The sequence below is a fragment of the Dendrobates tinctorius genome, unplaced genomic scaffold, assembly GCF_039654945.1.
Source record: "Dendrobates tinctorius isolate UK_male_01 unplaced genomic scaffold, ASM3965494v1 ptg000011l, whole genome shotgun sequence".
Lineage (NCBI taxonomy): Eukaryota > Metazoa > Chordata > Amphibia > Anura > Dendrobatidae > Dendrobates > Dendrobates tinctorius.
In genome coordinates, this window is record NW_027361679.1 from 124,284,370 (window position 1) to 124,572,727 (window position 288,358).

General features: G+C 44.7%; 1 protein-coding gene across 8 annotated transcripts; it reads right to left on the bottom strand.

Annotated features, from left to right (window-relative positions):
• Positions 1-65,972: 65,972 nt before the first annotated feature.
• PWWP3A (PWWP domain containing 3A, DNA repair factor) lies at positions 65,973-209,138 on the bottom strand. 8 transcript variants are annotated; one of them, XM_073547210.1, is made up of 14 exons: positions 209,013-209,138; positions 189,907-189,993; positions 174,322-174,389; positions 172,783-172,853; positions 160,886-161,551; positions 123,135-123,248; positions 122,158-122,228; positions 121,991-122,076; positions 108,646-108,706; positions 94,779-94,854; positions 93,351-93,401; positions 91,354-91,775; positions 66,603-66,691; positions 65,973-66,526 (listed from the first exon to the last, which is right to left on the bottom strand). In XM_073547210.1, exons 2-14 carry the CDS (start codon positions 189,961-189,963, stop codon positions 66,466-66,468), a joined length of 1,893 nt encoding a protein of 630 aa, XP_073403311.1. In that variant the 5' UTR covers positions 189,964-189,993; positions 209,013-209,138; the 3' UTR covers positions 65,973-66,465. The 8 variants fall into 8 exon arrangements, with proteins under 8 accessions (XP_073403311.1, XP_073403336.1, XP_073403323.1 ...); XM_073547235.1 differs by lacking the exon at positions 209,013-209,138 and adding an exon at positions 208,911-208,999 and having other exon boundaries at positions 122,158-122,225; positions 160,907-161,551; XM_073547222.1 differs by lacking the exon at positions 209,013-209,138 and adding an exon at positions 208,911-208,999 and having other exon boundaries at positions 122,158-122,225.
• Between the last annotated feature and the right edge of the window lie 79,220 nt (positions 209,139-288,358).

Genomic DNA, 288,358 nt, shown 5'->3' on the forward strand with positions numbered 1-288,358 from the left:
GGCCCTTACACAGTATGTTAAATAGTACCGTATTTTTCGCTTTATAAGACGCTCCGGATTATAAGACGCACCCCAAATTTTGAGGAGAAAAATAGGAAAAAAACTTTATTTTTAATAAAATGGTGGTGCATCTTATAATCCATGCGTCTTATTGCTTTCCAGGGGTGGTGATGGAGGAGGCCGGAGTGGAACATTGCTGCTGGGATGAGGGGGTGTTTTGATGTGCAGCGTGCCGCTGCCGGTGTCTGTTACTGCCGCCGCCCTCTGTCCCCTGATGCTTGCCACCTCCGCCACGCTGTCCCCCGATGCCTGCTTGCCACCACCGCCGCGCTCTCCCCCGGTTCTTACCGCCACCACCGCGCTCTGTCCCCCCGGTGTTTGCCGCCATCGCCGCGCTCTGTCCCGTTCTGAGGGTACTTGCCGCGGCACTCTGTGCCCTGATGCTGCCGCTGCGCTGTCCGCCACCGCCGCGCTCCTGTCCCCGGTGGTTTCTTCCGCCCCGCCGCCGCGCTCTGTCCCGTTCAGCGTGGGGGGTCTCTGTCGCTCCATGCCTGCTTTCTTCCTGGAAAATGGCCGCCGCGCATGCGCAGACGGACATCTCGGCACTGAAATCTCGGGAGATGAGATTTCAGCGCTGAAATCTCATCTCCCGAGATTTCAGTGCCGAGATGTCCGTCTGCGCATGCGCGGCGGCCATTTTCCAGGAAGAAAGCAGGCATGGAGCGACAGAGACCCCCCACGCTGAACGGGACAGAGCGCGGCGGTGGGGCGGAAGAAACCACCGGGGGACAGGAGCGCGGCGGTGGCGGACAGCGCAGCGGCAGCATCAGGGCACAGAGTGCCGCGGCAAGTACCCTCAGTGGCAGCGCAAATGTATATCCTCTTTGTAAGACGCACCCCCTTTTTCCCCTCAATTTTGGGGGAAAAAAAGTGCGTCTTACAAAGCGGAAAATACGGTATATCAGATTGACTATATTCTTGACCCACCAGACATAAACACTTAAATCCACAAGCCAATATACAGATAAAAAACGAACTCCCCTTGGCTTGCAAAAAACACAATCGTCTGGGTAATTAAGATATAATCTGGTTTCTTCATATTGCTCCCCCATCTTAATTAGCCAGACGTGATAGGATTCCGATCATCCTTCTTCACTTATGGGAGCAGTCCACAACATGTCTTTATGCACAGTCACGAGTGTATGAGGTCTCACCTTTAAGACACAAAACATTCTATTATCCAGTTTCTTTAGAGCATATTCCATGTCCTGCTTACAAAAATAATCTCCACACTCAATTGAAGAGTAGCAACTGGTGGGCTGGTCTTCCATTCTGCTCCCAATCCAGGTTCAAGCTGCCACCTGAGGAATGCACTCACGCTCAGCCTAGAAGAGTGGGTAGCACGAGCTCAGCCCCTCTGTGGGTGTTCTGAAGAAAGAAAAATCAGAAGGGAAAGTTGGGCTTAATGCATGACCCGTGGTCGCTGGCTGGTCTCCCATTATGCTTCCGACCCAAGCGGCTTAGCGGCCACCACTTGACGAATGCACTCACGCTCAGCCTAGAAGAGTCGGTGGTGCAAAACTCAACCCCTCTACGGATCTTTTGAAGAAAAAAAAAATCGGAAGGGAAAGTTGGGCAAAATGCATTACCCATGACCGCAGGCTGGTCTCCCATTCTGCTCCTGACCAAGGTTAAGGTTGTTTAGCGGCTGCCACTTGATGAACACACTCACGCTCAAACTAGAAGAGCCTCTGGCTCAATCTCAGCCCCTCTGTGAGTCTTTTGAAGAAAAAAAACTCGGACGGGAAATTTGGGCAAAATGCGTGACCCGTGGTTGAAGGCTGGTCTCCCATTCTGCTCCTGACCAAGGATCAAGCTACTGAGCAGTCACCACCTGACAAATGCCCTGACGCTAAAGGTACTGTCACACTTAGCGACGTACCAGCGATCCCGACCAGCGATATGACGTGGTCAGGATCGCTGGTACATCGCTAAGTGGTCGCTAGTGAGCTGCCACACAGGCAGATCTCACCAGCGACATCGCTGGAGACGGGGATCGCTACTTACCTGTCACACCAGGCGATCCTGCGTCCTCCCGCCCGGCTCCACGCGTCGCTCGTCGTCACAGCAGGAAGCACCGCAGGAAGCTGACGACGAGAAACGGTCCAGGACGTTCTCGCGCGATCAGCGATAACCAGCGGGGGAGCCGGTCGGAGGTAAGTATCAGACACAGCGATATCGCTAGCAATACCGCTATAACGTCACAAGTTATAGCGATATTGCTAGCGATATCGCTTAGTGTGACATGCCCTTAAGCCTAGAAGAGCTGGTGACACAAGCTTAGCCCCTCTATGGGTCTTTTGAAGAAAAAAAAATCGGAAGGGAAAGTTGGGCTAAATGCATGAGAGGGGCCCATTCCGCTCCCCACCCAGGTTCAAGCTGTTTGCGGCTGCCACCTGATGAACGCACTCACGCTCAGCGTAGAAGAGCCGGTGGCACAGGCTCAGCCCCTCTGTGGGTCTTTTGAAGAAAAAAAAATCGGAAAGGAAAGTTGGGAAAAATGCATGACCCGTGACCTCCTAACTCAGGCTGCTTAGCGGCCGCCACCTGACAAATGCATTCACACTCAGCCTAGAAGAGCCAGTGGCACAAGTTCAGCCCCTCTCTGGGTCTTTTGAAGAGAAAAAAAAACTCAAATGGGAAAGTTGGGCCAAATGCATGACCTGTGAACGCAGGCTGGTCTCCTGTTCTGCTCCCAACCCGGGTTCAAGCTGCTTAGCAGCCAACACCTGATGAATGCACTCACGCTCAGCCTAGTAGAGTCAGTAGCACAAGCTCAGAACCTCTGTGGGTCTTTTGAAGAAAAAAAAACTCGGACGGGAAAGTTGAGCAAAACACATGACTCATGACCTGCGGTTGTGGGCTGATCTCCCATTCTGCTCCCAAACCAGGCTCAAGCTGCTTAGCGTCTGCCACCTGACAAATGCACTCACACTCAGCCTAGAAGAGCCAGTGGCACAGGCTCAGGCCCTCTGTGGATCTTTTGAAGAAAAAAAATCAGAAGAGAAAGTTAGGCAAATTGCATGACCCATGGTTGGGGGCTGGTCTTCCATTCTGCTCCCAATCCAGGCTCAAGCTGCCACCTGAGGAATGCACTCACGCTCAGCCTAGAAGAGCCGGTGGCATAAGCTCTGCCCTTCTGTGGGTCTTTTGAAGAAAAAAAAATCGGAAGGGAAAGTTGGGCAAAATGCATGACCTGCGGTTGCAGGCTTGTGTCCCATTCTGCTCCTGACCCAGGTTCAAGCTGCTTAGCATCCACCACCTGACGAATGCACTAAGCTCAGCTCCTCTGTGGGTCTTTTGAAGAATGAAAAATCAAAAGGGAAAGTTGGGCAAAATGCATGACCCATGACCTGCAGTCGCAGGTTGGTGTCCCATTCTGCTCCTAATCCAGGTTCAAGCTGCTCAGCGGCCGCCACCTGACGAATGCATTCATGCTCAGCCTAGAAAAGCCAGTGGCGCAAGCACAGCCCCTCTGTGGGTCTTTTGAAGAAAAAAAAAATCGGAAGGAAAAGTTGGGCAAAATGCATGACCTGGGCCTCAGGCTGGTCTACCATACTGCTCCCAACCCAGGCTCAAGCTACTTAGTTGCCGCCACCTGACAAATGCACTCACACTCAGCCTAGAAGAGCGGTTGGCACAAGCTCAGGCCCTCCTTGGGTCTTTTGAAGAAAAGAAAACTCGGATGGGAAAGTTGGGCAAAATGCATGACCCGCGTTCGCGTCTCCCATTCTGTTCCCGACCCAGGCTCAAGCTGCTTAGCAGCCGCCACCTGACGAATGCACTCACGCTCAGCCTAGAAGAACCGGTGGCGCAAGCTCAGTGCCTCTGTGGGTCTTTTGAAGGAAAGAAAACTGAGATGGGAAAGTTGGGCCAAACGCACAACCGTGTTTGCATCTCCCATTCTGCTCCCGACCAAGACTCAGGCTGCTTAGTGTCCACCACCTGACAAATGCTCTCACACTCAGCCTAGAAGAGCCAGTGACACAAGTTCAGCATCTCTGTGGGTCTTTTCAAGAAAAAAAAACTCAGAAGGAAAAGTTGGGCAAAATCCATGACCTGCCGTTGCAGGATGGTCTTGCATTTTGCTCCCAACCCAGGATCAAGCTGTTTAGCAGCCACCACCTGACGAAGTCACTCACGCCTAGACTATAAATGCTGGTGGCGCATGGGCAGCACCTCTGTGGATCTTTTGAAGAAAATAAATCTCTGAAGGGAAAGTTGGGCAAAATGTATGACCCGTGACCTGCAGGTTGGTCTCCTGTTCTGCTCCCAACCCAGGATCAAGCTGCTTAGTGGCTGCAATCTGACAAATGCACTCACCCTCAGCCTATAAGAGCTGGTGTCACAAGCTCAGCACTTCTGTGGGTCTTTTGAAGAAAAAAAACTCGGAAGGGAAAGTTTGGCAAAATGTATGACACGTGACCTGCGGTTGCGCGCTTGTCTCTCATTCTGCTTTTGACCCAGGCTCAAGCTGCTTAGCGGCCGCCACCTGATGAATGCACTCACACTCAGCCTAGAAGAGCCAGTGGCAAAAACTCAGCACCTCTGTGGGTCTTTTGAAGAAAAAAAACTCGGAAAGGAAAGTTTTGCGAATTGCTTGACACATGACCAGCGGTCGTGGGCTGTTCTCCCATTCTGCTCCCAACCCAGGCTCAAGCTGCTTAGCGGCCGCCACCTGACAAATGCCCTCATGCTCAACCTAGAAGAGCTGGTGGTGCAAGCTCAGCACCTCTGTGGGTCTTTTGATGAAAGAAAAGCTTGGAAGGGAAAGTTGGACAAAATGCTTGACCCTTGACCTGCGGTTGCGAGCTTGTCTCCCATTCTGCTCCTGACCCAGGATCAAGCTGCTTAGCAGCCGCCACCTGACAAATACACTCATGCTTAGCCTAGAAGAACCAGTGGTGCAAGCTTGACAACCCTGTGGGTATTTTCAAGAGGAAAAAATCCCGGAAGAAAAAGATGGGTAAAATGCTTGACCTGTATATTTGCCCGCTGGTTTCCCATTCTGTTTCTGGCAGCCCCTTGAGCTGCTTGACTGTTGCCACCAGACGAGAGCAGTCACGCTCAGCCTAGAAGGGCCTGTGGCACAAACTCAGCACCTCTGTGGGTCTTTTCAAGAGGAAAAAACTCGGAATAAAGAGATGGGAAAAATTCATGACCCTTGACCTCCCCACTGGTCTCCCATTACTGGTCCCAGCCCAACCTGCTTAGCGGCTGATACCTGACGAGAGCATTCATGCTCAGCCTAGAAGGGACTGTGGCACAAGTGCAGCACCTCTGTGAAACTTTTCAAAAGGAAAAAGACTCGGAAGAAAAAGATGGGAAAAGTGCATGACCTGTCGATTTGCCCGCTGATCTACCATTCTGGTCCAGACCCAGGCTCAGGCTGCTGACACCTCATGAGAGCCGTCACACCCAGCCTAGAATGGCCGAAGGCGCAAGCTTAGCACCTCTGTGGGTCTTTTCAAGAGGGAAAAAACTCGGAAGAAAAAGATGGGAAAAATGCATGACCCGTGATCTGTCTCCTGGTCTCCCTTTCTGGTTCTGAACCCAGCCCAGCCTCAAGCTGCTTAGCGGCTGACACTTGACGAGAGCAGACACGTGTTCAGCTTAGAGGGGCTGGTGGCACAAGCTACGCACCTATGTGGGTGTTACCTCTGTGGGTCTTTTCAAGAGGAAAATAACTCGGAAGAAAAAGATGGGAAAAATGCATGACACGTGACCTGCTTGGCTTCAAGCTGCTGACACCTGACGAGTGCAGTCACGCTCAGCCTAGAAGTGCCAGTGGTGCCAGCTGAGCTCCTCTGTGGGTCTTTTCAAGAGGAAAAAAACTCGGAAGGAAAAGAAGGATGACCTGTGAACTGTCGATTTGCCCACTGGTCTCCCATTCGGGTACTGGCTCAGCCTCGATCTGCTTAGGAGCTGACACCTGATGAGAGCAGTCATGCTCAGCCTAGAAGGGATGATGGCACAAACTCAGCACCTCTGTGGGTCTTTTCAAGAGGAAAAAAACTCGGAAGAAAAAGATGGGGAAAATGCATGACTTGTTGATTTGCCCACTGGTCTCCCATTTTGGTGTCATCCCAGCCTCAAGCTGCTTACACCTGACAAGAGCTGTCACACTGAGCCTAGAAGTTCCGGTGGTGCAACTTTTGCACCTCTGTGGGTCTTTTCAAGAGGAAGAAAACTCGGAAGAAAAAGATAGGAAAAATGCACAACCTGTGACCTGTCCACTGGTCTCCCATTCTGGTCCCAACCTGGCCTTGAGCTGCTTGGCCACTGACACCTGATGAGAGCATTTAAGCTCAGCCTAGAAGGGCCAGTGGCACAAGCTCAGCACCTCTGTGGATCTTTTCAAAAGGAAAAAAACTCAGAAGAAAAACATGGGAAAAAAGTATGACCTGTCGATTTTCTCTCTGGTCTCCTATTCTGGTCCCGGCCTTGCTTCAAGCTGTTTAGTGGCTGTCACCTGACAAGAGCCGTCACGCTCCGCCTAGAAAGGCCAGTGGGAAAAGCCCAGCACCTCTTTTGGTCTTTTCAAAAGAAAAAAAACTAGTAAGAACAAATGAGAAAAATGCATGACCTGTTAATTTGCCCACTGGTCTCCCATTCTGGTCCAAGCCCAACATCAAGTAGCTTAACAGCTGCCGCCTTACGAGAGCAGTCAAGCACAGCCTAGAAGGGCAAGTGGCACAAGCTCAGCACCTCTGTGGGTCTTTTCAAAAGAAAAAAAATTCAGAAGAAAAAGATGGGAAAAATGTTTGACCCGTCGATTTGCCTGCTGGTCTCCCATTCTGGTCCCGGCCTTGAGCCGCTTGGTTGCTGACACCTGACGAGAGTAGTCACACTCAGCCTAGAAGGGCTGGTGGCACAAGCTCAGCACTTCAGTGGGTCTTTTCATGAGGAAAAAAACTTGGAAGAAAAAGATGAGAAAAATGGATGAACCATGACCTGTTGATTTGCCTGCTGGTCTCCCATTCTGGTGCTGGCCCAGCCTCAAGCTGCTTAGTGACTGACACGAGCAGTCACACTCAGCCTAGAAGGGCTGGTGGCGCAAACTCATCACCTCTGTGGGTCTTTTTAAAAGGAAAAAAAACTCAGAAGAAAAAGATGGGAAAAATAGGAAAAATGCATGACCTGTTGATTTGCCCACTGTCCTGAAGCTGCTTAGCGGCTGACACGTGATGAGAGATGTCACGCTCAGCCTAGAAAGTCGGCATACTCCTGTCCCCACAATGCACTTTCCAGGTCATCCCCTCAGTTCCATCACTCTCATTCCCTTCTTTTGAAGTCCACACCATCAGGCTCTTTCGTCCCCTCTCCCTCAGAGTAGCGGTCATATACCGGCCCCCAGGCTCACCCACCCACTTCCTGGACCATTTCTCTGCCTGGCTGCCGCACTTCATGTCCTCAGAACTACCAACCCTTATCCTGGGAGACTTCAACATCCCCATTAACAGCCCCACTTCCACATCTGCATCCCAGCTTCTATCACTAACCACTTCTCTAGGCTTCTCTCAGCTCTCAACCTCTGAAACACACAAAGACGGTAACACCCTGGACCTGGTTTTCGCCCGGCTCTGCTCAATCTCCTACCTAGATAACTCACCGCTTCCCCTCTCTGACCACAACATTCTCTCCTTTACACTCACAAATCCTCGCTCACCCCAGCACCCTCCTACCTACCATTCAGTCAGAAATCTACAAGCCATTAACCCTCATACACTTTCAGACTCCCTACACTCATCATTGTCCCCAATCTCTTCTTTGTCCTGTCCTGATCTGGCTGCACATCACTTCAATGACACTCTTAGAAGCACCCTTGACCAAGTAGCTCCCCTCACCCTCAGAACCTCCAAACACAGAGTGAAACAGCCCTGGCTCACATCGCAAACCCGATTTCTCCAGCGATGCTCTAGGTGTGCTGAACGCTTATGGAGGAAAACACACACACCAGAAGACTTCATACACTTCAAATTTATGTTAAGGACATATAACTCTGCCCTTCACCTCGCCAAACAGACCTACTTCACCACCCTGATCTCCTCACTATCCAACAACCCCAAGAAACTTTTTGACACCTTTCACTCCCTCCTCAGGCCAAAAGCACAAGCCCCTATCACAGACATTTGCGCTGATGACCTGGCCTCCCACTTTATAGAGAAAATAGACAATATCCGTCAGGAAATCCGCTCCCAATCACCAAGTTCAGTGACTCCCATCCCTCCCTGCATTTCCCCTGGCTCAGGCTAGTTTCACACTTGCTTTTTTTTGCAGCGCGTTTTTCCCGCAAAAAAACGCATTAAAAAAACGCATACAAATGCATACAAACGCTGCGTTTTTTTCCAGCATTTTAATGCGCATGCAGGAAAAAAACGCAGCGTTTTTGCGCGTTTGTATGCGTTTTTTGTGCGTTTGCGTTTTTTTACAGATTTTGGAAAAACCCCACAAAAAAGAAAAAACAACCATTCAACAACACACAAGACCAATGGGACTTCATTGTGGGTGTGGTATGTTAATATATATACACCCTGTCTACAGTATTCTTCACATTTGCTTGATTCTTCTCGTGACCATGGATCTGCGCTGGAAGAGTTTTCACTTCAACTTGGATTTGGACATCGCGATGGCTCAGGCGTATGCAGTTGCTTGCCATGAACAAAGGAAGAGAGAGAGGCAGCGAAGACGGCGGCGTATGTGGATACATCCGATTGTTGAACTCCGGGAGAGCCGTGGGGCATACCATACCCTCTACAGCGAGCTCCAGTCAAACCCGGAGAAATTTACAGATTATATCCGGATGTCCCACGAAAGTTTCATGGATTTGCTTGCTCGTGTCCAACAATCCATCCGGAGACAGGACACACAGCTCCGTCGTGCGATTCCTCCTGAGGAACGGCTACTGGTGACATTACGGTATGTTTTAAAAACAAAGGGGTGTGGTCTGATGTTTTTTTTTGTAAATTTAGTATTCAAAACCTTGGGTAATTAGTTTTCGTGAATGTACTAATATTTTTTTTTATAGTTTTTAAAAATAATATACATAAATATTAATTTTACTTCTTTGTCTGTTCACAGATTCCTGGCGACTGGAGAAACCCTATCCTCACTACACTTCCAGTACCGTATTGGAATCTCTACCTTGTCTGGAATTGTTGCTGACACCTGCCGGGCTCTCTGGAATGTTCTTTGCCCAGAATTTATGCCCCTGCCCACCGCTGAAAAGTGGATGGAAATTGCTGACAAATTCTGGACAGTATGCAATTTTCCCAACTGTTTGGGAGCTGTTGATGGGAAACACATACGGATCATCAAACCCCAAAGAACGGGATCTGAGTACTATAATTACAAAAAGTACTTTTCAATAGTACTCATTGCAATTGCGGATGCCGGATGTATGTTTGTAGCAGTGGACATTGGAGCATTTGGCCGTGGTAATGACTCGCAGGCTTTTAAAAACTCAGACATGGGCCGGAGGTTGTATGGCAACCAATTTAATTTCCCTATGCCACGGCCTCTTCCTCACACCGAAGCTCCGCCACTGCCCTTTGTAATGGTTGGCGATGAGGCTTTTCAAATGTGCGGAAACTTACTGAAACCCTACTCCAGCCGAGACTTGGACCACACCAAAAAAATTTTTAATTACAGGCTGACCAGGGCCAGAAGAACTGTCGAGTGTGCTTTTGGGATTCTTGTTTCCAGATGGCGAATTCTGGGCACGGCCATTAATCTTAAACTTGAAACAGTCGATGAGGTGGTGAAGGCCTGTGTGGTTCTACATAACTTTGTGATGGCTAAAGAGCACCCGACCTTTGAACTGGACGATGATGCTCCTAACCCATTGCCTGAATTCACTCAGCACACTCTCAGGTCATCCGTTGAAGTTGGCCAAATGAGGGACAAATTTGCGGCCTACTTTATTTCTGATGTAGGACGGGTGCACTGGCAAGATGAAATGGTGTAATGTTGTTGTTTATGGTAATAAAAATCCTTATTTGATACCATTACTGAGTGCACTATATTTTTTAAACTCCGATTAATTAAAAAACTTCCCATGTATAACTGAATTTTGTTATGTTCACACACCTGGGCAGGTAAATACACATACGAGTTAAAATGCAGCATTGCTAGTCTGCGTGAAATATATTGGAATGAGCAAAGCTGCAGGCCATGAATCAGGAAACCATTTTTTTTCAAGATAAAATTGTGCAAATAGTTTAAAACAAAGTATGTGATTTTCTCAAAACACAACACTCAAAACCCAACCCCAATGAAAGTCCATGGGGAATACAAGTCAGCATTGAGTGGATGAATGTAATCTGCTCCATTAAAAGTTATTACACTAGGCCTTTGAATTGACTATACTAGGCCGTGGTATTTCAAATATGAGTATACTAGGCCTTGGGGCTAGTAGTATAGTAATATGTGAAATACCACGGCCTAGTATAGTCATACCAAGGCCTACTGTTATAACTCGATTTTTAACAACTAGCATCTTGTTTCAACAAAAACAAACTGGTGAAACTAGAAAGAAACTTATTTTTTAGACAAGTTTCAACAGTTTGTTTTTCATGAAACCAGATTCTATTTGGTAAAACTAGAGTTATTACACTAGGCCTTGGAATGACTATACTAGGCCGTGGTATTTCAAATATGAGTATACTAGGCCTTGGGGCTAGTAGTATATGTGAAATACCACGGCCTAGTATAGTCATACCAAGGCCTACTGTAATAACTCGATTTTTAACAACTAGCATCTTGTTTCACCAAAAACAAACTGGTGAAACTAGAAAGAAACTTATTTTTTAGACAAGTTTCAACAGTTTGTTTTTCATGAAACCAGATTCTATTTTGTAAAACTAGAGTTATTACACTAGGCCTTTGAATGACTATACTAGTCCATGTTATTTCACATATGACTATACTAGCCCTTGGGTTGGTTTTTAACATGTATTTACCCATCAGTGTTTGTGAGTGGCGCAAACAACATTAATGAAACTTATTAATGGTGAACCACAAATGTAAATTTATTTTTTATCACAAAAAAAAAATTTAAAAATTATTTTTTACGGCGTTTGGGGGCAGATGGTTTCAATTTGGGGGTGTGCAGGGAATATGCAACACTTGCAGTTGAAGACGGTGTTTGAGGGGAAGGGGCAACAAAACTTGTGGGGGAAGGTAGTCCAGTTAAGGGAATTAAACTTGGAACACTTGTAGGAGAGGAAATCTGTTCAGTTACATTAGTTGTAATGGCATGTCGCCGTAGGCTTGTGTGCCTGGACCGACTTTGGCCCAATGCCCGCCTTGATTGATTTCGCCTTGAAGTAGGGGCAAATATGGAATGTAGGTCCCCCGTCTGCTGGTATGGCTGCTGCTGCTGAGGTGGCGGCTGCTGCTGCAGAGGTTGCGGCTGCTGCTGAGGTGGCGGCTGCTGCTGAGGTGGCGGCTGCTGCTGAGGTGGCAGCTGCTGCTGAGGTGGTTGCTGCTGCTGAGGTGGTTGCTGCTGCTGCTGAGGTGGCGGCTGCTGCTGAGGTGGTTGCTGCTGCTGCTGAGGTGGCGGCTGCTGCTGAGGTGGCTGCTGCTGCTGAGGTGGCGTCTGCTGAGTTGGCTGCTGCTGCTGAGGTGGCTGATGCTGCTCTTCTTGTTCAGTGCTCGTCCTTGCAGGAGGACTGGTGGCGGCAGTGATGGCCCAGGTTTGCAGAGTGGTGGTGGCAGGGCTACTACATGTTGTTGTAGCGGCAGGGCTGTTCCATGTTTGCCTAGTGGTGGCTGAGCTCCACGCATGCATGGGATTGGCGGTGGTGCTCCAGACAGGAGCAGCGCTTGCCATGGTGGTGTCGGTGAAGTGACCAGCTGCACTCAGACTTGTGGTGGTGTAACGGTGGGTGTCCAGCCTTTGAAGAGAGGTGTCCGTGCAGTGGTATGCAGCACAAGTCGGTAGTGAGGTGAAGCGAGTCAATGGTGGCACAGGTGGAAAGGACACCACTGCCTGCTGACCGTACCGATTATGCTGCATAGCCTGCAAGAAAGCATTGTTGCAGGCCTGCAGCACATTCAGCTGTTGATCAGGACTAAGGTGTTCCGCCATGCCCTTTTCAATCTTACTAAAAAAATGGTGTGCTGGTCTGTTGAGGTCGGCCTCCAGACGGTCAAGGCGCTGTTCTACAGAATTGAAGCGGTGTTCAAAGTGGTTAAAACCACGTTCCATCAGTGCAAAACCGCTTTCAACTCTGTCGGACAGTGACTTGAGGCTGGAATTAAATGTCTCGCTCAAATGCATAAACTCGGGCAAGACATTCCTGTCCAAGGCCCTCTGCCGCTGGCGGGTAGTGCCCGCATAACCAGTGGCAGAGACCTGGGACAGGGGAACACCTGATGGCCCAGCTTCCTGGTCACCAGCTGTGTGTGTGTGGGACCTGCAAGGTGCTTCCTGGCTGTCGGATGGCTGGGACGGGTCAGAGGACGTCCGACGAAGGACCGCTCCAGGGCCAGGTTGCAGGGTGCTGCTCCAGGTGCTGTGGAAGAAAGGAAAATCATTACTACCATGCCTTTACAAGAAGCATCAGCTGTGGATTAGAAAAACACAGATTAATAAAAATAAAAACCCAAAATGTATAATACTTACGATCTTGTGGCAAGGACCGGTCTTAGGAACTGCAACGCGTGATAGTGACGGTATCTAGTTCTGGTCCTTGACGCAGATCCACTGCGAACCTGGCCCTCAGCACGAACATCACTGTTGAAGCGGTCCTTGATCGAACGCCAACGTGTTCGGACTTTGTCCACTGTTGATAAAAAAAAACAGTGCCGTCAAGTACAACAGTCACTGCTTCACAATTTAGCAATACAATACTCAAAGCAGTCACTGTACACCCCGATGACACTGTTGGGTTTCCTGCTAGAATACACCTAGCACGAAACCCAACAGTGCCGTCAAGGACAACAGTCACTGCGGCACAATGTAGCAATACAATACTCAAAGCAGTCACTGTAGACCACGATGACACTGTTGGGTTTCCTGCTAGAATACGCCTAGCACGAAACCCAACAGTGCCGTCAAGGACAACAGTCACTGCGGCACAATGTAGCAATACAATACTCAAAGCAGTCACTGTAGACCACGATGACACTGTTGGGTTTCCTGCTAGAATACGCCTAGCACGAAACCCAACAGTGCCGTCAAGGACAACAGTCACTGCGGCACAATGTAGCAATACAATACTCAAAGCAGTCACTGTAGACCCCGATGACACTGTTGGGTTTCCTGCTAGAATACGCCTAGCACGAAACCCAACAGTGCCGTCAAGGACAACAGTCACTGCGGCACAATGTAGCAATACAATACTCAAAGCAGTCACTGTAGACCACGATGACACTGTTGGGTTTCCTGCTAGAATACGCCTAGCACGAAACCCAACAGTGCCGTCAAGGACAACAGTCACTGCGGCACAATGTAGCAATACAATACTCAAAGCAGTCACTGTAGACCACGATGACACTGTTGGGTTTCCTGCTAGAATACGCCTAGCACGAAACCCAACAGTGCCGTCAAGGACAACAGTCACTGCGGCACAATACAGAGCAGGGAAATACTCACTAAACGCCTTTTTGGCGGATGCTGTGGCGCTGTCCCAGCCATCCATCAACGCTGCGGCCACCTCATTCCATAGCCGCCGTGTCACCACATTGTCCTTGTACAGCCGGTCACGGCTGTCCCACAACGGCGAACGCTCCTGGACCAGGCTGATGAGCTGCTCATTATCCAGGTAGACGTCTTCATCCCGTTGTGGAACCTAGACAAAACACATTCATTAGAATAATCAAATTTAAATTGACTAAAAAGTTACAAAAAAAGAAAAAAAAAAAAGAGTAAAAATAGAAGATAAAAAAAAAAAAAAAACATTACAAATCATTTGATACTTACATTACGTATCACCACCGGGACTTGGCTTCGCTGCTCCTGCTGTTCGCCCTCACTATTCCCGTCCGCAGATGATGATGACGATGTCTGAAAGTTGAAAAAAACGTAAGAGATTTGGAGAAGCAGCAGATATACTTACCAGATGCACGAAAATAATCACCTCACGGTCTGCTTGCGCCAATTCCTGCCGCGATGGGGAATACTCCGATTCTGAAGACATACTGCATGTAAAAATAATAAAAATCATTAGTACATACATAATTTAAAAGGACAGGCATATAATGTAATATACTCACATTCTTCGCTGATATAATGTGTTCTTGGTTGAATGTCTGCTCTTCAATCTGTCTAGTGTAGTAGTGGCAGAGTTTTGGCAGGCACCTCCTTTATATAGCCTTTTTTTTTTGGACTTTAGAAGATTCTAACTAGGATAAAAAGTGGACACCACCCAAAAAACGCTGCGCTAAAAAAGCGCATACCTGCGCATGCCAGTGCGCACGTATGCGCATCCATAGGCTATAATGGCCATTTTTAGCGCAAAACGTGCGCATACGTGCGCATGCGATTTTTTCAAGGGCCAAAAAATGCAACATGCAGCGTCTGGAAAATACCATCGCACACCCCAAAAAAACGCAGCGCATGAAAATCGCATACATGCGCTTACAAGTGCGCAGGTATGCGCACCCATGTTAAATATAGGGGAAAAATCGCATGCGCACGTATGCGTTTTTTTCCAGCGCTAAAAAACGCAAATGTGAAACCAGCCTCACTCTCCACATTTGCTCCCATCACAGAAGAAGAAGTCTCCAGGCTCCTCTCCTCTTCCAACTACATGCACAACCGACCCCATTCCCTCACATCTCCTCCAGTCTCTCTCCCCAGTCGTCACAACTCACCTAACTACAATCTTTAATCTCTCCCTCTCCTCTGGCATTTTCCCCTCCTCCTTCAAACACTCTATCATTACTCCATTACTAAAGAAACCCACCCTTGACCCATCCTGCACAAACAACTACAGACCAGTCTCCAATCTCCCCTTCATCTCTAAACTCTTGGAGCGCCTGATATACTCACGCCTTACCTGTTACCTCTCCACTCACTCCCTCCTAGACCCTTCACAGTCCGGTTTCCGCCCCCTACATTCGACAGAAACTGCACTCATCAAAGTGACCAATGACCTTCTGACAGCAAAACGTAATGGTGACCATTCTCTGCTCATTCTTCTCGACCTTTCTGCAGCTTTCGACACTGTTGACCATCCTCTCCTACTCTCTAGGCTCCAGTCACTAGGCATTAAGGACACTGCTCTTTCCTGGTTCTCCTCCTATCTTTCCGACCGCTCCTTCAGTGTTCTGTTTTCTGGCTCCACTTCATCTCCTCTTCCTCTCACTGTTGGGGTACCTCAGGGCTCAGTCCTTGGCCCCCTTCTCTTCTCTCTCTATACAGCCCCAATTGGACAGACCATCAGCAGATTTGGCTTTCAGTACCATCTTTATGCTGATGACACACAACTGTACACATCATCCCCTGACCTTACCTCCACTGTACTACAAAACGCCACTGAGTGTCTGTCTGCAGTCTCCAACATCATGTCTGCTCTGTATCTGAAACTCAACCTCTCCAAAACTGAACTTCTTCTGCTCCTACCATCTACTAACCTCCCTAAATCTGACATTTCCCTCTCTGTGGGTGGCACCATAATAACACCCCGACAGCAGGTGCGCTGTCTGGGTGTTATGTTCGACTCCGATCTCTCCTTCACCTCCCATATACAATCTCTTGCCCGCTCATGCCGCTTACACCTAAAGAACATCTCTAGAATCCGCCCTTTTCTCACCATGGAAACAACAAAAACTCTCACTGTCGCCCTGATCCACTCCCGCCTAGACTACTGTAATGCTCTATTAATTGGCCTCCCTCTCACTCGACTCTCCCCTCTCCAGTCTATCCTTAATGCAGCAGCCAGGGTTGTCCATCTGGCTAATCGTTTCTCAGACGCGTCCGCTCTTCGCCAGTCGTTACACTGGCTGCCAATTCATTACAGGGTACAATTCAAAGTACTTGCTCTCACCCACAAAGCTCTCCACAGTGCTGCACCCCCTTACATCTCCTCCCTCATTTCTGTCTATCGGCCTAACCGACTGCTGCGCTCTGCAAATGACTTTCGACTAACCTCTGCCCTAATCCGTACCTCCCACTCCCGACTCCAAGACTTCTCCCGTGCTGCGCCAATCCTCTGGAATGCTCTACCCCAAAATATTAGGACCATCCACAATTTGCATAGTTTTAGGCGCTCGCTCAAAACACATTTGTTCAGAGCGGCCTATCACATTCAGTAATCAAAGTCATGTTTGTGTGTGTGTAGCCCATTCACTATCTCCATCTAACCCCCACCCCCTGAAGATGGCTGGACCGTCATTGTAAATACATCATTGTAAATACAAACCTGTGCTTTGTATCCCCCCCACCTCATTGTAGATTGTAAGCTCCACGAGCAGGGTCGTCTTATTTCGCTTTAATTATTGTATTGTTAACGTTGTTACTTATGACTGTTGTGTTTGAAACTGTTCAACTGTAAAGCGCTGCGGAATATGTTGGCGCTATATAAATAAAGATTATTATTATTATTATTATTAGAAAGGCCAGTGGCTCAAGCTCAGCACCTCTGTGGGTCTTTTCAAGTGGAAAAAAACTCAGAAGAAAAAGATAGGAAAAATGCTTTACTTGTGACCTGCCAATTTACCCGCTGGTCTCCCAGCCTGGCCTCAAGCTGCTTAGCAGCTGACATCTGATGAGAGTTGTCAAGCTCAGCCTAGAAGGGCCAGTGGCGTAAGCTATGCACCTTTGTGGGTCTTTTCAAAAAGGAAAAACTCGGAAGAAAAAGATGTGAAAAATGCATGACTTGTTAACTGTCGATTTGCCCGCTGGTCTCAAGCTGTTTTGCGGCTGACACCTGACGAGAGCCATCATGCTCAGCCTAGAAGGGCTGGTGGCACAAGCTCAGCACCTCTGTGGGTCTTTTCAAGTGGAAAAAAACTTGGGATAGAGAGATGGGAATAATGCATGAACCGTGACCTGTTGATTTGCTCGCTGGTCTCCCATTCTGGTCCCAGACTGACCTCAAGCAACTTAGCGGCTGACACATGACAAGAGGACTCACGCTCAGGGCTGTGGAGTCAGAGTCAGAGTTAGTTTTGGTTGGAGTCTGAGTCGGTAGAAATGTACCGACTCCAGCTTTAAAAAAAATGTATTAATATTTCATAATTGAACTTTCATATGAATTTTATAAATGTTACTCAAATATATATGTTCTATCAAACTATGAACAACAGTGATAAGCAGTTCTGCTGGAGATAGAGACATTTCTTACTTCTTGTGTGTCACTGTTCTCCACTGCCCTTATCTAATCTTATACTTGGTTAACCTCATGCTGCCCCAACCCCCCTACTTACAATGTATGAAACTGAAAGTGAAAATGTGTTGCAAATTCTTAGTAGTAAAGCTCCTCCTCTAGACTAGATCATACTAGGTGTGCGTCTTCCAAGCATCTCACAGCTGCCTGCTACTCAGAAGAGGAAGACTGTAAGAAGTACTATCCTTTCAACAAACTTTGCATCAGTTAACTGTGAGTACATGAGGAATAATAACAGTATTACTGACCACTATATCAGTTGTACGACCTGGCAATAATTTTGTACAATTGTTTTTAGGAAAAACAATTGTCATTTGGATTGTGAATGCAGAATTAAAAACCTGAGAATGTCAAAGAAGCATCACATTAAATCAGCTGTATTTGAACATTTCACCATCACTCAAGATAGAAAACATTATGTCTGTCAGTGTATGACAAATGATCCAGACGAAAACAAATGCTGTGAAGCCAAGATGAGTGCATATTCAGGCAAAGATAAAAATGCTCCTACCAGAGCTTCTAATCTAAAGAGACATTTACAGCGCTTTTATCCAGAAGTACTGAAAGCAGTGGATGAGAAAGACTGCATCCAAACCAATGAACCAGTGCCCAGCTCTTCCAGCCAAACAAAGGAGCAGAGAACTTTGCAGCCATCAGTTGCAAGATATTTTGTCAGTGACAAAGTTACTGTGACAATGACAGTAGATACATTTAAAAAACAGATCATAGAGCTTGTTGTAAAGGATAGTGTGCCTATTTCATTATTTTCACGACCAGCTTTTATGTGTCTGAATGGGGAAATGGCCCGCAAGCTTGGTGTTTCTCTGGAGAGAGTATTAGAAAATTAGTAATCGAAGAAGCTTTTAAACAAAAGGAAGAACTTAAAAAAACTCTCAAGGGACGCTTTCTGTTTCTTAAAATGGATGCCTGCACACGTCACAGAGTGAACTATTTTGCCATCAATGTCCGATTTGTTTGTGACAAAAATGAAATAGTTACCAAGACATTGGCAGTAAAAGACACCAAAGCTCATCACACCAGTGAGTTTCTCCAGGTCTTGGTGGAAAAGGTTCTGCAAGACTATGAACTTAAAAAAGAGCAAGTTCTTTCTGTCGTAACTGACAATGCTTCAAATATGATAAGTACTATTAAGCTAATGAATGAGAGTAATGATGGTGACCAGCAGCTAGAAGAACATTCTGGGTCCACAGACACAGAAATGTTTGAAATAGAGGAACACAGTATAGTAACTGAGGAGCAAACTGAAGTTGCTTCAGATGAACAGCAACATGATAGTTTAGATGATCTTGTTGAAACTGTGTCAATATGTTCTTTCAATCATCACATGCGCTGTGTTGTGCATACGCTACAGCTGGCTATAAGAGACAGTCTGCAAGAAGGACATGCTGCTGCACTGATTGGCAAGGTGAGAAAATTGGCTACTGTTGCCAGAACCCCTAAAGTTGACTCAATTTTGAAGAGACGTGCTGGAAAAGGGGCAATTATTGATCAAGCCACACGATGGGGCAGTACTTACTTAATGATTCAGCGCTTGGTTGAACTGAAAACCTTTCTTGTAGACATGGCTAACCCTCAACTGATGCTAAATGAAAGTCAGTGGAATTAGGTGACTGAGCTGGAAAAATTGCTAGAGCACCCATTTACAGTGACTAAAAAATTACAAGCAGAGGACTTAACTCCAGGTATTTTCTTAAAGGAGTGGAAGAACCTGATGCTTCGCCTGTCCCAAAGAGGAGGGTTAATTGCAAGTGGCATTGCTACATCAATGAAACGGAGAGAGGAGCTACTATTACAAAATAACATTCTTTTGGCAGCTGTTTATGTAGACCCAATGCATCGGATTCTTCTAGATGATCAACAGCTAAGTAAAGGAAAAGAAGCTCTGTTTGAAATAGCAGTAAGGATGAAAGGGTTGCAGAACAGTCAGGAGGAGCAAGAAGAATTTGGTCGTCTGCCACATCTTCACCCTCATCATCAACTGATGAAGAATTTAATTTCGAAAAATATTTGGAACACAAGGACCGTGCAAAGCGTTCCCGCATAGAAGAAGAGTCATCCCCATCAAGGAACACAGCCAGTACATTTCAGCAGAATTTTTCATGTGCACTAAAAGAAATTGAGAAATTTGACCGTTCATCAAAAATAACAGTGCAACAAGCGATTCCTCTGTATCCTGACATTGTCAGAGATGTTGCCCGAGTGGTTACTGCTTTGCCACCAACACAAGTTAGTGTAGAGAGGTTGTTCTCTGCTCTCAAAATAATTAGATCAGATTTGAGGGCATCCATGAAGGAGGATCTGACAGAGGCAATACTTTTTCGGAGGACAAATTTATAGATTTCTTCTTATTAACTGCATAAAAGTGTTTATTGCATATTTACTTACAGTTTAGAAAAGTTTATAAAAGTTATTTGCTATATTCTAATTGTATTCTAATAAATGTAGTTTTTGCTCTAAGTGGTCTGATTACATATATGATGGTGAGAAACTGTATAAGCACGATGTTTAATATTTTACAACAGTAAATTTGTTGTTATGAATTGGCCATTTATGAAGGAGTCGGAGCCGGAGCCTGATAAAATCCAGGAGTCGGAGTCGGAGTCGCAACTGTGGCTTACCGACTCCACAGCCCTGCTCACGCTCAGCCTAGAAGAGCTGGTGGCACATGCTCAGCACCTCTGTGGGTCTTTTCAAGAGGAAAAAAATCTTGGAAGAATAAGATGGGAAAAATGCATGACCCATCGATTTGCCCACTGGTCTCCCATTCTGGTGCCAGCCCTGCCTCGAGCTGCTTAGCGGCTGACACCTATTGAGAGGAGTCATGCGCAGCCTAGAAGGGCTGGTGGCAAAAGCTCAGTACCTCTGTGGGTCTTTTCAAGAGGAAAAAACTCAGGATAAAAAGATGGGAAAAATGGGAATAATGCATGAACCGTGACCTGTCGCTTTACCCACTGGTCTTCCATTCTGTTCCCAGCCCAGCTTCAAGCTGCTTAGCAGTTGACACCTGACTAGAGCAGTCACGCTCAGCCTAGAAAGGCCGGTGGCACATGCTCAGCACCTCTGTGGGTCTTTTTAAGAGGAAAAAAACTCAGACGAAAATGATGGGAAAAATGCATAACCAACAAACTGTCGATTTGCCCACTGGTCTCTGCCTGGTCTCAAGCTTCTTAGCAAATAACACCTGATGAAAGCAGTCATGCTCAGCCTAGAAGGGCCAGTGGCACAAGCTCAGCACCTCTGTGGGTCTTTTCAAGAGGAAAAAAAATCGGAAGAAAATGATAGGAAAAATGCATAACCCACAAACTGTCGATTTGCCCACTGGTCTCTGCCTGGTCTCAAGCTACTTAGCAAATAACACCTGATGAAAGCAGTCACGCTCAGCCTAGAAGAGCCGGTGGCACAAGCTCAGCACCTCTGTGGGTCTTTTCAAGAGGAAAAAAACTTGGAAAGGAAAGATGGGAAAAATGCATGACCTGTTGATTTGCCCGCTGGTCTCCCATTTTGGTCCCTGCCTCAAGCTGCTCACACCTGACGAGAGCAGTCACCTTCAGCCGACAAGGGCCGGTGACATAAACTAAGCACCTCTGGGGGTCTTTTCAAGAGGAATAAAGTCGTAAGGGAAACATGGACAGGGCCAGGGATTTCCAGCTGGTGTCCCATTCTGGTACTGGCCCAACCTCAAGCTGTTCAGCGGTTGCCACCTGACAAGAGCAGTCACCTTCAGCCTAGAAGGGCTGGTGACACAAGCTCAGCACCTCTGGGGGTCATTTCAAGAGGAATAAACTCAGAAGGGAAAGTTTGGCCGAAAACATGGATGGGACTAGGGATTTCCAGTTGTTCTCCCATTCTGGTAGTGGCCAGGCATCAAGCTGTTTGCTATTGTCAGGTGGCATCTGCTAGTCACCTTCAGCCTAGAAGGACTGCTGACACAATCTTGTTACCTCTGGGGGTCATTTCAGGAGCAATAATCATGGAAGGGAAAGTTTGGCAAACAACATCTACAGGACAAGCGGTTTCCAGCTTGTCTCCCGTTCTAGTACTGGCCTGGCCTCAGGCTGCTTAGCAGCTGCCACCTGACGAGAGGAGTCACCTTCAGTCTAGAAAGGCCGGTGACACAAGCTCAACAACTCTGGGGGTCTTTTCAAGAGGATTAAACTCGGAAGGGAAAGTTTGACAAAAAACACAGACGGTAACAGGGATTTCCAGCTGGTCTCCCATTCTGGTACTGTCCGGTCTCAAGCTGCTTAGCAGGTCCCACCTGATGAGCACAGTCACCTTTAGCTTAGAATGGCCGGTGACACTAGCTCAGTACCTATGGGGTCTTTTCAAGAGGAATAAACTCGTAAGGGAAAGTTTGGCAAAAAAGATGGACGGGACCAAGGATGTCCATCTGATCTCTGATTCTGGTACAGGCCCAGAACTCAAGCTGCTTAGTGGCTGCTACCTGATGAGAGCAGTCACCTTCAGTCTAAAAGGGATGGTGATACAAGCTCAGCACCTCTGGGGGTCTTTTCAAGAGGAATAAACTCGGAAGGGAAAGTTTGGCAAAAAACATGGATGGGACCAGGGATTTCCAGCTGGTTTCCCATTCTGGTACTGGCTCGACCTCAAGCTGCTTAGCAGCTGCCACCTGACAAGATCAGTCACCTTCAGCCTAGAAGGTCCGGTGACAAAAGCTCAGCACCTCTGGCGGTCTTTTCAAGAGGAATAAACTTGTATGGGAAAGTTTGGCTGGTCTCCCATTCTGGTACAGGTCCAGCCTCAAGATGCTTAGCGGCTGCCACCTGACGAGAGCAGTCACCTTTAGCCTAGAAGGGCTGGTGACACAAGCTTGGCACCTCTGGAGGTCTTTTCAAGAGGAATAAACTCGGAAGAAAAAGTTTGGCAAAAAACAGGTACGGGACCAGGAGTTTCCAGCTGGTCTCCCATTCTGGTCCAGGCCCAGCCTCAAGCTGCTTAGTGGCTGCTATCTGACAAGAGCAGTCACCTTCAGTGACACAAGCTCAACTACTCTGGATGCATTTTCAAGAGCAATAAACTCAGAAGGGAAACTTTGGCAAAAAATATGGACAGGACCAGAGATCTCCCATTGTGGTACTGGCCCAGCCTCAAGCTGCTTAGCGGCTGCCACCTGACGGGAGCAGTCACCTCCAACCTAGAAGGGCCACTGACACAAGCTCAGCACCTCTTGGGGTCTTTTCAAGAGGAATAATCTTGGAAGGGAAAATTTGGCAAAAAAAACATGGACAGGAGCGGGGATTTCCTACTGGTCTCCCATTTTGGTACTGGCCTGACCTCAAGCTGCCTACTGACAAGAGCAGTCACCTTTGGCCTAGAAGGGCTGGTGTCACAAGCTCAGCAGCACCTCTCGGGGTCTTTTCAAGAGGAATAAACTCGGAAGGGAAAGTTTGGCAAAGAACACAAAAGGGAACAGGGATTTCCAGCTGGTCTCCCATTCTGGTACTGGCCCGTCTCAAGCTGCTTAGCGGCTCCCACCTGACCAGGTCAGTCACCTTAAGCCTAGAAGGGCTGGTGACACTAGCGCAGTACTTCTGGGGGTCTTTTCAGGAGGAATAATCTCGGGAGGGAAAGTTTGACAAAAAACACGAGCGGGACGAGGGATTTCCAGCTGGTCTCCCATTCTGGTACTGGCTGGCCTCAAGCTGGTCAGCAGCTGCCAACTGACGAGAGCAGTCACCTTCAGTGTAGAAGGGCCGGTGACACAAGCTCAGCACTTCTGCTCTGGTCTTCTGCATATTGCAGAAGACCAGAGCAGATGAACAAACTGTGGATGTTAAAAGTCAGTTTGATGTCTTGACTAGAGATGAGCGAATATTTCAGTATTCAGTTCGGCTCACCATCGCCAAATTTGCAATATTTGCCAATTTAATTCAATTTAACATTCGCTGAAGATTTAGCGATTATAACTAAAAGCCATTACAGTCAATGTGAGGCAAAAGTAAACATAACGTTACTGCCGTCAGAGCGCTGCGGGGTCACTCTCTCAGATGTCAGTGTGATCCCTCAGAGATACTGTGACCCGCGGTAAAAAGCTTACCGCAAGTTAGCAGGCGCCAGCTGATGAGAGACTACTCCTCCCATCAAGCTACATCTGCTGTCACAGATAACAGTGATAGCAGTAGCTGCCAATGGGAGATGTAGTCTCTCATCAGCCGACGCCTGTGCTCAAAGTTAAAAAAAATAAATAAAAAATTAAATTAAATATATATTCAAATTAAAATAAGAAACACATTATACTCACCTAACATCAAATCCCTGACACCCAAAAAACAACATATACTCACCTGAACTTTAAATACAAAACAAATACAATTTAATACAAATTAGAAAAAATTGGCACTTGAGTGAAAGTGATCGAGACTTACAAGAAATGGCACTAAACAAACCGATCTTCTCACATACAGTTGTACTCAAAAGTTTACATACCCCAGCAGAATTTTTGCTTTCTTGGCCTTTTTTTTTCAGAGAATATGAATGATAACATCAAAACTTTTTCTCTACTCATGGTTAGTGGTTGGGTGAAGCCATTTATTGTCATTCTACTGTGTTTTCTCTTTCTAAATCATAATGACAACCCAAAACTGTAGAAGGAGCAAAAATCTGGGAGATATATTAATACATAACGTGTTTCTATCAGAGAAGACACATGGTCAGACAAATATAATTCAGCAGGAAAATATAAATATGGTAATTGCTCTTTCTGTAGTTTGCATATTACAGGAAAATATATTAGAGCGGATTCAATATATCATGAGGTCAAAGAATTTGCAGAATTAGAACATATCAAATATCCCACAAAAGGAGGTAACTATAATCGGTTACTATTAATTTGATAGAGTAAATGGATTTTATATGCCAAAGCCCAGGGCCCTCTGGGCGTGAATAAAAAAATTAGATAAGTCCATCTTTTTTGTAATTATTGCATTTGAGTTTCCATATGTTATTTTATGCAAATTTATTTTAATGTTATTTGTGAGTCACCACCTACAAAAGGAAGTGATTACACATGATTTTAGATTGTACCCATAGAAGCACTATCCAAGCGTGAAACGGCTGTCGTCCACCTGTCTCCCGGCCTATCTCCACTCACAAGCCGCTATACCGCGTAATTGATGACCACACTGGTTAAAATAAAGGACTTTTAACTTAAAATGAAACGGTGAGTCCATCCTGCTTTCTACTTTCTGCATGACTGCATACTACTTTTGTTAGCAATTGCACCACAACATTAAAAGTTTCCTTACTCCTATACTCTTAAAAAAGGTTGTACTTTTTCAGAAAATCTTGATCCCAGGGCACAGTTTGTTATAGAAAAAAAAAAAACCCCCTGTACTTTACTCACCATCTCTGGGTCCAGTGCTGGGTCTGTGCCGCTGCTCCCTCTGGTATTGGCTGTGGCATTGACGTCACTTCAAAAGCCAATCAGTGAACTCAGCAGTTCTGAATGGGTGTTCCATCTGCATGGGCAGAGTGGGTTAGGTCACTGATTGACTGGTGCACGGTCATCGTGACATCAGCGCTACAGTCAGTACCTATCAACAGAAGCAGCGCTGGACCCAAGGCCTGTGAGTATAGTGCAGTTTGCTTATAACAAACTGTAGCTGGAGATGTAGATTTTTTGAAAGTGGACAACCCCTTAGGAAATCCAATAATTATCTTTTTAAAGGGAATCTGTCATCAGGTTTTTGCTAGGTAATCTGAGAGCAGCATTATGTAGGATGTGAGAGTCTGATTTCACTGATGCATCACTTACTAGGCTGCGTGTTGCTGTTTCAATAAAATCAGTGTTTTATCAGCAGGAGCTTATCACTACAGGACTAGGGAACTAGGTGTCTCGTGCCTCCTAGTCAACTGCTCTGTGTAACCATGCCCCCACTACTGATTAGCAGTTTTCTGTATACTGTACACTGACAGAAAGCTTCTAATCAGTGGTTTGAGTGGATTTATACAGGGCTCCGCATCCTTGAGCACTGCTAGAACTGCAGCAGAAAAAACAGCGATAGTATAAAAAAAATGTGAATTCAAGTTCAAGGGAGATAATTTGCATATTGATGGTGCATTCTGGGAAGAGTGAATAGTCGCCACAAGTTTGAAGATCTTTGGGTGTAGCTGGATCGAGCTGCTTGAAGGAATTTGTCAAACCAGGAAATGAAGTTTGAGGGAGATAATTTACATATTTATGATGCATTCTGGAAGAGTGAAGAGTTGCCGCGAGTCTGAAGATCTTTGAATGTAGCTGGATCGAGCAGCTTGAAGGAAATAGTCAAACCGTGCACCTGATGGCGTGCAAATCTTTACAGTGATTCTACAGAAATTTGTTTTGTTCAACAAGGAGAATGAGATTATGGTGTGCTGCAATGTGCGCTATATGTTTACAGATTTGCCAGAGAAAAAGACCAACTTTACCTACCAGAAATACAAGCTTGTGACTCTGTTAGCGGAAAAGGTGCAAAGTCTTCAAGAAAGAATAGATACACTGAAGCTCATCAAAGATGATGAGGATTTCCTTGACAGAGCAGAAGAATGTTGCAAGAGGAGAACGTTTCAGCATTCGTGCAGAAGTTAATGACAGTACTAACAACTATTCAGAATGTTCGAAGAGAAGCACCTTTCAATGTACCTGCTGTGGTGCGGTAACCTCTGTTAAAGCTAGGGGGCGCTGTATATGCTATTCAGAATATGCATGTGGGCATGTGTCTGAACACCCAAGATAAAGCCTGTATGTGTGTGGCTGTATGAAATAGGACCTGTAGTGAGGTCATGACCATGTGATCCATACCTCACTTTTGGGTGTGGTCACGTACCATGTAGTGTGACTGAGGTCTGGTCACATGGGTTGTGTGTTTGATCCTGAGTGGTCAAAGTGCAAGGTCCCGGAAGGCCTGTGTGTGTTGGAAGTGTCTGGGACTGAACTTCCTGGAAGAGCACGTGGAAAGGCCCAGACCTGGTAGAGTCTGTGACGGCTCTGCGTAGGGGAGCAACTGCCCAGCTGCGTGTCTGAAACTGTAGATGACCTAGTGAGCAAGGCTCTGTCTGGAACGGTGATCCCAGTGAGGCTGCTTCCCTGATATCCCGTGAGGGATGAACTGTGAGTAACGCTGACCGGGGTCAGTAAGAGACTTTGTATGCTTTATGTGGTAACGCTGAATGTTTAACGGACATTGTACTGGAAGCTACACGCTATTATGTTCATGAAGAGAGGTTTATGCTGATGTCTTATAAACTGAATGAACTGTTTAACCCAGAGTGTCCCTGCATATGCCTCAAAGACCGGCCAAGCGAGTAAATCCCCATCCACTCATTTGGTGGATCTCTACACTGCAGAAGAAGATAAGTGGAAGCATGTGACCCAAAGAAGCAGGAAGATGAGGAGGCAGTCAGCTCCCATACCGTTGAAGAACAGCTACCAGGTTCTCAAGCAGAACATCTATGAAGATGTACATCAAAAAAGTACATTGCTCACAAAAACACTAATAAGAAGTCAGAAGCCTCTTGCAGGGAGAAAAAGACATGCTGTGGTGAAAAAAAGAGTGGTGGTCGTGGGGGATTCCCTACTGAGAGGAACAGAAGCCGCTATCTGTCGACCAGACATTACCTCCTTAGAAATGTTAGGTGTTATGAATGAGTCACCGAGGAGGAAAAACAAAAACAAGCTAAGCCCCAGAAAACCAGAGGTTGGTAACTAAGCGGATTGCAGACCCCTTATCCTATCCACACAACTAGCAGTAGCCGTGGAGCGTACCTACAATGATCCTAGACGCCTCGTCACAGCCGGAGAACTAAATAAGCCTAAAGCAAGAAAAGGGGAAATCTAAACTGCCCCAGAGCAGACCCCAAAGCAATAGACAGCCCCCAAACATGTATTGTCGGTGAGACAAGATGAAAACACAAACACAGATAGAAAAATAGGCTGAGCAAACGATGGGGCCCACACTAACTAGAAAGGACAGGAAAGGAAATAGCTTAGTTACTCACCGATAACGGTGTTTCTTGGAACCCATGACAGCACCACGGAGAGAGGGGATCCGCCCTTCAGGGACAGGAACCTACAGAAAAAGGGCGGTACCTCTCCTCCGCCTTCAGTTGGTTACAGAGCATCAGAGGGTCTCCAGGTTAGTTAGACAACAGAAATATATACACAATATTATAATACTGCTTACTTATCAAAGCACCGTGCCTAAACGGAAACACTCTACTAACAGTAAAACGTGCTCACCATACTCGTGAAGGGGAATAAGCGGGTGCTGTCATGGGTTCCGAGAAACACCGTTATCGGTGAGTAACTAAGCTATTCTCTCTCACCTATGACAGCACCACGGAGAGAATTTCAGAGATTGGTAGCTTAGGGAGGGACCACCGCCTGAAGGACCCTTCTCCCGAAGGTCAGGTCAGATGTAGAGGCTAGATCTAATCTATAGTGCCTAAAAAAGGTCGAAGGTGATGACCAGGTGGCCGCCTTACAGATTTGTTCTATTGAAACCTCAGATTTTTCAGCCCATGAGGTTGCCATTGCCCTTGTGGAATGAGCTCTCAGCCCCTCTGGGATGGTATTCCCGCTGGATGAATATGCCAGGGCAATCGCATCCCTTATCCACCTTGCCAGGGTACTCTTGGATGCTTTGAGCCCCTTCCGAGGACCCTGGAAACATACAAAAAGAGAGCCTTCCTTCCTACACTTTTTGGTGGCCTCCAAGTACTGTACTAGGCACCTTTTAACATCTAAAGTGTGGAACTTTTCTTCCCCCTTATTTTTTGGATTTGGGCAGAAGGAAGGAAGGACTACCTCCTGGGACCTGTGAAAATGTGATGACACTTTAGGTAAATAGGCTGGGTCAGGTTTTAGGATGACTCTATCCTCTAGAATTTTTGTAAAAGGAGGCCCCGCTGACAAGGCTTGAATATCGCTCACTCTTCGGGCTGATGTTAGTGCCACCAGAAGCACAGTTTTAAGAGATAGGATTTTTAGGGGTGCCGAGTGAATTGGTTCAAACGGAGGGCCTGTCAGTGTTGAAAGTACAAGATTCAGGTCCCATGATGGTAATCTTTGACTGGCTATTGGCCTAGATCTGGTTGCGGCTTTAATAAACCGTGCTACCCAGGGGTCACCTGCCACATCATGGTTATAGAGGGCGCCTAATGCCGCTATTTGTACTTTTAATGTGTTGACCGCCAGACCCTGTTCTAGGCCCACTTGTAGAAATTCTAGGATCTTATCAATCTGAACCCCGTCCTGAACCTTTGCCCTAGAGGTGGATAGAAATTTTTTCCATGTTCTGCCATAAGCTCTCATTGTAACCGGTTTCCTACTCTTTTGTAGTGTAGTTTATCAGGTTTTCTGAAAAACCCCTGTCCCTCATCAGTGCCCTTTCAAATTCCATGCTGTTAAATGGAGGTTCGGTGCCTGAGGATGTAGCACTGGGCCCTGCGATAGCAGGTCCGGGAGATCCGGTAGGACCCATGGGTCGGTTACTGAGAGCATTGTTAGCCAGGAAAACCAGGTTCTTTTGGGCCAAAAGAAATCAAAGAAATCATAGAATCGTAGAGTTGGAAGGGACCTCCTGGGCCATCTGGTCCAACCCCCTGCTCAAAGCAGGATTCGCTAAATCATCCCAGTCAGATGTCTGTCCAGCCTCTGTTTGAGGACTTCTATTGAAGGAGAACTCACCACTTCTCGTGGCAGCCTGTTCCACTCATTGATCACTCTAACTGTCAAAAAGTTTTTTCTAATATCTAATCTGTGTCTCCTCCCATTCAGTTTCATCCCATTGCTTCTAGTCTTTCCTTGTGCAAATGAGAATAAAGTTGATCCTTCTACAATGTGACAGCCTTTTAGATATTTGTAGACAGCTATTAAGTCTCCTCTCAGTCTTCTCTTTTGCAAACTAAACATTCCCAAATCCTGCAACCTTTCCTCATAAGACAGGGTTTGCAGACCGGTCACCATTCTGGTCGCTCTTTTCTGAACTTGCTCCAGTTTGTTGATGTCTTTTTTAAAATGTGGTGCCCAAAACTGGACACAATATTCCAGATGAGGTCTGACCAAAGAGGAGTAGAGGGAAATAATGACTTCACGTGATCTAGACTGTATGCTTCTGTTAATACATCCTAGAATTGCATTTGCCTTTTTTGCTGCTGCATCACACTGTTGACTCATATTCAGTCTGTGATCTATTAGTATACCCAAGTCTTTTTCACATGTGCTGTCACTTAGCCCTATTCCTCCCATTCTATATATGCTTTTTTCATTTTTATTGCCCAGATGTAGTACTTTGCATTTCTCCCTGTTAAAAACCATTCTGTTAGTTGCTGCCCACTTCTCCAGTTTATTTAAATCTTTTTGAATCCTCTCTCTTCTCTAGTATTAGCTATCCCTCCTAGCTTTGTGTCATCAGCAAATTTAATCAGTTTACCCTCAATTCCTTCATCTAAATCGTTGATAAAGATGTTGAACAATACAGGGCCCAGGACAGAGCCCTGTGGTACCCCACTTGAGACATTTTTCCAACTGGATGTGCAGCCATTTACGACCACTCTTTGGGTCCGATCACTAAGCCAGTTATGAATCCACCTAACAGTTGCCTTGTCCATTCCATACTTAGTCATTTTTTCAATAAGGATTGTATGAGAGACTTTGTCAAATGCTTTGCTGAAGTCAAGATATACTATATCTACAGCATTTCCTTGATCCACCCAATCAGTGATACCATCATAGAAGGAAATTAAGTTAGTCTGACATGACTTATTAGTTACAAACCCATGCTGACTCTGTTTAATCACTTCATTCTTATCCAGGTATTGACATACATGTTGTTTAATAATTTGTTCAAAGATCTTTCCTGGTATAGAAGTCAGACTCACCGGCCTATAGTTCCCTGGGTCCACCTTCTTCCCCTTTTTGAAGATAGCAACAACATTTGCTCTTCTCCAGTCTTCTGGCACTTCTCCTGTTCTCCAAGAATTTTCAAAGATTATGGAGAGGGGTTCAAAAATTTCTTCTGCTATCTCCTTCAGTACTCTGGGGTGTAATTCATCTGGACCTGGAGACTTGAATTCATTTAGGTTAGCTAAGTGTTTCCTCACTAGCTTTCTGTTTATAGATATCCTGGATTCTTCTATTCCCTTAATAGGACAGTGAATAACAGTTGATGTTACATTTCCTTTCTGAGAGAAAACAGATGCAAAATAGGAATTTAAAAGTTCAGCCTTCTCAACATCCTGTCTTACCATTTCATCATTTTCATCCTGTAAAAATCCTATAGCATCTTTGACTTTTCTTTTACTTTTGACATATCCCCAAAATCCTTTATTATTGATTTTGACATCTCTTGCAAGCCTCAATTCATTTTCAGCTTTAGAAAATCTGATTTGTGCCCTGCAGGTTCTGCAGACAGCATTATATTCTTCTTTAGATATGCCTCCCTCTTTCCATTTTATAAACATTTTTTTCTTCCTTTTTAGCATGTGCTTAAGTTCTGTGTTCATCCATCCTGGTTTCCTTAAATGCTTCCTATTCTTCCCTCTTTTCGGAATTGTTAACAACTGTGCTTTGAGAATTTCATTTTTCAAGATTTCCCATCCTTCCTGGACATTTTTGTCTTTTAGGATATCCAGCCATTGGATCCCTCCAATTCTCTTTCTGAATCCCTTAAAATCTGCCTTTCTGAAATCTAACCTTGACGTCTGAGTCTTCACAAGTCTTCCGCCTCTAGTTATCCAAAATTCTAAAATAGCATGGTCGCTACCTCCTAGGGTCCCAGCCACTTTTACCTCATCAATAGAGTTGAGCGATACCGTCCGATACTTCAAAGTATCGTATCGGATGGTATCGGCCGATCTTTAAAAAAAGTATCGGTATCGCCGATTCCGATACCGGAAGTCCCATTCAAGTCTATGGGACTTCCGGTATCGGAATAAGAAAAACCCTTTCCTGCCCTTGTACAGCCTCTCTGGGGTCTGTACGGGCCTTTCGGGGGGCTGTGCCGGCCTGCCAGGGGGTCTGTGCAGGCTCCGGTGGTCTGTGCCGGCCTGCCGGTGGTCTGTGCAGGCTCCGGGGGGCTGTGCCGGCCTGCCGGGGGGCTGTGCCGGCCTGCCGGGGGGCTGTGCCGGCCTGCCGGGGGGCTGTGCAGGCTCCGGGGGGCTGTGCCGGCCTGCCGGGGGGCTGTGCCGGCCTGCCGGGGGCTGGGCCGGCCTGCCGGGGGGCTGGGCCGGCCTGCCGGGGGGCTGTGCAGGCATCGTCCGATGGGACTACAAGTCCCATCGGGCGATGCCTGCTACCATGACAGTGATTGACACATTAGCCAATGATGGGACAGTAGTAGTCCCATCATCCGGCTAATGTGTTAAATGTAAAAAAAAAAAAAAAAAAAAAATTACATGCTACATACATACAACATGCATACTACATACATGCTACATTCATACTACATACATGCTACATACATACCACATACATACTACATACATACTACATGCTACATACATACCACATACATGCTACATATATACTACATGCATGCTACATACATACTACATGCATGCTACATACATACTGCATGCTACATGCATGCTACATACATACTACATACATACTACATGCTACATACATACCACATATATACTACATACATACAATACATTCATACAATACATACATAGACATACAGTACATATAACATAGAGTAACATACTTACCAATACTTGTCACATTGTTCCCCGAAGCCATTGTCGTCTACGGAATAAATATTAACATAACAAACCACAAAAATACTCACCCACGATCCGAAGCAGTCCACAAGTGTGTCCCACGACGATCTTGGGTAGAGAACTGCAGCATCAGCTGTTGCTGCCGTTCTCTACGGGCTGCAGGAATCCAATGACGGAAGGTAGGTATCCTTCCGCACTGTATTCCTCCGCCACTTAAAAAAAAAAAGTCCCTAGTCTCACTTTATGCCATTGCTGTGTGGGAAATTCCCACGCAGCAATGGCATAAAGTGAGACTAGGGACTTTTTTTTTTTTAAGTGGCGGAGGAATACAGTGCGGAAGGATACCTACCTTCCGTCATTGGATTCCTGCAGCCCGTAGAGAACGGCAGCATCATCTGATGCTGCAGTTCTCTACCCAAGATCGTCGTGGGACACACTCGTGGACTGCTTCGGATCGTGGGTGAGTATTTTTGTGGTTTGTTATGTTAATATTTATTCCGTAGACGACAATGGCTTCGGGGAACAATGTGACAAGTATTGGTAAGTATGTTACTCTATGTTATATGTACTGTATGTCTATGTATGTATTGTATGAATGTATTGTATGTATGTAGTATATATGTGGTATGTATGTAGCATGTAGTATGTATGTAGTATGTATGTAGCATGCATGTAGCATGTAGTATGTATGTAGCATGCATGTAGTATATATGTAGTATGTATGTAGCATGCATGTAGTATATATGTAGTATGTATGTAGCATGTAGTATGTATGTAGCATGTAGTATGTATGTAGCATGTAGTATGTATGTAGTATGTATGTAGTATGTATGTGGTATGTATGTAGCATGTAGTATGTATGTATGTAGCATGCATGTAGTATATATGTAGTATGTATGTAGCATGTAGTATGTATGTAGTATGTATTGTATGTATGTAGTATATATGTGGTATGTATGTAGCATGTAGTATGTATGTAGCATGCATGTAGTATATATGTAGTATGTAGTATGTATGTAGTATGTATGTGGTATGTATGTAGCATGTAGTATGTATGTAGCATGCATGTAGTATGTATGTAGTATGTATGTAGTATGTATGTAGCATGTATGTAGCATGTATGTAGCATGCATGTAGTATATATGTAGTATGTATGTAGTATGTATGTAGTATGTATGTAGCATGCAGTATGTATGTAGCATGTATGTAGTATATATGTAGTATGTATGTAGCATGCATGTAGTATGTATGTAGCATGTATGTAGTATGTATGTAGTATATATGTAGTATGTATGTAGCATGTAGTATGTATGTAGCATGCATGTAGTATGTATGTAGTATTTTTTTTTTTTTTTTTTAACATTTAACACATTAGCCGGATGATGGGACTACTACTGTCCCATCATTGGCTAATGTGTCAATCACTGTCATGGTAGCAGGCATCGCCAGATGGGACTTGTAGTCCCATCGGACGATGCTTGCACAGACCCCCGGACATCAGCACAGCCCCCCGGCAGGCCGGCACAGCCCCCCGGCAGGCCGGTACAGACCCCCACAGGGTGCACAGACCACCGGCAGGCCGGCACAGACCCCGGGCAGTCCACACAGCCCCCCGGCAGGCCGGCACAGCCCCCCGGCAGGCCGGCAGAGACCCCCGGAAGGCCCGAAATGACGGCGCATCATGATGCGCACACACCGCGCATCATGATGACGTCAGGCCGTCAATCAACTGAACTTCCGATTCCGATGCCGAATTCCGATATTGAAAAAATATCGGAAGTCGGTATCGGAATTCCGATACAGCAAGTATCGGCCGATACCCGATACTTGCGGTATCGGAATGCTCAACACTACTCATCAACCATTTCCTCCCTGTTTATAAGGATTAGATCCAAGGTAGCAGTTCCCCTTGTTTTCTCCCTTACCTTTTGGAAGATAAAGTTGTCAGCAAGAGAGGATAAGAATTTCCTTGACCTGTTAGTTTTGCCTGAGAGAGATTCCCAACAAATGTCTGGATAGTTGAAATCTCCCATGACAACTATGTCATATTTTTTGGAGAACTTGGCCATTTGATGCATAAAGAGTTCATCCATATCTTCAGCTTGCACAGGCGGCCTGTAGTAAATGCCTACAATTTTGTCCTTTCCATTGTTCTGTCCTTGTATTCTTACCCAAACAGTTTCCACAGAACTCCCAGTCTCTGAAGCTTCAATCTCTGTGCAGATATACGCGTTTCTAACATACAATGCGACACCTCCTCCTCGTTTATCAAGTCTGTTTCTTGCGAATAAGTTGTATCCTTCTAGTCTTGTATTCCAATCATGTGTATCGTCCCACCAAGTTTCAGTGATTCCAATGACATCATATTTATTTTCCTGTGTTAGTAGTTCCAATTCTCCTTGTTTGTTGCCCATGCTTTGTGCATTAGTATAGAAACATTTTAGTTTGTGATTGGTTACTCTTTCTCCAATATTTTTATTAATTAGATTCTTTTGTCTTTGTTCTTCCTTTCCACTTCTAATAGCAGAGTTCTCAATAGCATTTGTCAGGTGTATGGCTTTTTCTGGTCTTTTGCTTCCCTTCCCATGTTGTTCTAGTTTAAAGCTCTCCTTACAAGTGTAGCAAGGCGACTTCCAAATACATGCTTTCCAGTCTTCGTAAGATGCACCCCATCTCTAGCAAGTAGTCCATCGTATAAGTAGTTCACTCCGTGATCCAGAAATCCAAATCGTTGCTGACGGCACCATCGATGTAGCCAGTTGTTCACCTGCAGAATCTTATTCCACCTCCTTGTTCCATGGCCATCCACTGGGAGGATGGAAGAGAAGACCACCTGCGCTCCCAGTTCTTTCACTTTCTTGCCTAAGTCTTCAAAGTCTCTGCAGATGGTTTCCAGGTCGTTTCTTGCGGTGTCATTTGTCCCCACATGTAGTAGCAGGAATGGGTAGTCATCTGTAGGTCTGAAGAGTCCTGATATCCTGTCAGACACATCTTTAATTTTTGCACCTGGAAGACAGCACATTTCTCTTGAAGTTATATCCGGTCTGCAGATAGCGGCCTCTGTTCCTCTCAACAGGGAATCCCCCATGACCACCACTCTCCGTTTCTTCTTCACAACATTTTTCTTTCTCCATCCAGGAGGACTCTGAAGGCGTACAAGGTTGCTGTTTGTGGGCAAAGTCTTATCCTGATGTATTTCTTCATCGTTTTCCTGCGTGAGAGCCTGGTACTGGTTCCTGAGAAGTATGGGTGCTGACTGCCTCCTGATCCTCCTGCTTCTCTGGGTCACATGTCTCCATTCCTCTGTTTCTTCAGGTGCACTTCGAATTTCTTCTCTTTCTGTAACATGAAGAGATAATTCTGCTCTGTCCAAGAACTCTTCACCGTCCTTAATGATCTTCAACGTAGCTAACCTCTCTTCGAGATTTTGCAACTTTTCCTCCAACAGGGACACAAGCTTGCATTTGTGGCATGTGAAGTTTGGCTTTTCCACTGGTAAGTCTGTGAACATGTAGCAAGAAATGCAGCTCACCAAATGGCTCCTGGCCTCTTCCATCTTGAGATTTCTTAAAAACGATGAAAGATGAGCCAAAATTCTATCGGCGCGCGGTTTTTCCGATTTCCTCTTTTCAGCTGCAACGGCCAAAGCCCAGTGATCGTTGAGCTCGCGGAGACTCTTCACTTATCCCAGAAGGCACTGGGAATATGCAAATGATCTCCTCAAGACTCTTCCCCTGGGGGCTATCAGTATCATTCTCGCCCTTTCCTCCCCGTCTTTCTTTAGGACTGCTGGAATGAGCATGATTGGGGGAAAGGCACATGTTAGTCCCTGTGTCCATGGGAGCATAAATGCGTCCAGAGTTAGAGGATTCCCCCTGGGATCTAGGGAGCAGAAGGCGTCTACTTTTTTGTTTTTGAAGTCGGCGAACAGATCTACGTCTGGGGTCCCTCACATTTTTACAATCTGCCGAAAAATGGACTGCTTTAGTACCCATTCCCCCTGTCGTAATTGGGTGCGGCTCAGAAAGTCTGCCCTTTGATTCTCTGTACCGCGGATGTGTAGGGCTGTCAGAGATAACAGGTTTGCCTCCACTAGTTTGAGGATTTTGGCGGATGTGTCCATTAGGGCTCGGGACCTGGTTCCCCCCTGGTGATTTATATAGGCCACTGTGACCCAATTGTCCGAAAGGATACGGACATGGTGGTTCTGGAGTAGGGGTAGGAAGTGTGTTAGGGCATAGCCTACTGCTAGAAGCTCCTTTTGATTTGAGGAGGCTTTTAGTTCTTGATTTCCCCATACGCTCTGAGTCACCTCGTTGTTCATGTGCGCTCCCCATCCTGTGGGACTGGCATCCGTTGTGACTGTGTGTGTTATCTTTGGTGCCCAGGTGATCCCTTTGGACAGGTTCTCCTGGTTTCCCCACCAAGCTAGGGAATGAATAGTGCTTGAATTTAGGGTAATGCGACCCTCTAGGTGTCCCCCTATTACTGCCTGGTTGGCCAATACGTCCCACTGGAGATTTCTCGTGTGTAACTGAGCCCATTGAACTGCTGGCAGGCAGATAGTGAACCCAACAGTGACATGGCCTTCCTTAGTGTCATGGAGGGATTTTGGATTGCTCTTGCTGTAATTTGAGCGATCTTCTCCTTTTTGTGGTCTGGGAGGCGACACTCCTGAATGTTTGAGTCTAGTGTTAGGCCCAAGAATTCTTGTACCCTGCTGGGCTCCAATCTTGATTTTTTTAGATTTAGAAGCCAGCCCAGGTCTTGTAGAGTGTTCATCACCCTGTCTCTGTTCCCTGCATTTTTGAGCCGAGCTGCCCGCTATTAGGAAATCGTCTAGATACGGGATTATTATTATATCTTGTTCCCTTATATGAGCCATCATTTCCGCTACTATTTTGGTGAATAGTCGCGGGGCTATCGATATTCCGAACGGCAGGGCTCTGTACTGGAATTCTTTCACCTTGCCTTTTATTGAGACGGCTAACCTCAGCTACTTCCTGGAGTCTTTGTGGATAAGGACGTGATAATAAGCGTCGCTGAGGTCCAACACCGTCATGTAGCAGAGTTTGGGAACAGGACTTTGGTGGTAGATTTGATCGACTTCATTTTGAAGCTCTAGTTCTTGACGTATTTGTTTAGCTTTCTCAGATTTATAATTGTACGAAAGGTGCCGTCTGGTTTGGTCACTAGAAAAAGGGGGGAGTAGAACCCTCTGCCCATATCCTGCAGGGGAACCTCCTGGAGGACTCCTTTTTTTACTAGGCCTAGAACCTTGCTTTCTAGCGCTTCCTGTTCTCGCATGCTGGATCTCAGCGGCGTTGTTACATATTTTTGAGGCGGGAGAGAGAGAAAGTCTATCCTTAGGCCCTCCTGGATTAGGTTTATTATCCATGGGTTTGTTGAAATTCTCCTCCAGGCTGGAAGGAAAAAGGATGACCTTCCCCCCACCCTTGGCGTACTGTCACTTGGAGGGCTTTTTGTCCCGGGGAGAGTTATTAAAGAAGAAGCCTCTATGTCTTCTTTTATCATCCCACTTTTGTTCCCTTGGTGGTCTTCTCTGAAAAAAACTCCTAGTCCGAAAGGGTCTTTTAAATGCCGCTGGCCCTAAATTTGTTAATAACGTTTCCCCAAAAAGGAATTTTCCTTCACAGGGGATGGAGCATAATTTCATTTTGGTCTGTAGGTCCCCATGCCAACTTTTAAGCCATAGTGTCCTTCGGGCCGCATTTGAAAGTGCTGCTGTTTTGGACAATAGTCTGACTGAATCGGCCGATGAGTCTGCTAGGAATGCAGCCGGTCCCCTTATTACTGGGATAGAATCTAAAATTTTATCTCTAGGTGTCCCTTCCCTCAGCTGTTTCTCAAGTTGGTCCACCCATACCATTAGGGCTCTTGAGGTACATGTCGCCGCTATCGCTGGCCTGAGGTTACCGCCTGCAGACTCCCAAGCCCCCTTTAGAAAGGTATCCGCCTTCTTATCTAGGGGGTCCCTGAGGGTGCCCATGTCCTCAAAGGGAAGGGCGAATTTCTTTGAGGCTTTAGCAACTGCTACATCGAGTTTCCGGGCTCTATCCCAAGACGTAGATGCCTCCTCCTCAAAGGGATATTTCCTTTTAAGGGAAGGGACCGTAGTATTTTTCCTATCTGGCTTATCCCATTCCTTTTTGATTAGACTCTTGACGATTTCGTTCAGTGGAAATACTCTCCGTTTTTTCTGGCCTAGCCCCCCGAACATTATGTCCTGGACTGTCTTATCCAGCCTCGGGTCCAATACCCCCATGGTAGACCTTACAGCTTTCACTAGTTTGTCTACCTCTTCTAGGGGAAAACAATGGCGCCCTCCTGTTTCTTCGTCTGAGGAGCCGGATTCTGAGGATTTAGACGAGATTTCTCCCGATGTGGAAGAATCTGACTGGGAGGTTTCTACCGTGTCTTTTTTCCTCGTTTTATCCTTATGTTTAAGGGATTCGAAGGCACTCTGGACCTCTGATTTAATTGCGGCCCTTAGGTCAGATTCAAAATCCGGAGTCTCCTAACAAACAATTTCTTTTGTACAGGACTGGCATAATTTTTTCTCCCATGATACCGGTAGGGGTTTAGTGCAAGTGGGACATTCCCTGTTTTTCTTTTTAGCCTTCTTCTTTCCCTAATAAGGGAGAGGGATTGCATTACAAGGGTGACATTCACAAAGATCACTTACCCCAAAAAAAGGCACGCGGCTGCAGGTACCGGTTCGGGAGACGGAGTCAGGTCCAGTATTGGCTGATCTCCTGGTGGCGTTTTGCTCCTCGCTGCTGACGTACTACGCCGCGTGGAGTGACTGCTGGAACGGCGCTCTGTTTCGTTCCTTTTGTCGGTGGTGGTGTTGGTGGTACTGCTGCTGTTTCAGCTGCTGCCTCTGCTCCTGTTGCTGGTCGCTATCCTCCATTATTAGGATCGCTTCCAGCCAGGAGTTTCTGCGCCTCACCTTTTTTAAACTTAGCGCCGCGTGACGTCACCGCTCCCCCTGCACGCGCTGGTCGGAGAGCGCGCTCCTGTGCTTGCGCCCGGTTCCGGGACCCAGAAGTCGCTGCTCAACTTCCGGGGCAGCGGCCATCTCGGTACTCTCCGTACCATGGCGCTGCCCACGCTCCACCGGGTCCCGCTGAGCCCCGATCTCCTTTCCGGAGCGGCGACTTCGGCGTCTCTCCCCCCCCGCTCACCCGGCAGCCCGCATCGGCCCCGGCGGTGGCGGCTTCGGGCACCGCACCTGCCGCGACAGGGGCCTCCCCGCTGCCGATAGCCGGACAGGCCGGCTCCGGACTCCTGGATGCACAGGTACCATCCTGTGGGTCCCTCCGTCAGGGACAGGAACCCAACTGAAGGCGGAGGAGAGGTACCGCCCTTTTTCTGTAGGTTCCTGTCCCTGAAGGGCGGATCCCCTCTCTCCGTGGTGCTGTCATGGGTGAGAGAGAAGGTGCTGTCTGCAATCATGCACAAAACCCTGCCAAAAAATGTCCAACACTTTCTGATAAAAACCCTGAAGTCGCTAGACTTCAATTCCCTATATCAGCACTCTGGTATATTCTGAAGACAGAGCAAAAAGAGACCAATCTCATCAGAGACTAAAAAGCAAACTGGGATAAACAGAGACATAAGAATGGAAATTCAGCACAGCCCCAGAAGGGGCTGGCTGATCACAAAAACTGAGTAAACCAGACCAAATCTCATGTGGAAAAAATAGCAGAGCACACTTAGCTTGAGAAGGCAGGAACAGAACTGGAAACCAGAACCTCAGGGCAGGAAAAAAATCACCAGCACAAAATTAGGGAGTCAGCTGTCTTAAATCCAGTCGTCAGAGACTCCTGATGTCCAATCACAGTCCTCCTCCTCCTCAGGTGGCAGGTCTCTGCCTTTTAGATCAGCTTCTTTACCTGCTGTCACCACCAGAGGGAGCCCGGATGGAGAACTCACGACTCCTCTGTCAACACAGCCAGCTCCACCACCCTCACCAGAAGCCAGAGGTAAACCAGAAAATGAGTTCACAACAGTTAGGTCTTCCAGGTGCCCAAATCAAAGATGTGTCTGATAGAGTATCATGACTTAAGTGCTACAGACGATTACACATGTCTAATAATACACGTAGGAACAAATGACAGCAAAAAAGGACCTGGAAACTATATGCCAAGACATTGAAGCCCTAGGCCATAAATGAAGGAAGTAGGAGCACAGGTTATCTTCTCATCCATCCTCCCAGTGGATGGAAATGGAAGATGATTAAGCATGATTCTATAGGTGAACAAATGGCTACATTGATGGTGCTATGAGCAATATTTTGGGTTTCTTGACCATGAATTGAATTACATGTATGATGGACTCCTTGCTAGAGATGGGTTGCATCTTACAAAAACAGGAAAACATATATTTGGTAGACGCCTTGCAACACTCATCAGGAGCGCTTTAAATTAGAGCAATATGGGAAGGAAATCTATAGCCAGGAAAAAATATGTAGGTAAAATGAATTATCTTGAGAGACATACTATTAGAAGTGGAAATAAAGAACAAAAAAATTAATTCTGAATAAAACGAGGAGCAAGAGAAACCGACTTCAAACTAAAATGTGTCTATATAAATGCACAGAACATGGGAATCAAACAAGGAGAATTGGAGCTGCTAACCCACGGAGAGATATATTGTCATAGGCATCACTGAAACTGGGTGGTATACATTTTATACACATGATTGGAATACAAACCTTGAAGGCTACAACTTATTTATTAGAAACAGTATTAAAAAGAGGGGAGGAGGTGTTGCCATGAATGTTAATTAAATGTATATCTCCACAGAGATCCAAGCTTCAGAGAATGGTAGCTATGCAGAAGAAAGAATAAAAGGAGAGATGAACAGAAAGGACACTATTGTAGGTGTTTACTATAGGCCACCAGACAAACTGAAGCTATGGGTGAACTCTTTTTGCATCAGATGTCTCTGTTCTCAAAAAAGTATGACACAGTGATCATGGGAGATTTTAACGATTCAGATATTTGTTGGGAATATCTCTCCGGCAAAAGTAATGGGTCCAGAAAATTCTTATATCCTCTCTTGCTGACAACTTTTTCTTTGAAAAGGTAGAAGAGAAAACAAGAGGATCTGCAATCTTGGACCTAATTCTTACCAACAGGGAAGAAATGGTTGCGCTAGTAAAGGTGGCTGGGAATTTAGGAGGTAGCGATCATACTATCCCCAAATTTTGGATTACAAGAGGAGGAAGACCAGCAAGGTCTCAGACTTTAAGGTTGGACTTCACAAAGGCAGATTTTAATGGACTCAGAAAGAGGAAAGGTCCAATGGCTGAATGTTCTAAAGCAGTATAGAGATGAACACGGCACTAGTGTATAATAGTGCACAAGTAAGATCCAGTCCCCTTCAATGATACGTAACAAAACTTGGCACTCAGAGTAGATGAAATTAAATAAATGATTTAATATGCAATCCAACAAAAGGTTCACAAAGGTTTTGGTCTACATTAGACCTTCCTCAGGTTGCCTATTGTTCAGTTGAAAAAATATTTATCCCCTGGGTCAGCTAAGTGCAATTCAAATTGATTTTTACAATTAATGGACTTTTCTGTGAGTAATGGGGGATGTCAGACTGACACGTTTCCATTACTATACCCGGGGCTTGATGGCAGCTGTGATTTTTGACATATCACAGCTGTCATCAACCCCATGCATTACCCCGATTGCCACCACACCAGGGCATCGGGATGAGCTGGGTAAAGTGCCAGAACTGGCGCATCTATTGTGATGTGCCAATTCTGGGGCCGCTGCGGGCTTCTATTGTTTGGCTGAGGATAAGCCATTAATCATGGACCTTCCCAGCCTGATAATATAAGCCCTCAACTTTCTGCTTTATGTGTGCTGGTTTTAAAATATAGGGAGAAATGTGCGCTATTCATAGATAGTGGGTGCCGACTACAACTGATATCAGCGTTGCCTGGTCTTGTTGATCACAGGGAGACCAGGCAAAGATGGTAACAGTTGTAGTCAGCATCCGGCGCCTGGGAATAGCCCTAACTTTACTGCTTTTTTTCCACGGACACTGGATAATTTAATTCCAATACGTGTCACATATGTCACACGGATGTCATCCGTGTGTCATCAGTGTGGACGTGTGTGGCAGCATTGCTCTGTGCTGGCGGAAAAAAAGGACATATGTGCACCACCATTGAATACAATGGGTGTGAGTGTCCGCATTTGCGGAGCTCAGAAAATGGACTGCACATGGAACAAAAAAAAAAAACAGACTTTTGAAAGAGACCTAACAAGGAGTTTATGCTAATGGCAGTAGTAATAAGTCCTGATGAACATCTAGCCCTATGATCACTACTTACTATTGAGAACCAACAAAATATTTAGTTTCATAAAATAGATTAAATTAGAAAAAAGGTAGTGTTTCCAGCTCTGGTTAAAATTTGTAGAAAGTCTTTATTTAATCAAAAATAAAATGAGAAAACTGATCCCAAGACAGACAGCACGAGAAACAAGCGATGTATGTTGAACAGATCCGTTCTTTCTCAAATTTTAACCAGAAGCTGGAAACCCTAACTTTTTTCTATTCACATTTCTCACGCGCAGATGGATCGGTGCATTCCACGCTCACTGGACCACATGTGGTAGGCTGGCAATCCTTTCTTCATTAAATTAGGATAGTCTGAAAAAACACTCGACATCTGTGTTTTGTTCCATTGAATGGTAAAAGATGATATAATCAAAATAAGAAAGAAGGCAGGAGTGACAGCAGCGATACAGATGGTGTTCTTACCTACAACCGGAGATAGAATTCTATTTTGTTCAACAATGTAATAGGGCTTTCATAGAGGCACGAGGTGCCTAATCCACTTCAGATTTTTTTTAACAATAAATATTTATTAAGAATTTTAACATATTACATATTAACACAAAATTTTAATACAAAACGTTTGATTAAGTAAGATTTAAGAAGACAGGCATATGAGGAAAGGAGGAAGGGAAGAAAGGAGTGTAAGGGAGGGTGGCCCCAATGGGGATATGTTAGGTTTACGATGACTAGGTTTTACCTGGAGAGTTGGGGACTGCCGAGCTATTCAGATGGAATTGAGGAGTGGCGAAAGGGTTGTGGTTAGCGTATTCTGCCTAGGGAAGCCAAACATTACCAAACTTATGGACTGGTTCCGTGAGTAAGGCTGTCAATTTTTCATCATGTAGCAAGAAAGGAGTCTTTTGGACTTCCGAAAACACAAAGTTTGGTTTCTCTCAGGCCGAAGCTATAGATTGCTTAGCCGTGAAAAATATATAAGAGATGAGGACATGGGAATACTAGTGATTCGCTTATTCAGTAGGAATCACCATGGATTCTTTTTAAGATTGATTTTGGTGACCATGAGAATTAGAAAGTATACCCTGATCCAGAGTTTACGAACTATGGGGCATAATCACAATATGTGGTACACATCTCTGATAGAATTGCAGCCTCTAAAGCAATTGTGGGAGTAGCGAGGAACAGCTTTGGCCACTCTGGCAGTGGTCAGATATCATGTGGTCAGCCTCTTATAGTTTGTTTCCAACATTAAAGTGTTTTGTATCCTACCGATAGAAGAGGACCAGATTTGGGACTACTCCGAATCGGTCAGAATTAGTCCAATGTTCGATTTCCAATGAGAAGTATATGTTAACCCCTTTACCCCCACAAGACTGTTTGCACCTTCATGACCAGGCCAAATTTTATAGTTCAGACCACTGTCACTTTATGAGGTAATAACTCTGGAACACTTAAACAAATCCCATTTTTTTTGTGACGTATTGTACTTCATGATAGTGGTCAAATTTCTTCCATATGACTTGCGTTTGTAAAAAAAACCCTGAAATTTGGTGAAAATATTGTAAATTTTTAATTCTTATGTTCTTATATCAGAGAGATGTCATAAGAAATAGGTAATAAACAACATTTCCCACATGTCGACTTTATATCAGAAACATTTTTTAAACAAAATTTTATCTTTGTTAGGAAGTTATAAGGGTTAAAAGATTATCGATTTCTCGTTTTTCCAACAAAATTTACAAAACCATTTTTTTTTTTTTTTAGGGACCACATCACATTTGAAGTGACTGAGGGGCCTATATGAAAGAAAATACCCCAAAGTGACACCATTCTAAAAAAAAGCACCCCTGAAGGTGCTCAAAACCACAATCAAGAAGTTTAACAACGCTTCTGGTGCTTTACGGGAACTGAAACAATGTGGAAGGAAAAAATTAACATTTAACTTTAGACCCAATTTTTTTTTTATTTTCACGGGGTAACTGGAAAAAATGGCCCCAAAATTTGTTGTGCAATTTCTTCTGAGTACACTTATACACCATATGTGGAAAACTACTGTTTGGACGCACGTTTATAACGTAGCGCCGTGAAAATAAAAAAAAAATAAAATAATTTTTTCCACAAATAATTATCTTTTAGCCCCAAATTTTTAGATTTTCACAAGGGTAACAGGAAAAAATGGACCCCAAAAATTGTTGTGCAATTTCTCCTGAGTATGGCGATACCCCATATGTGGAAGAAAACCACTGTTTGGGCACACGGCAGGGCTCACAAGGGAAGGGCCACAGTTTGACTTTTTGAACTCAAAATAGGCTGGAATCGAAAACTGATATCATGTTGCGTTTGGAGAGTAGTGAAAAGTTTAGTAGTGGAAAAAAAAAATCACTTTTTACGTAAAAATGATCTTTTAGCCCCATTTTTTTCATTCTCACAAGGGTAAAAGGAGAAAATGGATCCCAAAATGTGTTATGCCAGTTCTTATGAGTATGCTGATACCTCATGTGTGGAAGGAAACCACTGTTTGGGCACACGGCAGGGCTCGAAAGTGAAGGAGTGACGTTTTGGAATGCAGACTTTGACGGAATGATCTGCAGGTGTCATGTTGCATTTGCAGAGGCCCTGATGTGCCTAAGCAGTGGATATTCCCAACGTGTGACCTGATTTTGAAAACTTGACCCCCCCAAGGAATTTATTTAGACAGTGGTGAGCACCTTGAACCCCCACATGCCTCACAGAAAGTTGTAACGTTGAGTCGTGAAAGTAAAAAAAAATAAAAATAAAAAAAAAAAATAGCACACTTTCCACAAAAATGATCTTTAGCCCCCAATATTTTTAATTTTCTTAAGGGTAACAGGAGAAAATAGACCCAAAATTTGTTGTGCAATTTCTCAGGAGTACACGGATAACTCAAATGTGGGAGAAAACCACTGTTTTTATGCATGGCAAAGCTTGGAAGTGATGGAGTGACGTTTTGGCTGTGCTTAAAGAGTAGAAACCCCCCCAGAAGTGACCCTGTATTGGAATTCAAGCGTTTTTCTGGTATGTGAATTTTATAATGTGGTGTCATATATGTAAATTTTGTAGCGTGCATCAGGTTGGCATACGCGAGTTGCGTAGTGTATGTCAGGTTGTCATATCTGAGTTGTGCAAGTCAGAAATTAATTTATTTGTCCATGGATGTGTCGTATATTCTGAAGCATTCTTTTATACACAGCTCGTTTGTTGGGGCAGGTGTCGCATTGCCAAATGGTGTCCTTGCATATTCCCCTTTTGTAACAGATTCGGCAACTTTTTTGCGAACTTCCTTTCTTTGCGGCTTGAAGGACCTCACAGATGAAATGTTGGTCTGGTACAATATGAGTATCTTCAGTTCCGAAAGTACTTGGGCCCGATCCTTCCTAATTGCCAAATATCAGGGCCTGCGGCCTTCTCGGTTGATCGTCGCCCAATTGTGTAATTGTCTCGACGATAGGGGCCAGCTGAGAGCTCTTCACTCCAAAGATCACAGTGGGTGGCTCTGCTTGACTCCTGACCTCTGTGATAATTGGTTAGCCAATGCAATCTGTTGGCCACGGAAATGCAGCCTTTCCACCTTTTGGATGCAGATGGGTTCCGAAAGCTGATGGCCATCACAGTCCCCACAGTACCAGTTGCTCAGTCGCCATTACTTCTCTAAGAAAGATATGCCTGCGCTACCCCCAGCATGTCGCAGACAATATCACCCGTTCTTTGAAAAAAATAGATTTGTGACTGGGTGCATTTCAACACTGACACCTGAACGAGCGCAAGCATGGAAAGGGGCGTTAAGGCTATGTGCACACGTTGCAGATTGTACGCAGAATTTTCCTGAAAAAAACTGCATCACTCTTCAAGGAAAACGCATGCTTTTTTTGCGGTTTTTATTGCTTTTTTAGCGTTTTTTTATGCGGTTTCTCTGCGGTTTTTTAAGCGTTTTTAAGAACAAAGTTGAATGAAAAAAAAATAAAAAAACCTTTTGTGAGGTCATTTCCTAGTCCAACCCCTAGACTCCATGGTTTTTTGGTATTGCACTACAGTGAAGATGCCTCCAGTGCTAAGCCAGTGTTTGCGCCCAGAAATGATGGAGATTTTGCTCCTTACCACACTAATTTTGTTGCACCACCACCACCTTAGTGAGCTGGTAAGACTGGATTCACATTAGCTTTTTTTGCCGCACTGCATCTATCGTTTTTTGAAGCACATGCATGGCGTGCACATGGTCTTGGTTTTCGTGTTTATATGTGTATTTATGCACAAGCGTATTTTCGACGTGTGCGGTGGCTGGGTTGACATAGTGTAAGGGGTCAATGCGCTGACTGATACGTTACATAGCGGCACTATGTAACTGATCCGTTATCTCTGCCATTGCCCGCAATGAAAATAATGCATCATTATGCATTTCAAAATTGCCATGTGCTATCAAGTAGGCGTTAAGTAATGACGCACCCTTGAAAGCTTCTTGCAGTTTTTTTTTGTGCATTGGCAGTAAACACACAGCGAACGCACCCGTTTGCTGTGCATAGAACTGTATGGGCTAACGCTAGGTAGCGCATGTTACCTGTGTGCTACCATGTGTTATCGCAAAACGTTAGCGCTAGGCACTAAAGATGTCAATAATGACATTTGCTTTACCGCGTATCCGTAAAATGGTTGTAACGCAATGTAACCTAGCATTAGGCGTACAATGCACATCCATTTTCATTTTTGTGTCCGACAAAAGGCTTTAAAAAAAAAAAACGTGCACGCTTTTTTATGGAATACGACAAAATAAAGTACAATGGTCTCTGTTAATGCAGCGTGTGCATGGACATGCCGTTGTTTGCATTATAGTGCGCATGCGGTTTTGGTGTAGATTAGTAGATACTTTATTTAACCACTAGAGAACTAAGGCGCCGAAAAAACACAATCACATGCAACAACGCATTTTTTTTTGTGGGTAAAATGCGTTTTTTTGCAACACGATACACCTTGTAAAAAAATGCAAATGAGAAGTTACCATTACATACTGTCCGTAGATTTGTTATCGGTTGAATCTTTCGATGTATTTGGGACTGATATTACATTCTCCTATAGGAGCTTACTCGTACGAGGAGGAGGAAGAGGAGGATAACAGCTGCAAGAAGAATGTGGGTGCACCCAATTGTTGAAGAGCACATGGACAAGGGCCACTTCAATCTTCTTTAGCAGGATTTAAGGAAGCAAGATATAGTAGGGTAAAAAAAAGTGATTTTTTTTCCTACGTGTGCACAAAAAATATTTTTTAGTTGTTTTGTTGTTAGCATGTGCAATACTTATCTGTGTGTTAATACAATTTTTTTATTTTTTTTAACAGGTATCCGCAGAAATTTCCACAGTTCTGCAGGCTCACAAGAGAAGCATTTGATCGGCTACTCAACATTCTGTCACCAGATTTAAATTATCACAACACAGTCATGCGAAGAGCCATCTCTGCTGAGGAAAGGCTGCTCATCACCTTGCGGTAAGTTTTTATTTTTTTTTTATTTTTGACATTTGACCCCCATAATGATCCAAGCAAAGAGCAAATAGTTGAATGGCAAACTAGGGCCCACAAATCACCACATTAGAGACGGAGCTATTTATCTGAAGTCTTGTGGTTTATATTTGATTCAAAAAACGGAGATGCTTGCATGACAAAACATGAATATTTCAATGTGAAATGCATAAAGAAGAAATATGAAGCACTCACCAATATAGCTGAAAAAATGTGCGTCTTTAGTTGACATGAATTCCATCAATAGATATGTGGACATGCAGGACGTTAGAGGAATGTTAGGGGAGGGAGGTGCCGGACAACAGACGTTTCGCGATTACTCGATGCTACTTGCTTCTACGGGTCCTGGACCTGTACAAGCGAGTAATCGCGAAACGGCTGCTCCTCTAACGGCCAGCATGCATATTTCTTATTTTTTCATTTCACATTGAATTACCCCCATAATGATGCCAGACACAGTGCCCCAATACTGTCCTCAAGTGGCCCATAAATAGATTTCAAACACAGCCCAAAAATGATTAAATTTATTTGTATTTCTAAGCAAAAATACCTTTATTTTATTTTGAATTGTGAAATGTCACGTTCTAAATCCGTCTCACATAACCAGATAGTAAGCGACATCGCTGAAACGTCACCGATTGACGCTGAAGTGAACTCGCCAACGATCTCGCTATGTGTGATACATACCGTTGAACGTCCCACCCATGCGATTTTTCTGATCGTACTACAATGTCCTTATCCATTTTTTGGATGGTTGTGTCCCGCTGCCCAGCGTGCATCGCTTTGTTTTTAACCAACGAGCTACCTCGTTAGCAACTCTGAAATCATGATTATCCATGTTTGAGTCGGCAGAATTGATGCTGTGTGACAATGTTCACACACAATGTTCCAAACATCGGCAATGTCATATGTATTGCCGCATCGTAGCTTTGTCTTTGAGCAGATTTTCCTGTTCCACAGCTTAGTATCGATCATGTAGGGACTCAACATCGATCCTTACCGGGTCGTATCTTTGTCACGATCACTGGTGCGTCTTTTAGTGAATGGTAGCCTAGCATTGCCTTAATTTTTAATTCTTTTGCTATCCTAATTTTTTTTTTCCTGGTTTTTGGCAACAGGAGAGAGCTACACATCACTGCACCTCCAATTTAAGGTTGGTAAATACACCATCTCTCAAATTGTGAGGTGCACATGTACCATCATCTGGCAGAAGTTGTAGCCCATCGTGATGCCATCGCCAACCGAGGAGACTTGGCTGCAGGTCGCAGCAGGCTTTCAGTCTGTGACCAATTTCCCAAACTGCATAGGTGCAGTTGATGGTAAACATGTAAGAGTGCAGAAGCCAACACGATCAGAATCACGCTTCTTTAATTATAAGAAGTATTGTGGTCCTGATGGCGGTGGCTGATGCACATTACAAATTTGTTGCCATAGACGTTGGTGCTTATGGCAGTTCTGGGGAATCTCGGGTGTTGCAATCATCTCAGATTGGACTGCAAATTCTTTGAGATGGTGGAACGCTCCCAGCCCCAAGACCTTTGCCGGGTTCCACACTTCCAGTGCCCTTTGTGATGGTATCGGATGAGGCATTTCCCTTAAAGACCAACCTACTGCGCCCATACCCACGAAGGGCACTGGATGACCGGCGGAGGGTTTTTAATTATCGGCTGAGCCGTGCCCGAAGATATGTGGAATGCACCTTTGGGATCCTGTGTAGTCAGTGGAGGATCTTTCACACTGCAATCCAGTTAGAGATGGAGACAGTTGACACTGTAATTAAGGCATGCTGTGTACTCCACAACTACGCTCGAGAATACGTGCCAGAGGTAGATGAGGAGTCACAGGTGTCTGACTTAACTGCAGTGGAAAACTTGGGTCAAGGAAGGCTTTGAAACTTGGGTCTGCGTGTGAGAGAAACCTTCACTGACTACTTCATGAGTCCTGAAGGTGCCGTGCACTGGCAATACTCCTGTGACGGTGTTGAGCAGCCTGGACAGCAGAGAAGAAATGATGACTAATCCCAAGCAACCAAGTTCTGTGTTGATATAAACATTTTGACAACCGTAAAAAACGTAATAAAATTTGTCGTTCAAAATTAAAAATCTGGTCTCAATTATTTGTTGAACATCGATTATTATGATCTACACAGTGGAAGACATTTTTAATACATTTGAATTACTAATATTTTTTTAAATTAAACCATAGATTAATGGTGCTGTACATGAGAAGGGGTAACATACAAATTACAGATATCACTTAACAAATGAGACAGTAGGTTGGGGTGTCGCAGCAGCTTTGGTGTTGGTTGAGGTGGTAGTTCCAAGAGTGTTGATGAGGCAGCGGGGATCATTGCAGGCTGTAAGCTTTCCCGAAGAAATTGTATTTCAGGTTCCGTCTGAAGTATCCGATTGTGGTTGAAAGTCGAACGTGATGGTGCACAGAATTCAAGCGGATGTGGGATATTCAGGATAGCTATTGGAGGCGGTGTGTAGGAGAGGAGGAGGTCTTGAGAGGACCGGAAATTACGTGTGGGTGAAGGTATCGTGAGTTTTTTCACGACACATAGGGGGGAGACAGGTTGTAAATGGCCTTGTAGGTCAGTAGTAGTAAATTGAATTTCATATGTTGATGGAATGGGAGCCAGTGAAAAGATTTGCAGAGGGAGAAGCAGAGGAGTAGCTTGGAGAGAGATGAATACTCTGGCGGCACAGTTTTTAAGGATGGAGAGGTGCAAGGGTTTAAGCAGGGAGGCCACAGAAAAAGTTGTTGCAATAGTGTAGGCGGTAGATGAAGAGGGCTTTCACAAGCATTTTTGATGAAAAAGGTTAGAGGAAGTGACGGATTCTGCAAATATTTTTGAGCGGGAGGATACAGGAGGTGGCGAAATCTTGGATGTGCGTTGCGAAGGACAAGGCAGAGTCAATGGTTACTCAAAGACAGTGGATACCTTGTACGGGGGAAAACGTGAAGTTGGCAATTACCTAAGTGGTGGAAGGAAGATCTGTCAGATGGGTCAAAGATGATTAGTTCATATTTCACTACATTCAGTTTGATTAAGCGAGAGGATAAGGAGGATATGGCTGATAAACACTCCTGGATTAAGGATAGCAGAGAGTTGACGTCTGGGCTAGAGACGTACATCTGAGTATAATCGGCATAACGGTGATACTGTAATCCGTGGGACTTTGAGTTGGGCCTGGATGTTGGATACGGTTAGTGAGTTTGGCCATTGTTATAGTATACCAAGGCCTTGTGGTGGTTGAATAATAAAGACATGCTGTGTTTGGTCTATGAGTTTTTTGAAATTGCACGGCGAAGTCCTCTGCAGAGATTAGGGAAGTTGGCATGGGTCAAGGTGGGTGTAGGAAGGAGTAAAAAGTATTGAACCTCTGTTTGTGGTTGTGGGATAAGGAAGATGCAAGGTATGTAAAGTAGGTCTGTTTAGCAGAGGAGAGGGCATATTTCAATGCAAGTGTTTGTCGGTTGAGTGCAGTGTGGTAGTCTTGGGACTACATTTAGCAATTGTAAAAATATTAGTTTTGAAAGATATTCACACACACACACACACACACTGTTTCTTGAAAAGCTTATTTTTTATATAAACAGTAAATGGTAAAACCACATAACACTAAAGTATGAAAAATACTTTAAACTAAACGACAAACATTGTCGGAATAAATTGAACCCTGTCAACAGGACACGGAATGTGTGGGGTGGGTCAGGGGGGTTTGTGGACAGCCAAGTTGGTGGTAGGTGAGAAAAGACTCAAAAATCATGGTACTCGGGATCATAGTTATAGGAAGGAAATAGGTTTTGGGACAAAAACTGGCTTATTTGGGAGCTTCCATGTTGAAAACCAGTTTGCGGTGAATTTTGGCGGCCATAAAGCAAGGCATCAGTACGGTCGTGACGTAATGATGCCCCAACCGCTGCAATGCAGTTGCTGCTGCTGGTGGTGGTGGAGGCACACTTCGGGGATTAAAAATGTTCATAATCCCCTTTATTTTTTCATTTGATGGTGGAATATTGGATGGGATGTCAACAGACATTATAACATTTACTGCTGACATAATTACATTCCGACGGTCCCGTGGCATGGACCTCAGGCAGCCGGCTATGCTTGACCCGAAAGTGTCGAGTTCATCCTGACGTCTGGTATTATCAATAAGACTCAGGGTTCGACTAGTGAGGTTTTCAATTGCACTAGTCGAAGTCTCAGTCCTTGTCCTTTTTTTTGTGCCGCCCTTGTCGATGCCACGGAACGGCCAGAATCAGCCCGCATCCCAGTGCGCCTTGACACGCCACCAGCAGAGCTACAGGCAGCGGCAGATGCAGGAGCAGCAGAACTGCAGCCAGACGCCAATCCCACGACAGAGGACAGACTGGTATCCAAAACGGAAGATGACGATGACGAAGCAGCTTCGGATGCTATTGATGACATCGCAGAAGAAGGCCTGGCATCCGGAGGAGCTGGAGATGAGCACATTTCAAAGTCCTGGACTTCCTCTGCCAGACCATGCTCCGGGCTGTTCTGTTCAGGGTCCGTTGGTGTGGCGGCCCTTACATTTCCATCCGTTCTGTAGAAGGAATAACAATTTACTGTTGAAAAAGACAATTTGACAAATTTGAAAACAAAAGTCTTAGTTACTCACCGGTTAACGGTAGTTTTCGGAGTCCATGACAGCACCACCTGAGATAGGGGATCCGCCCTTTAGGAACAGGAAATCTACAGATACAAAAGGGTGGCACCTCTCCCACGCATCAGTTGGATTACAGAGCACAAGAGGACTTCCAAGGTTAATGCATGATTTATGTACAGTATTCTTTACAATTATAAACTTTTATCACCAGTGAGCACATACAAGAGGAGACGTGCACACCCAAATTAAACTAAAGGGAGGGAATATACGGGTGCTGTCATGGACTCCGAAAAATACCGTTAACCGGTGAGTAACTAAGACTTTATTCGGTCGTCCATGACAGCACCACCTGAGAGATTTACAGAGCGTAATATCAGCTTTAGGGGGGGACTACAACCTGCAGCACCCTTATACCAAAAGAGAGGTCTGTAGAAGCACCCAGGTCTAGCCTATAATGACTATAAAAGGTGCTCGGAGAGGACCAAGTAGCCGCCTTACATATCTGGTCAATGGAGACTTCTGATCTTTTGGCCCATGAAGTCGCCATGGCCCTGGTGGAATGCGCCCTCAGCTTCCCGGGTGGCGACCTGCCCTTTGAGGTGTATGCTATTGAAATCGCCTCTCTAATCCATCTGGCTAGTGTATTTTTTGATGCCCTACAACCTTTCCTGGGGCCTTGGTGAGAGCTAAATAGGGCATTATCTTTCTTCCAGGGATCGGTGACTGTCAGATATTCTATGAGGCCTCTCCTGACATCCAGGGTGTGTAGTTTCTTTTCCTTCTCGTTAGTTGGATTAGGGAGGAAGGATGGGAGAACTATTTCCTGTGTCCTATGGAAACTAGAAACTACCTTCGGCAAGTACGCTGGATCAGGTCTAAGTATCACCCTATCCTCTTTGAACTGTAAATAAGGAGGACACCTAGATAAAGCCTGGATATCGCTTATTCTGCGGGCTGATGTTAGAGCTACCAGGAAGGCTACTTTGAGGGACAGGTTTTTTAGGGAAGCCGACGAGATAGGTTCGAATGGGGTTTCTGTCATAGCAGTGAGGACTAGGTTCAAGTCCCACGGCATGAATCTATCCTTCATTATTGGCCTGGATCTACCTGCCGCCTTAATGAACCTGCTTACCCAATAATTACCAGCGATGTTACAGCTAAAAAGGGCCCCCAAGGCTGACACTTGTACTTTAAGGGTACTGGTAGAGAGCCCCATGTCCAGGCCTTTTTGTAGGAACTCTAATATCTGAAATATAGGTGCTGAATCCCCAGCGACTACTCCTGAGTTTTGGAGGAATTTTTTCCAAATTCTAACAAATTTTTGTGGTAATGATTTTCCTACTCTTGAGTAGGGTGTTAATTAGGTCTGAGGAGAAGCCCTTCTCTTCTAATAATGACCGTTCAAACTCCACGCCGTCAGATGTAGGCCAGCCACCTGAGGATGGAAGACTGGGCCCTGGGACAGGAGATCCGGGATGTCCGGCAGAACCCAAGGATCGGACACCGACATGGTCCTGAGACATGAGAACCATGCTCTCCTGGGCCAAAATGGAGCGATAACTATAACCCTCCCTCTGTCTTTCCTGATTTTCCTCATCACCAGGGGTAGAAGAGATAGGGGAGGAAAGGCATAGGCTAGTCTGAAGTCCCACTTTATCAGGAAGGCATCTACCGCCAGAGGATTCTCTCTGGGATTTAGGGAGCAGAATTGTTTCAATTTCCTGTTGTCTCTGGTGGCGAAGAGGTCTACCTCTGGATATCCCCACTTTTGTACATTCAGATTGAATATGGAGGTGTTTAGGGACCATTCCCCTTGCTTTAGCTGATTGCGGCTTAAAAAGTCTGCCGTGATGTTGTCTCTTCCTTTTATATGCAACGCTGTTAAAGATAGAAAGTATTGTTCTGCTAGTTGGAACAACCGTTCTGCTACAATCATCAGGGGTCTGGAACGGGTCCCGCCTTGGTGATTGATATATGCCACGGTGACCTGATTGTCGGAGAACACTCGTACGTGATGGCCCTGTAGATACACAAGGAGCTTTTTAGCCGCCTGCTCTACTGCTGTCAATTCTTTTAGGTTAGATGACATTCCTAACTGATGATGTTGCCATTGGTCCTGGACTAATATTTCACCCATATGAGCTCCCCAACCGGAAGGACTAGCATCCGTGGTGACTATGCGGGTTACGTTATACTCCCAGGGCACCCCTTTAGACAAATTATCCTTGTCTAACCACCACCCTAGGGACTCCCTTGTGTTACGGGACAAGGTTAGCTGACCCTCCAAGTAACCCCCAAGGACTTTTTGATGTAATAAGACCTCGCTCTGTAGTTTCCTTGCATGAAACTGGGCCCACTGGACTGCCGGGATACAGGCCGAAAGAGAGCCTAGAAGGGACATGGCTTTCCTGAGGGACATAGTGGGGTTATTGGAGGCGTTCAGGATCTGATAACGGAGGCGAACAAGCTTCTCCGGAGGCAGACGGCATTCCTGTTTCTCAGAATCTAGGGTTAGGCCCAAGAATTGTTGGACTTTCATTGGTTGCAACCGAGATTTTTTGACGTTCAGCAACCATCCTAACCGTTCTAGGGCAGACATTGCCTTTTGTAGCTGTTGTAAACAATGATTCGCCGTTTTGCCTACAATAAGAAAATCGTCCAGGTAGGGGATCACCAGAATGTCTGATTCACGTAGATGGGCCATGACCTCCGCTATCACTTTAGTAAACACTCGGGGAGCGACTGCCACTCCAAAGGGGAGGGCCGCATATTGGAAATGTCGAATTGACCCATCCAACTGAACCGCCACTCTGAGAAACCGCTGATGGCCTGCATGGATGGGTATATGGTCGTATGCGTCTTTTAAATCTAACACCACCATAAAGCAGTTTTGAAACAGCAATTTTATTGCAGACTTAATTGTTTCCATTTTAAATGGACGTATGACCAGAAACTTGTTGAGGGCCTTAAGGTTTATTATTGTCCTAAAGGAGCTGTCTGGCTTGCGGACCAGGAACAGAGGGGAGTAGAATCCTTTCCCCCATTCTCCCTCTGGAACCTCTATTAGGACTTTCTTGGCGCACAGGTCATGAACCTCGGCCTCCAGGGCAGCTTGTTCTGAAGCAGAAGACCTGAGTGGGGTGATTTTAAATTGATCAAGGGGGACCCTAGAAAACTCTAGTCGTAGTCCCACGGCTATTATCCCCAAAATCCAGCTGCTATTAGAGATCAGAGACCAGGATGGGTAGAAGGCAGCTAGTCTCCCTCCTACCGGGGCAACTAGTCATTGGGGCGGCTTTTTCGTATCCCGAGCTGGACCTTCCTGGCGCCCCCCTCCAAACATGAATCCTGTACCTTTCCTTTTTTTCTCATCCCATCTGCCCTGATCTCTGGACGGCCTTCTCCGGAAAAAACCTTTTCTGGTAAAGGGACGTCTGTAAGAGGGGTTCGGGAGACTGGGAAATTTCTTTTTGTCATCTCCAGCTTTTTCTAACAATTCGTCCAAGACGGGGCCGAATAGGTACTCCCCCTCGCAAGGAATGGAACAGAGACGGGACCGGGCTTGAATATCTCCCGGCCAGCATTTTAACCAGAGCGCTCTTCGCGCTGCATTAGATAGACCCGCGGCTTTAGCCGCCATTCTTGCAGAGTCTGCTGAAGCATCGGCTAAAAACGCCGCGGCATTCTGAATGATCGGCAAACTTTTCCGAATAGATGATCTTGAAGCTCCGTCTTTTAGCTCGGAATCCAGCTGATCTAGCCAGACCATCATGGATCTGGCTGTACAGGTGGCAGCTACCGCTGGTCTTAATGCGCCTGCTGACATCTCCCATGTCCCTTTAAGAAAAGAATCTGCTTTTTTATCTAGCGGATCTTTCAAGGAGGCCATATCGTCAAATGGTATGGCGGATTTTTTAGATGCTTTGGCTACTGCTGCGTCTAGTTTCGGGGCTTTATCCCATCTGTTTACTACCGGGTTATCAAAGGGGTATCTCCGCTTAAAGGCTGGTGGCATGGTGCGCCTTTTTTCCGGTCTCTTCCATTCTCTGTCAATTAGGCTCTGGACCTTATCGTTTAATGGAAAAGCTCTGCGTTTTTTGGGGTCTAGACCCCCGAACATTATGTCCTGTGCTGAGAGTTCCCGTTTTTTGTCCGCTACCCCCATGGTGGACCGTATTGCTTTCACTAATCTGTCCATCTGGTCTAAGGGGAAGCAGAACCGGCTAGAGTCTTCATCCGAGGAAGACGAGGAGGTGGTCGAGGAGTCCGAGGAGTTGTCACCTTTCTTAGGGGCGACTGAGGCCTCCGAGCCTGAACCACTAGCCTCTCTTCTCCTAGAAGGTTCACTTTGAGGTAAGACTTTCATTTCTGCCCTGATCATCTCTCTCAGGTTTGAAGTGAAGTCAGGTGTCTCTTCCGCTACCTGCATAAACGGGGGAGAGTATAAGGGCCTGGCCATCTACCCCTGGACTCCCCTGCTGGCCACTCATATGCGGTTTTGTCGTGGCCTGTTTTTGCGGGCGCTCCTGCGCCTCGTCCTGCTGGTCTAAGGGGGCTTCCGTCGTATCCATCGCTGGGGCCTCCGGAAGCACCCCAGCGGCGTCCCCATCTGCCTTATATGGCCTCCTGGTGTCCGGGTCAGCAGGTATCCGGCCATAGCACCACCCACCCGGGATCCTTTCGGGCACTCCCTCCCCCATGCTCCGGCCCCCCCCCGCCTTACCCAGGCCGCCGCGCGACCCGCGGACAGGCGTACACCCGCGGCGCGCGTCGGAGGCCGGCACCCGACTTCCGGTATTGGCGCTTTCGCTCCGCCCCTTCCGCCGCGTCACTTCCGCCGCTCACCAGAGCACTGCGGGAGCGCGCGCGAAGGAGCCGCGCAGCGCCCCTGCACGGAATGCCTCCTAGCCCCATGCGCACGCCGCCATGACCGCTGCCAGGGGCCACGACAGGGAGGACCGGGCCTGGGGGAGGGCAGCAGGAAACCCGGGGCATACATACCAGGTGCTGGCGCTTCGGAGACGGCATCCACCGGACCCCTGCTCCACCTGCTTCGTCCACTGCCGTGGTGACCTACCCGGCCCCACCGTGGCGCTTCCAGGGACCCCGCACTGACCCAGGTAAGAGACCCCCTCGCTACCTGGGTCGGTCAGCCGGCCTGGGTATTCAATGACGACTCCATGACGGACAATCTGTAGAGAGTCCTGTCCTCTAGGAACAGGAAACCAACTGATGCGTGGGAGAGGTGCCACCCTTTTGTATCTGTAGGTTTCCTGTTCCTAAAGTGCGAATCCCCTCTCTCAGGTGGTGCTGTCATGGACGACCGAATAAAAATATATATGTATATAGATATACAGTGACCATACTTGCCTCCCCTCGTGCGGTCTCTGCAGCGGCACCACCGCTTCACCACTGTCTCCCTTCCTGCCTTCAGCGGTCACGTTAACGCACAGTAAACTCCTGAATATGCGCATATTCATGAGGGTAATGACTGGTACCACGTGACCGTTGAAGGCAGGAAGGGAGACCGTGGAGAAGTGGTGGTGCCGCTGCAGTTACCGCACCAGGGGAGGCAAGTATAGCGATATTCACCTGTCCGGGGTGTCCATCACTGCTCACCGCTGCATCCTCTGTCTGTGACGTTTAGGTCAGCAGGGGGTGCGGTGATGAGGTTATTTCGCACCGTTAGCTCTGCTGCCTGAACGTCACTGACATGGCAAACAGCGCTTAGGAGCAGCGATGGCCCCCAGACAGCTGAGGTCCTGATCGGGAGAGGTGTTTGTTTTTTTGGCCAGCAGCAGCATATGGGGGCATAATCTATGGAGAATGTTCGGGAGCCATAACCTTAATTGCGTATTAGATGGGGCAGAGATACCGGCATACTACGCCTAATATCACACAATGTCCAGTCAGCCCAAGCCAACGGCCAACTAACAATAATATCCCATATCTTGACGTCAGACAGACCCACCGCACTAATCCATCCTCGATTTACCTCCGCAAATTCCTGCTGCTTAAAATAAACTGCAGCTGGTCTGCATAGGGAACCTTCTTTCGGGGAGGTGAGCTACCACTTGGGGGCTTCAGTGACTTGACCAACCATGTCTGTGATGGAGCGCCAGCGTTTTTTGACATCATCCACTGCAATGAAAGCAAATAAAAAAAAGTCACGATTAAAAAACAAAATACAGTAGAAAAATTTTAAATATTCAACAGAATAATTACTTGCTAATCAGTTTTTTGCCCCCTTTCGACAGCTGCGGCGACTGCGGATAGATTTCGGTCACAATTGCTGGCCACGCATCCCTTTTATTGTACGAACCCTTGTATTCGTCACTAGCCCGGTCCCATACTTCAGAATGTTTCTCTATCTAGAATGTGAATAATCCATGTTAATAAATGTTTTTAAAAAAAATGGCCACAAAAAAGTAATGTTTCTCTATATAATTTGGTGCACACGTGTGTGTGTGTATATATATATATATATATATATATATATATATATATATATATATATATATATATATATATATACACACATACATACATATACATATACACACACACACTCTGAAACACAACCACCAAACAAATTTAGATATGTGGGAATCCATGTCGACCTGTAAACACACACACAACCACAAGCAACCCTACACACCTATTGCAACACAATCTCCGTTACTACTTGACCACTCTTTCACTATTTGAGCGCAAAATTAGCTGGTATTGAGATCAGGCACCATGTTGCAGCTGTAGAGCCACTGATGTCACTATACCTGATGCATACCCCTAGGCCAAAGCCTAACCCTCGACATGACCCTATGCCTAACCCAATGCCAAACCCAAACCCTCTGACTAACCCCTGGCCTAACAATATACCTATCACAATGACCATGCATAACCCTAGGCCTAAGGATAAACCGTGGCCTAACCCTCACACTATACCTAACCCTAGGCCTAAGCATAACCCTCAACATTATAATAGAACCCAAGCCCTACCACTAGACATAACTCTAGGCAAAAAAGGCTACTTTCACAATAGCGCCTTTTAGCGCTGCGGTTCGTGCGCAATAGAATTGCATGCAAAAAACGCACCATGCATTTTATATGTGTTGGATTTTTTTAGACACCAGTTTTAACCATTTTCGAGCCAATGTAATTATCGAAACGTATGCGATTTTAAAAGCAGGTGTGCGCATGTCCATAGGCCTGCATTACCATAGACTAATGTGTTTTCTGCACATTCTGTGCGCATGTTTTTTTGTGAGACAGGTCACACGGACAAAAAATTCAACAGGTTGCATATGGCGCACACTACAAAAAATGCATGCACACAAAAACACATACGAACGCGTGCATACGCTAGACCATGCGCCCCCATTTTAAAGATCGGGCCGCAGGATGCATGCACATGGACGCGCACGAAACGCAGCGCTAGAAAAAAATAGTGTGAAAACAGCCTAACCCTAGCCTTTGTGAAAAAAATTAAACAGGACATGGAATGATAAGACAAAGTTTACATAAAGTAAACCATGTCATATCAAAACCGGTTTTAAATTTTATGGGTTTATTTAATGTATTTTTGGATATGTATATTTTTTACATTTTGGGGGTCAATTTAAGTATATAATCTTGAAAAAAAATAGCGTGGGCTCCCGCGCAATTTTAGCCGCCAGAAAGGGAAAGCAGGTGAGTGAGGGCAGATTTTAATAGCCTAAAGAGGGACCATTGTTTTTGCCCCCGCTCGGCTAAAAAAAAAATCTGTGCCCAGACACCCCATAAAAGGCACATCTGTAAGGCTAGTTTCACATTTGCGCACGGCCGCCGCTAAGCCCTGCCCCCTGCCGCGCCTCCGCGGGAAGCTCCGCCTACCGGCGCATGACGCTGCATGTGCCCCCTATCTTTATCACTGGGGGCGCAGGCCGTGCGCAGTATGCGTTTGGCGGCGCATGCGTCCTTTTCACGGTGCGCTGAGCGCAACCAAGCTGCAGCAGGTTGCGTCGGCGCACCGTGAAAAGGACGCAGGCGGAGCTACCGGCGGAGGCGCGGCAGGGTTTAGCGGCGGCTGTGCGCAGGCCGTCGCTGCGCTCAAAAGCGCAAATGCGAAACTAGCCCAAGATGCGCCTTTTATGGCACTTAACCTCTCTCATCCCACAGCCGTCGTGCAGTGGCATATGGGGTAATAAGGGGTTAATGTCACATTGGAATTGGAATATGACATTAAGCCGGGTTAATAACAGATAGGCGTCAATCAGACGCCGATCCATTATTAACCATATATTTTTAAAGGGTTAAAAAAAAAAAAAAAAAAAGCCACGTGATGTTAAAAAAATTTTTTATTAAAAGACACAAAGCTTCTGACCAAATTTTATTAAGCTGCCAATCCAAAGAATGACCTTGTCCAAAAAAAAAAAAAAAAAAAATCCAGTGCAGAAACAGTTAACTGCACTCTGCACAGCCTCACTGGCTGACCAGAGATCAACACAGGAGCGTGAGAAATTTTCCCACGCTCCTGAGTTCACCTCAGGTCAGCCCAGGAGTACGCGCATGCGCCCGACCGCACCGCCCGAGCTGACTTCGGGTGAACTCGGAATACAATGAACCGGGGCGCTTTACGGCCCTGTTCATTGTAGCAGCATCGGTGTTTTAGAGCGGTCACATGTTATGTGGCTGCTCTAAACTGGATCTTCTTTTTTTCGTTTTTTTTTTTTTTTAGGTGCCGCTGTCGGGGAGAGGTATTTATATTTTCTTTCCACAGGTAACCACTGGCCACCAATGAAAAAAAATTTGGGGCATTAATTAAAAAAAAAAAAAAGGAATGGATATGAAGACAAAGGAGAGGGGGGGGGGAATAAAATGGATATGTGCAAAAAAAAAAACATTTTATAAAAATATGTTTTTAGGGAAAAAAGGGGGGGGGGGCTAAAAATATATATTGGCGGGAATTGCCGGGGGTTAAAAAAAAAGTGTGCTTTTTCACAGCAGGAACAGCTCGATGGGAAATACTGCTCCCATCGTGCTGAGCCTGCTGGCACTATTGCATGGCAACAGACATAGCCCGATGGGACTAGTAGTCCTATGCCAGATAGCAGTAGCAGACACAGACGCCCCATACACGCCATACACAAAAACAGAGACACACACAAGACACACTTACCACACTGATCATCAGGGGGACATCCAGTTCCATCCGGGCATACCACTCCATGTCTGCAGCGCCAGCAATGATCCAGGAAGACTGAAAGGATTATGGGATTTTCGTCTTCCTGGATTATGGGATGGTCCTTGCATGGCATTATGGGATGGGCCATGATGTCACTTCCTGGCCGCTGCGGTTTTTACGGCTTGAAAGCCGCTAAAATTAATATAAATTGCAGATTTCAAGAGATCCTATATAACCCTATGTGGGCGGAACCGCCGCGATTCCGCAAAATTAATGAGCATGCTGCGACTTTTTCCGCGAAGCTATTCCGCCGTGGAAAAAAATGCAGCATTAGCACAGCAATGCGGAATCCCATAGGATTGTATGGGGATGCTTATTTTTCAAGGCAAAATTGCGCGTTAAAAACCACCATGGAAACGCGAAAAAAACTCTACGTGTGAACACAGCCTAAATCTCACTGGCTTGGCACTGGGTAACTGATGGCTGTGTAGGCAGGTGGAGAAGCGAATGCTCCACAAGTTTTGAAATCCACAATGCTTGCAGGGCGCTTGGGGATGAAGAACTAAACCACTACACACCATAAGAAGGAGAACTAAACTACTAGACAACAGGGCTTGGTAAAATAAACTATTAAATAGCTAATTTTGGCTAACTAAACAACAACTACACACCATAACATGGAGAACTAAACTACTAGACAACAGGGCTTGGCAAAATTATCTACTAAATATCTAAAGCTGGCTAACTAAACCACTACACACCATAAGATGGAGAACTAAACTACTACACAACAGGGATTGGAGAACTAAACTACCAAACAGCTAGGGTTGGAGAACGAAACAAATACACAAAAGGGGTTGGAGAACTAAACTACTACACACCAGTGGAAGGAGAACTAAAGTACTAGACACCATGGTGTCACTAGGCACCAAGTCTTGGAATCCCCAGGGCTTGCGGGACAAAGCTCTGTAGAAGGGTTGGATTAGTATAAATTCCTTTAAAAAAATCCTGCTCCAAACATAAATAGACCTACCAAAGTCAGGTACTTACTGGGTTCGGGTTAGCGCTGAGTTCTGCAGATGCAAAGCAGGAAGAATGACCACCCTCCTCCATTATAGAAAGGACCTACCTTGTGGCACCTTCAGTCTGAGCTCCTTTTATCCAGGTTCCAGAATTCCAGAGCAGCATCCTATTGGATAACTATCCCCCTTTCTGGCTTCAACAAGCACAAGCAAGTTCCTGCAGGCAGTACTTATTATTTATTTATATAGCGCCATTAATTCCATGGTGCTGTACATGAGAAGGGGGGTTACATACAAAGTTATAGCTATCGTTAACAGTAAACAAATTTACAATGACAGACGGGTACACGGGGGAGGGGACCCTGTCCTTGCTGACTTACATTCTACGGGATAGTGGGGAAGAGATAGAAGGTCGGGGGTGCAGCAGCTATGGTGGTGATGAGGCGGCAGCTCAGGCAGTGATGAGGTGGCAGAATGGTTATTGCAGGCTGTAAGCTTTCCTGAAAAGATGGGTTTCCAGGTTCCGTTTGAAGGATCCGAGGGTGGTGGATAATCGGACGTGTTGAGGCATGGCATTCCAGAGGATAGGGGATATTCAGGCGAAATCTTGGAGGCGGTTGTGTGAGGAACGAATAAGTGTGGAGGAGAGTAGGAGGTCTTGGGAGGATCGAAAATTACGTGAGGGAAGATATTGGGAGATTTGTTCAGAGATATAGGGAGGGGAAAGGTTGTGGATGGCTTTGTAGGTCAGTGCTAGTAGTTTGAACTGGATTCGTTGGGGAATCGGGAGCCAATGGAGGGATTTGCAGAGGGGAAAGACAGGGGAGTAGTGAGGAGAGAGGTGGATTAGTCGGGCAGCATAATTGAGGACAGACTGGAGTGGTGCAAGAGAGTTTGCAGGGAGGACAGAGGAGAGTGTTGCAGTAGTCAAGGCGCGAGATGATGAGGGCATGTACAAGAGTTTTAGGGATTTACTCCTTTTTCATCATGTGCGCACTGTAATTTAGCTGTGTGTTTCGCCATGGAATGCAACCGCATGTGACGCTGCACCTGCGTCTGATGTCCCTTCCGGTTTGTGCACGCCAGAGCATAGTATGATGAGGAGGAGAGCCAGGGAGCTCAGGCAGACCTTTGGCTCATACCACTCTGCTTTACCTGAAGGCGCAGGGAGAGCGGTGAGGTCCTGTGTTCTAGGGAAGAGGGGAAGGCCGAAGCGATCGTCCTCAGCTGCCTGGCCTGAAAGTGTGAAAAGCAGTGTCTGTCCCTCCTCCTCATGCCCCATAGGGACAGGAAATATTAATAGAGGTAATGGGGTGGACTATTTGACCTCTTTGTGTTTCCAGGCCCTATTAGGGCAGGGAGTATCCTCCTGTGGTGCTGTCGTGGAGGGTGACTAGAAAAAAAAAAGATGAATCCTCCGTTGAAACGCGTTGTGGTTTAACACCATCTCTAGTCTGAGTCTCTTTCCTGCACGCCTAAGACCATTTTCTTATTGCTCCTATCCTCCATTGGAGGTTTCCGGCTGGAGCTGCGGTGGAGACCTGACATTCTAATCTGCCCCTGGGTTGCTTCCAAAGCGCTCCTCTATGACCGCTCATTACTGACTCTAGAAAAAAAAAAAAAAAAAAACGCCTGAGACCTAGAACTGATTAAACAGGCTTCTACACAAATATCAGTTATTAGCAGGTTGGTTTATACTTTATTTTGTTTTTTTTACCATTATATAATTTTTTTTCTCAATTTTTTGCACCACTCCAGCATTTCTTTTGTTAGGGGGTCACATATGTAACTGTAATGCATGCAGTTATATACTCACCGGTCAGTGTCTGTATCTGTTATCAGACCCGCTCCGGCACTAAGTAACAACTTTTGTAAGCTAATGGATCTCAATACAAGTCCATGGGACTCAAAAACGAGGCTCAGATTGCAGAGATTTATATTGAGAAGACAAAAAAAAAAAAAGACCTCTGCTTCACATATCAACCAGTGTGTTATTTGGCAAGTCACAACTGCAGTCCGGTGGTGCTGGAGAGGGGCTAAAAAAGGGTGAAGACTACTGGTGAGTATGAGGCTACAAGCATTACACTCACTCACATACGTGATCTGCTGCAGTGGTGCTGTAAATGTATTTATGGTATATTTTTTTTTAACCACTTGATTCAAATAACTCCTCAATGCAGTTGTATGGTTAGAGACGAACAAGAGATTCAAGACCTCCATTCTAGTGATCAATGGAGGTGCCTACAAATTTGGGGGTGCACAACCTTCAGTATCACTACAGTCAGTTCTTCCTTTCTAACCATTTACCTTCCATACCAATGCAACACTGCACGCTTTAACAGATGCAATACTTGAGCCTTGCAAAACAGGATGTGGTGCAGCAAAGTAATATCCAGATAGATGCAAGATTGCTGTAGAAAAATAGTGTATACTTCATTGAAAAGGTTTCACGCAAAGAAGAGGATGCATATAAAGGTTTATTTCTTAGTATTTTTCAGCATTTCTTTTTGCATTTATACCTTGTCCAAAATTATAAAAGTAAAAATATAACTTTTTTCTTTTTTTAAAAGGAAAACAAAGTATATACAATGCGGGAACGATTACGCTTGGATCAGTGCAGCAGGTAGTGTGCAAAAAAATGTACTTTTTTCTTAATCGCGGACTTGAACTTAAAATCAGGGCTATTTCACAATGCACATCATCTAGAAGTAAACATTTTCCAGTGAGCAAAAAGCATGGAGCAGAATGCTTGTTGCTCTCCATTAGTGGTTATAGTATATGGATCCTTGTGTTCGAGGCCAAGTACGCTATACCCTGAGGAGATGAGGTTTTACCAGAGAAAATATAACGTAAACAGCGGACATAAAACTAAAATATGTATTTAACAACAAAAATGTCTTGTCAAAAGGATTTAGCTAGCGATGAGCGCGTATACTCGTTGCTCTGGTTTTTCTGAGCATGCTCGGGTGATCTCCGCGTATTCTGGCGTGCTCGGAGATTTAGTGTTTGTCGACGCAGCTGCATGATTTGCGGCTGCTAGACAGGCTGAACACATGTGAGAAATGCCTGTTTGTTAGGAATTCCACACATGTATTCAGCCTGTCCAGCAGCCGCAAATCATGCAGCTACAGAGACAAACACTAAATCTCCGAGCACGCCAGAATACTCGGAGGACACCCGAGCATGCTCGGAAAAACCAGAGCAACGAGTATACTCGCTCATCACTAGTTTTAGCAAAACAAATATTAACTAAGCACCAATGGTTACATTTCTGTTTCAAAATGGAAAAACCAGAATGTCAAGACCCTGAGAAGATTTACAATGTGCACCTCATATTGGTCCGAAGGTATTTGAATATCAAAGGAACACTGAAAACAGGAAAAAAATGCAGCAATGTGACATGATAAACCATAGGCACACGTTCGATTGTTCAATATAGGGCAAAACTACTGTTAGGAGATCATGTTTGCACAGGAGCAGAAATTGGGGCAATACTGGCATATAAAACACAGCCAAACTGTGAAGAATGGAAGTCAAAATCTTAATGTTTGAACTCAGGAGCAAGAACAAAGGTTTTTAGTCAGTCAAATTCCAAAATCATTCTCTTAAAATACTTTTTCATTTTAGTCTACTTGACTGGCTTAGATTTCTTCTTTTCTAAGATCTGTTCCTCAAACAGTCTTCTTTCCCTGAAATAAAAATTAAGACAGTGTAACCACAATTATGTTCTATTATAAATGCCTTCTATATATTTACTGGATATACCTTTTAGAGACTAAGGGTCCTTTTAAGTATTTCGCTTCAGCTTCTTTATAGCTCATTCGCTCTGTGGCAGCAATTGCAAAGATGACAGCCTGAAAAAAATAACAGAAGCAAATGATCTATATACTATGTGCTTTGCAGGTACTCCTCATTTCCTTTTATAACGATTGTAGAAAGCCAGGTAGGAGAGGGTTAAAACCTAGTTCATTTGGTCCTGAGTTCATTTGGTGTTCCATCAGCTGCAGGAAGCTGAGCAGTCTGTGTGTTGGAGCTGGTGAGTGATCAACAAATGTGAAGTGTCTGGGAGGGAACAAGCTGAAGCTGACGAGAAGTCAGTGTTGATTTACCAGCTGTGCCTGACATGCCTAATGCCCGTGCTGTGGTGGGAGTAGAATCATGCTCAAGTATTGTGTCTATTCTGACAAAACTTTGCTTCTCACAAAATTAGAATATCATCAAAAAGTTAATTTATTTCAGTTCTTCAATACAAAAAGTGAAACTCATTATATAGTCATTACAGAGTGATCTATTTCAAGTGTTTATTTCTGTTAACCCCTTCATGACCCAGCCTATTTTGACCTTAATGACCTGGCCATTTTTTGCAATTCTGACCAGTGTCCCTTTATGAGGTAATAACTCAGGAAACGCTTCAACAGATCCTAGTGATTCGGAGACTGTTTTTTCGTGACATATTGGGCTTCATGTTAGGTCGATAATTTTTGCGAAAAAAACGGAGATTTGGCGAAAATTGTGAAAATTTCACAAATGTTCAAATTTTTACATTTTTTACATTTTTATTCTGTTAAACCAGAAAGGTATGTGACACAAAATAGTTAATAAATAACATTTCACCACATGTCTACTATACTATATATTTTGGAAACAATTTTTTTTTTTTTGTTAGGAAGTTATAAGGGTTAAAAGTTGACCAGCAAATTCTCATTTTTACAACAAAATATACAAAACCGTTTTTTTAGGGACCACCTAACATTTGAAGTCACTTTTAGGGGTCTATATGGCAGAAAATACCCAAAAGTGACACCATTCTAAAAACTGCACCCCTCATAACTGCATTCAAGAAGATTATTAACCCTTCAGGTGCTTCACAGGAACTAAAGCAACGTGGAAGGAAAAAATGGACATTTTAATTTTTCCAACCCAAATTTTCTTTTAGCATAATTTTTTTCATTTTCACATAGGCAACAGGATAAAATGGATGCTAAAATTTGTTGGGCAATTTCTCCTGAGTACACCGATACCTCATATGTGATCATAAACCACTGTTTGGGCGCACGACAGGGCTCAGAAGGGAGGAGCGCCATTTGACTTTTTGAAGGGAAAATTAGCTCCAATAGTTAGCGGACACCATGTCGCGTATGGAAAGTATGTAGTGTATGTCAGATTGGTGTTTACTACACTACACACCAACCTAACATACACCAAGTCAGGTTGGTGTGTGTGTGGTGTAGTGTATGTCAGGTTGGTGTGTGGTGTGGTGTAGTGTACGTCAGGTTGGTGTGTGTGGTGTAGTATACACCACACACACACACACACACACACACACACACACACACCAACGTGACGTACATTACGCCACACACACCAACCTGACATACACTACACCACACACACCAACCTGACAAACTGCGTCAGGTTGGTGTGTGTGGCGTAGTGTACGTCAGGTTGGTGTGTGGTGTATAGTGTAGGTCAGGTTGGTGTGTGTGGTGTAGTATACACCACACACACACTAACCTGACGTACACTACGCCACACACACCAGCCTGACAAACTACGTCATGTTGGTGTGTGTGGTGTTGTGTATGTCAGGCTGGTGTGGGTGAGTTCAGTAGGGGAATGTCAAGATGTGTTTAGTCCCCGGACACATGATCAATAATAAAGCATTCATTCAAACACAGTGCGGGTTTGTCAGGACACGTTTCACATTGGAAACAAGTTTCCCTTCTTATCCCCCTTTTATAGCATACCCGGCACCTTTTTTCGCTCTCGACTTAGTGGGAGCATGTTGCCCTGGTACCATATGGGAAACTTGAGTTCCTGGGGTGCTGGGGCGCGCTCTGTCCTAGTCTCCAAAAATCAGGGCCTTTATCACCGCCTCCTGGAACTGAAGGAAGGTGTTGGTCTGGCCTGCACATCGTGACAGCACAAATGCGTTATACAGTGCCATTTGTACGATGTGCACAGCCAGTTTTTTATACCACACCTTCACCTTCCGCATGGCACTATAGGTCTGGAGGACTTGATCAGAAAGATCAACTCCCCCCATGTATTTGTTGTACCCCAGGGCACAGTCCGGTTTGTGGACTTGTGCTGGGGTACCTCGAACGGTGGTGGCCATGGGGCCGGGACCATGGATTGTTGTCAAGAAAAAAGATGTCTCTTTTGAACTTGACCACAACCATGTTGCCGCTACATTGGGCTAGGCTCTCACCCTTTCAGAGAGGCTGCTCAATTAGCGACAAAGGGATATAAAAGTTATCAACATACAGATGGTAACCTTTATCAAGCAGTGGGTGGACCAAATCCCACACTATTTTCCCACTCGCCCCCAGAGCAGGTGGGCATTCTGGGGGCTCGATCTTGGTGTCTCTTCCCTTGGTAAACTCTAAAGTTGACAGTGTACCCTCAGGGAAGAGTTTTATCCCGTACCTCGCCCTTTTGCTGGGCAGGTACTGACTAAACTGAATCCTCTCTTTGAAGTGGATGAGGGATTCATCCACACAAATTTCCCTTTGGGGAGTGTACACTTCAGCAAACTTGTTGCTGAAGTGTTCGATGACCGGCCGAATTTTGAACAGTCTATCAAAATTCGGGTCATCGCGGGGAAGGCTGTCAGCGTTGTCCCTAAAGTGGAGAAACTTATGAATCGCCTCAAAACGTCTGTGACTCATAACCATAACTAATACTGGAGTTTGATATAAAATATCAGTACTCCAGTATTGGCTAATTTCTGGTTTCTTCACAATACCCATGTGAAGGACCAGTCCCCAATAGTTCATTATTTCTACAGAGTCAACGGGACTCCAAGTAGAAAATGAACAAATCGAGTTTTCAGCAAAAAATTGCAGGGCATACAAGTTTGTTTGCTCCACCATGAGACTGACAATTGACTCCGAGAAATAGACTTTGAAAAAGTGTATTTCCCTGAAGTTGGCAGTCTCAAACTGGATTTCTGATTGGGGAACGAAATCAGGAATCCGTGGAGCAAAATTTTCAGGGACGGGAGTCCAGGAGGGGGCACTAGTGCTAGGTTGGGCGTGACTGCGTGTGTGTAAAAAAATCTAAACTTTATTATAGTGTGTGTGCGCGCGAGTGGTGAAACGTTCTACTGCAGGAGGGGGCTGTCAGGCGTGGGGGAACAGGAGCAGGCTGTCAGGCGCGGGGGAGCAGGAGGGACCAGCAGCAGGGGGATGATCACAGGGGCAGGGGGTGGAATCAGGCAGCAGAGGACACCAGAGAGATCGATGGCAGCAGCATGGGGGGGTGATTACAGGGCTGGGGGCGATCACGTTAGCAGGGGGTGATCACCTGGGCAGGGGGTTATCACAGGGGCAGGGGGGGCGATTACTGGTGCAGGGGGGGTGATCACAGGGCTGGGGGGGTGGAATCAGGCAGCAGAGGGGAGCGGAGAACAGCACAGAGGGGAGATCAGCGGCGACAGCAGCAGCAGGGGGGTGATTACAGGGCTGGGGGGCGATCACCTGGGCATGGGGGGCGATCAGAGGAGTGGGGGGGTGATTACTGGGGCAGGAGGGGTGGAATTAGGCAGCAGAGGGGAGCGGTGCACAGTACCAGAGGGTAGATCGGCTTCAGCAGGCGTGGTGATCTGTGGTAGCAGGCGGTGATTGGAGGCGGCAGCAGCAAGCAGGGACCTGTCAGGTTTCAGGGCGGCAGGCAGCACCTCGCTCTTCACCTTCCACGGACGGGATGAGGGTGAAGAGCAAGGGCAGCCATTCTTTGACACCACCCCTCCAATCAGATTTGGCTATCTCCAATCAGATTTGCTATTGCAGCATCAGCCAGTGCTGGATTGTAATATTTCTAACCACAGGGGGGGGGGGGGGGGGGGAAGCCACCCCCCTGGGGTTAACTGCAGGTCGTGCTATACCTGCGGGTCAGGTAACTTGCAGGAACGCGATTTATACCACGACGCCTACGTCATTGGTCGGGAAGGGGTTAATGTTGAGGATTATGGCTTACAGCAAAGGAAAGCCCAAAAGCAGTCTTATTTCAGTAAATTAGAATAATTAACAAAAAACACCTGTAAAGGCTTCCTAAGCATTTGAAAAGGTCCCTTAGTCTGTTTCAGTAGGCACCACAATCATGGGGAAGACTGCTGACTTGACAGATGTCCAGAAGACAGTCATTGACACACCCCACAAGAAGGGCAAGTCACAAAAGGTCATTGCTAAAGAAGCTGGCTGTTCACAGAGTGCTGTATCCAAGCATATTAATGGAAACTGAGTGAAAGGAAAAAGCGTGGTAGAAAAAGGTGAACAATCAACCGGGATAACCGGAGCCTTGAGAGGATTGTTAAGAAAAGGCCAGTCATAAATTTTGGGGAGATTCACAAGGAGTGGACTGCTGCTGGAGTCATTGCTTCAAGAGCCACCACTCTAAGATGTGTATTCAGGACATGGGTTACAAGTGTCGCATTCCTTGTGTCAAGCCACTCATGACCAATAGACAAGGCCAGAAGCATCCTACCTGCGCCAAGGAGAAAAAGAACTGGACTGGTGCTCAGTGGTCCAAGGTGTTTTCAGATGAATGTAAATTTTGCATTTAGTTTGGAAAACAAAAAGTCCTAGAGTCTGGAGGAAGAGTGGAGAGGCACACAATCCAAGCTGCTTGAGGTATAGTGTGAAGTTTCCACAGTCAGTGATAGTTTGGGAATCCTGGTGTAGGTCCACTGTGTTTATCAAAGCCAAAGTCAGCGCAGCCGTCTACCAGGAAGTCTTAGAGAACTTCATGCTTCCCTCTGCTGAAAAGCTTTTAGGAGGAGGAAATTTAATTCTCCAGTAGGATTTGACACCTGTTTGCATTGACAAAACTACCAATACCTGGTTCACAAACAACAGTATCGCTGTGCTTGATTGGCCAGCAAACTCGCTGACCTTAACCCCATAGAGAATCTATGAGCTATTATCAAGAGGAAGATGAGAGACATCAGACCCAACAATGCAGACGAGCTGAAGGCTGCTATCAAAGCAACCCAGGCCTCTATAACACCTCAGCAGTGCCACAGGCTGATTGCCTCCATGCCACGCCGCACTGATGCATTAATTGATGCAAAAGGAGCCCCGACCAAGTATTGAGTGCATTTACTGAACATACATTTCAGTAGGACAACATTTTGGATTTTAAAATAATTTTTCAAGCTGGTGTTATAAAGTATTCTAATTTACTGAGATAATGACTTTTGGGTTTTCATTGGCTGTAAGCCATAATCATCAACATTAACAGAAATAAACATTTGAAATACATCACTCTGTTTTGAATTGAAAAACTGAAATAAATTAACTTTTTGATGATATTCTAATTTTGTGAGAAGCAACAAAGACAGAGTTCTTAACTCCACACCTTACTGGGGAACTGCAGAAAGCATGCTATGACCTTGCTTTGCAAGATGCCAAGGAATACGACAAGCTCAAGGTGGAAATTATGGCACATTTGAGCGTAAAACTGGCAGTGAGGGTGCAAAAGGTCCACCACTGGTGCTACCAAAGGGACAAACCGACCTGGCCTCAGGTGTTCGACCTCTTACACCGGTGAAAAAATAGCTGCAGCCAGAGACCTGTTCTTCAGCACAGATGGTAGAAAGAATGGTAGTTTACCGATTTATACACTACCTAAATCTGTGCAAAGCCGGGTTGCCCATGGAGCTCCCCAGAATGCAGATTATCTTGTCAGCCTCGTGGAAAGATACTTGGCTGTGGAGAACTCTGAGCAATCAAGGAAGCCTGAGGTCACTTTTCTGGGATACGAAAAAGAGAGGGTCCAAGACCATGCCTGAGGGGCGCACAAGCACCCAGGAGGGGTCAGAGCCGTGTTCAAGGGGTTGAAGAACAACAAATTCTAGGGACTCTTAAGGGGGTTTTACACATAGCGATATCGCTAGCAATATCGCTAAAACGTCACTGGTTTTGTGACGTTATAGCGATATCGCTATGTGTGATACTTACCTCCGACCGGCTCCCCCACTGTCCATCGCTGATCGCGCGAGATCGGGCGGCTCCATTTCTCGTCGGGCGCTTCCTGCTGTGTGAGACGAGCGACGCGTGGAGGCGGGCGGGAGGACGTCAGGATCGCTGTGTGTGAAAGGTGAGTATCGTGCGCTGCGTTGCTGCTGCATCGCTGTGAGATCTTCCTGTGTGGAAGCTCAGTAGCTATCATTTAGCGATGCACCAGCGATCCTGACCGGGTGGTATCGCTGGTCGGATCGCTGGTGCATCGCTAAATGTAAAAGGGCCTTTAAATGTAAAAGGGCCTTTAGCAAGGCTGATAAGCAAAGCAGGGGTGGCATTTTAAGTGGGGGGCTGCAGATAAGTGCATAGTGAATCAAAAAGATCATAGTTTGTGATAACTGTGTAATCATTGTTTTTGTTTGGGGAATTGTCTGTCTGTGAAAAAAGGAAAAGGGGATTTTGTGATAAAAGTGTCATGAGAGTGTCTTGTGATTTAAGTGTTTGTAGTAGCCACACCTGTGCTTTGCTGTTTGGAGGACTACAAGTTTCAGGGACTAAGTGATGCTGCTGAGGGGTGCGGAGGCTGCATTTTAAGTGCGGGGGCTGCAAATAAGTGTGTAGTTAAACAAAATATCATAGTTTAAAATAATTTGGTGTTTTCCTTACTAGCTTTCCATGGTTTTTCTGCTTTTATCTATACTGTTTATCCCCATTTAATATGTGCCCCATAGACAATGCTATCAGGTGTGCATTTTGTGAGATGCATGCATTCTGTGAACATCTGTTTGAGGGTAAATACAGTACAGATCAAAAGTTTGGACACACCTTCTCATTCAAAGAGTTTTCTTTATTTTCATGACTATGAAAATTGTAGATTCACTCTGAAGACATCAAAACTATGAATTAACACATGTGGAATTATATAATTAACAAAAAAGTGTGAAACAACTGAAAATATGTCTTATATTCTAGGTTCTTCAAAGTAGCCACCTTTTGCTTTGATTACGGCTTTGCACACTCTTGGCATTCTCTTGATGAGCTTCAAGAGGTAGTCACCGGAAATGGTTTTCACTTCACAGGTGTGCCCCGTCAGGTTTAATAAGTGGGATTTCTTGCCTTATAAAAAGGGATTGGGACCATCAGTTGTGTTGTGCAGAAGTCTGGTGGATACACAGCTGATAGTCCTACTGAATAGACTTAACATTTGTATTATGGCAAGAAAAAAGCAGCTAAGTAAAGAAAAACGAGTGGCCATCATTACTTTAAGAAATGATGGTCAGTCAGTCCGAAAAATTGGGAAAACTTTGAAAGTGTCCCCAAGTGCAGTGGCAAAAACCATCAAGCGCTACAAAGAAACTGGCTCACATGAGGATCGCCCCAGGAAAGGAAGACCAAGAGTCACCTCTGCTGCGGAGAATAAGTTCATCCGAGTCAACAGCCTCAGAAATCGCAGGTTAACAGCAGCTCAGATTAGAGACCAGGCCAATGCCACACAGAGTTCTAGCAGAAGACACATCTCTACAACAACTGTTAAGAGCAGACTTTGTGCAGCAGGCCTTCATGGTAAAATAGCTGCTAGGAAACCACTGCTAAGGACAAGCAACAAGCAGAGGAGACTTGTTTGGGCTAAAGAACACAAGGAATTGACATTAGACCAGTGCAAATCTGTGCTTTGGTCTGATGAGTCCAAATTTGAGATCTTTGGTTCCAACCACCAAGTCTTTGTGCGACGCAGAAAAGGTGAATGGATGGACTCTACATGCCTGGTTCCCACCGTGAAGCATGGAGGAGGTGGTGTGATGGTGTGGGGGTGCTTTGCTGGTGACACTGTTGGTGATTTATTCAAAATTTAAGGCATACTGAGCCAGCATGGCTGCCACAGCATCTTGCAGCGGCATGCTATTCCATCCGGTTTGCGTTTAGTTGGACCATCATTTATTTTTCAACAGGACAATGACCCCAAACACACCTCCAGGCTGTGTAAGGGCTATTTGACCAAGAAGGAGAGTGATGGGGTGCTACGTCAGATGACCTGGCCTCCACAATCTTCAAACCTGAACCCAATCGAGATGGTTTGGGGTGAGCTGGACCGCAGAGTGAAGGCAAAAGGGCCAACAAGTGCTAAGCATCTCTGGGAACTCCTTCAAGACATTTGGAAGACCATTTCCGGTGACTACCTCTTGAAGCTCATCAAGAGAATGCCAAGAGTGTGCAAAACAGTAATCAAAGCAATAGGTGGCTATTTTGAAGAATCTAGAATATAAGACATTTTCAGTTGCTTGACACTTTTTTGTTAATTCTATAATTCCACATGTGTTAATTCATAGTTTTGATGCCTTCAGAGTGAATCTACAATTTTCATAGTCATGAAAATAAAGAAAACTCTTTGAATGAGAAGGTGTGTCCAAAACTATTGGTCTGTACTGTATAACTGAGCTCGATATCAGAGTGTTGCACATTTAGAAGCCCAGGTAATGGATCTAAATGTGCAGCTTGAAACACTTAGGAGCATTGCAAACCTGGAGAGGAGTTTCGAGCTCACTGAGCTTGTGCTGGCCGGGGCCAGTGATATGGAAGAGGGTGGAGGTGGGGAAGATCAGGACCCCAGAAGTAGGTAGCTGGGTAACATCTGCATAAAGAAAATAATGTCTGTAAAGCGCTGTGGAATTAATGGCGCTATATAAATAAGTAAAAAAAAAAAAACCAATATGGATTTTTATGAGTACTCATCGTAAAATCCTTTTCTCCGAGACGCTCATTTCGGGACACAGGTACTGTGGGTGTATACTACCGCCATCTGGAGGCTGACACTAGGCAACAACACAAGGTTAGCTCCTCCCCCACCGTATACACCCTCGCCCTGATTGTGGGCGGAAGCCAGTTTAGTGCAAAAGCAGTGGGAGAACAATAACAGCCTTAATGCCGAAAACAATATGTCTGTACTCACAAAAATCCATGTTTCTCCTTCGTCTCATTGGGGGACACAGGTACTGTGGGACGTCCTAAAGCAGTCCCTGGGTGGGAGATTGACTCACCGATCCAAGCTGCATGCACCTCTTTGTTCAAAGGTGCGCCACTGCTGCTTGGAGAATCCTTCTACCCAGGCTCGCATCCGCCGAAGCCTGAGTATGGATACTGTAATGTTTAGTAAATGTGTGCAGGCTGGATCAGGTCGCCGCCTTGCATACCTGTTCCGCCGAGGCCTGATGCCGAAGCGCCCAAGAGGCGCCCATTGCCCGAGTAGAGTGCGCTTTGATCCCTGATGGAACTGGCGCACCTCTGATGCGATAGGCCTCCTGAATAGTTAAACGGATCCATCTGGCTATGGTCGCTTTTGAGGCCGCGAGTCCCCTCCTGCGCCCCTCAGGGAGCACGAACAGAGTATCTGTCTGGCGAAAAGGTGCCGTCCGTGACACGTACCTCCTGAGTGCTCTCACCAGGTCTAAGGTGTGAAGAGATTTCTCCACGCTATGCACCAGTGTCGGACAGAAGGAAGGCAAGACAATATCCTCATTGATGTGAAAAGAGGACACCACCTTCGGAAGAAAGAGGGGAGCTGGTCTAAGCACCACCTTATCCTTGTGGAAAGCGAGAAAAGGTGCTCGGCAAGACAGAGCCACCAACTCCGAGACTCGCCTAACGGAGGTAATGGCTACCAAGAATACCACCTTCCAAGAGAGGAACGATAAGGGAATATCCTGTAGCGGCTCAAAAGGCGCTTCCTGCAGAACACTCAGGACCAGGTTAAGGTCCCAGGTGCCCATCGGCGCCTTATATGGAGGTACTAGATGAGAGACTCCCTGGAGGAAAGTCTTTACCTGCATATTAGTAGCCATCTTTCGTTGGAAAAGGACGGACAACGCCGATATCTGTCTCCTAAGGGAGCTCGGGGCCAGCCCCGAGTCTAGGCCTGATTGAAGAAAGGCCAAGATGTTGGGAATAGAGAATGTCAGGGGCGAACGACCCCGCTCTTGACACCAAGTGAAGAAAACTTTCCAGTTGTGGTGGTAAATTCTCGCCGAGGTCGGTTTCCTGGCGCTAACCATTGTAGCGACCGCCTTACGCTCAAAATCTGCTTGAGTTAGAATCCAAGATTCAACGGCCAAGCCGTCAAACACAGGGCCCCCGAGTTTGGGTGGAAGATCGGTCCCTGGTGCAGTATATCTGGGCGTTCTGGCAGTCGCCATGGGATGTCGGTGAGCAGCCGCACAAGATCTGCGTACCACGCCCGTCTGGTGCCAGCAGAATTGCTGGGACCCCCTCTGCTTTGATCTTCCTGACAACCCTCGGAAGCAATGGCAACGGGGGAAACAGGTATGGAAGGCGAAACTGGTTCCATGGTAGGACCAATGCATCCACCCCGAACGCTCGTGGGTCTCGTGACCGAGCGACGAACAGAGGCACCTTGGCGTTCATTCTGGACGCCATCAGAGATCCACACCGTTGGCAAATTTGCTGGAAGACCTCGGGGTGCAGGGCCCATTCCCCAGCCACGACCTCTTTTCGGCTGAGGAAGTCCGCTGCGCAATTTTCTATGCCTGGGATGGAGACTGCCGAAATTACCATCTGGTTTTTCTTGGCCCAATGAAGCACATGTGCTATCTTGCGCATGGTTGCCCTGCTGCGCGTGCCCCCTTGATGATTTACATAAGCCACCGCCGTGGCGTTGTCTGACTGTATCCGAATGGGCCGTCCTGCTAGGAGGTGCTGGAAATGCTGCAGCGCCTGCCAGATCGCTCGTATTTCCAACAAGTTGATCGGGAGACGAGCTTTGTTGTGACCACCGGCCCTGGGCAGTGTGGTGGCGAAAAACTGCTCCCCAGCCGAGGAGACTGGCGTCGGTCGTGACCACTAGCCAGTGGTCTGGGGGAAACGGTTGCCACTGAAGGGAGGATCTCGTCGTCCACCACTCTAGTGATTGCCTGACCTGAGAGGATAGCCGACACCGCTGATCGAGAGTGAATGGGTTCTTGTCCCATGCTGACAAGAGAGCGTGCTGTAGGGGGTCGAAGATGAAATTGAGCAAACAGAATTGCTTCCATTGCTGCCACCATCTTCCCTAGTATCCTCATCCCAAACCAAACGGTGTGAGGGACCAGCTGCTGGAGCTTCTGGACTCCTTGTCGGAGCGCTAGGGCTTTGTTTTGAGGGAGGATTACCAACCCTTGGGAGGTATCGAAGACCATTCCTAGAAAAGCAATCCTCCGAGCTGGGACCAGAGATGATTTCTTCCTGTTGACCAACCAACCTAAGCGGGAGAGTGTATCCAGTGTAATGCTGACATTCTCCTTGCACGCCCGAAATGAGGGACCCTTCACCAAGAGGTCGTCTAAGTATGGCAAGACAACTATGCCCCGCGAGTGTAAGATGGCCATCACGACTGCCATTACCTTTGTGAACACTCTGGGTGCGGTGGCTATCCCGAATGGGAGTGCTGCGAATTGAAAATGTCAACCATTGATGGCGAACCGAAGAAACTTTTGATGCGGAGGAAAAATGGGAACGTGCAGGTAGGCATCCTGGATGTCTATCGAGGCCAAGTACTCTCCCTGCTCCATGGCTGATATACAGTAACAGAACGGAGAGATTCCATCCTGAAATGCTTGACTATGATGAACCTGTTTAGGAGCTTCAGGTCCAAAACCGGTCTGACTGTCCCGTCCTTTTTGGGGACCGCGAACAGATTGGAATAAAAACCCTGAGCTTTTTCATGCTCTGGTACGGGAACAATGACTCCGTTGTTTTGGAGTGAATTGATGGCCCCTAGCAGCGCTTTCGCCCAGGGCTCCACCTTGGGAAGTCGGGAGAGAAAAAACAGGAGGGTACCTGATGAACTCTATTTTGTACCCTGAAGTCACCAGTTCTACCACCCATAAGTCGTGTGCTACCTCGGTCCAGATATGGCGAAAAAGGAGCAGGCGGCCGCCCACCCTGCTGCTCATTTGGCTGAGGGTCTCTGGGCCCTGGCTCCTCTCGACCTGGGCTGGCGAGTGCTCATCCTTCCCACCGGAATGGGTCTATATGAGACCTGTCGCTCCCTATCCTGGTTGGAGCGAGGTGGGCCGGCTGAACTGGCTGCTGGTGTTGCGGAAGGCTTGAAAACGTGTCGGGACCTGGCGAAAAGGTTGTTTCGCCTTTAGCTGCGGGAGGAAGCTGCTTTTCCCTCCTGTCGCATCAGAGATGAGCCAATCCAACTTCTCCCCAAACAGGCGGCCAACCTGATAGGGCAAGGAAGTCAAGGACTTCTTGGAAATTGAATCGGCTCGCCAAGTTCTCAACCAACCAGAGGGCTCTCCTAATGGCTACTGCGTTAGTGGCTGCAAATGCCGCACAATTAGACGCATCCAAAGAAGCATTAATTAAGTAGTCTCCAGCCATAGCAATCTGACTTGCGACCTCAGACACCTCCGCAGGTAGGCCTCTATCCTGCAAGGCGTTAGCTATAGACTTCTGGCCCGAGAAGCACTTGTCTGGGCGTTCTCTGTGGCGCTGCACTATATCCTCAAATTCTGGGTGAGTGCCAAATACTCTATGCGGGTGCTTAGCCCGCTTAAAGGCTACCTTATGGCTCACGGCCAAGATAGCATCATCTTCAATCCTCAGGGTTTGATTGACAGCTTCAATGAGGCTGTCCACTGTCTCCCGGCATCCCGGGGTATCTAGATCAAGTGGCTCGTCTGAGTCACGATCTAAACTCTGACCGCTCCCGCTCGCTGGTGAAGAGGAGCGTGATGCTGAACTCCCCGATGCAGAGGCACCGGATAGGCCGGGAGACCTTTCCTTCGCCTCTGTCTGGCATGGGAACGGCCCCTGCAGGCCGAAGGTTCCTGTGAGGTGGAGGACCCTTCCCAGATAAGCGAGCCACTATCCTTGCCTCCCTTTGGGGCGTGAAGGGACTCGATCGCCTTTGTATGCAAGGCCATAGACTGTGACAATGATAGTGCCCATTCTGGAAGATTCGGCTCTCTGGATTCAGTCGCCGAGGGGGGCTCCTGGGCACGTTCGGAGTCGCAGGCCTCGCACACTTTGGCGCTCTGCGCTCGTGGAAACGGGGCCTTACAAGAAGTGCATGCAGCGTAGAGAAAAGTGTGCAATTTCCCTTTCCCAGCCACATTGTGCCTGCCAGGCGTTTTATATATCCCCCCAAATTTTTTTCTTTTCTTCTTACTATGGACACGAGGCCTTAGGGGGACGCACACTGCCGCTGCTGCTCAGGAGCCCCCCGCACGCCCGTACCTTAAATGCGGCTGTCCACTCCAGGTAGGCCCTTCAGGGCGAACTACAAACCAGGGAGCGGGGGGGGGTGTGGGGATCCTGGACGGTGCAGGCACCCTAACTCCGTCCAGCTTCAGCCGAGGAGAGGGACCGTCTGCCTCCTTGCAGCACCTTCGCCTTGCGTTGGTGGAGCAGTGGGGGCCGCTCGGACCGTCTTGTGCCTCTGAATAGCCCATGGTTTCTCTACCTAGGGGTGGTCAGGGCTAGGTCCGGCATCATAGTACTGTAGTACTGTAAAGGGGTATGGCCATGTTCAGCAGAAATTGTGTGACACATTTTGGCACAACTTTACCCATTTCCCAGTGTGAAAATGTAAAATCTGGGGCTAAAACTAATTTTTTGTGGTACAAATTTAATTATTTTTTTCTTCACTGCCCAATGGTATAAAATGCTGTGACACACCTGTGGTGTTAATATGATCACTGCATCTCTAGATGAATTCATTGAGAGGCGTAGTTTGTAGAATGGGGTCTCTTATGGGGGTTCTGCTGTTCTGAAACCACAGGGGCTCTGCTGTTCAGAAACCACAGGGGCTCTGCTAATGTGACATGGCACCCTCAAACCAGTGCAGCAAAATCTGCACTGTAATATGGGCTCCTTCCCTTCTGAGCTTTGCACTGTGATTCAAAGTAATTTTCAACCACTTATGGGGTATTCATGTACTCAGGTGAAATTGAGTAACAAATTGCAGTGTTTGTTTTAAGCCACTTTTGAAAATTGCGACCTTTGAGTCAAAGAAACCTTTTAGTGGAAAAAACCACCATGGTTACTTACCGGTAGCCGTTTTTTCCGGAACCCATGACAGTACCACATGAGAGAGGGATCCGCCCCGCCAGGACAGGAACCTACTGAGACATAAGGGGCAGCATCTCTCCCCCGCTTCAGTTGGGTTACAGAGCATTGAGAGGACTTCCCGGTTAGTTACATGTTTAATCCAACACCACATCACTCAAAAACACACTACTAAATGTGCACACCCATACGGTGAAAAGGGGGGGGATATACGGGTGCTGTCATGGGTTCCGGGAAAACCGGCTACCGGTAAGTAACCATGGTGGTTTTCCCTTCACCCATGACAGCACCACATGAGAGATTTTTGGAGACTTCGAAACACGTTAGGGAGGGACCACCGCTTGCAGCACCCTTCTATCAAAGGTTAAGTCAGCAGAGGAGGATAGATTTAGTCTATAGTGCATAAAGAAGGTTGAAGGTGAGGCCCAGGTAGCAGCCTTACAAATCTGTTCAATCGATACCTCTGCCTTTTCAGCCCAGGAGGTCGCCACAGCTCTGGTGGAATGAGCCTTGATGCCGTCAGGAATCGGGATACCAGTAGCTGAGTAGGCTACACTAATGGCTTCCCTAATCCATCTAGCAATAGTCCCTTTTGAAACCCCATAGCCTTTCCTGGCACCCTGAAAAGCTACGAATAGGGACTGGGACCTCCTCCACTGGCTAGTGACAGACATGTATTCTAATAGAGCTCTCTTAACATCCAAACTATGGAATTTTTCCTCCCCCAGATTTTTTGGATTCTCGCAGAAAGATGGGAGGACAATTTTCTGGGAGGACAATTTTCTGGCCCCAATGGAAATCTGATGCTACCTTAGGTAGATAAGCGGGGTCTGTTCTTAACACTACCCTATCCTGAAAGACTTGCGTATAAGGTGGCTTTACTGAGAGAGCCTGTAAGTCACTTATTCTGCGGGCTGATGTAAGGGCCACTAAAATTATCGTTTTTAGGGTCAGAAACTTTAGGGGTAGCTGGTGTAATGGCTCATACGGTTCCTTTGTAAGGGCTTCTAGCACTAGGTTTAAATCCCAGGGGGCTATTCTGGGTATTGAGATAGGCCTAGCTCTATGGCAGGATTTAATGAATCTGGCTACCCATCTATTTGATGCCAATTTGTAGTTGTAGAGCGTCCCTAGTGCAGACACCTGAACTTTAAGTGCATTCACCGCTAATCCTATCTGCAACCCCGACTGCAAGAACTCCAGGATGGCACTAATCGGGGGTTCATTTCCTAACGGCTTACCTAGGAACTTATTCCATGTTCTGCCATAGATGTTAGTCGTCACTGGTTTCCTGCTCTTTAGCAGAGTGGCCACCAACCCGGGGGAGAACCCTCTATCCATTAAAAGTAACCTTTCAAATTCCACGCCGTCAGATGGAATCCTTTGACCTGAGCGTGGAATATTGGGCCTTGAGCTAGTAGGTCCGGGATTTCTGGCAGAATCCATGGATCGGAGAGGGACATCATTCGTAGCAGAGCAAACCAGGGCCTTTTTGGCCAAAAAGGGGCTATTAGAATCACCCTGGCTTGATAGTTTCTGATCTTTCTGACAACTGTTGGGATCAGAGCCACTGGGGGGGGGGGGGGGGACACATAAGCCAGCCTGAAGTTCCACTGGATGTGCAATGAGTCCACTGCCAATGGCTTCTCCCTCGGGTTTAGAGAGCAGAACCTTTCTGTTTGCCTGTTGTGCTTGTTGGCAAAGAGGTCTATCACTGGTTTCCCCCAAAGCTGCGTTATTTTTTGAAAAATGGACCGATTTAGCGTCCATTCTCCTTGCCTCAGGGTATTGCGACTCAGAAAATCTGCCTCTTTGTTTTCTGCCCCTTTTATGTGTAAGGCTGTCAAGGAGTGTAGGTGTTCCTCTGCTCTGCCCAGAATGTCGTTTGCCGCTTCCATTAGGGAGTGTGATCTTGTCCCTCCTTGGTGGTTGATGTATGCCACTGCTACCCTGTTGTCTGACATGATGCGTACATTGCGACCCTGGAGTAGCGGAATGAAGTGACTTAGGGCCTTGTTCACTGCCCACAGTTCTCTCAGGTTGGAAGATGCTTCCCTTTCTTGAGGTGTCCAGGAACCCTGACCTATGAGGCCCCTTAGGTGTGTCCCCCACCCCGAGGAGCTTGCATCTGTTAATATTACTTCCGTCGTCTGTCTGTCCCACGGTATTCCTGAGGTCAGATTTGTACCGTCCAGCCACCAGTTGAGAGGGTCTCTGGTTTTTACGGAAAGCTCCAGCTTTCCTTCTAAACGCCCTCTTAGCGACCTTTGTTCTGATAATATCTCCCCCTGGAGCTGCCGGGTGTGAAACTGAGCCCACATGACCGCCGGAATACAGGATGTTAGGTAGGGTACCTAGTAGGGACATTGCCCTTCTCAATGTCATACATGGTTGGTTTCAGGCTGCCAAGGCCAGATTTTGCACCTTCTCTATTTTGGACTCTGGGAGCAGACACTCTTGCCTTTCTGAATCTAGGATAAATCCCAGGAAGGTCTGTTTTTTTTAGGGGTTGCAATTTGATTTTTTTAAATTGACTATCTACCCTAATTCTTACAAGGTGTTTATCACCCGGCTCAACTGCGCCGTACAGTGGTCCGCTGAACTGCCCACTATAAGAAAATTGTCCAGGTATGGTATTATGACCGTATCGTGAATCCGGAGAAAGGCTGTCACTTCCGCTATGACCTTGGTGAAAACACTCGGGGCTATGGATATGCCAAACGGAAGAGCTCTGAACTGAAAATGCCTCAGTATGCCTTGAATATAAAGCGCTACCCTCAAGTATTTTTGGTGATCTGGATGGATAGGGATGTGATAATATGCATCCTTTAAGTCGACTACGGCCATGAAGCAATCTTGATGTAGCAGCTTCACCGCCATAGCCACTGATTCCATCTTGAAGGTCTGGTTTCTTATCCATCGATTGAGCCGTCTGAGATTTATAATCGTCCTGAATGATTGATCCGTTTTTTTTTGTCAGAAAAAGGGGTGAATAGAACCCCCTTCCTGTGTGTGTGGGACTTCGTAAAGTACCTGCTTGTCTACCAGGCTCAGGATCTCTGCTTCTAAGGCCAACTGTTCTTCGGTCACCTTCCTGATGGGTGTGATGACGACCACGGGTTTTGGCTGGCGAATAAAGGGGATTCTCAGGCCTTCTCTTAGGATGCTCAAGATCCAGGTATCGGAGGAGATCTTTTCCCAGGCCTGGAAAAAGAGTGCCAATCTCCCCCCCCACTGGAATGCTGGCGTCATTGTGGTGATTTCTTTGAGGTGGAGGTGCCTCCACCAAACATAAATCCCGACTCTTTTCCTTTTATCCTCCCATCTTCTCCTGTCAGCGGGAGGACGCCCCCTATTGAATCTTCCCCTCCGAAAGGGCTGTCTTCTCTGATCCATCGGGAATCTGGGGAAGCCTTTTTTCTTATCGCTTGCTTTCTCTAGAATATCGTCCAAGTTCTTGCCGAATAAGAACCGACCATCGCAGGGGAGAGAGCACAATTTAGCTTTGGACTGTAGGTCACCCGGGCAGCCCTTAAGCCATAACGCGCGTCTAGCAGCATTTGATAGTCCCGCTGCCCTAGCTGTCAACCGCATAGAGTCCGCCGAGGTATCTGCCAAAAAAGCTGCTGCCCCGTGCAAGAGATACATTTCTGCTAAAATTTTCTCTCTTGGGACCTTTGATGCCAGCTTCTCTTCTAACTGCTGCAGCCAGATCATGAGGGAGCGTGCCGTGCAGGTGCCTGCTATCGCCAGCTTTAGTCCTCCTGCTGTCGCTTCCCACGCGTGCCTCAAATATGAGTCCGCCTTCTTGTCCAGCAGGTCTCAAAGAAACCCTGCGTCTTCCAAGGGCAGGGCCGACCTTTTAGAAGACCTGGATACTGCTGCATCTATTTTTGGGACTTTGTCCCATATTTCTGCATTCTTGTGCTCAAAGGGATATCGTCTCTTAGAGGTAGACGGAAGGGCCCGATTTTTCGGGTTTCTTCCACTCTTTCTCAATAAGCGCCTGGATTTTCTCATTCACTGGAAAGGTCCGCTTTTTCCCTCTCCTGAAGCCCCCCAAACATGACGTCCTCTAGGGTTTTAGCCGCCCTTTTTTCCTGTAGGCCCATTGTGGTTGTAATGGCCTTTAGGAGGGCATCTGTGTCTTCTACAGGGAAACATGGCTTACCCCCCCGTGTCACTGTCTGAGGAGTCTGAGGAGGAGGATTGTTCCGCATGAGACGAAACTGATGCAGAATCTGAGGGGGAACTAGGGGGATTCCTCCTACTTTTCTTCCCTTTTTTCAATAGGGACTTTATTGAACCCTCCATTTCTGACCTGAAGGCAGATATCAGATTGGCTGCGAAACTAAGCGCTTCCTCCGCCATAGTCCGCTGACTGCAAGAGGCACAGAGATCTTTCTGCCAGTCTCTTGCTAGGGGAGATTTACATATAGCACAGTCCCTAATGTTCTTCTTGCTTCCTGCTTTTCTGGGCCTTTCCTACAGGGTAGAGCACACAACAGAAAATCCCTATTAACATAAATGCTAACATTCACGAATATCACTCACCACCCGTAATCAAGGGTACCGGACTCGGAGGCTGCGTCGGAGCACGTGACCTGTGCGCTTTGGACCTTGATGAGTCCCCCGACCTGCGGCTGGGGCGACTGCTGCTTGAATGGCTTCCATGTTTTCTGCCAGAGGGAGGCAGGGACGCTGAACGCTCCTGCTCCGACTCCATCTTGCACCGCTCGTTCTGCCGCTGCCTCTTCCTTTTAAATGACGCACCTCCGTCCTCAGGTGAGCGTCTCCCCCCCCCTCCCCCCTGCGACCGCCAGCCGACCGCTTCCGAAAGCCGGCCGGCGTTGCACCCGCCGCCATTGTACCGTCGCCTTCTGCTGACGTCAGCCGGCGCTCCCAGCATCCATAGCGCTGCTGACGTCAGCGGCCGGAAGAAGCCAGCGTCTCTCCCCTGCCACGGGGATCGAGATGTGGCGTGTGCAAGGGGAGGGCGGCGCAGTGGGGGCTCCCCGGAGCCACTGGGATCCCATCCGTGCCCACACGAACCCGGAGCCCAAGGGAACACCAGGGACTGTGCTACCAGGACCCGACGGCCGGCGCTACAGGTAAGCTACCTGTTCTTCCCTCGCCGGGACGGGCCTGGGACGCCAGGACAGGAACCCAACTGAAGCGGGGGAGAGGTGCCACCCCTTAAGTCTCAGTAGGTTCTTGTCCTGGCGGATCCCTCTCTCATGTGGTGCTGTCATGGGTGCAGGGAAAATAGTAATATTTAATTTACTCAGCCCAATGTTATACAAGTTTGTGAATCGCCTGAAGGTTAAAAATACTCAATACTCCCCTAGATGAATTCCTTGAGAGGTGTAGTTTACAAAATGGGATGTCTTGTGGGGATTTCTGCTGTTTTGGCAGGTCAGGTGCTTTTCAAATGTGATATGGTATCCGCAACCTATTCCAGGCACTCAGGGTTCAAGATGCTCACAAAATATCTAGTTAAATTCTATGAGGGGTCTCGTTTCCAAAATGGAGTAATTTATGGCGGGGTTTCCACTGTTTAGGCATCTCAGGGGCTCTCCAAACGCGACATGGCATGTGCTATCTATTCCAGCCGATTTCACATTCCAAAACTCACACTGTGCTCCTTCCCTTCTGAGCCTTGCCGTGCGCCCAAACAGTAGTTTTCCACCAAATATGGGGTATTGGCATACTCAGGATAAAATGCACCATAAAATTTGTTGTGCAATTTCTCCTGTTACCCTTGTGAAAATTAAACATTTGGGGCTAACATTTTTGTGGGAAAAAGTTGAAATGTTCAATGTTTCCTTCCACATTCCATTAATTCCTGTGAAGCACCCGAAGAGTTAATAAACTTCTTGAATACGGTTTTGAGCACCTAGAGGGGTTCAGATTTTAGAATGGGGTCACTTTTGGGTATTTTCTGTGATATAGGCCCCTCAAGGTCACTTAAAATGTGATGTGGTTAATAAAAAAATTGTTTTGTTAATTTTATGGAAAAATTAGAAATTGTTGATCAACTTTTAACCCTTATAACTTCGTAATAAAAAAATTGTGCTCATGTAAAAGTAGACATGTGGTAAATGTTATTTATGAACTATTTTGTGTGACATACTGTGTTTTTCGGATGATAAGAAGCACTTTTCGTCCACCAAATTTGGGGGGAAAATGGGGGTGCGTCAATCTGAATTGTAGTTGTGGTGGAGCGGAGTCCCAAGGTCGCTGCTGCCAGAAGCTTTTGCGGAAGCAGGAGTCAGGCAATGGCTGCGGGCCCCAGGCTGGTACGGCGAGGTGTTCGGCAGTACAGGTGCTCCGCCAACATTTTGTGAAAGCCCAGAGCCCCACTCTTTCCATATATCTTCTATACTGTGGAAGCTTGGAAAATGGCTGCCAAAGGCTCCCAAAATCTCAATTGCTCATGCGCCACCTCCGGCAGCCATTTTCCCAGGGGTCGCAGACATGGGCCAACTCCTGCAGCCGAATACCCCGTCCCTACCAGCCTGGAGCCTGCAGCATCTCCTGCCTCAGCCAGCAGCAAACCTGCCACCAGGGACCTCAGGTAAGCTACCACAAAAGAAGATGACACACACCATTTTATAAAAAAACAAAAAAAAACAAAAACTCCCTATTTTCCGCCCCAAAATTTGGGGTGCGTCTTATAACCCGCAAAATATGGTTACTCTTTGGTTTAAGGGCATAAAAATTGCAATATTTTTGCCAAGTTTCCGATATTTTCAGGAATAAACGCAAGTTATATCGAACACATTTTACCACTGTCATGAAGTACAATACATCTCAAGAAAAACAATCTCGGATTCACTGGAATACGTTGAAGCATTATTACAGTTATTAAGAGTCATTACTTCATAAAGGGACACTGGTCAGAATTGAAAAAATTGGCTTGGTCATGAAAGTGAAATCGAGCTCTGGCGCGAAAGCATTAATTCCTGTGAAGCATGTGAAGGTTTGCATGCTTTTAGCACTTTGACTTTATAATGTCACTTTTGTTTATTTTCTCTCACATAGGCCCTCAAAGTCACTTTAAATGTGATGTGGTCCCTAAAAAAATGGTTCTGTAAATTTTGTTTGAAAAAAAAAAAAAAAAAAAAAATTGCTGATCAACTTTTAACCCTTCTAACTTCCTAACGAAAAAAATATATTTCAATAATGGTGCAGATGTATAGTAGACATGTGGTAAATTATACTTATTAACTATTTGTGTGATATAACTACCTGTTTTAAAGGCATAAAAATTAAAAGTTTGAAAATTGCAACATTTTCAAAATTTTTGCCAAAATTCTGATATTTTAACAAATAGAGGCAAAAAATATAAACCTAAATTTACCACATAAAGTACAATGTGTCAAGAAAAAAAAAAAAAACAATCTCAGAATCACTAGGATATATTGAAGCGTTCCAGAGTTATTACCACATAAAGTGACATTGGTCAGAATTGTAAAATTTGGCTTGTTCAGGAAGGTGAAGACAGGCTGGGGGGTTAAGGGGTTAAAATAGGCATACAGTTATTGCTGAAAAGAAGGATACCTGTATGTCTCACAAAACCCACTTACTCTTTGGCATTTTTCAGGCAGCGATTGTCTTGAGCAGGTATTATCTAATTGCCAAACGCTCCACAGGATCAAATTTTATACACTTTGACACCTTGTTGTTGATAGGTTTGAGTTATGCCAATCTGCATGGGCTCCTCTGTGAGTGCAGTTGGCACCGGAGTCTTGGGTGGAGGTGAAGAGTACCCGGAGCTTTTCTGTCTGCATTCACGCAACTACATATGAAGGTGGATTGCCAGGGACAGGACGGCATCAAGCCAATTAGAAAGAGGAAATCTTACTAATGTTCTTGATTTAGTCAAATTCCAGTAAGAAACTGGTAGCAATGAGTCTGGTCATTCCATTATGAGTGAGTGGCCCAGCACTAAAAGTCAATACTGTTTTCTTCAGCAGTACATCGCCCCTATTTTAGGACTCTCAGGCTATGTGCACACGGTGTGGATTCTGCTGCGGATCCGCAGCGTTTCAGGCTCTGCGGGTCCGCAGCAGATTTAGCTGCGTTTTACAGTACCATTATTTTCAATGGTAAACTGAAAAACGCTGTGCACATGCTGCGGATTTTTCCACGCGGATTTGCTGCGGGTTCAAATCCGCAGCATGTCAATTCTTTGTGCGGAATCCGTAGCGGTTTCACACCTTCACCATTGTGAGGTGTGAAACCGCAGGGCTAAACCGCAGGTCTTTTGACCTGAGACTTTACCAATCTACGTGTGCACATAGCCTAATCAGGAGTCCAAGGGCCTCAAAAAAATGAGTTAACTGAGGAGACTTTTGGAGCATCAGGGCGTAAAGAGAAGCACCAAGCCTGGGCATGGCACTGCAAGGAGGGAAATGATGAGTCCTACACACATTGGCTCTAAGTACAGGACCATATTGGGTAGAGTCTGAAGTACAATGATAAAAAATGTATTTTGGTCCCCTGAAAATGGTCTGGTAAATTCACTTTAGCTTCAGGGGTAGTCAGCGATTCTGCGATGGCTGAGGCCTGGGAGGTTTCATGATGTTGAATGTGTAATGCAAGGTCGATACTGTCATGGGGCAGAGTATGTATACTGGATTATTGCATGACCTGCGACAAACACGTGAATGCCCAGCAAAGGAAGTAGAAACTGGTAAGGCAGACATTGATACAGATGTCATGTTCACACGCTCAGTATTTGGTCACTATTTTACCTCAGTTTGTGTAAGCCAAAACCAGGAGTGGAACAATCAGAGGAAAAGTATAATAGAAACCCGTCACCACTTCTGGATTATCACCCACTGATGGTTTTGGCTTACACACACTGAGGAAATACTGACTGAATACTTAATCTGTGAATATGGTCTCACAAAAACAATCCTTATACCCTACTCGAGGGCATTGATGGGCTGCAGTAGCTATGAAATTGCTGTTGCAAAATAAACATACTCCAGGGACAACAGGAGTTGCAGAGTAGGATTTTTGTTGTTGTTACAAGATAAGGCCTCATTCACATGTTAGTATTTTTATGCCAAAACCAGGAGTGTAAAGGGCCTTTTACATTTAGCAATGCACCAGCGATCCGACCAGCGATCCGACCCGGTCAGGATCGCTGGTGCATCGCTAAATGATCGGTAGTGAGCTTTCACACAGGCAGATCTCACAGCGATGCAGCAGCGACGCAGCGCACGATACTCACCTTTCACACACAGCGATCCTGACGTCCTCCCGCCCGCGTCCAGCGTTGCTCATCTCACACAGCAGGAAGCCCAGCAGGAAGCAGACGACGAGAAATGGAGCCGCGCGATCAGTGACGGACAGCGGGGGAGCCGGTCGGAGGTATCACACATAGCGATATCGCTAGCAATATCGTTATAACGTCACAAAATCAGTGACGTTTTAGCGATATTGCTAGCGATATCGCTATGTGTAAAACCCCCTTAACTTAAGGGGGCTTCACACAGAGATATCGCTAGCAATATCGCTAAAGCGTCACCGATTTTGTGACGCAGCAGCGATATCGCTACATGTGACACTTACCTCCGACCGGCTCCCCCGCTGTCTATTGCTGATCGCGCGAGAACATCCTGGGCCGTTTCTCGTCGTCGGCTTCCTGCTGGCGCCACGAGCGACGCGTGGACGTGGGCAGAGGACTTCATCATCGCCACTTCTGACAGGTAAGTAACGATCGCTGCTGCATCGCTGTGAGATCTGCCCGTTTGGCAGCTCACTAGCGACCATTTAGCGACGCACCAGCGATCCTGACCGGGTCGCATTGTTGTTGGGATCGCTGGTGCATCGCTAAATGTAATGGGGCCCTTACAGAGAAAAACTGTAATTGAAAGATTGACACCCGTTCTGTGTTTTTGTGACACTACTGGATTTGGCATGCAAAATACTGCTACAAAATACTGACAAGTGCATGAGGCCTAAATCTGTAAATCCTGGGATATCCCTTTTAAATGTGTTATTTATTTATTTATTTTTTTCAAACATCCAAGTGTAGTATAAAAAAAAAGGATATCCTATTAGTATGGTAAAACGTATACACGAGTACATGTTTTTCTAATGTTGCCTGTTTTGACTAAGGGAAAAATGCATTCCGATTTCACATTTGCTTGTCATATGGAAGTTACTGCTGTAAATTTTGGAAAATCAGGAGCCTTTACCTCACAGGTGTCTGCTGTAAAAATTATGTTCCCTCCTCCTGTTTCAAAAGATAAAGATTGCAAATCTTACAGATGCTATGAATTAGACATGGGAACCTTGTGTGACAGGTCAATGGCTCGCCAACTGACGGGAAGACTTTATCCTGCCATATACTGTAACATCTCCACTTAACACTACCAGAGTGATAGGTCATTACCTGGGCTGTGATCTCGTTTCACACATATTCACCTTTTTACATAAAATGTTATTAGAATAGAAATACATTTTACCTCAGGAATCAAAACCTCAAAGATAAACCGGGTCTGATCTCCATGCATTAGGTTTTCAGTTTTGCTGCCCTTTTTCACACAGATTGCCTGCAAGTGGCTCGTCATCAGTTCTATCTGCTGTTCATCTTCAATATAGGTGTCTAGGCAGTTTATGTGTCGTTTTGAAGACTGAAACTTTTTTAGCCATTGTGACTTTTTCTTCCCTTCCAAAATGGCTATAAGGTGATTTTCGGCCTCTTTGGCATTCACTATGAAAGCCACTAGTTTTTCATTTGCACGGTCCCTGGCTGCCCGCGATCGATCTGGAAGCTGCTTCTTGCTCCACTGTGGGTTATTGCTGAATATGTTTTGCTGAGCTTTAGCTATTTCAGGGAAGATTAATTCTCTTTTGCCACGTTCCACTTCTCTCCGTACAGGCAAACCTAAAATACACAGCACAACACCAACTACAGAACTGAAATGTGTCATCCAGGATTGCTATGACATGCTTCATTTTATTCTCTATAGAGCATGTGTTTATATGGGTTATTTTATGTGCTCTACATGTTATTGGAGAGAAAACGTGGGGCTTTCCCCAAGAACAGAGGCGCATTGGTGCCAAATAGGCAAAAAGCACTTGTAATGCCACAATGATCTCCTTGATATGGATTAACTTTGCTGTTAATATTACATTACAATAGTACATTATCAACCCCTTCACCACCTTGGGATTTTCCGTTTTTTTTTTCGTTTTTGTTTTTTGCTTCCCTTCTTACCAGAGCCATAAAGTGTTTGTTTTTTTTTTTTAATCATGTTCACTAAATGCTAAAACTGACCTGCTATTATTCTCCAGGTCATTAAGAATTTGAAGATACCAGACAAGTCTTGGTTCCTTTTAACTTACCGTAAGTGGTATAAAGAAAATCCAAAAGTTCGTAACAAAAAAAAAAAAAAAACAACGCCATTTTCCAAGACCCATAGCATCCCCTTTTTTTTTCGGGATCTGGGACTGGGCGACGGTTTATTTTTTGCTCTTGGAGCTTATGTTTTTATTGATACCATTTTGGGGTAGATATGATGTTTTGATCACCCGTTATTGCATTTTTTGCAATGTTGCGGCAACCAAAAAACGTAATTCTGGCGTTTTGATTTTTTTTATCTTGTTACGCTGTTTACCAATCAGATTAATTATTTTTATATTTTGATAGATCAGTCGTTTCTGAACGCAGTGATAACAAATGTGTGTAGTGATTTTGATTTTCTATTGTTTTATTTTGAATGGTGTGAAAAGGGGGGCGATTTGAACTTTTATACGTTTTAATTTTTAATATTTATAAAAATATATATTTTTTTAAATTTTTGCTTGCTTCATTAGTCTCCTTTGGAGACTTGAAGCTGCGAATGTCTGATCGCTGGTGCTCAGAAATGCCAATATGCTATGAACGCCAGCCACAGGGTGGCACTTATAGCAGATCTGTAATGACAAGCACAGGGGTCTCCTGCAGACCCCCAGTTGTCAAACCAACCCATCGGCAGCCCCGCGGTCATGTGACGTTGGCACTCATGAACGGGATTAGTGACGCTCTTCGAGCGCCGTCAAGTTAAATGCTGCTGTTAGAGCTTGACAGAGGCATTTAAGATGTTAACAGCCGCGGGTGGATTGCAATTCCACCCACAGCTGTTAGAGGCTAATGACAGCTGATCAAATCAGCTGTCATGTGCCGGAAAGCATGTGGGCTCAGCACCGGAGCCCGAATCAAGGAGGGGGATGCGACCTATGCCGTATAGGTACATCATAGGTCGTAAAGGTGTTAAAGGGGTTTTCCATCACCACTGCACCCAATCACTGATCTGCTCCTTTTACAGAAGGATTTGGGAAAACAAGGTATTCAGTAAACAGCTCATCTATAACAATTAGTTCATATGAAAGGGACATATCAAGTAGTGGACAACCCCTAGAATATCAATACTAAAGTACAATAAAATTGGACACATTGAAGGAGTCTAAGCCAACTTACTGATATCTGCAGTGCAGAAATCCAGAAACGTACCAGAAAAAGAACCACAGCCTACAATACAGTAAAGAAAATTACATTTATTTTCTACACATAACTATCCATTTTATGATATAGCTTTCATTCAGGTAAACTTTTAAAAAAAAAAAATAAAATACAATAATGAAGAGATAAAATGTGTGCATACAGAAAAGGCAACTATCATCTTCAGAGTGGAAGAGTGCTTGAACTCTAGAGACAACTATTGGGGGTAGCAATCCCAAACGTCAATATCAACCTTTTAACGAGCCTTGCCACATGATTTAGGAGAAGAAGCCAAACCACAACCTCCATTGACAGACCGGTGTCTTGTGTTTTTTACACCTCCTCCATGCAGTCAGGACTTTGACAGCGGGTGCAAGTTTCTCCTTGTGGAGAGTGCCAGGTTGCATAGGAAGATTGATCAGACATGCAATGCTCCTCTGGGAAATGAAATATGGAAATAGCCACATCACATAGTAAAAGCAGGGCCACTTGTTGGAAGTAGAAATCCTAAAAGTCAATATTGACCCTTGCCACATGATTTAGGATGAAAAGCCAAACCAGACCCTGCATTTGCAGATGTGTTATTGACTTTCATGGCCTATAAGTGACAAACCGGCGTAAAGATACTGTCCACAAGGAGAAATGTTCCCCCTTAGTCCCCATAGAAAAGGTGGTATGCTTGACTCAAAAGATTGAATACAATCTTAAATATTTACTGACATACGTGGTAACCCGGAGCTGATTAGCTGCTAATCCACATAGGCTGAAGTAGAAGAACATACAAATAATAAAGACCCTTTGGCAGGCAGTTCTGTCTCCCTACTCCACATTTTTCAGCGTTCTTGTGTTTTCAGTTAAGAGGAGAAAGCCACTGCCAGACATGATGACAGCCACTTATCTCATGGGGAAACAAAGGGGTTTGGCAATGACATTCAACAGGCATATTCCAGGTCACCTAATAAGTCAATGAAATTCTCTTGCCTAAATGGCGGGTTCAGGCGACTTATTTCTAATGTTTATGAAGGAAGAATGGGGGGAGCCTTTAGCGTCAAACATAAATGGAGAGAAGACAGACCATCTCTGCAGGAAGAGACACTGGATAAATCATATACTCAAAACTTGGACAGTAAACCAAGTCTAAGTGAGGGAAAAAGTTAATTGTACGACTGCACAATGAAGTTTGCATCTCCAAAACGGTCACCTTACTGCCTATGGTAAGCAGCAGATCTAGGCCATCTGTAATAATTGTTATTTTTATAGCGCCAACAAGTTTTGCAGCACTTTACATTTTTAGACAGGGCTTAAAACAGAGAAAGACATTACAGAATAAGCATAACTCATATCAAAAGGAGTGAATGGTCCTTTTGAGCAGGGTCGATATACCGAGTAGAAAAATATGCTACTTACCCAAGCGAATTCTGTAGTCAGATATTAGAGAATCACACCAGTCAATAAGTTTGCCAAATTCTTTGCGAGCATTTTCCTTAGAGGATGATAGAATTAAAAGCATAATTATTCACTTAACGCTAAACCTATACAGGAACACAAGTTATCACAAGTCAACGGGAGAAAAAAAGATGGTGTTGTATTGAGACTTCATTATCCTCTAAAAGGAAAGAAAAAAGTCAACTGTGCTCATCGAGAAAATAATCACATAGGAAACAAAGTTGCAAAGCAATTTTGTGGCATCTCAGATGAAATTGTGCCACTGTACAGCCACTGCTTTTGGAGACACACTCCATAAATTATTAAAGTGGGTTTACAGTGGTTTAAAGGGAACCTGTGATGTGAATAATCGCTAATAACCTGCAGATATTGGGTTAATCTGCAGGTTAATAGCATTCTGAACCAGACCGGCGCCTGCACTTAGAACCATGCTACTGGGAGGCAATGAACTTAAAGGGAACCTGTCAGCTGGATTGTGCACAATAATCTACAGGCAGTGTCAGGTCAGAGCCGTTATACTGATTAAAATGATACCTTGGCACTGACTTAGGCTGGTTTCACATTTGTGTCTGCGAAAGCAGCGTTTCATCCGCATGCGTCCAGTGTACATATCTTTAACATGGTGTATGCAGGGACATGGGTTGCATGGGTTCGCCTGCGGTTGCGTACGCATGCGTCGTTTCGGGGTGTGCGGTGGGGCGCGGCTAATGCCACATGTTGAATTTTTTGAGGCGGCAAATATCCACGGCCATATGCATGCGGAAGAAGTGCGTCAAAACAACGCATTACATTCTATGGGAACATATAGGTAGGCAAGGACATGCGTACGCTTGCGTGCTTTTTTCTGAGTAAACATGTCCAGGAATTGGTTTAAGCCACCCCCCACACAATGCTGTATAAAAAGAGGGTGTGGGCACTGGAAGTCCAGTACTCTCAAGACACTGGAAGTGATTAGAAAGCATTGCATCTTCTTTGAAGACTCTGAATTATCAAAGTGTGATTATACAAGCTAATATCTGTCTGTCTTTCTCCCTGCAGTCTGTAATCACTTCTGTTTCTCTTGCAGCATTCCTCATCATGTCCTCCAGTGCCGAGCAAACCTCACAGAGTGGGCAGGAAGACTGAAGTGAGTACATTTGCTATTGATTGGTAAGTATTGACTGTAAATATGAAACATGTGGTAAAATCATGTATTTTCTTTAGAGATCCATTCCAGTGCAGATGAGCAGGAGCAGCAGACTCTGGCCCAAGTTCCGGTGGCAAGACGGCATGTAAGTATTCTTGACTGTTTTTGGTTTAAGTGTTTTATCTTTACAACATTAATGTTTCATTTCTAGGTTCCACAACGGGAGGAACAAGCCATTGATAATGACCTCCTCATCACATTGGTGGAGGAGAGAGTTCCGCTGTGGGACACCTGGGATCAGCAGCACTTGGACGCAGTGGCAATTCGGCGGCTGTGGAATGAATTGGCCCAATCGCTGATTGATGACTGGGACAATGCCACGTCACAAGTCAGAAAAGATTTTCTTAAGTATTGCAATGTGGTCAACGCGGCCGTGAACCTGTAAGGCCGGGATCACACAACAGTGTGTGATGTGAGAAACTCCTGCCAGTTTCTCGCATCACACACAGTTGTGTGATCCCGGCCTAAAGTGCATTGTTTAACTTTTTTGTTTCCCCCTTCACAGTGAACAAAGTCAGAACCTGTTGGCGTTTGATGAAGGATCGCTTCAATAAGGACCTGAGAAAGGAGATCCAAGTTCGAAGTGGTGCTGCTCAAAAGATCAGGAAATACAAGTACCATAGGAAGCTGTCTCTCCTGAGGCCTGTACTTGCTCAGCGAACGTATTATTGTGTTGTATTCCATTGTGTTGTATTCCATAATCTGATTTTTTATATGCCACAGGATATGTTGGCGCTTTTACAATTGTTTCTTTTGTAGTAATGTTTTTCATTTCTTTTCCACGCAAAACCTGGAGCAGCACCATCGAACTGGGATCATCCTCGGTTGGAGCAGCCCCTCATCGAACAGCCACTAAAACAGTCCCAATCATCTACCAGCGATGCAGCATGTGGTCAGGCTTCACAGGCTGGAGAACAGGCAGCTGGTCCTTCAGGTGTTCCCCTATCCCAGCCCTCTGCCACTGCTTTTTTTGGGTCTTCCCGCCAGCGGCAGAAGGCCTTGGACAGGTCACTCATGCCCAAGTTTGTTCACTTGAGCTCGGTCTTCCAGAATGGCCTCAAGGCGCTTGGAGATAGACTGGAAAGTGGTTTTGCCCATATAAACACACTTTTCCAGGATGTCAACCTATGCCTTGACCACCTGGAAGCCGACCTTCAGAGACCAGCATGACATTTTTTTTACTGCTATAGAGCAGGGCATGTCGGAAAACCTTACGCCTGATCTACAGCTGAATGTAATGCAGGCCTGCAATGCTGCTTACGTTCAGGCTATGCAGCAGACTCGGTACTTACAGGAGCCACACATGGCATTTCCGCCTGTGCTACTACTATCCCACTTCACATCGTTACAGAGTTCTGTTGCATACCACTGTACGGCCACCACCATGCCCAGTCAAGCTGCACACCACTATATCGCCACCACCATGCCGGGTCCTGCTGCTGAATGCCAGTCCACCGCCAACACCATGCTGGGTCCTGCTGCTGAAGGCCAGTCCACCGCCACCACCATGCCGGTTCCTGCTCCTGCACGCCCATCCACATCCACCACCAAGCCGGTTCCTGCTCCTGCACACCCGTCCACATCCACGTTGTGGAGCCCTGCTCCTGCACTCCCGTCTACCTCCACGATGAGAGTCCTGGTACTGCACGCCATCCTCAACCCACCGCTCCCACCCTACTAAAGAAACAAAGAAGAAGCAAGCTGCCTAGTAATAGCTGTGGACAGAAATTCAAAAAGAAGCAGCGTGGCCCCAAAACTGTTCTACCACCTCCACCCTCACCTCCCAATGTATCTGTTGTCCAATTTCTCTCTCCATTTCAGTGTGTCTCTCCCATCCCATGCTTCCCCTCTTAATGTGTCTACTCCCATCCCTGACCTCCCAGACCCCACACATTTAGTAAGCCCTTCCCCTGGAACCCTTTCATCATCCACACATAGCCAATCATCCCAGCTCCACATCCCCCAGGTCCATAACATTTCGCCCTCGTACATTCACCAAAGTTAATTTTTGCTGCTAAATAAAATTATTTTTTTTTCCCCCAAACACTGCTTGTTCTTTGTCTCTTTCTGCACCATCACAACACACTGTGAGCACCTTATAAAACAAAGTAATGTAATGTTGAGGGCACTTGGAACAGGTGATTAACTAGAGGTGTTTTATTATTTTAGTCAGCAAACATAACAGGTACATTTTAACATTCCAGGTACATATTACTGGCTTAAACCATTTTATCTTGCCATGCCACACGTCCAATATCCGAAACAAAGTAGGCAGCAAATGTATCCCTCATTTGGGCAACTTCCCTGATTGTCCTCAGAGAGTGATGTTGGTATTCTGGCAATGAGATAGAAACAGGTTCATCAAGTTCTACATTGGGTCGCTCTTTAGCCATGATGTACTTGTGCAGAACAACACACGCTTTGACAACTTCATCGATAGTCTCAATTTTTAGACTAATGGCTGTTCCCAAAATCCGCCATTTAGATACCAGCAAACTAAAGGCACACTCCACAGTTCTTCGTGCCCTTATCAGTCGTCGGTAGTTAAAAATCCTTTTTGTGTGGTTCAAGTCCCGACTAGAGTATGGTTTAAAGGAGGTTTCCACACATCTTAAAGGCCTCATCCCCAACCACAACAAACGGGATTGGAGGTCCTTGAGTGTTGGGAAGAGGTCATGGCAGTGGGGAATTGAAATTATTCCCATATAAGGATTGGCCCATGTCAGAGTTTTTAAATGTCTGGGAGTCATTACCTCTTCCAAAAGATCCAATGTCCACGGCGACCAATCTACAGTCCACAGCTGCGATCGCCACAAGCACAATAGAAAAGTATTTTTTATAATTAAAATACTCGGATTCAGTTCCAGCCGGTTTGGTAATTCGAATCCACAGCTCCCAAACAGTTTGGGAAATTAAAAATTTCCCAGAATTTTTCAGCATTTCCCTGCCAGATTTCAGGGGTGGGTAGGCGGATAAATTCCCCATGTAGAACGTCCCACAAAGCCCGGCAGGTGTCTGCAACAATCCCAGAAAGGGTGGAAACGCCAATCTGGAATTGAAAATGGAGCGATAAGCTCTCAGCTCTCTCCGGTAGCCAGGAATCTGCCAAAAAGAGAAAGGAAAAAACATTAAGTACATGGCTTTTAGAACAATAATATTTATGACAGCTGTTTCGCAGAAGAGAAAAAGGAAAAAAAAAAATTAAGGACATGGCAGAACAATAATATTTATGACAGGCGTTTCAATTACGTACCTTGTGTCACCAGCAAACGTTCCACAGCAGGAATTGCTCTACGTAGCTGTGTGTCCTGCCTGCTAATGGCTCCTTGTACATGTAGCAGCAAATCACTGAAGCTCTGTTGAGACATCCTCGTGTACTCAAAATATTTACCCGGGTTTTCATGGAGCTCACTGTATAAGGAGTGGTAGGCTCCACGGCTCTCTCGTAGTTCAACAATGGGGTGTTGACAAAAGCGACGACGATGTCTTATCTTTCTCTTTTCCTTTCTTGTTCACAAGCAAAGGCAAGAAACAAGTTCACATCCAAATCCAGATTACGATAGAAACTCTCCATGCAAAGATCCAGCTTGAGGCTGGATACAGCAGCAAAAGATGAGGATTTCATCTGTACAAGGGTCTATATACAGAATTTCCATGAGACACGCCCATTCGACATGGCTTGTGTCAAGGAAATTCTCCTGGAAAAGCATTTTCCTATCGAACGCATGCGCATAAAAAGCGCAAACGCATACAAATGCTGCGTTTTTTTGCAGTCATGCGTAAGCTGATGTGGATAAAAAAACGCTGTGTTAGCATGCGTTTGCGGATGATACGCTGCGCACACAGACGCAAATGTGAACCTAGCCTTACATGATGTAATGATGAGTGAGCCATCAGGGTCCCTTTAACCCTTTCAACCAAAGCCCGTTTTCACCTTCCTGACCAGGCCAAATTTTACAGTTGAAACCAGTATCACTTTATGTAGTAACTAGCTTGGCCTGTGCAAAATTTTTGCACATTGGTCGTCGGGGGCACAGGCAATTTCAGAAAAAGCAAGCTGGTCAAATGTAAATGCATTTCATAAGATGATAAACACAGACAGGTATTTATATATGTAGATTGGTAATACAATAAATTGGTTTGCCAAGTAGAGGCCAAAAAATGTCTTCCAGGTTATTGTGTCTTTCTGCAGGTTTATGAAAATGAATGTTTAAACTGTATTTAGTGATAAAATCGTGAATGTGTGGTTTGTTTGGCTCTTTTCTTACTGAAGGGAGCAAGTTTACCTTTCAAATGGTGTATCATTTGTGTGTGTGGGTTGAAGTAATCAGCAAAAAAGCAGTGCATGTATACAAATATGTTTGCATATGTGACTCACCTGCGGTGAAGTATGCAATCCTCCAATGTGCCTGAAATGGTCTGGGCAAGCACGTGAGCAAGCTGGAAAGACCCCAAGGCAAAATGTTTGGATTTGTTTGTGATGTCTGTAAGCAGCTTTGTGGTAGTGTGCTTTGGGGTAGTGTGCTGCCACCTGCATGTAATTTGACCTTTCAAATGGTGTATCATTTGTTTGTGTGGGTGGAGTATGAACGGAGCAAATGTGCAATTTAATAGGCAGTGCATGTTTACAAATGTGTTTGCATATGTGCCACACCTGCAGCGAAGTGTGCAATCCTCCAATTTAGCTAAAATAGGCTGGGCAAGCAGTCCGGCAAGCTGGAAAGTCCCCAAGGCAAATGTTTGTGATGTCTGTAAGCAGCTTTGTGGTAGTGTGCTTTGGGGGTGCTGTGGTGCCATCTGCAGGTCATTTTTCCTTACTGCAGGTTTATGAAAATTAATGTTTAAACTGTATTTTGTGATCAAATTGTGGATGTGTTGTTTGGCTATTTTCTTGCTGAGGGGGGCAAGTTTACCTTTCAAATGGTATATCATTTGTGTGTGTGGGTAAAGTATGAACGGAGATACAATGTAATCACCGAAAAACAGTGTTTAGAAATAATAGAATAGATAACTCTAACGCTTCAAAGTATCCCAGTAATTCTAACACTTTTTTAGAGATACATTGTATTTCATGTTAGCAGTAAATGTAGGACAATATTTTTTGCATTTATTTTTGATAATATCGGAAATTAGGCGAAAATTTCGAAATTTTCAAACTTTTAATTTTTATGCCCTTAAACCAGAGTGCTGTCACACAAAATAGTTAATAAATAACAGTTCCCACATGTCTACTTTACATCTGCATGATTTTTAAAAATTTTTTTGTTAAGTTGGAAGGATAAAAAGTATCAACAATTTCATTTTTGCAACAAAATTTACAAAACCATTGTTTTAGGGACCACATCACTTTGAAGTGACTGAGGGGCTTATGTGACAGAAAATATCCAAAATTTACACCATCTTAAAAACTGCACCCCTCAAACTGCTCAAAACCGCACTCAAGTTTATTAACCCTTCAAGTGTTTCCCATATTAAGGCAATGTGGAAGGAAAAAAAAATGAACATTTTACTTTTTTCCATCAATGTTGATTTAGAAGCAAATTTGGCATTTTCATAAAGTTATCAGGAGAAAATGCACCATAAAATTTGTTTTGCAACTTCTACTGAGTACACAGATACTCCGTATCTGGTGGAAAACTGTTTGGGTGCATGGCAGGGCTCGGAAGGGCAGGAGCATCATTTGACCTTTTGTAACTCAAAATTGGCCAGAATAGATAGAGGACGCTAGGTCATGTTTGGAGAGCGCCTTATGTGCCTAAACAGTGGAAACCCCCCCACAAGTGATCCCATTTTGGAAACTAGACTCCTGAAGGAGTTTATCTAGATTTGTTGAGAGCATCTCAACCACCAGGTACTTCACAGAATTTTAAACGTTTAGCCGAGAAAATAAAAAACATTTTTCCCACAAAAATGTTGGTTTTAGAAAATGGACACCATAATTAGTTATTGAATTGCTCCCGAGTACGCCATGTGGTGGGAATAATAAATAATAATAATCTTTATATAGCGCTAACATATTCCGCAGCGCTTTACAGTTTGCACACATTATCATCACTGTCCCCGATGGGGCTCACAATATAAATTCCCCATCAGTATGTCTTTGGAGTGTGGGCGGAAACCGGAGTACCCGGAGGAAACCCATGCAAACACGGGGAGAACATACAAACTCCTTGCAGATGTTGTCCTTGGTGGGATTCGAACCACTGGGTGGCTAACCACTGAGCCACCGTGCTGCCCAAACTACACCGTGCTGGGAAACTACTATTTCAACACACCGCCGAGCTCCTAAAAGGAAGGCGTAACTTTCTGGAGCACAGACTTTGATGGAATGATCTGCGAATGCCATGTCGCGTTTGGAGAGCCTCTGATGTGAATAAAACAATAGAAACCTCTCACAAGTGACCCCATTTTTGGAAACTACACCCCTCATTGAATTATATAAAGGGATAATTATAGTAATGCTTTTGAATTTAGAGATGCAGTGACCCAGGCAAGTTAAATCAAACGTCCTTTATTGTCCAGCAACTGCACTCATGAAATCACTCACCTCCGGATCACAAACAGGAAGAGGTGAATAAAGTCCAGTGCTGCTGGCACTTGCACCCCTGTAAGGTTTTAGGGTGGTAATGTGTTTGGCCAGGTCGCTGGCTCTGGTCTGTGTTAGATTCACACAGCCAGGAATACATCCACAGCACATTCAGCTCTGCTACGTGTGAACGTCAAAAACAAACCAACATACCCGAACCTTAACTGTAGGTATAAATGAAAACCGTGGCCATGGGCCACTTGTAAGACCCAGATGGGAGAGAGCCACCCCATTACCATCCTATAGATCTCGCCAAAAAAAAAAAAAAGCCCAATACATGTTTTACTAAACTGACTTGATCAAATAACTTGACACACTTACTTTTATTCTGCATGATAACCACTGCTGTGGCTGTGATTACAATGCACTCCAGGGTTCAGTATGCTTCTAAGCGCATTCTGGGGATACAGAACATCCCTCCATATGATTCCCCTCACTGTCGCACACAATATACAGAGCGATTTATATCGAACAGAGGCTATTTTGGCTTGACATGTTTGAAGAACAAAAATTTCTTTAGATTGTTCAAAGAATATATAAATTTTATTTAAAATGTATTCAATAAAATATTTGTATAAACTGGATTCGAACTTGTGTTTTTTATGTTCTGATGTCAATAGGTGAAATTGTTGAGTGAACCTTCTGGGATGAATGAGACAAGTGATTACGACAATCGTGAACGGATATTGGAATAACATTTCATAATGATTTCATGAAAATTATATCTATATTCCATGATAAAATATTTATTTGTAAATAGTAGAGGAAAAATATATTACATAAAATTAATTGGCATGTCATTATAAAGTGTAAATTGGAAGTCCATAAAAATTCCTCCTGTTCCAGAATCTAACATGGCAGAGCATTGTATTTTGTGGTTACCAATTATGACGTGTACAGGAACGAAAAAAATGAAATGATGGTGATTGCTCTTTGCCCTCATCCTGCATTACAGATGAGATGGTCTGCATAACCAGATCTGGCCATTCAAAAAAGGTCTAAATCGCTTTCAGTTTTGGTATAAGTCCTTTTATTAGGACAGTTAATGGCAAAATGTCCAGAGCCCCCACAATAGAGGCATACATTTTCTATAAGTCGCCTCTCCTTCTCTACTGCAGAGATTTTTAGGGATTACATTAAGTTGCATAGGTTCAGGCACACTATCCATTTCCTGTTAGTGTTTTAAAGGGAATCTGTCACCCCTTTTTTCGAATATGAGCTGCCGGCACCGACAAAAAGGGCTTATCTACAGCATTCTGTAATGCTGTAGATAAGCCCCCGATGTCACCAGAAAGATAAGAAAAAAAAGAGTTAGATTATACTCACCGGGGAGGGAGTCCAGTCCGATGGGTGTCGCGGTCCAGTCCGGCGCCTCCCATCTTCAGAAGAAGCCGTCCTCTTCTTTCCTTCCTGTCGTGGCTTCAGCGCAGGCATACTGCTCTGCTCTGTTGAGGGCAGAGCAGAATACTGCTTTGCGCAGGTAATAACTCAGGAATGCTCCAGCAGAGCCAACTGATTCTGAGATAGTTTTCTTTTGACATATTGTATTCATGTTGGTGGAAAAATTTGGTCTATATGACTTGCGTTTATTTGTGAAAAAAAAAAATCATAAATTTGGCAAAAATTTATAAAAAATTTTAAGTATGAAAATTGCTAAATTTTATGTCCTTAAACGAAAGTTCTGTGTCTACTTTACATCTGCATCATTAAACATAACTTATTTTTTATTAGGAAATTAGAAGGGTTAAAAGTTGACCAGCGATTTCTCATATTTCCAACAATATTTACAAAACCAGTTTAAAGTATTTTAAGGGGACTATATGACAGAAAATACCCAAAAGTAACACCATTATAAGAACTGCACCCCTCAAGGTGCTCAAAACCACATTCAAGAAGTTTACTAACCCTTCAGATGCTTCACACAGGAATTTTCGCAATGTAGAAAGAAAAAAATGAACATTTAACTTTTCACGAAAATTTTACTTTAGACCCAAAATGGACCCCGAAAATTGTTGATCAATTTCTTGATGATACCCCTTATGTAGTGGAAAATTACTATTTGGCTGCACGTTCGGAAAAGGAACGCCATTTTACTTTTTGAACGTAAAATTTGCTGGAATCATTAGTGAATGCCATGACCCATTTTGAAAGTCCCTGCTGTGTCCAAACAGTGGAACCCCTCCCACAAGTGACACCATTTTGGAAACTAGACCCCTCAAGGAATTTATCTAGATGTGTAGGGAGCACTTTGAACCCCCAGATGCTTCACAGAAGTTTGCAAGATTGATTTGTGAAAATAAAAACGTTTTTCTCACAAAAAATGTTGTTTTAGCGCCAAATGTTATCAATTTCACAAGGGTAGCAGGAGAAAATGGACCCCAAAATTTGTTGTGTAATTTCTCCTGAGTACACCAATACCTCATATGTGGTCGAAAACTACTTTTGAGGCACAATGCAAGGCTTAGAAGTGAAAAAGGGTCATATTGCGAATTCAGATTTTGCTGGAATGGTTTGAGGGTGCCATGTCACATTGGCAGAGTCCCAGAGGTGCCTGAACAGCAGAAAAACTCCATATGTGACCTTACTTTATAAACTACACCCCCCCCACTGAATTTATCTAGGAGAACAGTGATCATGTTGACAACACATGTGCCTCACAGAATTTTATACCATTGAGCGGTGAAGAAATAATAATTACATTTTTGCCACTAAAATGTTGTTTTAGTACCAAGCTTTTAATTTTTCTAAGGGCTAATAGGAAAAACTGGTCCTCAGTTTGTTGCAAACATTTCTCCCGAGTGCACCAATACTCTACATGTAATCGGAAATACATTTCAGACATCGTGCAAAGCTCAGAGGGGAAGAAGCGCCATATTATAGTGCAGATTTTACTGTTATGGTTTCCAGGTGTCGTGACCCACTGGGAGAGCCCATGTGGGTGCCAGAACTGCAGAACCCCTCATAAGTGACACCATTTTACAAACTACACCACTCAATGAATTTATCTAGGTGTGCAGTGATCATATTCACACCACAGGTGTGTGACAGAATTTTACCATCAAAATTTAGTTTTACCCTCAGATTTTATATTTTCACATGGGGAAGTGGGTAAAAAAAGGCACCAAAATTTGTCCCACAAATTTCTGCTCAACGTGGAAATACCCCACATGTTGCTGTACAGCATTGCATACAGCAAGACTCGGGAGGGACGGAGTACTATTTGCCTCCAGGAGCACAGATTTTCCAAGAACAGTTTGCAGACTCCATATACAGAGCCCCTAAGTGCTAGAAGAGCAGAATCTCCCTTCAAGTGACCCCATTTTGCAAATTATACCCCTTTGGGAATTTATCTACAAGTGGAGTGACTATTTTGACTCCATGGGTGTTTTCCAGAAAAAAGCAGCAGTGAATGTTGCCAAGTGAAAATTGCAAACTGCAGTTGTACTGACCAGTATGATGTAGGTTTCCAATATGTCGTAGTACCCAGTTCATGCTTCTGGAGGCACGTATCCATAAATTAGGCGGGCTCTCATAGCTACAGAAATGCCAAAATATGTGGATGCTAAATGTGGTTTGGGGACACTGGGGCTCAGAAGGGAGGGGGGGTCATATGGATTTGGGAGCACAGGATTTGCTGGATTTTTTTTTTTTTTTTTTTTTGGGGGGGGGGGGGGGCAGGGGACGAGCCATTTCTTTTTCTAGAGTCGGTGTTACATGGAAGCCCCCTATATTTCTGTTAACAGATGACGGACCTAAGTGGGGACTTGCTTTTATTGTGGACTGATTTGAAGATTTTGTTAGGAACATTTTACATAAAATTTAGGATCACATTTTTCTGGTGCTCTACGCTGAGCACTTACATCAGGGTTACCATCTAAAGCTCCAAGTGACGTGATTCAGATGAAACCCCCGAGGCATCCATTCACTGTAATGAGGCATTAGTTAGTCCTCTTTCAGACGTTCGTGTGTCCGACACGTGTGGTGGCAGTTTTCACACGTACTGGAAACACAAGTGAATGGGTCTGTGCACATGTCAGTGTTTCCACGGACCATGTGTCCGTGGGCAAAACACGCCATATCTGTTTTTTAACCGCGGCATGATCCCCAAAACTTCCCACACATGTGCATACGGATGACACACAGGGATGTCATCCGTGTGACATGTATCGGCACTTGAGAAACAGTGGTACAGTTAGCGATGTTGCCCGGCGCTGAACACCGCTTGCATCATTCTCTCCCTTAGTGATCAGTGCGAGCAGGGGAGAATGAGTTATATTCAACTGATAACAGCGAAAGCAGGTAGCGGTTGATGGGACTACTACTCCCATCAGCCTACACCTATCAGTGAGAGCAGGCGGCTGATGGGAGTATTCATCACCCACCGACTGCTTTATAAATATAAAAATTCTGGCGAGGGTTCCCCTGTATATTTGAAAACCAGCAAGGTAAAACTGACAGCTGTGGGCTGCAACCCTCATCTGTCAGCGTTAGCAAGGCTGGTTAAAAAGAGTAGAGGGGTCCCCACGCTGTATTTTTTTTTTTTCTAAATTTAAATAGTGTAAAAAAAACGTGGTGGGTTCCCTCCCATTTTTGACAACCAGCCTTGTTAAAGCAAACAGCTAGAGGCTAGTACTCTCAGGCTGATAAAGTGCCATGGATATTGACCCCCCCTCCCCCAGCCTAAAAATAGCAGCCGGCAGCCGCCCAGAAAGGGCACATCTATTAGCTGTGCCAATTCTGGCGCTTTGCCCGATTCTTTCCACTTGCCCTGTATCTGTGGCAAGTGGGGTTCATATTTGTGGGGTTGATGACACCTTTGTATTGTCAGGTGACATCAAGGCCACGGATTACTAATGGAGAGGCGTCTATAAGACACCTAGCCATTACTAATCCTATAGTTGTATTATAAATAAAACACACAGCAGGTATTAAAGTCCTTTATTTGAAATATCAAAACACACTTTTCCATTTTTATTTAAAAATAACAAACAGATATACTCACTTAACACCCATTCCATTGAATCCCTTGTCTCCTGTAATAAAAAAACAAAAAAAGAAAAACAATATCCCTGAACAGTCCGACATTCTGTCTCATGCTGTAATCCACATCTAGGGATTAAAACCACTGATGAATGAGCTGCTGCGAGCGCAGCCTCAATGAGCAGTGGTGACATCATCGCGGTTACCGCCAGTCACTGAGGCTACATTCCCAGCCGGGCTGAACTGCGGTGACCTCAGCACCGTGAGAAAAAGTCACTTAGTTCACCTCAATAAGTTCAGATAGAGACTTCAGTTTCTGATCCTGAGTCTGGCTCCATGACACCCTGCATTATATATCAGATACACATTATAATGTGAGCTCCTGCAACCTGGTCCTGGAGTGCTCAGTCAGTGCATATAGCACTGTATATGTGCACATAGTATAGTACATTACACCCAGTACTCCGATTAGTATATGGCTCATATATAGCAGACCTAGACAAAGTGCGGCAATCGGACCGAGCTATCTGAGATAGCCAAATGCCCGAAAACACTGGTCCGCAGGCAGCACCATACGACCAACCAGCATCCAGATTTCACCGCCATGTGCATCTTCAGGATGCACATAGCAGTGAATATAATGGTGGAGGACAGAACCACCAACTCCTTCTACCAGTCATGGTGTGTGAATGAGACAGCAGACGTGATGACGTCTGCTGTGCAGAGAGTCAGTGCACACAGCAAAGACTGGATCAGAGTACCGAGGGAACGAGAGCGAGGTGAGTGTTTTCTTTTTCTTTTTTAATGTGTGTGATTTGTTCCTGTATATAGAGGGATATATGATGTCTCATACGGTATATAGGGGGCTGTGTGACGGCTCATACTGTATATAGGGTGCTACCTGGAAAATCATGCTGTATATATTGAGGCTATGAGGGCTCCTGCTGTATAAATAAGAGGATTATTCAGCAAATACACATTCAGCCAGTACAAATATACCCTAAGACAAGAATGATTATTCCATCATAAAAACTGTTGGATCTGAAAAGTCACTGACTTATGCAAATAAAACTTACCAGAAACTGCTGCTTTTCTGGACAATCATAATGTTTTATGGTTCGTAGTGCAACTTTAAAGCTATAGAATTAAAACAAAATCAGTCTTTAGTTTTAAAAATTTAGGAAATTAAAAAAGCAATAAAAATAAAATTTAGAGCGGCTCTAAACAATATATACGGTTAGCATTGGGAAGAGGGGGATACACAGCTCAAGGATAAATAGTTTTCTAGGATTTAATTCACACAGAGACAGCTCTTCTTGTATATGTAATTTTACCATAACTACACTAAGCAGTCCAGCAAGTGATGCATCACTGAATTCAGGATTCCTGCTCTCAGATAAGGTGGTATAAACCTGATGACAGATGCATACTTCTTGTATACATTTGTATTAATGCAGGTGTATAAAAAAAAAAAAAATAGTTTAACCGTTTTCTGCATGGCCATTTTTTGTATAAACTAAAGTTTATTAAAAGGGAACCTGTCAGCAGGATTGTGTAGAGTAACCTACATACTGTCAGGTCAGCGCCATTATACTGATTAACCCCTTTCTGACATATGACGTACTATCCCGTCCATGTGCCCTGGGACTTAATTCCTAAGGATGGGATAGTATGTCACAGCGATCAGCAGCGCCCCCGGGGGGGAGCGCCGCTGATCACGGTCGGGTGTCAGCTGATTATCACAGCTGACACCCGGCACTGTGTGTCAGGGGCAGTCACGGACCGCCCCTGGCACATTAACCCCTGGCGCACTGTGATCAAACATGATCGCAGTGTACCGGAGGATCAGGGAAGCATCGGCAGGGAGGGGGCTCCCTCCATGCTTCCCTGAGACCCCCAGCGCAGCGCGATGTGCTGAGCTGCGCTGGGGGGCCTCCTTCCCTGCAGGTCCCCGGATCCAATATGGCGGCAGGGACCTTCGGGGGCCTGCAGGGAGGCGGCTTCCTCATTGCCTGCAGAGAGCAGGCATGAGAAAGCCTCCTGCGCTGCCTGTCACATCGCTGATCTGACACAGCACTGTGCGATCTGACATACGACAGTGATGTCTCCCCCTGGGACAATGTAATAAAGTTAAAAAAAAAAAAAAAAAAAAGTGTAAAAATAATTTAAAAAAAATAAAAAATAAAAAATCGCTAAATAAATTAAAAAAAAAATATTCCCTAATAAATTCATTTTTTAGGAAATAAAAAAACCCCAAAACAATAAAAGTACACATATTTGGTATTGCCGCGTCCGTAACAACCTCCCCTATAAAAGTGTCCCACTAGTTAACTCCTTTAGTGAATCCCTTAAAAAATAAAAAACAAAGCAAAAAATAATGCTTTATCATCATACCGCCGAACAAAAAGTGCAATAACGCGCAATCAAAAAGACAGATATAAATAACCATGGTACCGCTGAAAAAGTCATCTTGTCTCGCAAAAAACGAGGAGCCACACAGCGTCATCAGCGAAAAAATAGAAAAGTTATAGCTCGCAGAATAGCAAAAATAATTTTTTATATAAAATTGTTTTCATTGCATAAAAGCGCCAAAACATAAATAAAGACATAAATGAGGTATCGCTGTAATCGTACTGACCCGAAGAATAAAACTACCACACGCGGAACGGTGTAAACGCACCCCCCAAAATAAAATGTTCATTCTGCGTCCCAAAAATCGGAATAAAAAGCGATCAAAAAATGTCACGTGCCCGAAAATGGTACCAATAAAAACATCAACTCGTCCCGCAAAAAATAAGACTTCACATGACTTGGTGGGTCAAAATATGGAAAAAATATAGCTCTTAAAATGAGTGATGCAAAAACTATTTTTACAATAAAAAGCGTTTTCGCGTATGACAGCTGCCAAACATAAAAACGCACCATAAATAGTAAATCAAACCCCCCGTTATCACCCCCTTAGTTAAGAAAAATAATAAAATTTAAAAAAAAAATGTATTTATTTCCATTTTCCCATTAGGGTTAGGGCTTGGGCTAGGGTTAGGGCTGAGATTACGGTTAGGGGTGTGTTGGGGTTAGGGTTGGAGTTAGAATTGGGGGGTTTCCACTGTTTGGGCACATCAGGTGCTCTCCAAACGCAACATGGCATCTGATCTCCATTCCAGCCAATTCTGTGTTAAAAAAGTCAAACGTTGCTACTTTCCTTTCAAGCTCTGCCGTGCGCCCTAACAGTGGTTTACCCCCACATATGGGGTATCAGCCTACTCAGGACAAATTGCACAACAACTTTTGGGGTCCAATTTCTCATATTACCCTTGGGAAAATAAAAAAAATTGGGGGCAAAATCATTTTCGTGGAAAAAAAAATTGATTTTTTTATTTTTATGGCTCTACGTTATAAACTTCTGTGAAGCACTTGGGGGTTCAAAGTGCTCACCACACATCTAAATAAGTTACTTGGGGGGGGGGTCTAGTTTCCAAAATGGGAGTTACTTGTGGGGGTTTCAACAGATTAGGCACATCAGAGGCTCTCCAAACACGACATGACACCCGCAGACCATTCCATCAAAGCCTGCATTCCAAAACGTCACTACATCCCTTCTGAGCCCTGACATGTGCCCATACAGTAGCTTTCTCCCACATATGGGATATCAGCGTACTCAGGACAAATTGGATAACAACTTTTGGAGTCCAATTTCTCCTCTTACCCTTGGGAAAAAAATTGGGGGCAAAAATATCATTTTTGTGGAAAAAATATGATTTTTTTTTATTTTCACGCCCGGGCGTTATAAACTTCTGCGAAGCCCTTGGGGGTTCAAAGTGCTCACCACATATCTAGATAAGTTTCCTGGGGGGGTCTAGTTTCCAAAATGGTGTCATATGTGGGGGGTTTCCACTGCTTAGCACATCAGGGGCTTTCCAAACGCGACATGGAGACCGATGTGAATTCCAGCCAGAAAAGTCAAATGGCGCTGCTTCCGTTCCGAGCTCTGCCATGCACCCAAATAGTAGTTTACCCCCACATGTGGGGTATCAGCGTACTCAGGACAAATTGCACAATAACTTTTGGGTTCTGTTACCCTTCTGAAAATAAAAATTGGGGGTGAAAAGATCATTTTTGTGGAAAAAATATGATTTTTAAATTTTACGGCTGTACGTTATAAACTTCTGTGAAGCCCTTGGGGGTTCAAAGTGCTCAACACATATCTAGATAAGTTCCTTGGGGGGTCTAGTTTTCAAAATGGGGTCACTTGTGGGGGGTTTCCACTGTTTAGGCACATCAGGAGCTCTCCAAACGTGACATGGCGTCCGATCTGAATTCCAGCCAATTTTGCAGTGAAAAAGTCAAACGGCGCTCCTTCCCTTCTGAGCTCTGCCATGCGCCGAAACAGTGGTTCCCCCCCACATATCAGGTATCAGCGTACTCAGGACAAATTGCACAATAACTTTTGCAGTCCAATTTCTCCTGTTACCCTTGGTAAAATAAAAAAAAATTAAGCCTGAAGTATTTTTTTTTTTTTTGTGAAAAAAGGTAAATGTTCATTTTTTTTTTAAACATTCAAAACATTCCTGTGAAGCACCTGAAGGGTTAATAAACTTCTTGAATGTGGTTTTGAGTACCTTGAGGGGAGCAGTTTTTAGAATGGTGTCACTTTTGGGTATTTAATATCATATAGACCCCTCAAAGTGACTTCAAATGTGATGTGGTCCCTAAAAATAAAATAGTGTAAAAATGAGAACTCGCTGGTCAACTTTTAACCCTTATAACTTCCTAACAAAAAAAATTTTGCTTCCCAAATGGTGCTGATGTAAAGTAAACATGTGGGAAATGTTACTTAAGTGTTTTGTGTGCCATATCTCTGGGATTTAAGAGCATAAAAATTCAAAGTTGGAAAATTGCGAAATTTTCAAAATTTTCGCCAAATTTCCATTTTTTTCACAAATAAACGCAAGTTATATGAATGAAATTTTACCACTAACAAGAAGTACAATATGTCACGAGAAAACGTTGTCAGAATCACCGGGATCCATAGAAGCGTTTCAGAGTTATTACCTCATAAAGGGACAGTGGTCAGAATTGTAAATGAACGTGCAAACCACCCTTGGGGGTAAAGGGGTTAGAACGATACCTTGGTTGATGAAATCCGTCTTGTTGTTGTTTAACCTTTATTTTCAGTTTTGTGTTAATGATATGCTTGTGTCCTATGGCGGGGCTGGTGTACGTGGTACTCAGATAAGCTATTCATAATGCAGACTGCTGACAGGTCACTGATCCCTCACTGACCTGCCCCCTAGTTAACATGATGAAAAAAAATAATATTATATAATATATATCTTGGGGGGGGGAGACAAAAAACCTTCTGCAGGCAGGTGGCACCTGCACTGCAGTATGATCGCGTAGGTCATGAATCATATACACATACACAATTGTTTGATGTAATCCTGCAGTTCCTAAAAAAAAAAAAAAAAAAAAAAAAAGTTTGAAAATGGCGCCGGCTACGCCAGCGCAGTAGCAGCTATCGAATCACCAATAGCTGCTACGGCACAGGCGTCATCTTGGAGGAGGAATTTTTTTTTTCTAGCAAGATGGCGCCGCCACCTGCGCAATAGCAGCTTCCAGCGATCGCCGATAGCTGCTACTGCACAGTCGCCGGCTGCGCCTTCTTGGAGGAGGAATTCTTTTTCTCCTAGCAAGATGGCACCGCTGGCACCTGCGCAGTAGCAAATATCGGATCACAGGCAGCTGCTACTGCACAGGCGTGGCCGACGCTTTTTTTTTTTTAAAGGAACTTCAGGATTACATCAAACAAATGTGTATATGATTCATTACATATACGATCATACTGCAGCGCAGGCGCCACCGCTGATGACTGCTTGCAGAAGGGTTCCCCCCCCTCCCCAAGATATATAAAATCATCATTATGTAAACTAAAGTGCAGGTTTGAATACCAAATAAAAGAAAGTGCAGCCCCAGAAGAACTCCTCCCACTATCTTTGCCTGGTCATTGACAAACCCACCCCCTCACCACCGATTAAAAGTGGTTGTCCACTACTTTAGCAATGATGACCTATCCTTAGTATAGGTCACCATGTTTCATCAATCGGGGTGCAATACCCGGTAGTCCCTGATCAGCTATTAGTGGTGTCGGTGGCCGCACTTATTTGAACAGCTGTCCTTTTGATAGTGACCACCACAGGGTTCTACACATCTGCCTCCTATTGATTTGAAAAAGGGGGGGGGGGGGATGTGTAGTACCCAAGCCTTGATCACTAGTGAGTACGTCTGTCTGGCGGCACCGATAACAGCTGATCGGTGGGGGTCCCGAATGTAGGATCAGACATTGATGACCTATCCTAAAGGAAAACCTCTAAGCATTCTGGGGGTATTCAATCCATTACTCCAAATTTTGGGGAATTCCCCAGGGTACCTTGAACGTATAAAATTTTTTTTTTAGAAGCCAAGAAGAAAATTACCATTGAGTTCCATTGCAAGATTTTTGGTACTCGATGACTTCCAGTGTTTGGCCACACATATTCCGGCTTCAAATAGATTATTACTGACTGAGGTTCTATCTACAGTCCTTTAGTATTGTTCAGAGTAAACAAACAGTAGACAAGTCTTAGAGTCATCTGTGATGGGGATTCCCATGTGATCATATAGAAACTAAATCACTTGGGCCCAGTATCCCTTAATTTACAAGCACTCCCATAGAAAGTGAAAAGACATTCCCATGTGACATTTGGGGCACGTATCTGGGAATTTAGCTTGTATTCAGTGCATTCTATATGTGATGTAATACGTATGGTGAAAAATATATAATTGTGTTGTTCTTTAAGTATAGTTAGGGGAAACATGTTTAGAGACATCCCAGTGGCGGTCCCTGTGGTCATCGCTTATTGGTCCTACATTATCTTCCAGTTGCTCCTCGTTAGGTCATGTAGTGGTTTCCCGGCTGTGTCAAAGTTTAGTAGGCACTTAGGTTTTTTCCTATCGTTCTATTAAAAGAGCCTTTTTTTCCTGTTGCTATAGCAGAATGAAGGCTTGTTTTATGCAAGAATAAGTTGAAGCTTTGAATGACACCGTTCATTTCACCATGTAATGTACAGAAAAACAGGGAAAAAAGTTCCAAGTGAAACCTCTGCAATCTCCAGTACTCCCATTGAGAATGAATGATGAGGAGGTTGGCATTTGGAAAAAGTGCTTTAGAACGGTTTGGCTCCATTTCCTCCCATTATTCTTTGTGAAAATTAAAAATTTGGGGCTAAAATAACATCTTGTAAAAAACGGCATTTTTCATTTTCATGTCACAATGTTATAATATTCTGTGATATACCTGTGGTTCAATATGCTCACCACACCCCTAGATTAATTCCTTGAGAGGTGTAGCTTCCAAATTGGTGTCGTTTGTGGAGAATTACCGCTCTTCTGGCAGTACACGTGCTCTACAAATGTGGCATGGTGCGCCTGCAAACCATATGAGCAAAGTCTGCTTCCAAAAACGGCACTCCTATCTTTTGAAGCTCTATGTTATCAATTTTCTCTTGCTGCCCTTCTGAAATTAAATTAAAAATTTGGGGCTAAAGCAACATTTGTGAAAAAACTCTTATCCTTGTGTGACGAAGGGTCAAGATCTTCTGGAAAAATAAAAGTAACCATTTGATGAAAGAAGGAGAGCCTACCTATGGGACAAGTTCTTCTGGAAGGAAATATAAAAGGGGGTCCTGAACCCTTAAAGAGTAGGAACACAGACCAGAGACTAGGTCCGACTGTATAAAAACCAAGGAAGGAAGGAGAGGAAAAGAGAGTGGTAGTTATAAAGAAACCTGGTCGGAGAAACCCAGCAGCCTACATGGCTGTGGCTTCTACAGCCAAGATGCAAACTAAAAGGCTGAGAATTCTGCAGGAAGAAGGGACCCTGAGAAGGCAGGACTGGACAGTCCAAGTGTGTCCATGGTACAATTACAGGTTCTCATGAGCCTTTCTGTAAGGTCGACCCCAGGAGAGAAGCAGAACATTGAACTTGGCCCAAAACACAAGATTGACCTATATAGAGTTCTGTTATGAATGGGCACCGAGGAGGATAGCAGGCCCAAGGTAAGCCACAGGAAACAGAGAGGTTGGTAACTAAGCGGATGCAGACCCCTGATCCTGTCCACACAACTAGCAGTAGCCGTGGAGCGTGCCTACGATGATCCTAGATGCCTCGGCACAGCCGGAGAGCTAACTAAGCCTAAAGCAAGAAAGGGGAAATCTAAACTGCCCCGGAGCAGACCCCAAAGGAATAGATAGTCCCCAAACATATATTGTCGGTGAGACAAGATGAAAACACAAACACAGGCAGAAAAATAGACTGAGCAAACGATGGGGCCCACACTGACTAGACAGGACAGGAAAGGAAAGACACTGTCTGCAATCACGCAAAAAACCCTGCAACAAGTCTGATGCACAAAAAACACTGAAGTCGCACGACTTCGCCCCCAATATATCAGCACTCTGGTATATTCTGAAAGCAAAGCAAAAAGAGACCAATATAACAGGGGACAAAACAAACTGGCACATGCAGTAACATATGGGCGGTGATTCAGCACAGCCCCAGCCGGAGCTGGCTGACCCGCACAAAGCAGAGATAGACAAAACCAGATCAAATGCAAACAGAATAACAAATGAACCACTTAGCTGAACCATGCAGGGAAAGAGCAGGAGACATCAGACCTCAGAGGGCACAGGAAGAAAATCACCAGCAGGGATAGAGGGAGTCAGCTGTCTTAAATCCCAATCAGAAACCCCAGATCTCCAATTGTCATTATCAGGTGGCAAGCCTCTGTCAATCAGATCCACTACCTCCAGTAACCACCAGAGGGAGTCTAGAAAAAGAACTCAACTCCTCTGTCAATCTGACCAGCTCCACTACCTTCAGTAATCACTAGAGGGAAGCCAGAGAGAATTCACAACAGAGTTCCAATTTAGAGATTATTAAGTCACAGCTATCACACATGGGGTGTACTCTGAACTTCAGAGGGTTGGTAGAAGGGTTGGTAGAAGGAAGGGCTCTTGGTCTTTGCAGTGGTCCTGAACGGTGAGCTCCTTGAAGACAGCTTACCAACCCGAGAGACCAGTATCCAAGAATAATGCCTGCTACCGATCGACCGAAGGAAAGTCAACTGAGGAGAGGGGGAACCGGCTCCTCCCAGTCAGGAAATGCTTCACCCGAGAGGGAAGAACTAAAGTTTGATCCAGAGTGGGACCATCTCGTTCATTGCGAAGGAAGGATAGATATGCTTCCAATGTCCCACAAATTTGTTCAAACTGCCCTGAAGAGATGAAGGAGCAGGGAAATGGTCACAGAAGAAACTAAATCTCAAAAGAGAAGGACTGAAAAGGGCTGGATCAAGAAAATTCCATACACAGGAGAAATAGGCATAAAGCCTGCCAGGGAGCAGTAACGGCCATCTTTTGAAGGGAAGACTCTGATGATCTTTTGAAGGGAAGAGGATATCCTTAACCTGTCTCTGGAAATATGACCGACTAGTCACGTGGTGAGCAGGTTAGAGCCAGCTGAGAAGATGCTCTCGTGTCCCAAGAGGCGGAAGTTCTCTTGGCTAATGAGATAAAAATGGCAAGAGGGACACCTTGATGAGGTCCCTTATCTGGCAGAAGGTTGACTGGTCCAGCCTGTCAAATCGGGTGCTTAGCTCTTGAGGTGTCAGGATACCTTCAATCTGCACGGTTCCAGACCAGAGACGGCCCTGAAAAGAAGGAAAAAAGGTGAATACTCTGTATGAGGGATAGTGCATCCAGAAGTAAGCCTCCCAAGCTGAGCATTGCTTAGCTAGGTCCAACAACTTTATTTTATGAGCCCCTGAGGGAAACCTGGAGCAGGAACGTGGGTAGAGAGAGACAATGGTGCCAACCCAATAGCAGCAAGACTAGTCCTGAGGGCTGATCCTGAGAGGGTTTGGGATAGCCACACGGTTCTGAGCCAGACTGCCTGGTTGAGGTGCGGTGGGGGGAGTGGCCTATACGAAGATGGGACTAGGCTGAAGCCTTTGTCTAAGTTTTGAAGGGTGATTGTCCTTTAAAATCCTGTATATCCTGTAGCCACAGCCGACATGAAGAGGGACTGTGGTCCAGACTCCTTTCTTCAGTCCCGAAGACTGTCACAGGAGCCCTCGTAGTTCCAGAGAGTGAAGAAGGCAGAAGACTGTCTCCCTCGATCAGAGGGAAGAGGAGGAGGTCACTGGAGGATGACAACAGTCTACCTCCCAGTCCATTCCGACGAGAGGGCTGGGGTGGGGAAAAGGCAAGCACCCTCTGCTATGAATTTCCATGGGACACGCTTTAAGTGTTAAGGAGGTAGGGTTCTGCCTGCCAGAGTAGAGAGGGTAGGATGTGGATGGCACCACACTGTTCTCTCTGTCTCCTAGGTGGAAAATCAGCATGAGAATTTACACACCTGTCGCCCAAGGTCACTATCTATATCTGAAAAAAAAAAAAAAAAATCATTAGTAAAACACAATAAGGTGGTAGAGACAGGTCTGAATGCTGACCCACGTCTGGCCTCCTTGGACACTAAGCAAAAGCTGGTTAGCTCTCTGCAAGTCGGTGGGTGTATACTGATGGGGAGGAGTTACTTTTTTATAGTCTAGTGGCGGCACAACACACCCAAGGTTTCCTGTGTGCCCCCAATGAAGCGATAGAGAAAAGTGAAATGAATTCTCCTAAAATGGCAAAACAGGCCAAATCCTGCCAGATCTTGACCAAGGATTAGTTTGCCATTCAGATTCTGTACAGATTTAAATCTTTCCACTCTCAGTGCTTGTTCACAAGACTTTTTTTTTCCACCAAAAGCATCAAAATATCAAAAATAGACAGCACTTGGACTAATGTTATTCATTCAATTGGGCAGTGCAGACGTCCCTGATTTTTTTCACTTACTGAATCTGCGCATGAATAAAAAAAATACATAAATATTAATAAAAAATAACAGCATGCTCTAGTTTCTTCCGTAACTTGGACGAGACTCGCCCATTTAATTCTATGGGAGGTTGAAAAAAATATAAAGCCATACGGAGTCACAGAATAGCATCTGATTTTTAAGGAAACATTGCAATTCTGTAACATAGGAAACTGTATATGGTTTTGTAAATCATTAATAGCTGCAATAAAACAGATTGTATGCCGATTGCACACAAATGAGAAAAAAAATCGTACCACTTTTCAGGATGAAATCCAAACTTTTTCTTTTTTTTTTTTTTTTTAAATACGCTTGTGAACCACCCTCATAGTCAGTGCATGAAAATTTCACCAGATTATGAGATTACTCTGAGAAAACTTAAGTAAAACTTATGTCTCTCAAATTCAAATGTGAAACTGCTCATGCTTTTACCTATTTAGCATTAAAAAATAATTGTGACAATAAAGCATCACAAGATCTCCTTAGATTCACTGAAAGGTAAGGAAGGCGAGATCTTTTTGCTGTCACTTGCCACTCTCACACAGCACAATTTCATTCATTTAGGATTAACCCCTTTGCCCCAAGGGTGGTTTGCACGTTCGGGCCAATTTTTACAATTCTGACCACTGCCCCTTCATGAGGTAATAACTCTGTAACGCTTCCATGGATCCCGGTGATTCTGACATTGTTTTCTCGTGATATATTGTACTTCATGTTAGTGGGAAAATTTCATTGATATAACTTGCGTTTATTTATGAAAAAAAACGGAAATTTGGCGAAAATTTTGAAAACTTTGCAATTTTCTAACTTTGAATTTTTATGCCTTTAAATCACAGAGATATGGCACACAAAAAACTTAACATTTCCCACATGTTTACTTTACATCAGCACAATTTTGGAAACAAATTTTTTTTTCTGTTAGGAAGTTATAAGGGTTAAAAGCTGACCAGTGATTTCTCATTTTTGCAACACCATTTTATGTTTACGGACCACATCACATTTGAAGTCAATTTGAGGGGTCTATATGATAGAAAATACCCAAAAGTGATACCATTCTAAAAACTGCACCCCTCAAGGTGCTCAAAACCAAATTCAAGAAATGTATTAACCCTTCAGGCGCTTCACAGGAATTTTTGGAATGCTTTAAAAAAAACAAAAAAAAACTGAACATTTAACTTTTTTCTCAAAAAAATTACTTCGGGTCCAATTTTTTTTATTTTACCAAGGGTAACAGGAGAGATTGGACTGCAAAAGTGATTGTGCAATTTGTCCTGAGTACGGTGATACCTGATATGTTGGGGGGGACCACTGTTTCGGCGCATGGCAGAGCTCAGAAGGGAAGGGGCGCCGTTTGACTTTTTCAATGCAAAATTGGCTGGAATTCAGATCGGACGCCATGTCACGTTTGGAGAGCCCCTGATGTACCTAAACAGTGGAAACCCCCCACAAGTGACCCCATTTGGAAACTAGACCCCCCCCAAGGAACTTATCTAGATATGTGGTGAGCACTTTGAACCCCCAAGGGCTTCACAGAAGTTTATAACGCCCGGGCATGAAAATAAAAAAATCATATTTTTTCCACAAAAATTATATTTTTGCCCCCAATTTTTTATTTTCCTAAGGGTAACAGGAGATATTGAACCCTAAAAGTCGTTTTCCAATTTGTCCTGTGTAGGCTGATACCCCATATGTGGGGGTAAAACACTGGAAGCTTGGAAGGGAAGGACCACTGTTTGACTTTTTCAACACAGAATTCGCTGGAATTGAGATCAGACGCGTTTGGAGAGCCCCTGATGTGCCCAAACAGTGGAAAACCCCAATTCTAACTCCAACCCTAACCCCAACACACCTCTAACCCAATTCTTTGCCCTAACCCTAATGGGAAAATGGAAATAAATATATTTTTTTTAATTTTATTATTTTTCCCTAAGTAAGGGGATGATAAAGGGGGGTTTGATTTACTATTTTCAGCGGGTTTTTACGTTTGGCAGCTGTCACACGCTAAAAGACGCTTTTTATTGTAAAAATAGTTTGACGTTTTTATTGGTATCATGTTCGGGCACGTGACTTTTTTGATCGCTTTTTATTCCGATTTTTGGTACGCAGAATGAACAAAAACCAGCATTTCATGAACTTCTTTTGGGGGGTGCGTTTACACCGTTCCACGTCCGGTAAAATTGATAAAGCAGTTTTATTTTTCGGGTCAGTACGATTACAGTGATACCTCATTTATGTCATTTTTTTGTATATTGGCGCTTTTATACAATGAAACCAATTTTAAAGTAAAAAATTATTTTTGCATTGCTTTATTCTGCGAGCTATAACTTTTTATTTTTTCGCTGATGATGCTGTGTGGCGGCTCGTTTTTTGCGGGTCAAGATGACATTTTCAGCGGTACCAAGGTTATTTATGTCCGTCTTTTTGATCGCGCGTTATTGCACTTTTTGTTTGGCGGTATGATGATAAAGCATTATTTTTTGCTTCTTTTTTATATTTATTTTTTAAGGGGTTCGATAAAGGGGTTAACTAGTGGGACAATTTTATAGGGCGGGTCCTTACGGACGCGGCAATACCAAATATGTGTACTTGCATTGTTTTTTTTATATTTCCAAAAAATGAATTAGGGAATATTTTTTTTTTTTTTTATTTAGCTATTTTTTTTATAAATTATTTGTACACTTTTTTTTAACCTTTTTTTTACTTTACTACTTTGTCCCGGGGGGGGGGGGGGGGGCATCACTGTCATGGGTCAAATCGCTGATCTGACACTTCACACAGCATTGTGTCAGTTCAGCGATCTGACAGGCGCTGCACAGGCTTCCTCACTGCGTGCTCTCTGCAGGCAGTGAGAAAGCCGCCTCCCTTCAGGCCCCTGCGGCCATATTGGATCCAGGGACCTGCAGGGAAGGAGGCCTCCAGAGCAGCGCTTGGGGTCTCCGGGAAGCACGGAGGGAGCTCCCTCCCTGCCGATGCTTCTCTAAACCCCCGGTACACTGCGATCATGTTTGATCGCAGTGCGCCAGGGGTTAACATGCTGGGGGTGGTCCGTGACCGCGCCTGACACAGTGGCGGGTGTCAGCTGTGATAATCAGCTGACACCTGGCCGCAATCAGCGGCGCCCCACCCCCATGGAGTGACGCTGATCGCGGTGACGTACTATCCCGTCCTCGGTCATAGGGGCCCGGGTACCGTGGACGGGATAGTACGTCAGATATCAGAAAGGGGTTAAAAACTTGATGCTGACAAATTTCAGCTTCTATCTTTATAGTGTATATTTGTGAGAAGCACGTGTTTGCTTACAGCCTAGAGCTAAATGAAAAAAAATTTAGGGGAGGCCTTACTAAAAGCAGATTTAAAAAAAATGCCATAAAAATATACAGTTTTCTTCTAAAAGCTTTTTTTCATTCAAGCTTGCAGCGTCCCTCAGACGTTGCCATTTATAAATTAGACGAAAATCAGAATCTTACCCTCGCCTTTTCTTAGTAGGATCACAAATGGACTGCTCTAAAAATACTACAGTTGCCTTCTTGTGTTTTGAATCCACCATTTTGACCTGTTACAAAAAAAAGTTTAGTACCTCCAATATACAGTGCAGAAAGGCACACCAAACAACCACCCATCTGTATGGTCTTACCAATGTTGGCCAGTAAGGGTAACGCCGATATTTACACCAGGCAAAGGACCCTGGTAGAATTGCAGCTTCTTCTAAATGAAAAGAAAGAAGACGGTAACAAAATAACATTAATGCCAGGCATAAAGAGGAAGTAGAGATAAAGAAAAAGACAACCTAAGTCCTTTAGCCAACATCTTCCGTGTCTCTCTGGAAGATAATTTTCACTAAATTTCCCATTATAGGCCATGTTCACACGTTCAGTATTTCACCTCAATATCTCCAAGCCAAAACCAGGAGTGGGTGATAATACAGAAGTGGTGACGGGTTTCTATTATACTTTTCCTCTGACTGTTCTAATCCTGGTTTTGGCTTACACATACTGACCAAACACTGAACGTGTGAACGTGAACTGAAAAGGACCAGTCATCTATCTGAACAAATACTTGCACATCCCAAGAAATACCAATTCTAAGGTACCTTTTCTTTGAACTTTGCATTATGCATCCCCTGAATTGGGCTGCCCCTTTCCACTGGTTAACAGGGGTGCAGACTGGAAGAATGATAAAGACCATTTTTCAAGATGTGATGAATTTGAATTTTAAAGTTAAGACTTTAACAAAACTTGCTACAACACCACATAGCAGATAACGGTGCCTGCATAAACTCAAAGTATTTATTTTTTTAAATTTCATGCATACATTTTCCCAGGATGAATAACAAAGGAATGACTCAATGCAGAGAAAGATGCATCATAATTGTTATTTTATGGGAAATGCACCGATTCCTAATACATTGATCCCATGTCATACACCGGTCTACTTCTTGCCACGAATCACCACCACGGGGATTTGTGACTATTCTGAGTACGTCACTGCCTGGATCGGTTATTGGCAGCCACAGGATCAGGCAGCAATGTAACATCTTAAAATATATGTACAGAACAGTGTCAATAGCATCTTAATACAAGACAAGGGGAAAAAAAAAACCTTTCAGCTTACCTTTCTGCAGCTTAACTACTGGCAGTTGTATATCTTCTGTATCATCTTGTGATGAAAAGATGGCACTCACATGTTCAGGAGAGATGTCCATAGACAGCTCAGATGAGGAGAATCCTGGGAGAAATTACGTAACTATAATGAGAATGCGAGCCTACAGAAAGTTTACGAAGCAAGGCATGGAGATAGGTTCATCCACATCAGAAAGATAGCTTGCTTTTGAGTTATTACTTTGCATTTTCAAATATTCTCATTTCTCTCTTCCTAAAACAGTAAATTTTTATCTATGGCAGCCATCAGGGTGCCAGTCTGTAGAGCAGCTATAGATTTACAGTATAGATTTATAGTATTTTATTTTCAACTCATACAAGATTGTTTTTTCCTTTCGGTGCAAAGATGAACAGATTTTTGGCAGTTCCAACTCTTCAACAGACCACGTAAAGTTGACCATGAGAAAAGCATGGAGATTGCAAATCGATCCCTACTACTTTCAAGGACTGTCCCTGAGCATTGTTAATGGACATTGCAAATAGCAGTTGAACTGGAAACTGGAGGCGTTTAAAATCAAAAAACAAATCAGATGGAATGAGTGGAATTCTTTGAATGAAAATGTCCTCTCCTTTGGCACATCCTGTTTCTGAGCTGTGTATCTAACCCTATTCTGTGTGATACTGACTGCTGAGAAGTGTATCTAATCCTATCCTGTGTGATACTTACTGCTGAGCCATGTACCTAATCCTATTATGTGTGTTACTGACTGCTCAGCCGTGTATCTAATCCTATCCTGTGTGATACTGACTGCTGAGCAGTGTATCTAATCCTATCCTGTGTGATACTGGGCTCCCCCTGCAATCTTTGTCAGAGGGTGGTCTGTATTGGCACGGTAATAAATTGTGTTATTTCCAGCTTTACAGAAGGACAATAACCATACAGTTGTGGCCAAAAGTATTAACACCCCTGCAATTCTGTCAGATAATACTCAGTTTCTTCCTGAAAATGATTGCAAACACAAATTCTTTGGTATTATTATCTTCATTTAATTTGTCTTAAATGAAAAAACACAAAAAGAATTGTCCTAAAGCCAAATTGGATATAATTCCACACCAAACATAAAAAAGAGGGTGGACAAAAGTATTGGCACTGTTCGAAAAATCATGTGATGCTTCTCTAATTTGTGTAATTAACAGCACCTGTAACTTACCTGTGGCACCTAACAGGTGTTGGCAATAACTAAATCACACTTGCAGCCAGTTGACATGGATTAAAGTTGACTCAACCTCTGTCCTGTGTCCTTGTGTGTACCACATTGAGCATGGAGAAAAGAAAAGACCAAAGAACTGTCTGAGGACTTGAGAAACCAAATTGTGAGGAAGCATGAGCAATCTCAAGGCCACAAGTCCATCTCCAAAGACCTGTATGTTCCTGTGTCTACCGTGCGCAGTGTCATCAAGAAGTTTAAAGCCCATGGCACTGTGGCTAACCTCCCTAGATGTGGACGGAAAAGAAAAATTGAGAAGAGATTTCAACGCAAGATTGTGCGGATGTTGGATAAAGAACCTCGACTAACATCCAAACAAATTCAAGCTGCCCTGCAGTCCGAGGGTACAACAGTGTCAACCCATACTATCCGTCGGCGTCTGAATGAAAAGGGACTGTATGGTAGGAGACCCAGGAAGACCCCACTTCTTACCCCGAGACATAAAAAAGCCAGGCTGGAGTTTGCCAAAACTTACCTGAAAATGCCTAAAACGTTTTGGAAGAATGCTCTCTGGTCAGATGAGACAAAGGTAGAGCTTTTTGGGCAAAGGCATCAACATAGAGTTTACATGAGAAAAAAAGAGGCATTCAAAAGAAAAGAACACAGTCCCTACAGTACAGTCAAACATGGCAGAGGTTCCCTGATGTTTTGGGGTTGCTTTGCTGCCTCTGGCACTGGACTGTTTGACCGTGTGCATGGCATTATGAAGTCTGAAGACTACCAACAAATTTTGCAGCATAATGTAGGGCCCAGTGTGAGAAAGCTGGGTGTCCCTCAGAGGTCATGGGTCTTCCAGCAGGACAATGACCCAAAACACACTTCAAAAAGCACTAGAAAATGGTTTGAGAGAAAGCACTGGAGACTTCTAAGGTGGCCAGCAATGAGTCCAGACCTGAATCCCATAGAACACCTGTGGAGAGATCTAAAAAAGGCAGTTTGGAGAAGGCACCCTTCAAATATCAGGGACCTGGAGCAGTTTGCCAAAGAAGAATGGTCTAAAATTCCAGCAGAGCATTGTAAGAAACTCATTGATGCTTACCGGAAGCGGTTGGTCACCGTTATTTTGGCTAAAGGTGCCAATACTTTTCTCTGGCCCATTTTTGCAGTTTTGTGTGAAATGATCAATGTTTTGCTTTTTGCTTCATTCTCTTTTGCGTTTTTTTCATTTAAGACAAATTAAATGAAAATAATACCAAATAATTTGTGTTTGCAATCATTTTCAGGAAGAAACTGAGTATTATCTGACAGAATTGCAGGGGTGTCAATACTTTTGGCCACAACTGTAAGATAACCATAGAAATGATAAGAATAATAGGCCAAATTGTTTGGTGAATTGGAACGCGCGGGGTTAAAATTTCACCTCACAACATAGCCTATGACGCTCTTGGGGTCCAGGCGTGTGACTGTGCAAAATTTTTTGGCTGTAGCTGCGACGGTGCAGATGCCAATCCCGGACATACACACATACATACTGTACATACACTTTTTCCCCATTATGTACCTAGGGGCAAAATTGTTTGGCGAAATGGAACGCGCGGGGTTAAAATTTCACCTCACAACATAGCCTATGACGCTCTCGGGGTCCAGACGTGTGACTGCAAAATTTTGTGGCTGTAGCTGGGACGGTGCAGATGCCAATCCCGGACACACACACACACAGCTTTATATATTAGATAAATCTGGAACGCTTCAATGGATCCCACTGATTCGGAGACTGTATTCTTGCGACATATTGTACTTCATCATAGGGGCACATTTTGTTTGACATAACTTGCGTGAAAAAGATTTAAAATTGTGAAATATTAAAAATTTTTTGCCAAATTTCAAAGTTTTAACCCCTTCACCCCCAAGGGTGGTTTGCACGTTCATCACCGGGCCAATTTTTACAATTCTGACCACTGTACCTTTATGAGGTCATAACTCTGGAACGCTTCCATGGATCCCGGTGATTCTGACATTGTTTTCTCGTGACATATTGTACTTCATGTTAGTGGGAAAATTTCATTCAAATAACTTGCGTTTATTTGTGAAAAAAATGGAAATTTGGCAAAAATTTTGAAAATTTTGCAATTTTCCAACTTTGAATTTTTATGCCCTTAAATCACAGAGATACGACACACAAAAAACTTGATAACTAACATTTCCCACATGTTTACTTTACATCAGCACAATTTTGGAACCAAAATTTTTTTTTTGTTAGGAAGTTATAAGGGTTAAAAGTTGACCAGCGATTTCTCATTTTTACAACACCATTTTATTTTTAGGACCACATCACATTTGAAGCCACTTTGAGGGGTCTATATGATAGAAAATACCCAAAAGTGACACCATTCTAAAAACTGCACCCCTTAAGGTGCTCAAAACCACATTAAAGACGTTTATTAACCCTTTAGGTGCGTCACAGGAATTTTTTTGAATATTTAAAAAAAAAATGAACATCTAACTTTTTTTCACAAAAAAAATACTTCAGGTTCAATTTTTTATTTTACCAAGGGTAACAGGAGAAATTGGACTGCAAAAGTTATTGTGCAATTTGTCCTGAGTATGCTGATACCTGATATGGGGGGGGGAACAACTGTTTCGGCGCATGGCAGAGCTCAGAATGGAAGGGGCGCCGTTTGACTTTTTCAATGCAAAATTGGCTGGAATTCAGATCGGACGCCATGTCACGTTTGGAGAGTCCCTGATGTACCTAAACAGTGGAAACCCCCTACAAGTGACCCCATTTTGGAAACTAGACCCCCCAAGGAACTTATCTAGATATGTGGTGAGAACTTTGAACCCACAAGGGCTTTACAGAAGTTTATAACGTACAGCGGTACAATTAAAAAAACATTTTTTCCACAAAAATGATCTTTTCACCCTCAATTCTTATTTTTCCAAGGGTAACAGCACCCTAAAAGTTATTGTGCAATTTGTTCTGAGTACGCTGATACCCCACATGTGGGGGTAAACCACTATTTGGGCGCATGGCAGAGCTCGGAAGGGAAGCGGCGCCATTTGACGTTTTTGGCTGGAATTGAGATCGGACACCATGTCGCGATTGGAAAACCCCTGATGTACCTAAACAGTGGAAACCCCCCACAAATGACACCATTTTGTAAACTAGACCCCCCAAGGAACTTATCTAGATGTGTGGTGAGCACTTTGAACCCCCAAGTGCTTCACAGAAGTTTATAACGCCCGGGCGTGAAAATAAAAAATTCGTATTTTTTCCACAAACATGATCTTTTAGTCACCATTTTTTTTATTTTCCCAAGGGTAACAGGAGAAATTGGACCCCAAAAGTTGTTGTCCAATTTGTCCTGAGTATGCTGATACCCCATATGTGGGAGAAAACTACTGTATGGGCACACGTCGGGGCTCGGAAGGGAAGCAATGCCATTTTGGAATGCAGACTTTGATGGAATGGTCTGCGGGTGTCATGTGCGTTTGGAGAGCCCCTGAGGTACCTAAACTATTGAAACTCCCCACAAGTGACCCCATTTTGGACACTAGACCCCCCCACGGAACCTATCTAGATGTGTGGTGAGCACTTTGAACCCCCAAGTGCTTCACAGAAGTTTATAACGCTCGGACGTGAAAATAAAAAAAATCATTTTTTTCCACAAAAGTGATATTTTTGCCCCCAATTTTTTATTTTCCTAAGGGTAACAGGAGAAATTGGACCCCAAAAATTGTTTTGCAATTTGTCCTGAGTAGGCTGATACCCTACATGTGGGGGTAAAACACTGTTTGGGCGCATGGCAGAGCTTGGAAGGGAAGAAGCACCATATGACTTTTTCAACTCAGAATTGGCTGGAATTGAGATCAGACGCAATGTTGCATTTGGAGAGCCCCTGATGTGCCCAAACAGTGGAAACCCCCAATTCTAACTCCAACCCGAACCCCAACACACCCCTAACCCTAATCTCAGCCCTAACCCAAGCCCTAACCCTAGCCCTAACCCTAATGGAAAAATGAAAATAAATACATTTTTTTAATTTTATTATTTTTCCCTAACTAAGGGGGTGATAATGGGGGGTTTGATTTACTATTTATGGCGGTTTTTATATTTGGCAGCTGTCGCACGCTAAAAGACGCTTTTTATTGTAAAAATAGTTTTTGCATCACCACATATTGAGAGCTATAATTTTTCCGTATTTTGACCCACCGAGTCATGTGAGGTCTTATTTTTTGCGGGACGAGTTGACGTTTTTATTGGTACCATTTTCGGGCACGTGACATTTTTTGATCGCTTTTTATTCCGATTTTTGGGAAGCAGAATGAACAAAAACCAGCGTTTCATGAATTTCTTTTGGGTGGGTGCGTTTACACTGTTCCGCGTGCGGTAAAATTGATAAAGCGGTTTTATTCTTCGGGTCAGTACGGTTACAGCGATACCTCATTTGGGTCTTTTTTTATATTTTGTCGGTTTTATGCAATGAAAACTATTTTATATAAAAATAATTATTTTTGCATCGCTTTATTCTGCGAGCTATAACTTTTTTATTTTTTCGCTGATAATGCTGTGTGGCGGCTCGTTTTTTGCGGGACAAGATGAAGTTTTCAGCGGTACCATGGATATTTATATGCGTCTTTTTGATCGCGCGTTATTACACTTTTTGTTTGGCGGTATGATAATAAATCATTATTTTTTGCTTCGTTTATTTTTATTTTTTAAGGGGTTCGCTAAAGGGGTTAACTAATGGGACAGTTTTATAGGGCGGGTCATTACGGACGCAGCGATACCTAATGTGTACTTTTATTGTTTTGTTTTTTTTATTTTCAAAAAATGAATTTATTGGGGAATATTTTTTTTTTTTTCTTTACTAATTTATTTGGCGATTTTTTAAAAATTATTTTTACACTTTTTTTTTTATTTTTTTTACTTTATTACATAGTCCCAGGTGGGACATCACTGTCCTGTGACAGATCGCTGATCTGTCACATCACAGATCACTGTGACAGATCAGCAATCTGTCACAGGCAGTGCCGAAGGCTTCCTCATGCCTGCGCTTTGCAGGCACTGAGGAAGCCAGCTTCCTGCAGGCCCCCGTCGCCATCTTGGATCCGGGGGCCTGTAGGAAAAGAGCCCCCCGCAGCAGCGCTGCACATTGCGCTGCCGTGGGGGGCTCAGGGAAGCACGGAGGGAGCCCCCTCCCTGCCGATGCTTCCCTTTAACTCCCGGTACACCGCAATCGTGTTTGATCGCGGTGTGCAAGGGGTTAACGTGTGCCGGGTGTCAGCTGTGATAATCAGCTGACACCCGGCCGCGATCAGCGGCGCTCACCACGTGGGCGCCGCTGATCGCGGTAGACGTACTATCCCGTCCATGGGCATAGGGTCCCGGGTCCCATGGACGGGATAGTACGTCGGATGTCAGGAAGGGGTTAATTCTTATGCCTTAACCCCTTCCCAACCGACGCTGTACATGTACGTCATGATGAACGTCAGCGCATAGGGGGCTGTGAGCAGGCTATCGCCAGTGGGTGTCAGCTGCTACCGCTCCCGGCACGTTCACCCCCTACATGCTGTGATCAAACTCAAATCACAGCATTTAGTGAGTGGGCAGAGGGGCGCAGAGAGAAGAAAGGCCCTCTGCCCTTGGATTGGAGACCCCGCTCCCGAACGTTGCCATGGTGACCCAATGTCGTCACCAGGCACTATTATTTATTTATATAGCACCATTGATTCCATGGTGCTGTACATAAGGGGTTACATACAAATTACAGATATCACTTACAGAAAACAAACTTAGGCCGGTTTCACATTAGCGTTTACGGCCGCCGCAAAGCCCCGCCCCCTGCTGCACCAGTAGCTCCGCCTACGGGCGCATGACGCTGCATGCGTCCCCTATCTTCATCACTGAGGACGCAGGCCGTGCGCAGTATGCGTTTTGGTGGCGCCTGCGTCCTTTTGACAGTGCGCCGACCAGCGCCAAACGCAACCTGTTGCAATTTGGTTGCGCTCGGCGCACCGTCAAAAGGACACATGCGCCGCCAAACGCATATTGTGCACGGCCTGCATCCCCAGTGATAAAGATAGGGGACACAGGACGCATGCAGCGTCATGCGCCCGTAGGCGGAGCTACCGGCGGAGGCGCGACAGGGGGCGGGGCTTAGCGGCGGCCGTGCGCAGCCCGACGCTGCGGCCGTAAACGCTAATGTGAAACTAGCCTTACAATGACAGACTGATACAGAGGGGAGAGGTCCCTGCCCTTTCGGGCTTACATGCTACAGGATGGTTGGGGGGTTGCAGCAGTTCCGGTGTTGGTTGAGGTGATATCTCCAGTAGTGGTGAGGAGGTAGTGGGGTCATTGCAGGCACTAGGAAGTTAGATCATGAGCAGTGCATGATCTGACTAACTTATAACCTGTCAGTGCTGCAGAGACAAGTTATAGCAATACTGCACTGCTATACCTTATAATTGCGATCAGACTGCAGAAAGTGAAAGTTCCATAGTGGGAATAAGTTAATAAGTTAAGAAAAAAAGTTGTACAAATTATTTATATATATATATATATATATATATATATATATATATATATATATATATATATATATATATATATATATATATATATATATATATATATATCTCAAGTGTGTGTATGTATGTATGTATGTATGTATGTATGTCTATCCAGGATAGGCTTCCGCACCGTCGCAGCTACAGCCACAAAATTTGGCAGTGTCACACGTCTGGACCCCGAGAGTGTCCTAAGCCATGTTGTGATGTGAAATTTTAACCCCGCACGTTCCAATTCACCAAACAATTTTACCCCTATCTCCATAATGGGGGAAAAGTGTGTGCGTATCAAGCCCCGCCCCTCATTATGATGTCACAATGGTTGCCATGGCGACGCTGATGTCATCATAGGTTGCAAGCCCCGCCGCTCATTATGATGTCATAATGGCTGACTATGGGATGGAGGATGTGTGATGGGTATATGGGCACTGGACTATGGGATGGAGGATATGTATGACGGGTATATGGGCACGGGACTATGAGATGAAGGATGTGTGATGGCTATATGGGCACTCGACTATGGGATAGCGAATATGTGTGATGGGTATATGGGCATGGGACTATGGGATGGAGGATGTGTGATGGGTATATGGGCACTCGACTATGGGATGGAGGATATGTATGATGCGTATATGGGCACGGACCTATGGGATCGTGGATATGTATATAAATAAAAAAAAATCCAAAATATGTTGCACCGGTAAATATTATGAAAAAAAACAAAAAAAAACCAAAACAATGAAAGTACACATATTTTGTATCGCCACGTCTTTAATGGCCTGACCTATAAAACTGTCTCACTAGTAAACCCCTTTAGTGAACACCCCCCAAAAAAAAAAAAAAACCACAGGCAAAAAACAATGCTTTATCATCATACCTCCAAACAAAAAGTGGAATAAGCGATCAAAATCACGAATGTAAATAAAAGTGGTCCCACAAAATTAAAGTTGTCATACAGCTCCATCAGCCGATGTTATAGCTGTCAGAATAAAGCAATGCAAAAATGTTTTTTTTTCTGTAAAATATTCTTTATTGTGTAAAAGCATCAAAACATAAAAAAAACGATATATATGTGGTATTGCTGGAGTCGTACTGACCAGAAGAATAAAGATGCCTTTTCAATTTTACAATTTGTAGAAAGGCACTAAGAAAAAAAAGCCCAAAAACAATTCTTCCCAAAACTCGAAATAGAAAGCGATCAAAAAATGTCAACCCGAAAATGGTACCAATAAAAATGTCAACTCGTCCCACAAAAAAACAAGACGTCACATGACTGTCAGAAAAAGTATGGAAAAATTATAGCTCTCTAAATATGGCGATGCGTGTGACAGCAGTCAAACATAAGAACCCAATATAAATCTGGTATCGCTTTAATCGAAAAAGACCCAAAGAATAAAGTCGCCTTAGTGAAGTATACTGCACGAGGAATGGCGTAAAAAATACGGTACATAAAACCAATTGTTTACCTGCTGTTGATTTTGTAAGGCTCGAAAGGCATAAACTGCAGCATCAAACCCGCAGTGACCAGCTGTGACAGCATAGTTGATGGGATTTCAAGAAATACCATGTCCACCGAGTCCACAGACGCTTGCCGATCACCCGCGGACACTGACATGCAGCACATTTCACCAATAAAATGTATTGGATGCAGTAAATCTGCATGGTTCAGTGAACTCATGCAGATTTACCTGCGTTCAATAGAAGACAGCACATACGCTGCATCCAAAGCATTACTAGTTCCGGAACGTGGGCACCCACCCTAACTCTGTTGCCTCATTATAGTGAGTGCCTCCCTTAGGGATTTCATCTGAATTATGTCACTTGAAGATTTAAAGGGAAAGCCCGATTTGAGTGGTCACAGTAGAGCGCCAGATAAACGTGATCCAAATTGTTAAGTCAAATATTCCAAATAAAAGCTTCAACTCAATCCACAAAAAAATCAAGTCGCCACTCATGTCAGTCATCTGTTAACGGAAATATAGGGGGTTTCCATGTTACTGGTGGCACAAAAGAATCTGGAAAAGCGAATTGGCCCTCACCCACCAAAAGTAATTCAACAAATTCTGTGCTCCCAAATCCAAATGCCACTCTCCCTTCTGAGCCTCAGTTTGCCTAATCCACATTTAGCGTCCACATGTTTGGCATTTTTGTAGTGATGACAGCCCGCCTAATTTGCACAATGTACGGACACTACAACGTACTGGTCACTACAACAGCAGTTTGCAATTTTCACTCAGCAACATCCACTGCTGCTTGTTTCTGGAAAACTTCCATGGAGTCAAAATAGTCAAGACACCTTTCGATAAATTCCCAAAAGGGGTACTATTTGCAAAATGGGGTCACTTAAGGGGGGAATTCTACTCTTCTAGCACTCAGGGGCTGCATATGAAGTCTGCAAACTATTCTAAGAAATTCTGCGCTCTAGGGTGTCTCCTGTATAATAGTACTGCTTAGCCATACGGCGAGACTTGGAAGGAAATGTGTTGTGAGTTCATTTTCCCCTTCATTACTGAGGCCCGAGGAACTCCCTCTTCTGGTAAAGAAAGGTAGTGAGCCTGATTGTCAAACACCTGAGGCTGATGATTGTGACTGGCTGAGTGGAGTTACGGACTGGATATAATGCTGCCGACGCCCTTCTGCCCTGCGGGTGATTTCTCTGTGGGATCCTTGGAGACCAGTCTGAATTCCTGCTCCTCCAAAGCTAAGTTTGCTGCTCGGCCTTTTGCTTTTGTGCTTTGACTTTGTTTTTGCTTTGTTTTTCTGGATTTCTGCCATTCCCTGCTGGGGTGTGCTGAATTCATTTAGCTCTGTCTTCTGAAAATACCTGAGTGCTGATTCAGTTGTTGAAGCCTAGCTGCTTCAGGGCCTTTTTCATATCAGCTGGTTGGCTTATGTCTTTGATAGGGTTTTGGCAGATTGCAGACAGCAGTCTTCCTGTCCTTTCCTATCAGGGTAGTTTTGGGCCCCGTCTTTGCTCAGTCTATCTTTCTGTCTGTGTTAGTATTTTCATCTTGCTTCACCGTCATTATATGTTGGCGGCTGCCTATTGCTTTGGGGTCTGCTCTGGGGCAGTTTAGATTTCCCCTTTCTTTCTTTAGGCCTATGTATTTCTCCGGCTGTGATTGAGGGGGTCTAGGGCATCGTAGGAACCCCCCACGGCTACTGCTAGTTGTGTTGATAGGTTCAGGGGTCTGCAATCTGATAGTTGCCAACTTCTCTGGTTTTCTGGACTTAGCTTGTATTTCTGCTTTTGCCTCCTACGGTGACTCATTCATAACAGAATCACCCGCCATGCCGCAGGTTCTAGGGTACTCAATAGCAGGAAAGAATTGTGTAAAAAAAAAAAAAAAAGTGTGCATATTTTTTCCTCTATATCTCTGAGGCCGTAGGGGGAATTTTTTTTTCTCTCAATGGAGATAAAGCAATTGTCTGATCGTGTGGAGCAGCTCGCTGCGGAAGTGCGGGGAATTTCCGCCTTCCTTGCTCATTCACATGCTGCTGAACCAAAGATTCCTACACCTGATGTATTTTTTGGGGATCGGTCTAAATTTTTGAATTTCAAAAATAATTGTAAATTATTTTTTGCCTTGAAGCCTAACTCGTCAGGGAGCTCCGCGCAGCAGGTTAAAATTGTCATCTCTTTGCTGCGTGGCGATCCCCAGGATTGGGCGTTTTCTTTGAAACCAGATGATCCTATTCTGACTAATGTGAACGCATTCTTTCAAGCCTTGGGGTTGTTGTATGACGAACCTAATGCCATTGATCAGGCTGAAAAGACCATGCTGGCATTGAGCCAGGGTCGTGATTCTGCAGAATTGTACTGTCAAAAATTCCGGAAGTGGGCAGTACTTACTACCTGGAATGATAATGCCTTGGCTGCTCTCTTTCGGAAGGGGTTGTCAGAAGCCGTAAAAGATACTATGGTGGGATTTCCTGTTCCCTCTGGTCTTGACGATTCTATGTCATTAGCCATTCAGGTTGATCGGCGTTTGCGCGAACGCAAAGCTGCACGAGAGGTGTTGCCACCTGTTGAACAAATGTCTGAACCTATGCAATGTGATAGTTTTTTCCAGAGAGCAGCGTCAGGAGTTCAGAAGGCGTAATAAGTTGTGTTTTTTCTGTGGAGATGCCTCGCATATTATTTCTGTCTGTCCCAAACGAGAGAAACGCTTTGCACACACGTTTTCTGTTGGGGGTGTTCAACCTAAGTTTCTTCTGGCTATTACTCTGATCTGCTCCCTGTCCACATTTTCCGCCAAGGCGTTTGTGGATTCGGGAGCAGCCCTAAACCTAATGGACTTGGATTTTGCTAAACGTTGTGGATTTCCGATGACACCTCTGCAGACGCCTATCCCTTTGAGGGGGATTGATGCTACTCCTTTGGCTAAAAATAAACCCCAGTTTTGGACCCAGGTGGTAATGCGGGTCGCCCCAGACCATCAAGAAAATTGCAGATTTCTGGTGTTGCATAATCTGCATGATACTGTTGTTCTGGGGTTTCCCTGGTTACAGATTCATAATCCAGTTTTGGATTGGAAATCTGTGTCTGTGGTGAGTTGGGGTTGTCGGTGTGCCTTTAGTGAGGCTCCGGTGTTTTCCACCTCTCCTCAGTCGCATGATGTTCCTGATTATTTGGCGGACTTTTATGATGTATTTAGTGAGAATGAGTCTGCGTCTCTGCCTCCTCATATGAGTTATGACTGTGCAATTGAACTGAGCCCGGGGTGTAAATTTCCCAAGGGTCGGCTCTTCAATTTATCTGTACCCGAGCACGAGGCTATGCGATCCTATATTAAGGAGGCGTTGGAGAAGGGTCATATTAGACCATCCTCGTCACCCTTGTGTGCTGGTTTTTTTTTTTGTAGCCAAAAAGGATGGATCATTAAGACCTTGTATTGATTATCGTGCCCTCAACAAAATTACTGTTAAATATCAGTATCCGTTACCCCTGATTTCTGATCTATTCTCCAGAGTTAAAGGTGCTTGCTGGTTTACCAAGCTTGACCTCAGGGGGGCGTATAATCTTATTCGCATTAAGCATGGGGATGAATGGAAGACGGCGTTTAATACTCCGGAGGGACATTTTGAGTACCTGGTGATGCCTTTTGGGCTCACTAATGCCCCTTCTGTCTTCCAGTGCTTCATGAACGATATTTTCTGAGATTTTGTCGATAAATTTTTGATTATCTATCTGGATGATATTTTGATCTTCTCCAAGGATTGGGATTCTTATGTGGAACATATTCGGACTGTGTTCCGGATCTTGAGGGAGAATTCCCTGTATGTCAAGGGATCTAAATGCCTTTTTGGAGTACAGAGGATTTCTTTTTTGGGATTTATTTTGTCCCCGTCAACTATTGAAATGGACCCGGCCAAGGTACAGGCCATTTACGATTGGGTTCAACCCACTTCTTTGAAGGCCCTCCAGAAGTTTTTGGGTTTTGCTAATTTTTATCGGAAATTTATAGCAAAATTTTCTAGTATTGCCAAGCCATTGACTGATTTGACTAAAAAGGGTGCTGATGTGTTAAATTGGTCTCCGGAGGCTGTTTCTTCCTTTCAGGAGTTGAAGCGAAGATTCACCTCCGCCCCAGTTTTGCGGCAACCTGATGTCTCACTTCCATTCCAGGTAGAGGTGGATGCTTCTGAGATTGGTGCAGGAGCTGTTTTGTCCCAAAAGGATCCTGTAACATCTAAAATGAATCCCTGTGCTTTCTTTTCCCGAAAGTTCTCTCCATATGAACGTAACTATGATGTGGGGAATAGGGAACTGTTGGCCATGAAATGGGCATTTGAGGAGTGGAGACATTGGTTGGAGGGAGCTAAGCATCAAGTCGTGGTCCTCACTGACCACAAGAATTTGATTTACCTAGAGTCGGCTAAGTGCTTGAACCCTAGACAGGCTAGGTGGGCCTTGTTTTTTTACACGTTTTGATTTTGTGGTTTCTTTTCTTCCTGGAACAAAGAATGTCAAGGCAGACGCCCTCTCTAGGAGCTTCCTTGCTGATTCTCCTGTGGTGACCAAGCCTGCTACCATCTTAGGCGAAGGGGTAGTTCTTTTTGCCATCTCGCCCGATTTGAGACGTGCTCTGGAAGAGTTCCAGGAGGACAAACCTGAGCGTTGTCCCAGTGGAAAGTTGTGTGTTCCTGACCAGTGGAAGAAGAGAGTGATGTCTGAAGTTCATTGCTCTGCTTTGGCTGGTCATCCAGGTATTTTTGGTACTAGAGATCTGGTGAGTCGGTTTTTTTGGTGGCCCTCCTTGTCTCGTGATGTCAGGAATTTTGTGCAGTCCTGTGGGACGTGCTTGCCTGTCCCCAAGAGGCCATGGACCCATATTTCAATGGATTTCATCTCTGATATGCCTGTCTCTCAGAGGATGACTGTTATTTGGGTGATTTGTGATAGGTTCTCTAAGATGGTTCATCTTGTACCACTCCCTAAGTTGCCGTCTTCCTCTGAGTTGGTGCCCCTGTTTTTACAACAGGTGGTTCATTTGCACGGGATTCCTGAGAACATTGTATCTGACAGAGGAGTGCAGTTTGTGTCTAGATTTTGGAGAACTTTCTGTTCCAGGCTGGGAATTCAGTTGTCCTTCTCCTCTGCTTTTCACCCTCAGACCAATGGGCAGACAGAGAGAACAAACCAGACCTTGGAGTCATATTTGAGATGTTTTATTTCTGCTGATCAGGATGATTGGGTTTCATTTTTGCCCTTGGCCGAATTTGCTTTGAATAATAGAGCTAGTTCTGCCACTTTGATGTCACCTTTTTTTTGTAACTTTGGGTTTCATCCTCGATTTTCTTCAGGGCAGGTGGAGCCCTCTGCCTGCCCAGGTGTTGACACTGTGGTGGAGAGAATGCACCAGATCTGGGACCAAGTGGTGGATAAGTTATCTCTCTCCCAGGAGAAGGCCCAGCGGTTTTCCAACCGACATAGGACCATTGGTCCCCAGTTTAAGGTTGGTGATATGGTGTGGTTATCATCAAAAAATATTGCTATGAAGGTGGCTTCTCCTAAGTTTAAGCCTAGATTTATTGGACCTTACAAGATTGTGGAGATTATTAATCCGGTCTCTTTTCGTTTGGCTCTTCCTGTCACATTTAAAATCCATAATGTGTTCCATAAATCTTTGTTGAAGAGGTTTGTTGAACCTGTTGTTCCGGGGGTGGCACCTCCAGACCCTGTATTGGTTGAAAGTAACATGGAGTATGAGGTAGAGAAAGTACTGGATTCCCGTCTGGCTAGACGGAGACTCCAGTATTTGGTTAAGTGGAAGGGTTATGGTCAGGAGGATAATTCCTGGGTCTCCGCCTCTGATATTCATGCCAAACGATTGGTGCGTGCCTTTCATCGGGCTCACCCTGATCGCCCTGGTGGCATAGTTGAGGGTTCGGTGACCCCTCCTCAAGGGGGAGGTACTGTTGTGAGTTCATTTTCCCCTTCATTACTGAGGCCCGAGGAACTCCCTCTTCTGGTAAAGAAAGGTAGTGAGCCTGATTGTCAAACACCTGAGGCTGATGATTGTGACTGGCTGAGTGGAGTTACGGACTGGATATAATGCTGCCGACGCCCTTCTGCCCTGCGGGTGATTTCTCTGTGGGATCCTTGGAGACCAGTCTGAATTCCTGCTCCTCCAAAGCTAAGTTTGCTGCTCGGCCTTTTGCTTTTGTGCTTTGACTTTGTTTTTGCTTTGTTTTTCTGGATTTCTGCCATTCCCTGCTGGGGTGTGCTGAATTCATTTAGCTCTGTCTTCTGAAAATACCTGAGTGCTGATTCAGTTGTTGAAGCCTAGCTGCTTCAGGGCCTTTTTCATATCAGCTGGTTGGCTTATGTCTTTGATAGAGTTTTGGCAGATTGCAGACAGCAGCCTTCCTGTCCTTTCCTATCTAGGTAGTTTTGGGGCCCCGTCTTTGCTCAGTCTATCTTTCTGTCTGTGTTAGTATTTTCATCTTGCTTCACCGTCATTATATGTTGGCGGCTGCCTATTGCTTTGGGGTCTGCTCTGGGGCAGTTTAGATTTCCCCTTTCTTTCTTTAGGCCTATGTATTTCTCCGGCTGTGATCGAGGGGTCTAGGGCATCGTAGGAACCCCCCACGGCTACTGCTAGTTGATAGGTTCAAGGGTCTGCAATCTGATAGTTGCCAACTTCTCTGGTTTTCTGGTCTTAGCCTGTATTTCTGCTTTTGCCTCCTACGGTGACTAATTCATAACAGGAATGGGTGCTTTTTTCCAATAGCACTTTGTCCCTTCTGAGTCTCGCCATATGGCTAAGCAGTACTGTATAGACACATTTGGGGCATTTCTATATTCAGCAGAAATTGTTGGACAAATTTTGATGCCATTTTACCCATTTTCCAGTGTGAAAATGTAAAATCTGGGGCGAAAACAAAAATTTTGGTGGTAAAAATATAATTAATTTTTTCTTCATTGCCCAATGGTATAAAATTAATTTTGTGGCCAATCTGCGGTATCAATATGATCACTGCACCCCTAGATGAATTCAATGAGAGGTGTAGTTTGTAAAATAGGGTGTATTATGAGGTGTAGCGCTGTTCTGGCACCTTAGGGGCTCTGCCAATTTTACACGGTACCCTCAAACCAGCCCAGTAAAATGTGAACTCCAATATGGCACTTCTGAGCTTTGCACTGCGCCTCAAAAGTAGTTTTTTTTTTGTTAAATCTCTTATTTATTGAGTTTTGCATTTTAAATTACAGAAGGTACAATAATCATATACAATAAGTACCGTTAGCACTATAAGTACCTTTAAGGGTATAGACAAGCCAAACATTAAATGTTCATATTTAAAGAAATATGATATACAACTAGTAAAAGTATAAAGAAGAAGCATTACATTACATCGTACCACTTCAAGATCCTCTTTTTCATATTGACATGACCCTTCTGTGTTTCTATTAATACTAGTATCCATGTATTTGTTTTTGTGAACCACATAAATGGATAAGCATATCTAGTATATTTGCTATTAGTAAGCTTATAGAATAGAATAAGTATTGAACTTCTCGTGTAATCTAGACGAGCGGGTCCAGAAATACCTATCTTACCTATATTTGATAGTATAGAAACAATATATATAAGAAAGGAAGGAAAAAGAAGAAAAAAGGTTGGTATAAGAAAAGTTAGAATTGACGAAAGAAGGAGAAAAGAGAAAATTGGAGGAATAAGGGAAGGGGGAAGAGAAAGGGGGGACGAAAAGAGAGAGTGGATGGGGGGGTGGGGATGGGATCGGGCAAGGGGAAATCCAACACCACCCTTTAACCTGTGTGGCTTCAAATGAACAACCTCTGGAAGTTAGGGGAATTACGGAATACAATCCATTCACACCAAGTCACATTGAATTTATCTTGTGTGTTAAAGCATTCAGCTGCCAGCTCTTCCATACGAAAGATCATAGATAGTTCCTCATGCCATTCTCGTATAGATGGTTGTTCTGTCGTTTTCCAGAGCCTCGGGATAATTGCACGAGCAGCGGCTACGCAAAACCTTAAGATGTCTTTTTTAATGTGGTTCGGAGAACCTGGGAGCATAGACCGTAGCGCCACTTCAGGGGTCCCCACAATAGTTATACCTGTAATCAACGTATAATTTCTGAAAACTTTATCCCAGAAACCGCGTATCTTCCCGCAATCCCACCAGATATGTAGCATGGTTCCTGTCTCTGCGTTGCAGCGCCAACACTTATTAGAATATGAAGAGGAAATTTTGCTAAGCTTGCTTGGACAATAATACCACCTTGTTAGGACTTTATAATTTCTTTCCTGCGCTACACATGGGGATGACATGAAGTGAGTACAATCAAAAGTAGTTTTTGACCACATATCAGCTATTGATGTACTCAAATTTTGGGGTCCATTTTCTCCTATCCTTGTGAAAATAAAACAATTGGGGCCAAGATAACATTTTTGTGGGAAAAAAAATTTGTTTTTTTATTTCACTGCTCTAAGTTGTAAACTTCTGTGAAGCAGCTGGGGATTGAAGGGGCTCACCACACATCGAGGTACATTCCTTAAGGGGTCTAGCTTCCAAAATGTTGTCTCTCGTGGGAGTTTTCCACTGTTTAGGCACATCAGGGGCTCTCAAACTGAGACATTACACTGGCAGACCATTCCATCTAAGTATGCAATCCAAAACGTCACTCCTTTTATGAGCCCTGCTGTGAGCTTAAATGGTATTTACCCCTCCCCCCCACACATATGGGGTATCTGCGTACTGAGGAGTAATTGTACAACAAATTGTATGGTGCAATTTCTCCTGTTATCCTTGTGAAAATGCAAAATTTGGGGCTAGCAAAACATTTTTTTGTGGGGAAAATGTGTTTTTTTTTTTCCACGACTTCTATGAAGCACCTAGGAGATCAAGGTGCTCACCAGGCATCTAGAACAGTTCCCTGAGGGGTCTATTTTCCAAAATGGTGTCACTTGGGGGGGTTCCACTATTTAGGCACATCAGGGGCTCTCCAAATGCAACTTTGCGTACGCTAATTATTCCAGCAAATTTTGTATTCAAAAAGTCAAATGGTGGTCCTTCCCTTCCAAACCCTGCTGTGCGCTCAAACAGTAGTTTCCCCCCCACATATGGGGTATCTGTGTACACAGGAGAAATTGCATATCAAATTTTGAGGTCCATTTTATTTCCTGTCACCCTTGCGAAAATAAAAAAAAAAAATTAGGGTCTAAAGTAAAATTTTTGTGACAGTTAAAGTTTTTATAAAGGTGTCACTTTTTGGTATTTACTGCCATATAGACCCCTCAAAGTCACTTCAATTGTGATGTGGTCCCTAAAAAATGGTTTTGTAAATTTTGTTTTGGTCAACCCTTATAACTTCTTTACTAAAAAAATTACTTTCACAAAATGTGCTGATGTAAAGTAGACATGTGGGAAATGTTATTTATTTACTATTTTGTGTGATATAACTCTTTGATTTAAAGACATAAAAATTAAAAGTTTGAAAATTGCAAAATTTTCCAGATTGTCACCAAATTTCCAATTTTTTCACAAATATACGCAAGTTATATTAAAGAAACATTAAAGAAACATTACCACTATCATAAAGTACAACATTTCAGGAGAAACCAGTCTCTTGAAAAGTTCCAGAGTTATTACCACACAAAGTGACCTGGTCAGAATTGTAAAATTTGGCCCGGGCATGAAGGTCAAAACTGGCTCGGGGTTGAAGGGGTTAAACCAGAGTTATGCAACACAAAAATGGGTAATAACTAACGTTTCCCCCATGTCTTCATCAGCACAATGTTTGAATCTATTTTTTTTTTTTTTGCTAGGAAGTTAGAAAGTTAAACGTTGATTAGCAATTTCTCATTTTTCCACCAAAATTTAAAAAAAAAATTTTTTTTTCTAGGGAACACATCAAATTTCAAGTGACTCGGGGGGGGGGATATACCCGAAAGTGACACCATTAAAAGATGCACCCATCAAGGACCTCAAAACCACATTCAAAAATTGTATTATCCCTTCATGTGTATCACAGGAATTAATGCAATGTGGAAGGAAAAAAGTGAACACCGTACTTTTTCACAAAAATGTTACTTTAGTTAAAAATGTTTTATTTTCACAATGGTAACAGGAGAAAAAGGACATGAAAATTTGTTGTGCAATTTCTCATGAGTACACTGATCCTCCATATGTGGGGGAAAACTACTGTTTGGGTGCATTGCAGGGCTCAGAAGGGAAGGACCACAGTTTGACTTTTTGAATGCGAAAATAGCTGGAATTGAGAGTTGACACTATGTAGCATTTGGAAAGCCCCTGATTTTCCTAAACAGTGGAAACCTCCGACAAGTGACCCAATATTGGAAATTAGACGCCCCAAGAAATGGATCTAGATGTGTGGTGAGCACCCTGAACCCTCTAGTGTTCACAAAAGTTTAGACCGTAGAGCCGAGAAAATAGAAAAAAAAACAAACGTTTTTCCCACCAAAATTTTCTTTTAGCCCCAAATGTTTTCTTATAGACAAGGATAGCAGGAGAAAATGCACCATACAATCTGCTGTGCAATTTCTCCTGAAAGAGTCGATACTCCACAAGTGGTCAAAAACTACTGTTTGAGGTACAGTGCAAAGCTCAAAAGAGAAGAAGCACCATATTGGAGTCCAGATTTTGCTGGATTGTTTTGCATGTGCCATGTTGCATTGGCACAGTCCCTGAGGTGTCACAAAATCAGAAACCCCCCATAAGTGATGTCATTTTACTAACTACACCTCTCATCTAGGGGTGCAGTGAGCATGTTGGCACCACATGTACCGGTCTTTTTCGGATTATAACATGTACTTTTTCCTTCAAAAATGTGTCTTATAGACCGGATGTACCTGCTCTGGCTGGGGATTTGGAGTTGGGGGATCGGCAGTGGCGGAGCAGCGGGTCACAGGAAGCAGGAGCCTTTGGCTAACTCCTGTGCCCGCTACTAAAAGAAATGAATATTCATTGTATTCCACTTCCATGGGAGTGGACGGCAGTGAACATTCGTTGCTCTTTAATAGCAGACACCCTGTTAGCCTCAGCAGCTGGCTTCCTGCAGCTACGGGCGTTCGCTTGTGCCCGATACTTAAGGCAATGAATATTCACTGCTCTCCACTCCCACAGGTGTGGAATGCAGTGAATATTTATTTCCGTTTGTAGCGGCACACGCGAATGCCCAGCAGCTGCAGGAAGACAGTGGCTGCGGCTAACACTGTGCTCGCTATTAAAGGGCAAAGAATATTCACTGCTCTCCACGCACATAGTCCCGGCATGGAGAGCAGCGAGTATTCTGGCAGCTGTCCTCGGCTTGCAAGCCGCGCATTACGTCACTGCCATGCACTGCTTACAAGCATAAAGCAGTTGCTGGCATCGCAACAAGACACTGCGAGGGAGCGCAGCAAGGTAAGTATAGTGGTTTATGGGTTTTTTTTTTTTATGTTTTCCTGATAGGGGCTATGCATACCAGGATGGGGATGGGGGCCAATCATATCAGGATGAAGATGGGGTCCCTGCATACCAGGATAGGGATGAGGGGGGGCGTGACCTGGCAGGCAATGTGAAAGGAAGCAGGGTCTGTTTCTCCCTCTGGTGCCTGGAGTAATCCGCAGCCCCGCTGACACCACTGATATCCTCGGCCAGACGATCAGATAGATAAGGGGGGAGACTACCTGTAGCTGCATTCTGAAGCCCTGGTGAGAAGCCATGAACCGCCGGAGACAGAAAGATGCAGGAAGGGGAGATGTACTCAGCTCACAAGATGGAGCTAAGGCCAGGAAGGAGGCGGAGAGAGCCAACACTGAATGTCAGAGACGTATGGAGGCTGCAGCTAAGCTGAAGAAGTTTGCTAGAACTGAGGAGGATTCCCTGCGATCTGGAGGTAAACAAGGTGAGGAGGAGGAGAGTGACTCAGAGGATTCCCTGGGAGAGATGGGGGAGGAAGAGGAGCAGCCGCAAAATGAAGGAGCTGTGGTGGGGGCAGGTGAGACCCAGAAGGCAGGGGAGGATCATGAGAATCCCACACTGAAGGACATATTTGCCGCGGTCTCCTTCTGTAAGAATGCCTTAACCACGCTGACACAGCAGGTTCTGGGAATTCAATCTGAAGTGGCTGGTTTAAAAAAAAGATATGAAAAAAGCAGATACCAGAACAGAAGAGGTAGAAAAGAGTGGGGCAAGCAGAGGACCACATCATTAAACTCCAGAAAGCAGGGAGGAGGGATGGGTTCAGACAGCAAGGGGGAAAACTACACCGATTAATAATTTCAGTTATCAACACTCTGGAGGGGGGGAAAATTAAGGTACAAAGTTGGAATGTTAGGGGTTTATCTGACAAAACTAAGAGGTCCGCTATATTCAAATATATATAAGACCAGGCCCCATCGGTGGTATGCCTCCTGGAGACTCATCTTTTACCAGACACAACGAAACTCTTGAATAGGCGATGGATACAGAGGGCTTAACACTCTACTTTTTCTAGCTATGCAAGGGGGGCATCTGTGCTAATTCATACTTCAATACAATATGAGGAAATAGAGGTGCATATTGACCCGGATGGGCAGTGTGTAGTCATCAAATGTAAATTATTTGGCCACCTTATGTGCATTGCCGCTATTTATATTCCACCCCCCCACTCGAGTTCCTAGCTGAGGGAGACTTGGGAATTCTCAGCAAGAGGGGGAGTATTGCCTCTATTGATAGTGGGTGACTATAATAATGTAATAGACTCTTATTGGGACAGGAATAGGAGGCCGTTGGGAGTATTGAGTGACACTATAACCCCATTTGGCAATTTAGTTCGGGAAACGGGTTTGATGGACATTTGGAGGGTAAGAAATGACGGGAAACCGTGCTTCTCCTGCTATTCAGCTTCTCATAATACCCTATCTCGCATCGACATGGCATTAGCTAATGAGTTGATGAATGCAGTGGTGGGGGAAGTGCAATACTTACCGAGAGTGATCTCGGACCACAGTCCCATCCTTGTGTCCATTAAACAGGAGCGTTTGAGAGGGGGGATAAGGGGAGAGTGGAAGTTACATCCGACCTGGATACAACATATAAATATGCAGGGCATCATGCGGGAGATTGGGGAATTTTTTGTCCATAATGATGACAGTGCTCATCCTCTGGTGGTATGGGACGCCATGAAAGCATATCTCCGGGGAATTCTATACAGGGACATATGTAGGAGAAAGACACAAACTAAGCGAGATGAGGTGGATAGTCTGGAAGCCCTAACTAGGGCGGAAATAGAAATGGCACAGCACGCTACACCCGACACTCAACTGACACTTAGGGAGGCACATGAAAGGGTCAATAGGTTACTACTAGATAAAGCAACTAAGAAGCAGGCTTTTCAGAAGATTAGATTCTACGAAGAAGGGGAAAAAGTTGGTCATCTATTGTCGATTATAGCTGCAGCCCAGAGAGGCAGCTCATTTATACATAGTATGGATACTGCAAAGGGGACAAAGGTTACTGAGACGCCCGACATTCTGGAGGTCTTTGCAGGATTTTACCAGAACCTCTATTCATCAAGTAGAATGAGAGGGGAAGGGGGGGGCGGAGGCTTTTCTAGGAGCGGGCCTGCTTCCGACACTATCTATGGAAGATAGGGATAAGTTGGAGTCTCCTATCACAGTAGAGGAGTTGGAGATGGCTCTGCATGGCATGACTAATGAGAGGGCCCCGGGAGCAGACGGTCTTCCTGCGGAAATATACAAACACCTAGAAGAAATTCTGCTACCCAAGCTATTAATAATGTTTGAGGAGGCTATGAAAGAAGGGATTTTTCCTGCGTCTATGCGGGAGGCGGTGATAGTGGTGACTCCTAAGGACGGTAAGAATCCAGGAATTCCAGATTCATACTGGCCAATATCCTTGCTGACAGCTGATGTGAAAATACTGGCTAAAGTGCTGGCGAACCGACTAACTGGTGTTGTTGATACATTGATCTATATGGATCAATCGGGGTTTATGCCCAACAGATCAACAGCAGCCAATATACGGAGACTATATCTCAATCTGCAGTTGCCAGTCGATAACCCAGGTGGGAGGGTGATGGCCTCACTTGATGCCCATAAAGCCTTTGACTCTGTAGAATGGTCATACCTGTGGAGAGTGCTGCATAGTATGGGATTTGGTCCTCAATTTACAGCGTGGATTCAGCTATTGTATACTCAACCCACAGCTAGAGTTAAGATTAATGGGGTAATGTTCGCGGGAATACAGCTGCATAGAGGAACGAGGCAAGGCTGTCCACTGTCGCCGCTCCTGTTCGCTATTGCGATAGAGCCATTGGCGGCTGCTATTAGACGCAACAAGGCAATAAAGGGGTTTCAATATGGCAATTTGGAGGAAAAGGTGGCCCTGTATGCGGATGACCTTTTGTTATTCCTAGGGGACACCTCGGCTTCATTGGATCATGCTGTGCAGACCATTGAGGTGTTTGGTGAGATCTCAGGACTGACCATAAATTGGTCTAAATCAAGCTTATTTAAAGTGGACAAGGAGGTGGTATGGACTCAGGAAGACATGGGGGCCAATAAACTACAATGTGTGGAAATGTTTAATTATTTGGGGATACAGGTTTTCCTACCGGTGACTGAGTACCTTAATACTAATCTAGTACCTCTACTGGCAATTCTAAGAACTAAGGTGGATACTTGGAACAAATTACACTTGTCGGTGGTGGGAAGGATTAATCTACTTAAATTGGTTTTAATGCCCAAGCTTTTATATATATTACACAACTCCCCAATCAGCATACCGCAGAAAAAGGTTCGGAGTGGTGAATTCACTGTTTAGGGCCTTGGTATGGGGTAAGAAACAACCTAGAATAAGGCTTGAAACCATGCAAAGACCAAAGGATGAGGGGGGACTGGCACTACCAAATCCGGAACTGTATTTTTTAGCTGCCCAAAGTCAACATCTCAGAGGGTGGTCTAATCAAGAGAAGGCAGGCGTCATCAGAGGAGTGCTGGAATACATACTAAATAGAAGCCCGTTGATACTTGGCCTAGAAGATGGGAAGATGGGTGTAATGGGAGACAGGTGTCCCACTCTGCGACTCTTACAAGACCTGTGGAACAGACTAAAGAGGGTGAGAGGGGTGAACGTGTTGACTAGATTCACAGTTATATGGGATAATAGTAACCTCCCAGAGATTCAGAAACTTGGGAGACTGGAAGGCTGGAAACGTAGGGGGCTGACATTAATGTCTCAAATTATGGATAATGGGGAGCTGAGACCGTTTGTGCAATTACAGAGTGAGTTTCAGTTGCCGGATTCTGAATGGTAGCACTACTGTCAGGTACGGCATGCCATTAGGGCTCAAAAACTTTCCAGAAACCTGCAGATACAATCTGACATAGTGTTGGACTATATATGTGGTGGTGCTGGACTTACGAAAGGGGTAATTTCTAACACCTACAAAGATATATTGCATACACATTTAATGGGGTTCCCACTTAAAGTAAGATCCAAATGGGAGGGAGAGATTGGGGTGATGACTGACGAGGTATGGGACAGCGTCCTAGAATATGTCCCCAAACTCACTATGAGTGAACCAGCTAGGTTGTCCCATCTTTATGTGATCCATAGTGTGTACCGTACCCCCCTTCTGATGTTTAAAATGGGGCTGAGGGACAACTCTGACTGTCCAAGATGTGGGGGGACTGATGCCGGAATCCTTCATATGATGTGGACTTGTCCCAGGCTATCTGCGTTCTGGTTTAATGTCATTAACAGAATAGAAGGGGCTTACAGAAGTGTTATACCCAAAAACCCACTGGTCTGCATACTGGGATATGTGGAGGAAATTGAAATAGTTAATAGTGCAAAGCTTGCTATAGCCAGACTACTATATGCAGCAAGGAAGTGGATTGTGAGGAACTGGATCAGGAAAGAACTACCTTCTGGGAGAGAGTTTGTGAAACAGGTGTCTTGTATCATCCAGCTGGAGGAAAGGATATATGCTAAAAGAGGCAATTCTAAAACCTATGAGAGGTTGTGGAATCCCTGGCTACAATACGGTACACTTAACTGATGGGAATGTGCTATATTTTACAATGCTGGTGTTGTGGATAGACCATTAATACCCGGACATAGGAACATTTCTGTCTTCTATGGTTTGATTGACAATATGGGTAAAAAGGATGACTAATGGTAAATTACGGTGTAAGAGAAATCTTATGGAGAAAAGAGTTATATAAGCTGTCTACATGGGGGGGTGGGAGGGGGGGGGACAGGGATGTTCAATTTGTACATCTATTGTTTGTGGAAGATTTACTGTATATTCTGTATTTTGAATTCTGATTAATAAAAATCTATTTGATAAAAAAAAAAAAAAAGGATAGGGATGAGGGGGCCATGCATGCCAAGATGGGGGCCATCATACCAGGGTAAGGATGAGGGGGGCCTTCCTACCAGGCTGGGGATGAGGCGGTCGTGCCCACCAGGTTGGGGATGAGGGGTCCATATATACCAGGAAAGGGGATATTAAGTACAGAATTGACCACATTTTTTGCTTCAATTTTTTCCCCCCAATTTCCTCCTCTAAAACCTAGCTGTGTCTTATGGTCCCGTGCATCTTAGGGTATGTTTCCACGGTCAGTTTTTGCTGCGGATTGGACGATGCGCAAATCAGCAGCATCCAATCCGCAGTGGCCAAATCTTACCGCATAGTGGAGGGGATTTCATGAAATCCCATCTCCTCTATGCGTGCAGGGACACGTCTTTCTAGACCACAGCATTTATATTTATCTTGCGGATATACTCAGACTTTGCAAGATAAATATCACAGTCCAATTTTTAGGATGCGGTGATTCCACATGGTTCAATGAACACATGTGGAATCACCGCGAGTACAAAAGCTGGCAGCACTTTGGATGGCGCTGCGTCCAATACTGACCATGGAAACATACCCTTATATTCCGAGAAATACGGTACCACAAAAAAATTTCTACTACTGAGCGGTGAAGGATGAATAATTACATTACCACTAAAATGTTTTAGCCACAAATCTTTCATTTTTATAAGGGTTAATTTAAAAAAAGGCCCTCCCAGTTTGCTGTGCAATTTTTAGTGATTGCGCCAATACCCTACATGTACCCTACATGTAAGGCTATGTGCACACGTGCAGAATTGCCACTGAAATTTCCGCGGCAATTCCGCAACTCCCTGCCACTGGAAAATCGCGGGAAATTCGCATGCCGAATTCCCGCGAAAAACTAGCATTTTGCAAGCGATCTGTAGCATCACTTGGAAAAACAGATTGACAGGTTGGTCACACTCATCAAACATAGTGTTTGACGAGTGTGACCAACTTTTTACTATTGAGGCTGCCTATGCAGCATGAGTAGTAAAAAGATATAATGTTAAAAATAAAAAATATTGTTATTCTCACCTTCCGACGGCCCCCGATCTGCTCTGCGGCGCTCCCGGCATCTTCCGGTCCCTGTAATGCTTTGCGCGAAGGACCTGCGGTGACATCATGCTCGCGAGAGTGCGACGTCATCAGCGGTCATTCGCGCAAAGCATTCCCGAGACCCGAAGATGCCGGGGCCGTCGGAAGGTGAGAATAACAATATTTTTTATTTTTATTCTATTTTTTAAAGGATTATGATACTCAGGGCCTGGAGGAGAGTCTCTCCTCCTCCAGACCCTGGGTACCACCCGCACATGAAGCGCTCACTTCACGCATGGTGGGCATAGCCACATGCGAAAAATGAGTGTTTCAATGCAATCCTATAGGTGCGGAATCCCTGCGATTTGGCAAAAAGAATGAGCATGTTGCGGATTTTTCCGCTATGCGAAAAATCCGCAGCATTAGCACAGCATTGCGGAATCCCATAGGATCGCATTTTTATTGCGTTTTCGCGGCGATTCCTTGCGTAAAAAACTCTGCAAAAAAAGCGCTACGTGTGAACACAGCCTTATAGGGAAACACTTTTCAGGCACAATGCAAAGCTGTAATCATAAGTAAAATATGACTTCGCTGGAACATTCCAGAATTTCCCATTGTAACACTACAGGTGAGACTTCTGCTTGTTACACGCTGCAGATGTGACCCCCCCTTCCAGGTGTAATAAGTAAAATGACTTCACTGAAACATTCCAGAATCTCCCAGCATTACACAACAGATGAGACCCTGCCTGTCACACAGCTACAAACCCCCTTCCTCCCCCCCCCCCCCCCCCGACGGCTCACACAAAACCAGTCTAACCCGAATCCCCAGTGTGAGCTCCTTCCTGCCTCACGGCGGGGGGCCTCTTTGTCTCTGAACCATGTGCTCAGCTACTCTCATAGAAAATAGTGGAGATCTAATCATTCGGTCATAAAACGCGGCGCGTTTATGATAAAAACATGAAAATTAGATTTATGCAAAATGCACGAAACCAGCGTTCTGGCCCATAATTTTCACGGTTCCAGCACCCACAGAAACCGAGAACTGGATTTCTCCTAAACGGTGTGACATAATTACTGCATGTTTGGTCTTTAACTATTGTCTGCGACAGGCTAAAGAGAATGATACCAAGTGCCTGTTTATACGAGGTACCCTCTGCGAGATATAGTCATTATAAGTTTTGTAGTCCGAATTGTAACTCCTAGAGCAGGGGGAGGAACATGCCAGACGGCCCCTTTTATGATGTCACAAACACAAAGGTATAAGGTATTCCCTCCCAAAAATCAGTCTTTCGAGCTGGAGGTTTGATGCCAAAAGGACCCCAGATGCAGGGCGACGTGTGGCCCCGCCTCCCCACATGGTTAGCCTAAAGACCATCTAAGCAACTATAAGTGTTGAATCTCTATGTTAATCCCTTTTATTTTATATTTGCATAGTACATATCTAATGTCTCAACTTTGTAACATCTTTTATCTGTGTAATTACTGCCTGCCTTTTAGGGAATAAATTCTAAAACTTATGAGTCTGTCTTCATGCTCTAAAAACGAACATGTGCCTTTAAGATAATTGCTACTGAATTTGGTTGGCTTCGAACCCCTCTATTAAGTTTATAACTTAATCAGAAAAACTCTGGAGCTGGTGGCGGCAAAGTGTGATCTGGGCCCTGGGCACTGCTGAGAGTGACGGAAGGGAGTTTATAAACTAATTGGGTGGCTGTGGCCAGAGCATTTTACCGGGTGAGTCATAAAGGACGGACGTTTTTAAACTAATCATAAAATCGTTAAATATAAAGGACGGATGTATTTGAAGTGGCTATAACTCACCACCAGGTGGAGGTAGAGATGTGCGGGAGGCGGGGTTATGTTTGTGAGGTGAAAGCATTGTTTTTATTTTAGTTTCAGTTTAAGCTATGGTGCCGTGGACGATAGAACATCGCGTTTTTGCGTACGACAGTTTTGTCAAGAATAATGAGTGTATCACAGCCGTTCAGCGTGAGTTTCGGCGTCATTTCAATATTCACAGAAATCAAGCTGTTCCCGCTCGTAACACTATCCTACGTTGGGTTGAAGCACTCCGTACACGAGGTACACTAATGAACAAACGACCACCGGGGGCTCCACGAACGGCACGTACCCCTGAAAATGTGGAACGCGTCAGGCAAGCCATGCTGCGTAGTCCGAGTCGATCTGCTCGGAAACATTCTTTAGAACTTGCCCTCAGTAATCGTACAGTAAGGCGTATTTTGCATTTAGACCTGCATTTCCACCCCTATAAATTGGCCATTGTGCAACAGTTGGAGCGCGGGGATTACGCAGCGCGACTGAAGTTCGCACATGAGATGGAAGCAATTATTGAGCAAAACGACAACCTTATTTTATTCATGAGTGATGAAGCTCATTTCCATGTCAATGGCATGGTTAATCAGCAGAACTGCCGTTATTGGGCCTATGAAAATCCGAAAGAATTACATGAACGACCGCTGCACAGCCCTAAGGTAACGGTGTGGTGCGCTATGGGCAAATATGGCGTGATCGGTCCGTACTTTTTCAAAGGCGATAATGGCAATACTGTTACCGTGAACTCACAACGTTATATCGCCATGATAAATAACTTCTTTGTTCCTGAGTTACGACGGCAACATATCCCCATCTCTAGTGTGTGGTTTCAACAAGATGGGGCAACGGCCCACACAGCGGGAGCAACAATGAACGTTCTTCGCCCTCTCTTCCCTGGTCGCATCATTTCCAGGTTTGGCGATATTAATTGGCCTCCTAGGTCCCCAGACCTGTCCATGTGCGATTATTACTTATGGGGTCACCTCAAATCACGTGTATACAAGCTTAAGCCTCGATCATTACAAGAACTGAAGGAAGCTATTCGAGTGGAAGTTGCCCAAATCGACAGAGTTGTGTTGGAACGTGTTGATGCCAACTTCCAAGAACTCCTTTGGAAATGCATCACTGATAATGGCCACCACATGGCAGATGTTGTTTTCCACACTTGAATTTGTCAAATGCTATTAGTATACGTAACCAAATCTGTGAATACATTTATATTTAATAAATATTTAACGATTTTATGATTAGTTTAAAAACGTCCGTCCTTTATGACTCACCCGGTATAATTCCCTCACTGCAGCGTGCCGGGTGGCCAGTCCTCAATGAAGCAGCCAGCCGGCGACCAATTATCCCAGGTGTAGTTCCCTGACTGACCTGAGGGTAAGGGGGTGCCGGAGAGATGCGAGTTCCAAACAGGAACTGAAAAGTTTCGTGAAGTATTGTGGGCAGTAGCGGGACAACCAAAATACCCCCCCTGCGATAAATTGTTAGGGCAAGACTAGCTTGCTGTTTTTTTTATCACATCGTGCCAGCGGTTGGATAACTAAGATAAGCCCCCCTTGTGCCTGTGATAGCCGTGTGTCGGCAGTGCGTCTCATCTCTCCGTCCGTGACATAGCGGTGGGATCGTGACATATTGGTGGCAGCGGTGGGATAATCATAGAGCATTAGTAATCTGGTTTGAGCAATCATTCCTCTCACTAAAAACCTGCACAGTTCCTGCGGGGCCCTGCGTCATAGGTTTTGGAGAACAGACTCAGTGTTTACTAGTCCTGAGACAACTGTGTGTACTTGCAAGTATCCCCTCCCTTCTCTTTGTTTTTCTATTCTATCTTTTATTTGGCAACCATGGCTACGCGGGGAGAATCCTATTATAAGCAGTTTAACAAGGACGCCCTCAGGGCCCTGTGCACGGCAAACCAGCTTTACGCCGCCGACATGACCAAAGCCCAGTTGGTCGCGACTTTGGTGCAATGGGAGGAGAGCCGGTGTACGGAAGGCAGCACCAGTCCCGACGGTGCAGCCGCAAGGGTCCAGCTGGTGCAGGTCGGCCTGACTGGCAGTCAGGAGGTCAGGGACCGCTATCTACAGCTGGCCCTACAGCGTCCGAAGACTATGTTGGACGTCTGCAGCAGATCCAGCAAGCTCAAGCGAGCCGAGCGCTAAGCCGAGCGGGAGGCAGAGAGAGCCAAGCGCCAGGCCCAGAGAGCTCATGAACTGAAGATGCTCCAGCGGGGATGGAGTGGCCCCACAGCGCCCGGAGTCCGAAGCCCCGGCCAGAGCATTTTCCCGTGATGGAAAAGGACGGGGACTTAGACACGTTTCTGCAGCCTTTGAGAAAGCCTGCAGACAGTACCGGCTAGATAAGGACCAATGGGCCAGGTATCTGACCCCAGGGCTGAAAGGCAAAGCCCTGGAGGTGTTTGCTTCTCTGCGGCCAGAAGATGATGACGACTATGATGCCATCAAGCAGGCCCTGATCGCCAAATACCGGCTGACACCTAAGGTATACCGAAAAGTTCCGGAACCTTCAACGTGGCCCACACGATAGTTATAGCGATGTGGTGCAAGGACTCAGGACCCACTTTGACCAGTGGATCCATGGACTGTCAGTTCATTCCTTTGAGCTGCTAAGGGACCTGATGATCAAAGACCAGTTCCTGCATCTATGCCCAGCTGAGGTCCGGCAGTTCATCCTGGACCGAGAACCAACGAATGCGGACAAAGTCGCACAGATCGCCGATAACTATGAGGCCAACCGGAAGCCAGAGACACGGAGGCCAGTCACCGCCAGCTGGAGAGGGGGTAAGCCTGCAACCAGCCCCAGTGCCCCTGCCAGCCGTCCTTCCGGATGCCCCATCACCAACACCAGGCCTACTATTGACAGTCGCCAGTGTTACAACTGCAGACGGACTGGTCATATCAGTGCCACTTGTCCGGAAAAGCAGAAGACCCCCCCCCCAGCCAAGGACTCTGGGCCCAATGCCTCTGTTCTAGTGGTGGGAGGTGTGGTTGGGAGGATTGACGATAATGTTCAGCACGTCCAGGTGGAGGCCCATTTTGCTACAGGCCACAAGGACACCGGGGCTGAACGAACCCTCATCCGTCCTGGACTGGCGGCCCCTGAAGAGTTGATTGAGGGGAAAACCCTGACTGTCACCGGGATCGGGGGTACCCGCTGTCCCTTGCCAGTGGCCCGGGTATTTCTTGATTGGGGGGCTGGGAGCGGGGTGAGGGAAGTGGGAGTATCCGAAAACATGCCCAATGATGTTTTATTGGGGACTGATTTGGGGAGGATGGTTGCCTACTACGTCCTTGACACCCCTCCCCAATCTGATAAGGGTGACGTTAACCCCGATGATGATGATGATGGGAAACTGAATGTGTTACCTGCTAATGCTTTGATGAGTAATGATGCAACTAATAACCATTCTTTCCCCAGGAATGATGGTGATGTAAATGTACCAAAGAAAACTGATAACCATTCTTTTCCTAGGGATGATGCTGATGATGATGTAACTGTGCCGACTGAACCTGTTAACCATTTCTCTGAAACGGTAGATGTGTCCACAGGTACAGGAGTGCTCAGCCCCGTCGCTTTGCGGAGTGAGATGGCTGAGGAACCCCTAGCAGGAGCAAGCGTCGGTGCTCAAGGAAATGGGGAGGTGCATGGGAACCGTGAGGAAGGTGATGCCCTGCAACTGACCAGTGCCACCGAGGAAGGTAACTGGCCCATAAGTAGCACTGCTCCTGAAGTGTTGGGGGTGAATGGGGAGGTAGAGCCCATAGCAGCGCCGACTGGTGGATCTGTAGAAATTCCCGGGGAGACAGCATACATAGCCGCTGTCACATGCAGTCAGAGTGCCCAGATCACAGGTAGCGCCTTACCTTCTGGACCTTCTCCCGCTACAGGAGAGACTGAACCAGAGGTGAACCTAGAACAGGTTCCAGAGGGCCCCAGTGAGGAAGGAACCCTGACGTCACTTCTGGCTGCCTCCAGCCAGGAGTTCCAGGCCGCTCTGCAATCAGATGCGAGCCTGAAGAAACTGAGATACCTCGCCAAGACGCCCACCTCCGAGTCTGATAAGGAGAGGGTGTTCTGGGAACGAGGAAGGTTATAGTGTGAGACAGTACCCAGAGAATCCCAAAAGGAGTGGTTGAGGGAAAGAGAGCTGGTCGTCCCCTATCAGTTCAGAACTGAGTTGTTGCGGATTGCCCATGAGATTCCACTCGCTGGACACTTGGGGGTCAGCAAAACTAAGGCGCGGCTGTCTCAACACTTCTATTGGCCCAAGATGGGGACAGATGTAACAAACTACTGCCGCACCTGTACCACCTGTCAAAGAGTGGGTAAGGCAGGACCTGCTCTTAAGGCTCCCCTTTCCAGAGAGTCACGGTGGACATTGTGGGCCCGCTGGCCGTCCCCAGCAGCTCTGGAAAGCAATACATTCTCACCGTGGTAGACTACACTACATTGTACCCAGAGGCAGTAGCTCTGTCAACCAGGGCGGATAAGGTGGCTGATGCACTAGTGACCATCTTTTCAAGGGTAGGATTTACCAGAGAGATGCTTGCCTATCAAGAGACCCAATTCATGTCTCGCTTAACGGAGGCTCTCTGAGAAAATGCAGGTGACGCACCTGGTATCGAGTGCGTATCACCCACAGACCAATGGTTTGTGTGAACGCTTCAACGGTACCCTCAAACAGATGCTCCGCGTGCTGGTTGAGACCCAAGGGCGCGACTGGGAGCGGTACCTCCCACACCTGCTGTTCACTTACAGAGAAGTTCCGCAGGCCTCGACGGGGTTCTCCCCCTTCGAGCTCCTGTATGGCAGGCGAGTCCGGGGACCCCTTGGGTTGATAAGAGAATCCTGGGAAGATGAGCCAAACCCCACAGAAGTGTCCATCGTGGATTATGTCATGCGCTTCCGTGACAAGATGCAAACCTTGACGCAGTTGGTGCATGACAACATGACGCAGGCTCAGGCTGACCAGAAGCACTGGTACGACCTGAACGCCCGGGAGCGGACCTACTAGGTGGGTCAAAAGGTGTGGGTGCTGGTCCCCGTACCAACGGATAAGCTTCAGGCAGCCTGGGAAGGCCCATACGTCGTCCAACAGCTCAACCTGGTCACCTACATGGTCACGCTTGACCATGCTCGGGGTAGGCGTAAGGCCTTTCACGTAAACATGCTGAAGGCTCACCACGAACGTGAAGCCTGTGTCCTACCGGTCTGCAACCTGCCTGAGGATGGGGAGGAAGATCCCCTCCTGGACATGCTGGCCCAAGCCAAGGCCAATGGGTACATTGAGGACATGGAGGTGCCTCCTTAACCGTACCCCAGCGGTCGCAGTTGTTGGACACCCTGGAACCTTTCCGGGCCGTGTTCACCAACTGACCTGGGAGGACGGAGTTAGCGGTTCATGAGGTGGACACCGGGAATCACGCCCCACTACGGCGAACACCTTATCGGATCTCTGAGGAGATGCAACAGGTCATGCGCCAAGAGATCAATGAGATGTTACAGCTGGGGGTGATTCGACGGTCAAAAAGCGCGTGGGCCTCACCTGTAGTTCTCGTGCCTAAAAAGGATCAGACCACCCGGTTCAGCGTGGACTACAGGGGGCTCAACGCCATCACAACCTCTGATGCACATCCGATGCCACGCATCGAGGATCTGCTTGAGCGGTTGGCAAAAGCAAAATACATATCTATCATGGATCTGAGTCGGGGATACCGGCAGATTCCCGAGCCCTGAGGTGCAGGAGAGATCCGCCTTTATCATCCCCTTTGGACTGTACAAGTCCACAGTCATGCCCTTCGGCATGAAAAATGCCCCTGCCACTTTCCAGCGGGTGGTCAACCACCTGCTCCGGGGACTGGAGGAGTACGCGGTGGCATACCTGGATGACATTGCAGTCTTCAGTGCCACCTGGGAGGAACACCTTCAGCACTTCCAGGACTGTATAGTACTGCTCAGCCACACAGCGAGACTCAGGAAGGATGGAGCGCCATTTTCTTCCTAGAGTGCAGATTTTCCTAGAATAGTTTGAGGACTCCGTATACTGAGGCACTAAGTGCTAGAAGAACACAATCGCCCCCCTCAAGTGACCCCATTTTGGAAATAATCCGCGGCCAAACGTGGACACTAAATGTGGTTTAGGCACACTGTGGGGCTCAGAAGGGAGGGGAGAATTTGGATTTGGGAGAGTAGAATTCTCTTGGATTTCTTTTTGGGGGTGAGGAGCTAAAGTGCTTTTCCAAAGTCTTTCCTCTACCATTAACATGGAAGTCCCCTATATTTCCATTTACAGATAAGGGACCTGAGTGGGGACTTGCTTTTTTGTGGATTGAGTTGAAGCTTTTATTAGTAACATTTTACATAACACTTTGGATCACATTTTAGCCTGCGCTCTACGCTGAGCTCTTACAGTGAGGGGGAAGAAAAAAAAAGTATTTAGTCATCCAGCAATTGTGCAAGTTCTCCCATTTAAAAAGATGAGAGATGCCTGTAATTCACATCATAGGTAGACCAGAACTATGAGGGTCAAAAATAGAAAACAAATCCAGAAAATCACGTGTGATTTGGCAAGAAATATTTTGCAAATTATGTTGGGAAATATGTATTTGGTCATCAAAAACATGCAAGATTTCTGGCTCTCACAGACCTGTAACTTCTTCTTTAAGAGGCTCCTCTGTCCTCCACTCATTACCTATAGTAATGGAACCTCTCATCTTTTTAAGTGGGAGAACTTGCACAATTGGTGGCTGACTAAATAGTTTTTTTCCCCGCACTGTACTTTGGGGTACCCTTCTAAATCTCCGAATAACACGATTCAGATGAAACCCCCGAGGGATTTATTCACTATTATGAGGCAGCAAAGTTGTTCTGGACTCTGTCAGATCTCTGTTAAGCGTTCTTCTTTTCAGAAGTGCACAAAACTGTGGCGGATTGCTCTTTTATGCACACCGCTGGATCATATGGCAGACTGCATCCACAGTGTCCCCATCTACCCCTTTAGTTAACCATCCCCTGGGGTTCTGTTTGATTTAACGTAATTCAGAGATTTAAATAGAAAACCCCGATGTAAGCGCTCAGCGTAGTGTGCAGGATAAATGTGATCCGAAATGTTATGTTAAATGTTCCCAATGAAAGATTCAACTCAATCTACAAAAAAAAAAAAAACAAGTCCCCACTCAGGTCCATCATCTGTCAATGGAAACATTACTGGTAGCACAAAGGCTCTGGAAAAGACAAATGGCTCCTCAACCACCAAAGAGAAAGCCTGTGAATTCTGTGCTCCCAAATCCAAATGCCCCCTCCCTTCTGAGCCCCACAGTGCACCTGAACCATATTGGAAGGCAGAATGAACAAGTCAACAGGTGAAGAATTGGTTTTATTTACAATTTTTTTTAGAAATATATATATTTTCTATAAGTTAGACAACTTTATTCTTTGAGTTGGTGCCATTACAGCGATAACAGATTTATAAAGCTTTTTTTTATGTTTGGCTGCTTTCACACACTTTTTTTTTTGCAAAACTAAAATTTTTGCATTGCCATATTTTGCAAGCTATTTTTCCACATTTCTGCTGACAGTCACGTGACGGCTTGTTTTTTGCGGGACGAGTTGACATTTTTATTGGTACCATTTTCGGCCACGTGACATTTTTTGATTGCTTTCTATGTCAATTTTTGGGAGGCAGAATGAACAATTCAGGAATTATATTTTGTTTTTTTATGCCATTTCGCATGTGGTAAAAATGATAAGGGCAGCTTTACTCCTCAGGTCAATAGGATTACAGCGATACCACACATACATATTAGATATGTACACACTTTATGTTTCGGTGCTTTTACACAAAAACTTCTGAAAAAATTTTTTGGCATCGCTTTATTCTGAGAACTATAAAACTTTTTGTTATCGATGATGGATCTATATGGTGGCTTCTATTTTGAGGGGCAACATGACGTTTTCAGCTGTACCATTTTTATTTACATTGATCTCTTTGATCGCCATTTATTCCAGTGGTATGATGAAAAACCATGTTTTTTTAAAACAGCGTTTACTCAAGAGATTACTGTAACTAGTGTGACAGTTTTATAGATTTAGTATTGCCTCATTTAGAATGATTTAATTTTTTTTACATAAAAATGTGTATTTATTTGTATAATCATTCTATTTTGTGAATACATTTTTTTGTTTTTATAAAAAAAAAAAATTTTTTTTTTCTTCTACTTAGTCCCACTATGGGACTTTCACTTTTCTAACTTTGATCAGCACCAGCATACCCGTTAGTGCTGCACTGACAGAAGTATCTTAGACCATGCTAGACCGTGCTTAGGGGGATAAACAGCCAGGGCAGGCGCTGGTACTGTCCCTGGCGGTCACAGCAGGAGCATACCTCCTCCACGATCATGCTGTAATTGGTCAGATTGCTTTCAGGGCCTGAAAGCAGAGACCGATGGCACCTCTTCCCGTGCTGCTCAGCTGTCAGTGACAGCTGTCATCACGGAAGAGTCACTGCACGTTTACAGGCAGTGACAGTTTAAATGCATGACTGACATAGCATCTCATGCTGCGGGAACTGACACCTGCTCATGATGTGCTATGTCAGTCATTTTTCATTAAGAGGTTGAAAAGGTAAATATGAGAAAACTAGAACTATATCTCAGCAGAGAATTCAGCTTTCTTCCTCAGTCACTTCCTCCTCTCTCCCCGTGTCCCAAATTTGTAGTCAACTCTGAAAAACTAGCTCAAATCCATCTTGCTCAGAAAAGACAGAATTGCAGGTGTCATGTGCCACAGGCCATTATACTCTATATACAGAGGGGAGGAGAAGTGGGGAGCAGGGAGAAGAAACAGGAAGAGGGAAACGGAGAAATATCGTGCATCACTCTCTAGCAGATGTTTTTACCTCACATCAGAACTTGATTCAGCTCAGCAATCAAAACAGCTCAGCATTTCTGTATAATTCCCTCCATGCTGCTGCTGCTCGTCTTTGCTAAAAAATGAATGAAAAGCAGGAATCCCTCTCTATGGGCTGTGCTGTACATGGCAAAGGTTCATAGCATCCAGTCTCCTCCCCCCCAGGTTCCAAAGGATAGAAAAAATAGAGCTATGGTATGCAGAGGGGAAAACAAGAGAATGCAAGACATAAGTCACATAATGGGCATAAATTGTGTTATTCCTCATGTACACACAGGACAGCTTATTCTGAATAGTTACTTGAAAGTATGGTTAACCTTTAAGTGCTGCAATGCTACCTTTTTCCTCTTCAAAGTCTGGCATGGGGTTCTTCATATAGTTGGGCACACTGTGAACATTCCCCTCCTTTGTGTCAGCTTCTGGTGATTCAGGCTGCAAATCTGTCTTGATCTTCTGTACTGTTTTGCTGGTCACTGGTTGTCTCCGTTGTACTGGACACTTCTTGTTCCCTTTTTTTCTGCCTTTCTGAGGCACTGTGGAAGAATCTGTATCCTTGCCTGGGTTGGTATATCCCTTTAATTTGCCCACTGAGTTATTTTTTTGTTTAGATTTGTGATCCTTGACAAGAGAAGAAACATTTGAAACGGTTTCTTCTCCACACAGGGGTTCATAAGGTCTTTTGTCTCGAGGTCTTGCTTTGTTCCTTTGCATATTTCGTACAGATCTACCTTTGGTTGGAGACACTCCTGTGTCACATCTTGTAGAAATTTCCAGAACATCTTTAGAAACATCTGCATCAGAATTTTCCTGTTTCTCCGGACTTAATTCACGGTTCCTTTGTGCACTTCGTTTAGCTCTTTTGCAGGGTACACTTTCGCTCCCAGATGTTGAGAAAGAAGGTAGTTTCATCATGTCCACAGCATGTTTCACAGCCCCCATATAGAGATGGTCTTCACTGGTGGAGGTACGCTTTCTCTTTCTGCCTGTAAAAATATACAACTTGAATATACAGGATCAGATGCCATTTCTACCATGCTCTAAACAATCAAATTCATTCATTATATCCACAGCAATGACAATGGCAGCAGTCATAACGTTTTCCCACATTACGAATTGCTCAGCGCTTTCTAGCTTTGTTATTTCTCCCAACCCTGGAGACCTATTTCCCCTGATAACAAAAGGGTCGGGTGTTTTAATTCACCCAATACTTCCTTTACCTCCTAAAATTTTGGGTTTGGCTGCCTTTGCTATAATGTCTACTGGAATCTTATGCAGCAATTTGCCAGATAACCAGCATTTTCTCACTGGTGGCTTTGCTGACTGCACTATTGATGCTGCCTGAGGTGTTCTAGAAATTCATTCTCCACATATCAATTCCTGGCAAGCCTGTGATAGACATGTGTTCATACACAGGAGCCAATCTGAGGAGGGAGAGCAGCAATCTGATGTAATGGCGAGGCAGGGGGTGAGTCTCACAACCTCAGACTGCCTGTAGGCACTGGTGCCAAACCAAACACAGATCTGCCCTAATGAAGTGAAGATAAAAAGCAGGCAAGCATCACCTCTTGGTAGGCTATAGTACAGTAAGACATTATACTTGGCTGCTTACACGGAGCATAGTAAGAGGTTTTCTAATATACTTTATTAGTCTATTTATCCCCTTACTTACAGAAACAGGGATTTTTTAGATAAACTCACTGTAAAATCCTTTTCTCCGAGGCACTCATTAGGTGATAGGTACTGTGTGGACACAGGTACTGTGGGTGTATGCTACTGCCGCCTGGAGGCTGACACCAAGTGAAAAAAAGGTTAGCTCCTCCTCCGCCGTATACACCCTCGCCCTGATTGCGTGCGGAAACCAGTTTAGTGCAAAAGCAGTAGGAGAACAACAAAATCAGCCTTAATGCAAGTAACAATATGTCTAGAAAATAGCCACCTCAATGTCAACAAAAATGCACATTAATTAAATAAACAGGAGCCAACTAGCTATCAGGGTGGGTGCTGTATCCCCCAAAGAGCGTCTCGGAGAAAAGGATTTTACGGTGAGTTTATCACAAAAATCCCCGTTTCTCCTTTGCCTCATTGGGGGACGTCCTAAAGCAGTCCCTGGGTGGGAAGTTGACTCACCGATCCAAGCTACATGCACCTCCTGTCTAAAGGTGCGCCACCGCTGCTTGGAGAATCCTTCTACCTAGGCTCGCATCCGCTGAAAGCCTGAGTATGGATATTGTAATGTTTGGCAAATGTGTGCAGGCTGGACCAGGTTGCTGCCTTGCAAACCTGTTTCCTTCGAAGCCTGGTGCCGAAGAGCCCAAGAGGCGCCCACTGCCCGAGTAGAGTGTGCTCTGATCCCTGCTGGAACCGGCGCACCTCTGATGCGGTAAGACTCCTGAATAGTCAAACGAATCCATCTGGCTATGGTCGATTTCGAGGCAGCGAGTCCCTTCCTGCGCCCCTCGGGGAGCACGAATAGCGTGTCTGTCTGCCGAAAGGGAGCCGTCCGTGACACATACCTCCTGAGGGCTCTTACCAGGTCCAACGTGTCAAGAGCCTTTTCCACGCGGTGTACCGATGCTGGACAGAATGAAGACAAGATAATATCCTCATTAATGTGAAATGAGGAAACGACCTTCGGCAGAAAAGGGGGGAGCTGATCTGAGAACCACCTTAATCTTGTGGAAAGTGAGAAACGGGGCTTGGCAGGATAGAGCTGCCAGCTCCGAGACCCGCCTGATTGATGTTATCGCCACAAGAAACACTACCTTCCAGGAAAGGTATGACAAGGAGACATCCTGTAGCGGCTCAAATGGCGCTTCCGGCAGAACGCCTAGGATCAGGTTAAGGTCCCAGGCGACCAGGGGCACCCTATAGGGAGGTACCAAGTGGGAGACTCCCTGGATGAAAGTCTGTACCTGTAAATTGGCAACAATTCTGCATCGGAACAGGATGGATAAAGCCGATATCTGTCTCCTGAAAGAGCTCGGGGCCAATCCTGAGTCTATAAAAGACTGTAGAAAGGCCAAGATGTTGGGGATAGAGAATCTCAGCGGAGGATAACCGTGGTCTTGACACAAAGAAAAGAACACCTTCCAGTTGTGATGGTAAATTCGCGCCAAGGTAGGCTTCCGGGCGCTAACCATTGTAGCCACCACCTCGCGCCCAAACCCCGCCTGGGTTAGAATCCAAGATTCAACGGCCATGCCGTCAAACACAGGGCCCCTGAGCTTGGGTGCAAGATCAGGCACTGGGAAAGTAGATCTGAGCGCTCTGGCAGTCGCCAAGGAACGTCGGCGAGCAGCTGCACTAGATCTGCATACCACGCTCGACGGGGCCAGCAGAATCGCTGTAATCCCCTCTGTTTTGATCTTCTTGATGACCCTCGGAAGTAGTGGCAGCAGGGGGGAATAAGTATGGGAGGCGAAACTGGTTCCATGGCAGAACTAACGCATCCACGGCGATCGCCTGAGGGTCTCGGGACTGAGCGACAAACATGGCCACCTTGGCGTTCACCCTGGAGGCCATCAGGTCCACATCCGGTGTTCCCCACCGTTGGCAACTCTGCTGGAAGACCGAGGTGCAGTGACCATTTCCCGGACGCAAAACCCTGCCGGCTGAGGAAGTCTGCCACCCAATTCTCCACGCCCGGTATGTTGACCGCCGATATCACCGAGTGGTTCCTTTTGGCGCAGTGAAAACCGTGCCCTACCTCGCGCATGGTTGCTCTGCTGCGGGTGCCCCCTTGACGATTTATGTAAGCCACCGCTATGGCATTGTCCGACTGAATACGGACGGGGCAGCCTGCTAGAAGGTGCTGAAACTGTTGCAGAGCCAGCCACATCGCTCGTATTTACAACAAGTTGATCGGGAGGCATACCTCCTGCGGCGACCACCGTCCCTGGGTCGTGTGGTGGCGAAAAACCGTTCCCCAGCCGAGGAGGCTGGCATCGGTTGTAACTACCAACCAATGGTCTGGGGGAAACGGTTCCCCCTGAAGTAGTGCGTAACTGACTGTCCACCACTCGAGTGACTGATCTGAGAGGACAACCGGCACCGGTGATCGAGCGTGAATGGGTTCTTGTCCCAGGATGACAAGAGGGCGTGCTGCAGGGGGCGAAGATGAAACTGGGCGAACGGGATCGCTTCCATCGCTGCCACCATCTTTCCTAGTATCCTCATCCCAAAAACGGATGGTGTGAGGGACCGGTCGGCGAAGCGTCTGGACTCCCTGCCGGAGCGCTAGGGCTTTGTCTCGAGGGAGAATTACCAACTCTTGGCAGGTGTCGAAGATTATCCCTAAAAAGGCAATCCTCTGAGCTGGGACCAGGGATGATTTCTTCATGCTGACCAACCATCCTAAGCGAGAAAGATACACTTTCCTCGCATGCCCGAATTGAAGGGCCCTTGACCAAGAGGTCGTCTAAGTAAGGCAAAACGACTATGCCCCGAGAGTGTAGGATGGCCATGACGACTGCCATGACCTTTGTGAACACTCTGGGGGTGGCGGCTAGCCCGAAGGGCAGCGCTGCGAACTGGAAATGTAAACCGCTGATGGCGAAGCATAGAAATCTTTGATGCGGAGGGGAAAATGGGGATGTGCAGGTAGGTGTCCTGGATGTCGATAGAGGCCAAGTATTCTCCCTGCCCCATGGCCGATATAACTGAACGGAGAGCCTCCATCCGGAAAGGTCTGATCCTGATAAATTTGTTCAGGAGCTTTAGGTCCAAAACATTCCTGACCGTCCCGTCTTTCTTGGGGACCACGAATAGGTTGGAAGAGAAACCCTGAGCCTTCTCGTGCTCTGGTACGGGAATGACTCCGTTGTGCTGGAGTAATTCGATGGTTCCTAGCAACGCCCTTGCCCGGGTCTCCCCTTTGGGAAGACGGGAGAGAAAGTACCGCTTTGGGGGGTACCTGACAAACTATCACCCATGAGTCATGTGCGACGGTGACCCAGACATGGCGAACCAGGGTAGGCGGCCGCCTACTTTGCTGATGTCGCCTAAAGAATGCCTCAAGTCATTTGGCTGAGGCTCTCTGGGACCTGGTTCCCCTCGACCTGGGCTGGCGAGCATGCAATCTCCCCAACGGGTTGGCTCCGAGACTTGTCGATCCCTATCCTGGTTGGGGCGACTTGAAGCGGCGGAATTGGCCACTGTAGTCCACCCGGGGTTGCGAAAGGCCCGAAACCGTGCTTGAAACTGGTTGCGAAACGGCGGTTTGACCCTTTTTTGGGGAGAAACCCGCTCTTCCCTCCTGTGGTGTCAACGATGAGCTGGTCTAACTTCTCTCCGAATAAGCGGCCGCACTGATTAGGTAAGGAAGTCAAGGACTTCCTGGATGTTGAATCGGCCCGCCATGTCCTTAACCATAAGGTTCTCCTAATGGAAATTGCGTTTGCAGCAGCCAGTGCTGCGCAATTGGCCGCATCCAAAGAAGCATTGATTATGTAGTCCCCAGCCATAGCGATCTGACTCGCAATCTCTGATATCTCTGCAGGTAGTTCCGTATCCTGCAAGGCTCTGTTCAATGATTCAGACCAAGAAATTATGGCCTTGGCTACTCACGCTGCCGCGAACGTGGGAGAGAGTGCTGATCCTGACGCTTCAAAAACTGAGCGAGTCAAGCTCTCTATGAGACGATCAGTGGGGTCCTTAATAGAACCACTAGGTACGAATAACAGGGTTTTAGAGGCCAAGCGTGACACGGGTGGATCCACTGTTGTAGATTCCGGCCATTTTTTACAGAGATCCGGGGCAAACAGATACCTTGCTTCTAGCGCCTTCTGGCCTGAGAAACGCCTGTCTGGCCATTCCCTGTGTCGTTGCACTATGTCCTCAAACTCTGGGTGAGTGCAAAAAACTCTATGCGGCCGCTTAGCTCTCTTACATGACACCTTATGGCCTGAAGCCAGGGTGGAATCATCCCCAATCCCCAGAGTCTGACTGACGGCTTCGATGAGGCTGTCCACTGTTTCTCGACACCCCGGGGTACCTAGATCCAGGGGTTCGTCCGAGTCATAATCTGAACTTTGCTCACTCTCGACTGCTGGTGAGGGAGAGCGAGAAGCAGAACACATGGATGCTGAGGCACCGGATGGGTCGGGAGACGCCGTGTGGGTTCGTTTCCCCCCCCCGCGTCTGCCTGGAGTGAGAGCGGCCCCTGCAGGCCGGAGGCTCCTGTGAGGTGGAGGACCCCTCCAAGACAGGTGAGCCACTATCCCTGCCCCTATCTGGGGCGCGAAGGGACCCGATTGCTCTCGGGACACCATAGACTGCGACAGTGATAAGGCCCATTCTGGAACACCGGGCTCGGTCGCAGGGGAGGGCTCCTGGGCGCGTTTGGAATTGCAGGCTTCGCATAATCACTTGTTCTGCGCCCGCGGGAAAGTGGCCCGACAAGAGATGCATGTAGCGTATAGGAACGTGTGCGTCTTCGCTTTTCCGGAGATGCTGCATCTGCCAGGCATCAGTACTGCAGCCTGCTGGGGGGGAGGAACACTCCTCGTCTACCCGTAATGTGGCCTCTCGGGTTGGGGTGCAGCACTTACCCCAGTCCTGTGCCCCCCACGTGTCCTGGAAGTGCCGGGCGTTGCTCCACTCAAAGAAGCTGGGGGTGGGCTGTCGGAAAAAGAGGCATCCTGGGCGGTACTTCCGGTTGAGGCATAGCGCTGGTACGAAGCCAGGAGCTCAATTTCTTCGGCACCCGCCCAGGCCACGGGGGGCGGGCCATCGGAAGTGACGTGAAGGGAGGTGGGACTTCCGTCCGCAGCCCAGCATCGGCCGAAGCCGCGGGCTGGATTTTCAGCGTCTGCCCGCGATGGGGGGGGGACGCCACCGACCACCAGCCGAAGATACGTGGCCGGACTCCAGGACACGCCATCATGAGCGATGGGGGTGACTACCTTCGCCTGACAAGAAAAGGCTAAGGGCTTCAGCCCTGTGGACGCTGCTGCAGGAGCCCTCCCAGGCCATCCCCTCCGTGACGATGCTCCGACTTCCCAGCTCAGGTAGAGGGGAGGGGGGCCACATATAGGACGGTGCAGGCACCCTAGCTCCATCTAAGGCCTCTTTCACACTTCCGTTTTTGACAATCAGTCGAGATCCGCCAATTTTGAAAAAAAAACGGATCCGCCATTTTTCTTTGCTGATCCGTTTTTTTCCCCATTGACTTTCATTATTGGCGGATCCTGACTGATTGCCGTCCGTTGCATCCGTTTTTTTGAGGATCCGCCACAAAGTTAGTGTCCGTCAACATCCTCAAAGATTTCGAAACGGAGCTTGCAATGTTTTTTTTGCCGGCGGATCCTCCAGACACTGAATTAACCCCAAAATCTGTCTGGGTGCCGGACAAAAAAAAAAAAAAAAAAATTCTCTCTCTCTCTCTCTCTCCTTCCCGGCCAGCGGTTCCTTTAAATTTGCTCATTTTCAGGTTCCGTCTCAAAACGGATCCTGTGCCGTCCGTTCACATCAGTTGAGAACGGATCCGCTTGTCTGCCTTTTTGGCGGATTTTAACTGATGCAAATAACTGAAGTGTGAAAGAGGCCTAACCCCTTCAAGGGGTGAGGAGAGGGACCATCCGCCGCCTTGCAGCACCGCAGTCTAGCATTGGTGGAGCAGTGGGGGGGGTCACACGGACTATGCTTGTGCCTCTGTACAGCCCATGGTTTCAATACCTAGGGATGGTCAGGGCTAAGTCCGGCATCATGTCCCACGTTGCGGGAGAGGATACGTGGAGGCAACACTCACACGTGCTCGCCCGTTGTTGGTTTGGGGAAATCGGACCCTTTCAATAGGATCCGTTGCTCCCGTCTCATCTTCATGGAAGGTAAAAATAAAAAAGTCTGGGAAAAAAAGACCAGACATGTCCCTCGTTGCGGGAGAGGATACGTGGAGGTGATACTCACACGTGGTCGCCCGTTGTTGGTTTGGGGAGATCGGACCCTTTCAATAGGGTCCGTCGCCCCTGTCTCATCTTCATAGAAAAAGAGAAAGAAAAAAAAAGTCTCGAGAAAAAACAGACGTGTGCCTCCAACGGACACTAAGCATGAACTGGTTTCCGCCCACAATCAGGGCGAGGGTGTATACGGCGGAGGAGGAGCTGACCTCTTTTGTTCACTTAGTGTCAGCAGCATACACCCACAGTACCTGTGTCCCACCAATGAGGCAAAGAAGAAAAAAACCAAGTACTTGACTTCCTATTTGCATTCCAAGCTCTGGCATTTTCTATGTGCAGTAGTCTGTTAGACAAAGAACTGGTAAGCCGAGGAGAGAGAATTTGTGAGATTATTATAACACTGTGATGGCGAACCTATGACACGTGTATCAGCATTGACACGCGTAGCCGTAGCCACTTTAGATGACACAAGGCCGCAGACAGAAGTATGGGGCAGCATGCCGAGAAGGACATTTCATCCTCGGCTCCTGCACGGTTAGGTGCAGTAGCCGAGGACAGAGATGGGCGAATCCGAACAGTAAAGCCAGGTTAGGCTGCCTGAACACCGGGTGTTTGTCACGCTGTCATATGCATGACAGCAGGGCAAACACTGTTTCTGATCGGCGGTGAAATCATCCCCATCGGTCAGTGAGCTGCGGTTCCCACACTTTCAAAAGACAGTGTGATCGCTCAGCTGTGATCAGAGATATGAAGTTTACCTCCAGTCACTGATGTCAGCTGATGGGACTACTGCCCCCATGATCTGACACCTGCTGCCGCTAATAACAGCGAGAGCAGGAGCGGCGGATGGGAATATTCATCAAATGCTCCTGCGCTGTAACTAAATAATTAAATAAAATAAAAAAACTTGCGTGGGCTCTCCCCTATTTTTTATAACCAGCCAGGCAAAACTCACAGCTGGTTATCAAGAATAAAGGGTCCTCAAGCTGTATTTTTAATTATTAAAAAAAAAAAAAAAAACGGCATGAGGTCCCCCCACCCCATTTTTGACAACTAGACTTGCTAAATCTAACAGCTGGGGGCTAGTAATCTCAGGCTGGTAAGGGGCCATGGATATTGACCCCCCCAGCCTAAAAATAGCCCGCAGCTGCCCAGAAAAGGCACATCTATTCTGGCGCTTTGCCCGACAGCGGTGGCAAGTGGGGTGATGGTTGGGGGTGATTGATGTCACCTTTGTATTGTCAGGTGACATCAAGCCACGAGGTTAGTAATGGAGAGGTGTCAATAAGACGCCCCCATTACTAACCCCATAGTCACATTGTAAGACAACACATACACCAAGAATAAAGTCCTTTAATTGAAAAAACGACGCAGACTAACAATCTTAATTAAACCATACTTACAACCTCGCCTAAATCCTCCGATGCCCTCTATCTCCTGTAATAAAACTAAAATATTAAAATAGGAATGTAGTATACCTGTCTGTCGCTCTGTCCCACGACATAATCCATGTCTGGGGGATAAACAGTTTTCAAGCTGGACGGTGCCAAGATGCAACCGTCCAGGCTGAGAACCACTGGTGACTGAATTGCGCAGCCTGAGTGACTAACGGTGACATCACTGAGGCTCCGTTCCCAGCCGGACTGAACTGACTTTGGTGAGATCCTCGCTGTGAGACTCTGAAACGCGTAGAATAAAGACCACTGTATTAATAATCCGAGTTTTTAATGATTCGCAGCGCGGATTATCTGACCACATTTTTCCTGTTGTGAATGACAATACAAAAGTGACATCAACCCCACAAATATGAACCCCACTTGCCACCGCTACAGGGCAAGTGGGAAGAGCCAGGCAAAGCGCCAGAACTGGCACATCTAATAGATGTGCCTTTTCTGGGCTGCTATTTTTAGGCTGGGGGGGCTAATATCTTTGGCACCTTACCAGCCTGAGAATACCAGCCCCAGCTGTCTGCTTTAGCAAGGCTGGTTGTCAAAAATGGGGAGAACCCCACGCCGATTTTTTTTTAAAATTATTTATTTAAATATTTAAAAATACAGCGTGAGAACCCCTCTATTCTTGATAACCAGCCTTGTTGAAGCTGACAGCTGAGGGTTGCGCCCCAGCTGTGAGTTTTGCCTGGTTGGTTATCAAAAATACAGGGGAACCCACACCTTTTTTTTTTTTAAATGTATTTACAGTGCAGGAGGGGCTGATGAACACCCCCATCCACCGCTCCTGCTCTGTTATTAGCGGCAGCAGGTGTCGGATGATGGGATCAGTAATCCATTTATCCATATCTGTCTATCCATATCTTATCTGTACCAAAAAGAATGAAAGCCGGGTAGAACACAGAGTAACACTTTTTTTTTTTTTTTTTTTAAGCACCAGTCACATACCTCATAGCTACCCAAAAGGACGTTCAGGACAGGCATTGCTCGTCTTCAGTAACACATCAACATCAATTGATAGTTGGAATAAATAGACTGCATTCACCACATGTTAAGGTGCAGGCTTTATTTTCAAGTGTAGGGGTGTGCAGTATAAGGTTCTGCAGCAGCTGAGGTGTGCAGTATGAGGTTCTGCCCCCCCCCCCCCTAGTTTTGATCCTGGCTAAAACCGTTTCTTATAGATATGGCGAACCCTCAGGTAACCCTAAATGAAGGTCAATGGACACAGGTGGCTGAAATGAAGGAATTGCTTAATCACCTATTTACCGTGCCTAAAAAATTACAAGCTGAGGATTTAACTACTGGCATTTTCATAAGGGAGTGGAAGAACTTGGTATTTTGCCTGTCCCAAAGAGATGATTTAATCGCTTCAATGAAACGGAGAGAGACACAGCTATTGGAAAATAAAAATTTTCTGGCAGCTGTTTATGTGGACCCAAGTCATCGTATATTGCTTGATGATCAACAGCTTACTAAAGGAAAAGAAGCTCTGACTGAGGTAGCAGTTCGGATGAGTGGCCTACAGGAGGACTGCCAGGCGCAAGAGGACTTGGGTCCTGACAGTGCTACTGCTGCCATATCTTCATCCTCATCAGATGAGGAGTTTGACTTTGACAAGTATTTGGATGATATGGAGCAGACGAAGCGTTGCTGCAAGGAAAAAGATTTGACTCCGTCTCCTATAGCAAGCAGATTGACCATATTTCAGCAAAATGTTTCACTTGCTCTCAAAGAAAAATTCAACTGTTCATCAAAACTGACTGTACATGAGGCAATCCCTTTATACTTGGAAATTGTTAGAGATGTTGCCCATGTGGTTACGGCTTTGCCTCCAACCCAAGTTAGTGTAGAGAGGTTGTTCTCTAGCCTTAAAATTATTAGGTCAGATTTTAGGTCATCTATGAAGGAGGATCTGATGGAGGCAATTCTATTTCTTAGAACAAATTCATAGACTGCACAAATGTTATTTAGTATGTTTTTGTTGAACACTGTTTTTTGCCACTTACATAGTTTATTACATAGTGATAGATATATATATATTTATATGTAATCGATATTACATAGTGTATTACATATTTACAGTTTATTACAGTTTTGTGTTCTAAAGTTGTATTCCAATAAATATATATTATGTTCTATCTAAATGTCTTGATTATTGTATCATAAAAATGATTAAATGTCTGATGTTCACATTGTACTACAATAAATTTTTTACTTAAATATAAGCAATATATGTTGGAGTTGGCGTTGTGGAGTCGGAGGAAGGGAAATTGAGGAGTCGGAGTCGCAGGTATGGCTTACCGACTCCACAGCCCTGGTGGGAAATGTTATTTATTAACTATTTTGTGTGACATAACTCTCTGATTTAAGGGCACAAAAATCAAAAGTTTGAAAATAGCAAATTTTCCAATATTTTCACAAATAAACGCAAGACATAGTGAAAATTTTTTACCACTGTCATGAAGTACAATATGTCACAAAAAAACCAATCAGTAGCATTAGTTGAAGCGTTCCAGAATCATGACCTCATAAAGTGACAGTGGGCAGAATTGTAAAAATTTGGCCTGGTCAAGAAGGTGAAAACAGGCTTGGGGTGAAGGGGTTAAAGCTCTATAAATTATAAGTTTAAATCGCCTGTGTCTTCCCAATTTAAAAGTAAAAAAAAAAAAAAAAGTCAGATTAAAATAAAAAATGAATAAACCTGTATGATAAATGCCATAAATACAAAAAAACACTCACAAAAAAAATAAAGCAAAAAGATACAGTATACAACTTTATATACCAATTGTAATTACATAATTGTTCTGATCGGCCCCATCATTGTTCAGAAATTGGTTAATCCCCTTCTAGCAATTTTTCCTCAAAGTTTACCTAGTATGTCACCAATCTTCTGTAGTTCGTTCTTCAGGAAGGGTTTTGTATCAGTCAAATTTACATCTAGCCTTAAAAAGAATGTGAAATAATGGTAACAATTCAACTGCATTAAAATACAAAAGTGAACGTCATGCAAAATTCCATTAAAGAAGCATTCTCAAGTTTAAAAGTTAGCCCCCATCTAGTGAAGAGGGGCTAACTTCCTGATTGCTGGACGTGTGACCACTGGGATCCCTGCAGATTCTGAGAAATGGGGTCCCGTGAGAATACAGCAGTGATCAGTCATGGGTACTGCCACTCCAACCATTCTTACAGGAGTGCCTGCATGCTCATAAGACTGAATGGAGTGGCAGTGCGCATGACTGATCACTGCTGTTGACGTGGTGCTCTTCAGAGTCCCGATTCTTGGGAGTAGTGAACTGACCCCCCGCCAACGGGAAGTGGATACATTTCAAACTTGAGAATACCATTTTAATGTTCTGTACCAAAAACAATTTGGACAACAAAAATATATACAAATTCATCTAATCTTTATTAATTAATATTAAAAAAGTAACAAAATTGGAACCCATCACTTGATTCATGCTGCCCAAGCCACTGGCAGAATGGATCAGATCCTGGCTGCATGATTGCAGCCAAATATGGCTTTCTCTGGAATGCTCCTATGTTTAAGAAAAAATATAGTCTGAAGAGCTAAATGGGTAGGTCACAGGTATAGCTTGGTCTCTGCGCCGCTCCATATAATTGACAGGTCTCTCCCTTTATACATACGTAAGATAGACCTGCTAAAGAACTTGAGCGATGCAGGGAGATGCCGACTCGGGCCAGTGCCGATCTAAGTCTCGGCGCTTCAATTTATATTTTCTCTGAATTACAGGATTTTTGTTCTAAAAAAAAAAAAAAAAAGATAACTAGCTGTTACTGTGCAGCCAGTCTCTGACTCTGAACTTTTTTGCCATTGTCTGGGCAGCATGAATAATGAATAAATTAAAAATGTAAGGCTTTAGCAACATTTTAGCTGGAAGAATGTAATTCTTCATTTCACTTTCAATTACTACAGGTGAAGCACCGGAGGGGTTAACAAGTTTTGTGAAAGCACTTTCGAATACCTTAAATTGACAGGTGCAGTTTTTAAAATGTTAATCATTTATTTAATAAAAGCGAGCCAACCAATAGGGAGAGTCAAGTTATAAACAAAAAGGATCTAAAGATGCAAATTTATCATTCAAAATCAGACTGACGAGTCTATTTTTTCTCTATGTATTAGAATCCGTATATATCTGCCCTTGTGACATTGATCTTATGCCACATAGAATGCGCTCAATTGCTGCCCGGTATTAGATATAAAATGGCTCTGTATATCAAGACCATCACTGCTGAGGAGCAACATGAAAGACACTACTGGGTTCCGAGAGCCCAACTGATGACCGGAGCAAAGGCTTTTTAGATAGTACCATAACGCTTTTGGCTTTTCCTGAGAAACAGAAAGAATTCATTATAATAAAGAACAATACTGAAATGAGAGATATACTCAACTGTTTCTTCAGGACTAATATCTCAACACTCAGCCTGCATTTCTTGGACAGATACTGATGTGACAACACCTTAGTAAGAAAAAAAAACAAACAAATCTGTTAAAAGCACATATCACCTTTACAAGACAAAAGCATTCAGTTTAATGTACACTGTAAAATGACACTAAGTAGCAATAGTCAAATTAATTATAAAGTAATGTTGATGCATAAGTACCGATCTTATTTTTACTCATGAATGCAGGTTTCTTTTAAATTCTACAACCATACACAAAAGCTCAAAAAAAATAATCCACATTTCAGGACAAGTTGTAAAATTATGCCCTCAGAATTATTTTTACTCCATTTCTATTAATGTACAATTAATGTACTCCTGAAGAACCCAAATACATATGTCACAGGCCTATTCTCAAAACAAGTAATAAGCTGACGACCAAGACTGCTGTGGTAAAGTTAACGGATATTTTTTGGAATTTCCCGACAGGGAACACTCCTTGGGGGCAGATAACTATTCCCATGATCCCTCCTTCCATTAATATGCACATACAGGTTTCCTTAACTCTGGTCTGCACTGTTCCTTTAACACTTCTGTCTCTCATTACATCAAGCTGGCCATACAGATTAGATAGCTGTCAACACCAACAGATAACTCTCCCTAAGGGCCCCGTTTCACGTAGCGACGCACCAGCGATCCCGACGATACGACCTGGTAAGGATCGCTGGTGCGTTGTCACACAGCGGCTATTCTGAATCTGAACGATTCCCGCCTGCGTCCCTGAGTTCTGCGTCGCCAACGAGGTCGCTCGTCGGCGTCAAACACAGCGGTGCGCACTGGCCAGCGGGACGCAGACAATGAAAAAATGGCCCAGGACATTCGAGGATGATCAGCGATATCCAGCGGGGGGGAGGGGGCGGTCGCCGCTATGTGTCACATGTAGTGAGATTGCAGGCGAGATCGCTGTTGCACCACAAAATCAGTGACGCATTAGACGGGGGCTTTACTCAGCAATACTCAGCTGGGAACTCCTGTGTTCTTCATAAAAACCATGTTGAGGAGAGCCTTAAGATGAAATACTTCATTAACCTCAAGTGTATTATTTCACCTTACATGAGCTTTGTCAGATCAAAGTGTGACACTAAAGATGGCTGCCATCTCCTGCTTGCCTCATGCCATGTGCTATTGGAACTGGAGTTTCCAGTTCGGATCCACCCACGACGACGCCCACTGTGATGACCTCATGGACCAACCCAGCCTGGTGACCTCATGGATCCACCTAGACCAGCTCACTGCCCAACCCACTAACCAATGGAATACATCCGGACACTCCCATTTTAGAGTTAACCGAGCCCCTTCACAAGGGACATAAAAACCTGTTTGAATCAATAAAGTGCTCTCTTACTACTCTTGCTCTCCCTTGGAGCTGTGCTAAACATTGATCAAGAGAGGTTACATCCAATTGTGTGGTGTGATTTCTTTTAGTGCGCACTGATCATTACCAATTGGGCCAGGAGCAGGCAACTAGGGAAGATTTCTTATTGTTCAACCTAACAGCCATTGCCCAACTCCTCTGGAATCAGCCACTGAAATGGATCAGGCTGGATTCTTCTCTCTCAGAGAGAACACCAGTACATATTAGTTGATGGGCCAAAATCACTGAAATAACCATGATTGGATGACTTCTCGGAACGTCAGTTAAGCTCGAAGGAGGCAAGAGGGGAGGGGGGGGTCACTGATAAGCTGCAGGTCTCACATGACATAACATCACTCCAGCCTCAGGAGAATAGGCGCAGACACAATTGGGAAGTACAAATACCGGAAGTGAGTATAGGTGTTATTTTATAAACATAGAATTGAGAAGGGGTTGTCCAAGTAGCAGACAACCCCTTTAAGGCCCTCACACACTAGATCAATGTTGGCCGAAGTTTAACTATTTGCCATCAATTATCTACTGCTTATGAGGTCCCTAACACATCTATACCTCAAGACCTTCTTAAATGTCAAATTCAAACAGGCGACAGTGACGATTTAGAGAACACAAAATCTACAAAAGGTTAGAATAGTATGGAATTATTCAACTCTTCCAAAATTGGAGATGGGCGAAACCCAACAGTAAAGTTTGGCATTTGTATCGAACACCTACTGTCCGGGCACAGACACCAAACATGGACTCGCCAGCAAGTCCGTGTTATTGGTCGGGTTCAGCCCCCTGAACACCGGGAGTTTGTCGCACTGTCATGTGCATGACAGCACGGCAAAAACCACTTCTGATCGGCGGTAAAATCATCACAGCCAGTCAGACGGCCACAGTCCCCACACTGTCAAATGACAGCGTGAGCCCACATCTATGACCAGAAGTATTTAGCTCTGCTCATTGATGTTGGCTGATGGGACTACTGCTCTGTAAATAAATAAAAAAAAACAAAAAACAAAAAAAAACAAAAAACTCATGTGTTCCCCTGTATTTTTGATAACCGGCAAGGCAAAACTGACAGCTGGGGGCGGCAACCCTCAGCTGTCAGCGTTAGCAAGGCTGGTTAGATGCGCCAATTCTGGCACTTTGTCCGGCTCTCCCCATTTGCCCTGTAGCGTTGGCAAGTGGGGTTCATGTCACCACTGTATTGTCAGGTGGCATCAAACCCACGGCTTAGTAATGGAGAGGTGTCTATAAGACACCTCTCCATTACTGATCCTATAGTTGTATTGTAAATAAATACACAGCCACAATAGTCTGTTATTTGAAAAAACAAAAACATACTTTTCCATTTTTACTTAAAAATAACACAGTTGTATCACCCAACGCCAAATTGCACCGAATCCCTCGTCTCCTGTAATAAAACAAAAATAAAGAGACCGCAAAATCCTTCACCTGTTCTTCGTTCTGTCCCACGCCGTAATCCATGTCTGGTGAATAAACAGTTTTCAAGCTGGATGTTGCCAAGCTGCAAACGTCCAGGCTGAGAACCACTGGTGAATGAGCTGCTGCAGCGTCAGTGACTAGCGGTGACATCATCAAGGTTACTGCCAGTCAGTTGAGGCAACATTCCCAGCCAAGCCAGTGAACTGCGGTGACCTCGGTGAGATCCCCGCTAGCACAGTGAGAAAAAAAATCTCACGGTGCAGAGGAGAGTTCAAATTCACCGCAGTGAACTTATTTACAAAAAAAAAAAAAAAATCGGACCGGGGATCCTTCTTTTCTTGATGACCAGCCTTGCTGAAGCTGGTAGCTGAGGGATGCAGCCCCAAGTGCGGTGCAGGAGTCGGCTGATGAATACTTCCATCAGCCGCTCCTGCTCCCACTGTTCTTAGCGGCAGCTGATGGGAGCAGTAGTCCCATCAGCTGACACCAGTGACCGGAGGCAAACTTAAAACCTCCGATCACAGCTGCTGGATCACACTGTCTTGACAGCGTGGGAACCGTGGCTGTCTTACGGGCGGTGATGATTTTACCTCCCATCAGAAGTGGTGTTTGACAGAGTGTTTGACGAGTGTGACCAACTTTTTACTATTGAGGTTGCCTATGCGGCATCAGTAGTAAAAAAAAACCGGGGGGCGTGGCCTGCACGCTGATGGCAACGGCTGCTTGAAAGGAGAGCTCTGTGCTTCAGCAGGATAAACCAGCTCTTATCAGCTCACAGATAACAGGATTACCAGCTACAGGAGGTGTGAGTAACCCCAGCCCTTAGTGATGCCTAAGTTGAGACCTAAAAAAACTGGCACTCCAGCCAAGCTGACAGACTTTTACCCCCGGGATAGGGAAGTCTCCTCACCTAGCAAGATGGTGCTGTCTTCCCACTCCTCACAAGGAGATACAGGCTGCGTGAGAGGCAATACAGGCATTCCTCTGACAGAGGAAACAATGCAATCTCTGCTGAAAAAGCTGAGGGCTTCCCTACAGGGTGATCTCAGAGAAATAGTCAGAGAGCTGAAGGAAGAAATCAGGTCTCTGGGTGATCGCACAGAGCACGTAGAAACTAAAATGGCTGAATTTGCAACATCACATAACAATCTGATAGATGCTAACACAGCTTTGGAAAAGGAGGTGGAGGCATTAAAACTTAAAATCAGTGATATAGAGGACAGATCCCGAAGAAATAACCTAAAAATCAGAGGGATTCCCTCATCTGTAGCAGATAAAGACCTCCATGAATACTTCCACAAGTTTCTGCAGCTTATACTCCCTGGATGGGACGCCAGAGACCTGATAGTGGACAGAATTCATAGAGTCCCTAAATCCAAAGGCATAGATCCAGCTCTGCCTAAAGATGTCCTGGCTAACTTCATTTCTATAAAACAAAAGAAGCTGTGCTGTACACACTGAGGGAAAGTCCAGCCCTGCCAGACACTTTCATGGGACTAAAAATCTTCCCAGATCTTTCTGCTACAACTCTTAATAAAAGAAGAGAATTTGCCCACCTTTCTAAACTCCTTAGAGATCAAGACATCAAGTACAAGTGGGGTTTTCCGGTGAGAATGATAATTTTCAAAGATGGAGGCACTTACATATGTCATACTCCTTCTCAGCTGGGCAAATTGCTGGATGACTGGGGAATAGCCCACCCACCAAACCCTGGCGGGCGGGAGAATCAAAGAAGATCTCCAGACAGGATTAACCCTGAATGGTCAGCAACTTAGCTGGGACTCCTTCCTGCTTATGGCACCTGCTGTCCTTGCTCCTGTGACACGGGATGTCACGTAGCCCCCCTGATGTTCTCGCCTATGGCGAGCGGTTATACTCCGGTCACCCTACTCGGGGCAAACCGGTGTTGATGGAACTTTTTTGTTTTTGTTCTTCTTCTCAAAAATGTTCTTTAATTTTTTTCGGAAATTTCTTTCAATTCCTTGTTGGTCTAACCCTTCTCATCCCTGATGGCGTTCCTAGGAATTCAAACCCCCCTGCGGCTCCAATATGAGAATTAAGATATTGTCTATTAATGTGAACGGACTCAACTCCCCAGCAAAAAGGTCAATGATGTGGAGAGAGGTGATGGCATCTAACTGTGATATAGCGTGCATTCAGGAGACCCACCTTCTTTCCACAGATAATAAACGGATACTTCATCCCAGGTTTCAACACGCCTTTTTTGCTAATGACTTAAAAAAAAAGAGGAGGAGTGGCCATTTTAATAAAGAACTCAGTGGCCCTTAAATTGATAAATGTCAGTTATGGAGCGGATGGAAGATATATTATTTTGTCTTGTTATATTAACAGTGTCCCTTATACCTTGGCAACGGTCTACTCCCCAAATTCATCGCAATTGACCTTTGCTAGGAAATTTTTCCAAGCATTCAAGGATACTGCCACAGGGGCGGAAATCATCTGTGGAGATTTTAATATACCTGTTATACGCTGCATGGATTGCTCCAACATCAACATCTCACATGCTAAGGAACTTAAGCATCTCATCAATGAATTCCATTTTCATGACATCTGGAGATATTTACATGCATCAGAAAGAGACTATACATTCTTCTCTTCCAGGCATCGCTCATACAGTAGAATTGATTTCTTTTTGGTCGACAGCAAATCTATAAGTAATTGTGTTGCAGCTGATATTGGTTTAATCACTTGGACAGATCATGCGCCGATCTCTTTGTCTGTTCAGGGTGGCTTTAATGTTCAAAATTCCCCCAGGTGGAGATTGAATACTAGCTTGCTTGGTAGGCAGAAGGTACATGATGAAGTAGAGTCAGTGTTAACAGAATATTTCAAACTTAATAATAATGGGGAAATTTCTGACGAGACCCTGTGGGCTGCTCATAAAGCAGTAGTCAGGGGGCAGTTCATAAAACTAGCCTCCATCCAAAAACGGCAAAAAGACGCAGATATTAAATATATATTAACCCGTATTCATCACCTTGAATCCCTGAATAAAGCCAAAGCAACCCCTAACTTGACTAAAGAAATTGTAACCCATAGATTTCAACTAAGCTCCCTACTCCTGCAAAATTACGAACATAATCTAAAAAAAAATAGATCGACATTTTATGCTATGGGGGATAGAGCGGGGTCCTTATTGGCAAGAAGGACGAAAAAACGTGAGATTCAATCTAAAATAGAATTCCTGAGGGACCCAAATGGAACAATCACTAGACATCCCATTGAAATAGCAGAAGCATTTGCGAAATATTATGAGGCCCTGTATAATCTAAAAAATGATTCCAACACGTCACAGCCGATTCAAGTGGATATACAGGGCTTTCTAGACACCCTGGATCTTCCCCGGGTCTCAGATGAGCAATTAGAGGAACTTAATCTTCCCTTTACTACACATGAAATCCTAGGTGCCATCAAAATGACTAAGTCTAACTCTGCCCCGGGCCCCGATGGGCTGCCATACGAATATTACAAACAATTTACATCCACTCTGTCCCCCTTTATGTTAAAAACCTTCAATTTTTGGCAAAATAAAGGGTCAATTTCCCCAGACAACTTGGAAGCGATTATTATCACGCTACCCAAGCCAGGGAAACCTGCAGACACCCCGGGTAATTTTAGGCCCATTTCACTCCTAAATTGTGATGTTAAAATTTATGCCAAACTAGTGGCGGATAGACTTCATAAAGTGATCCCGGCCTTAGTGGCCCCAGACCAAGTTGGTTTTGTGACAGGCAGGCAATCTAAGGATGGCACCAGACGGATGCTTGACTTGATTGGACTGGTGGAGATATCGGGTGAACCCAGTGCATTCCTGTCTCTTGATGCTGAAAAAGCCTTTGACAGGGTGCACTGGGGATACCTGGAGAGAGTTCTAACAAAATTCGGGTTCTTGGGAAAAATTAAGTCATCCATTCTAGCTCTCTACTCTTACCCAAATGCGTCAGTGTTGGCATCGGGGTTTCTGTCATCTAAGTTTCAAATAAGTAATGGCACTCGCCAGGGGTGTCCATTGTCTCCCGCTATTTTTACTTTAGTGGTAAAACCTCTGGCGGAAGCTATACGAAAAAACATAGCCATTTCTGGTATAAGAGTTGGGGAATTTGAACATAAACTTGGTTTATACGCAGATGATGTGATAATTTCCTGTTCTAACCCTGTAGTTTTGATTCCAGCAGTGGTGAACACATTATCAAACTTTTCTAAAGTGTCGTATTATAAGCTTAATGCGGCAAAGTCTTTGATATTGCCGTTTAATGTACCGGTGTAAGCCAGGAGTGTGCTGGAGGGGGCCTTTCAATTCAAATGGTGCGACAGGGGGATACCTTATTTAGGTATTAAGCTGACACCATCGCAGATGTTAATTAAAGAAAATTTGGAACCTCTGATCCAAAATTTAGAAAAGGAATTGGGAAGGTATGAAAAAATATCGTTGTCCTGGATGGCCAGGATACAGTCCTTTAAAATGGTTTTCTTACCCAAAATATTGTATGTACTCAGATGCTAACCCATCAAAATTTCTCACAAAACCCTGATGAAACTTCAATCGTTGACTAACAAATTTGTCTGGAGTAATAAAAGGGCCAGGGTCGCAGGTAAAGTGTTATATCCCCCATATGACTCAGGGGGACTGGGCACCCCAAACATATCGGCATATTATAAAGCCTTAGTAATTGAATCACTAAAGGAATGGTGGCGTCCAGGTAATTCACATAGATGGGCTCAGATTGAAAATTTCCTGTCCCGCCAGGGCTCGGTCAGAAGAATGATGGAAGCAGAATATTTGAGCCGTTCACGGTTCTCCCCGTGTGTTCCCACCATGTCAGCTTCCCTGGAGGTCTGGCGAAATGACTTGATTCATAAGATTCAGATTCCTCTTTCAGAGATTTCCCTCAAGTCGTTGGAATCTCAAATCCCCTTTTTGAATCTAGCCAGGTGGGAGGGATCGGGCATTACAGTGCTGGCGGATCTATTCTCTGATTTGGGTGTTAACCCCTTTAATGAAATAGTACGGAAACACCCCTCTTTAAAGGGTTGTTTCTATCAACACATCCAAATTAGTCATTTTCTGGCCTCTAAATTTCCTCTAAAGTCGAATCCTCTGTTACCTACAACAAAGGCTTTGGTATTTAAAAAGATAATTAAATCCAAAGGTATCTCCTCAACATACAAATGGCTCAATAACCCCCCCGAAGTGCAAAAATCTCCTTATATGAATAAATGGGACGTGGAGTTGAATGTTTCTACCTCTCCTTCAAACTGGCACTCGGCTTCAGCAAATATCCAAAAATATTCCAAGTGCATAAATCATCTGGAGCAACTGAAAAAAGTACACCTGCGATGGTATCGGTCCCCAGCCAACTTAGCACAGTTCCTCCCAAATTATTCGCCACATTGTTGGAAGGGCTGCCTCCAAAGGGGTACTCTTGGTCACTGCTGGTGGGCTTGTCCCAAGGTTTTCTCATTCTGGCTGGAGGTGTTTGGCCTGATGGGTGAGCTGACAGGCAATACTATTAATCCGAATCCGGGACTGGCAGTGCTAAACGTGGGTATAGAGGAGTTCTCTTGGGAATCCAGGGGATTATTGGTTCACATTCTAGTTGCTGCCAGATATTGTATAAGTAGCTATTGGAAATCCCCAAAGACACCTACATTAGCTGAACTATATAACCGAATTAATCTCCATTGCCAATACGAGTTCTGTCTGGCTCACTCCATCCGCGCCAAAAACAAAATACTTCAGACTTCGGACACGTGGCTAAACTCTGTATATGCATCCCCTGTCAGGCATCTGTTTCCAGGGCAAACTGTCTGAGATTAATAAAATGGGTCAAATAGGGTCAAAGAGAGTGTTACGCAGGGAGTTCATCCGTACCACATGTCAATATTCAAGGTGTTTATATCTATGTTGTTGTTACTGCTCGGGCTACCCCGGAACGCCATCTAATTCCCTAGCTCCCCCCCCTCCCTGGTTGCCTCTTTGCAACCATCCATGGTTCTCCCCCCCCACCTCTTCCTCCCTTCCCCTTTCTTATCTTCCTTTCTTAAGGTACTGTCACACTTAGCAATGTACCAGCGATCCCGACCAGCGATATGACGCGGTCAGGATCGCTGGTACATCGCTAAGTGGTCGCTAGTGAGCTGCCACACAGGCAGATCTCACTAGCGACATCGCTGGGGACGGGGATCGCTACTTACCTGTCACACCAGGCGATCCTGCGTCCTCTCGCCCGGCTCCACGCGTCGCTCGTCCTCACAGCAGGAAGCGCCACAGGAAGCTGACGACGAGAAACAGTCCTGAACGTTCTCGCGCGATCAGCGATAACCAGCGGGGGAGCCGGTCGTAGGTAAGTATCAGACACAGAGATATCGCTAGCAATATCGCTATAACGTCACTAGTTATAGCGATATTGCTAGCGATATCTCTTAGTGTGACATGCCCTTTACTCTCTGGTTCTGGTTGTTTGAAACCCTCGTTTTGAGGATTAAAGATTAAATGGTAGGTTGACTTTATACGTATTAGGTGTTGATTAACGAAAAAAAAAAAAGTTGTAACTTGTATCAGACATGATTGTTGGTGGTGTGATGGGAAATGTGAATCATAATCAAAAGATATACTACCACGTGTTACAGCGTTGTTGTCTTTGTGTATTAATGCCATTGATACCTAAATTTTTTCCTTTTTCTAATGTAACTTCCTACAATAAAAATTGATTGGAATAAAAAAAAGTAGTAAAAAAACCTAATGTTAAAAATAAAAAATCGTGTTTTTCTCACCTTCCGACGTCCCGCGCAGCGTCCCCGATCAGCGTCCCCGATCATTGCAATGCTTCCTGCAGGTTCCGTTACCAGTGATGCATTGTGACAATGACCTTTGATGAGGTCGCAGTTTTGAGAGACCGCTACAGTGTCGCAAGTCAGCGACATCAAAGGTCATTGTCACAATGCATCACTGGGGACGGGACCAGCCGGGAGCATCGCTGAGACCTGCTGACGCTGCGAGGGACGCCGAAAGGTGAGAAAATGACGATTTTTTTTTTTTTAACCCCTTTTCTCCGGGGTCTCGGCTGCAGGGGGTAGCCGAGACCCCAGAGAACATGAATCGGGTCGGTTTTTGCTGACCCCGCTTTTGTGATCGCTGTTATTAACACTATAACGGCGACCGCAAAAAAAAAAAAAAAAGCCGCGATTTTGCATTTAATTTCTCTTTCCTCTGATGTGATCGCACATCATAGGAGAGAGAAAGAGGGTCCCCGATCCCCCCCGCTACCTCTCCATGGTCCAGGGTCCCCTCCCGGTGGTCCTGTGTCCCGCCGGCGTCCTCCGGTGGGAGCCGCCATCTTGGATCCGGAGAAAATGGCGGGCACATGCGCAGTGCGCCCGCCGGGAATCTCCAGGCTCCGGCTGGCAGATTCCATTCATTCATTTTGATCACTATGATAAACTATCATAGTGATCAAAATAAAAAAAATAGTAAATCACCCCCCCCCCCCCCCCGTTTATCACCCACTTAGTTAGGCAAACATAATGAAATAAAGAAAATATATTTTTTTTTCATTTTTCCATTAGGGTTAGGGATTAGGGTTAGGATTAGGGGTGAAGCAAGAATTGAGGGGTTTCCACTATTTACCAACTTAAAATTGGGGGCTAAAAATCACTTTTGTGGAAATAAAAAATACTTTTTATTTTCACGGCTCTGGGTTATAAACTTCTGTGAAGCACTTGGGGGTTCAAAGTGCTCACCACACATCTAGATAAGCTCCTTGGGGGGTCTAGTTTCCAAAATGGGGTCACTTGTAGGGGGTTTCCACTGTTTAGGTACATCAGGGGTTCTGCAAACGCAACATGACGCCCGCTGACCATTCCATCAAAGTCTGCATTCCAAAATGGCGCTCCTTCCCTTCCAAGCTCTGCCATGCGCCCAAACAGTGGTTTACCTCCACACATGGGGTATCAGCATACTCAGGACAAATTGCACAACAACTTTTGTTGTCCAGTTTCTTCTGCTACCCTTAGGAAAATAAAAAATAGCGGGCTAAAAAAATCATTTTTGAGAAAAAAAAAGTGATTATTTATTTTCACTGCTCTGCATTATAAACTTCTGTGAAGCACTTGGGGGTTCAAAGCAGGGCTGTGGAGTCGGAGTCGGTGCTCATTTTGGTGGAGTCGGAGTTGGTATAAAATGGACCGACTCCTAAAATATATAATAAATTGGGTACAGTAATTCAATGCAGTATGTGCTGAATATTTTTTCATAGGAATTTGGGAAAGTTATGAAATGTCCTATAAATGGCTGTTCTATTCCTGATCTAAGGCTACATTCACACACAGCGTTTTTCCTGCGTTTTTTGAGGATACGTTTTTCAGCTACAAAAGCCGATCAGCTTTTTAAAAAACTGCATCACCTGAAAGGTTTTTGAGCTCATAGATAATGTTTTCAATAGCAAAAGCAGATTAGAAATCTGCTCTATATATCCATATCTGTCTATCCATATCGTATCTGTACCAAAAAGAATGAAAACCGGGTAGTGCACAGACTAACACTCCTTTTTTTTTTAGCACCAGTCAGGTACACCTCATAGCTGCCTAAAAGGACGCCCAGGACAGGCATTGCTCGTCTTCAGTAACACATCAACATCAATTGATAGTTGGAATAAATAGACTGCATTCACCACATCTTAAGGTGCAGGCTTTATTTTCAAGTGTAGGGGTGTGCAGCAGCTGAGGTGTGCAGTATGAGGTTCTGCGGAACAATATGAGGTTCTGCCCCCCCCCAGGTTTGATCCTGGCTACGCCCATGGTGTGAATGTAGCCTGAGGATCTAGACTTTGTGTTAGCTGAGATAAGTCATAGTGATATATATATATATATATATATATATATACACACACACACACACAAACATACATACATATACACAGTACCGACCAAAAGTTTGGACACACCTCATTCAAAGAGTTTTCCTTATTTTCATTACTATGAAAATTGTAGATTCACTCTGAAGGCATCAAAACTATGAATGAACACATGTGGAATTATATAATTAGCAAAAAATTGTGAAACAACTGAAAATACTGTATGTCTTATATTCTAGGTTCTTCAAAGTAGCCACCTTTTGCTTGATTACTGCTTTGCACACTCTTGATGAGCTTCAAGAGGTAGTCACCGGAAATGGTTTTCACTTCACAGGTGTGCCCTGTCAGGTTTATTGAGTGGGATTTCTTGCCTTATAAATCAGTTGTGTTGTGCAGAAGTCTGGTGGATACACAGCTGATAGTCCTACTGAATAGAGTGTTAGAATTTGTATTATGGCAAGAAAAAAGCAGCTAAGTAAAGAAAAACAAGTGGCCATCATTACTTTAAGAAATGAAGGTCAGTCCAAAAAATTGGGAAAACTATGAAAGTGTCTCGAAGTGCAGTGCCAAAAACAATCAAGCGCTACAAAGAAACTGGCTCACATGTGGACCGCCCCAGGAAAGGACCAAGAGTCACCTCTGCTGCGGAGGATAAGTTCATCCGAGTCACCAGCCTCAGAAATCGCAGGTTAACAGCAGCTCAGATTAGAGACCAGGTCAATGCACAGAGTTCTAGCAGCAGACACATCTCTACAACAACTGTTAAGAGGAGACTTTGTGCAGCAGGCCTTCATGGTATAATAGCTGCTAGGAAACCACTGCTAAGGACAGGCAACAAGCAGAAGAGACTTGTTTGGGCTAAAGAACACAAGGAATGGACATTAGACCAGTGGAAATCAGTGCTTTAGTCTGATGAGTCGAAATTTGAGATCTTTGTTTCCAACCACCGTGTCTTTGTGCGACGCAGAAAAGGTGAACGGATGGACTCTACATGCCTGGTTCCCACCGTGAAGCATGGAGGAGGAGATGTGATGGTGTGGGGGTGCTTTGCCGGTGGCACTGTTGGGGATTTATTCAAAATTGAAGGCATACTGAACCAGCATGGCTACCACAGCATCTTGCAGCGGCATGCTATTCCATCCGGTTTGCGTTTAGTTGGACCATCATTTATTTTTCAAAAGGACAATCACCCCAAACACACCTCCAGGCTGTGTAAGGGCTATTTGACCACGAAGGAGAGTGATGGGGTGCTACGCCAGATGACCTGGCCTCCACAGTCACCAGACCTGAACCCTATCGAGATGGTTTGAGGTGAGCTGGACCGCAGAGTGAAGGCAAAAGGGCCAACAAGTCCTAATCATCTCTGGGAACTCCTTCAAGACTGTTGGAAGACCATTTCCGGTGATTACCTCTTGAAGCTCATCAAGAGGATGCCAAGAGTGTGCAAAGCAGTAATCAAAGCAAAAGGTTGGCTTCTTTGAGGAACCTAGAATATAAGACATATTTTCAGTTGTTTCACACTTTTTTGTTAATTATATAATTCCACATGTGCTAATTCATAGTTTTGATGCCTTCAGAATGAATCTACAATATTCATAGTCAAGAAATAAAAGAAAACTCTTTGAATGAGAAGGTGTGTCCAAACTTTTGGTCTGTACTGTATATATGTAACCGATATTACATAGTGTATTACATATTTACAATTTATTACAGTTTTTTGTGTTCTAAAGTTGTATTCCAATAAATATATATTCTGTTCTATCTAAATATCTTGATTATTGGATCATAAAAATTATTAAATGTCTGATGTTCACATTGTACTACAATAAATTTTTCACTTAAATATAAGCAATATGTGTGGGAGTCGGAGTCGGAGTCGTGGAGTTGGAGTCGGTGTAAGGGAAATTGAGGAGTCGGAGTTGCAGGTTTGGTTTACCGACTCCACAGCCCTGGTTCAAAGTGCTCACCACATATCTAGATAAGCTCCTTCAGGGGTCTAGTTTCCAAAATGGTGTCACTTGTGGTTTTTTTTCACTGTTTAGGCACATCAGGGGCTCTCCAAAAGCGACATGGCATCCAATCTCAATTCCAGCCAATTCTGCATTGAAAAAGTCAAACGGTACTCCTTCCCTTCTGAGCTCTGCCGTGCACCCAAACAGAGGTTTACCCCCACATATGGGGTATCAGCCTACTCAGGACAAATCGCACAACTGTGGGGGTATGATTTCTCCTGTTACCCTTGTAAAAATAAAAATTTGGGAGCGAAAATACCATTTTTGTGGAAAAAATGATTTTTATTTTTACGGCTCTACGTTATAAACTTCTGTGAAGCATTTGAAGGTTCAAAGTGCTCACCAGACATCTACACAAGTTCCTTAAGGGGTCTAGTTTCCAAAATGGAGTCACTTGTTGGGGGGTTTCCACTGTTTAGGAACATTAGGGGCTCTCCGAACGCAACATGGCATCCGATCTCAATTGCAGCCAATTCTGCGTTGAAAAAGTTTATCCCCACATATTGGGTATTGGCGTATTCAGGAGAAATTGCACAACAAATTTTGTGGTTTATATTCTTTTACCACTTGTGAAAATAAAAAAAAAATTAGTTCTGAAGTAATTTTTTTGCAAAAATAAAGTTAAATGTTAATTTTTTCCTTCCACATTGCTTTAGTTCCCGTGAAGCACGTAAAGGGTTAATAAACTTCTTGAATGTGGTTTTGAGCACCTTGAGGGGGTCTAGTTTTTAGAATGGTGTCACTTTTGGGTATTTTCTGTCATGTACACCCCTCAAAAATGACTTTAAATGTGATGTGGTCCCTAAAAAAATGGTTTTGTAAATTTTGTTGTATAAATGAGAAATCGCTGGTCAACTTTTAACCCTTATAACTTCCTATCAAAAAAAAAATTTGTTTCCAAAATTGTGCTGATGTAAAGTAGACATGTGGGAATTGCTATTTATTAAGAAATTTATGTGACACAATTCTCTGATTTAAGGGCATAAAAATTTAATGTTTTAAAATTGCAAAATTGTCAAAATTTGCGCCATATTTCCATTTTTTTCATAAATAAACACAAGACATATCGAAGAAATGTTACCACTAACATGAAGTACAATATGTCACGAAAAAACAATCTCAGAATCAGCGGGATCCGTTAAAGCGTTCCAGAGTTATAACCTCATAAAGTGACAGTGGTCAGAATTGTAAAAATTGGCCTGGTCATTTAGCTGTAAAATGGCTCAGTCACTAAGGGGTTAATTCTATTTTTTACAGGGATATGGTACCCAGAGCCCGGAGGAGAATCTCCTCTCCTCCAGACCGTGGGTACCATCCGCAAATGTTCTGCTTACTTTTCACATAGTGGGCATAGCCACATGCGGAAAGTAAGCGGAACAATGCATTCCTAGGTGTGCGGATTTTCACGCCATGCCGCACAAAGAATGAGCATGCTGCGTATTTTTCCGCGATGCAATTCCACTGCAGAAAAATCCGCAGCATTAGCACAGCATTTGTGGAATGCCATAGGATGCTTTCTTTTGCGTTTTTGCGGCAAAATCGCGCGTTTAAATTCGTCGCGAAAACGCAAAAAAAACGCGACATGTGAACACAGCCTAAGTATGTCATGGACGTTGTTTATAGCAACCTTGTATTTAATAAAGTACATTCAACTCTGTGCAAAAAAACATGACTGAATCCAGGGAAACCTTTCCCAAAAAGTTTCCTGATATTCAATCCTATTCTTGCAGTAAAATAGCTACCACACAGAGCCATACTATTGCGGTCATAATCTGGCCTAAAGGGAGGAAAGAATCCGGAAGGAAGCAGACTCTGTATACATAAACATATAACGAATGGCACTCACCTTTGCTGGCCATAAACGCTTATTCCACATACAGAAAACGTACTCTGGAGCACCCATGGTTCACCTGCGGATTTTCATCACTGGCACCTAAATAATAGCTAGGCATTAGTACATGAGCACATATAAATGTACTGCAATTGCACAGAACTTCCTTCAACATTACAGTGGGGGTGAAGACACAGCATTTCTTCTTAATTATGCCACACGTAAATTGTGTAGGCCCACAATCAAACTGTTGTCTGAAGTAGTCACTCTTGAAGGATGAATATTTACCTCTAAAATATTACCTCCTTTTCTGTTATCTTTGCCAAACAGTAAACCATGGCCACTGAACAGTGATATTTGCTGATATGTTGATTACATACATTGGCCATGCTAGTTAATTTTCTATTATCTTTGCCAAACACTAAACCATGGCCACTGAACAGTGATATTTGCTGATATGTTGATTACATATATTGTCCATGCCAGAGAGTTTGTTGGCATTCCCAAACAGAGGAGGAAAAACTATGCCAATAGATTACATGAACAATGCAGGTTGGCCTCATTCACATCTCTCTGACCACTGGATGCTGGCTGAAGGGCAGTTGTGAACTACAGGTGCTTCTCAGAAAATTAGAATATCATCAAAAAGTTGATTTATTTTGGTTCTTCAATACAAAAAGTGAATCTCAGATATTATATAACGTGATTACAAACAGAGTGATCTATTTCACGTGTTTATTTCTGTTAATGTTGATGATTATGGCTTACAGCCAATGAAAACACAAAAGTCATTATCTCAGTAAATTAGAATACTTTATAGCACCAACTTGAAAAATTATTTTAAGATCCGAAATGTTGTCCTACTGAAATGTTCAATAAATGCACTCAATACTTGGTCAGGGCTCCTTTGCATCAATGTTTGTAACGACTCTATATAATATAGTTCACTTTTTGTATTGATGAACTGAAAAAAAAAAAACAACTTTTTGATGATATTCTAATTTTGTGAGAAGCACCTGTATATAAAGAGACTTTCTTCTGGCCCATATGACTCTACAGGAGATCAGCTTAGGGGACTACGGCCCCAGCTGGAAGAACACACGACAGTTTCATTGACCATCCCTGAAACTCCAGAGACGTCTTACAGAATTCAGGTTGGGACAATCTGGTCACGTGGCCACATAGCAAGCTGAGAGCAGTGAGATAAGCTTGTTATTACCTCCTCGCTGTATGGGCCCACCAAAAGTAGGAAGCTACTGGTGGGGGAATTCGGCACTGTAAGCAGCTCTAATCCCGGTGAGTCAGCGGAAGGGTGAGACTCTGTAAGTTGCACAATCTTGGGTATTTGCTGTGACTGTTCTGCATGCTATTGTCTATTGGTGGTTCAATAAATTATTGCCATGCTGTTTTACCCTCACCCTGTGTTGCCTTAGCAGTGTTCTGCCCACGGGGAGAGAGCGGTCATTTAGTGGTATGAGCCCAGGTCCATTAAAGTCCGGGCCAGCGGACGAGTGCACCCACTGATCCCCGTGTGAAGTGGGGTGCAGGTGTATCGGAGTGTGATTTATGCTCCTATTGCAGCATAGGACAGAGGTTGAATGATGAACTGAGTGAGAGGAGATAGATTAACCCTTGCAGGCGCAACCCCAAATCATGTGTCGAGAAGCGGGTACGTGACAACGTGGTATTATTCGTTACCTATGTGGTAGTAATATGTGGTTCGGACATGGTGTTACTGTATTTGTCCCTTGTAAGTGTATTATTGTTCATTTTAAAAAAACGTATGACACATTCCATAGAAGAAAAATAAAAATATACCAAAAAGAGTATTGGATATTTTAACAAATATTTAAATAGGTTAGAGGAAAAAAAAAATCAATTTGCCAAAACAAGATCTGATGGCTATGTATGCGATATGGTGTTCAATGGGAACTGTTAATGGGTGATTGGTGAGGCCGTGATGCAGAAGTGGAGTTTTTCCAAGAGTGGGTGGTGGGACTGTGGAAGGTTTGAGGGATGGAGGCAGAGCTGAGATGGAGCCTGAGAAGTCTCATGGGGGCCAAAAAATATTGCCAATATGAGGCCCCGAAATTCCAATTGACAGCCCTGATCTCAGAGGGGTGGGGGTCTAACCTCTGGCTCCCCCACCCATCAACTGTTCTCAGGGCTGGTCAGATGGCAGCAGAGCAGTACAGCTATCACCGGTAGCAGCCAGATGTGCCGCACTGCCATAAACCAGCTGTACTGCTCCGCAGCTGCTGACATCTGGGTGACGCTGTCAGCAAGAATAGCTGATTGTGGGCCTGTACAGATTATTGGTCAGAGTGCGATCGGACAAGCCATTGGATCGCATCCACACCAACGTTAGTCTATGGATCAGTGTACACATCTTGATTTTTTTCCCCTCGAACAGAGAGTCTGTCAGAGGAAAATAAATAATCACTGCATGTCTGAGTTTGACATTATTCGGATCGCCCTCAGCCATGCAAGTCAACGAGTGCACACTATGGCACTCCAATGGCATATGATTGTAGTTAGATTTCCACACGCTGACACAATGGGGAAGTTTTGTTCCCCATCTTCTCCTCACTGTGTACTCCGATTCTCTCACCCGAGTGTCATTTGCATCCGATTCTCAGAGAATTAAGGCTGTCTGCACCAGCCCTATCACCAAAGAACTTGGAATTTCAAATTACAAAACAAACATCATATTATAAACTCACCCCCATTTTCTTAAGATAGACATCGGACACAGTATGAAAACGCCACTCAGCACTTTACACACATGGGAGCCATCCAACAATTCTGAGTCAAACAATTTGTTTTTTTAAAAATGCTAAAATTATGTCCCAGGACCTACAGAATTCATACATGGGTGGATGGGATGGATACATCCAGGAACAGTCTTCTAGCCTTCATCTTACAGGTAATTGTAGTTCCAGGCATATTTATCCTTATTTTGCTGTCATCCAGCAAAATGGCTCATGCATACCACTCGGTTATCTTGTATATTAATTAGCCCAGAGACCTATAGGCACATGCACTTTTACACGGGATATTTATCTCATGCACCTTATTGAGGACATCCATTTTTCTCATTAACTGTACTATAATATATGAAATTTGTCACATCTGGCATCTCCCCCAGAATGTTTTTTTTTTAATCTAGGTACCCATGCTATTCCCTGCTTATGCACTCTATGTAATATCTGATCATAGGTATTGTGCCTTGGGATTTAAACTGTATATAGCTGTACATTCAAGATCGAAGAAAAGAAAGACAGCGGCACTCACCAAAATGAAAGCAAATAAATATTCAGTCCTTAATTACACCCTTCACGGTGTGTTCAAGCGACACGTGGACGTGCAGGTTCAAGGAGGCATGAGGGGGGAGAGAAGGTGGATGACAGCCGTTTCGCGAGTAATCGCTTCAAAGGGTCAGTAACTGCACTCAATACTTGGAGTGGAGGGCCGGGGGACCCCATTTTGCTCTCCTCTGGTATGCTAGATCATATCAGAGGAGAAATGAATGGGAAATCTGACCTTTTTTTTTGGCGATCGCTGTTATTCCGTGAATAACGAGATTGGAGACGGTAAAAACCGACCTGAATCACATTCTCTGGGGTCTCAGTTACCCCCGGTAGCTGAGACCCTAGAGATTTTTCAACGCTATTCACTTATTTCTCAGCGTCGTTAAAAAGCGATGCTGAGGAATAAGGCCCCTTAACTACCATCGTTAAGCATATTGGCGGTTGTGAAGGGGAAAAGAATCTCACAGACCTCATAGATGGAAGGCTTATGGCTGTTAGTAAAAGGGAGGGGGGCTTATATTGGGCACTGATTTTATTTTTAATGCATTTTGTACATTTTTAGTCCTTTCGGTTATTAATCTCTCGTAGATGAGAATAAACAATGTAGATGAGAAAATTTACGTCTTTCATATAGCTGAATAGCTATTCTCCAAAGACAAAACCTCACTTTAACTTGCTTATATATTCTGGTATCATTTTTGTTAACCTTTTTAGATTGACCAATAGCGCTGTAGTGAAAAAATAAAATTAATCAAAAATACAAAACTACCTAATAACTATGCACACAGTGTATCTCCTCCGTGGGTTGCATTTGTCACTGTACATCCTGTTTTTAGATTACAACTATTGAAATATCTATCTATATACATACACACAGTTGGGTTCAGAAATATTTGAACAGTGACACAAGTTTTGGCATTTAACGGTTTACCAAAACACATTTAAGAAAGTTATATAAGCAACATGAGCTTAAAGTGCAGACGCACGTCCCTTAGATACCCGTTGTGTACGTTAGTTACCAGCTGATTGCTGGTCTCCCGCCTGTCACACGCAGCGATGCGTGCTGGCCAGCAGGAGACCAGCGATCAAAGAAATGTCCAGGGCTTTCCAAGAGCGATCAGCGATACCGGCAGGGGGGCCGGTCGCTGATCCCCATCACACACAGCGATCTCGCTGGTGAGATCGCTGTTGTGTCACAAAACTTGTGACTCAGCAGCGATCTCGCTAGCGAGATCGCTATGTGTGACGGGGCCCTAAGGGTTTAGAAGTTACAGCTCTTTAACATATAGCTGCCTCTTTTCAAGAGACCAAAAGTAATTGGAAATTTATCTCAAAAGCTCTTTAATGGGTTGCATGAGTTATTCTCTCGTTAATCGATCATCAAATAAGAAGGTGAATGGTCTGATGACGATTCCAGGTATGGCATTTGCACTTACAACATGTGGCCATCATTAGGCTGAAAAAAAAACAAGAAATCCAAAAGAGAGATAGCAGAAATGTTAAGAGTGACCAAATTAACAGCGTGGTACATTCTTGAAAAAAAAGGAAGAAAAAGCAAGAAAAAAAAAAAAAAAAGTGCACTGGAGAGCTTGGGAACTATAAAAATTCTGGACATTCATGGAAGACAACAGTGGTGGTAGATTGCAGAATCATTTCCATGCTGAAAAAAACTCCTTCACAAGAACCAAGTAAGGAACCCTATCAGGGAAGTAGGCGTTACTTTCAGCATCTAAGGCCATGTGCACACGATGCAGATTTGCAGCGTTTCCGCAGCGGATTTTACCGCACAGAAACGTTGCATATCCGCATTGTGATGCACAGTACCTTTAAAATGAATGAAAAAAAAAAAAAACGCTGTGCAGACGCTGCGGATTTTTCCGCGCGGTTTTCCTGCGGTACAAAATCCGCAGCATGTTACTTCTTTTGTGCGGTTTTCTATCTCCCCTGTTACCAAATCCGCAGGGGGAAGACCGCAATGGAAAACCGCACAAAAAACGCATGAAAACCGCGTGAAAAATGGAAGAAATCCGCAGGAAAAATGCAGGTCATTTGACCTGCGGTTTTCTTCCATTCTGCACGGAAAAATCCGCAGGGCTCAAAACTCCGTCTGCACTCAGCCTTATTCTACCATAAAGAGAAGACTTCATTAGAGCAAATAGAGGGTTCACCACAAGGTGCCCACCAGTAATCAGCCTTAAAAATAGGCCAGATTAGAATTTGCAAAAAACATCTAAAGAAGCCAGTCCAGTTCTGGAAAAGCATTCTTTGGACAGATGAAACTAAGAAAAACCTGTACTTGCATGATGGGAAGAAAGTATGGAGAAAGCTTGGAACGGGTCATGATCCAAAGCACATAACATCTTCTGCAATTAGAGATGAGCGGACACCTGGATGTTTGGGTCAGGGCCGAACAGTTACAAAAAGTTTGGGTACCAGAACAGTAGCCCGACCCCATTCACTTGAATGGAGGGCCCTAAAATCCAGTGTTTGCTGCGCTGTGATGCGCATGACAGCGCGGAAAACACCGCTTATGATCGGTGGGGAAATCATCCCCACCAGTCAGAGAGCTGCAGGTCCCACACTGTCAAAAGACAGCGGAAGCGCTCAGCTGTGATCGGAGGTATAAAGCTTACCTCCGGTCGCTGGTATCAGCTGATGGGACTACTGATCCCATCATGACACCTGCTACCGCTAATTACAGTGAGAGTAGGAGCGGCTGATGGGAGTATTCATCTGCCGCTACTGCGCTGTAAATAAATTAAAAAAACGGCATGGGTTTCCCTGTATTTTTGCTAACCCCAAAAATATGAACCCCACTTGCCACATCTACAGGGCAAGTGGGAAGAGCCGGGCAAAGTGCCAGAATTGGCGCCTCTAATAGAGGCGCCTTTTCTGGGCAGCTGCGGGCTGCTATTTTTAGGCTGGGGGGCCCCAATATCTATGGCCCCCACCTGTCTGCTTTACCAAGGTTGGTTGTCAAAAATGGGGTGGACCCCGCGCCTTTTTTAAAATTTTTTATTTAAATAATAAAAAAACAATGTGGAGACCCCTCTATTCTTGATAACCAGCCTTGCTGAAGCTGACAGCTGAGGGTTGCAGCTCCCAGCTGTGAGTTTTGTCTGGCTGGTTAGCAAAAACAAAGGGGAAGCCACGGTTTTTTTTTTTTTTTTGGTTTTTTTTTAATTCATTTACTGCGCAGCAGCGGCTGATGAATACTCCCATCCGCCACTCCTGCTCTCACTGTAATTAGCGACAGCAGGTGTTGGCTGATGGGATCGGTAGTCCCATCAGCTGACACCAGTGACTGGAGGTAAAGTTTATGCCTCTGATCACAGCTGAGCGCTCCCGCTGCGCCGCTTCTGATCGGCGGGGAAATCATCCCCACCGGTCAGAGAGCCGTGGTTCCCACGCTATCAAATGACAGGGCGTTTGCCGTGCTGCCATGCACATGACAGCGTGACAAATAGGTGGTGTTCGGGCAGCCTAACCCAAACAAAACGTAAGGCAGAAAGACCCACAAACAAGAAACAACTGGTCAGCTGCTGTAAAGGCAAAGCATCACAAGGAAGGAAACCAGAGGCGTAGCTAGGGTTTCAGGTTTGGGGTGGGGGGGGGGGAATCTGAGTGGGCCCCTAACCAGGCAATCCTGACTACGACTACGGTGGTGCACCCTAATTGTGAGTATAGGGGAACATCAGCAGATGACTGAGCTGTGATTGAAAATATATCTATATGCAAAAATGAACACTAATATTACTATATGGAGACCATATCATTGTAGATATCAGTCCTGAAGACCATATAAGAGATCATAGCACAGTTATAGATTGTGACTTACAGGTGACGTTCTTTCTGGTGGACTTTTGCAGTCTTTTCCATCTGGCCCAGACTGACATGACAACTTCTCCAACCAGGACTCATCTGCAGAGATTACAACAAAGATACATCTGACTTCCCACATTTCCAGCACCATCCATATCTATCCACAACCTGTGCAAACTCCTCATACTGCAGATACCCCAATGTTGAGCTGCTGCTGCCATATGTGTCCCTATTAATGCACCTGCTGTGTGGTACAATAAAGGCTCCTCTTACCGCCCCACATAATAATGCCACCACTGTGCTCCTTACATAGTAATACTGCCACCACTGTGCTCCTTACACAGTAATAAAGCCACCACTGTGCTCCTTACATAGTAATAATGCCACCACTGTGCTCCTTACACAGTAATAAAGCCACCACTGTGCTCCTTACATAGTAATAAAGCCACCACTGTGCTCCTTACATAGCAATAATGCCACCACTGTGCTCCTTACATAGTAATAAAGCCACCACTGTGCTCCTTACATAGTAATAAAGCCACCACTGTGCTCCTTACATAGTAATAAAGCCACCACTGTGCTCCTTACATAGTAATAAAGCAACCACTGTGCTCCTTACATAGCAATAATGCCACCACTGTGCTCCTTACATAGTAATAATGCCACCACTGTGCTCCTTACATAGTAATAATGCCACCACTGTGCTCCTTACATAGTAATAATGCCACCACTACGCTCCTTACATAGTAATAAAGCCACCACTGTGCTCCTTACATAGTAATAATGCCACCACTACGCTCCTTACATAGTAATAAAGCCACCACTGTGCTCCTTACATAGTAATAATGCCACCACTGTGCTCCTTACATAGTAATAATGCCACCACTGTGCTCCTTACATAGTAATAATGCCACCACTGTGCTCCTTACATAGTAATAAAGCCACCACTACGCTCCTTACATAGTAATAAAGCCACCACTGTGCTCCTTACATAGTAATAATGCCACCACTGTGCTCCTTACATAGTAATAAAGCCACCACTGTGCTCCTTACATAGCAATAATGCCACCACTGTGCTCCTTACATAGTAATAAAGCCACCACTGTGCTCCTTACATAGTAATAAAGCCACCACTGTGCTCCTTACATAGCAATAATGCCACCACTGTGCTCCTTACATAGTAATAATGCCACCACTACGCTCCTTACATAGTAATAATGCCACCACTGTGCTCCTTACACAGTAATAATGCCACCACTACGCTCCTTACATAGTAATAAAGCCACCACTGTGCTCCTTACATAGCAATAATGCCACCACTGTGCTCCTTACATAGTAATAATGCCACCACTACGCTCCTTACATAGTAATAATGCCACCACTGTGCTCCTTACATAGTAATAATGCCACCACTACGCTCCTTACATAGTAATAAAGCCACCACTGTGCTCCTTACATAGTAATAATGCCACCACTGTGCTCCTTACATAGTAATAATGCCACCACTGTGCTCCTTACATAGTAATAATGCCTTCTCTGTGCTCCTTACATAGTAATAATGCCTTCTCTGTGCTCCTTACATAGTAATAATGCCACCACTGTGCTCCTTACATAGTAATAATGCCTTCTCTGTGCTCCTTACATAGTAATAATGCCTTCTCTGTGCTCCTTACATAGTAATAATGCCACCACTGTGCTCCTTACATAGTAATAATGCCTTCTCTGTGCTCCTTACATAGTAATAATGCCACCACTGTGCTCCTTACATAGTAATAATGCCACCACTGTGCTCCTTACATAGTAATACTGCCACCACTGTGCTCCTTACATAGTAATAATGCCACCACTGTGCTCCTTACATAGTAATAATGCCTTCTCTGTGCTCCTTACATAGTAATAATGCCACCACTGTGCTCCTTACATAGTAATACTGCCACCACTGTGCTCCTTACATAGTAATACTGCCACCACTGTGCTCCTTACATAGTAATAATGCCACCACTGTGCTCCTTACATAGTAATAAAGCCACCACTGTGCTCCTTACATAGTAATAATGCCACCACTGTGCTCCTTACATAGTAATAATGCCACCACTGTGCTCCTTACATAGTAATAAAGCCACCACTGTGCTCCTTACATAGTAATAAAGCCACCACTGTGCTCCTTACATAGTAATAATGCCACCACTACGCTCCTTACATAGTAATAATGCCACCACTGCGCTCCTTACATAGTAATAATGCCACCACTACGCTCCTTACATAGTAATAATGCCACCACTGTGCTCCTTACATAGTAATAATGCCACCACTGTGCTCCTTACATAGTAATAATGCCACCACTGTGCTCCTTACATAGTAATAATGCCTTCTCTGTGCTCTCTAGATAGTAAAATTCCCCCCTAAAAAATATTAATGCCCTGTGCTAGTGCCCTCCACATTTTGTTCCTAAAAAGTAATAATACCCCATATGCAATTTTGATGGTCACAATACTCTGAGTGCCCCTAGAACAATAATGCTTCTTAAGTGCCCATTAAGGGTATGTGCATGCGTTGCGGATTCTGGGGCGGATTTGGTCCTGCGGGTCTGCAGCAGATTATCCTGCGGTGTACAGTACCATTATATCCTACGTAAAATAAAAAATGCTGTGCACATGCTGCAGACAAATCCGCAGCATGTCAATTCTTTGTGCGAATTCCGCAGCGTTTTACACCTGCTCCATTATAGAAATCCGCAGGTGTAAAAACGCAGGAGAAATCAACACTAAATCTGCAGAAAAACCGCAGGGAATCTGAAATAAATCCACAGGTAAAACGCAGGTCATTTTACCTGTGGATTTAGCAAAATCCACGCGGAAAAATCCAGAGCACAATCCGCAACGTGGGCACATACCATTAACATTTATTATTATAGAAGGATAGGGAAAATGAAGGGAGGTCAGCTCACCAGTCTCGGTTGCGATCCATAATCCTCCTGCGCACGGAGTCACCTTGATCAGGGGTGTTGACTGAAGCAAAATAAAGGATGGAATCTCCAGCGCTGGACTTCAGTTAAAAATACATCATTTATTGTAAATTCTTAAAATCGAACAGAAAAAGTGTGGATAAGGACATACAGGCAGATGGGGTCTCTGGTGGTCTCCAACCAACGCGTTTCGACCTAGAGGGTCTTACTCATGGTTCACACTAGACCAATACTGACGACTACAAATAGTACAAAAACTAGTAAATCACAGGTGTTGGACAAAAGAATTAATGAAAATAGGGAGTATCCCTACCAGTTAACTCTTGCAAACACTCAGCCTAATGTGGAGCTGAAACAAAAACTAGTCGGAAAAAAAAAAAAAAAAAAAAAACAAAACCTAATAAAAAGATATCATAAGAATATAATAACAATCACAAAAATTATCAGAATAACCAGAATTGAATAGGACTAAGTAGAATGTAAATATACAGAAGAAAATATCAATCTAATTGCAATATTAAATCAAGTCGTTTGTTCAGACCTAATGGTACTCTTGTATTTAATTTAAAAATCCAAAAGGATTCACGATTTAATAATTTTCTCCTGAAATCACCTCCCCTAGTAGATCTATAGACTTTCTCTATTGCTATAATTTTGAGACTATCAGTTTTACCTCCATGAACAGTTTTACAATGATAAGAAACTGCTGAAATATTATAATTGCTACTAGTAGCTTCTGACAAGTGTTTCCTAATTCTCTTTTTAAGAGGTCCTATTGTGCAGCCTACATATTGTAGGTTACAAAAAACGCATTCAATAACATATATTACTCCTTCTGAATTACAATTTATGTGAGACTGAATAGGGTATGATATGCCAGTAACACTAGAAGTAAATCTGCTGGTTTTAACCACATAGTTGCAGACTTTACAGGGATGATGTCCACATTTGGAAAAGCCTTTATATGACAACCAAGTATTATTTTTAGTTCTCCTATTACTGATAAAAAGACTGGGGGATAAGATATCGCTCAAAGCAGGAGCTTTCCTGGCTATGTATCGTATCTGGGTATTGTCCAGAATTTGACCAAGTTTATTATCATTGTGTAAAATAGGTAAGTATTTTTTGACAATGTCCGTTATCTTATTGAATTGTGGACTGTACATGGTAGAAAAACTAACTATAGGACGGTCATAATTATTACAGGGGGCCCGTGTGCGATTCTTTTTCTTGCTAGCAGTAACTCCAGTGTGTACAAGGCTCAAAGGAGATTCATTCAGCAGGGTGTGTCTATCGATCCTGCTGACAATATTATCAGCTTTCCTTAGCATCCAATTAGCATATCCTCTGTCCTTAAGTCTAGAGAGGGTTTTGTTTGATTCTTTAGCAAATGTTATAGGTGAACTGCAATTTCTTTTTAACCTAATTAATTCTCCCACTGGAATGTTTTTAACCACGTGCTTGGGGTGACAAGAATAAGCTTGTAAAATTGAATTTGTATCTGTGGGTTTTCTGAAAGGAAAAACGCAGACCTTTTGGCTGTCAGAATTCACAGACAAAGTCACATCCAGATAACTGATAGAAAAATCCGACACTGTAAATGTAAATGAAAGATTAAAATCATTCATATTGATATAGCTAATGAAATCACTAATCCCCGAGATGTCTCCCTTCCAAATCAAAATCAGGTCATCTATAAAGCGGCCATATAGTTGTATATTTTGTGAAAAGGGATTATTGTTATATAAGATATATTTCTCTTCCCAAACAGCTACTGTAATATTAGCTAAAGCTGGGGAACATTTACCCCCCATACTTACTCCTTGTTTTTGTAAGAAAAAAATTCCATCAAATGAAAAATAATTATGTGAGAGAAGAAAGGAAACTGCATCCACAATGAAGGATTGAATTTCTATCACATATGTGCTATATTTGTCCAAAAAGAATGTGAGACTAGAGATAATCACATTATGTGGTATGGACGGGTATAAGCCCACCACATCACAGGTAATCCATGAATATTCTGGTGACCAATGATAATCATCCAAGGCAGAGATTAACATTTTGGTGTCTCTGATATATCCTGGAAGATCAATGACCAAAGGTTGTAGGTAATGATCAACCCACTCTGCCAATTTCTCTGAAAAAGACCCTATCCCCGAAATTATAGTTCTAAAGTTCTATAGTTCTATAGTTCTGGTTATTCTGATAATTTTTGTGATTGTTATTATATTCTTATGATATCTTTTTATTAGGTTTTGTTTTTTTTTTTTTTTTTTTTTCCGACTAGTTTTTGTTTCAGCTCCACATTAGGCTGAGTGTTTGCAAGAGTTAACTGGTAGGGATACTCCCTATTTTCATTAATTCTTTTGTCCAACACCTGTGATTTACTAGTTTTTGTACTATTTGTAGTCGTCAGTATTGGTCTAGTGTGAACCATGAGTAAGACCCTCTAGGTCGAAACGCGTTGGTTGGAGACCACCAGAGACCCCATCTGCCTGTATGTCCTTATCCACACTTTTTCTGTTCGATTTTAAGAATTTACAATAAATGATGTATTTTTAACTGAAGTCCAGCGCTGGAGATTCCATCCTTTATTAACATTTATTATCACAGATTCGAGCAGGCGATCATGTGATGACTTTCGGCTTCTCTCAATTCTCTTCTATTGAGAGAAACCGAACCTTTCTAGTCAACACAAATAGCAAACGTGGGGTCCATGACCACCCGATAACGCCAGTGATATTTGGGGCTCATGCAGCAGGCGCTCCCTGTCATGATTTGGCACATGTGGCACATAAAGTGACAGCAGACACTTAATCCAAGCCATAATTAACTTTAGAATAAATTGCTTATTAAATTATTAAAGCTCTACTCCAGTGGCCGTTATTTTTTCACTGCTGGAGTGGTGCTTTAAGTGCAAGTCTCCTGCCCCGATCATATACTCATCCTCCGGCGTATTCACCGTGTTTTGGCACCGCTCCAGTCCAGCGGCTCCATCTTGTGAGCACAGCTTCCGACTGGCCAGAAATTAGAAGCTACGTCACAAGTGCTCAATGTAAGTCTAAGGCCTTGTTCACACATCACTTTTTTGCCATCAGTCACAATCCGTCTGATGCTGCTGGATCCGTTTATTTCTAATAGACTTGTATTAGCGACAGATGGCCGCACGTTTCATCCGTCATTCGACAGATCCGTTGGAAATTCTGTGTCCGCCAGCTGGATACAACGGACATAGGAACGTTTTTTGTCTAAGTCGAAAAGTCGGTCAGCGACGGATCCAGCGCCATCCGTCATTGGCTATAATGGACGCCTATGGGCGTCGTTGTCTGTCAAAAGACGTAATTCGACGATGTATTCCGTTTTTTACAACTGAGCATGCCCGAAATAATTTCTATTCCTTTAACCCCCACAGCTGCTTTTTTCATTCTGGCACATAAAAATCTCTCACTCTCTATCTCCCCAGAAGCACATGGGACAAAGGTTTACCTGCAGCTGCTGCAACAGATCCGTAACAAAAAACAAACAAACTGATCCGTCGCATCAGTTTCACAATCTGCACAGGATCCGTTTTTTCCTATCTTTCACGGATCGCAAAAAAAACTGATGTGTGAAAGAGGCCCAAGAAAGACAGATAGAGGCGACAAGACCTGAATGGGGTTCTCATAGACTCACATTGATTAGAGACCTCTGCGCCGCTCCATGAAACACTGAAGCAGCGGACAGGTCACAAACTGCAGGAGATGGAGCCGAGCAGCGGCAAAAACAGATGAAAACGCCGGAAGGCGAGTATCAGACAGTCGGTAGAGGTCTTGGATTTAAATGGCGCCACTCCAGCGGTGAAATTTTAAAAAATGCTGGAGTGGTGCTTTGAAGGGAATCTGTCACCCTCCGGGATGTGTATGACCAATTAATATGGGCAAACAGGTAATAGAAATGTTGCACTGGTCCTACTTGTCTGCCTATATTAATGGTCTTGTTGCTGAGAAATGTTATATTCTGTCTTTATGTTAATGATTTCTTCCAGGCTCCAGGGCATGCGGTGCTTGTAAGAAATCCCTGCCCCCTGTCTTCACTGTAATACTACCCCCCTCCCATCAGCATCAGTTACGGCCCCAGAATCTCACGCCTGCGCCCTGCACTCCCTCAGGAATACATCCCTCATGCTCTCCCAGCTGTGGGCACTACATTCAAGGAACTTTTGCGCAGGCGAGCCACTGTGACCTCTGGTGTGTGCACCAATAAGATGCTCTCCACACTTCCTCCCTGCATAGTCATCACTAGGAACCATATGTACATGGTGATGACTATGCAGGGAGTAAGTGGGGAGAGCACCTTATCGGCGCACACACTGGAGGTCACTGGAGCAGAAGTCGCCTGCGCAGAAGATCCCTGAATCCAATGCCATAGAAGGGAGAATGAGGTGCATATTTCTGAGGGAGTGCAGGGGGCGCAGGATACCGGGGACATAACTGGCGCTGATGGGAGGGAGTAAGTATTACAATAAAGACAGGAGGCAGGGATTTCTTCCAGGCACCGCACGCGCCGAAGCCTAGAAGAAATCATAAAGACAGAATATAACAATTCTCAACAAGACCGTTAATATGAGGCAGACAGATAGAAATGTTACACTAGTCCTATTACCTGTATGCCCATATTCCCATATTAAAACGTCATATACGTCCCAGGGGGGACAGATTCCCTTTAAATGTAATGCAGCTCATGGTTACTATATGGGGGCTTGTTACACTAATACTCGTAAAAGACCGAGCTAAGGTAAGTACCAAAAGCCCCCAACCTCCCCATCTTCAGCCCCCAGCTGGCAAGTATTACATGTAATAGAGTGAATATAACAAAACAGTATACTAATCAGCCCCCCACCCACCTCAGCCCTCACAAAACACCCATTCTCTCACATTCACCACCAGTGCTGTCGCCCCTCATCCACCTCAGCTCTCACAATCACCCTCCCAGTGCTCTGTTGCCCCTCACCCACCTCAGCTCTCACAGTACCCCATCCTCTCACATTCACTCCCCAGTGTCCTGTTCCCCTCCCCCCCCCACAATACCCCCATCTTCCCACATTCACCCCCCAGTGTCCTGTTCCCCTCCCCCCCCATCTTCCCACATTCACCCCCCAGTATCCTGTTCCCCTCCCCCCCCCCCACAATACCCCCATCTTCCCACATTCACCCCCCAGTGTCCTGTTCCCCTCCCCCCCCCACAATACCCCCATCTTCCCACATTCACCCCCCAGTGTCCTGTTCCCCTCCCCCCCCCACAATACCCCCATCTTCCCACATTCACCCCCCAGTGTCCTGTTCCCCTCCCCCCCCACAATACCCCCATCTTCCCACATTCACCCCCCAGTGTCCTGTTCCCCTCCCCCCCCACAATACCCCCATCTTCCCACATTCACCCCCCAGTGTCCTGTTCCCCTCCCCCCCCACAATACCCCCATCTTCCCACATTCACCCCCCAGTGTCCTGTTCCCCTCCCCCCCCACAATACCCCCATCTTCCCACATTCACCCCCCAGTGTCCTGTTCCCCTCCCCCCCCACAATACCCCCATCTTCCCACATTCACCCCCCAGTGTCCTGTTCCCCTCCCCCCCCACAATACCCCCATCTTCCCACATTCACCCCCCAGTGTCCTGTTCCCCTCCCCCCCCACAATACCCCCATCTTCCCACATTCACCCCCCAGTGTCCTGTTCCCCTCCCCCCCACAATACCCCCATCTTCCCACATTCACCCCCCAGTGTCCTGTTCCCCTCCCCCCCACAATACCCCCATCTTCCCACATTCACCCCCCAGTGTCCTGTTCCCCTCCCCCCCCACAATACCCCCATCTTCCCACATTCACCCCCCAGTGTCCTGTTCCCCTCCCCCCCCACAATACCCCCATCTTCCCACATTCACCCCCCAGTGTCCTGTTCCCCTCCCCCCCCACAATACCCCCATCTTCCCACATTCACCCCCCAGTGTCCTGTTCCCCTCCCCCCCCACAATACCCCCATCTTCCCACATTCACCCCCCAGTGTCCTGTTCCCCTCCCCCCCCACAATACCCCCATCTTCCCACATTCACCCCCCAGTGTCCTGTTCCCCTCCCCCCCCACAATACCCCCATCTTCCCACATTCACCCCCCAGTGTCCTGTTCCCCTCCCCCCCCACAATACCCCCATCTTCCCACATTCACCCCCCAGTGTCCTGTTCCCCTCCCCCCCCACAATACCCCCATCTTCCCACATTCACCCCCCAGTGTCCTGTTCCCCTCCCCCCCCACAATACCCCCATCTTCCCACATTCACCCCCCAGTGTCCTGTTCCCCTCCCCCCCACAATACCCCCATCTTCCCACATTCACCCCCCAGTGTCCTGTTCCCCTCCCCCCCCACAATACCCCCATCTTCCCACATTCACCCCCCAGTGTCCTGTTCCCCTCCCCCCCCACAATACCCCCATCTTCCCACATTCACCCCCCAGTGTCCTGTTCCCCTCCCCCCCCACAATACCCCCATCTTCCCACATTCACCCCCAGTACCCTGTTCCCCTCCCCCACAATACCCCATCTTCCCACATTCACCCCCAGTACCCTGTTCCCCTCCCCCACAATACCCCATCTTCCCACATTCACCCCCAGTACCCTGTTCCCCTCCCCCACAATACCCCATCTTTCACATTCACCCCGTGTCCTGTCGCCCCACACCCACCTTAGCTCACAGTACCCCATCCTCTCACATTCACCCCTCACCCACCTCAGCCCTCACAATGCCCCCATCCTCTCACATTCACCCCCAGTACCCTGTTGCCCTCCCCCACAATACCCCCATCTTCTAACTTTCACCCCCAGTGACCATAACATGCCTTCATTTAATCAATCTATTACATTTCATCCCCACTTACAGATGAAGTTTGCAGGCACTGGCAGTGAGGCGTACCAGGAAGTGTCTGAGAGTGAAATGCAGGGTCGGCACTAGGATCCAGCGTGCTGTGACAATCTAAGCGTCCACACAAAACTGCAACCTGACAGGCAGAGCAAGAGGCTGCTGGGGTCAGTGAAGCCTGCACTTTACACTGCAGGAGGGAGACTTTGCAGCTGGTTTCTGTGCTGCCAGGTGCAGAGCCTCTGTCAGGCTGGGGAGCAAGCATTTTGCTGCTTCCCTAGTGTGCAGTGGTCTGCCTCATCACAGCAGTGGCTCTGGCTCCCGGTGGGCCCCTCCATATGACCGGGCCCGGGGCAATGGCCCCCTCAGTAGCAATACTACTGAAGGAAACCCAGCGTTTGGTGATGTCCATGGCTTCCAGACTTCAGACCGTCCTTGCCTGCAAAGAATTCTGTACAAAGTATCCAAAATTAACTTTACCATAAATAAAATATTCATTCGTACAATTACTTTTGAGCCCCCTGAAATGAGGAGACTTTACAGAAAAGTGGTTGCAATTCCTAAACACTTCACGGGATTTTTGTCTGGCCCTGCTAATTAAACCTGAAAGTCTGCACTTCAATTGCATATACGTTGTTTCATTTTTAAATCAGTTTTAAAAATCGTGGCCTGCAGAGCTGAAATCACATAGAGCCTGTCCAAATATTTATGAACGTAGCTGTATATCCTAATAATATCTGCTTTGGAATGTAAAAAGATATAAAAACATTAAAGTAAATATAAGGTAACTGGTATTGATGATACTGGACTGTCCCAAACTAGAAACCTATCCAACACAGGAAGAAACAAGGGAAGAAAAAACTGCCAGAATGAAGAGATCAAGAAGTATTGTGTCCCCGGTTTTTTTGTTTTTCATACAGGTGATTTCATTGTGTAAAAGTAATCAGATAGAAGATCCTATAAATGTGGGGTCGTGTCACTGACCCGCACACTGACTGCCAGAAGACAACGCCACGATCGCTCATTATTCGCACGGCCCACTCCATCAGCCCCACCAGTGGTCTATATGGCCGCGGCCTGGGAACCGAGTCCTACCTGCTGTCATCCCCTCCTGTAATCAGCCGGCAACGCACCAGGGCCCGATGATCGGAACCGCAGGGGAGGACCGCAGGCGAGAATCGGTGCTCCTCCCGCTCCTACAGACCACGCTCACGGCTGATGACCATGGGAACGCCCAGAGGGTACAAGGACGGCTTCTGGAGAACTGAAACCACTTGCAGTTCCTTCACAATTCAGTGGAGGGAAATAAAGACATCCCCAAGCCCTCCGCCACAGCAGGGCCACAGTCTGGGCTTTTTTGTATAGGGAGCTTTTGGGAGTCTATAGGACACTCGGAGCTGTGAGTGAGGCAGGGACCCCGCTGGACGTGGCCTTTCCCTTCTCTGGCCAAGTGTTTCCCACCACCACCTTGTGCACTGTCTGCTGCAGCCAGCAGGTGGCGCCAGAGTCCCAGTCTGAAGCGGCGTCAGCATATTCCCATTGGGGTGTTAGGAAGCCACTGCTGCTCCAGCCTAGGCCTGCACTGAGGGGCTCGGTGCCCCCCGACTGCACATTTCCCACCTCTCGGTCCCTCTTATTTGATGGACAGGGCAGAGAGCTGGAAAGCAAGCACTGCTGGCCACGCCCTGGGTGCCCCAGCCAGCTCATTAGCATACGAGAGCAGCAGGCTCTGGACTACAAGGAATAATGTCTCTCACAAGCTGCTGCGCTCGGGTTGCGCAGTCATAGTGCCTCACCACCGCTTGATATAGGGATAGTATAGGAAGCCCCCCTCCTGCCTGAGAGGAGGCCCCCACAGGACCCCCAGAGGGGCAGAGTGCGCGCAGGGTGAGCTGCAACTACCGGGACAGCGTCTGCTCAGCCCACGTGACCGGTATCGCGACATATCGTGCCTGAGCTGCACGGGATCGGCTGGCTAGCAGGAGAGAGCGGGGAGGAAGAGGCAGCACGAGAGAAGCGCGCACACTACGCACCGTCCCCTACAGGCCGTCCGCAGGAGCCAGCTCGCCGAGGGTCGGCACTTACGGAGTTAACACTGCCCTATAGATGACGAGCAGCAGACACACGCCCCTTACCGTATTCCTTCTTCCCGCCCGCCTCTGCCCACGGGCCGGGGCGTGACCGCAGCGACGTGGCTGGGCGGCTCCTGCCTATCAAAGCCACGCTGAGGCCGGCTTCCTCCCAGAGAGGGAGTGAGGCATAGTGATGGGCGGTGCATAGTGGAGGGCGTCTCCTGCCTGGTGGGAGGTGCATAGTGGAGGGCGTTTCCTGCCTGGGGGCGGTGCATAGTGGAGGGCGTTTCCTGCTTGGTGGGAGGTGCATACTGGAGGGCGTTTCCTGCCTGGGGGCGGTGCATAGTGGAGGGCGTTTCCTGCCTGGGGGCGGTGCATAGTGGAGGGCGTTTCCTGCTTGGTGGGAGGTGCATACTGGAGGGCGTTTCCTGCCTGGGGGCGGTGCATAGTGGAGGGCGTTTCCTGCCTGGGGGCGGTGCATAGTGGAGGGCGTTTCCTGCTTGGTGGGAGGTGCATAGTGGAGGGCGTTTCCTGCCTGGGAGCGGTGCATAGTGGAGGGCGTTTCCTGCTTGGTGGGAGGTGCATAGTGGAGGGCGTTTCCTGCCTGGGGGCGGTGCATAGTGGAGGGCGTTTCCTGCCTGGGGGCGGTGCATAGTGGAGGGCGTTTCCTGCTTGGTGGGAGGTGCATACTGGAGGGCGTTTCCTGCCTGGGGGCGGTGCATAGTGGAGGGCGTTTCCTGCCTGGGGGCGGTGCATAGTGGAGGGCGTTTCCTGCTTGGTGGGAGGTGCATACTGGAGGGCGTTTCCTGCCTGGGGGCGGTGCATAGTGGAGGGCGTTTCCTGCCTGGGGGCGGTGCATAGTGGAGGGCGTTTCCTGCTTGGTGGGAGGTGCATACTGGAGGGCGTTTCCTGCCTGGGGGCGGTGCATAGTGGAGGGCGTTTCCTGCCTGGGGGCGGTGCATAGTGGAGGGCGTTTCCTGCCTGGTGGGAGGTGCATAGTGGAGGGCGTTTCCTGCCTGGGGGCGGTGCATAGTGGAGGGCGTTTCCTGCCTGGTGGGAGGTGCATAGTGGAGGGCGTTTCCTGCCTGGTGGGAGGTGCATAGTGACGTTGGTGGGTATGGCCGCGGGAGCCGGTTTGTGTGCCTGGCAGGCTCTGCTGTATCTCGGATTTGCCGCCTCTCTTGTCACCGTGCATATTAGTGAACTACATGGTGGCGGTTCTAGCTGTCCGTGTGTACAAGACTCCTGCACCGCCTGCGTTGTAAGATGACTTTCTTGTGTGTAAGAACTCCGCTCCCCCCCTCCCCGGGTCCAGTGCTCAGAGGGTAGAGGCTAAATCCAAGTCGGCTAAAGGACCTCTGCTGACGTCATGCCCATGTGACCAGAAGTGAGCCGGCTATTTCCAAGTTGGCAGAGGGACCAGGTCCTTTAGCCGACTTGGATTTAGCCTCAACCATAACAGCTGGGGAGCAAAGCGGCAACACTTCTAGTTCTACTTCCGGGGTACGGAGCAGTAGAAGGGACAAACTTCCAGCACTGATCGGCCGGATGGCACTGCACACCAGTTAAGAAACGGTGAGAGGTCATGTGACTAAGGCCAGCTGTAAGGCGACCAATGAGAAGGAAGCCCGCTTTCCATTGCCGAGCTCCGGGAAGCTCGTGTCCCCGTCGGGAGAGGAGCATTGTGGTATGCCGTGCTGCGTGTGCGGCTCCTGTGGGAAGTAGCGTGAGGTGGACACGACCTGCTGTGGAGGCAAGAGGTGGGAAGCGCAGCCCCATGACAATGTCACGTGACCCGTGGGCTAGTAATGCCAGCAGCGCTGGAGGTTACACTCCCTGAGGTGAAGCTGAATGTGTTTTTTAAGGAAAAACCAAAGATGTGGTTGTCGCAGCCCAGCGCCATTTCCCTAGAATCCCCCAGCAGTGTTGGCTATTTGTCTTCTTTCTTCCCCCTCCTCAGGTCCAGCACCGAGTCTCCGCTGCTCCCAGTGTCCCCCTGTAGCAGTGGCAGCGTTTCTGTAAGTAACTGACCTCCCCAAGTACGGACAGAGCCTCTTAGGTCACTGATTGGCTGCAGCGCTGTCAGCTCTGCATAGAGTAACTGGGAGCAGCACAGAGACCCTGCACCGGACCTGGGAAGGGTGAGAAAAGCACAGTGTTTATAAAGCATACTGAGCCTGGCTTTCTAATTCTGAACCTGGAAAATCACTTTAAGGGAAGTGTTTCCTTTAGAAGTCGGCGTCTGTGTTCATCCTGCAAGTGACGCTTCCGATAAACGCCTGGATGTTTTCCTGGAACATCTGTACTGATATCTCTTGTGGGGTCTTCATTAATTGTATTATTAGTGCACGTCCTCCGAGTGGAAGCAGGACCAGTCACTTGTTCTAACCACTTCATGGCTTTGGAAGCTTGAAGCGGCTAACAGCTGCCGAAGATGATGCTTGTGCCCAGCAAGTCGTTTTCACATTGATGCTCTCTTTGTTTTTAGGTGGAAGCAGTGCTAGAGAAAGGTCATGTCCCATGTCTGCTTGACGTCAGTGCTTGAGTAGAGCGGACAATGGCTGAAGAAGGAGAATGCTTTCCTAGCACCACTGGCAGCGCACCGACAGATTTCTCAGGGTGTCGGCAGTCAGAACGCCAACAATTGCAGCCTAGCAGCGTTCCAGCATTGTTTGTTGTGAGCCACTACTGTTGGGGGCTCACCTGTTAGCTGGTTTAGTCCTTGGATGCTGTGAGCAACTCCTCCACAAGACTGCTTGATATGTTTGACAAGAAAGTCATTTGTCTTTTTCTTGACCAGGAACTTGTGTGATCCAAGGATGGAGTGTGAAAGTTCATTCAGCGATGGGGTATGTAACACAAGTTTTTCCGCATGGTCTAATGACTTACAGACTAATGGCACGGCTCAGAAAAGGAAGAGATATGACAATGGATGTCCACATGACTTTAATGGCTGCAAAGAAGATGGAAGACCCATCAGGTCAAGAGGTATGCCACTCAGCCACACATCACATTGTTATCCTGCTTCTTCTCTGCTGTCATTTACTCAGTGACCAGACGTCATGGAAACTCGCACGTTTTCAGATGCTCTTACACCTTAGGTCTCTCTGCTGAATGAGCATTTAACCGTCAGCTATCCCCTATCTACTCAGTCCATATACACTTAAAGGGGTTGTCCAGGCTTGAGGATAAAGTTTGCAGTCACTCTATGTGACTGCAGGCTTTTGAAACCTCACATTGCACGTACGGCGTACTGTGAAGATTCACTGACACCATGAGTAGGCTATCACAGGGTCACAAGTATATGCGATTTGTCACGTGCCAACTAGACATGCAAGGCCAGACACGTCTAGTCGGAGTGTCGCCGGAATGATGCAAATCGCACACCTGCAGTAACGTGACTGCCCGCTTCAATCACTGAAGTAACCACTTCTGCTTCCTGTATGGATGAGCCACATACATAGATGTCTTTTTCCATGGCTTCCACATGGGCATTGATATAGTTAGCATATACATGCAGTACACGGTCTGTGGTGTCGCAGTACACATGCCGTTATACAAAATTAGTTGTTGGGAGGTGGCCATTTAATAGCTGTCACACTAATTGTTCAGATCACGACGATTGGGGTAACATATTGCGGTTTCTTTTCTTTTCAGCAACCTGCTTTGTACAAATGCTTCCCAACAAAGGAATCTTCCAGTCAGAGAAGTGGAAACCCAATGGCAGCACATTGTATTATCCGATCACATCACATCTCTTAGTAAATTTGGAAAAATATGATCAGATCAGCTTTGATGAAGGGATGTTTTTCATTGGTGATGACTCTGGAGGATATTCGCAGAAAGAGCAAGGTATTATGTGCAGTAATGTTCATCCTTCTGTCACTCTCAACTACAACTGATGCATTTGCTTTTCACATCTGTGCTGCCTATTCTATTTTTCTCTGCCAATTCTTAATTAACCAGACCAAATTACTAGAAATGTGCAAAAAGATCCAAACTATCCTGCCCTCTGAGCAGAAAATTCTCTAGCTGGCATCCTGGGCAGCGCTGGAGCTTGCTAGGCCCATTAGCTTCTTGTGACTTCAGACAACACCCATGATACCAGATGGAAATTTGGTGGTGCAGAAGTGACAACTGTCCTCGTCTAAAAGCCATAAAGAAGTGAACTGGATGCTGGACATATTGGTATTTTCCTGAGATGCAAATTTCATAACCCTTTGGGGGTCCAACAACCAGTGTTCCAATTATTCAGCTGTTTGTAGCTCCCTTTGCAGCCAGATGTAGACAGTGTCATGAGCTGTAACAGCTCCATACACTGAGCAGTAGGGATCAATTCACTTCCAGCTTTTCCTCCTCGCCACGACAGCACCCATTGAGAGAGGGGAAACCTACAGATATAAAAGGGGCGGTCCCCCTCGCCCACTCCGTTTCCTGTGTCTACAGGAACCAGCAAGAAGAAGTGGATACTAGGGCTGTGAGGCTTCCTGCGCGGTGTCCGTGGGAACGGCAGGAGCTGCAGCGCCAGAAGCAGCATCGGGGGGAGTCTTGCTGGTCAGCTCCCCCCTTGTCTGGTGAAGGATGGCGTGAGTCCAGGGTCCAGGAGAGGCCGCCCTTGCTCATGTGGGAGTGTGGTGTGAAAGGCACTCATCCAGGAGGAGCAGGGTGCGGGCATCGGCCGCCCGGCTCCTGCATTAGGCCGAGGTCTGCTTGGCGCCGGGGAAGCCGGGCCGTGCATGCGCAGTAGGCCAGCAGCGCTCCTGCCCCGGAAGTAGTTGGACAACTTCCTGGGGGCCGGAGGAGGCAGTGGAGTCAGCTCAAGGCTTGGTATGACGCATGCGCAGATGGAGATAAGAGAGAGCACTCCTGGTCTGGAAGTAGTGAGGATGACTTCCGGGAAGGGGGGAAGCTGGAGGGGAGCCAGCACGGTCTATAAAAAGATTATCGTGGAGCTGGGCCGGCATGCCATGATGTCCAACCCAGGAGACTCCGTAGCGCACCCTCAGGAGGTAGAGGTGTAGGTGCACAGTAAAGCCAGAAGCAGCAGTGGACGTTCCCAGGATGGTGACTCCACGGAAAAGAGCGGAAGCAGGAAGTCTGTGTAAACTTTGTCTCATGCTGTGCCGCCGCCTCAGAAATCAGTACCGGCTGACAAGCTTCACTGGATGAGTGTTACAGAACTCTACCTATTAAGCTGATTACCCCTTCTTTCTGTGTGCCCCTTCAGGAAAAAAATCGGGGAAGTCAACATAGAGAATATGCTCTGTGTTCACAGCCCCTTCCTGATATTTACCCCAAGAGGCTTTGTCAAACCTGTATCAATCAGACTCTGGAGGAAGAATCGTCCGTCAGAGCAAGTGATATAAGGCACATGAATACAGAGGAGCTCCAGGGTCTCAAGAGCTTGGATAAGGCTGGAAGACATAGATCCAGTGTAAGGGAGGCTTCCCCCGTTTCCAGTCCCTCTTCTGACGAGGGGGAGATTAAATCTACTGATTGCTCTGGGGCATCATCATCTTCGGATGAAGAAGGCTGATCATGTTTCCCTGTGGTGAGTGTCGCCAATCTAGGGAAGGCAGTTCGAGGGACCATTGGGATTACGGACGAGAAGGCGGCTAGGACCACGCAGGAGGTTATGTTTGCGGGCCTTTCTCAGAGGAAAAGACGAACATTTCCGATATAGCCGCAGTAAAGGATTTGGTCAGGAAAGAGTGGGAAAAGCAAGGACAGAGAGGGTTCCTTCCTTCAAACTCAAAGAGGAGGTACCTCTTTGATGACGAGGACCTAACAATGTGGTCTAAGGTGCTTAAAGTAGACGCCGCGGTAGTTTCAACCTCAAAGCGCTCCACCCTGCCTGTAGAGGATTCCGGAACTTTGGCTGACCCCTTGGATCGGAAGGCTGACGCTTCTTAAAAGATCGTGGGAGTCGTGTACGAGGGCCTTCAAGCCAGCTATCTCAAGCACTTGTACGGCTAGATCAAGGATTGTTTGGGTGGAAGAATTGGAGGAGCAGATAAAGTCTGGAGTCTCTAGAGACAGATTACTGTCCTCTATCCCTTTAATCAGGGGAGCTACGGCTTATTTGGCAGATGCCTCCGCATACTCCTTACGAATAGCGGCCAGATCGGCTGGACTGGCTAATGCTGCTTGGTGTGCCTTGTGGCTAAAGGGCTGGAAAAGGGGATGCGCAATGTAAATCAAAGATATGCTCAATTCCATGCCTGGGTGAGTACCTGTTCGGCAAGGTGCTTGATGACGTCCTCACCAAGGCAGGGGAAAGACAGGAGAGGTTCCCTAACCAGTTTCTCCCATCCTACAGGAGGGCCTTCAGGAAGCAGCCGTTTGGTAGGAAGAGATCCTATAGCAACCAGGATCACTGGGGCAATAGAGAGACTAGGCAGAAAGGTGCCCTTTTCAGTGGGTCTTCCTCCAAGGGTAGAGATAAGTTCCGCTAGTCCTGACCATTCGGTGGGTGATGGGTTGTCATTCTTCTGCCAGGAATGGGTTAAAATCACTTCTAATCCCTGGACCTTAAAGCTCATATCATCTGGCTTGAAATTGGAATTCGGTCAAATTCCCCCGGACTCCTTTATATTGACTTCTCTAAAGTCTCCAGCACAACAGGAGGCGTTGGAGTAGGAAATTAACGGTCTACTATCTAAGCATGTTCTGGTAGAGGTCCAGGCGGACCAAAGCGGGAGGGGATTTTATTCTTTATTTCTAAGCCAGATGGTTCATATAGAACCATCATTAAAGGGAATCTGTCACCCTTTTTTTTCTACTATTTGCTGCCGGCACTGACATCAGGGGCTTATCTACAGCATTCTGTAATGCTGTAGATAAGCCCCCGATGTAACCTGAAAGATAAGAAAAACAAGTTAGATTATATTCACCCGGGGGCAGTCCGGGTCTGATGGGTGTCGCGATCCAGCGCCTCCCATCTTCATATGATGCCGTCCTCTTCTTCCCTTCCTGTCGTGGCTCCGGCGCAGGTGCCGTGCCTCTCTGACCTCTCCCGGCGCCTGCACACTGCAGGACTCTGCTCAGACCTTAACAGGGCAGAGCAGTGCGCCTGCGCAGGAGCCACCACTGGAAGAAAAGAGGATGGCATCGTATGAAGATGGGAGGCTGTCCCCCCCCCCGGGTGAGTATAATCTATCTTGTTTTTCTTATCTTTCAGGTTACATTGGGGGCTTATCTACAGCATTACGGAATGCTGTAGATAAGCCCCTGATGTCAATGCCGGCAGCAAATAGTTGAAAAAAAGGGTGACAGATTCCCTTTAATCTAAAGAAGTTAAATAACTTCCTACGATCCCATACCTTCAAGATGGAATCTATAAGGTCTGCCATTAAACTTTTGTTTCCCAGATGCTTCATGGCGGTTCTAGACTTGAAGGATGCTTATCATCTACCAATACATGCCGGGTTCCAGAAATATCTGAGTGGCGGTCATCATGGAGGGTCACGTCAAGTCATCTTCAGTTTACTGCAATACCTTTCAGTCTATCCATGGCTCTTCGGGTCTTCACAAAGTTGATGCTGGAGGTGATTGCTTATGTGTGGCTGAAAGACACATTGATAGTTCCATATTTAGATGATTTCCTGGTGGTAGGAAAGTCTGCCTCCCAATATGAAAATCAGCTTGCTGACACAATTTCATCCTTGCAGGCTTTAGGTTGGATGATCAACTGGGTCAAGTCCAGACTGGTCCCGGTAACTCTTCAGTCCTTCTTGGGTCTACATCTAGATTCTGTAAGTCGGAGATGTCTCCTCCCAGAGTTAAAGATGTTGACGATAATGCATAAAGTTAGGGCGGCAATAGATAGCCTCTCTTAGAGACATCTGAGGGCTATGTCCCTCCTGGGCTCCCTTAGATCCTGCATTCCGGCAGTTCAATTGGCCCAGTTTTATACTAGACAGCTGCAGCATGAGGTCCTCGAGGAGGAGGAGCGGCTACAGGGTAGGCTGGATGACAAGATGACGTCGTTGGAGGCAGTTAACTCCCTGTCAAGGTAGCTAGATCGAGATTATCTCTCTAACGGGGTCCCGTGGGTGGTGAGCCCCTCGAGGGTGGTTACCACGAATGCTAGTCCCTTTGGCTGGGGGGCTTATTTAGGTGATAGCTTAGTCCAGGGACAGTGGTTCATAGAATAAGTCTAATGACTCTTCTAATTTAAGGGAATTAAAAGCTATCGGTCATGCATTACATGAATTTCTCCCACAGCTACACGGGTCTCATGTGAGACTCATGTCGGACAATGCCACATCCGTTGCATATTTAAATCGACAAGGTGGCACACGATCAATGACTCTGTCTACTATGCAGAGAATCCTCAAGGTGGCAGAATCCCATCTCTTGTCTCTAACAGCCCTTCACATCAGGGGAGTGGACAATTTCAGAGCGGACTTCCTCAGCCGTCATACTTTGCATCAGGGGGAATGGACACTCAGTCATCACATCTTCAGAAAGATAGTGGACTTATGTGGGCTTCCATAAATAGGTCTGTTCGCTACCAGAGCCAACAAACAGGTCAGAAGGTTTGCCTCTCTCTGAACAGAGCAGAGCGGCCGGAGATGGTCGATGCCCTCCAGTCCCCTTGGCCTTTCCATCTGGCGTATGTGTTTCCCCCGATGGTGGTATTCCCGTTGGTCATCAGGGAGGAGAGGGCGAAGGTGATCCTCATCGCTCCGTTTTGGCCCAAGAGGCCTTGGGTTTTCGTGGCTCAGAGCCATGTCCGTTTATGACCCCGGGATCCTCCAATCAGATCCAGACCTGCTATCTCAGGGCCTATTCCTTCATCCTCAGGTGAAGGGTTTACACTTGACGGCGTGGAACTTGAGGCAGTTACTAAGGTTAACGGGGTTCTCTAGTAACCTGATTTATACACTCCTGGAGAGTAGAATAGAATTCACAAGAATTTATAGTAGGGTGTGGAGGAGGTTCCTTGCATTTCATACAGGGACCTTCTCTAATGAGGTGCCTATTACTGCCATTCTTGAATTTCTGCAGAGGGGTCGGGAGCTGGGTCTTTCAGTTAATACGCTAAAAGTTAAGATTTCTGCTCTGGGTGCCCTGTATGGTCACAATATTGTGGGGGATAGGTGGGTTGTACGATTTATCTCAGCGTGTGAAAGTAGCAATACGGTACACATTATTCGTTTACCCCATTGGGACTTAAACCTGGTCCTTGATGCCCTGAACCCTTAGACTCGTTAAAACATATTTCATTAAAGACGGCATTGTTAGTTGCTTTAACGTCTGCTAGGAGAGTGAGCGACATTCAGGCTCTATCAATTGACCCTCCCTTCCTGTTAGTATTTTAGTTCCTGTTAGTATTTTAGGATAGGATAGTTTTGAAGCCAGACCCTTCATATCTCCCTAAGGTGGCGGCCAGTTTCCATAGAAGTCAGGAGATCTTTCTTCCCTCCTTTTTTTGATAATCCTTCTTCAGAGGACAAATTGCACACCTTAGACGTGAGGAGAGCTGTCCTAAGTTACATAGACAGAGCTCGTCCCCACCATATTTTGAAAAATAAATCTTGCCACATCAGACAAGGTGATTTTCTGGATTTGTTTTCTCATTTTGACTCTCATAGTTGTGGTCTACCTATGATGTCAATTACAGGCCTCTCTCATCTTTGTAAGTGGGAGAACTTGCACAATTGGTGGCTGACTAAATACCTTTTTTTCGCCACTGTATTTCCAATTACAGATGACAGACCTGAGTGGGAATTGCTTTTTTTGTGGATTGATTTGAAGCTTTTGTTAGGAACATTTTACATAACATTTGGGATCACAATTATACTGCGCTCTACGCTGAGCATGCCGACATTCATGTGTGGGTTTGTTATTTGTGGGACGAGTTGACTATTTTATTGTCACATGACATTTTTTGATCGGTTTCTACTTCAATTTTTTGGAAGGCAGAATGAACAAAAACCAGCAATTCATGAATCGTTTTTTTTGGGGGGGTTATTCCCTTCCGCTTGTGGTAAAATTGATAAGGCAGCTTTATTCTTTGAGTCAGTACAGGGATACCACATTTATATCGTCTTTTTTTGGGTCGGGGGGCTTTTACAAAAGTAAAGATTTTATTCTATATCGGTTTATTCTGAGAACTATAACTTGGTTATTTTTCCGTTTATGGAGCTGTATGGCAGCTTGTTTTTTGCAAGTTGAGATGATGTTTTCAACAGGACCATTTTTATTTACATTCGTCGTTTTAAGGCTACGTTCACACGTAGCGGAACTCTCCCGGAAATTACCACGAGAATTCCGGATTCCATTCCGCGGGAAAATCGCATTTTAAATTCCCGTGATTTTCCTGCGGAAAAACTAGCGTTTTGCAAGCGTAATTAGTTTTCAGAATGCTACAGATCGCTTGGAGAACTGATTGACAGGTTGGTCACACTCGTCAAACACAGTGTTTGACGAGTGTGACCCATCTTTTTACTATTGAAGCTGCCTATGCAGCATCAGTAGTAAAAGGATATAAAAAATATTGCTATTCTCACCTTCCAGCGTCCCGCGCATCCTTCCCGCCTCTCTCCACGCTCCCGGTCCCAGTGATCCTTTGCAAGAATGACCGCGAGACTTCGTGATCCCGCGAGAACTGACGTCATCGCGGTCATTCTTGCAAAGGATTACTGGGACCGAGAGCGTGGAGAGAGGCGGGAAGGCTGCGCAGGACGCCGGAAGGTAAGAATAACTATTTTTTTATTTTAATTCTATTTTTTACATGGATATGGTACCCAGACCCCGGAGGACAGTCTCCTCTCCTCCGGACCGTGGGTACCATCCGCAAATGTTCTGCTTACTTTTCGCATGGTGTGCACACCCACATGCTGAAAGTAAGCAGAAAAATGCATTCCTATTGGTGCGGGATTGCCGCGATTCCGCTAAATTAATGAGCATGCTGCGTTTTTTAGCGCAAAGCGATTCCGCCGCGGTAAAAACCGCAGCATTAGCACAGCATTGCGGAATCCCATAGGAATGCATGGGATGCTTATTTTTTGCAGCAAAATCACGCATTTAAAAACGCAAAAAAACCGCGACGTGTGAACTCAGCCTAATTGCGTTTTAGTGCACCTTTTCTTGGGCTGCATGATGAAAAAGCAATTTTTTTTTTTTAGCTTTTTTTATGGTATTCACTAAAGGGACTAACTAGTAAGACAGTTTAATAGTTTTGGTCATTTTGGACGCGCTGATAGATAGATAGATAGAGAGATAGATAGATATATATATATATATATATATATATATATATATATATATATATATATATATATTATATGGTTTTTGTTCTTTCTTTTCAAAAAAATATTTATTTATGGGTACAATATATATCTGTATTGCTGTTATTTTGTGATGTATATAATTTTATATTTATTTATATATATATATATATATATATATATATATATATATATATATATCTCTAAAATATATTTTTACAATTTTTTTTTTCTTTAAACTTTTTTTTTTTTTTTAACTTAGTACCACTATGGAACTTTAACTTTTTGCTGTCTGATTACAGTGATTGACCATAGCATGGCAGGAGCATTGCTATGCTTTATAACCTGTCATTGCTGCAGACACAAGTATGTTAGACCATGCACTGCACATAGTCAGACTAGCTTGGTAGTGCCTGGTGACCCTGATGTCGGGTCACCATGGCAATGATCGGCCCCTCACGATGACGTTGCATGGGCACTGATCAGAGGGCAGAAGGAGCCCCCTCCCTCTACCTGCCTTCTAAACACTGCGATATTGATCACAGGATTTAGAGGTTTTAACTGCTGGCAGTGAGTGCTAGGTGTCATGTCAGGTGAACACCTGGCTGCAATCGCATGTGTACAGTCTCTGTGCGCGCAAAATTTCCTGTACGTATTCCGTATGTCCAAGGTCAATAGGTACCTGCCAACCAGGACGTATGTATATGTCCAAGGATGTGAAGGGATTAAGGCCACTTTTACAGTATTCTAGTAAGCTGTTTGTAAATCCCTAATTCTCTCAGCATAGCACAAAAATACCTTTCATAATCCAGTGTGTTCCCATCCAATGGGTGTTGCTGGTTTTGCTTTGGCACCTCCTTACTAATCGCAATCGCCATCCGCCTGCTCTGCTTCGTGTGGATGACTCGTCCTATGTTATCTACACCGTGTTTCCCAGATGTGCTCCTGCACAGGCAGATTTCGCTCTGCCCTGCTGTAATGCGCATGGGCTGGCTTTAATCTCCCAGTGTGTGTGCGTTATAGTACATGGCTCTGACCTCAGCAGGGCAAAGCAAAATACGCAATTGGGAGACAGTGTGGATGCCGTAGGTGTAACCCACCAGAAAAGCACCGCAATACTGCGAAAAATCAATGAACATACTACACAGCAATGTAAAAACAACATTGCTGTGCACATGTTCAGTCTTTTATTACTTCTTTTAACTGTTTCAGGGTTCAGAGACCATGAAGTAGTTAAAAGAAGGGACATGCTTATTTTTCTTGCTCTTTATAACTAAATAGAAAAAAGATCCTGGTTGCAGGGCAAAACACTACGGCAACACCAGCCAGTGGCTTCATGTGCACATACCCTAAATGTACCCCTCTCTTATCTATTGGGTATGAGCCTATATTTAAAGGTGAGCTAGATACACTATGTCTAAGAGACTATTTATACCAAAACATATAGATACTTAAAAAAACGCTTTAAGAATTGAGTATCTTTGACATGGACCATCTGACTCCTTCTCCATTTTTCCTTGTCAGGTCATGTGCTTCACTGCTGGCGATTTGATGATAAAGAGAAGACACTTTTTATAGCAATGTCTTTTTTGTTTACAAAGTTTTCTGTAAGTAAAGAAGCTACGTGTTAGTAAAATGTTCTTTTTTTTCTTTCCATTACAATTTAGTTTACTTTTTTATTTGCAGACATTTCAGGAAGTTGTCAGTTGTCTGAATTGAGCAGGATTGATGGTCTTACGGGTGATGTATTCTTCAGATTCCAGACGTCTACGTTGCCCGATAAACATTATATGGAGAATCTTCAAAGCCATGAATAAGGTTCCGTCTGTTATGTACGAGCTGATTATATGTAGCCCAATTGTAACCTTTCATTATAACATTGTATACAGAGCCACTGTTATACAGCTCTTGTCCTTTTTACTCTCACGTTCTGCATGACTTTCATAGAAAATGGCTATTACACAAAGTTGCTCCCTTTCAGGCAGTGCTGTACTTAAAATGGTGCAAACTATATGCATCAGGTTCGTCACATAGTGTCTACACAAGGGTCCAACCAGTCTGCCGGAAACCAAAAAGTGATTGACGTGAATTTTATATCCAGTATTCTGTGTATGCTAAAAGAAAGTGGTCACATTGCCTTTAATGACCTAATAGATGACTGTTGTGGACACAGCCATGTAATAGTAGCAAACAATGAGCAGGTTAAGTGTGATTTTGCTGAAGTTGACGTCTCAGACATATCTTGCATCGGTGAAATAAACTTCTATTGTTTATATGTTATTATTTCATGTCTCTTTAGTAGGATGGATATATATATATATACAGTGTGTGTATGTATGTGTGTGTATATATATATATATATATATATATATATATATATATATATATATAGTAAAGGGTGTTTTACTGGATGGGAGATACATTTCTCCCAGCAGGTTAATGTTTGGCTAGGTTTTTCCCTAAAGACAGGACCTGCGATGATGTCATGGTCACGTGATGAGCCCATGTGATGCCTACCTCACTGGTGGGAGGGGTTATGGGCTGTGTAATGGAGGTTGGTGTTTGGCACATGGTGAGTGTATGTCTGGAAGTTACAGGAACTTGGCCGGACTTAGCCTGAACTTGTATACAGGATCCCTGTGCTGCAGGAATATAGCAGCAAGACTCTCAACCCTGGGAATTGCACCTGGCGGATGCCGCGGACCTGGCAGCCGCTTAGATAAGCCCGTCCCATGCAAGGGGTGAGTCTGAGACTAGTGGTTCTCCAAGCTGGAGTAGATTTATGTGTTTCCTTACTTTCTGTTAATCTGCTGTTTGCAAAGTGACATTAAACCACTGAAATTAGACTTTAAGCCTGTGTTGCCTCGTTACTGCAGTCCTGCCATTACCTACCAGAGCGAATCCCTACAATATATATATATATATATATATATATATAATATATTTTTTTTTTAAATTCACCCAGATGTTACCTTTTTAGTAGTCATTTGGGTGTGTCACAGTCAGGCCCTCACTCAGCCTCTGTGACATGTCATGGGAGTGACTATAGGGTCACGCTCACACATTCAGTATTTGATGAATTTTTTTACCTCAGTATCTGTAAGCCAAAACTAGGACTGGCTGATAAATACAGAAGTGGTGATCTGTTTCTATTATACTTTTCCTCTGATTGTTCCACTCTTGGTTTTGGCTTACAAATACTGATGGAAAACAGTGAACGTGGGCTAAGGCTGTTTTCACATATCAGGTTTTTTTACATCAGTCACAATCCGTCAGATCGACGGATCCGTCGCAGATTGTGAAAAACTGATGCAACTGATCCGTTTCTTCCGTTTTTTGACGGATCCGTTTTTAAAAACGCCCACAAACAGATCTATAGATAAATAGATATGGGATAGAATACATAGATATAGCTATATAGCCATGTATAGTTAAAAAAAAAACTGAAAAAATATGGCGTGGGCTCCCGCTCAATTTTCTGTGCCAGAGGGGGAAAGCTGACGGCCAGGGACCAATATTTGTAGCCTGGGAAGGGGGTAATGCCCATGGCCCCTTCGCTGGCTATAAATATCAGCCCGCAGCTGTCTGCATAGCCTTTACTGGCTAATAAAATAGGGGGACCCCCCAAAAAAATGATGTGGGGGTCCCCCTATATTTAATAGCCAGGCTATGCAGACAGCTGCGGGCTAATATTCATAACCCATAACCTAGAATAGGGCCATGGATATTGCCCCGAGGTCCCCCCCCCCCCCCGGCTACAAATACCGGCCCGCAGCCGCCCCTATATTAATAAAGGGTTAAAAAAAACATGCATAAGAATAAAGTATTTTAATGAAATAAAACACAGTGACTCAAGGAGAAGTCATTATTATGGGGGACTTCAACTACCCTGAAATACATTGGGGAACAGAAACCTGCAGTTCCGGCAAAGGTAATAGGATTTTGACAACTATGAGAGACAATTACCTTTCACAACTGGTTCAGGACCCAACAAGAGGGGGGGCACTACTAGACCTAATAATAACCTACAGGCCAGACCGCATATCAAATGTAAGGGTTGGGGGTCACTTGGGTAATAGTAATCACAAGATAATAAGTTTTCATGTATCCTTTAATAAGATGTGTAGAAGAGGGGTTACAAGGACACTAAACTTCAGGAAGTCAAACGTCCAATGGATGAGAGAAGAGCTTGGTGCAATTAACTGGGACGATATCCTGAGACATAAAAATAGACAAGGAAAATGGGAGACGTTTATTAGCATCCTGAATAGGACCTGTGCACAATATATACCGTCTGGGAATAAACATGCTAGAAATAGGAGGAGACCACTATGGCTAAATAGAGCTGTAAGGGTAGCAATAAGTGACAAAAAGAAAACATTTAGAGAATTAAAGCAAGTAGGTAGTGATGAGGCATTAAATAAATACAGAAGATTAAATAAATTCTGTAAAAAGCAAATCAAGACAACTAAGATTGAGACAGAGAGACTCATTGTCAGAGTAAAAATAATCCCAAAATATTCTTTAACTGCATAAATAGTAAGAAACTAAAAAATGATAGTGTTGGTCCCCTTAAAAATAGTCTGGGTGAAATGGTGGAGGAGGATTTGGAAAAACCCAATATGCTAAATAACTTTTTTTTCAACAGTATTTACACAAGAAAATCCCATGACGGGTAACATGATCAGTGATAAAAATTCTCCATTAAATGTCACCTGATTAACCCAGCAGGATGTACGGCGGTGTCTAAAAAACACAGTTGACAAATCCCCGGGCCCGGATGGGATACACCCCCGAGTTCTGCATGAATTAAGTACAGTCATAGATAGAACATTATTTTTAATCTTTAAAGATTCCATAATTACAGGGTCTGTACCACAGGACTGGCGTATGGCAAATGTGGTACCAATATTCAAAAAGGGGACAAAAACTGAATAAGCTTTACCTCAACTGTGGGATAAATTCCTGGAGGGTTTTCTAAGAGATACTATACTGGAGTATCTGAAGAAGAATAACCTCATGACCCAATATCAACATGGGTTTACGAGGGACCGTTCCTGTCATACTAATCTGATAAGCTTTTATGAAGATGTAAGTTCCAGACTGGACCAAGGAAATGCAGTGGACGTGGTGTACATGGACTTCTCAAAAGCTTTTGATACAGTGCCACACAAAAGGTTAATACATAAAATGAGAACAATGTGGATAGGGGAAAATATGTCTAAGTGGGTTAAGAGCTGGCTCAGGGATAAAAAATAATGGGTGGTTATTAATGGAGCACACTCGAACTGGGTCACGGTTAGCAGTGGTGTACCACAGGGGTCAGTATTGGGCCTGCTTCTTTTTAACATATTTATTAATGACCTTGTAGGGGGCATAGAGAGTAGAATTTCAATATTTGCAGATGACACTAAACTCTGCAGGGTAATCAATACAGAGGAGGACAATTTTATATTACAGGAGGATTTTTGTAAACTAGAAGCTTGGGCTGAAAAAATGGCAAATGAGCTTTAATGGGGATAAATGTAAGGTCATGCACTTGGGTAGAGCAAACAAGATGTATAATTATGTGCTTAATTGTAAAACAATGGGCAAAACTGTCACTGAAAAAGACCTGGGTATATGAGTGGACGACAAACTCACTTTTAGTGGCCAGTGTCAGGCAGCTGCTGCAAAGGCAAATAAAATAATGGGATGCATTAAAAGAGGCATAGATGCTCATGAGAACATAATTTTACCTCTATATAAGTCACTACGGTTACCACACTTAGAATACTGTGTACCGTCCTTGTCACTGGTGTATAAGAAAGACATAGCTGAACTGGAGCAGGTGCACAGAAGATCGACCAAGGTTATTAGATAACTAGGGGTCTGCAATACCAAGACAGGTTATTACACTTGGGGTTATTTAGTTTGGAAAATCGAAGGCTTAGGGGTGATCTTATTACAATGTATAAATATATGCGGGGACAATACCAAGACCTTTCTAATGATCGTTTTACTCTTAGACCTGTGATGAGGACAAGGGGGCATCCTCTACGTCTGCAGGAAAGAAGGTCTAAGCATAATCACAGACGCGGATTCTTTACTGTAAGAGCAGTGAGACTATGGAACTCTCTGCCATATGATGTTGTAATGAGTGATTCCCTACTAAAATTTAAGAAGGGTTTGGATGCCTTTCTTGAAAAGTATAATATTACAGGTTATATACGCTAGTTTCCTTGATATTGCGTTGATCCAGGGAGCTAGTCTGATTGCAGTATATGGAGTCGGGAAGGAATTTTTTTCCCCAATGTGAAGTTAACTGATTGACACATGGGATTTTTTTGCCTTCTTCTGGATCAACATGTTAGGGCACGTTAGGATATGGGATGAACTAGATGGACTTAGTCTTCCTTCAACCTTAATTACTATGTTACAACACATTTTTTCATAATTTTTATTACACGCCCAGATCCTAGCGAAGCCATCGATCACCTGCAAAAAAAATAAAAAAGCAAACCAACAATATACTCCCTGTCCGACATAATCACATTAACCCTTTTACCCCCAAGGGTGGTTTGCACGTTCATGACCAGGCCAATTTTTACAATTCTAACCACTGTCTCTTTGAGGTAATACCTCTGGAACACTTCCATCGATCCTGGTGATTCTGACACTGGTTTCTCGTGACATATTCTACTTCATGATGGTGATAAAATTTCATTCATATAACTTGCGTTTATTTGTGAAAAAAATGGAAATTTGGCTGAGTACGCTGATACTTGATATGTGGGGGGAACCACTGTTTTCAACTAACAAGTATAATGTGAACAAGGGTTACCTATAACCGACTAACTGAAAAAAACCCTATTAAAATATAACTTAAATACAAAAATAACAATATAAAATTGCACAGATGTCCCCTATTATAAAGCCTAGTAAAAAAAAAAACGGGCTATTGTATTGCTGGAAAGAGATAAGGTATAGCAGTCAAACCAAATCTAACCAGCTGAATCTGCCAATCCAATCGTGGTCAGAAAAACCTGAATCATAGCAGTTAAAAACTGCACAATACTATTATAGCCCAAAAACCTCAAAAAAATGAAAAAAAAAGGGGAAATGGACATAAAGAACATGTATAAAAATTGATAATACGTGCTACCATCTGAAAACAGTTTCACTCAGCCGATGTGAAGAAAAGAGTGACCTGGCCCTATACAAAATGACTATCTGAACACCTACCTAGGTGCGGAGGTTGGCACCCTAAGAAATACGAGAATGGCGCCCCTGCTCGTGCGATGGCTATCCCTAATCTCCTATATCATCCTATAAGACGACAGATTAGAAACAGGGCCAGATGGCCTGTATCCATTTGCTTAGAATATCTTCATGAATGCAGTAAAGTAGATTTATACAATCATATATGCATGTGAGGAAAGGTAGAAAGTCCAGACAGTCTGAATAGATGCATAACACTCACACACAGTAGAACCAGTTACATATAAATTTGTAGCAAATTATGCCCTTTCCCAAAACCACTATGTTATGTATATGAAGTATATATAAAAATTGTCACATCAAGTACCCAGATAAAAAACTGCCTGTTAGACACAATGATGAATCAATGGTAGGTAAACATGAACGGCTTATCTGATAACAAATTGTCAGAAATCATGAAAGCAAACAGACACCACTGAATGTACCAGATTTTCAAGTCTCAGTGTAAATTAGTAGGGGTGCTACAGCCACTCCAGATATCAGATATATATCGTACCCCTAGTTTAAATCTCCAGATACTGACAATAATAAACCCATTCATGGGAAAAAAAACCAAAAAACAGTACTTATCTGTGAATATATACTCCTTCATAATGATATCCATAAGGTCCATGATAACATCATTCCTCAGATATAGTCCGCACACTCTCAACGCGTTTCCTCCTACTGCAGGTTCATCAGGAGAGATGCATATTGGTCAGAGCGGTCTGGCAGTGGAGACTAATCCAATTGATGAGGCTGCACCTGTAGCTTACCATTCCCCCCTTATATAACTATCACTCCCAGCATCCCCTGCTTTCAGACTAACGTCATCACCTGGTGCCACAACACTAGAAGCACAATGTATGTTTACCTGCAGATTATGTCCTCACATTCTCACTGCACATGTCCATTCAGTGTCCAGACGCTAGAGGAGTCACATGATGAGCTCACAGCAATTGCTGCTCTCACACTGAAGTCAGCACCTGCCCACACAGTGCTAGAGGCACACAGTATGTTTTCCTACCAATACCATTGTGTCCTCATTACTTCATTGCGCATGTCCACTCAGTGTCTAGACGCTGGGAGAGTCACATGATCAGGCTACAGTCACCACAATATCCATCATTGCACAGATGCAGTGTAGTCACATAGGAGCATATTACAGCTCATATAAGCAGCGTCATCACTTCTGAAGTACGCATGATCAGATCTATAGGGACGTTTTTCTTCATGCATTATACCTGAACATGCTCTACATCCTGCGAGTACATGGATAAATTTACTCCTATAATGGAAATGCGCATTCCCTAAACTGTGAGGCTATTTACCCATATTCCTCGCACAAAAAGAGCATTATTACATTAGGCTCGATACATATAAACAGTGACTACCACCGCACATATTGTATAAATTGGCAAAGCTTATATATACTTAATGTTCAACCAAAAACACATAGTATCATGATTTATAATTTTAGATCTCTTATATATACCCATCAAGATTATAAAATTTTTAAATCATTTTAACCTCATCCCCAGAACCATAGTATATACAATGACTGTAAATAAGGGTAGGAACTAACATTTGGGGTACATTCTAATTAAGTATCATATCCTGATTATAATAAAAGACTGGGTTACAAGACCTAGTCACAGGCATGGCTTCATGATAATGGACAAGAAATCAAATGAAACAACAGTAATTCTGTTGTTCATTAACCATCCGGCACAAGAGTACTTAGTCTAAATATCCACTGACATTCCTTTTTTAATGACTTATCCCAGTTTCCCCCCCGTGGGTTACACCGCACTACCTCAAGGACACAGAAGGACACAGCTTTTGGATCATTATAATGTTCTAATTTTATATGTCTCGCCAGGGGTGTATCTCTCCCATGTTTTATGTCTCCCAAATGTTCCCCCACTCGTCTTCGCAATTCCCTTTTGGTTTTTCCTATATAATTACGTGGATAGGAACATGTGGCCATGTAGACTACACCTTCTGTTGTGCAGTTTGCAAAGTCTCGCATATAGTAAACTTTTCCCGATGTAGTACCTTTGAATGATTTTCCTCTACTGATCCAAGGACAGAGTTTGCAACTGCCACATTTAAACATTCCACATGGCTTACGATCCAGCCACGTGCCTTCTGGTCTCGGTTTATTGTAGAAACTATGAACCAACCTATCCCGTTTGAATCTCCCCTTCCTGTATGTTATCCGGGGTGAAGGTGGAATGACATCTCTCAGTTCTGGGTCCGTCCTTAAGATTCCCCAGTGTCTCCTCAGTATACCCTGCACCTCATTAGGTCTGTCATCGAACATGTCTATAATTCTCAATATATTTGATGACTCCTCCTTTGGGGTTGGATGTAGTAAATCATGACGATTACATCCTACCGTATGATCCCATGCTATATTTATTACATCCCTTGGATACCCTCTCTGCCGGAACCTCCGCCCCAGGTCATGGGCTTGTGTATCAAAATCTCGCCCATCCGAGCAGTTCCTCTTAATGCGTAGAAATTGTCCCTTGGGTATTCCCCTTTTAAGGGGGCCAGGATGATAGCTGTCCCAACGCAGGAGGCTATTCGTGGATGTAGGTTTTCTAAACGTCTTTGTGGTGATACCCCATCTCCATTTTTGATTATCTGAAGGTCGAGAAACGTGATAGTCTCACTGTGTATTTCAGATATAAACCGCATATTAATATCATTCGGTTTTAAACACGATTATGAAATTCACTTGTTGAACCAGACCACTGGATGAACACGTCATCAATAAATCTCGACCATAGGAGGATATGCGGGTACCACCATGCTTCTTCCAGGAAGACCTTGGTCTCCTCCCACCAGCCCAGGAAGAGATTTGCATAAGATGGCGCACAGGGACTCCCCATAGCGGTCCCCCTGAGCTGGTGGTAGGTCTTGCCATTGAAGAGGAAGTAATTATGATTAAGGATATACACCAACAATTCCACCACAAAGTTATGTGCCACTAACTGCGTTGCCCTTGTACCAAGAAAGAACTCCACCCCCCTGACACCTGCCAAATGTGGAATATTACTGTACAAAGCTTCAACATCTATTGATGCTAGATATGTCTCTGAACTGATATTAATACCCTCAAGTTTAACGAGAAGGTCAGACGTGTCTCTTAGATACGATGGTAATGACGTAACAAATGGGTGCAGGATCGTATCAATATACGTCCCAATGTTTTGACTCATTGAATCAAACCCCGAGACAATGGGCCATACTTTCAAGGGATTGACCCCCTTGTGAATTTTTTGTAGACAGTAAAAGACAGGTGTCAGGGGAGAGGAAGGACAAAGAAAATCAAATTCATTCTTGGTAATCAGTCTCAAGTCCAGGCCAGTCATCAGAATATCTGTAAGTTTGTCCATATATTGAGAAGTAGGATCATGTTCTAGAACTTCATATGTACGCGTATCTCTGTTCCTCAGCAATGAGTGACACATGGCAGTGTACTGTTCATGGTCCATAATAACTAGGTTGCCCCCTTTGTCAGAGGGCTTTATTACGATCTCCTTATTATTCTCCAATAGATTGAGTGCTGTCATCTCGGTCTCAGTTAGATTCGATACCCTTTCCCCTTTTGATATATTGGGATTAATTTTAATCAATTCTTCCACAACCTTCAAGAAAATATCAATGCAATCCACCTCATCCCCAGGTGGCAACCTAGTATTTTTGAGCTTAAGAGATGTAAATGGACCCATGGTTTCATCACGTTCATTTTCCACCAATAAGTCAGTTAATATATTCATAGTTTCTAGATCATTAATGGCAATACCCAGTCTATCACATTTCTCTCTATCTTTCTGGAGATAGAACTTGTGCCATTTGAGTTTTCATGCGAAAAGCTTTATATCCTTAACCCAACTAAAGGGGTCATACCTGGTAGTGGGTACAAATGACAAGCCCTTCAAAAGGACCCTTTGTTCATCTAGAGACAGTATATAATTACTAAGGTTAATGATTTGGTCAGACCTTGGCCCCCTTAGTTCACTCTGTTTTCTCAGTTGATAACCGAGTGGGGCCTTTTGTTCCAAAAAGGAGGAGGATGCTGCATGCTGTAATGAGGAAGATGGTTGTTGAGGTGTTGTACTTGCTCCATTTATCTGGGTATTTATCTGGGTTGTTGCCCTACTGATACCCCCACCTGTTGGGCCACACGCAAAACTCGGCCCTGCCATCTGTGTCTGTTTCCTCTGCCTCTCTCCCTGCCCTTCTGTCTCCATCTACCTCTACAGCTAGACCTCTCCCTATCAGAATTATCTGTCTCAGATGATGAGATGTCTGTATATACCCTTGGTTGTGTGACCAGGAAGTTATAGGCTCTATTCTCTTTAAATTCATTAAAGTCCCTAAGGAATTGATTATGTTTCCTATCTTTGATCGTAGTCTGAAACTTTTCAATAGAAGTTTGGAGAATTGCCTCTCTCCTAGTAAAGTCTGGATCCGATTTATATGTGAGGGTTTTCTCAATTAATTCATTCAATATTTTACCAGTGTGTTCAAAATTAATCTTCTCTTCCTCAATCAGGATTTTCATAAACCTACATGAGGAGGCTACTGATTCCCTCTGCCATGCCTGTAGGAGTTGAGGACTCGCCAATCTGGGTGATGGAAAAATATTAATTCTTAGGCCACTCGGATCAATATTATTTTTAATATAATTTTCAAGGGCCTTGATCTCCCAAAATGATTTCACATTATTCTTGTACCCTATATATAGAACAAGTTTTTGATGGATACCGACCCACTATTCGTTGTTGGATAGCTCTCTGTGGTACTGTAATTGGTACCCCAGATTGCATCTATTTTCAAGTAAAAGGTAAAGAAAACTGCACCTCTGTGTCCTTCACTTATTCTCTGCACCCCAACATTCACCACCATCGGAACAATCAAATATATTTGCCCTAGGGCCCCGCTCTACCTGTGGGGAGCTGAACCATCTTTGCAGCGTCAGCATCAGCCCCAGTGGACCAAAACTGCAGCGTCGGCCACCCATTGCCGAACACCATGGGTGGCGTCACGATTAAACACCACATAACTATCCTATATTTTATGACACAGCCAGGGCCACGGAAACGGATCACAACCTCGTGACCTCCCCCATAGAACTGTCTAGTCCGATTCCGGGTACCCCACGGCCCTGGTGGGCGCGCAGCCAATCGCTATGATGTACTATTCCGTTCATGGTCAGACAGGCCCAGGGCACACGGATGGAATAGTATGTCTAATGTCAGAGGGGTTAAAAGCATAAAAAGTCCAACAGTGCAATGTGTTATTGAACAGCCTGTTAGTTACTTGTGGTGAATATCCATTTACCAAAGGCCATATATGTTGGGGTGACTTTGACATCACTAAGACTTTGTATTAATAAGCTTGAAAAGGATTGGATACAGTCCTAGGAGACCTTAGAGTGTGATACACTTATTTCTAGGTCAATTGGAGACTACGCAGTTCTTTCAATTTTCAGCAAATCAATTTTCCAAAAATGAGGTATTTGGGAAATATTTGGCTGAACTGGTGTTTTCAAAATCCGAAAGATTTGCTCATCTTTAATCACAAGCTTTCATCAGTTTAGTGCCACAGTACTTTAATCTCTGCCATAGTATGTGAACCGGGCCTTTCCAGAGGATACATTACAGAATAATGTACTTCAAAGATATACTATAAAGTGAAACAAATATCAAAATCAGGTGGTGAATCCTTCCATCTGATAAGAGAATCCCAACAAATAAAGATAAAACAACAGACTTTCATTAGGTGACAAGATTATAAAAATAAATTAAAAAGACAGGGAATATAACTTCTAAAAAAGGAGGTTAAGCTGCTCCAGAACCATCTATTAAAAGATATTAATGATAATGGGGAGGTAGAAAAGTTGAAGGATGAGGATCCTACTAATATCCAGGGGTTGCAATGCAGTCCACTATAGGGCTCTGCAGTGCACGCATACCAAGGTACTTTCCACCAAAAGACTCTGCAGGTAAGAGGTAATACCTGATCCTATCCCTATCCTGAGATGTAAGTTCAAATAGCAGATAGGAAAAATGTGCGTTATTTACTTGCCCAGAGATGTTAACCTCTTAATCCCATATGACGTACTATCCCGTCCATGTGCCCTGGGACTTAATTCCCAAGGGACGGAGTAAGGCCCTCAGAGAAGAGGTGGATGAACATGTCAAACGAAAAAGAGTCCTGAGACAAACGGCTGAGCACAGAGTCGAGGAGCTGGATAAAGAAGTTTTGGAGCTCAGAGGTCACCTGTCCACCTGGCAAAGTGTGAACAAGAGCCTTAAGAAAGAGATGGAAGAACTCAGAGGAGTAGTAAAAGGTCTTCTGCGGGAGAAGTTGGACGAAGACTTACCGCGGGTGAACGCGAGTGATAATAAGACGGAACTGCCAGTATCCATCGTGGCAAAGGGTCATGAAGTGATCAAATCGTGTGAAGTTTGTGAGTTAAGAACTGAAGAAGACAGTCACCCGGTCAGGTCAACTGTAGCGAGGGAAGTGTCCGTGGTAAAGCCAGAGCCTTCGGTCCAGGAAGAGAGCAAGACCACGACCTTCCAGTCAGTAATTGATGTACCAGAAGACATGCAAGAAGCCTGTGCTGAGGAAGGTGTGCATGAGGCTTTTAAAGAGGCGGTCAAAGCGTGTAAGGTGCACTGGGTACCTGAGACTCGGCAGTTGGTGATAGTATCAGCCAGAGAAGATACATCAAACCGAGTAGCTGTCCTCAAAGAGATGCATCTACAATATCTCCACTCCAAACAGCTGGTCAGGCGGAGTAATGTGAAGGCTGCTCGACGCCTAGAGTTAGCAAGGGAGGCCTTGGATCGGCTAGGTCTGCGGAAAGATGTGGTTCCGGTACCCAAAGCTCTGATTGGGAGAATCATTGGAAGATCCGGGAAAGTAATGCAAGACCTTGTGAATATCTCCGGTGTGGTGAGGGTGAGGATCCCTCCAGATGATGAAGACCAGGCATCCAGTGAAGTAGGTAGGATTCCCATCATGGTGGTTGGCTCCGTGGAGAGCCTGAGAGACTTTAGGATGCTCGTGGAGTATCGAGTGGGGTACCTGCAAGAAATTTGGCAGTTGAGGCTGGACCGTCGGCGGATTAATAAAGAAGTACGGAATACCAGGTGACGGCCGCCTTCAACCCAAGGTGTAAGGACCCGAAGGGTTCCTCCAAGTAGTGACATGGCAGGTGGCCGAAGAATGTCAGCAAGTGGCAGTTCGACAGGCCATATGAGGCTGAGAGACATTAGTTCCTGTGAGACGCTGAATGGGTCAGACTCAGGCCAGACAGTAGGCCCGATTAAGACTGATGACCGTACCAACCGGGAGAGCCAATCAGTGGGAGAAAGGTCAGGTGACGAAGCGCACTGTAGGAGGGTGGTGACTAAACAGTGTCTGATGACGCAGACTGACTGCGACTGGAGACTCAAAGACAATGACCGATATTCTGACCGCTGGGGGTGGGGGAGGCCTAACGCAGAGATGAAGCCATATGACAGATGGAGATGGTTCTCTCGACCTGGGGGGCAAGGTGTAGTGAGTGCCCAGTCTCGACAGCCTGGGGTGATGCTGTGTGTTCAACCCCACAGGTTTGCACAGAGGGGGAGGTATGTGGTGTAATGACCACTGTGTCCGCTATGGGATGCTGTGTGGATGTCCTAGTAGAGGATGAGTGGCAGAATATGGAAGGACCGTTATGTATCTCAAGGTGGGTGGCCTTGAGATGGAGACTGATGCGTGTTGTTGAGCAGCAGTGAAACTGCTGAGGTGCTATGTCAATGTGTCAGAGAGAAGTCTCCAGGTAACTAGGGAGACGGGTGGACCTAATTACCTACAAATCCACCCAGGGGGTGTGTTTATAACACTATGTAGAGTGTGTGAGTGTGTGAAGGACCTGTGATGAGGTCATAGCCATGTGACCCGGTGGGTGTGGCTACGGACCATATATGGTGGCCAGGGTACGTCACGTGAGGTGAATGCAGGGACCTGGTTGATCCAGAGCGGAAGGTCCCGCTAGGAGAGGTGTCTCCTGGCTCACAGGGAATGAACGTGTGCGGGATGGTGAAGCCGCATGAGGAACCCTGACAGGTGAGATAACGCTGAGGCTGAAGAGCCTGCGCAATGGACATTTGCATAACCTGCGTGAGTACAGGATAACCAGAGTGAAGCTCTGTAATGGACGCTAAGCTGTTGTATATTGCTGCTGTGGGTTTATGATGGAGGAATAAACCGCATGGACTATGTTCTGGTTTTATGAAAACCCGATGCCGGATGTGTTTTATTCACTGCCAAGCGAGTGATCCCCTAACTGAATGACAGCGCTACCTCACAGCACCTTGCTGCATTGTATGTTATTATTGTGATGCTTATTTTCTGTTGTTAAACCTATAAAAAATAGAAAAGAAAAAATTGCAGAATAAGAAACTGACAAAAAAGAAACCAACTTCAGCTCCGAATAAGAAACTGGATGAATAAGAAACCAACCCCAGCATCACAATTGTTGTACTTATTATGTTTGAGGCATTGTCAATTACAATAGCAAGAACCTCTTTATTTTTGAGTTCATAATCTGGCAGCTCTTTTAGACGAAGGCAGCGCTCCCCAACTTGTAGCTCGACTGTCTGCCTGCTTGGTGCATTAACTCCAGGTCTAGCAAACAGGTACGAAGAGTACATCTCAAAATGGTGAATTTTTGAGTAGCCCTGCACAGAAGAGCAGATCTGGATGCACATATACTGGTATTAGGGGTTTAGAGATGTTTTAGGTATGGCACGCTGGAGGATGACACTACTTGTTAGAGGAAGTTCTTGAAGCTGGATGCGACAGTGTGTTGGGAGTCCTTGATGGGAGAATACTGAATTGGGTCATTGTGGGAACCCCTGGATCTCAGTGTACTTCTTTGGAGTGATTTTTGTGGAAAAGATTTGGTTATCATTATACTCGTAATGGGGGCTTTGGGTGACACTACTTTGAGGGGAACAGGAACAGGATGTTGCTCGTGACCCCCTCTCAGAGCTGCATGTGGCTCGCGAACCTCTCTCAGTGCTGAAAGTGGCTCTCAAGGTCAAAAAGGTTGGGGACCACTGCACTAAGGCATGGAGAAACTGGCTGGTGTGATGCGCTTTAGTACTTTTTTCTAAAGCTTGGTCTTGGTAACAATTTTCTTGTTATCACACACAATTCATACATTGATAGCAAAATAGTTCACTCTGTGACGTGTGCAGGCATCCATTTTAAAAAATATAAAGCGTCTCGAGAGTCTTTTTAAGATCCTCCGATTGGTTAAGGGCTTCTTCAATCACTAATTTTCTAATACTATTTCTTTCCAGAGAAACACCAAGTTTGCGGGCGCTTTCTTCATTAAGAGCTATGAAAGCTGATCATGCAAATAATGATAATGGCACACTGTCTTTCCTCCTTTGCATGGCTGGAAGTGCTGGGCACTGGCTTCTTGGTAACATAGTAACATAGTTATTAAGGTTGAAGGGAGACTTTAAGTCCATCTAGTTCAACCCATATCCTATCCTAACTTGCCCTAACATGTTGATCCAGAGGAAGGCAAAAAAACCCCATGTGGCAACAGTAAGCTTCACATTGGGGGAAAAAATTCCTTCCCGACTCCACATACGGCAATCAGACTAGCTCCCTGGATCAACGCAATATTAAGGAGACTAGTGTATATACCCTGTAATATTATACTTTTCAAGAAAGGCATCCAGTCCCTTCTTAAATTTTAGTAGTGAATCACTCATTACAACATCATATGGCAGAGAGTTCCATAGTCTCACTGCTCTTACAGTAAAGAATCCGCGTCTGTGAGTATGCTTAAACCTTCTTTCCTCCAGACGTAGAGGATGCCCCCTTGTACCCGTCACAGGTCTAAGAGTAAAAAGATCATTAGAAAGGTCTTTGTATTGTCCCCACATATATTTATACATTGTAATAAGATCACCCCTAAGCCTTCGATTCTCCAAACTAAATAACCCCAAGTGTAATAACCTGTCTTGGTATTGCAGACCCCCTAGTTCCCTAATAACCTTGGTCGCTCTTCTCTGCACCCGCTCCAGTTCAGCTGTCTTTCTTATACACCGGAGACCAGAACTGTACACAGTATTCTAAGTGTGGTCGCACTAGTGACTTATATAGAGGTAAAATTATGTTCTCCTCATGAGCATCTATGCCTCTTTTAATGCATCCCATTATTTTATTTGCCTTTGCAGCAGCTGCTTGACTCTGGCCACTAAATGTGAGTTTGTCGTCCACCCATACACCCACGTCTTTTTCAGTGACTGTTTTGCCCAGTGTTTTACAATTAAGCACATAATTATACAACTTGTTCGTTCTACCCAAGTGCATGACCTTACATTTTTCCCAATTAAAGCTCATTTGCCATTTATCAGCCCAAGCTTCTAGTTTACATAAATCCTCCTGTAATATAAAATTGTCCTCCTCTGTATTAATTACCCTACAGAGTTTAGTGTCATCTGCAAATATTGAAATTCTACTCTCTATGCCCCCTACAAGGTCATTAATAAATATGTTAAAAAGAAGCGGGCCCAAAACTGACCCCTGTGGTACCCCACTGCTAACCGTGACCCAGTCCGAGTGTGCTCCATTAATAACCACCCTTTGTTTCCTATCCCTGAGCCAGCTCTTAACTCACCTACACATATTTTCCCCTATCCCCATTGTTCTCATTTTATGTATCAACCTTTTGTGTGGCACCGTATCAAAAGCTTTTGAAAAGTCCATGTACACCACGTCCACTGCATTCCCTTGGTCCAGTCCGGAACTTACCTCTTCATAAAAGCTTATCAGATTAGTCTGACAGGAACGGTCTCTTGTAAACCCATGTTGATATTGGGTCATAAGGTTATTCTTCTCCAGATACTCCAGTATAGTATCTCTTAGAAAACCCTCCAGGATTTTACCCACAGTTGAGGTTAAACTTACTGGCCTATAATTTCCAAGTTCAGTTTTTGTCCCCTTTTTGAATATTGGCACCACATTTGCTATACGCCAGTCCTGTGGTACAGACCCTGTTATTATGGAATCTTTAAAGATTAAAAATAGTGGTCTATCTATGACTGTGCTTAATTCCTGCAGTACTCTGGGGTGTATCCCATCCGGGCCCGGGGATTTGTCAATTTTAGTGATTTGTAGACGCCGCCGTACTTCCTGCTGGGTTAAGCAGGTGACATTTAATGGAGAATTTTTATCCCTGATCATGTTATCCGTCATGGGATTTTCTTGTGTAAATACTGTTGAAAAAAAGTCATATTGGCTTTTTCCTCATCCTCATCCACCATTTCACCCAGACTATTTTTAAGGGGACCAACACTATCATTTTTTAGCTTCTTACTATTTATGTAGTTAAAGAATATTTTGGGATTATTTTTACTTTCTCTGGCAATGAGTCTCTCTGTCTCAATCTTTGCTGTCTTGATTTGCTTTTTACAGAATTTATTTAATCTTCTGTATTTATTTAATGCCTCATCACTACCTACTTGCTTTAATTCTCTAAATGCTTTATTTTTATCTCTTATTGCGCCCCTTACAGCTCTATTTAGCCATAGTGGTTTCCTCCTATTTCTCGCATGTTTATTCCCATACGGTATATATTGTGCACAGGTCCTATTCAGGATGCTAATAAATGTCTCCCATTTTCTTTGTGTATTTTTATGTCTCAGGATATCGTCCCAGTTAATTGCACCAAGATCATCTCTCATCCGTTGGAAATTTGCCTTCCTGAAGTTTAGTGTCCTTGTAACCCCTCTACTACACATCTTATTAAAGGATACATGAAAACTTATTAATTTGTGATCACTATTACCCAAGTGACCCTCAACCCTTACATTTGATATGCGGTCTGGCCTGTTGGTTAATATTAGGTTTAGCAGTGCCCCCCCTCTTGTTGGGTCTTGAACCAGTTGTGAAAGGTAATTGTCTCTCATAGTTGTCAAAAACCTATTACCTTTGCTGGAACTGCAGGTTTCGGTTCCCCAATGTATTTCAGGGTAGTTGAAGTCCCCCATAATAATGACTTCTCCTTGAGTCGCTGCTTCATCTATTTGCTTTATGAGGATATTCTCTGTAGCTTCCATTATTTTTGGAGATTTATAACAAACCCCTATCAGTAATTTATTATTTTTCCCCCCTCCCCTTATCTCTACCCACAGGGACTCTACATTTTCATTAGATTCATATATATTATCACGAAGGATGGGTTTTAAGGATGATTTTACATATAAACACACGCCTCCCCCTCGCTTATTTGTACGGTCATTTCTGAACAGACTATAGCCCTGTAAATTAACAGCCCAGTCATGGCTCTCATCCAGCCATGTCTCAGATATCCCCACCATGTCATAATTATGTTCCAACAACATTAACTCCAATTCCTCCATTTTGTTGGCGAGACTTCTGGCATTAGTATACATGCACTTTATGTATCTCTCTGTACCTCTATTCTTTCTTAAATTATTAACTGTTCTAACCCCACCCCCCATGCCACCTCCACCCCCAATGTCATTATTTGTGCCCAGGTCTCTATCTGCACTGTCTTCCCCTCCTATAAAAGGAATACCCCCCCCCCCGTCCCTAGTTTAAACACTCCTCCAACCTTCTAGCCATTTTCTCCCCCAGCACAGCTGCACCCTCCCCATTGAGGTGCAGCCCGTCCCTAGCGTAGAACCTGTAGCCAACTGAGAAGTCGGCCCAGTTCTGCAGGAACCCAAACCCCTCCTTCCTACACCAATTCCTGAGCCACTTATTAACCTCCCTAATCTCCCGTTGCCTCTCTGGCGTGGCACGTGGTACAGGAAGTATTTCCGAAAATACCACCTTGGAGGTCCTTGCTTTAAGCTTACAGCCTAATTCCCTGAAATCATCTTTAACCCCTTCCTGCCATCCGACGTACTATCCCGTCCACGGTACCCGGGCCCGTATGACCGGGGACGGGATAGTACGTCGGGCCCTTTAATGCGATACCGCGACTAAAGTCGCGGTGATCGCATTAAAATTCCGACGCCATCTCACCTTAGAAAAGATGGCGTCAGCATCCCGGGCTGCGATCCCGCCCCCCCGGCATCCAGAGCGCTGTGATTGGCTGTTCAATTCTGAACAGCCAATCGCAGCGTTTCTCATTGTTTCAGCCAATCAGCTTGGCTGAAACAATGATGTCCTAGGCGGGGATCGAGTACCGATGTACTCGATCCTAGAGCCGGTGCCTGGCAACGCCAGGCACCGGCAAAAAGCACCCGGATTGGCGCGATCGCCGATCTGATCGATCGCGCCAATCGCAGTGCACAGCGGCGCTATATCGCCGCTGTGCCCTGCCAGTACCGGCCAGGATCGGTGCTATATTAGCACCGATCGTGCTGGAGCCTGATGCAGGCCCAGTAGGGCCTGCAGGAGTTGGCTGGCGCGATCGATTAGATCGGCGATCGCGCCAACCACAGGGCACAGCTGCGGTCACCATGTGACCGCTCTGTGCCCTGCTGGTGACCTGGGCATGACCTGCCTAGTAATCGGAGCTGTGAGCTCCGATTCTAGGCAGTTGCCATGGTCACCAGGCAGATCAGGGATTGGTGGGATCGATGTAATCATTCGATCCCACCAATGACAGGTCACAGCAGCGATGTGACCGCTCTGTGACCTGCCCCCTGACCTGCCTCTGACCTGTCTGACCTGTCTGCAGGGGTCCTCACTCTAGCTGAGGATTCCTGCAGAGAGGTCGGACGCAGCAAGAGCTCCTGTGCTGGGTATTGTGGTGCCACAGCTTGTAGCATCACAATCCCTGCAGAAGAAAGAAGAAGAAGAAGAAAGAAAACTACAATTGTAAGTGTTAATTGATCCCTGATCCCCTGCCCAATCTATCTTCACCCCCCCAATCTATCTTCATCCCCCCATCCCCCCTCCACCCCCCCTCTTACCCCCCTTTTACCCCCCTCCACCCCACTTTTGCGTCACCTCCGTGCGCAGCCGGCGAGCGTTGATCGGTGACGCAGTTCACCGATCAACACTCGCGCTCACTTTTTTTTCCTTAGCCCCCTTTGCGCCACTTCCGTTCACCCATTCCGCAGCCGCAAAAGTTGGATAAGTGACACACGTCACTTATCCAAGCTTGTGCCTGCCGTTTTTCATTTTTTTCACCCCCCTTTGTGCCACCTAACTACAACCCTAACTGTTGATCCCTGCCCAATCTATCTTCATCCACCCCAATCCCCCCATCCCCCTTCCCCCTATTTTTACCCCCCTCCACCCCACTTTTGCGCCACCTCCGTGCGCAGCTGCCGAGCGTTGATTGGTGACGAGGTTCACCGATCAACACTTGAGCTCGTTTTTTTTCCTTAGCCCCCTTTGCGCCACTTCCGTACACACATCCCGCAGCCGCAAAAGTTGGATAAGTGACACACGTCACTTATCCAAGCTTGTGCCTGCCGCTTTTCATTTTTTTCACCCCTCTTTGTGCCACCTAACTACAACCCTAACTGTTGATCCCTGCCCAATCTCTCTTCATCCACCCCAATCCCCCCATCCCCCTTCCCCCTATTTTTACCCCCCTCCATCCCACTTTTGCGCCACCTCCGTGCGCAGCCGCCGAGCGTTGATTGGTGACGCAGTTCACCGATCAACACTTGAGCTCGCTTTTTTTTCCTTAGCCCCTCCGTACACACATCCCGCAGCTGCGAAACTTGGATAAGTGACACAGTTCACTTATCAGAGTTTGCCGTTTTCCTTTTTTTTTTTTTTCCACCCCCCCCTTGCGCCACCCCGTGCGCACATCAAGCAGCCTAGTTTTGATAAGTGACACTTATCAGCTAGGGCCTGCTGTTTTATACTTTTTTCCACAGCTTTTTCTTTACAGAAAGTTTACACCAATCACTCCCCCCCCTCACGTACACATACAGTTTTCAATAAAGTGTACACCCAAGCACCATATTTACACAAAAATGTCATCAAATTCATCCCAACAGCGCTATTCAGTGGAGGAGGCATATGCTTTACTTGCCTCCGAAACTGATAGCGATTTGGATGACGATCCGACTTTTCTTTATTTTTCGGATTCTTCATCCTCTTCTTCTTCCTCTTCTCCCTCCTCATCTTCCTCCTCGGGTCCTGCGGAACCGCCACGCAGACGCTCCAGGACAGAAGATGAGGCAGCGCCCACCATGCCCGCAGCTGACCCAGTGCTCCCCGTATGGACCTCGCCCCCCGAAAATTACGAGCCACTGATTCCTGATTTTGTGGCAGAATCAGGAATCAAGTTTGACACCACCGGCCTCACAGAAATTGACTTTTTCAAAGTCTTTTTCTCTGAGGATTTTGTTAACCTCATGGTGGAGCAAACTAATTTGTACGCTCGTCAATTTTTGGAGCAAAACCCGCGTTCAACATTTTCAAACTGGTCTCCTGTAGACGCAGTTGAAATGACGCAGTTTTGGGGCCTGGTCCTCCATATGGGGATACTGAAGAAGCCGGAAATTCGGCAATATTGGAGTGTTGATATTTTATACAACACTCCAGTGTTCCGAATGGTCATGGCCCGGACGCGTTTTGAGGCCATCCACAAGTTTCTGCATTATACTGATAATGCAGCGTGTCCCGCACAAGATGACCCCAACTTTGACCGTCTGTTCAAAGTTCGGCCGGTCATCGAACACTTCAACAAAAAGTTTGCTGAAGTGTACGTGCCCCAAAGGGACATCTGCGTGGATGAGTCCTTGGTTCACTTCAAGGGAAGGCTGCGATTCCGTCAATACCTGCCCAGTAAGAGGGCCAGGTACGGAATCAAACTCTATAAGTTGTGTGAGAGTACCTCAGGGTACACCCACAAGTTTAGAGTTTACGAAGGGAAGGACACCCGGATTGAACCCCCTGAGTGTCCTCCTTTCCTGGGAGTGAGTGGGAAAATTGTGTGGGATTTGGTGCACCCACTGCTGGATAAAGGTTATCACCTCTACACTGATAACTTTTATACCAGCATCCCACTCTACAAATCCCTCTCTGAGCGACGTACCGCAGCCTGCGGTACTGTCCGCAAAAATCAGAGAGGCCTCCCGAAGACGCTACTTGGGCAGATGCTCCGAAAAGGTGAGAGCAGAGCCCAATGTAGCGACCACCTGCTGGTGGTCAAGTACAAGGACAAGAGAGATGTCCATCTCTTGACCACCATACACGGTGATGGCAGTACCCTCTGCACTGTACGGGGTACCTCTACACAGGTCCTCAAACCGACATGTGTAGTGGGGTACAACAAAAAAATGGGGGGAGTTGATCTCTCCGATCAACTCCTCCAACCGTACAATGCATTGAGGAAGGCCAAGGTGTGGTACAAAAAGCTGGCCGTGCACATCGTCCAAATGGCAATGCTCAACGCATTCCTGCTGTCACAATGTGCATGCCCCAGCGATACGGCGTACCTTCATTTCCAGGAGGTAGTGGTTAAGGCCATGATGTTTGGCGCTCAGGAAGGAGCGGGCCCCAGTACTTCAGGAACTGAAGGTGCTCGTATTGTCCCAGGTCAGCATTTTCCGGGGGTGGTCCCGCCAACCCCAAGAAAAGGTAAGCCGCAAAAAAGGTGTCGAGTGTGTTACAAAAAAGGAATACGCAGGGACACCACTTACCAGTGCGACACCTGCCCCGAAAAACCTGGCCTGTGCATGAAGGATTGCTTCAAATTGTACCACACCTCCATGCACTACTAATTTACATTAGATTAGTTGGGGGCACATCTAGATTTGTTCATTGGGGGTCTAGTATCCAAAATGATGTCATATGTGGGTTTTTTTCCTGTTTAGGCACATCAGGGACTCTGCAAATGGAACATGACGCCAGCAGACCATCAAAGTCTGCATTCCAAAACAACACTACTTCCCTTTCGAGCCCCAACGTGTGCCTAAACAGTTTTTTCCCACATGTGGGGTACCAGAGTACCCAGGACAAATTGGACAACGACTTTTGGGGTCCAATTTCTCCTGTTACTCTTGGGAAAATTAAAAATTGGGGACTAAATGATCATTTATGTGGGAACAAAACAGGATTTTATATTTTCACGCCTGGGCATTATAATCTTTAGTGAAACACTTGGGGGTTCAAAGTGATCACCACACATCTAGATAAGTTCCTTAGGGGGTCTAGTTTCCAAAATGGGGTCACTTATTGGGGGTTTCTACTGTTTAGGAACATCAAGGGCTCTGCAAATGGAACATGACGCCCGCAGATCATTCCATCAAAGTCTGCTTTCCAAAACGTCATTACTTCCCTTTCGAGCCCTGACGTGTGCCCAAACAGTAGTTTTCTCCCACATGTGGGGTATCAGGGTACTCAGGACAAATTGGACAACAACTTTTGGGGTCCAATTTCTCCTGTTACTCTTGGGAAAATTAAAAATTGGGGACTAAATGATCATTTATGTGGGAACAAAACAGGATTTTATATTTTCACGCCTGGGCATTATAATCTTTAGTGAAACACTTGGGGGTTCAAAGTGCTCACCACACATCTAGATAAGTTCCTTAGGGGGTCTAGTTTCCAAAATGGGGTCACTTATTGGGGGTTTCTACTGTTTAGGAACATCAAGGGCTCTGCAAATGGAACATGACGCCCGCAGACCATTCCATCAAAGTCTGCTTTCCAAAACGTCATTACTTCCCTTTCGAGCCCTGACGTGTGTCCAAACAGTAGTTTTCTCCCACATGTGGGGTATCAGGGTACTCAGGACAAATTGAACAACAACTTTTGGGGTCCAATTTCTCCTGTTACTCTTGGGAAAATTAAAAATTGGGGACTAAATGATCATTTATGTGGGAACAAAACAGGATTTTATATTTTCACGCCCGGGTGTTATAAACTTCTGTGAAGCCCTTGGGGGTTCAAAGTGGTCACCACACATCTAGATAAGTTCCTTAGGGGGTCTAGTTTCCAAAATGGGGTCACTTGTGGGGGGTTTCCACTGTTTAGGCACATCAGACGCTCGTCAAACGTGACATGGCGTCCAATCTCAATTCCAGCCAATTTTAGGTTGAAAAAGTCAAACGGGGCTCCTTCCCTTCTGAGCCCTGCCATGTGCCTAAACAGTGGTTCCCCCCCACATATTGGGTATCAGCGTACTCAGGACAAATTTGACAACAACCTTTGGGGTCCAATTTCTCCTGTTACCCTTGGGAAAACAAAATATTGGGGACTAAATGATCATGTTTGTGGAAAAAATATGATTTTTTATTTTCACGCCCGGGTGTTATAAACTTCTGTGAAGCCCTTGGGGGTTCAAAGTGGTCACCACACATCTAGATAAGTTCCTTAGGGGGTCTAGTTTCCAAAATGGGGTCACTTGTGGGGGGTTTCCACTGTTTAGGCACATCAGACGCTCGTCAAACGTGACATGGCGTCCAATCTCAATTCCAGCCAATTTTAGGTTGAAAAAGTCAAACGGGGCTCCTTCCCTTCTGAGCCCTGCCATGTGCCTAAACAGTGGTTCCCCCCCACATATTGGGTATCAGCGTACTCAGGACAAATTTGACAACAACCTTTGGGGTCCAATTTCTCCTGTTACCCTTGGGAAAACAAAATATTGGGGACTAAATGATCATGTTTGTGGAAAAAATATGATTTTTTATTTTCACGCCCGGGTGTTATAAACTTCTGTGAAGCCCTTGGGGGTTCAAAGTGGTCACCACACATCTAGATAAGTTCCTTAGGGGGTCTAGTTTCCAAAATGGGGTCACTTGTGGGGGGTTTCCACTGTTTAGGCACATCAGACGCTCGTCAAACGTGACATGGCGTCCAATCTCAATTCCAGCCAATTTTAGGTTGAAAAAGTCAAACGGGGCTCCTTCCCTTCTGAGCCCTGCCATGTGCCTAAACAGTGGTTCCCCCCCACATATTGGGTATCAGCGTACTCAGGACAAATTTGACAACAACCTTTGGGGTCCAATTTCTCCTGTTACCCTTGGGAAAACAAAATATTGGGGACTAAATGATCATGTTTGTGGAAAAAATATGATTTTTTATTTTCACGCCCGGGTGTTATAAACTTCTGTGAAGCCCTTGGGGGTTCAAAGTGGTCACCACACATCTAGATAAGTTCCTTAGGGGGTCTAGTTTCCAAAATGGGGTCACTTGTGGGGGGTTTCCACTGTTTAGGCACATCAGACGCTCGTCAAACGTGACATGGCGTCCTATCTCAATTCCAGCCAATTTTAGGTTGAAAAAGTCAAACGGGGCTCCTTCCCTTCTGAGCCCTGCCATGTGCCTAAACAGTGGTTCCCCCCCACATATTGGGTATCAGCGTACTCAGGACAAATTTGACAACAACCTTTGGGGTCCAATTTCTCCTGTTACCCTTGGGAAAACAAAATATTGGGGACTAAATGATCATGTTTGTGGAAAAAATATGATTTTTTATTTTCACGCCCGGGTGTTATAAACTTCTGTGAAGCCCTTGGGGGTTCAAAGTGCTCACCACACATCTAGATAAGTTCCTTAGGTGGTCTAGTTTCCAAAATGGGGTCACTTGTGGGGGGTTTCCACTGTTTAGGCACATCAGACGCTCGTCAAACGTGACATGGCGTCCAATCTCAATTCCAGCCAATTTTAGGTTGAAAAAGTCAAACGGGGCTCCTTCCCTTGTGAGCCCTGCCATGTGCCTAAACAGTGGTTCCCCCCCACATATTGGGTATCAGCATACTCAGGACAAATTTGACAAGAACCTTTGGGGTCCAATTTCTCCTGTTACCCTTGGGAAAACAAAATATTGGGGACTAAATGATCATGTTTGTGGAAAAATTATGATTTTTTATTTTCACGCCCGGGTGTTATAAACTTCTGTGAAGCCCTTGGGGGTTCAAAGTGGTCACCACACATCTAGATAAGTTCCTTAGGGGGTGTAGTTTCCAAAATGGGGTCACTTGTGGGGGGTTTCCACTGTTTAGGCACATCAGACGCTCGTCAAACGTGACATGGCGTCCGATCTCAATTCCAGCCAATTTTAGGTTGAAAAAGTCAAACGGGGCTCCTTCCCTTCTGAGCCCTGCCATGTGCCTAAACAGTGGTTCCCCCCCACATATTGGGTATCAGCGTACTCAGGACAAATTTGACAACAACCTTTGGGGTCCAATTTCTCCTGTTACCCTTGGGAAAACAAAATATTGGGGACTAAATGATCATGTTTGTGGAAAAAATATGATTTTTTATTTTCACGCCTGGGTGTTATAAACTTCTGTGAAGCCCTTGGGGTTCAAAGTGGTCACCACACATCTAGATAAGTTCCTTAGGGGGTCTAGTTTCCAAAATGGGGTCACTTGTGGGGGGTTTCCACTGTTTAGGCACATCAGACACTCGTCAAACGCGACATGGCGTCCGATCTCAATTCCAGCCAATTTTAGGTTGAAAAAGTCAAACGGGGCTCCTTCCCTTCTGAGCCCTGCCTTGTGCCCAAACAGTGGTTCCCCCCCATATATTGGGTATCAGCATACTCAGGACAAATTTGACAACAACTTTTGGGGTCCAATTTCTCCTGTTACCCTTGGGAAAATAAAAAAATTGTTGCTAAAATCTTATTTTTGTGACTAAAAAGTTAAATGTTCATTTTTTCCTTCCACGTTGCTTCTGCTCCTGTGAAGCACCTGAAGGGTTAATAATCTTCTTGAATGTAGTTTTGAGTAGCTTCAGGGGTGCAGTTTTTAGAATGGTGTCACTTTTGGGTATTTTCTGCCATATAGACCCCTCAAAGTGACTTCAAATGTGAGGTGGTCCCTAAAAAAAATGGTTTTGTAAGTTTTGTTGTAGAAATTAGAAATCGCTTGTCAAATTTTAACCCTTATAACTTCCTAACAAAAAAAAATGTTTCCCAAATTGTGCTGATGTAAAGTAGACATGTGGGAAATGTTATTTAGTAACTATTTTGTGTCACATATTTCTCTGTTTTAAGGGCATACAAATTCAAAGTTTGAAAATTGCAAAATTTTCAAAATTTTTGCGATATTTCTGTTTTTTTCATAAATAAATGCAAGTTATAGCGAAAATTTTTTACCACTAAAGTGAAGTACAATATGTCACGAGAAAACAATCTCAGAATCGCCTAGATCCGTTGAAGCGTTCCAGAGTTATAACCTCATAAAGGGACAGTGGTCAGAATTGTAAAAATTGGCCCGGTCATGAACGTGCAAACCACCCTTGGGGGTGAAGGGGTTAAGGACCTTCCACCTACCTCTAACTTTGTCATTTGTGCCAATGTGCACCATGACCGCTGGATACTCTCCAGCCCCTCCCAGTAATCTGTCAACCCGATCAGCGATGTGTCGGACTCGAGCGCCAGGTAGGCAGCACACCGTTCGACAATCCCTGTCTTTGTGACAGATTGCCCTATCTGTTCCCCTAATAATTGAGTCTCCCACTACCAGAACCTGTCTGGCCTGCCCTGCTCTCCTATTTCCCCCCTTACTGGAGCAGACACTCCTCCGGCTTTCAGAGGACATGCCTTGCTGCAGCAGTGCTACTCCTGCACTAACACTCCCCTCATCTGCCAACTTAGCAAACTTATTGGGGTGTGCCAGATCAGGACTAGCCTCCCTGGTGCTCTTCCCTCTACCCCGCCTTCTAACTGTCACCCAGCTAGCTGCTTCATTGTCCTGCAGCTCCAACCTAGCATCCCCCCTCATCTATCCCATTGAGCGTCTGCTCAGTGAGCAGAAGACTCCTTTCCATATTGTCTATGGATCTCAGTGTTGCCAGCTGCACATTTAGATCCAGTATCTGGGCTTCCAAATGCACAACGTGCTCACATCTTGCACAGCAGTATGCACCCTCGACCGGCTGTTCAAGGATTTCATACATGCGGCAAGACGTGCACTGGATGGCATTGGCAATAGTGGAGCACATCCTAATGGGGATGGTGTCGCTGTGATCTTTCTCAGTCACAGGTTTGAAAACTTCTGGGGGTGTGAGTGTTGTAAATGTCTTTTTAGATTGGAAGCTCTCATAGGAGCATTTTCATCACTGCCTGAATATGCACTGATTTTGAGCTCACAACATTTGTTTTCATCTGTCATACACTGACACACAAAATAATTTTTATCTTGCGTTAATGTGAAATGCTGAAATACAGAAGACTTCATAGGAAAATATTCCTATTCCTATTGTATTGACTTCATTGTAATTAAATAAATTCGTTCTGAAAAAAGGTACCGCATTTTTCGCTTTATAAGACGCACCCCCAAATTTGGTGAAGAAAAAGAGAAAAAATGTTTATGTTAAATGGAGGTGTGTCTTATAATGCCAGTGTCCGTCTTTCGAATCATATACCATATATGTCCCTCATCCTGGTATCTATATAACCCCCACCCTGGCACATTGCCCCCTTGTGCTGGCACATAGCCCCCCCCATCCCATCCTGGATATGGCCCATCCGGTCACTGTATGCCCCCCTGCTGGCACTCACATGGCCCCCCTCTCTCTATATGCCCCCCTGCTGGCATGCACATGGCCCCCCTCTCTCAATATGCCTCCCTGCTGGTACGCACACGGCCCCCCCGTCCCTATATTCCCCCCTGCTGGCATGCACACAGCCCTACGTCCATATATTCCCCCCTGCTGGCACACATTGTCCCCCCGTTCCTATATTCCCCCCTGCTGTCACACATGGCCCCCGTCCCTATATTTCCCCCCTGCTGGTATGCACACAGCCCTATGTTGATATATTCCCCCCTGCTGGCACACATTGTCCCCCCGTTCCTATATTCTCCCCTTCTGTCACACATGGCCCCCGTCCCTATATTTCCCCCCTGCTGGCAAGCACATGATAAAATAATAAACAGTTAACACCTTCTGATGATGGCTCCTGCTCCCAGCTTCCCCCCGTCTCTTTCCTGTGTCTGCTGAGATCCTCCTCCTGCAAAGGCGCGCGCAGCTGCTGCTCATTCAGGCAGCTCACTGTAGCCGCAGGACCTTCCATGATGTGACCAATGGGACCTGCGGTCACGTGACTCGCAGTGCACACAAATAAAAGTTTGGAATATATGTTATTAAATATCTTTACTCTAAACTTTCAATCTCAGGTGTTTCTCAGGGTACAGGGTACTGCATCATGATGCAGTCTAAGAAGAGGTGAGGAAGGAGGGGTAAGTTTCTGCTGGGTCATAACTGAAATTGCTAGCAGAGTTAATAACATGAAGAGCATCACATCAACTAACTGCTCAGAAGAAAAGCAAACAAAATCATGAAGCATATAAAGAAAACATACACTGGACTATTGATTTATGCAGTTTATTGACAGTTTAGATATGCTAGGCTATGTGTGCACGTTGAGTATTTGCTTGCAGAAAGTTCATCTCTTGGCAGGAAAAATGCTGCAGAAAAAAAGTGCGTTTTGTATGTGTTTTTGCATGTGTTTTTGTACAGCAATGAAGGCTTTTTTTTAACTACGTAAAGATAATTTTGAAAAAAATTTAAAAAAATATTGCACGCCCCACTTTTCAGTTTTTGAATTTCCACAAAATTTTAAAATAACCAATAAATTTCGATCAATTTCACAATTGTGTTCCACTTGTTGATTCTTCACCAAAAATTTACATTTGGCATCTTTATGTTTGAAGCATGATATGTGGGAAAAGGTTGAAAAGTTCCAGGGAGCCGAATACTTTTGCAAGGCACTGTAATTTCTTTGTTCAACACCACCTTTCTCATGCTGATGCAACTGCATCAGGGTAATGGGATTAGGGCATGTTGTCAGCAGCAGTCATGGACACCAAGCCCTAGGCTTAGTAAAACGAGACAGCAACTGTTAATTTCAACTAAAAAAAAATAGAAAAAAAAATTGCCTGGGCTCCCGCATAATTTTAATAACCAACAGAGAGAAAGCCGACAGCTGATGTTAATATTCTGGGAAGGAGCCAATAGTCATAAAGGCGCCCAGGCTATTAATATCAGCTCACAGCTGTTTGCTTAGCCTTTACTGGCTAGTTTACAGGGAGATCCCAGAAAAAATTGACAGTGTGTCCACCTATAAAATCTAACCAGCAAAGGATAGGCAGACCGCTGTGGGCAGATATTAATAGCCTTGGAAGGGGCCATGGATATTGGGCTGATGTGACTGCTCTCAAAGACAGCGGGCGACACACTGACAGGAAGTAATAGCTCCTGCAGTGTATAGCACTGAACTGCTGTGAGAGTTCCCACGCAACGGTGCCGAAAGTGAGAGCACCGGAGCTGATTGGCTGATGAACTCCAATGAACTCTCTCACAGCAGCTCAGTGATACATTGCAGGAGTGATTACCTGCTGTCAGTCTATTGCAGGCGGCCAGGTAGAGCAGTCACATCCTCTGAAGTGAGTGTTCTATATGTGAGATCGCCGTTGGACGATCGGGATTTCCGTAGACTATGGCGGACAGGTGAGTATATGGTGGTTTATTATTTTACATTTTTACTAGGAGACGAGGGCATGGAGGATTTGGTGTTATGTGAGTATAATAGTTTTATTATTTTTATGTATAAATATATGTAATTTTTCTTTTTTTTTTTTTTAAACTGTGAGTACAGGCGCCGGCAGATGACACTACGTCTCGCATCCGCTGTCACTGTTATGAGTGACAGCAGACGTAGCCTGATGGGATATATATCCGATAGTTTTGGGAACAAAATACTAATTCTCCTAAATCAACGATTAAATTATCCTATCAAAAAAGCTTGGAGAATGTCTTAGTAAAATCAAAAATTCTTTATTTTAACACAATAATTAAGAAAACACAAATTGTAAGTAGTACATGAGTAGACAATACATGATTTAAACCACATACCCTGCTACAATAGTTCCATAGTCCAATATAATGAGGACGGTGTTTGGTGAGAATAATCATGTATTTTTAAAGAACTATCTAATATTTGTACCACTTCTTACTTGAAGGTATCATGTATTGTCTAATCATGTACTACTTACAATTTGTGTTTTATTAATTATTGGGTTTAATAAAGAATTGTTGATTCTATTAAGAAGTTCTCCAAGCTTTTTTGAAAGGATAATGTAGCCCAATGGGAGCAGTAGTCTCATCAGCCTGCTGACCTGCAGTAAGCGTTTTACCGAGGGTCGTCACTGTAGGTCACAGCTGCGGGGTCACGCTGACTTCTGACAGCATGACCCGGCAGCGCTCTGACTGTCTCACCGGCGGTAGTATTACTGCCGATAAGAACCACCACACTGGTGTTTCCCACGCTGTCACACAGATGGGAAACACCTAAGGAAATGCGTGAAAATGCAAACAAAAACTCAGCAAATCAGCAAACATTTTTAAACCTGCGTTTTTGCTTCGGATTTGACTGACTCAATTGAAGTAAATGGGTGAAAAACCCTGTAGAAACGTACAAGAATTGACATGCTGCAGAAAAAAACACAAATAAGCCAACAACAAAGTGAAAATGACCAAATTCACTAAATAATAAGACGTATATGGATATTCATGATAAATACATTAACCTACTCAAAAATGACTACACCAAAAAGAGTCCAGAAATATGAGACTCAAATAAATTTATTGAATAATTACAAGTATAAACAGAACCAAAATAACATAATAAAATACATAATGTGTAATCACAAAAAATACATATATACTAAACACAGTGACCACAAAAGATACATAATCATACAGAAAATAAGGGTAGTAATACCAATAAAGTGCATAATGTAAGCTGAAAAAACCAACTACTGTAAAAAGTGCATATTAATAATATAAACCCAGATCAAATATACCTGTAGTAAGTGGCTCAGTGTATCAAAGCTCCCTCCAACGTACGTTTCGCCCACTGTGGCTTTTTCAAGGAGTGCCACTAAACGTACGTTGGAGGGAGCTTTGATACAATGAGCCACTTACTACAGGTATATTTGATCTGGGTTTATATTATTAATATGCACTTTTTACAGTAGTTGGTTTTTTCAGCTTACATTATGCACTTTATTGGTATTACTACCCTTATCATTTTCTGTATGATTATGTATCTTTTGTGGTCACTGTGTTTAGTATATATGTATTTTTTGTGATTACACATTATGTATTTTATTATGTTATTTTGGTTCTGTTTATACTTGTAATTATTCAATAAATTTATTTGAGTCTCATATTTCTGGACTCTTTTTGGTGTATTCATTTTTGAGTAGAAAAAAACACAATGCAAATACTCAAAGGAAATTTACTGATTATGTGCACAACACTTAAGGATTGTCATTGAATTAGCTTGCTTAAAGGGAACCTGTCAGCAGGATTGTGCATAGTAACCTACACATAGTGTCAGGTCAGTGCCGTTATACTGAATAAATTGATACCTTGGTTGATGAAATCCGTCTGTGGCTGTTTCTTAATATTTATTTTCAGTTTTGTGCTAATGAGATTCTCGTGACCAAAGGCAGGGTTGGTTTATGTGGTGCTCTGATTAGATATTCATAATTACAAACCACACACAAAAAAAGGGCGATCACAAGTCCAAGATTATTATGAAATATCCATGAGAAAAGTTCTTTATTATAAAAAGCATACAGATGAAAAGAGCAAATTACCACTATGTGAAAATAGGCTAAAAGACCAAGGCGCTGACACATGCTGCAGACATCTCAAATAAAGAAAAAGTCACAGCCAGATAGTATAGCATTTGAATAAACACATGAACACCCCCATGCCATTAATTAAATGGATCATAATACCAGGTGAAATAGCACAGATCCAATCCATAGGTAATATGTAAGTGCTAACATACTGTATGAAGAAACCCAATTTCAACAGTACATGTGTAATTAAACATACCTAAATTAGCCAGGCAACACTGGGGGGAAGAGATGAGATCAGTCAATGTACCAGCGTCACCCCGACGCGCGTTTCGGAGCGCTATGCTCCTTCCTCAGGGGGCGTGGCCCAGAGGCGCACCATATGAGTTTATATAGCGCGCCAACCGGAAGTCCCATAGACGCGTCTGTAGTCAGTCAAACTGAGACCACGCCTCTGCTCCAATGAACGCCGGAAACGCGCGGGCCCCACGTGATCCGGCATCATAAAGAGACAGAGAGCACGGTCACAGCGACCGACGACGCGCGTGCGCAGAACAAGGATACATAATCGGCCATTTTAAAAAAGGGCAAAAGTGAGGGAAACATTTACGGGGAAAATTTAAGAAGGAAATAACATTTATATAGATACAAAGCGTAGGCATACATTGGATACAACACAGAATGGTCAAAATATATATATAAGCATAGAATTTGCATTAGAATACCGCCAAATGAAAACATCCAATTTAATCCTCTTAGTGGTGGATCACCAATATGATATAAATACCACAAATATTCAATATAGGCAAGAATTTGCATTGAAGAATAACAGTGGATAAAAACATCCAGTTTAATCCTTTTAATAGTAGATTGCCCATATAGTATAAATACACCAAATATTCAAAGAACAGATGGCAGCAACCCACCACACTATATCAACAAAAATACAATGTATCAACAGATGATTATTCAAATATACAAAAAGATATACAGTATATATTCATAGCAAAAACACGGCATATAACAAATAGCCAAGGGTGCCTACGAAATGTAAATCACAATTTTTATTAGAAAAAACATCCAAATAACCCGCACATCTATTGCTCATAAAAGGTCTACAAAATACCCATAAGTTGACCAAACCCTAAAAGTAGAGAAAATAGATAATTCTTCAATTTCACAATTTGATTGAAGCCAGTCTTCCAGCTTTTCCGTGCAGGATATTGGTCAACGCAAATGTCATAATGCAAAATGTTGGACCTCCATAGAACAAATGGTGACCATGAAAAAGGTCATGGAGAACAACACACCTAAAACCAAAAGCGGAAAGAAATTAAAACAAATAAAAACTAACGCCAATATTCACAGAAAATGACTCAAAAGTCGACAGCCCGAATCACAGAAATGGGACAAAGCTATTTTGTTCATTCAGCCCATGAGGGTGAAGCGTATTAAGAGTCCAGATCCAACGGGATTCTAGCTGGGCCAACCTCTGCGACGTCCTACCTCCTCGCCGAGCAGCATCAATACAATCAATGCCTCTGACACGTAGAAGGGAGGCATCACAGGAGTGACACTGCCAAAAATGCCTCGGTATAGTCTTCAAGGAGGATGCATCCTTGTGGTCAACGGCGGCCAAAATATCTAAGACATGTTCTCTCACGAGAACCTTAAAGGGACGCGTGGTCAAACCAACATAGATCAATCCACAGGGACATGTGGCAAAATAAATGACATTACGAGTGCCACATGTAATCCTCTTCCTAATGTCATATGTCCTAGATCTATCTGCATTGTGGAAGGTGTTACATCTTTCTATGTTGGGACATGCATCACAACGACCACAAGGAATGCACCCTCCCCTACAACCTGCACCACTATTTAAAAATGTTGGTTTGGGATCCCCCACATAGTGGCTTCTAACCAAAAAATCGCGTAGATTTTTAGCGCGTCTGGTAGAAATGGCTGGTTTCTTAGAAATATACTTTGAAAGAATAGGATCAGCTCTAAGTATTGGCCATGATTTTAACAAAACATCCCTCACCCGAGCTGATTGAGCGTGGTAGTCAGTGACAAATCTAACTTTGTCATCGGTTTGTCGCACCTCAGATTTATATAACAAATCATGTCGCTGAGAGTGTTTAGCGCGGTTGTAGGCGCGTTTAACCATACGGCGACTATAACCACGCTCATAGAATCGTCTTTTAAGATCCTCTGCTTGAAGTTCAAAATCAGTATCAGTAGAACAAATTCTACGAAGACGTAGGAATTGCCCTGTAGGAACAGATTGAATCACATGTCTCGGATGTGCAGAGGAGGCGTGCAGCAAAGAATTGGTTGAAGTCGTTTTTCTAAATATATCCGTCTGAAGGATATCCCCATCCCCACGTCTAAGAGTGACATCCAAAAATTCGACCTTTTTACTGTCATATTGATAAGTAATGCGGATGTTCATGTTATTAATATTCAGGGATTGCATAAAATCCTGGAGGAGATTGACTGGTCCCTGCCAGATCATGAAAATATCGTCGATGTACCGCGCCCAAAGGAGGACGCGGTCCATCGACAAACCATGATCTAACAGGGAGAGGTCCCTCTCCCACAGCCCCAGGAACAGATTAGCGTATGCGGGCGCAAAGGAGGCCCCCATAGCTGTTCCCTGGAGCTGCAGGTAGAAGGACCCCTTAAAAATAAAAAAATTATGGGTCAACGTAAAATCCAAGATCTCCAATACAAAATTCTGGAAGGCACAAGGGAAGTTAGACATACTGAGATAATATTTAACAGCTTTAAGGCCGTCGGAATGCCTAATGCTGGTATATAAGGATTCCACATCCGCCACAACCAAGATGGTATCTTGATTAATATGTAAATCATCAGTAAGTCTAAGAAATGCCCCTGTGTCCTTCAAAAATGAAGGGAGACTCTCGACAAAAGGTTGCAGAATGGAGTCAATCCACCGATTGACATGCTCCAAGAAATTCCCCGCTCCTGAAATGATAGGTCGTCCCGGTGGACATTCCTTATTTTTATGTAATTTGGGTAATAAATATAGTGTGGAGATCGTAGGTTCCACAACATTGAGTGCTACTGCAAGCTCTTTTTCAATGATACCCTCACTCAATGCCCCATCAATAATAGCATTAAGTTGGGCAGTGTAGGCCGACAAGGGGTTGAAGGAAAGCCTTTTGTAGCATGTTTTATCATTAAGCTGACGAAAAGCTTCTCTTTCATACATGCTCTTAGGCCAGATAACAATGTTCCCCCCCTTGTCGGCCGGTTTGAATACCACATCATTTAACTCTTTAAGAGCTTTGAGACGCTCACGTTCTCCACTTGTCAAATTATCATGTGGAATCATTTTTGGTATCTGCATCAGGTCGTTGGTGACAACCTGAACAAATAGCTCAATGTTCGCACAGGTTGATAGAGGGGGGAATCTCTTGGAGCGTGGTCGAATCGATGGGGGTATCTTACCCTCAATTGGTCTTTGATGTTCAATGGATAGTTCCTCCAAAATCCTCAGAGCGGATTGTTCCTCCTCTGTTGGAAATAGAGCATGCGCATTACCATCATGAAAGAATTTTTTAAATAATAAAGAATGAGCAAAAATATGCAAGTCTTTTATGACAGAAAATGTGTCAAACTTGGTAGACGGTGAAAAGGATAATCCCTTACTTAATAAAGTCAAATCTGTATCAGAAAAAATATGGTCACTCAAATTAATAATATTATTGTCTTTTATAGTTACCTTTTTATCATTTTTAACACTTTCCGGTGACCTACGGCCATATCTCCTATACGGATGAAAATTTCTTTCCCGTGTCCGTCTATAATTACCACCAGACCTTGTTGTCATAGATATAGAAGCTGAGTCAGATAAATCACTGATAGATGAAGCTGATGTAACTGAAGGGATACGTTTAGGATATCCCGACATGGACGTAGATTTTTACCAAAAAAAGACATTATTGGTCTGATAGTCTCTCATGTCACGATTAAATTTTGATGTTTGAGACTCATTAATTTTTTTGACCTCTATATCTAATGCCTTTTCCAATTGGCCTTCAAAATTTTTGAATGTTTCAGAAGGGCATTGAGCTTTCAACTCTGCCAGAGATAAATCGATCAAAGAATCCAAAGAAGTAATAGACCTAGAATTTAGATCTATTAATAACTGCATCATTGTAAAGGAACATTTTATTGCGCATTTTTGGAAAAATATAAATCTCTTAAATATATACCTAGAGGTTTGCGCATTCGTACTATTCCAGCCTTCCCTGTGGAGGATGAGTCCTTTGTCTCACAGTGGGAGGAGGCGTGCAATAAATGTTCCTTTACAATGATGCAGTTATTAATAGATCTAAATTCTAGGTCTATTACTTCTTTGGATTCTTTGATCGATTTATCTCTGGCAGAGTTGAAAGCTCAATACCCTTCTGAAACATTCAAAAATTTTGAAGGCCAATTGGAAAAGGCATTAGATATAGAGGTCAAAAAAATTAATGAGTCTCAAACATCAAAATTTAATCGTGACATGAGAGACTATCAGACCAATAATGTCTTTTTTTGGAAAAAATCTACGTCCATGTCGGGATATCCTAAACGTATCCCTTCAGTTACATCAGCTTCATCTATCAGTGATTTATCTGACTCAGCTTCTATATCTATGACAACAAGGTCTGGTGGTAATTATAGACGGACACGGGAAAGAAATTTTCATCCGTATAGGAGATATGGCTGTAGGTCACCGGAAAGTGTTAAAAATGATAAAAAGGTAACTATAAAAGACAATAATATTATTAATTTGAGTGACCATATTTTTTCTGATACAGATTTGACTTTATTAAGTAAGGGATTATCCTTTTCACCGTCTACCAAGTTTGACACATTTTCTGTCATAAAAGACTTGCATATTTTTGCTCGTTCTTTATTATTTAAAAAATTCTTTCATGATAGTAATGCGCATGCTCTATTTCCAACAGAGGAGGAACAATCCGCTCTGAGGATTTTGGAGGAACTATCCATTGAACATCAAAGACCAATTGAGGGTAAGATACCCCCATCGATTCGACCACGCTCCAAGAGATTCCCCCCTCTATCAACCTGTGTGAACATTGAGCTATTTGTTCAGGTTGTCACCAACGACCTGATGCAGATACCAAAAATGATTCCACATGATAATTTGACAAGTGGAGAACGTGAGCGTCTCAAAGCTCTTAAAGAGTTAAATGATGTGGTATTCAAACCGGCCGACAAGGGGGGGAACATTGTTATCTGGCCTAAGAGCATGTATGAAAGAGAAGCTTTTCGTCAGCTTAATGATAAAACATGCTACAAAAGGCTTTCCTTCAACCCCTTGTCGGCCTATACTGCCCAACTTAATGCTATTATTGATGGGGCATTGAGTGAGGGTATCATTGAAAAAGAGCTTGCAGTAGCACTCAATGTTGTGGAACCTACGATCTCCATATTTATTACCCAAATTACATAAAAATAAGGAATGTCCGCCGGGACGACCTATCATTTCAGGAGCGGGGAATTTCTTGGAGCATGTCAATCGGTGGATTGACTCCATTCTGCAACCTTTTGTCGAGAGTCTCCCTTCATTTTTGAAGGACACAGGGGCATTTCTTAGACTTACTGATGATTTACATATTAATCCAGATACCATCTTGGTTGTGGCGGATGTGGAATCCTTATATACCAGCATTAGGCATTCCGACGGCCTTAAAGCTGCTAAATATTATCTCAGTATGTCTAACTTCCCTTGTGCCTTCCAGAATTTTGTATTGGAGATCTTGGATTTTACGCTGACCCATAATTTTTTTATTTTTAAGGGGTCCTTCTACCTGCAGCTCCAGGGAACAGCTATGGGGGCCTCCTTTGCGCCCGCATACGCTAATCTGTTCCTGGGGCTGTGGGAGAGGGACCTCTCCCTGTTAGATCATGGTTTGTCGATGGACCGCGTCCTCCTTTGGGCGCGGTACATCGACGATATTTTCATGATCTGGCAGGGACCAGTCAATCTCCTCCAGGATTTTATGCAATCCCTGAATATTAATAACATGAACATCCGAATTACTTATCAATATGACAGTAATAAGGTCGAATTTTTGGATGTCACTCTTAGACGTGGGGATGGGGATATCCTTCAGACGGATATATTTAGAAAACCGATTTCAACCAATTCTTTGCTGCACGCCTCCTCTGCACATCCGAGACATGTGATTCAATCTGTTCCTACAGGGCAATTCCTACGTCTTCGTAGAATTTGTTCTACTGATACTGATTTTGAACTTCAAGCAGAGGATCTTAAAAGACGATTCTATGAGCGTGGTTATAGCCATCGTATGGTTAAACGCGCCTACAACCGCGCTAAACACTCTCGGCGACATGATTTGTTATATAAATCTGAGGTGCGACAAACCGATGACAAAGTTAGATTTGTCACTGACTACCACGCTCAATCAGCTCGGGTGAGGGATGTTTTGTTAAAATCATGGCCAATACTTAGAGCTGATCCTATTCTTTCAAAGTATATTTCTAAGAAACCAGCCATTTCTACCAGACGCGCTAAAAATCTACGCGATTTTTTGGTTAGAAGCCACTATGTGGGGGATCCCAAACCAACATTTTTAAATAGTGGTGCAGGTTGTAGGGGAGGGTGCATTCCTTGTGGTCGTTGTGATGCATGTCCCAACATAGAAAGATGTAACACCTTCCACAATGCAGATAGATCTAGGACATATGACATTAGGAAGAGGATTACATGTGGCACTCGTAATGTCATTTATTTTGCCACATGTCCCTGTGGATTGATCTCTGTTGGTTTGACCACGCGTCCCTTTAAGGTTCGCGTGAGAGAACATATCTTGGGTATTTTGGCCGCCGTTGACCACAAGGATGCATCCTCCTTGAAGACTATACCGAGGCATTTTTGGCAGTGTCACTCCTGTGATGCCTCCCTTCTCCGTGTCAGAGGCATTGATTGTATTGATGCTTCTCGGCGAGGTGGTAGGACGTCGCAGAGGTTGGCCCAGCTAGAATCCCGTTGGATCTGGACTCTTAATACACTTCACCCTCACGGGCTGAATGAACAAAATAGTTTTGTCCCATTTCTGTGATTCGGGCTGTCGACTTTTGAGTCATTTTCTGTGAATATTGGCGTTAGTTTTTATTTGTTTTAATTTCTTTCCGCTTTTGGTTTTAGGTGTGTTGTTCTCCATGACCTTTTTCGTGGTCACCATTTGTTCTATGGAGGTCCAACATTTTGCATTATGACATTTGTGTTGACCAATATCCTGCATGGAAAAGCTGGAAGACTGGCTTCAATCAAATTGTGAAATTGAAGAATTATCTATTTTCTCTACTTTTAGGGTTTGGTCAACTTATGGGTATTTTGTAGACCTTTTATGAGCAATAGATGTGCGGGTTATTTGGATGTTGTTTCTAATAAAAATTGTGATTTACATTTCGTAGGCACCCTTGGCTATTTGTTATATGCCGTGTTTTTGCTATGAATATATATATCTTTTGTATATTTGAATAATCATCTGTTGATACATTGTATTTTTGTTGATATAGTGTGGTGGGTTGCTGCCATCTGTTCTTTGAATATTTGGTGTATTTATACTATATGGGCAATCTACTATTAAAAGGATTAAACTGGATGTTTTTATCCACTGTTATTCTTCAATGCAAATTCTTGCCTATATTGAATATTTGTGGTATTTATATCATATTGGTAATCCACCACTAAGAGGATTAAATTGGATGTTTTCATTTGGCGGTATTCTAATGCAAATTCTATGCTTATATATATATTTTGACCATTCTGTGTTGTATCCAATGTATGCCTACGCTTTGTATCTATATAAATGTTATTTCCTTCTTAAATTTTCCCCGTAAATGTTTCCCTCACTTTTGCCCTTTTTTAAAATGGCCGATTATGCATCCTTGTTCTGCACACGCGCGTCGTCGGTCGCTGTGACCGTGCTCTCTGTCTCTTTATGACGCCGGATCACGTGGGGCCCGCATGTTTCCGGCGTTCATTGGAGCAGAGGCGTGGTCTCAGTTTGACTGACTACAGACGCGTCTATGGGACTTCCGGTTGGTGCGCTATATAAACTCATATGGTGCGCCTCTGGGCCACGCCCCCTGAGGAAGGAGCATAGCGCTCCGAAATGTGCGTCGGGGTGACGCTGGTACATCGACTGATCTCATCTCTTCCCCCCAGTGTTGCCTGGCTAATTTAGGTATGTTTAATTACACATGTACTGTTGAAATTGGGTGTCTTCATATGTTAGCACTTACATATTACCTATGGATTGGATCTGTGCTATTTCACCTGGTATTATGATCCATTTAATTAATGGCATGGGGGTGTTTATGTGTTTATTCAAATGCTATACTATCTGGCTGTGACTTATACTTTATTTGAGATGTCTGCAGCATGTGTCAGTGCCTTGGTCTTTTAGCCTATTTTCACATAGTGGTAATTTGCTCTTTTCATCTGTATGCTTTTTATAATAAAGAACTTTTCTCATGGATATTTCATAATAATCTTGGACTTGTGATCGCCCTTTTTTTGTGTGTGGTTTGTACTTATATTTGCGATTAGTCCTTATTCTGGTCCATTACCCTGGCATCATATTTATCTGGCATTGGTCCTATGAATTCATATATTAATTAGGATATTGGTGCGTTTGTTGAATTGCTTTCTCCTCTTAGATATTCATAATGCAGACTGCTAACGGGTCACTGATCCCTCACTGACCTGCCCTCTAGTTTGCATAAAGAATATACTAACTTATGTATTTGAAAAAAAGCATCTCACTCAATCAAAATGGTGGCGCCTGCGCACTCTCTCTCGGTTAGTGCCTGTTATCTTCCTGTGTTTCAAAGAAAAAAAACACCATCAATATGGAGGGGTCGGGTGCGCCTGCACATTAGCATCTATCTTTTTCCGATAGATGATAATGCGCAAGCACCGCCACCAGCTCCTTGTTGCTGCAGCCCCAAAAAATGTACACTACAACAAAATGTCACCAGCGCATGCGCAGTAGCATCTCTCGGTATGAGATAGATTATACTAAGCAAGCACCTCCGCCGCCTCCTCGCTGCAGTCAAAAAAAAAATTTACACTGCAACAAAATGACGCCAGAGGCGGTGCATGTGAAGTAGCATCTGTTGCGCACCAAGCGCCGCCATTTTGTTGTAGTGTACATTTTTTTTGGCTGCAGGAATAAGGAGCTGGTGGCGGCACTTACGCAGTAGCATCTATCGGAACACAATAGTGTTATCACTCTCCCATAACGATAGTTCTGCTTCACGTCACTTAGAATCATAGAATCGTAGAGTTGGAAGGGACCTCCTGGGCCATCTGGTCCAACCCCCTGCTCAAAGCAGGATTCGCTAAATCATCCCAGTCAGATGTCTGTCCAGCCTCTGTTTGAAGACTTCCATTGAAGGAGAACTCACCACTTCTCGTGGCAGCCTGTTCCACTCATTGATCACTCTAACTTGTCAAAAAGTTTTTTCTAATATCTAATCTGTGTCTCTTCCCATTCAGTTTCATCCCATTGCTTCTAGTCTTTCCTTGTGCAAATGAGAATAAAGTTGATCCTTCTACAATGTGACAGCCCTTTAGATACTTGTCATATCTATTGCATTTTTTCTGTGCTGTGCTGTGCATAAATATGTGATTCTTCAGATGTTGTATTAGTCTATGCCTGATGAAGAGACCTGAGTAGTCTAGAAAGCTTGCCATTTGTTACAGTCTTTTCAGTTAGCCATTAAAAAGGTATCAACCACTGAGGACTCTCAATTCTAAATATTTTTCTACAGTTGAAACCAGAAATTTACATACACTATATAAAAAAGACACATATGCATATTTTTCTCAATATCTGACATGAAATCAGACCAAACCAAACGTTTGCATACATATAAGACAGGACCAAGGTATACAGTCCATATATGGGGGGATGGGGGTATTTTCCTCTTACTCCCTGTCGAACCCCCGCCTTGCTCCTGTCCTCACAAGGACAGTCCCCAAGTGTAGGCTGCTACAGGTTACCCAACATCAGTGTAAACAAACAAATCTCCCTACGCATTTCCTAAATAAGATAATACTAGTGGGGCAAAGAGGATATATATAATGGGACCCTGCAGTGGCAGGAGACCATTTGTGTCACAACCCCTTTACAGGTGAATGGTATAATTGATAATAATAATTGCACGCTATCGGAGTCTCTGTGGAGATGTAAGCTTACCTGACGATCATGGTCATTGGGCTGTTACTGTGATGTAACCTCAGCTCTACTAAAGAAATGTTCCCATCCGGTGGTTCAGCTCTACGTTTTAAAGAATAGCTACTATCTGTCACCTAGGGTCAGTGGACCATTATGTATTTTAAATCAAATAAGGTGACTAAGTGCATGCAATTGTTTTTTATTTTTTCTCTCCTTCCTTTCTTTTTCCTCTACCTCTTTAAAAGGGGATAATAATAACAGGAAAATTGACGCACCTATCTATTTGTACCAAGACCTAGTAGTTGGGTGCAGAATAAAAGTCCAAAGTTAAAACGATCCAATTCCCTGTAAACTATCATCAGTAACCTATCTCATAGCAGGGAATTGAAGTTTTAAATATACAGGGAGTTTAATAATGAAGAATGGTTGGTAACCCTAATCTACATGGTATGTAACAGGTCATAGTAGACAACATAATCTCATCTGTTTTCACAGGAGGACCCTGATGCGGATATCAGACACAGAGACATTAATTAATTAAACATAACATGATCATTAGCATAGAATCAAGACGAAAATTGGTAATGGAAAAACACACAGGGGTGGCAGCATCATGTTGTGGAGTTTTTTTTTCTGCAGGAGGGACTGGGGAACTTCACAAAATAGATGGCATCAAGAGAAATGAAGATTATGTGGCAATACTGAAGTAACATCTCAAGACATCAGCCAGGAAGTTAAAGCTCGGGCGGAAATGGGTCTTCCAAATGGACAATGACCCAAAGCATACTGCCAAAATGGTTAAGTGGCTTCAGGATAACAAAGTCAATGTTTCGGAGTGGCCATCACAAAGCCCTGATCTCAATCCTATTGAAAATTTATGGGCAAAGCTGAAAAGGCAGATGCGAGTAAGACGACCTAGAAACCTGGATCAGTTACACCAGTTTTGTCAGGGGAATGTGTTCAAATTCCGACCAACTATTGTGAGAAGCTTGTGGAAGGATATCCCAAACGTTTGACCCAAGTCATTCAGTTTAAGGGCAACGGTACCAAGTACTAATGAATTGTATGTAAACTTTTGACTTTGCAGTAAGTAATAAAAATGCCTTAGAACATTCTCTCTCTCTCATTATTCTGGCATCCAGCAGATAGTAATAATTATGGTAATCCTAATTGACCTAAAATGGCAAGGGTTTATTCTGATTTCATTTCAGAGATTGAGATAAACATGCAGATGTTTCTTTTTATATGGTGTATGTAAACTTCTGGTTTCAACTGTATATATACAGTGGGGCAAAAAAGTATTTAGTCAGTCAGCAATAGTGCAAGTTCCACCACTTAAAAAGATGAAAGGCGTCTGTAATTTACATCATAGGTAGACCTCAACTATGGGAGACAAACTGAGAAAAAAAAATTCAAAAAATCACATTGTCTGTTTTTTTTTCATTTTATTTGCATATTATGGTGGAAAATAAGTATTTGGTCAGAAACAAGCAATCAAGATTTCTGGCTCTCACAGACCTGTGACAACTTCTTTAAGAGTCTCCTCTTTCCTCCACTCATTACCTGTAGTAATGGCACCTGTTTAAACTTGTTATCAGTATAAAAAGACACCTGTGCACACCCTCAAACAGTCTGACTCCAAACTCCACTATGGTGAAGACCAAAGAGCTGTCAAAGGACACCAGAAACAAAATTGTAGCCCTGCACCAGGCTGGAAAGACTGAATCTGCAATAGCCAACCAGCTTGGAGTGAAATCAACTGTGGGAGCAATAATTAGAAAATGGAAGACATACAAGACCACTGATAATCTCCCTCGATCTGGTGCTCCACGCAAAATCCCACCCCGTGGGGTCAGAATGACCACAAGAACGGTGAGAAAAAATCCCAGAACCACACGGGGGGACCTAGTGAATGAACTGCAGAGAGCTGGGACCAATGTAACAAGGCCTACCATAAGTAACACACTACGCCACCATGGACTCAGATCCTGCAGTGCCAGACGTGTCCCACTGCTTAAGCCTGTACATGTCCGGGCTCGTCTGAAGTTTGCTAGAGAGCATTTGGATGATCCAGAGGAGTTTTGGGAGAATGTCCTATGGTCTGATGAAACCAAACTGGAACTGTTTGGTAGAAACACAACTTGTCGTGTTTGGAGGAAAAAGAATACTGAGTTGCATCCATCAAACACCATACCTACTGTAAAGCATGGTGGTGGAAACATCATGCTTTGGGGCTGTTTCTCTGCAAAGGGGCCAGGACGACTGATCCGGGTACATGAAAGAATGAATGGGGCCATGTATCGTGAGATTTTGAGTGCAAACCTCATTCCATCAGCAAGGGCATTGAATATGAAACGTGGCTGGGTCTTTCAACATGACAATGATCCAAAGCACACCGCCAGGGCAACGAAGGAGTGGCTTCGTAAGAAGCATTTCAAGGTCCTGGAGTGGCCTAGCCAGTCTCCAGATCTCAACCCTATAGAAAACCTTTGGAGGGAGTTGAAAGTCCGTGTTGCCAAGCGAAAAGCCAAAAACATCACTGCTCTAGTGGAGATCTGCATGGAGGAATGGGCCAACATACCAACAACAGTGTGTGGCAACCTTGTGAAGACTTACAGAAAACGTTTGACCTCTGTCATTGCCATCAAAGGATATATCACAAAGTATTGAGATGAAATTTTGTTTCTGACCAAATACTTATTTTCCACCATAATATGCAAATAAAATGAAAAAAAAACAGACAATGTGATTTTCTGGATTTTTTTTTCTCAGTTTGTCTCCCATAGTTGAGGTCTACCTATGATGTAAATTACAGACGCCTCTCATCTTTTTAAGTGGTGGAACTTGCACTATTGCTGACTGACTAAATACTTTTTTGCCCCACTGTACATAATCAAAACGCCAGAATACAAAGTTTGATTTTTTTTTTCTCCTTACAGCATGGGCTAATCAATTTAACATTTTGATAGCCCAGTGTCACAAGGAGGTTTTCTGAAACCTCTCCAACTGTCATGGCAGTGTCAGGGTCTGTGGATTCCACACGTTCAGACAATCCTCCTTGTGACTCCATAGACAGCTATGGTCAGCACAGTGTGATTTGGGCATCGACTTCTAGAGCTACAGCTCCAAGGCAGGTTAGAAGGAGTTAAATCTTACATACATAGTTGCATAGGTGGAAAAAAAACGTATGTCCATCAAGTTCAACGTTTCTCCACCAAATGTAAACTTTGTCACTTAATAATCTATAACCCACAATGTTGTGTATTGAGGAAATCATCCAGCCCTTTTTTTAAAGCTGCTATAGTGTCTGCCATCACTACCTCTTGTGGTCGGCATTCCACAGTCTGACTGCTCTAACTGTAAAGAACCCTTTCCTATTTAGCTGTCGGAATCACCTTTCTTCCACCTGTAATGAGTGACCACTGGTCCTTAGTATGGACTTTTGAAGGAATAAGTCAAGTGCAAGTTATTTGTACTGACCACACATATATTTATACATGTAAATGAGATCTCCTCTGAGGCGTTTTTTTTTCTAAGCTAAACAAGCCCAACTTTTCCAACCTCTCATCATACGAGAGGTCTTCCATTCCTTGTAATAATTTAGTTGCCCGCCTTTGAACTAACTTCTGAATATCCTTTTTAAAATATGGAGCGCAAAACTGGATCCCGTATTCTAGATGTGGCCCCACTAGCGATCTTTGCTGAACATAGCTTGTTGACTGCCTGTGGTCACATGTTGCAGGAGAACCAGTCATGTCTGCTATTTCCCCATTTAAGCTAGCTCCACTGATCAGAGGATGCCAGCAATAGATTCCTTTATACTGGTCTAGAAGAGGTTAACATGTTCAGGTGTACTGGTTATTATTACCAAAGATTGTTCCAAGTGGAGTTACCTTTACCCTTCCCTTATCTTTATATTACTTTGTTGCCTCTAGGGCCTTAGGGCCCCGTCACACATAGCGACTCACCAGCGATCCCGACAACGATATCACCTTGTCAGGATCACTGGTGTGTCGCTACATGATCGCTGGTGAGCTGGTCAGCTTCACCAGCGATCAGGACCTGCGACACGCAGGTAACAAGCGACGCACGCCGCTTAGTTACCCACAGTGTATCTTAGTTACCAGCGCGCTGATGCAGGGAGCTGGCAACCAAGGTACACACCGGGTTTCTAAGGGGCACGCGGCACTTAGAAACCCAATGTGTACCTTGGTTACCAGCTCCCTGCATCAGAGCGCTGGTAACTAAGGTACTGTTAGGCGTCAGGTCTCTGCGTCTGCTCTGCAGGAATCTAGAGCCTCACATTCTGCGGTCTCCTGCTGTCTTTCTACTGCAGAGATTGCTTTGCAGCAGACCGCCCCAGAGACTAAGTCCCTCTGTGCTCCTACTGGGCATGCTCACGAGACGATCTCCCATTGGAGATCGGGAGTCATGTGCCCAGGTCCTGTTCCAGATCTCATTGGTCCATCTCGGAGATCTGGAAGGTCCCGCACGGCTATAAAAAGCGCGCATGGCCGTTCCGCCATGCGCTAGTATAGACTATACTTGCTATGTGTGAATGGTGACGGATGTATGTTTCTCGTGACTGACTCATTATAAAACCCCTTCCCTCTGATATTACTCTTGTGGATAGGGAATTAGTTTAGCAGTCAGCGCCAGTCAGTGCAAGCCTTAGGCCACTGTGCACACCGCATCTCTACGCTAGCGTCCGACATTGCGCTTGCTTTCCAGCTTTGTCGTTGAGCGGCAGTGTCCTACGCAGCGCTGCAGTCGCAGCCCTTCTTGGCGCTTGCAGTAGCGACGCTGCACACACGGTAGGTCTAGAGGGACGCAGCTCCTCTGTCTTAGGTCCTGCTCCTGTGACCAGATACCGTGTGTGCATTTACCTGAGGCCTGTGTCACTAACAGGCTCAGCGTTTTTATATGTTTATGTTGCAGTGCCTCTGTGTGTGAACAGAGCCCGCTCTGCGCACTTCGGGTGAAGTTAAACCCGTGCGCATTATACCGCCATATTGCTCCTCTGTCATTACCTAGCAGCGGTGTAACACCTACTGCACGGTGGACCCTGAGCGGTGAACGCACTTTATTATTTATTTTTATTTAGTGCGTTCCTCCGTTCCTAACAGGTACACATCAGGTTTCTAGGCGCCGCGCGCCCCTTAGAAGCCCGATGTGTACCTTGGTTACCAGCTCCTGCTCGCTGGTCTCCCGCCTGTCACACGCAGCGATGCGTGCTGGCCAGTGGGAGACCAGCGACCCCAAAAATGTCCAGACGTTTCAACAACGATCAGCGATACCTGGCAGGGGGGCCGGTCGCTGATAGCTGTCACACACAGCGATCTCGCTGGTGAGATCGCTGTTGCGTCACAAAACTTGCGACTCAGCAGCGATCTCGCTAGTGAGATTGCTATGTGTGGCGGGGGCTTTACACTGTATGTTCCTGACTAGAGTGCTACCCTGCTGTGAACAATGTTGCTCCTCATCCTCAAAGACTGTCTCCTGGCTGAATATTAGTCTACCTGTCCACTGTTGGTACAGGAAGCCATCCTTCAAGACATGTGTGGACGCTTGGCCAGATAATGGTGTGAATGGTGAAAGGCATTTGGCCTTGACTACATTTGGGGTTTAGAATCTCATCATCTCCTATCACATCATCACACCTCTCCAGTCTGTCCTCAACCCTGCTGCCCTACTTTTCCACTTCTCTTTGCTAATCCCCTGTCTCCCAGTTCCACAACGCATTCAATTCAAGCTACTAACACTGACCTACAAATTAGTCCATAATATGTCTCCCCCATATATCTCTGAACTAATCTCATGATATCTCCCAACACATAATCTCTGGTCCTCCCAAGACCTCCTTCTCTCATACATAATCGCACGTTCCTCATCCAATCGCCTGCAAGACTTTTCCCGAGTATCCCCCATCCTGTAGAATTCTGTGGCCCAACACAACCGATTATCCTCTACATTATGAAATTTCAAGCGATCTTGAAAATCCATGTCTTCAGAAGAGCTTAGAGTCTACAATGAGCCCACTGCCACCTCGCCAATAACAGAGTTGCTGCAGCCCCCAAACCTACTGTCTCCCTCATGTAAAATGTATGGCCACAAGGGTAGGGTCCTCTCCCCTCAGTACCTGTCCATTAGTTTGTTAATTGTAATTTCAAATGTGTTTTGTATGTAACCTCTCCTCATGTACAGCACCATGGAATCAATGGTGCTTTAATTAAAATTATTAATAATAATAATCCTCTGCATGATGTTCCACCCAGTCCTCACCCTTGCCATCTTTGCCATACTACACAAAGCAGAAAGCTTCAGCAGTGGTCAGCTGACAGTTTGCACTAACCCTTCCACCTACTCATCCTCCAACAAAACAAGTGGTTGGGCATCAATGCACTCAATTTCCTCCAATGGTTAGCCAGGTCCAGGTGGATGGCCAACGGAACCACAGCCAGCAGAGTCATCAAAAAGCAGAAGTGACAGCTGCATGACTTGAGGCTCCGACTGTTTGCCTGATTTGCAAGGGGGTGAGGTGGAAGACAGATGCCCATGGGCCGCAGGTGCAAAATCTGCGTTTTCACAAGGGTTGCGGGTGGAAGACAAAGCAAAGGAACTGAAGGCACTCTCAGCCAATCAATGTAAAACCAGTTCTACGTGTTCTGGCCTCACCATTTGTCCAGCTATACTCGTGCCTATGAAATTACACAGAATTTCCTGCACCAGAGAAAGGTGTTTCATTTGTATGCGTAGCAGGCAATGCTGTGGCGTCGGTAAGCGAAACCTCAGACTCCTCTATTTCCCTGACTCCCAACTTCACAGCTCTGCCTCACTACTGAGCATGTACATGTAATAACTTTCCCAAATTCTTCTGAAAAATTTTACAGCACATACTGCATTGAACTACTGTACCCAATTTATTATAGTGGGTACGGAAAGTATTCAGACCCCTTTAAATTTTTCACTCTTTGTTTCATTGCAGCCATTTGGTAAATTCAAAAAAGTTCATTTTTTTTTCATTAATGTACACTCTGCACCCCATCTTGACTGAAAAAATAGAAGTGTATACATTTTTGAAAATTTATTAAAAAAGAAAAACCAAAATATCGCATGGCCATAAGTATTCAGACCCTTTGCTCAGACACTCATTTTTAAGTCACATGCTGTCCATTTCCTTGTGATCCTCTTTGAGATGGTTCTACTCCTTCATTGGAGTACAGCTGTGTTTAATTAAACTGATAGGACTTGATTTGGAAAGTCACACACCAGTCTATACAAGACCTCACAGCTCACAGTGCATGTCAGACCAAATGAGAATCATGAGGTCAAAAGGAACTGGCCAAGGAGCTCAGAGACAGAATTGTGGCAAGGCACACATCTGGCCAAAGTTACAAAAGAATTTCTGCAGTACTCAAGGTTCCTAAGAGCACAGTGGCCTCCATTATTCTTAAATGGAAGAAGTTTGGGACCACTAGAAGTCTTCCTAGACCTGGCTGTCCAGCCAAACTGAGACATCATGGGAGAAGAGCCTTGGTGAAAGAGGTAAAGATGAACCCCAAGATCACTGTGGCTGAGCTCCACAGATGCAGTAGGGAGATGGGAGAAAGTTCCACAAAGTCAACTTTCACTGCAGCCCTCCACCAGTCGGGCCTTTATGTCAGAGTGGCCCGACGGAAGCCTCTCCTTAGTGCAAGACATATGAAAGCCCACATAGAAAAAACATATGAAGAACTCCCATATTATGAGAAATAAGATTCTCTGGTATGTCAGGGTCACTGGCACAGTGTACGATGGGAGAAATGTGCCACTGTGCATGTTGGCGTCAGTGGTATGAAACCAGGATATTTTTCCTCCAGCACACTAAGTGTTGGGAGGGTTAAAGTAAGCTGCATACATGAGCTGGTTTTATGTGAGCACTCAGAGTGGGAGGGAGAGTGCTCACCATATCTCTTTCTGCAGCTGACACCGGCAGTTATGTGATCATCACATGGTCCTGGGTTAAATACCTGGACAGGTGAGACAGTCTGGGTGGTGTCTTAGGAGAGGAAGTACTCCCACATAGCTCCAAGGAGGAGCGGAGGACTTTGCCAGGTGCCTGCAGGTTGAGAAAATGGACTCTGTTACACTTTGTTTTGTTTTTCTGTTAAGCCAGAAAGGCTATGATTTTGTTTTGAGAATCCTGCCTTGGTGTATGCTGACTCCAATAGGAAGTAGCAAAGTGTGTCAACACCCCACACTGGTCTGATGAGACGAAGATAGACCTTTTTGGTAATAATTCTAAGCGGCATGTGTGGAGAAATCCAGGCACTGCTCATCACCTGCCCAATACAATCCCAACAGTGAAACATGGTGGTGGCAGCATCATGCTACAGGGGTGTTTTTCAGCTCCAGGGACAGGACGACTGGTTGCCATTGAAGGAAATATGGATGCGGCCAAGTACAGAGGTATCCTGGATGAAAACCTTTTCCAGAGTGCTCTGGACCCTCAGACTTGGCCTAAGGTTCACCTTCCAACAAGACAATGACCCTAAGCACACAACTAAAATAACAGTGTCTTCGGAACAACTCTGTGACCATTCTTGACTGGCCCAACCAGATCCCTGACCTAAACCCAATTGAATATCTCTGGAAAGACCTGAAAATGGCTGTCTACCATCCAACCTGACGAAACTGGAGAGGATCTGCAAGGAAGAATGGCAGAGGATACCCACATCCAGGTGTGAAAAACTTGTGGCATCATTCTCTTGAAGCCTCATGGTTGTACTAGCTCAAAAGTGTGTTTCTACTCAATATTGAGCAAAAGGTCTGAATACTGGGTGCAGAGTATACATTAATAAAAAAAATGAACTTTTTTGAATTTACCAAATGGCTGCAATGAAACAAAAAGTGAAAAATTGAAAGAGGTCTGAATACTTTCCATACCCACTGTATTTTAGGAGTCTGAGTCGACTCATTTTATACAGACTCCACCAAAATGGACAATGACTTCACAACTCCAATACCATAACCTTGGTAGCAGGCACAGATCGACCACATCCTCCATCTCCCTGCAGCAGCTACACCACCAACAGCTACACGGCCCTGTCCCCTATTTGATGCTCTCCTCATTGTTTTCAAACCAAAAAAGGGTAGAGTATTACACAACCTGTTTACAGAGGGACAGTGGCCAGCAGACCATTACACTGCCTGTTTTCAGAGTTCTTCCCCATCCACATCCACCCCCCAAAACACACCCACAAAACCAGCGTTGGCTACCTCCTCCTCCTTCCACATACACCTCTATCTGGACCTCCGCCACTTTCTTCTAGATTCTTATTTTATTTGTTTTTTTTTTATATATATTCTTTTAAGTCAGTTCCCTAACAAAAAAAAAAGTCTTGGATATCTCCTCCTCCCCTGCCACTTCCACCTACACTGCCACATTCATCTCCTCCACTTGGACCTGCGCCTCCTGATTTAAGATTTTAATTTTATTCTTTGTTATTTTAGATAATTTTCCTATCCACATTTGTTTGCAGGGCAATTATCCTGCTCTTACTACTTGGAGCTTCTATTTGCAACCCCTGACTATGACCTTTTAAAGCCTGTTTCAAATGTCCTGATATTTCCGGTGCCGGTAAAACAAAAATAAAAAAGAACAAATATTCCACTACGGTCCAATATTCTGCCCCAAGCTGTAATCAATGTCTGGGGATTAATAATTTTCAACCTGGACGGTGCCAAGATGCAACCGTCCAGGCTGAGAACCACAGGTGATTGAGTTGATGCGAGTGCAGCATCATTGAAGATATGGCCGATTGCTAAGGCTGCGCTCCCAGCCGGACTAAACTGCGGTGATCTCCGCACTGTGAAAAAAAGTCACTGAGTTCACTGCAGTTAAAAGTTATTGAGATAATTGCACTTCAACTCAGTGAGTTCACCACAGGTCTTTGGTGTACTCAGTGACTTTTTGTCACGGTGCTGAGGTCACTGCAGTTCAGACAGGCTGGGAACGCAGCCTCAGTGACCGGCGGTAATCTTGATGAGGTCAACGCTCCTCACTGATGCTGCGTTGACCAGTGGTTCTCAGCCTGGACGGTCACATCTTGGCACCTTACGACATAGAATGTTGGACAGCCGAGGGATATTTGTTTATGTTTTATTACAAGAAATGAGGGATTCAGTGGAATGGGTGTTATGTGAGTATAACTGTTTGTTATTTTTAAATAAAAATGGAAGAGTGTGCTTTGTTTTGATTTCAAATAAAAGAATTTATACTTGCTGTGTGTTTATTTACCATACAAGTACAGGATTAGATTAGTAATGGATAGGTGTCTTATAGACGCCTCCCCATTACTAAACCGTGGGCTTGATGTCACAAGACAACACAAAGGTGACATGAACCCCACAAATATTACCCCACTTGCTACCGTTAGGACAAGTGGGGAGAGGCGGGCAAAGTGCTAGAAATGGTGCATCTAATAGATGTGCCTTTTCTGGGCAGCTGCAGGCTGCTATTTTTTAGGCTGAGGAGGTCAATATCAATGGCCCCTTACCAGACTGAGAATACAAGCTCTCAGCCCTCTCCTTTAGATAGGCTGGTTGTCAAACATGGGGGAGACCACATGCCATTTTTTTTTTATTATTTAAAGAATTTATTTAAAAGAAACAGTGTGGGGACCCCTCTATTCCTGATAACCAGCATTGCTAATGCTGACAACTGAGGGTTGCAGCCCCCAGCTGTCAGTTTTGCCTGGCTGGTTGTCAAAAACACAAGGAGACTCACTCTGTTTTTAATTTATTTATTTTTTTATAGCGCAGGTGGGAGAATACTCCCATCAGCCACTCCTGTTCGCACTGTTATCGGCTGACTATAACTCATCATTCTCTCTGCTCGCAATGATCGCTGGCAGAGCAGGGGAGAATGATGAGAGCAGTCTTTAACACCCAGCGCTGGGGAACAAAGCTAACTGTACCACTGCTTCTCAGGCGCCGGTAAGTGTCACACAAATGACATCACCATTGTCGCAAGGCATCCTTGGGAACGGAAGATGCTGGCAGAGTTGCTGAGAGGCGGGACGACTCCGGGGGCCGACAGGAGGTAAGTATATCTCTATTTTTTTATTATTTTTAACGTTCTATCTTTTACTATTGATGCTGCATAGGCAGTATCTCAATAGTAAAAAGCTGGTCACACTTGTCAAGCACTATGCTTGACAAGTGTGACCAACGTGTCAATCACTTTTCCAAGCGATGCTTCAAATCGCTTGGAAAAGCGCAAGCGTTCTGCAAGCTAAAAACGCTTGCAAAACACTTGTGTTTTGCGGGAAAACGCATGCGAATTCCGCATGCGTTTTACCCGCAGTAGGGAGTTGCGGAAATGCTGTGGACATTTCCACAGCATTTCTGCAACGTGGGCACTTAGCCTAAGAGGCCCTCAGCTGTCATGGTAACCCATCGGTGCCCCAAGATCGCATTGTGGGCGGCCAATAGGAGCCAATGCGGTGCAGTAGCAGAAGTTAAATAATTAGCAGCGATTAGAGCTCATCTTTCGCCACAGCTGTTAGATAAAGATGCTGGCTATTTAATATTTGACATCAGCCATTTGGCATCAAGCTCAGAACATCAGCTGGCTCAAGACACCCTGATACACTTAATGCCAACTTCTCTACTAAGAATGGGACCAGTAATTTGCCATTCTTGCATGGTCATGAATATTAGTCTAAGATACTAAAAAAAATATGATTTGTGATTTCTTAGATTTCATGCCACCAATTCCTATATAACATGAGTTCACATGACAAAGAAATGTGAAATGAGACAAGATAGTCACATAAAACATGACCTTTAAAAGGTATGAATTGAAGAACCAGTAGTAAGGATATAAATACATACCTTTCTCATATGTCTTCAGATTCTCTTTTAGGAGTTTGCAAAGCTGATAATCATTTAAATGGAAAAACCGTAATTGTTCTCTCAAGGTTTTATGTTCTAGTACTGCTGGTAAAAGCATTCCTAAACTGTCCATGGAAATTGGCAGTCCAAGGCCAAGTGCTAAAGTGGGATTCAAATCGGTTTGTTGTATTATCTCAGGTTCTTCAAAAGTACCTAACAAAGAAGCCATACAAAGAAGATAAGCTTTAATAATATGCCAATTTAACCACTTAACAAACGCCAATATGCGTTAAAATGTTGACCGCTAAGGCCTGTTTCACACTTCAGTCTTTTGCAATCAGTCACAATATGTCAAAGTCTGCAAAAGACGGATCCTGTGCATAATGCAAAAAACTGATGCACTGGATCTGTTTTTATGTTTTATTATATTCCTCTTCCATAGAGTATTACGTGTCCTGGGGTACATTTTGCTTGTATGTAAAACTCAAAAAAAGCATTGTAAAATTAATCTTGATTGAATTAATCATCCATACAATATTCCGTGCTCTGTAGTACATTTCATTGGTTTTTAAAACTACAACAAAGAAGTGAGATATTTTTCTGGATTGCATTATTCATCCATACAGTTTTACGTGCTTTTTGTTACATTTTGGTGTTATATAACACTCCAAAAAAATTAAAACATTTTTAATTATTCAATTACTGATCCAAACAGTATTACGTGCGTTATGTTACATTTTAGTGCCAAATAAAATTTTTAAAAAACTTGAATAAATGTTTATGGATTCAGTGACTCATCCATACACAGTAATATGATTCTTGGTACATTTCTCTGGTATATTAAACTGTAAAAACAACTTCCACAACTTTTTATGGATTCATTGAATAATCCATACACTGTAACATGGTTATTGCTACATTTTGCTGTCATATTAAACTCTAAAAAAAAAATCTTCCAAAACATTTTTTTTGGATTCAATGATTCATTTATACAGTTTAACGTGCTTTCTGTAAAGTTACGGTGGGTTAAAACTGCTTGGCTTTGTACAGTTCATAAAATATATTTGTTCCAAAATGGACTATTGTCATATATACTGTAGAACCTGCTTTGTATGAAATTTCATTTGCTTGAAATAAAAACCAAAATTGGCATACTGCAGGTGTACACATTCTTAATATTTTAATGAGGCTGACCAGTTGTTGCCTTCAAGAGTGTATATTTGACCCTGCTTGTACTTTTTGGTAGGCTTTGCACTGTGCAGAATTTTGCTCACAGTATTTGAATGAGGTTCTACAGTTCGTGGCTTCAAGGTTGCATAGATGACCCTGCTTCTAATTTTTAGCAGGATTTACACTGTGCAAAACTATTGTTATTGGAGGGGTACCACAACTATATTTTGAACTATATTTTGCTGACAACAATTGAATGAGGCTGGTGCCTTCAAGGTTGTATGGATGATCCTGCTTGTAATTTTTGGAAGGCTTGGCATTTATTGCATTATCATTATGAGTCTAGTCTGAGGACTTCCTTTATGTCTAATACAGGGTGTATCTGAGTCCTTCTTGCATCACATTTTGGGCAGTTTTTGATTTCTTCATAAATTACACAGAAATTTCCTATTTTTTTCCAGAAATTTCAATTCTATTTTACTTAAATAATTATTTTTTTACATTTATTTTTAAGTTTTGACTTTTATAAAAGTCATTTTACAAGAAATAATGTTTCTTAACATTTTTTCCTGTAAACTCCAAGTTCTTATTGATTTGGAATGTTTTATTGTCACTCCTTAAAGTGAAGTAAAATTGTGACACCATTGTTCTCAGCAGCAATCTGCGAGTCCGAGCTGCTTACAAGGGTCTTCACCATGCTGTTCTCCTTCCATTCTACACTTTTTCCATCTATTTCAATATTTTCACTGCTGACAGACCTTTTTGTAGGGTCTGCCAAAAAAAAGCTTGGATTTCCCATTGACTCCCATACTTGTTCTTCAAACCAGGATCCGAGCATTAGGAATTGCTCGGTTCGATTACCAAGCATCCGAGCATTTTATTTTAGTACTCACTCATCTCTAGCAGTAACCAATGTTTGTAGAAATGCACAGGGGTATTATTTTAGGAGTAAACCAACTTTGCTAGTTGCCAGTCATTTCCTATATGAATGAAGCAGCAGTAATTATTATTCCACAGTGAACCATGTGGAGATCTCTGTTGTTCCTAAACCTATCAATCTAGGACTATATTCATGAATGATGTTTTAGAACTATAGTTGTTATTAATCACAACTGTCAGGTTCTAAATAATGTAACCAGCAGGGAACCAAATTCCTGAGTATATATTCAATATATGGATGATGGTGTCATTTTAGGTCTTTGGTGTGGCACGGGTTATTGAATGTTGATACTCACAATTGAGACCTTCGTATTCATCCAATATATATCCTATTATTCTGTTTTAAATGAAATTACTCCAACTGGATTAGACAGTGAATTATTAATTATATTTTTGGAGATATCTATAGGTAGTCAGTGAATTGCCATTACAACCCTATCATACAATACTGAGTGCATCATACTGTTTATAGAAAACTGTGGGGGCCATCAAACAGTGCAGGAGGCATTATTTTAGGGGCGGACATACCATTAGTGCACCCTGTGCAGCCGCAAAGGGGACCAAAAGGTAAGGGTGGTCCATTTCAACCTTTAAAGGAGGTGCTATTTTTGATTTTTAGGAGCTCTTGGGCTGCAAAGGGCCCTTATATTGTTCTTGTACAGGGGCCCTTTTCTGTCTGTGTCCACCAGTGTATTATTTTGTGTACAGAGGCGCTATGGGACCATAATAGTGTATACAGGGGTGCTATGGAGACATCATATTATGTATAAGAGGACATTATACTGATAATTGGGGGCTTTGTGGGCAATATACAGTGTTAGTAGTAGTGTAGTTAGCGGTCATACAGTGTGGGGAGCATCATACTGTGTACAGAGGATCTGAGGGCCATGATAGTGCAGATAGGGAAGCAGTGGGGGCATCATGCTGTGTATAAGGGTGTTTCTGGCTGTATATAAGAGACTATGTGGGTCTCATGCTGTATATAGGGGGGCTATGTGGGGCTCAAACTATACAAAGGGTGGGTTATGTGGGGCACATGCTGTATATAAAGGCAATCTGCCTTGGGGTTATCCTTGACACTGATCTCTCTTTCAAACCACATACAGTATACAAGCCTTTTCCACTTCCTGCTGACTTCAACTCAAAAGTCTTTCCCAAATCCGTACATTCCTTAACCAAGAATCTGCAAAAACCCTAGTCCATGCCCTCATCATCTCCCGCCTTGACTACTGCAACCTCCTGCTCTGTGGTCTCCCCTCTAACACTCTCGCACCCCTCCAATCTATTCTAAACTCTGCTGCCCGACCAATCCACCTGTCCCCCCACCATTCTCCGGGCCTCTCCCCGCTGTCATTCCCTGCACTGGCTCCCCATTACCCAAAGACTCCAGTTCAAAACCCTAACCATGACATACAAAGCCATCCACAACATGTGTCCTCCATACATCTTTGACCTCGTCTCCTGTACTTACCTGCATGTAACCTCCAATCCTCACAATATCTCCTTCTCTACTCCCCTCTTATCTCCTCTTCCCACGATCGCATACAAGATTTCTCCCGCGTATCCCCCTACTCTGGAACTCTCTACCACAACATATCAGACTCTTGCCTACCATCGAAACCTTCAAAAACAACTGAAAACCTACCTCTTCCAACAAGCCTACAATCTGCAGTAACCACCAATCGACCAAACCACTGCACAACCAGCTCTACCCTCGCCTACTGTATTCACACCCATCCCTTGTAGATTGTGAGCCCTCGCGGGCAGGGTCATCTCTCCTCCTGTACCCGTTGTGATTTGTACTGTTTAGGAACACTGTACTTGTTTTTATTATGTATACCCCTCCTTACATGTAAAGTGCCATGGAATAAATGACGCTATAATAATAAATATTAATAATTCTGTATATAAGACCCTATGTGGGGTTCATGATGTATATAGGGGGCTATGAGGGGCTCATGCTGTATATAAGAGGCTATGTGGGGCTCATACTGTGTATAGGGGATATTTAGGGCTCATGCTGTATATATGAGGCTCTTGTGGGGCTCATATTGTATATAAGAGGCTATGTGGTGCTCATTTTGTACATAAGGTGGGCTATGTTAGGCAAATGCTGTATATAAAAGTCTATGTGGGGCACATGCTCTATATAAGAGGATATGTGGGGACTCATGCTGTATAAGGGAGGTTACATGGGGCACATGCTGTATATCAGAGGCTACATGGGGCACATGCTGTAAACCAGAGGCTAAATGGGGCAAATGATGCAAACCAGAGGCTACATGGGGCACATGCTGTAAACAAGAGGCTACATGGGGCACATGCTGTAAACAAGAGGCTACATGGGGTGCATGCTGTATATCAGAGGCTACATGGGGTGCATGCTGTATATCAGAGGCTACATGGGGCACATGGTTTATATCAGAGGTTACATGGGGTGTATCAGAGGCTACATGGGGCACATGCTGTATATCAGAGGCTACATGGGGAACCTGCTATATATAAGAGGAAAAGCTAGATGAGGGCTCATACCGTATACAGGAGACAATGTGGGGGCTCATACTGTATAAAATGTAGAAGGCTATGAGTGGGCGATTACGGTTTCTAGGGGGCTGTGCGTGGGCGCTTATGGTATGTAGGAGGCTGTGTGTGGGCTCTTACAGTATTTAGGGGACTGCATGTGGGATCACACAGTATATAGATGGCTCTATACAGGCTCATACGGAAGATACGGAATGTCAGCTACTTAATTCTGCTCAATATTAATTCATACAATTAATATAAAATATTTATAATTACTATGTTAGTATTAATATTGAGCAATCTTAATTTTGTCATATTGGTTCAGCCTCCACAACAGTCACGGTCTTTCATGTAGCCCTCTTGGGACAATTAATTACCCAACCCTGCCCTAGATGATGTCACCCCTGAAGAAGGCAAACGCTGAAATGCGTCTCAGGCTGGGCGCATCCTCCCTGAAGTCTCTGCTGTCATTCATACAGGTACACATTTATCTGACCTAGCCATCTATTACTATATAACACCTACATGAACAATGTGAGTTATTCCATATGCATCTATATACTTTAACACCTTGTCATTCTATCACGTACATCAACATGTGCTTATATCACTTTACATGGGTCAATATAATAGCATTGCTACATGCACACCCATTTTCCAATGGCCATTTTTTATACTAGTAAACCGGCCATCATTGAGCGATGCCTCGTTTTTTTTCCATTTCCACTTAGTTCATTACCAGTATACTCTCACATGAGCACATGTGTTGTTATCATATTTGCACTGTGCCAAGTTTATCAGTGGATTTATGTATTCAGTTACTTCTTTGGACACACAATTTTTATAGTTTTTAGATTATTCACATTAGTATTTGGATATGCACCCGCTGTCATCTTGTTGTATTACTCCTGCACATCTATTGTTTGGTTAATAAAGTTTGGGTATTCAATAACACCATCTATATTTGTCCATTACTTTGTTTGTTTTTTTTCTTGTAGTCTCTGCAGAATGAAAAGCACAATAAACAGACTGGTTAAAAAATAAAATAACATACACTTATATCGCCAATCTCCTGTCTCTGCCCGGTCCTCCGCTGGCTCGCTTACTCCCTTTCTCCCACCTGAATTACCTATTCGCAACCTCCTTACTAACAGCCCAGCACCTTGTAATTCAAGTGGCACAAACCCGAGAACACCAGAATTGGCCGGTCCTACGTTCTCTGCACAGATGAGAGCATGTTCACACTGAGCAAGTGACAGATGTGATAGTCTGGAGACGCCGTGGTGAACGTTATGCAGTCTCCACCATCATCTGGTAGGAGGACGGGCACTATGTGATAGCCAACGGCTCCTGACTGCTATTAGGTACCAGGATGAAATTCTTAGAGCCATTGTCAGACCTTACCGCGCTGCATTGGACCCTGGGCTACTCCTAGTGCAGGACATTACTCAACCTCATGTGACCAGACTGTGTACGCAGTTACTGGATGATGAAGGTATTGATGAGTCCATGATCCCCAGACCCAGTGCAACTTGTACAGCCACACAGGGGACCAAGTGGTTAGGGGGCCACTACCACCTCCTAAACAGGCCCAGACCTGAATCCAATTGGGAACATCTAAAACATTATGTATCAATGCATCTAATGCCAGAGTCTGGGAGGCTGTGGTTGGTGTTGCTCAAAAAGCTGATTGCAACAGACTCCATGGATGAGCGGCTTAAGTCTATTAATGAACAAAAGGGCGGCTATAGTGGGCACTGATATATATTTTTGAAATGTCAGAAATGTATTTTTTAACTTTTTGAGTTCCTTGATTATTATTCTCACTGTAAGAGGAAAATAAACAAATGAGATGAGAAAATGTATGTTTTTCATTTAGTTGCATAATAAATCTGCACAATAATAGTTACTCAGTACTTCTGCGCACAGAGATATTTTCCTAAGAAAAAACTTCATTTTTAATTTCCTAAATATTCAGGTTTCAGATATATTAACATTTTGAATCAACCAGCAGCACAGTAGTTGTTCCATGATAAAATTAATCAAAAATACAAATTGTGCACACATGGTAAATATGTACATGTATACATCCGCAAAAGTTTGGTTCAGCATTCTTTAAATTTCATATCTATTATCTATCTATCTGTCTATCTCTATCATCTCTCTCATGGTGACATCACAATAAAGCCGATGTCACAAGTGATGTCATGACATCATCACATTCCATATTCCATTGTTGCGGCCAAAGGGAAATCACTGCCTTACAGACTCCCAAGGGTGAGGCAACCCCTTTTGTTTTTCGTGACAAACGAAGCAAAAATTCATTCTAAAATGGATAAAAAGAGAAGAGCCCAAAGAGATTGGGTTCTGAGAGAGAAGAGAGGAATAAATGAAGAGCAGGTACCATTGTTCACTTTAGGGCGAAAAGACTCTATATTACCAGACATTGACACTGACGCCTCAGAAATGGCGTCCAAACGACAAATTCTTGAGAAAATGAGAAAGACCAAAAGACATGAGATCCTTACAGAGAAAAGGAATATGAAGACCCTCATGGAGTCTCACTCTGCAGCCTCTGCTGAGCTTCAGAGGGCCATTCTTAGCGCCTTGAAAAAAATCGGAAATCTGGTCCCTGAAATACAGAAGAGGAACAAAGAAGACATCCTTAATAAGCGGAGAAACATCAGCGCAGAGTTAGAGGACACTGACACCTCAGAAATGGCGTCCAAACGACAAATTCTGGAGAAAATGAGAAAGACCAAAAGACATGAGATCCTTACAGAGAAAAGGAATATGAAGACCCTCATGGAGTCTCACTCTGCAGCCTCTGCTGAGCTTCAGAGGGCCATTCTTAGGGCCTTGAAAAAACTCGGAGATCTGGTTCCTGAAATACGGAAGAGGAACAAAGAAGACATCCTCAATAAGCGGAGAAACATCAGCGCAGAGTTAGAGCTGGAAGAGGTTCTCCAAGAAACCCTGAGACATGTCACATTCTCTAGATCTGAAAGTCTGGAGACACCAAACCTACAAAGAGCGGCAGCCCAGAGGAGGATCAGGAACAGCACAGACTGGGCTGTCCAATGTACAGGACGTCTCATCTACGCCAAACCCATTATAAATGGGAATGGTGCATTACGGAGGTCCAGGACACCAGCTGAAAACATTTCCATCCCAAAGAACAAACAGCTGAGTGACTCTCCACCAAACACCTCATTGGATAAAGAGGAACCAGGTAAGATGGAAACTGCCCTGTATAATAAGACTGGGGTGAGGGGAATTATACTCCTAATATTATGTACCGTCCACAGTTATTGAAAGTGCAGAAAAACTGTCCTTGTTGTCCATAGCAACCAATCACAATGCGCTTTCATTGTTCTATAGAATGTTAAGAAATAGAATCTGTGCTGTGATTCTTTGCTATCGGCAACAGGAACTTTTTGCTAATGGACAGTTTTGATAAATGGGAGCTCAAATATTAGACATTTCCTGCTCATTTACATAATGCTGTATAAAATTGTAGTATTTCTTCTGGAGCTATATTTGTTAACCCCTTCTTGAACTTGTAACGGTCTGTTTTTTTTCTTACGCCTTATAAAACCAATAACTATTTATTTTTAGTTTTCCTGCCAAAGTAGCCGTATGTGCACTCCTTTTTTTAGTGGACCGAGCTGTACTTTTGAACATTATTTATTTTACTATTCAATGTTCTGGAAAATAGGGAAAAAGATTCAATGTGTGGGGAAAAAAGTGATTCTTCTATTGTTTTTGTTTTAACTGTGTTCACTGAGTGGTAAAAATGACCTCACAAAATATTTCTCCACGTCAGTGTCAACTGTGATAATGCTGAATATACATAGGGGTTTTCCTTTTACTTGGTGGTGAAAGAAAGTTTGAATTTAAAAAAAATTGGTTTGTGTCCCCACATTTTGAGACATTGTATCTTTTTGATTTTGATAGCTTGATGGAGCTGTGTGAGGACTTATTTTTGCGTGTCGAGTTGTAGCTTTTATTGAAACCTTTCCTGGGTAGACCAGACATTGTGATATCTCTTCATTACAATTGTTTAGGTGGATACGGCACTCTCAAAAAATGAATTTTCATCTGTTTTCTCATTTCAGAGTTTACGGTTTGCGTTAATAATAATAAATATTATATTTTTGTGTATCGGACCAATATAGATGTGGTGATACTAGAGATGCAAATTATTATTATCATTATTATTGCTATTATTATTAATGGGAAAGTTAAGTTTTAACATTTATTTTCTATTTTGTTTTGTAACAATTTTTTCAGTTACCGTATTTTTCGGATTGTAAGACGCACTTTTGTTTCCCCCAAATTGTGGGGGAAATAGGGGTGCGTCTTACAATCGTATCGTGCAAAAAACTGGGGTAGAAAACTTACTTTTGCGGTGGCGGTTGCAGTGGCGGCTGCGGTAGCAATGGCGGTGGCGGTAGCGATGGCGGCGGCGGCTGCTGAGCAGCCTGGTACAAGGCAGGGTCTCCGGTGGGGCAATGCAGCAGGCCTGGAGCTCGGGATATCGATGCGGTTAACTGGCGGTACGCGGGTGGCATAGTGCAGGGCGGCGACATGACACTTCCGGGAACAGGCTGTGAGTTTCCGGTTTCCGATGGAGTACCGGTATCACAGCCTGTGTCTGCAGGACTACAAGAAAATGGCCGCCGAACCGGCACATGCGCAGATGGAGCTCTGTCACTGCAGCAACAGGAGGCTCCGCTGCACACGGAGACCTAAAGCAGAGGAGGGAGAGAAGCATGTTTCTCCTCCTCCTTGCTTGCAGTGATGGATATTGATTGGTGGAGGGAACTGTTGCTGAGCTGCCTCCACCAATCAGGTATCTATCCCTGCAAAATGTATAGTAGCAATTTCTTTTACCACAGTGCACACATTATTCCGAGATCCTTGGGAGAGGTGAGGCAGTGCACATATTGAAGGGAAGTAAAACCCCTCATCATCCTTCAGAATACCGTATACTCTAATCAATGGATGTATTCTGATGGATGATGGGTGTTGTAGCCATATTTGGGTGTAAATAGGGATAGTGCCCAAAGTGTTTATTGCAACTGTGACTACCACCTCCCTCATCTTTCAGAATACACCCATGTATACAGTACATAGGTGTATTCCTATTGATGAGGGGGGTGGTAGTCACAATATATGGTACTACACACCACACACTGTACTGTGATTCACAGATCCCTATAACAGTGCGTCATCCACAGATCCCCATAACAGTGCGTCATCCACAGATCCCATAACAGTGTGTCATCCACAAATCCCCATAACAGTGCGTTATCCACAGATCCCCATAACAATGCGTCATCCACAGATCCCCATAACAGTGCGTCATCCTCAGATCCCCATAACAGTGTGTCATCCACAGATTCCCATAACAGTGCGTCATCCACAGATCCCCATAACAATGCGTCATCCACAGATCCCCATAACAGTGCGTCATCCACAGATCCCCATAACAGTGCGTTATCCACAGATCCCCATAACAGTACGGTATCCACAGATCCCCATAACAGTGCGTCATCCACAGATCCCCATAACAGTGCGTCACCACAGATCCCCATAACACTGCGTCATCCATAGATCCCCATAACAGTGCGTCACCACAGATCTCCCATAACAGTGTGTCTCCACAGATCTCCCATAACAGTGCATCACAGATCCCTCATAGGAGTGCATCGCCACAGATCCCCATAACAGTGTGTCACCACAGATCCCCATAACAGTGCGTCATCCATAGATCCCCATAACAGTGCGTCACCACAGATCTCCCATAACAGTGTGTCTCCACAGATCTCCCATAACAGTGCATCACAGATCCCTCATAGGAGTGCATCGCCACAGATCCCCATAACAGTGTGTCACCACAGATCCCCATAACACTGCGTCATCCATAGATCCCCATAACAGTGCGTCACCACAGATCTCCCATAACAGTGTGTCTCCACAGATCTCCCATAACAGTGCATCACAGATCCCTCATAGGAGTGCATCGCCACAGATCCCCATAACAGTGTGTCACCACAGATCCCCATAACAGTGCGTCAACCACAGATCCCCATAACAGTGTGTCACCACAGATCCCCATAACAGTGTGTCACCACAGATCCCCATAACAGTGCGTCATCCACAGATCCCCATAACACTGCGTCATCCACAGATACCCATAACACTGCGTCATCCACAGATCACCCATAGCAGTGCATCACCACAGATTCCCCCATAGCAGTGCGTCACCACAGATCCCCCATAGTAGTGCATCACCACAGATCCCCATAACTGCGTCACCACAGATCACCCATAGCAGTGCATCACCACAAGGTTTTTGCACATTATTTGACTCAAAATATTTTTTTTCTCATTTTCCTCCTCTAAAACCTAGGTGCGTCTTATAATCAGGTGCGTCTTATAAAACGAAAAATACGGACTTCTTTTCTTTAATCTCCTTAGGGGACTTGAACCTGTGATTTTCTGATCGCTTGTACTATATACTGTGATAGAACTATATATAGCTAAATTAATGTTCTCATATGAAATTAAGCCAGGCTGGTCTTCACAGGAGAAGGAAAGTGAAAGACAGGGGCTTTCTGCTGGCCCAGGTAGTCATTTCAAACAATTGTCCCCCTGCGATTATGTGCTGCAATTGCGTGGGCACAAATTGGAAGTCATTTAGTTTAAATACCTTTGTCAGCATTGAAATTGTTAAACAGCAGTAATCGGAGAACGCTCTGGTGGCTGCAGTTATAGGCAGGTAGCAGCTTTGTAATACAGCAGGAATTGGTACGATGCATGCTCAGCTCCTGAGCCCGCTCCATACATTTACTACACAACCTGACAAACATTTCCATTATGAATTCACTAAGGGGCTAATAAATATTGTGTCATCTCAGCAGATGGAATGGATAAGACACCCCACAACACAACAGACATGTCGGCACAAGGCCTTGTAGATGCCAGTGTACAGATTTCTCCACAAAGAGGACTTGTGCACACAGACCAACCTATGGACCTTTACAGTCTCGAGTTCTTGAAAGATCTTGGAAAAGGAGGCTATGGAAAAGTAAGTGTCAATTTATATTTGTCCGTGTTCCTCAATGTATCCTGCACAGATACACAGGAGGGATGGACTTATTCATTACAGGATGTTCATATGTGATGATACTTGGGATAAACTAGTGACATGTTACAGAGTAATAGCTGGGAGTTTGGTTTGATCTGTTGTGATTTTTCTCCAGGTCAGCTTGGCATCAGATCCGGTCAATGAAGGACTGCTGGCCATTAAGATCATGGACAAGAGATCTTGTGAGGACATAATCTCTACAGAGGTAGAAGTCATGAGATTGGCTGCCGGGTGCCCCTACCTAATGTCTATGCGGGCGTTTATGGAGACACCTACGGAGTATGCAATAGCCATGGACTATATGGCCGGAGGAGACCTGAATCACCACATGAAAGATTCAATGATGTTTAACACAAACACAACAAGGTAAACGTCTTATACTGACTCTTAGTAATCTGCTTCCCGCACATTGTAGTCCTGGAGCAAT

What these genes read in the sequence shown, in the direction of transcription:
- PWWP3A (XM_073547210.1), bottom strand. Translation starts at nt 189,963, where the DNA reads ATGGGTGCTCCAGAGTACGTTTTCTGTATGTGGAATAAGCGTTTATGG. An exon ending in CCTACTAAGAAAAGGCGAGG is followed by an intron (nt 108,707 to 121,990) that starts GTAAGATTCTGA and finishes TTAATTCTATAG; the next exon opens with CTTTAAAGTTGCACTACGAA. An exon ending in TTGAGGTTTTGATTCCTGAG is followed by an intron (nt 66,692 to 91,353) that starts GTAAAATGTATT and finishes TATTTTTTTCAG; the next exon opens with GCTGTCATCTTTGCAATTGC.